The sequence below is a fragment of the Peromyscus californicus genome, unplaced genomic scaffold (genome assembly GCF_007827085.1).
Source record: "Peromyscus californicus insignis strain IS unplaced genomic scaffold, ASM782708v3 Scaffold_23__1_contigs__length_62951481, whole genome shotgun sequence".
Classification (NCBI taxonomy): domain Eukaryota; kingdom Metazoa; phylum Chordata; class Mammalia; order Rodentia; family Cricetidae; genus Peromyscus; species Peromyscus californicus.
The window spans coordinates 15306848-15595205 of record NW_026294534.1 but is presented as its reverse complement, the minus strand read 5'-3'; the positions used below and the strand labels follow the sequence as shown (position 1 = coordinate 15595205).

The 288358-nt window shown below is 48.1% G+C and overlaps 3 protein-coding genes across 4 annotated transcripts; 1 reads left to right on the top strand and 2 right to left on the bottom strand.

Annotated features, from left to right (window-relative positions):
- The first annotated feature begins 14190 nt into the window (after positions 1-14190).
- Positions 14191-56794, top strand: Gpat4 (glycerol-3-phosphate acyltransferase 4). 2 transcript variants are annotated; one of them, XM_052751838.1, is made up of 13 exons: positions 14191-14320; positions 31378-32366; positions 42101-42170; positions 43742-44042; positions 44814-44888; positions 45714-45803; positions 45935-46028; positions 46525-46640; positions 46989-47044; positions 47671-47756; positions 52288-52416; positions 52500-52579; positions 53250-56794. In XM_052751838.1, the coding sequence occupies exons 2-13, from the start codon at positions 32202-32204 to the stop codon at positions 53356-53358; spliced, it is 1371 nt and encodes a 456-aa protein (XP_052607798.1). In that variant the 5' UTR covers positions 14191-14320; positions 31378-32201; the 3' UTR covers positions 53359-56794. The 2 variants fall into 2 exon arrangements, with proteins under 2 accessions (XP_052607798.1, XP_052607800.1); XM_052751840.1 differs by lacking the exon at positions 14191-14320 and adding an exon at positions 15763-15878.
- A 14137-nt stretch (positions 56795-70931) lies between these two features.
- On the bottom strand, positions 70932-75911 carry Nkx6-3 (NK6 homeobox 3). The gene is made up of 3 exons (XM_052752770.1): positions 75527-75911; positions 73259-73428; positions 70932-72088 (listed from the first exon to the last, which is right to left on the bottom strand). The coding sequence occupies exons 1-3, from the start codon at positions 75909-75911 to the stop codon at positions 71855-71857; spliced, it is 789 nt and encodes a 262-aa protein (XP_052608730.1). The 3' UTR covers positions 70932-71854.
- A 2975-nt stretch (positions 75912-78886) lies between these two features.
- Ank1 (ankyrin 1) lies at positions 78887-264405 on the bottom strand. Its single transcript, XM_052751837.1, has 44 exons — positions 264103-264405; positions 165478-165579; positions 146610-146708; positions 144105-144203; positions 143176-143274; positions 142551-142736; positions 141533-141631; positions 141070-141168; positions 140671-140769; positions 137459-137656; positions 136128-136226; positions 135636-135734; positions 135015-135113; positions 133809-134006; positions 132805-132903; positions 132096-132194; positions 128222-128419; positions 123464-123562; positions 121445-121543; positions 121125-121223; positions 120055-120147; positions 119603-119675; positions 118910-118933; positions 117697-117793; positions 117306-117384; positions 115695-115792; positions 115387-115611; positions 114686-114840; positions 114165-114376; positions 113493-113697; positions 113086-113182; positions 112681-112909; positions 110733-110858; positions 110488-110607; positions 109040-109118; positions 108679-108753; positions 106546-106677; positions 104940-105086; positions 96171-96708; positions 93520-93796; positions 88969-89052; positions 87966-88031; positions 87563-87687; positions 78887-81098 (listed from the first exon to the last, which is right to left on the bottom strand). Exons 1-43 carry the CDS (start codon positions 264226-264228, stop codon positions 87589-87591), a joined length of 5724 nt encoding a protein of 1907 aa, XP_052607797.1. The 5' UTR covers positions 264229-264405; the 3' UTR covers positions 78887-81098; positions 87563-87588.
- Between the last annotated feature and the right edge of the window lie 23953 nt (positions 264406-288358).

Here is a 288358-nt window from a genome sequence, read left to right as displayed (position 1 = left end):
GTCTGGTCTACAGAGTGAGATCCAGGACAGGCACCAAAACTACACAGAGAAACCCTGTCTCAAACAAACAACAACAAAAAAGAATTATATCCCCACTTTCAAAGGTTGAACAGCTTTTGTTCATGAGTCGGGGACTGATCACAGCACGTGTTCATTATACCTAAGCATCCATTCTTCTGTACACCCCAGCAGTGGCAGTCCCCTGAAAGGGATACAGGCCAGATAGAGTCACCGCTGGGGAAGGGATGGGAACCTGAGGCCAGAGGGGGAGCCAAGAACACTGCTGACTGCTGAGTCACTGTGTGCCACAGTACAGGTCTGTGCCTGTGTCAATAGTGCCCAACAATGGCTGCCTTGCTCAGGGCACCACCTCAAGGTGGGCTGGACAGCTACAGAGCTGGGCTTCATGCTTCCTGTCTCTCCTAACCAGACACGGTGACTTGGTTCCAAAATCCACCTGCCCTAGGAATTAATACAGACAGATGCCAGAGGCTCTGGGGTGATGAGCTGATCAAGAAGACCATCCCTGCCAGCCTCAGCTTGAAAAGACCCTTGAAAACTAGAAAATCCTTAGGACTTGGAGGATAAAACAGTGGTAAAGTGCTTGCCTTATGAGGATGAGGAACTGAGTTAGATCCCCAGAACTTATATGTTAAAAAAAAAAAAAAAAAGGCTAGGGGGCGGGGCATGAAAACAATGTCTGGAGCTCCAGGGTTGAGCTGAGAGACCCTGTCTCAATATCTAAGGTAAAGAGCTATGGAGAAAAACACCCAAGGTCAACCTGGATGTTTTATACACCACAACACACACACACACACACACACACACACACACACACACACACACACACACACACACCTCTCACACCAAAACAGGTGTGGCTCCCTGGCCAGCCGGTCAACCTATGAGGTGATTTCAGGCCTGTGAAAGATCCTGTCCCAAATAAAAGGTAGAATGCACCTGAGGAATAACAGCAGAGACTGGCCTTTGAGCTCTGCTTGTATGTCACATATATGCATGCACACAAAAGAAAACGAAAGGCCCTATTTGTGAAAGTGAAAGCCTTGCAACTCTTTGGTGCCATTACAAGCAAAGGCCAGATCTGAAGATCATATTACCAAAGGCTATTATAACTGTTCAATAGCACAGATCATGTGTGGTACTTAGTGAAGAATTTGGGACAGATCACTCAGTACACTCCATAGCAGCCAGAGGTGTCTCTGGATGCTGTAGAGTTGACTTACCTACCTGACAATGGTATGTGACATGACAGGCGTGAACACGGTCAGTACCTCCCAACTGGATGAGGCTACCTAGCTGTGTAAACAATACAGCTGTGCCCAGAGAAATCCGAATTAAAATTTTTTTGAAATTCCATCTCACCCCAGTCAGATGGCAGTCAGTAAGGAACAATGACTACTGGCGAGGGTGTGGAACTCTCCTGGTGGGAATGTAAACTAGTCCAGCCACTGGGTTTCTTAAACTAAAAACAGGCCTGCCACTTGACCCAGCTCTACAGCTCTGGTGGTTTGAATGAGAATGGCCTCCACAGGCCCGCTCATATATTTGAGTGCTTGGTCCTTAGTTGGCAGAACTGTTTGGTAAGGACTAAGTGGTGTGGGCTCTTTGAGGTCTCAAAGGCACATTCCCAGCTGTGTGCACACATTGTCCCCTTTTGCCTCATGCTTGTGGATCAGATACAAGCTCTCAGCTCAGCTGCTGCTGCATCACCATGTCTGCCTGTCTACTGCCATGCTCCCCGCCATGATGATCATGGTCAACTTCTCAAAGTGTAAACAAGCCCCCAATCATATACTTTCTAAGTTACTTCGGTCATCATGTCTCTTCATGGCAATAGAAAAAGTAACTAAGAAACACTCCTAGGTATTTGTTTACCTGAAGGATTCCAGGGCAACATATCAAAGAAATACCTCCACCCCAATATTTATTGCAGCACTATTCACAGTAGCTAGTGGAACCAGCCTATGTGGCCAACAACAGAGAAGTGGATAAAGAACGTGTGCTATCTATAAACAATGAAATTTTTTTCATCCAAAACGAACAAAGTTACATCATTTGCAGGAAAACGGATGGATGCAACTGGAGATAAGTGAATTAAATAATTCAGTCAAAAAAAAATCACGCTTTTCTCTCACTTGTGGTTCCTAAATTTTCAGTAAGCACATAAAGGCATGTTTGTGTATATGACATGGAAGTCGAAGCAGAGCTGTCTAGGGAAACAAAGAATAAACAGGGACTGTTATTATGAAGAGCGTAGGAGTGGGATGGAAATAGTCAGAGTATACTTAGGAAAATGTCCTTATGTAACCCAGTGCCATGCACAGTGAGAACAAGGGACGCAGAATGAAATAAAGAGAACATTGAAGTTTCTAAGTTTTCCTCAGAAAAAGAAAGTACAGTTGATGATTACCAGCACTATGCATACCTTTCATCATGGTGCTGAGGCAGGAGGACCAGCCTGGGCTATGTAGGAATACCCACATCTCAAAAAATCCCACAAAATTAGAATTAAATTGTCAATTATACTTTCTCTTGTTTCCTATGTAAGGATCTATGTTATAATTTTCTAAATTTAGTACAAATAAAAGTTATTTTAAATCTATAATTTATTCTACCAGACAAATACATCCTCTGTGTTCTCCTTCTGGCCTCCCACCAGGGACCCAGACTACTTAGTATTTACTGTTATGTCAACTTTTTCCTGACTAGGCTCTGCATTTTCCTTACGCCACTTCTGACCTCCTGGTTTATGTCTTTTATTTTCTGTTTTTGTGGTGCTAGAGAGTAAACACAAGGCCTTAAGCATGATGAATTGTACCCCAATTTCTTTTATATCTACATGTTTTGCTTTAATTAAAAAAAACACATTTAGGGGAAGAATTAAGTAATAATAAATACACAATAGTAGCTTGCATGAACTAATCAGAAGTTCTCACTTTTGAAAATGTTAATAATGCTAGGTGTGGTGGTGTACAACTTCAATTCCAGTACTCTGGAGGCAGAGGCAGGTGGATGAATTTCTATGAGTTCAAGACCAGCCTGGTCTACATAACAAGTTCCAGGCTAACCAAGGCTACATAGGGAGACCCTGTCTTTAAAAAAAAAAAAAAAAAAAAAAAAAAAAGCCAGGCAGTGATGGCTGCAAACCTTTGAGCCCAGTATTTGGGAGGCAGAGGCTGGTTGAGCTCAGAGTTCAAAGCCAGCCTGTTCTACAGAGCTAGTTCCAGGACAGGCAGGGCTACACAAAGAAACCCTGTCTTGAAAAACCAAAACCACAAAAAAATAAACAATTTATAGGCCATTTCATGAAATATAAATTTGGGGAGGGGGGCGAGATGGCTTAGCAGGTAAAGGCACTTGCCCTTCCAGCCTGACAGCCAGTACAGTCCGCAGATGGAGCCCGTGTGAAGTGGAAGGAGGGAACTGATTCTACAGGATTGTCCTCTGACCTTCACACATTATGCATTCACATTCAAAACCAACAAATTTTAAAAATAAAATTTTATGTGAGATGGGAATCTTTAAAAATGAAACCCCCAATGCCCATTTCATGCTTACATTTGATTCAGAATGGACAGCCATGTAGAAATGTGATCAGGAACACAGGGCTATGCTCCAGTGGCAGAAGACTAAACGGGGAGGCAGCAGAGCCTTTTATTTATTATTTATTTATTGCCTTTTCTGGGTAGTCTATCTGCCTCTTGGATATGAGGCAAGACCACTCTGGAATGAGGATCTTCAGAAAAAGTGACCTTTCTAGATTATATGCTTTGCTTTGAGAAAAAAAAAATGATTTGTAGTTTGTATGCCCCACCGTAGGAGGAGAAATTATGATTTCTATGACTGACTTCAGGAGAGAAAGACAGACCAACAGGGAGAATTTGCTCTCGAAGCTGCTCCTAAGACTTCCAACCTTTTAGTTCAAAGTGCTTGGCATGTCAAGGTGCCGTATTAGGGGGTACCAATTTCCAAGCCTCAATATGGACATTCAGAGAAAAAGCTCTGGCTGAAAGCAGCTGAGAGTCTTGCAGAAAAACCAACACAAGTCAAGGAATATTGTGTTCTTGAAAGGTGAAGGAGCATAAAGAGTTATGAAAGAACTAGGAAGGCCTCCAAGACTGTAAGAACCACAGAAATGTCCCCAACGAGGTGCTTTAGTCCAAGGTTGAAACGCTGGAGGAGTAATCAGGCAAGAAGGCTATCTGGAAAGCCACAGGATCCAGGAGGAGACAATTCCAAAGAGCTGAACCTGGTAAACCATAAATGAGATTGGAGTGTGGAGGAGAGGCAGGTTCTATCTTCTATGGGAGACTTAAGGAGACCCGAACATTTAAAGAGTGATTTACAGGACGCTAGAGTCTGGGATTTGTGCTAAAATAGTTGGGAGCTCTGAAAGGCTTTAAACAGATCTGATCAAATCAAATTTACATTTTTGGGAATCTCAACTTACATTAAATATATGTATAGTGACTATGGAGAACAGAGGCCAGGCTCATGTTTGAACGCTTGGTCCCCCTTTGGTGCTGAGTCAAATAATCATGGCACCTTTGGAATTTGAGGCATGGCTGGGAGAGGTAGACTGTTCAGAGTGGTGAGCCTTTCACTCTGTAGCCCATCCCTGGTTCCACTCTAGAGCTCTCTGCTTCCTAAGCTACCAAGATGTCACAAGCTTCGTTGTAGGCACTACATCACCACCCGCACCAAGCCAGCCACCATGCTACCCCTACCAGGACAACCTGTACCCTCTGGAACTGTGAGCAAACATAAATGTTGCTTCCCTTGTCACTGCATTCCTGTATTTTATCATGGATGGGAAAGAAATGAGCACACCATCCCTGTTCACTCCTCCGTTGTGTCCTGATTTCCTTCCAGGTGCAGGCTCTTCCGGTTTAGTACATCAGCTCCTAATCCCAGGTGTTCCTTGGTTTGTTTGTACAAGGTGGCTGCACTCTGTCATCAAGATTGGCTTTAAATTCATTACCCTCCTGCTAGGATTGTAGGTGTGTGCCTCCATACCAGCTCTTGCTTCCTTTTTTTTTAAGGTCCTAGTGACCGCCCCACTTTTTGTCATATACTATTAAAAAATGACTGTGATTAAGACTGACCAAACCACCTTTAATCCCAGCACTCAGGAGGCAGAGGCAGGTGGATCTCTGTGAGTTCAAGGCCAGCCTGGGCTACAGAGTTAGTTCCAGAAAAGGCGCAAAGCTACACAGAGAAACCCTGTCTTGAAAAAAAAAAAAAAAGATTGGCCAAACCAGGGTGGGAATCAGTTATGTTATCAAAATGAAAATGGAGAAAATAACCACACAGGCTGAGGACTACTTCCGTATTTTAATAACATTGGAGTCAGTGGGAATGGTTGTTACCATCACTGGATTCCTCTACTCAAGATTTAATGGGACTAGATTTCACTACACATTACTAATTACTGGAGCCAGATGTGGTGGTTTGAATGCAAACTGCCCACTGGCCCATAGGGAGTGTCACTATTAGTAGGTATGGCCTTATTGGAGTAGGTGTGGCCTTGTTGGAGGAAGTATGTCACTGGGGGTGGGCTTTGAGGTTAGAGATGTTTAAGTCAGGCCCAGTGTCATTTTCTTCCTGCTGTCTGCCAATCCAGATGTAGAACTCTGAGCTACTTCTCCAGCGTCATGTCTGACTACATACCACCATGACAACAATGGACTAAACCTCTGAACTGTAAGCCAGTCCCAACTGAATGTTTTCCTTTGTAAGAGTTGTCATGGTCATGGTGTCTCTTCACAGCAATAGAAACTCTAACAAGACATCAAGTAACTATAACTCAAGCAGTTTTGTTATCCATGAGCAACTTGGAAGCCTTATGGGAAATAATGCTTTACCCACTTCCTACATCAATAGACTTCACTAAGTGACTCTCTGCCTCCGTGGAGCACAGAAAAGCAGTAACTCCTAACAATGTAACTTCACCTTAATTTTATTATAAAAATTATAATTTTCCATCTATATTGGAAAGTACACAAGATGTAACAACTTTAATTTTCTTCTCATTTTTCTTCCTAATAGTACATCTTCCTCAAGATCTAACCAGTTGGGTACAAAGATGGGTCTTAGAACTCTTTTTCAGCTACATGGAATTTTCTTACTTAAATAACAATAATTTAGTTGACTTGAGATTGTTTCCAAACTTTTGCTACAATAACCGCTGCTACATTGAATGCCCTTGTACACTTGTCATTCACGAATGATAGCTGTAGAATGAGTACTTTATATATTGTACAGAATAATCCTTTGCCAGTCATGTGCACTATAAACATATTCATCACCATTTCTTTTGTCACACAGAAGTAGTCAATGAAATGCAGCCAGTTTTCCTTCTTTCCATTTTGGGGGTTGGGAGGCAAGGTCCATAGGTAGCTCAGGCCGCCAGGAACCCTTGATCATCCTCCCCCAGTACTGGGGTCATAGGTTGTGACACTGAACTCAACTAACCACGATCTTAGCTTGTCTTCCAGTTGGTACCCATTTGCAGATATAAGCGCTTCAGCACTCCCATAGCCAGTTTAGTATGGCCAAGCTTGCAACCTAGTACCTCCAACTCAGAAAATCAGTTACCTTTCCCTGACCCCACTGTTTGTCAAGGAGAAAAAAATGGCTCTTCAGATGACATTCACACCAGCACTGCCTGTCCAGCTGGCTGGTTCCCAACTGAGTTAAGTAATATGATTGATTTGGTAGATCTTTTCCATTTCTAACTGGTTGAAATGTTATTCCAACTCAAGGTCTCTTTGTGTGTGAAAGGCTTTTGAATCTTTGAAACATTTACTCGTATTCGAGCATGTGCTTAAGATGTGTTTATGTGCTTAGCCAGCTTTGGGGGGTTATTTAAAGCTGTTACTATGATCTGTGATAATCTTAAGAGTAAGAAAGATTTATTTTGGACCATTTGTAAGTAGAGAGGTTTATTTGGCCTCACAGCTCCAGGGTTTTCAGTCTCTAACAGGTTCCATTGCTTTGCTCTGTAGTGAAGCAGAGCATCCTGAGAAGGAGTGAGGAAGAAGACAAAGCTGGCTAGGTCGTGGTGACCAGGAAAGGCCTGGGGACTGGTCTCAGTTACTGCCTTCCATTAGGATCCTCTTCCTATAGGTTCAGCCACTTCTCAACACTAGAACAAGCTAGGAAACCGTTTTTATGACTTTTTTATGCAATCTATTTTGATCATGTTTCTTCCCCTCCCCCAGCTCCTCCCGGATCCCTCCACGTTTCTCCACACCCAACTTTATGTCTGTCTGTCTGTCTGTCTGTCTGTCTCTCTCTCTCTCCCCCACCACCCAAAACAAAAATCAAACAAGCAAAAAACCAATAATATAAAAAAAATGCACAAACAAAATCAAAACAAAAAGTTAAAAAACAAACATGGAGTTCATTTGTGTTAAGTCAACTACTCCTGGGCACTGGGCCTGCCCTGAGGTGTGATTAATAAACCCAGAGAGACTCCATTGGAGAAAACCAACTTTCCTCTTACCAATGAGTAACAAATAGCTTCTTGGTTAGGGTGAAGCTTTATGTCCAATCTTCCTTCTCCATGCTGGGATTTTGTCTGGTTTGAACCAGTGCTGGCCCAGTGCATGCTGTCACAGTCTGTGAGTTCATGTGTGTCAATCCTGTTGTGTCTGAAAGACACTGTTTCTTCGGGGTCATCCACCACCTCTAGCTCTTACATTCTTCTGCCTCCTCTTCGACAGGGATCCCTGAGCCTTGAGGGAATGGCTTTGATGAAGATGACCCATTTAGAAGTGAGTGCTCTGAAGTCTCTCACTCTGCACACTGCCTAACTGGAGGTCTCTGCTAATTCCCCCCTGCTGCAACAAGCTGCTTTTCTGATGTGGGCCGAGCAAGGCATTGATCTAGGAGTCATTAGGAGTCAAGACTAGAAAGGTCATGGGCCTCAAGGAAAACCAAACAGTATTATTCTGCTAAAGGAGCGTGGCTACCATGTTTCAATAAACAGTTCTTGGGAGACATTTAAAATCCAAGTTTTAACAAGTAGTTTAGGTATGTAGGATCAAAACACAAAATCCCACGGAGCTAGAGAAATGGTTCAGTGATTCAAAGCATTTACTGTTCTCTCAGAGGACCAGGGTTTGGTTCCCAGCACCCACGTAGGGTGGCTCACAGCCACCTATAATTCCAACTCTAGGGGTACCTGACACCTCTGGTCTCCTTGGACACCTGCACTTATATGCACTTACCCATTCACACAGTTAAAAAAAAATAGTAAGAATAAATCTTTTTTTAAAAAAAACACAAATCCTGGTGTCATGAATTTGGGGTAGCCTGCCAGCTCTTCCTCCAGTCTGCAGTGTTGATGGTAATGACAGGGTGTGCTCAGCTAGAGGCTTGGCTTGGTATTGGTGAAGAGAAGAACAAAAATCATGCAGTGGTGGTCAAGGTCAGTGACTGATTCCTGGCCCTTGCGGCTGCAGATTGAAACCTGAGAGAAAGTGAAGACTGACAGGAGGTAGGAAGGGAAAGGAACTTCTCATCTGGGAGTCTAGCTGAAGTCTGGTCATCTTACAGTAAGAAATTCCAGGACAATTAACAAGATGTGTTGTGAAGGTTGCCTACGTAGAGAGAGTATTCCTTTTATAGAGAGATATTTTATATAAGCATGTTCCTGACTCAAAGTAATCGAAAATTTGCCCTTCAGGAAGATTCTAGAAATGGCATCCTTTCCATTCACAGAGCAGCTTTTAATTATTTAAAAGACTGCCAGACTGTCCACAGAACCTAACTAGTTCATAGGCCCATGTGTTCATGTTTCAACGTTCTTTCCCCCTCTTCCTCCCTTAAAGGCTTGGAGAAAGTATCTGCCTGCCTCAACATACGTGTCCTTTCAAAACTTCCCCATACACAATTTTTCAGTGGTTTGATGCAATTTTTAAAGTGTGATATGTCAGCATTGTAGGGCACAGACACAAGAGGCTCAACTCTTCACCACCTTCCTCAGTTGAGGGGTATCCCTCTCAACGAAGGCCCAAGCAGGCTTTAAAGCTGAAAAAAATTTCAGGACTAGCCAGTTTATGAAGCAGAGTTGGAGATTTTATTATATAGTTACTTTCTGTTGCCGTGATAAAACATGGTCAAAAGCAACTTCGAGAAGAGTGTATTGTGGTTTAGGCTTCCAGAGGGGAGGAGGCCATCATCGTGGGGAGGCATGGCAACAGAGGCAAGAATCTGAGACATCATCTTCTTCTGAGAGATTTATTTTATTTTACATGCACAGTTGTTTCGCATGCATGTGTGCATGAGTGCCACATACCCATGGAAGTCAGAAAAACTGGAGTTACAGATGGTTTTGAGCCACCATGTGGATGCTGGGAATTGAACTCAGGTCCTCTGCAAGAGCACCCAGTGCTCTTAACTCAACCACCAGGCCATCTCCCCAGCCCCTGAGAGATCACATCTTTAACTACAAACACTAAACATAGAGTGAACTGGAAGCAGAATAAGGCTATAAATCTCAAACCCTGACCCCAGTGACATCCTTCCTCTAGCAAGGCTCCACCTGGAAAAGGTTCCATAACCGCCTCAAAAAGTGCTACCAACTGAGGAACAAGCATTCAAACACATAAGCTTATGGAGAACGTTTCTCAGTCAGACCACCGTATCTTTATTTAGTATTTGTGTGGACGTTAGCGATGTTTGTGTTTATGTGTGTGCAGTTGTGCATGCACCACTGCAGGTGTATAGAGGTCAAAGGACACCTCTGGCTGTCAGTCCTTACCTTCCACCTGTTTAAGACAGGATCTCATCACCACTTCATGTACCAGGCTCACTGGCCCATGAGCAGAGACACACACTGCCGCAGCTGGCTTTATGTGAGTTCTGTAGATCAAAACTTGGGTCTTCATGCTGGCATGACAAATGATTTACCCACCCACTGAGCCATCTCTCCAGTCCATATTAAAGATGTTTTCATATAGGCTTAAGCTCAAGGATTCAGGGGGGAAAAAAAACAGAAAGTAAGACACATGGAAAACATGGGTGTGAGCTTCTCAAAGAGGAATTGCAGTCCACTGTTTTCAATATTCATATATAGGATTTGAGTGGGGTGTAACACGAATGCTAAATTGGTCTTTTAATTAAAAAAAAAATATATCCGGGGCCAGATATTGGAGTAAATGCTGAAAGATCAGAGAGACAAAGGAACAAGCCACTGCCACGTCTTACCTCTAGGACTCCTCAGCCTGAAAAGGCTTATTGTTCCTGTCTCCTCGTGCCTTATATACCTTTCTCCACCCAGCCTTTACTTCCTTCTTAGTGCTGAGATTGAAGGTGTGTGACTTCCCACAATACTGGAAGCAAAGGCATGAGATCTCAAGTGCTGGGATTAAAGGCGAGTGATTCCCAATTATGGGGATTAAAGGTGTGTGCCACCACTGCCTGGCCCTGTTTCTCTCCTAGATTGAGTCAATCTCACGTAATCCAGGGTGGCTTTGAACTCACAGAGATCCAGATGAATCTCTGCCTCCCGAGTGCTAAGATTAAAGGTGTGTGCCACCGCTGCCTGGCCTCTATGTTTAATCTAGTGGCTTGTTCTGTTCTCTGATCTTCAGGAAAATTTTACTAGAGTACACAATGTATCACCACAGTGGGATTTGAGGTTACTATCTTATCACAGGGTGGTTCCTACTCTTCCAGGAGACCTGAGCTCAGTTCCCAGTTCCTGTGTTGGGTGGCTCCAACTGTCTGTAACTGCACCCAGGGGAGCCTGTCCCTCTTTGGCCTCTTCGGGCACTTGCACAAACACACATACACACAAATAAACTAATAAATCTTAAAAAGAACTCCTACACAATAAACACCATTGGCTGTAGAGGCTGTTGACATAAAGTTAATATTCTGTTCATATATAGGTATTTTAGGTTAATCTAGCAGTGACCAGGCTTAAGGTCTGAATATATATTACTTGGGGTAGGTAGGGCCTCTTTTCTGTTTCCAGAAATTTCCTGAAAAATCTCGGGTTTGAAGTAAAGATACCCTGCCTTCCTGAATGTTATCTATTGTAAGCCTCTCGGGCTGGACCAGTGACTTGTGTTTGCACGTGTGAAGGCCAGAAAGGTCAACTTCTGGTATCTTCTGTGTCACCTTCCACATTTTTTGAGACAGAGTCTTTCACTGAACCTAGAGTCAATGTTTTGCTAGTCTGGCCTCTCACTCCAGGATCTGTCTGTCTTTGCTCCTCCAGTGCACCAGGCCTACACTTGGATATCACATGGATGCTGCGGATCTGAACTCAGGTCCTCACACTTAGCAGGCACTTCACGGTACACTTAGCCACTGCCCCAGCCCAGCCCTGAAAAGGATTTTTTTTTTTTTTGGTTTTTCGAGACAGGGTTTCTCTGTGTAGCTTTGCGCCTTTCCTGGAACTCACTTGGTAGCCCAGGCTGGCCTCGAACTCACAGAGATCCTCCTGGTTTTGCCTCCTGAGTGCTGGCATTAAAGGCATGCGCCACCACCGCCCGGCCTAAAAAGGATTTTTAAGAAAGATGTTGCTCACTATTCGACTTTAAATTTCACATTTGCATCTTACTCCTAGGCCACACTGCCTGGAGTACATTTTGAAATGATTTTTATTTACTTATTTTATTTTTAATTTTACTTAAAAAAAATTTATGTTTATGGGTGTTTTGCCTACATGTATATCTGTGTACTACTCACATGCCTGGTGCTGGTGGAGGCCAGCAGAGGACATTTGATCCCCTGGGACTGGAGTTAGTTATGAGCCGCTGCTGGGTATGGAACTGGTCTGAAGGAGCAGTTAGTGCTGTTAACCACTGAGCCATCTCTCCAGTCCCACCTGTATTTTTTTTAAAGTAATTAATTTTTTGAGACGAGGTCTCACTATGCAGCTCTGACTGGCCTAGAACTCACTATGTAGACCAGGCTGGCCTCAAACTTACGAAGATTCACTGCCTCTGTCTCCTGAGTGCTGGATTTAAAAGTGTTTGCTACCATGCCTGACCCAATTTTCTGCATGTTTCTATTACATTGATCTATTAACGTGTTGGTGTGTTTTGTGTACACGTGCAGTTTTGAGTATGACTTTGCCCCAGTGCACATGTGGAGGTTAGAGAACACTTTGTAAGAATGGGTTCCAGGGAATAAATTCAGGTCCTCAGGCTTCTCAACAAGTGCCTTTCCCCACTGTCTCATCTCGCCAGTTCTTTTGGGCTTGTTTTGAGACAGGATCTCACATAGCTAGCCCAGGCTGACCTTCAACTTCTGATCCTCTGCCTCTACATTTGTGGAGTATTATGATGATGAGCTACCACATAATGGCTTATTTAAAGAAACCGTGACTTGGGGGTTAGAGAGATGGCTCAGTGGTTAAGAGCACTGATGGCTCTTCCAGAGGACCCAGGTTCAATTCCCAGCACCCACATGGCAGCTCACAACTGTCTGTGACTCCAGTTCCAGGGGATCTGACACCCTCACACAGACAAACAAGCAGGCAAAACACCAATGCACATAAAATAAAAACAAACTAAAAACAAAGAAAACATTACCTTAAAAAATATTCCCTTATAGTCATTCCTCTCAGCATGTAAGCATCAAATTAGCATATTTGGGGTTTGCATTGTATTAGAATGCTTGATTTTAAAGACTGCTGCTTGAGTTAATCTGCTCACAAAAACCTGTTAAATTGACTTTGGCTTGGGATTAGGGCAGAATTTCTAATAATTTCTGAAATGTCCATAAACTTACTAATGGTATTCTGTACAAGGTATTTATGAAAAGCAGTGTTCTCAGTATTGACAATTATAAAATTTAAAAAACTAACTCGCCTGGCAGTGGCCCACAACTTTAATCCCAGCACTTGGGAGGCAGAGGCAGGCGGATCTCTGTGAGTTGAGGGCAAGCTTGGACTACTGAGTTTATTCCAGGACAGCCGGAGAGAGCTGTTACACAGAGAAACTCTGTCTCCAAAAACCAAAACAACAACAAAAAAAACTGAACAACTCTGAGAAATGTTATATTTTATATCCTTTGGTATCAAATATTTAGCCAATTTCTTTATATAAAAAATGACAAGGACATCCACCTCATTAATATGTAAATTTGCTTTCATAGGTAGTAAGAGTAAAACTATATATACATAACAAAATGATTTTAACTAAATTTATGATTATACAAGACATATTAAGTAAATATATGTTAAGTATGTTACATACTTACGCACCTGGAGTTGTGTAAAAATTTCTTTGGCAAGAAGAAATCAAAAAGTGGAAAGGTTTAAGTCCTGAATTAGGGAAAGGGCTTGGTACTGTTGGAAATAATAAAAGCAACAAACTTGTAGGCTGGGAATGTAGCTCAGTTGGTCAAGGGCTTGTTTTAGCATGCATGAGGCCCTGAGCTCCATCCCCAGACCTTATAAAACTTGGGATATGGTTTGTTCCCAGCACTTGGGAGGTGAAATCAGTAGGTCCAGAAGTTTAAGGTCATGTGTCACCTCAGCGTTTGAGGCAAGCTTGTACTACAGGACGCCGTATTTAAAAAAAAAAAAAAAAAAAAAGGAAAACGGGAGGCGCCCCCCACCCCACACACACCCCTTCTTTCTTCTCTTCCTCTTCTTTTGGGGACCCACGTCGGGGAAACAAGCCTGCATTAGGAGTTTCAAGTCTGACGAGAGATGAGTTAGAACTGAGGCTGAGTTGGAAACCTGCAGCTGGCCAACCAGCCAACGCCTTACTCTTTCTTTCTCAGTGTGATCATGAGCAGCTCAGGCAGGACCGATGGTGCTGGGGTGGGTGGCAGCTAACTTTTCGTGACCAGCCAGAACCGAATCTCACGGTACACAAAGTCCCACAGTGATTCAGTAAAGAAACCTTGCTCTTCTGGGCTCATTCCCTCTCTCCCGGAATGATGCCCGAACTGGCGGGTCAGAAAGCAACCTCTGCACACACCTACGATCCCCAGAGCATCCGTGCCCGGGGCGGGCTACTGCGGGGGCGGGGCTACTGCGCGGGAGGGGCGGGGCAACTCCTCCACGCCGGCCAATAGCCAGCCGCGGGAGGCGGGCGTCGCCCTCGCCCCGCCCCTCCTCCCTCGCCCCGTCCTCCCGAGAACGGCGCAAGCGCGAGCGCAGGGTGGGCGGGGCGCGGGGGGGGTGGACCACGTCGAGCGGCGTAGACAAAGGCGGGCGTGCGCACGCTGTGACGTAGGCCTGGGCCGGCGGCGGCGGCGACGGCGGGCAGGGCAGGGCAGGGCGGGAGCGGCAGTCGGCGAAGACTGGAGCCGAGCCTGACGGCCGGTGAGTTGGAGGGACCTGGTCCTCACGGACGGCCCTAGGCCCCGGCCGGGCGTGGGGCGCGGGGTCGGGAGCCGATGTCCGGGGTCCGGCCGGTGGGGCAAGCCGGGCGGCCCGAGCTCCTTCCCGCCCGTCCGCCCGCCCTGCTCCCTCTTCTCCTCATCAGCCCGCCCTGCAGAGTCTCTCCTCTCTCATCTGCCCGCCCTGCTCACCCTGCTCTCCTCCTCAGCCGGCCCTTCCCTCATCTTCCCCTCTCCTCAGCCTCCCCGCACCTCTCTCCCCTCCCCTCCCACCCTGCTCCTCTCTCCTCTCCCCCTAGCCAGCCCTTCTCGCTTCTCCCCCCAACCCCCTCACCTCTCCTCAGCCGGCTTCTCTTCCAGCTGACCACGCTTCTCCCGCTGGACGCCTCGGCCTTGCGAGGCCCTGAGCTGAGGAGCGTGGCAGAGAAGCGGGCGTTAGATCACGTGGAAACGCCCTCACCGGTGCTCCCCCCCCCCAACCCCGGAATGCACCCTTGTGTCGTGTCCCCCCCACGCTGTGCTCACATTTGTCGTTTTCAGGTCTGGCTCCCTCGCTCCCTTTATACGAGGGTAGTCCTCCTCTAGACTAGTCCACTCCGCTGAGCCACCGAGTCACACCCCAGACTCCACTACCTTTTGCCTTGGTTCCTGCCCTCGGGGGCAGCATCCTCCTGCCCGGGAGTTTGACGTATCTGTTCACTTGCCATCTTACTTGGATATAACTTTGGTGGCCCAGAAGTTATAGAAAATCTATGTGAAATGGTTCCATCCCGTTCTCAGCTCTTCGCGCTTATTATCAATAGATAGCCTTGAAAGCACTTGAAGAACTTTGCGTTTGAGTTCGTTTTCCTTAATTTTAGCAGAACCTCTGCTGAACAGCAGCATGCCTTGAAGATTGTATCGAAACCCTGTAAGAATGGGCATTTAAATCTAAACTTAAACTGAAATCGTAGACCGTGTGAACAAAACTCCTGTACTCTTGCCTGCTGAATGTTCCTTTCTCTTTCTGAAAGTAACTTTTCTTTTCAGATCTATATTTTGGGGAATTTCAGATATACAAAAATAGTATTTCTAGCTAACATACACCCATTATTTAGTCTCAATAACACCATTGGTTAATCTTGTGCCATCTACATCCCTATTTTCTTTTTCTGCTATGTCTCAGAAAGAAAAAAAAAATTAGCCCTCCTGTGTATGGATGGGTAGGGAGGGGTTGTTTTTGTTTTGTTTTTTACCAGTGAACTATATATCTCCAGCTCCAGAGAAGTTTTCGATTTACAATGAGCCCTACTTGTCAAAAGTAGCTTAGGTTTCAAAATAAAGAGTGTGGCATTGCATAAAATTATAATGTATTTTTGTTGGAAGATAACCTATTAAAAGTTCTTCCTTGAGAACTTTTCCTTTAGCTCCGTGGGTAAAGTGCTGCACAAACTTGAGGACCTGAGTTCAGATCCCCAGCATCCATGTAAAAAGCCAGATGTGGCTCTCATCTGTAATCTCACTGCTAAGAGGCAGAGACAAGAATTCCTGCAAACCACTTGGTAAGATCCAGGTTCAGTGATAGACCTTGTCTCAGTAACGTGGAAGGGGTTGAGAGATGGCTCATCAGTTAAGAGAGCCCACTACTCTAGCAGAGGACCTTGATTTGGTTCCCTGCGCTTTTGGTGGTTTACAGTTATCTGTAACTCCAGCTTCAGGGGATCCAATAGCCTCACATGCACATGGCCACACACAGACACACACAATTACACAATTAAAAATAAAAATAGCTGGATAAAATGGCTTAGAACTTAAGAGCATGGGCTGTTCTTAGAGAAGACCTAGATTTGATTCCCGACATCCACATAGTGGCTCATAACTGTCCATAAGTCTAGTTCCATGGGATCTAGCATCCTTTGGCCTCAGGCACCAGGTATGTACAGAACTACGCGAAGACACAACACTCATACACACAAAATAATGAAACATTTTTTTTAAATGGAGAATGACTAAGGAAAAGACCTGATTTCTGAAGGTTTCGATATGCATATACATGAATGGGAACTTCCACATCATCTTGTCCAGTTCGTTCGTTTGTTCCTTCCTTCCTTCCTTCCTTCCATTTATTTTTTAACAAGCCTTCATGTTTAGAGGGGTTCATTGACTGGTCCAGACCAATAGTTCTCAGAGGCCATGTTCTAGGAGGAACATCCCATTTTCCCAACTCTGAATTAGGTCTGTCTTTGCCACAGTGAGGTGCCTCTTTTGCCTTGAGCGCTCTCCATCATGAAAGGTTTAGGTGAGTTAACATGAGCTTTCTCAGGGACGTCCAGAATAGTACAATAAGAATATGCTTTAATTTATTTTCAAAATAAATGTGGAACAAAGGAGAAGTTCTGATTAAGCTTTTAGAAGACTTCAGAAAATACTGACTTAAAAATGGTTGGCAATAAGAAAAAGGTATGAGAATTTAGATAACATTCACTGCTATTTAATAAAGTCACAAAAGGCATTACACTAGGGATTCTGCTCAAATGGTGGAGCACTCAGTATGCTTTAGTCCCTGGGTTTGATCCCCAGCACTGCTGGGAAACTTACTAGTAGAAATTAGACTAATTGGAAGTGCACTCTTGATGTTTTCCTTTTCCTTTTTTTGGGGGCTGGGGGTATATGTGATGGGGAGGTCTTCCTTTGTAGTCCAGGCTGTCGATAACCTCCCTAGTGTTGAGTTGCTTTACTCTTGATGGCTGAGAGAACAATAGTATTTTCCCCTCAACCCTTTGGTGCTATTAACAAAAATCTGGGCTAGATGGTGAGGTTTTGTTTTGATAAAACTATGCATTTTCTAGCAAACTATGCTATTAAAATTCCTTATAAGAACAGTAAATTTTCAGTACCGTCATGCACAGAGATACTGTTCTGAAAAGTACGTTGTTAGGAAGTTTGTTATTGGAACATTATAGAGGACATTCATACAAAATAAGATGGCTACAGTGTCTATCAGTAGTAAAGTCTTAGGGGACTGCTGTCCTTTAGGTGGTTTGTTATTGATCAAAATGCCCTTATGCTGTAACCGTTCATTTTTCCCCCCAGAAACAATATTGCAGCTAGGAAAGCGTGAATGTTACAAGGCAGTCTGTATAATTCCAAGGCCCAATTAAAGGAATTTCTTCAAATGTGTTGAGGTTTTTTTGTTTGTTTTTTGGTCGTGGTTTGCTTTTTTTTCTTTTTTTTTTTTTTTTTTGTTTCTTTATAAAGGAACTGAGGTACATACAAGCAGAAGATAACGATTCCCAAGATTTCTTGCATGAGCTACCTGTCTTTAAAACAATGCTTTATTTAAATGGGACAACTTCATTAAGTGAATTTGTATGTTGGTTGGTTCAGGGCTGGAGTATTTTTACAAGAGGACTAAGGATTGATTAATGAGATTCCCTATGCAACTTAAACTAGTAAGCCAAATGAAAAGTAATATAACTGAGTTACTTGAATCACATTCCATCCATTGACAGCATATGGCAAAACTATTGATTATAGTCCATCTTTCTACTAAATTAGATACCTCTACTTCTCTCCCATCTCCCTTCCATCCTATGTGATGGTTAATCTTAATTATTAACTTCATCGGATTGAGAAATGCTTTGGAGTACACCTCAGGGTATCTGATCATATTTCCAGAAACATTATGAGGACTCTGAGTTAGTCCCTTGGTAGATTCATATGATGGCATTACTGAACAGTGGTGAAAGGTGAGGAATGTCTAGCTGTAAGAAGTGAGTCATAGGAGCTGTGCCTTTGAAAGCTATGTCTTCTTTCTGTAGTCCACCTTTGCTTCCTGTCTGCTGTGAAGTGAACACCTGTGTCTATCACACATCCTGCTGCCATGTTTTGCCCAAGCCGGTGGAGCTAGGCAACCTTAGACTGAACCTTCTGGAGCTGAGCCAAATAAAATTTTTCCCCTTGAGTTAGTTGCTCGACCATTTTTTTCACAGTGACAAAAAGTGTAGCACAAGTACATGGCTGGAGTTTTACTTGTGTATCAGTTTTCACACTTAATGTGAGTGTGTTCTCCAAGGAGTGCTGTGAACAAGCAAACCCTAGACCATAGAGTACTTTGGATTTAGATATGAGTATAGGCTGTGTGTATATTGTGCATGGTTGTAAATTTACTTTCAGGATGGCCATTTGTGAGTTTGTAACCAATACAGTAATTGTCATACAGATGGAGTTTAATGGGAAGCAGCCACATATAGTTGACATAGGGTCCTGGTTTGCTTTTTATTCCACCATGTGGTGGTTTGAATGAGCTATCCAGCATGATCTCCAGCATTTGAATGCTTGGTCCCCAGTTGGTGGCCTTGTTTGGGGAGGCTTAGGAGGTGTGGCTTTGAGGTTTCAAAAGTCACATGCCATTCCCATTTAAATTCCCACTCTACTGCTTGCTTGTGGTTCAGAATGTGAGCCTTCAGCATCCTGTGGCAGCTGCCATGCCTGCTGTCTCTGCTCTATCCTCATGGGCTTTTATTCCTCTATAACCATAGCCCTAAATAAACAGGTTCTTCTATAAGTTCCTTGGTCATGGTATTTTATCACAGCAATAGCAAAGTAACCAATAGGCAGGGTGACCAAAAGCAGCTTTGAGATGAAAGGTTCTATATGGCTTACACAGTCCAGTCACCGTTGATCATTGAGGGAGGTCAGGACAGGAACCATGGAGGAAGTCTGCTTAGTGGCTTGCTCAGTGGACTGGGCCCTCCCACATCAATCATTAATTAGTTAATAAAGTGCCCCACATGCATGCCCACAGGCCAGTCTGATGGAGATAACTCCTCTGTTGAGGTTCCTTTTCCCTGGGTAAATTTGTTGTTGAAACTGGGTTTCTCTATGTAGCCCTGACTGTCCTGGAACTCACTCTGTAGACCAGGCTGGCCTCAAACCAGCCTCTGCCTCCCAAGTGTTAGGATCAAAGTTGTGTGCCACCGCTCCTCACTTCCCAGGTAACTTAATTTGTGTCAGGTTAAAGTATGATTTTTTTCCTTTCTTGTTTATCCCCAGAACCTCATGTTATTATAACAGTATAAAATGCTAACTTTAGAAGGGCTGCGGTCTTTAAAACTAAGTTAGGATCTCTCTCTATTATAGTGGTTCTCAGCCTTCCTAATGCTGCAACCCTTTAATACAGTCCCTCATGTTGTGGTGACCTCCAACCATAAAACCATTTTTATTGCTACTTCATAACTGTAATTTTGCTAGTCATGAATTATAATGTAAATATCTGTGTGTTCTGATAGTTTTAGGTGACCCCTGTGAAAGGGTCTTTCAACCCTCAAAGGGGTCATGACCCACAGGTTGAGAACATCTGCTCTATTATGTTGTCCAGAAACTTGCTATGTAGACCAGGCTGGCCTTAAACTCAGAGATCCACCTGCCTCTGTCTCTTGACTGCTAGGATTAAAGGTTTGTGCCACAATGCTTGGCAAAAATTTCAACACTTTAAAAAGTCCAAAGTTTCTTCAAAAATCCATATTCTCTTAAACAGTGTGGTCCTGTAAAATATAAACAACATATATACGTTATTTCAAAAGGAGAGATCCAGGGCACAGTTAAAATCAGATCAAAGCAAAACCCATCATCCAGTTGTGTAAATAGCTCGGGTAATCTTCTGGGCGTGTCCCACTTTTCCATCTCATGATAGGGAGAGAAAAATACTTTCTCTTTTATCTGTTGGAAATATATTACTTTCAGAGTTTCCCTTTAAAAGTTTTAGATCAATACTATTTACTAAAAATGTATGCACATGTACAATTTTAATTTTTATAGTAGCTGCTTTTAAAAGAATAAAAGTGATATGCTGGTTAGTTTGCTTTAATGATTATACAATATGTATTAAAAGATCACATTAAACACTTTATGTACAATTGTCAACTACATAGTTTTAAAAGCTTGGGCTGGCCGGGCGGTGGTGGCATATGCCTTTAATCCCAGCACTCGAGAGGCAGAGTCAGGTGGATCTCTGAGTTAGAGGCCTGCCTGGACTAAGAGTGAGCTCCAGGAAGGGTGCAAAGCTATACAGAGAAACCCTGTCTCAATAAATAAATAAATAAATAAATAAATAAATAAATAAATAAATAAATAAATAAATAAATAAAACCACTTGGGCTGATGAGATTGCTTAGTGGGTAACGGTGTTTGCCACTAAGACTGACAATCCAAGTTTGATCCAGCTGTTCCACCATTGAGTTTTTGAGACAGTTTAATGCAGGCTTGGTTCAAAGTCTCCATGTAACTAGCTGGCCTTTCAGTCTTGCTTCTACCTCCTAAGTTCTGGGATTGCGATGCTTGTGGTGTCTCCTCCCTTAAGAGGACAGTGATTCATATACCTACCCCTCAGTATATGTGTTTGTGTGTGAGTGCTGAAGTAGGACCTCAGTCCTTGTGTGTTCTGGGAAGGCTCTCTCAGGGTGTCCCTCGCCCTTTATTTATTTATTGAGATAGGGTCTACCTATGTAGTCTTGGCTGGCCTGAACCTCACTGTGTAGACCAGGCTGGCCTCAAACTTAGATCTATGTGCTTCTGCCTTCTGAGTTCTGGGATTAAAGATGTACACTACCAAACCCAGTTGCTGTGTTAATCTTTAAAACAAAGTCTCTATAGTTCAAGTTGTCCTGAAACCTCACAATTGTAGCCCAGGCTGGCTTCAAATCCATGGCCTTCCTTGCTCAGCCTCTCCAGTGTTGAGATTTCAGCTCTGAGCCACCACTCACAGCTTTCTTTTTTGAGTTGGCCTTGAACAAAACAAACCATCACAGTATATTTTGAAGGGCTCTTGTAGGCCCAGTCGTGGCAAACATGGTGCCAACAGTTTTTGCCTTACCCTTCTCCCCCATCCCCTCTACCTGCTAAACCATTAGAGTACAGATTGCACTCCTAAAGCTAACCACCAAGATCTGTTCCCTTATTTGGCCACTTCCTCCCCTTGAAGCTGACTACTAAAGTCCAGCTATCAAAAGCATTGAAGTCCAATAATCAAAAGCCCCTTTTTGGCTGCCCTAATTAACATGCCCTATCAAAACTAACCAACTATTCTAACACTTTCCCTTTATGAACGTAAACTGCCATTTGCTTATGGGCCACATCTGTCTCCTCTCTAGCCAGACGGAGTCCTTTGTCCCTCCGGGGCAAATGTCTCTTCCTGCTCTCTTTTGTTCCTTTTTCCTTCTCCTTTGTCTTGAGAACTTGGTCTTGAGGTATCTTATGCTGACTTCAAGGTCCTTTCATGTTTAACCAGTTTTCTAAATTAGTTATTGCGTTTTGTATTTGCACTAGGAGTACAAGGAGTTTCAGTAATTGTACATCCCATACTTGATAAAGCTGTCTTTTTAGTTTGACACATACATAGTCATGACACATAAAATGGAATCTGATCATTCTAATTTGCATTTCCCTAACATAATATGGAGCACCTTTTCATGATTATTTGCCATTCATATTTATGTCCTCTCTAGGTATTCAAATGTTATCACTACTAATTATGCTACCATTTACTTATATCTAAAGTGTGTGTGTGTGTGTGTGTGTGTGTGTGTGTGTGTGTGTGTGTGTGTGTGTACACATAGGAGCTTGTGTGTTTTATGGTGTGAGGGTAGAAGTCAGAGGAACAACTTGTCAGTTCTGTCTCTTTATTAAGACAGGGTTTTGGGCTGGAGAGATGGCTCAGAGGTTAAGAGCACTGGCTGTTCTTCCAGAGGTCCTGAGTTCAATTCCCAGCAACCACATGGTGGCTCACAACCATCTGTAATGAGATCTGGTGCCCTCTTCTGGCCTGCAGGCATACACGCAGGCAGAACATTGTATACATAATAAATAAATCTTTTTTTTTAAAAAAAAAGACAGGGTTTCACTATATAGCTCTGGCTGGCCAGAACTTGCTGTGTAGACCATACTGGCCTCACACACAGAGAACTGCCTGCTTCTACTTCCAGTTTTGGGATTAAAGGTGTGCATCAACATTCCCGGCTGATTCTCTTTCCATCATCTGATTCCCAGGGATTGGACTCAAGTCATTAGGCTTAGTAAGCACCTTTATACCCTGAGCTATCTCACTTGCCCTATTACTGGCATTAAAATCTTTTTTCACAAGGATTCAACAGTCTTACTTGAAACATGGAAGGATTGCTACTGAACTTTTTTGTTGTTGATTTGAATTTAGGCCCCTTTGGCTTTCACAGCAAGTGCCCTTACCAAGCCATCTTGCTAGGCCCTACATTGTCATTTTTTTTTTAAATTTTAAGGTTTATTTTTATGTGTGAGTGTTTTGTTTGCATGTATATAAGCACCACATGCATGCAGTGTGCCATTTGAGACCTAAAAACAGTGTTGGACCTACACACACACACACTGAAACTAGAGTTATATAACTATGTATATACATGTATAGACCATGTGGGTGATGGGAACCAAATCTGGGTCTTCTGCAAGAGGAGCCAGTGCTCTGAACCACTAGCCATCTCTCCAGCCCCTCCCATCCTTTCTGTTTTTTAAAAATGTCTGTGTGTTACCTGCAGTATGCACCATGTGCCTGTAATGCCCGCAAAGGCTAGAAGAGGGCATCTGATAACCTGTGGCTGGGGTACAGATGTTTGTGAACAACCATGTGATTGCTAAAAACCAATCCTGGGTCCTTTGCAAGGAAGTGCTCTTCACTGCTGAGCCATCTACATGCTGTCTTAAGTGGATGATACTGTATATCAAAATACTTGTTTTTCCTTAGCTTTAAGAGACTTTTCTATTTTTTGGAGTGAACTTGGTGTACCATGTTACTTATTAGCCAATGCTAACCCTGGTGAGTTGAGAATGACCTTGGGGGTTGGGAGAGAACAAGACCCTGAACCCAGCCCCACTCTTCCCAGTGAACTGAGTCAACCTTTGCCTATTGTAATCTGATTCTACCTTGGATATTTTATCTTATCCAGAGCAGATTTCAAATGTATGTATATTGGTGATTGTTTAGGTTCACTTTACCATAGCCTCAGTGCTTCTCTGTGTCTGGGGAAATATACTTCCTACTGAGCTGCAGCATCCCATTCAGGCCATTCTTTCCATTCACTACTGAAAACAGTTAAAATGAAATCAGCCCCGCTGTGCCTAGGAGTCATGTTTGCCATCTCATCAGAAATGAACATTGCCAGGTCTGAAGTTGAACCCACTCAACAGCAAGAAGCCGAAGAAGTCCTGTTTCTGTTCTGTGGTTTACCTTAGTTACTATTTAACCCTCAGAGCTTATAAAATGCAGAGGCTGGACTGGATTCTCAGTGGTTGTTGTAACTTTGTGGTTTGTCATCAGCTGGTTGCCTCCAGCTTTGAAATGATAATTAATGTTTATACTTTCAGTTTATCAAGCTCTTGTTTGAAGCACTAAACTGATAGCTTGATCTGGTTGATTGGTACTGTTGGCAGAGATTTTAAGTGCTTAGGTTCCACAATTTTAGAAACCAGTAGACAGAAAACTCCACAGTCCCACTTACTAGTTTTTAATAACTTAATATTTTAAAAGTAATTTAAAATTCACCCACTATACCACTCTTCCATTTAACACACACACACACACACACACACACACACACACACACACACACACACACACACTTGCCTCTCTGCCTTCTATCTGCTGCTAAGATACAGAGTCCCTCTTACATGTTCTTGTCTCTGAATTACGCCGTGCCTTCTCTCCATGATAAAATAAAACTGAGCCAAAGTAACCACCCACACACATAAAGCATCCAATTCAATTGTGACTATATGAACAGATGTGTGCAAGAATCACCAGTCAAGTTAGGACATTCTCATCACTTTAGAAAGAACCCACACTTTTTAACTATTAGTCCCAGTCTTTCCACTTTTCTGCAGTCCTGGCCACCATTATTCTATTTCTTTATAAATTTATTGATTGCATTTAAATCATGTAATTTGTAGTCCTTTGTATGCTAACTGGAAGATGCTGATTGATGCACAGAAGAGGTTGTTGAATCCCATGGAACTGAAGTTATAGATGATGATCCCAGCCTCCGTATGGGTACTGGGAACCCAGGTTCTTAGAACACAGGTACTTAGGCAGAACAGCAATTGCTCTTAACCACTGAGCCATCTCTCCAGCACTCGGATTGAATTTTTATTATTGTGCTAAAATTTATACCCTCCATAACTGCTAATAATACCAATTCTCTACCTTAAGGGTGACCAGAATAAGTCTCCTTTTTCTAGTTGACAACCACCTTAATCTCATCTGAGTGATCTCTAACACAGAATGATTTTTACCAGAGTTTGCAATCTAAGATGCAGTTTCATATCCTCTCATGAGCTTTCTTATCAGTGTACCTACATTTGTTTATATTCCCTTCCCCCTTTTCTACTTAGAGAATTAGATGCCTTTTATTTACAGGTATACATCATCAAAGATGGTTAGTGGCTTTCTCAGTTATATTTGTTCTTAGCTGAGTTCATGGGTAATAATCCTGACCCCAATTCCAGCCACACATTAGAATCACTCAAGTTTCCTAGAAATACTTACACATTTATTTCTTTTGAACGTGAATCCAGATTTCCCTGGGACTTTCTCTAGTTACCAAGAAGTTCTGGTGAACAGGTCTGCCATGAGGCAAGTGTTAATTTAGTTCTTGGAACTTTGGGAAATAAGAAGGTGCAGTTGTTAGAGTATGGGCTAGGAAACAGAGAGCCTTGTTCTGATTCCTGTTCTGCCACTCACTGGTTGTGTGACACTGGGAAGTTTTATCACAGTCTAGTACACTATTAGAAGTGTCCCTCCACAGAGATTCTGATTAATTTTGTCTGGACTGAGGCCTGGGTGACTCATATGTACATCCTGATGGAGCCAGTAGTGGACCTAGATACAGCTGTAGCTGGGTCTGCTTCTAGTCCACAGTGCCTCCAGCCCTGCCATCAATGCCACTGGTTTCTGTCCTCTTAGAATTACTGTGACGGTTTTATGTTAGCTTATGTATTCACACAGTGCGCTATCTTTGAGCACCAAACATTTTCTTCACTGAATTCAGTGGAGGTCTTTTCACTCAGGACACTGTGCAGACCATTTGTTTATTATCTCATAATCTCCTGTTTTGAGTTCTTTTACTGAAACATATTTATACATCATTATGGCGATCCAATACATGTGTGCAATTTAATCATGCCAGGGTAAAGAAACATTTCTCTCTAAACAATCATTTTATATACTGGAAATTCCATATTTTCCCAGCCATTTTGGAATATATTATAGGTTATTTTAACCTATTGTGCTTAAAAACTCAGTACTTCCCTCCAGTTGGACTTTGGTGCTCCTTGTTTATATATATTTTAGTTACATTTATTTATTCATGGGTATATGTGTGAGCACATGTATGTATGCTAGAGCACATGTGTGGAGGCCAGAGACAGCTTGTGGGAATCAGTTCTCTCCTTTCAGGAGTTGAACTCAGATCATCAGTCTTGGTGGCAAGTGCCTTTACTTCTGAGCCATCTTGTGGCCCTGGTGCCCCTTATTGAACTCCCTAACACCTCATTCCACCCTACTCCTCTATCTAGTGATCACTGTTCCAGTTCATTCTTTACAGAGTTGACTAACCTGTTTCCACGGGTAAGAATATGTGATGCTTGTCTTTCTGTGTCTGACTTATTTTGCTTGATATATTGACCTCCAGTTCCATCCATGTTGCTGTAAATGAGAATTGCACTTTTTTTTTTGGCTAAATAAAATCCCATTGTGTATATGTACCACACATAGTTTGTTTGCCCACTTATCTACTGAAGGGAGCTAAGTTGATTGCTTATTTTATTTGGGTACATACTAGGACATGTTTTAGCTATTGTCAATAGTAATGTGATAAACTTGTATCTTTTGGGTGTAATGATTTCCTTTCTTGGATAAGTAGTGGAGTTGCTAGATTATATTGGAAGTTCTTTTTTTAGTGTTTCGAGGACTCTATACTGGTTTTCCATAGTGGCTAGCTAATACACATCCTACAAATAGGACATTCAAGTTCCCTTTCTCATGGTTTGTCTTCAAGGATAGCCAGATCTTACATTCTTTGAGCAGTCCTTTCGGTCAGTAGGTATTGCTGAACAGGCGCTGAAAGAGATTGAATAATTGACCCCAAATCCCATTCACACTATTACAGGAGTAAGCCATGATTTAAACTATAGGGTGTCTCTTTTCAGTGAACTGAAACTGTTACCTACTGAAATTACTCAATGCAGTTTTAAAGATGCTGAAAGGATGAACAGTGGTATTAATTCTGAGAGGCACCTACAGCATGTACCCTGTGTCTTATTTGTATTTCCCTAGAGATACTATATGCAAATAGCTGTAAACTTGGTATATTTTTTTCATTTCCTTCTTCATAATTGGTATTTATTGTAGACATTATTCTGCTTCTAGCTGGGAGGTTGTATTTTTTATATTGGTTGGGCTATATATGTAGCCCATACTGGCTTCAAAATTGCAATCCTCCTGATTCAGCCTCCTCAGTGTTAGGTTTACAAACATGAGCTGTCACATCCTACTAAAACATTGCTTGTTTGTTTTTTTATCATTGTATGTGTAGATGTGCTCCCCCTACCTTCCTGCTGTGTGTATTGGGGGATAGAACCCCGGAGCATAGCTAAGCAGGTGTTCTGCCATAATCTATCCTTCCCCCCCCCCACTCACTCACTCACTCACTCACTCACTCACTCACTCACTAAAAGATTTATTTATCTGCATATGTGTTTGTCTGTCTCTGTGTAAGTGTATGCAGGCCTATAGAAGAAAAGGGTATCCAGGTGTCCTCTCACCCTCTGCCTATTCCTTTGAGGCAGTGTCTCTCCCTAAACCTGGGACTCAAAGTTTCTTTTTCTTTTTTTTTTTTTTTTAATTTACTTATTTATTTAGCTTGGCTGGAAGCCAACAATCCCTAGTGATCCTCCTGTTTCCTCCTGCCTCGGAGCTAGGGTTGCAGTTGTGCTCTGGACACCAGACTTACTGTGTGTGTGCTACGATGTGAACTCGGGTCTTCCTGCTTGTACAGCAAGTTCTTTTGACCACTGAGCCGTCTTTCCAGCCCATCTCTTTTTTAAAAAAAGATAGTGTGCCATTGTGTCTTCTGCTGATGGGCTTGGCATTCTTTAAGATATTTAAAGTGCAGTTGCATCTGCTTCCTTTGCATGTGCATTAATATAGAGTTTTCAACTCCAGCACTATGAATATTTAGACAAGGTAATTCTTTGTTACGGGACAATCCTGTATCTGACAATTTCAGTAGTGTCCCAGCTCCATTGCACCATGTGCCAATGATATCCCTGTTGTAAGTTATGACAACCAAACATACCTGTAGTTGTTAAATGCTCCCAAGGGGTGTAAAAAAAAAAAATCAACTCTGGTTGAGAACCATTGCTTAGCAATCAAGATAATCCCCAGTACACATGCGCACAGATCAGTCTAGTTTGAGCAGTCCTTCCTTTCACAGATGTGTATGTGTGAAAGCTGTGTAAAGTTGACACATACAGCTAATTAGGACAGTTCCTTGCAGAGGGAATAGTATGAACTGTTAATTGGCATCTAATGTGTGACAAGCATGTACTTTGTGTGCTTAAAAAAATGTATCCCTGTATGGGCTAAACAATTTAAAATTTAATTTGTGAGTGAGTGAGTGAGTGTGTGTGTATATACACACATATGAGGGCATATGTGTGGACATGTAAAGAGCAGAGGACAGCTTTTGGAGTCAGTTTTCTCCTTCCTTCAGAGATCATACTTGGACATGAGGTTTGCACAGTAAGTGCTTCTGTTTACTGAGCCATCCACCAGCCTTAACCATTTACTTTTAATAAAAGGGCACTGTTAGTATCCCTTTAGAGTTACCATATGACATCTCAGATCTCTACATATTCTGACAGGCATGGTCACCTGATGAAGATAGGAGTTACTTCTCAGAATACTTTGTGAAAATATTTCTGTGTTTAGGAGTGGTAATAGCCCCTGCCACATACCTGTGACTAGATCTGAACTGGCATAGATGTTTAAATGAATTTAAACAATTAATTTCCCAACCTTTTCTGGGGCTCCTGTCTTTTCCTACTTAGCCATTGTGAAAGTTTGAAACAGTGACTTTGTGTTTGCTTTTTCACTTGACTCTTGTCTTTCGATTATTTGTTCACTGACTGTTAACGTAATATCCAGCACATACTATATCTGTCCAGTGAATATATACGGAATTAGTCACTCCAAGGATCGAGGACATTTGGAAACTACTGAGGATTAAAAAGTTTACCTAGTTCAGCAGTTGGCTCTGTCTCTGACTACAATGAAACTTCCTTCCTGATACTCAGAACTAGTTGGGTCTTGTGTTTTTCTCTGAAACAGTTAAGAAGTTTGGGGGGGGGTTGGTGCGGGAGAGTGGGGAGCTTTTAGATAATGTGATTCTCAGTGTTTGGCAGGAATCTGGCTATGGAAGCTAAGAGAATAAGCAAATACTAATTAATGTTTTCCCTACCACACATCCTTAAGAGGTAGTGTTACATGCTACTTGAGGCGAAATAATATATCTTCTCCTAAATGAACAGTTTTCTGATATTTCAGTTACTTCTGACCTTAGTATTTCTACTAATCCTCCAAGGTGTGTAGGAGATAACTGCAGTTTGTGTATTGTTTCCTCTACTTCTAAGAATTTATGTGAATATTGGTGTTGGCCAGAGAACTCGTCAGACTAGTTCAGTGTTCTCTTGTTTGGAGTCCAGCTTTCATGAGCAAGTACTCTAGGAAGGATGGGGTGAGGGGAAGAGGTCACCACCTCTCATGGAAAAAAGGATAGGTACAAGCCATTTCTGTGAAGGCTCAGTGGTCAGTTTTTTAGGCTTTTGCAGGCCCTAGTCTCTGTCACACATTCTTATTTCCATATCTCTTTAAAGTTGTAAAAGCCATACCAAGCTCCACAGCCTTATAAAACAAACCATAGCCAGATATGTGTGGTTGACCAACTCTTGAACTAACTGAAGAAATGAATGTGTTGCTACATGTGTTTATTTTAGTGTTTTGGGGACATGAACTCAGAATTACCTTGGGAATTCTCAACCGATTGTGATACAAAGAAGAATGTTCAAAGCTTTGACATGTGGGGTCAAATTTGATATGTGACAGTCATTCTGGGCCCCTGGAATTCGAGGTAACCTTGGGCAATGGGACAGAGGGCTCTTGCTGCATCTTCTCATGGGAATGCTGGCCAAGGGAGAACAGGGGCCAGGATAGAGTAGAGGTATGGCTCTTGAATTAGGCTAGGCCCTGACAGGTGTAAGGAACACAGTGACGCAAATTCCTCAGTCACGTTGGGGATGTGGTTAGAAATCTGGCGTGTAATGAGTTTAGCCAGTTTATAAAAATGAAAAAAAAACAAAAACAAACCCTCATGTACTTAGATTCTGAGAACAGCAAATTCTGATACGTGATTCCAGATCTATCCTGTGGTTTTTCTCTATAGGAAGTCCTGTTGCACCTTGCATAAGTAAGGTACTGATTATTTCAGGGTATTTTGGGATGTAGGAAGCCATAAATATTGTTAAAGAGCATGGTATAAGATGATCCCTTGTCCCGACTTCTGCTGTACTAACAGGTTTTGTGACCCTGGGAAGTTTAGTTGTCTCCTAAATTTTACTATCCTCATTTGTAAATGGTAGTGGTGATGACTCAACCATAGAGTTGTTAGGAGAATCAATGAGGACAGTGTGTGGATAATGCTTTTAGCTCGGTGCCAGCCGGAATACCATTTTTTATTGTTTGTTTCGTGTGTGTATGTCTACATATGAATGTTCCATGGTGCCTATGTGGAAGTCAGAGGGCAGCTTGTGGGAATTAATTGTACCTTGTTCCATGTGGGTTCTGGGGACCAAACGTAGGGCCTTAATTTAGTGGCAAGGGCCCTTACCCACTAAGCTACTTTACCAGCCCTGACATAACACATATTAGTTCATAAAACATTGATCAAAATTGATGGTAAGTTCAGTTTCTTGAACTATGTATTGGGACAAAACTGGGAGGTCACTTCTGGGGTTTAGTTCTGTTATAGAGTATTTGCCCAGCATGGTTGGGAAGGCCCTGGGTTCTATCCCCAATACCACATGGTAAACACTTTTGCCAGAAAGATCTGATAGGATGCTCCCAAGTTCAGGGCTTGCATTGGTAACTTGTAATTTGGAATGAGCACTATATATTGGACTACTTTTATGAGATACATGAAATAGTAGAATTTTAAAATGAGCAGCCAGTGTAGTGAAGTGGACTGGAAGGGCTTAATTTCTATGGAAGAAATGTGATAAATACCTTGTAAAAGTTTGAATGTGTATTTCCTTTTCCTCTACAGTTCTATTATTTTAGGAATTTTGCTGGTACTAAATCATGTATGGTAGGATTATTTAGCACAGTAATATTTAACAGAAAGGTGGAATTAGTGGTATCTAAGGAGATATGTTACTTTAATCCTAGTGTGTTCTTTCAGTTGAAAACTGTGCACCCACCAAGGGGAAGTGGGGAGCTCTGTTTTTACTCATGGAACTCTCTTCCAAGTTAATTAAGTAAAAAGTAAGGTGAAGAACAGCATACCTTGTTACTAATGCCCTCATTTTTGTTGTCTGGTCCTGAGAAGGACAGGAACAAATGGTTTTCTTGTGTAATATTGAGAAGAATACAAAGTTAGTTCTGTCTGTTATGAAGAACTCTAGGTAACTGAGGGACAAGTCCGAATGGAATTTACATTGCATACTATACCCTTACCTTTCAAAATACGTACTGTCAGAAAGTTGGTGTGGCCACAGCTCCTCTCATTGCAGGTAAAAACACTATGGGAACCTGTTCTTTTCCCTGTATGCGTATCTCTTTGCCTGCTCCCTTTTGACCTTGATGACTAGAGAAGCTGGCTGTGGGTTTACCCTAAAACAGCTCTCCCTTGCCACACATACAGAAGCATATTGACATTTCTCCTCTTGCTTTGTGTGACTGATGGTGTTTCTGTTTCCACCCCCCAGCTCTGGCAGCATGTAAACAACCTTTTGCCAAGAACCCAGGTCACTGCTGAGAAGGGTGCCTTAAGGGAGAAGAATATCAGAGGACACCAATGCCAGGCGTGTCTGGAATAGTGCTCGGTACAGGCAGCATGAGACGTTCTGTGCCAGCCTCTGTTTATTACTGGCAAAGGCTGGGGCTCTCCGGGTAGGAGGGTCCTGGGGCAGCCAGCACCAGGAGCCCCCCAAAGGGAACATGGGACCAGCTATGAACTCTTTACAGTGAACTCAGTTTTAGCTTATGAAGGAATTTTAAGTAAAAATTACTTAATTTTTGCATACTGACATTCAGAAGCCTTTGGTGTGAAGTGCCAGCAATTGCCCTTGTCTACTGGAGTTATCAGGATTCTTCTGGCACCGAGGTGAACTCTTCTCGGTACTTCTGGCAATACAGCCCTTTAGGACAAATTCACCTGCTGAATGCTTTGGAGCAGGAAAAAAAGTAAAACCTTGGAAGCAGCCCACATAGCCGAACAGAAAGCTCACCCTTGCCGCTCACTTGCCCAGAAACAGTCCAGACTCGAATGCTATTCCTGAAGCCGTGTCCTGCCTCGTTCAGCACAGCTCTATCTGTACCAGAGAGACCTGGAATTCTGAGGTGCTCCTGTGGCCCTTCTGTACTACTATTCGGCACCACAGCTCTGGATTCAGGCAGTTGGATGATGTGAACTTTGAGATGGAGTTTGTCACCCGTGGGGGACTGGCTTCCTTTCCAAGGCTTGTGCTGTCGGAAGGGATCATCTGAAGACGTGTTTGTGTGGAAACCAGCCTGACCTGCATCCTCCACCATGTTCCTGTTGCTGCCTTTTGATAGCTTGATTGTCAACCTTCTGGGCATCTCCCTGACTGTCCTCTTCACTCTGCTACTTGTTTTCATCATAGTCCCTGCCATTTTTGGAGTCTCCTTTGGTATCCGAAAGCTCTACATGAAAACATTGTTAAAGATCTTTGCGGTAAGTTGTGCTATTGGGAAAGGTTTCCTCACAGGGGAGAGGAGCATTAGCAGAAAGAGTGCTTCTTATCAGGAGCCCTTTTACCTTCTGCATCACGGTGGGGCTTAGACATCGGAAACTGCCTCATGCAGAGCAGGTAGCAGGGCACGGGGCTTCTGCTCATTGGCTCTTTTCGTCCTCTTTCATGGCAGTCTGAGGTCGATCCTTCCATTCATGCAAAAAGAATGCACAGGAAAGAGCATTTGAATTTTTCAGAAAGGTAGAGAATACATCAGAACTTAGTTAACGTACCGTTGAACAGAACTGGTTGTGTTAAATGGAAGCAGATGAGAAGTAGTATCTCCTAGAAGTTGACCTGTGCCTCAAGACTAATATTTAGACAGAGATTTGCTGCTTAAGTTGCAGAATGTTTTCAGTAGTCACCAAATCCTCAGGAATTCTTTCCCACAGCTGAAGCTGCATAATTTGAGCAATATACCATGATAATATAATACACTAGTTCATGTGATATCTTACAGGTTTGTTTGGTTTGGTTTGGTGGTTCTGGGGATCAAGCCAAGGGTCTTTGGCATGCTTTGCAAGCACTCTGCAGTCTTTAAATATTTTTTCCCTCATTCTTTTAGTTCCTTTGAATTCTGTAGTATTCACTGCCCTTATAAGAACAAGGTGGGGTTGGAGGATTGGTACAGGGGTTAAGAGCATGTACTGCTTCTTCTAAAGGACCCAAGTGTGAATCCCAGCACCCACATCTAGTGACTCTTAACCACCTGTAACTTCAGCTCCAGGGGAATCCAACACCTCTGACCTCCGTGGGACCTGCCCTCAGTGCACAGGCACACACAGGTGTGCACACATATGCTCACAACTAAAATGATTGAAAAAATTTTGAAATTGAGGTGAAATAAGCAGACTGTAAAGCCAGCCATTCTAAACACAGTTTGGTGGCTTTGGTATGTTCATGTTATACAGCACCACCACTCTTAGTGCCACATGTTGCTATCACTTCAAAGGAAGCTCTTAAACCAATATAGTCATACCAGAGTGGGGGATGGTAACCAGCGCAAAGCTAGTCCGAACCAAAGAAAAAGACCCCTTACTCGGCAGTCTGTCCTCGTTTACTCTTTCAAGGCCCTGGCTAGCACAAGCTATGTTCTCTGGATTTACCTATTCTAAATATGTCCTGTGAATGTTTTCAGAGCTCATCTGCATGGTAGCAGTTGTCAGTACTTTTGGGTGTTATGTGTGATTGAATGGTAACTCATTAAGTTGTCTGTCCTATGATTTGCTTATGCATTCATCTGTTGATGAATTATTTCCACGTTTTGGCTGCTGTGAACCCATGTTTTCAAGTATGTTTGTTATGTTTTGTTTCAGTTATGTTCGTTTTAGCTTGTGTGTAGGTGAGCATATGTGCATGTGGGGACCTGAGTTGATGTTACCCGTCTTCCTCAGTTGCTCTTCCACCTTAGTTATTGAAGCAGAATGTCTCAATCAAACCCAGAGCTTGCTGATGCCTATCTAGTCTTTCTAGCCAGTATGTAGTGGAGATCCTTTCTCTGACATCTGAGGCTGAAATTACAGGCGGGGACCATGCCCACCTGGCATTCATGTGGGTCCTGGGGATCTGAATTCTGGTCCTGATGCTTGCATGGCAAGTGCTTTATTTAAGCACTGGGTCATCTTTCCTGCCCCTAGAAATTGCCATTTTTTAAAACAAAAGTAAGAGTTAAAAATCTCTTTTTTTAGTGCTTAATTCATCTTGGATAACATTGGTTGAGATAGAAAGTCTAGAATAATTGTATATCCTTTCCTGAATATGGAGGGCCAACCAGATGATTCAGAGCGTAATGGCACTGACTGCCAAGATTATGATAACCTGAGTTCCATTCCCTAACCTGTATGGTGCATGGGGAGAATTGATTCCTTGAAAGTTGTCTTCCGGGCTGGAGAGATGGCTCAGAGGTTAAGAGCACTGCTTGCTCTTCCAAAGGTCCTGAGTTCAATTCCCAGCAACCACATGGTGGCTCACAACCATCTGTAATGAGATCTGTTGCCCTCTTCTGGCCTGCAGGGATACATGCAGACAGAACATTGTATACATAGTAAATAAATAAATAAATCTTAAAAAAAAAAAAAAAAAGAAAGTTGTCTTCCTCTGACCTCCATTCATGCACTATGGCAAGTATATACATACTGTATTAGTCAGGGATTTCTAGAGGAACAGAAATAATAGAATGAATGAATATATGTAAGAGAACTTATTAATAAAGTGGCTTACAGGCTGTGGTTCAATGACTTAGTTAAGGTTATTATTGCTGTGATTAAACACCATGACCAAAAGCAATGTGGGAAGGAAAGGGTTTGTTTCACTGACAGTTACATGTAACAGTTCATCATCAAAAGCAGTGAGGAGAGGAACCTGGAGGGAGGAGGAGATGCACAGGCCATGGAAGAGTGTTGCTTACTGGCTTACTCTCCTTGGCTTGCTCAGCTTGCTTTCTTATAAAAGCCAGGGCTACCATCCTGGGGGTGACTCTACCCATAACAGACTGAACCCTTCCATATCAATCACTAATTAAAAGAAAAGGCCCTACAGGCTTGCCTGCAGCCCTGTCTTATAAAGGCATTTTCTCATTTGAGGCTCCCTTCTCTCAGATGACTCCAGCTTGTGTCAAGTTAACATAAAACTGACTAGTCCAATAATGACTGTCTTCGGAAGAAAAGACCAACAATCTGATAGTAGTTCAGTCCAAGAGGCTGGATGTCTCAGCTGCCTTTAGTATATGTTGGAATCTTGAAGAAGTATGGTTTGATACCAGTGAAGGAATGAATCCCTCTGCATCAGGATAGATGAACTTGCCAAGCAGAGGGCAAGCAGGCAGAAAGCAAAAGGTACCTTCTTCCAAGCTCTTTCACGTAGGCTGCCACCAGAAGGTGTGACCCAGATTTAGGGTGGTCCTTCCAACCTCAGATGATCCAGATTTGGGGGTGATCTTTTCACCTCAATTACTTGAGTATTTCTTCATTCAAGAAAATGTCCTCACAGGTGTGTTCAGATGCTTGAGTTTTAGTTAATTCCAGATTATTTTGAAGTTGATAGCCAAATAAAATCCTTGGTGGGTAGAGTGTTGGATGTTGAATCCCTGTGCATGCCAGATTTTCTCTGCCACTGAGCAAATAAATCCTTTTCATAATTTTGTTTTTAAAGTATACATTCAGGGTCTAGAGAGATGACTCAGTAGTTGAGTACTTGCTGCTTCTCAGAAGACCTGAGTTTGGTTCCCACACCCATGTTGGGTAGTCTGAACTCCAGATCCAGGGAAATCTGATGTCATTGTTTGGCCTCTGCAGGCACTGTACTCCCATGGACAACACACTCACCAATAATTAAAAATAATAGAATAAAGTGTTCGAGACCGGGCCGGGCGGTGGTGGCGCACGCCTTTAATCCCAGCACTCGGGAGGCAGAGCCAGGCGGATCTCTGTGAGTTCGAGGCCAGCCTGGACTACCAAGTGAGTTCCAGGAAAGGCGCAAAGCTACACAGAGAAACCCTGTCTCGAAAAACCAAAAAAAAAAAAAAAAAAGTGTTCGAGACCATAAAAATAAAATATACACACTCTTAAGTTAGGTGTAGTGATGGCACATACTTGTAATCCCAGCACTTCGGATGCAGAGATGAGGGGATCACAGGTTCAAGGCCAGTCTAGGTTACACAGCAAAACCTGTCTCAAAAAAACAACAGCAAAAAGTACATTCTGCTGTGGGATGTTCTGTATGGCAAATGTGTTGCTGATTAGTCAATAAATAAAACACTGATTGGCCATTGGCTAGGCAGGAAGTGTAGGCGGGACAAGGAGGAGAATAAAGCTGGGAAGTCGAAGGCTGAGTCAGAGAGACACTGCCAGCCACCACGATGAGAAACAGCATGTGAAGATGCCGGTAAGCCACGAGCCATGTGGCAGGGTATAGATTAATGGAAATGGATTAATTTAAGCTGTAAGAACAGTTAGCAAGAAGCCTGCCACGGCCATACAGTTTGTAACCAATATAAGTCTCTGTGTTTGCTTGGTCGGGTCTGAGCGGCTGTGGGACTGGCAGGTGAGAGAGATTTGTCCTGACTGTGGGCCAGGCAGGAAAACTCTAGCTACAACATTCTTATAATTTTTAATATAGATTATAATTGTACATTAAAATAATTAAATGTTTATTCTAGGACATACAACCTTAGGCTACCAGAGAAAGCACATCTTGAAAATCACTGTTCTGGGCACAGTGATTTAAAGTAGTAATGAAAATAGTTCATACATTTGTAACCTTAAGATAAAGTTCACTGGTAGAGTTCTTGACTAGCATTTCCTAACCCTAGCATCACAAAAAGAGAAAACAATTTTTTTCAAAAATTATATTTGTAGCCAGTTATAGTGATACACATGCTTTTAATCCCAGAAGGCAAAGGCAGGTGGATCTCTTGAGTTTGAGACCAGCCAAGGCCACCTAGTCAGACTCGGTCACTAAAATAAATAAGTAAATTTGCGCTTCGTGCATCTTTAGAGATATGTTTCCAAGCTTTCAGAGGGCTCACAGAGCCTTTTGGACAAATAGGCTGCATGCTAGAGAAAAGGATGGGCTAGAAAGGACTTGGTGTATGTCAACAAAGGCATAGGGTGGTTCTGGAAGCATCCACTCTTTCATCTTTGGTGTCATGAGTTGATTGTGTCTGTGTGTGTGTGTGTGTGTGTGTGTGTGTGTGTGTGTGTGTGTACACTCATACATGTTAGGCATGCACTCTATCAATAAGCTCAATCCTGTGAATTAATCTTAATGGACTCAAACAGTTGATGCTACTTTTATCAATGACAATACCCAGGTATAGGCTAAGATGTTGTCAAACTTTAGAAAGTGTATATTTGTGTATCCATGTATATACATCTAAATATACCTGTATTTGTATGTGTTGATTGGTTGGTTGGTTGGTTGGTCTTGAGAAATGCCCAAATTTGGGCCACTGTAACATTCTGCTATCGTAGACTGATGACCTATAAAAACAGCAAATTTCCCCAAGAACAAGGTGCTGGCAGCATTGTCTAGTCAGTGCCTACTTCTGGTTCGTAGACTTTTTCTTACTGTGTCCTCAGGATGATGGAGCTTGCTGGGATCCCTTTTATAACCCAATTCCTTTTTTAAAAGGAGTTATTTTATTGTTGTATGTGTATATATAACCATGTCTGCACAGGTATAGTGGAGGTCAGAAAAGGGTGTTAGACCCCTTGGAATTTAACTACTTAATTGTGGGTGCTGGGAATCAAAACCCTGTCCTCTTTAAGAGTAGCAAGTGATCTTAATGGCTAAACTACCTCTTCGACCCCTATAAACTTACTGTTGAGGCCTTTTCCTTCATAATCTTATTCACATCTGAACAATATCATATTGGAGATTAGATTTCAGCAGAATTTTTAAAGGACAAAGATTTTGCCTCATGGCACAAAATGACTTATTTTACCTTTTAAAAGATTCATTTTTTCCTAAATTGGAATGATATGCATATCTTTAGAATTGGAAGAAAGCTAAGAGATTATCATAATTCTTTGGTTCTCCCTCCTAACTACACATTTTAATCACCCAGGGAAACATTTAAGTACTTATTTTGGGCTGTGAATGTAGCTCAGTAAAGTGTGTGCTGCATGTACAAAGCATTGGGTTTGTACCCAGTATAAAACAGGATGTGCTGATACATCCTTACCCCAGCACTCAGGAGGTAGAGTCAGGAAGTCAGAAATTCAAGGTCATCCTGGGCTGCTACATAGCGAGTTTGAAACCAGTCCGTAATGCATAAGACCCTCTCAAAAAAAAAAAAAAAAAAAAAAAAGTACTTATTTGGGGTACCAGTATCTTGATTCATTGATCTTAGCATTTTTACAAAGCTCTCCAGGTGATTTTGCTGGCTTTTGTAGAGAAGTAGTTTGAGTCCCTCTTCTTGAATGTGGACATATTTAGTGATTGGTTTCTCTCTCTCATTCCCTCCCTCCTCCTTTCCTTCCTTTCTTTCTTTTTTTTTGCTGTCCTAGAGAGTGAACCTAGGGCCTCATGCATGAGGTGAGGCAGGTGCTCCACCACTGAGCTACAGACCCTGCCTTAGTGATTGGTTTCTAACAGGTAGGATATGGTAGATATATATGGCACTGTGCTACTTGTAAGGTTGAGTAAGAAAAGACAATGCAGTTTGTTTCTGATTCGTACTTGCTTTCATCTCTCTTACTCTTGATCTCCCTGTTTGTTCATGTAGCCATGCCATGTTCCATCTCAGCTTCAGGCTCTGATAGCCTGAATCAGATGCCCACATAGGGTGAGCAAGCCTTCTAAGAACTCCAGCTCCCAAGTCATTGAGCCATCTAGTAGATGCCAATCTTCTGTGATCTTCAGGTTCACAAGCAACATAATTTTTTTGGTTTGTTTTCATTTTATTTTGGAGCCAGATTCTCACTGTGTATCCCTGAATGAGCTGGAACTCACTCTGTAGACTAGACTTGTCTCATACTCAGAGGTCTACCTATTTCCACCTCCTGCATGCTGGGATTAAAGGTGCATCATCACCATCACTCCCAGTTCAGTAGTGGGTTTTGTTGTTCTTACTTGTCAATTTGTTTGATTTTTTTGAGACAGGGTCACTGCAAGTCTTGGCTGTCCTGGAACTCACTATGTAGACTAGACTGGTTTTGAACTCAGAAATCTGCCTGCTTTGACTGGGATTAAAGGCGTGTACCACCATGCAAATCTAGCTCAGTAGTGGGATTTTAAATCATTAAGTTTTTAGACAGTTTTTATATGGTAGTAGATAACCAGACAAATACCATAATGTCAAAAATTATAATTGCACATGTTTTATAGTTTCCACCTTTGTTATTTTTGCATAATGCCCTTCAGTCTTTGACAGTTGACATTCATAATTTATAGTTATGTTAATAGTGTAGACATACATTTTTTTTAAAGATGTATTTATTTATTATGTATACAGTGTTCTGCCTGCATGTCAGATCTCATTACAGATGGTTGTGAGAGCCGGGCGATGGTGGCGCACGCCTTTAATCCCAGCACTCGGGAGGCAGAGCCAGGCGGATCTCTGTGAGTTCGAGGCCAGCCTGGGCTACCAAGTGAGTTCCAGGAGAGGCGCAAAGCTACACAGAGAAACCCTGTCTCGAAAAACCAAAAAAAAAAAAAAAAAACAAAAAACAGATGGTTGTGAGCCACCATGTGGTTGCTGGGAATTGAACTCAGGGCCTCTGGAATAGCAGCCAGTGCTCTTAACCACTGAGCCATCTCTCCAGCCCCGACATACATTTTATGTCTGCATCTCTTGTCATTTCACTAGCCATTTTCACAAAGATCGTGGCTATCTTCAAGTTCTGGGTATCTAATAGTTCAAGTACACTTACCTGTGCTTTTTATGGGACTAAGCATCAGTCACTTTACCTAAGCAGCTTGCAACTGTTTTGGATACTTCATCCTATCAGAAGAAAGTATTTATGTGCCTGCCACAGATGGGTCCGTGTCTGTCCAGAGTACCTTAATCTTCTGTTTTGGGGGTTTTTACTTTAGATGTTGCCTATACAGTTTGCAGTAATATTTTTGGAGTGGAATTTCTAGGAACTGACTTTCAATTAATTGAAGATAATTTGGGGAAAGAGAAAGAAAAGACCTGGATGTAAGCAAAAAGATGAAAATAAGCTGAGTTTTGCTACCCAGATGAAAGGAGTCACTTAGGTCATGTTAGAGAAGACAAGGTCTTGCAGTCTGGTCAGTGCCCAGCTGCACAGTCAGATTGGTTGGAAACTTTAAACAAACTGTGGTGTGAGCACAGAGGCTGAAGACATAATTGCAACAACAGTGGGATTGGAGCAGGGTGGGCAACAATGTTTTTGAGCACTTGGGGGTTTTCAACCAGCCCAGAAGCTCAGCCTTGATCAGTAAACTTTCTAGTGTTGTTTGTTGTCTGCAGAGGGACATGAAAATAATGAAAAGGCCGTGTTTTGAAGATGAGGATGATTTCTGTCAGGGAAGGTGATAGGAAGAACGTTTAGGTTTGTTGTAAAATGTCTTATTTATCTTTGACAGTTTCACACATGTATACAGTGTGTCTTGATCGGATCCACCCCACTCCCCACTCCCGTGGGACTCCCACAACATGCTCCCCTTCTACCTTCCTGCCTTGTTCTTTTTTATAACCCACTGAGTCTAATTAGTTCTGTCTGCATGCACATGGATGTGGGGCCTCCCTCCACTTGAGCAAGGCCCGCTTCCAGCAGTCCTACCCCCAAAGAAAAGTGACTCACTTTTCCCCACAATTGCTAGTAGCTCCTCAGCTGCAAGTGGAGTCTCATGAGCCTTTCCCTCATCCATGCTGAAATGATGACTGGCTTGATCCTGTGCAGGTTTTGTTCAGGTAGCCATAGCTGCAGTGAGTCCAGGAGTGCAGCAACAGCAATGCCATGTCCAGAAGACAGCAGTTCACAGCACTCTCTCCTTACTCTTTCAGTGTTCCCTGAGACCTGGAGGGTGTGTTTGTGATAGGGGTAGGTGTCCCTTTTAGAACTGATCACCAGTCACTTATTCTCAGCACTTGGCCAGCTCTGAATCTCTTCATTAACTGTTGTCCATGGACATTTCTAAGAAAGCCAAAGGGGAAGGACTGTAACTATAAAGGCATCAAATACTGAGCTATTCTAGAGCTAAGAGAACCTGGGTGAAGAGTTACTCTTTTAATGAAAGCACTAACCCACAGCCATTGTCACTGGTTTCCTGGGTTGGACTTGTTGGTTTCATTGTCTCACTATTGAAAAGAATGTCAGCGAGAACAGCGGAATTGAGAGCAAGTAGGGGTTTTATTGAGAAGTAGAGTAACAGCTCCCTACTACAGGGAAAGATCCCAAAAATATCTTGACAAGTAGCGCTCCAGATCAGATGTTCTTTTATAGATTGGAAAGGGGTCAGTTTGTCCCGACCAGTACATAATTTAAGCATCAAGTTGGAATGTACCTGATTGCCCAGTTTGAGTGTATTTGGAGGATTCTGGCTGGTCAAGGGATCAGGTAGAAGACTGCAGCCTCAAAGGAATTTCACCAAAGTCACCAAAGAGGAGGAAGAACCCTGAAGTAAAAGAACGAACAGCCTGGTGATGAGTCAGGGCCTTTTAGATTTCATCTCTCAGACTCTGTTCCTTTGGCGCATCACCAATCACATCTGCTTCTATGTTCTTCATCAGGGCATGCACAGACAGTTTTGTTCATTTGATCCCCAGAATCCCCATGGTGGAACCATCGCCCCACAAGTTGTCCTCTGACCTCCACATGTTCTCCTGCGCCCCCCGCCCCCCAAATAAATAAATGCTGTGCTGATGGGTATTCTTGCAGGGGTAGGCAGTAGTTGAAGGAGACAAGTTTTACTAGCCAGTTCCTATGTGCCTGGAGACAGATTCAGGCAATGAGAAAAGCACCCTGAACATCTTGTCATGGCTTCTTGACTTTTTAGTGCTTTACTGCTGGGAACTTAGTGTGTGTTCCTGGTCAATAAGTCGTAGCCCTGGGGACGGGATGGCTCCTTTGGAAGGTGTGCTGCTTGACTGCTATCACGTCAGGCAACTAGAGTTGAGCGGGCAGCTAGCCTCGAAGGCTAAAGAAGTAGGGTGAGAACTGATGAGAAAACGACCACTCTTGTGTCATTTTACCATTTTCCTCCGCAGTGGGCCACCTTGAGAATGGAGAGAGGAGCCAAGGAGAAGAACCACCAGCTTTACAAGCCCTACACCAACGGTAGGATTGGGTGCCCTAGTCTTACAGAGCCTCTGAAATAACATCCAGACTCTTTGTAGAGCCTTAGTCCGCTTGCTCTTGCCTGTAACAAAATACCCGAGGGTACCTTGTAGAAGAAAAAGTGTGACCTTCTGGTAGGTACAAAACTCAGGCGGGGCGGGGCAGAGGCTTAGTGCATGAAATGCTTGCTGTGCATTTACACAGGTTGGAGCCCTAGATCCACGTAAAATGTAGGTTCAGGGACGTACCCCTGTAAAATTCCAGTGCTGGGGGCCAGAGACAGGCCGATCTCCAGAGCTCAGTGGCTAGCCAGACTAGCAGCCCGAGAGCTTCAGGTTCAGTGTGACCCTAGTAAAAATGTGTGTGGTGGAGAGTGGTAGGGGAAGATACCTCACATTGACCTCTGACCTGTCTGCTTATGCAACACACACACACACACACACACACACACACACACACACACACACACACAGAGTCAACCTCTCAGTCTCTCTCTTTCTATCAGTCTCTCACACAGAGAGACAGAAAAGAAAACCTGGGTGGGTAGAGGTAGAATGCCACTGGTGAGGTCCCCTGGGCCACATTGCAGTATGGCAGATGGAACCACATGGCAGGAGTGTTTGAGAGGATAGGAGGGAGGGAAGAATTGGTTCCAGTGGCAAGGAATGACCCAAGAGAGTAGGGAGGTGTCTGGCTTACTTTTTAAAAACAAACTGATCTAAAGAGCTGGACATAGTGACATATGCCTGTGGTCTCAACAGTTGAGAGATGGAAGTAGGAGAATCAGGCATTCAAAGGCATCCTTAGCTGCTTAGTGAGCTCAAGGCCAGCCATTGTCTCAGAAACAAGCAAGCAAACAAACAAAAACAAGCAAGCAAGCAAACAAACAAAAAAACCAAGCAAACAAGCAATCAAAAATCCACCAAAACCCCCACCTGATGTTGTGGAAATGAATACACCCCTGCAGAACCCACCCACCCAGAGCAAGTATAGTGCTGCTCTGTTCAGGGACAGCAGTCCCATGACCTAATCCCATGAGCTAATCTCTTACATTCCAGGTTTGTTTGTTTAAGGACAGGGGTCTGTCTATCCCGGCTGGCCTTAGACTCACAGAGATTTGATTGCCTATGCCTCCTGAGTGTTAAGATTAAAGGCATTTGCTACTACACCTGTTGATTTTCATTCTTTGATAGTTTTATACAAGTATAAATTTTAATTATTTTCACCCCCCATTCCCCTATCTCATCTTCCTTTCTTCTGCAGAAACCCTTCTTTTCCCCGCCTATTTTTATGCCCTTTTTTGTGTGTAAGTGACTCACTTAGTTTAAATAGTGTTTCAAGCATGAGCCTAGGTGGAAGATACGTATCGGAGCATGGTAGACCCCACCCCTTAAAGCCCCCGCACTTCTCAGTGCTGTTGTATTGAGGGCTACCTCTTTCTGCTCATGAAACTCTGGAGAGCATATCCAGCCCACATCCAAACCACGACACATGTATCCTTTCAAACACATGTTCCTTGTAGCATGCCACTTGACAAGGGATATTGTTTTGTTTTGTTTTGTTTTTTTCAGGAATCATTGCAAAAGACCCCACTTCTCTGGAAGAAGAAATCAAAGAAATTCGTCGAAGTGGTAGTAACAAGGCTCTGGATAAGACACCAGAGTTTGAGCTCTCTGACATTTTCTACTTTTGCCGCAAAGGAATGGAGACTATTATGGATGACGAAGTGACAAAGAGATTCTCCGCAGAGGAGTTGGAGTCCTGGAACTTGCTGAGCCGAACCAATTACAATTTCCAATATATAAGCCTACGGCTTACCATCCTCTGGGGCTTAGGAGTGCTGATTCGGTATTGCTTCCTTCTGCCACTCAGGTGAGGCTGGGCCTTGAGGCCAGTGTGACTGCTCTGCCTGTGTGCATGGCTTCCCCACCTCACTTTGCCTTGTTTCCCGTTTATAAAGCAGGGTAGTATTTTTTTCAGGGCTAGTCCATTTTACTCTGTGGAAGGGCACAGTGGGGACTATCCCTATAAGCCCTCAATTCTTACATATCAGACAGAAATAGATTTCTTTTTTTTCTTTTTTTTTTTTTTGAGCTGGCCTGGAACTCACAGAGATCTACCTGCCTCTGCCTCCTGAGTACTGGGATTAAAGGTGTGTGCCACGCACCACACCCAGCTAATAGTAGGATTTCTTAATGACTGTTTGCTTGTTGGGGGGACTGAACACAGGGCAGAGAACATCATATACTTCCTGGCCCCTCTTTCCTAGGCATAACCTTTCCTGAAACTTGCCTCCCTGCTCCAGAAGCAACGTTGATCGCTGTTTCTCTGTACCCTTCTCTTTGTCTTGCCAGATGCTGGAACCTCTCAACTGGACCTCCTTTTTGACAGAGATTTTACTTCTGCCAGGGTGTTTGTTCAGCTTAAGCAAGATCAGACAGGGGTTGGGTGTAGCAACTGCCTAATGCTGAAGAGAGAGTTTACTGTCTATTTGGAATTGCAGTCATCCCTCAATACAAATGGTTTCTCACATTTTCAGAGGAAGCTCTTGTCAGTTCTTAGGTGTGGTTTTCATGATTCCTGCCTTTGTCTTCACACAGGCACTGAATAACTGTTTGGTTTACTATATTTTCCTTCTTACAGGATTGCTCTGGCATTCACAGGGATTAGCCTCTTGGTAGTGGGTACTACCATGGTTGGATACCTGCCAAATGGGAGGTGAGTGGGGTGAACTCGTGTGTCAGCAGCTTGCTCTGAGCATGGTGACTGACAGTGGAGGCAACCACAGCTTTGGATCAGCACAGTCCTTGAGTCTTAGGTGGTTCAGATAACCCACAGTGACAGTGGTATCTTAGTAAATGGCTTTTGTTTCATAACTGATAGGAGATAGTAGCTGTGTGTACTTCCTTCTTGCAATCCAGCCCTCACCACCTTCCCACTTTAGAGTAAAAAAAGGTAGATACCACAAAGGAGTCCAGGCTCAGGTATTCACAGATTTTTATAGCATGTTGTTTGGTTTTGCTGGGGATCAAAACCAGGACCCTATATGCAGGGCAAGTTCTCTGTTGCTGCTGTACTTGAATCTTCAGATGTTTGATTGCATGGTTCTGCTCGCTCCATAAGTTGACAGATAACGTAGAGTGTAAGTAGATTTTTCTTTCTCCCCACCACCCTTCTTTCTGAAGGAAACTTGACTCCCTTAGGGAAGTTCTGGGGCCCATAGGTACTGATTGAGCTGGGGCTGGTACAGAGGTTGTACCTGCTGTGGGTGGTGAGTTGGGGGACAGGAATCTAAGAAACCTTGGCTTGTCTATGCTGGGAATTCTTGGCCTACAGATTTTCCACCAACTAACAGGTGAATGTCATCAAGTCTCATTGCATTTCTTCAATTGCGTGTGGCTATAAAGATGTTAAATAATACATTTGCAGGTTTTACCATGTGTGCTAATATTTCTACAAGTACTTCGTGCACTGTTAAATAGTTGGAGCTAGCAACTTGTCCTGTCTTCATACACAAACACCTCAGCTGTCCCGTTGTTGCAGGTTTAAGGAGTTTTTGAGTAAACATGTCCATTTAATGTGCTACCGGATCTGTGTGCGAGCCCTGACCGCCATCATTACCTACCACAACAGGTGAGGGAGCTTTATATTAACATGGCGGGAGACTCATTAACATTTGTCTAGAGCTAGTGATGCTTGTGAGGTGTGTTCCAAACGAATTGATTCATGCCGTTTTTATTGCTTTGCATGTATTTTATACCCAGGAAAAACAGACCAAGAAATGGTGGCATCTGTGTGGCTAATCATACATCTCCCATTGATGTGATCATCTTGGCCAGCGATGGCTACTATGCCATGGTATGAAGCCTCTTTTTATGGTTTTCTGATCAGAACTAGGAGATCTCTAGGCCCTCCATAGGAAACTTCCTTGATTAAGGGTTCACACATGTGAACATGTTTTTGTGTGTAGGTCCCAACTTAAGAGGGTCACCCTAGGCCTGGATAGAAGCTGTTCTGAGTAGAGTGATTGAGAGTATGGCTGGGCATTGTGTCTTGTGTCCTTAGTCTGAGGAGATTACAAGAAAAGGGAGTCTTGAGAAAGCGAGGTGAGAGGCATTGAGAATACCTGAGAGGGCCATTTTTAAAGTTACTCTTCTTTATGTGTTTAACTGGAATAGCCTCTGGCACTGATGCCTAAAGGGGACTTCAGAATCAGAGGAGCCTAAATAGTGGTTTCTTGATAGTGAGAAACTTAAAATTATGAAATATTAACAAGGAGAGGCTGGGATGTGTATTTTGTGGGATTGGGATTTGTGTAAGGATGTATTCACTAATTATTCCTCTCTGAGATTAGGTGGGACAGGTGCACGGGGGCCTTATGGGTGTGATTCAAAGAGCCATGGTGAAAGCCTGCCCACATGTCTGGTTTGAGCGTTCTGAAGTTAAAGATCGCCACCTGGTGGCTAAGAGGTAAATGGGCAAAATGATTCTATTGGTCTAGTTAGGAAGTAAACAAAATATTTTCAGGGTAGTTATCCCTTTATAATGAGCCTATACAGTTGTAATAAAGTTTTAGGACATCTAAAAAGGATATAAATAAACCCAGTATTATTTACCAAGTTATTTATGTTTTCATTATATCCTTCCCAATAAACAACTTAGGAACTACGATTGTTTTGGGTGGTGCTGGGGAGAGCATTGTATATGCTGGGCAAATGATCCATTACTGAGATATACAGACTGCAAGACAAAAAACTTTCATTGCTATTTGCAACCTGTAAGGTCATTGACTCCACCATTATTTTCTGTATCCTAAAGACTGACTGAGCACGTACAAGATAAAAGTAAGCTGCCCATCCTCATCTTCCCAGAAGGTACAAAGTGATGGGAGTGGGAGACCGGGCCCTGAGCCCCGGGGACCTCTGGGGAGGGAGACCGGGCCCTGAGCCCCGGGGACCTCTGGGGAGGGAGACCGGGCCCTGAGCCCCGGGGACCTCTGGGGAGGGAGACCGGGCCCTGAGCCCCGGGGACCTCTGGGGAGGGAGACCGGGCCCTGAGCCCCGGGGACCTCTGGGGAGGGAGACCGGGCCCTGAGCCCCGGGGAACTCTGGGGAGGGAGATCGGGCCCTGAGCCCTGGGTAGTACTGAGGGCTTTTAGCATGGGAGACTGACAACTTGGATCCGTTCATAAGTTTGGTCAAGTTTGATAGTGTGTACCCCACTGGTGCAGGATCCTTTCTGTGATACTGCTGACAGGTGGCTTTCCAGCCTCTCGACGAGTACTCCCTCAGTCTGCTTGGCATCCTTGCTCTATACCTAAGTCTGGGACAGTGGCCTGAGAGAGGAGAAAAGGAATAAAGATTGCATTTATCCAGTCCCTTAGTGTGCATTCATCATTTGGGTGATGGTTGGCTTATGCTGTTGGAGGATTATTTTTAGTGCTAAAGAAACACTGGGTAGAAGTCCAGAAAGGAAGGGTTTCCTCTTGCCTGTGTTTCAGGAACCTGCATCAATAACACATCAGTGATGATGTTCAAAAAGGGAAGCTTTGAAATTGGAGCCACTGTTTACCCTGTTGCTATCAAGGTATACGACCTCTGAGCCAGCTCGAATGCACAGGAGGGAGGTGGGAATTGGTGAACTAGTTGGGGCTGCTCCTCTTTCTCCACAGTACTGCCAGGCCATGTGAGCAGAGCAGTAGAAGAGGATGCTGGTGGGATGCAAAGGAATGTGGGATGTGGGAGAAGAACAGCTACCAGGTTCTGTAAACCGAAACTGCGTAAGCTCTGTAGTTGTGTCCTCGCTACTTTGTTGAAGTCTAAGGCACTCTCATTGCACAGGTGACTTCCAGGAGCAGTGGAGGGGTTGTAAGCTGGACTTGTGCAGTGGGTAGAGAGGAGAGAATGGATGGATCCTCGTTAGACTATATGCAGCTAAGCACCCCACCGCGTTGCATTTCAGTGTCCTCATTCCAGTGATGATGGAATGGATCCTGGGAGCATCTCCACTCTTGTTTCTACCCTTCAGGAAGGAACTTGTCCTTCTAACCAACCCCTTAGACTCCCTGGAAACATGGGATGGTTCAACCGGTCAGCTTCCCTGTATTCCTCAATCCCGTCATCCCCCTTATAACCTAGTGCAGATCTGTATTATTTCTAAAAGAATCTAGACCTCATGGTATTACTCCCCAAATAGTTTGTTTTCAGTATTGTCAACGTACTTAGGCTGACATTTTAGAGCAGGGTCAGAAGTTGTGAACAACTCAGTTTAGCCCCTGCCTTTTCAGTGTCTGTTTGCAGAGTGTTGTAGAAATGTATCCCACTTGGTTTTCAGCTTGCCAGCACAAATCCTGGGTAGGTAGACAGCACCTTCTACTAGCTAAGCAGAACACCAGGCCTGCTAATAACTGAATATTGGCTGCAGGCTCGCTGATGGACAGGCCTGGTCGGCCTAGCCATAGGTGGTGGATGACATGCCAAGGAATAGTCCTTAGCAGGGTCTGCTTTGTTAGTATAGAGTGGAGTCTACATCCCACCTGTATTAGGGTTTTCTAGAGGAACAGAACCAATTGAATGAATATATATATTATACATGTTTATATGTATATATATATTCATATATATGTGTGTGGAGGTTTTTGCTCTTTTTGGGGGGACCTGCCACCCAGCTCCCAAATAAATCACAGACAGAGGCTTATTATTACTTATGAATGCCCCAGCCTTAGCTTGGCCTAGTTTCTCACCAGCTTTCCTTATGTTAACTTATCCCATCTACCTTTTGCCTCTAGGCTTTTCCGGTTCTCTGACTTCTGTAAATCTTACTCCGTGGCTCGATGTGTAGCTGGGTGGCTGGCCCCTGGAGTCCTCTTTCGGGCTCTTAGCTCTCCAGTCTCTCTTCCCAGTTTTCTCCTTCTGTATATTCTCTCTGCCTGCCAGCCCTGCCTGTCCTTTCTCCTGCCTTGCTATTAGCCAGTTCTTTATTAGACCGTCAGGTGTTTTAGGCAGGCACAGTAACACAGCTTCAAAGAGTTAAACAAATGCAACATAAACGAAAGTAACAGACCTTAAAATATTCTACTACATAGATATATATGAGATTTATTAGAGTAGCTTACAGGCTGTGGCCCAGCTAGTCCAGCAGTGGCTGTCTTCCAGCAGAACATCCAAGAATCTAGTAGTTGTTCAGTCCACAAGGCTGATGTCTTAGTTGGTCTTCAGTATAGGCCAGAGTCCTGAAGAAGTAGGCTCTAATGTCAGTGGAGGTGATGGCAGGCAGGCACAGAGAGCAACCTTCGTTCTTCCAGGTCCTTGATGCAGGCTGCCACTAGAAGGTGTGGCCCAGATTAAAGGTAGATCTTCCCACTTCAAATGGTTCAGTTAAGAAAAAAAAAAAAAAAAAATCCCTCACAGATGTACCCAGCCCCTTAGGTTTTAGTTAATTTCAGATGTGTAAATTAACAACCAAGAATAGCCATCACACCGCCAGTGTCATCCTACAGTCTAGCATAATCGTGTGTGGGGGTACTGTATCAGCTATGTTTGGTGAGCTACCAGCCTTCTTTTTCCCCCTCACTGTGTTAGCTCCTATAGCATCACCTGGGGGATGGTTACAAGATTGGTATTCCTCATGCCAAATTCTAAGTGTCATTTTATCAAGGCCCTGGGTGATAGACACTTAGAGCACTGGTCAGGGAGTCCCATTGGTAGCCCTCTGCTGTGCAGCATGGCTCTCATCCATTGTGAAGCATGGAATCTTGAGAGAGTTAGGACTTCTCTGTAAAATAAGATGCATGTACATTTTCTTCCTGTTCGCATATCACAAACTTATGTCCTGCAGATAGTTTCTAGTTTTTGTTTTTGAAGTTCTATTGATATCTGAACTTGGGTAACCTCAGCAGTGACAGTGCTTTTATCATATTTCTACAATCACAAGTCACTGATTTTGAGAATGTTAATTGTTATTTTGAACTTTTGTCTTGCCTTGCTTTGCTGTGGTGTCTGCCTGGCATGGAAAGAGAGTCAGTCCTCAATAGAGAAGTTGATCCCTTATTCCTACTACTACTTCTGCTCATGTGCTTATAACAAAAGAGTCAGTTTTATGGTTTTTTTTTTTTTTTTGTTTTTTGTTTTTTGTTTTTTGTTTTTCGAGACAGGGTTTCTCTGTGTAGCTTTGCGCCTTTCCTGGAACTCGCTTTGGAGACCAGGCTGGCCTCGAACTCACAGAGATCCGCCTGGCTCTGCCTCCTGAGTGCTGGGATTAAAGGCGTGTGCCACCACCGCCCGGCTCAGTTTTATGTTTTGAAACAGGCTCTCCCTGTGTTACTGAGGCTGGTCTCAAGCTCCCAGGCTCAAAATCATCCTTTTACCTCAGTTTTCCAAGTAGCTGGGATGATAGGTGTACTCTAGTATGTCTGGCTAGCTGCATTATCTTTGTAATCTTATACTATAGGTTAGTTTTGCATTTTCATTCTCCCTTGTTTCTTACTGGTATTAAAAAATTCACTTGCTATTTTTTTAAAAAATGATTTATTTTTATTTTATGTGCATTGGTTTTACTTGCATGTATGTATGTGTGAGGGTGTAGGATCTCCTGGAACTGGAATTATAGACAGTTGTGAGCTGCCATGTTGGTGCTGGGAATCAAACCTGGGTCCTCTGGAAGTTCTTAACCACTGAGCCATCTCTCCAGCCCCTGCTGTTGCTATTTTTTTAAGTTTATGTATGTGGGTGTTTTGTCGGCATGCATCTGTACACAACTTATGTACCTGGTGCCTAAGGAAACCAGAAGAGAATATCAGAACCCCTGGAACCAGAGTTACAGATGGCTGTGAGCTGACATGTAGGTGATGGGAATTGAACCGGGGTCCCCTGGAAGAGCGGCCAGTGTTCTTAACCACTGAGTCATCCCCTCCCGCTTCCCTTAGTGGTATTTAAGGTGCATTCATTAAAGTGTTAAGTTTCTTAGTTTCTGTTGTTAAGTCTCTATTTTTATTGTTAGGACTTAATCTTAATATAGTTGTTCAGTTTTTATTCTGAAATCATAAACTTAGGCTGGGAAGGCCTACAAGATTGCACACTTGAAACCCCATCCTCCAACACACAAATCTCCACGACAGTACTCTACAGGCATCCTTCTACCAGGGAAGGCAACAGTGGTGGTACCTTGGTCCTGGGGGATAACTCTTGAAGTTCTTCTTCTGTTTATCCATTCTCCATGCTGACCCGTCACAGTGTGATTCTGCAGTCAGTGCACTGCCTCCTTATCTGTCTCTTCAGACATTTGGTAGCAGCCGCTCTTGCTCTATGCTCAGGCAGCCTTCTCAAGGACTCGGCTCTTCCTGTTACTTCTCCTGTACCTTCCCTCCGCACTTTCCTACCCCTAAGATTACTGTGGTCTAATAGTTCAGTAGCTGCAATCATTTTTCTCACAAAACACCTTGAAAATAGCCTTTTTGCTCCACTAAAATCATTGACAAACCCAAGTACCTAATACACCTGCCTTGTTGAGACCTCATGAGACTAATGGATGTGGACCCATTTGCTAGTGGATACTGGTGATTTAATTAGCAGAAAATTTCTTCCCGAACAGAAATTCACTTTGTTAGAATTGTAAATATGCAAATTGTATTTGCAATACTTAAGTTTTAATATAGTATGTTGCAAGCTTTCTAAGTGTATGTATAAAGGTTTATATATACTCTCTGTACATAAGTACATGCCTTGATGTTTAAAGTAGGCCTCATAAAAGGAAAGAATGCATGAAGCAAGCACAGTGGACTGTTGGTAATTATTGAACCTAGGAAATGAGTGATTGATAGTGTGTTATCCTGCATTCTGTTTTTGGATTGTCTGAAACTTACGTGTTCCTTGTGAGTGCAAGATGAGGCTGTCTGAGGCAGGAGCTATTTGGGTGTGATGGTCAGGAAAGACCCCCTGATGGCCTGAGTTGAATCTGGAGGGCTGGAGGTCAGACTCCGTGGCTTTAGAGCCACTTTAGCCGTGTTTACTTGAGGCCAGGAGTACTCCTAACCTGGATCCCTGCCCCTGTGGACCCTGCACCAAGCACTGGTCAGAGCTGCTTCTGTAGTCCTTACATCCAGTCTCCTCTCCTTTTCCAGTATGACCCTCAGTTTGGCGATGCCTTCTGGAATAGCAGCAAGTATGGGATGGTGACGTACTTGCTGAGAATGATGACCAGTTGGGCCATTGTCTGCAGTGTTTGGTACCTGCCGCCTATGACCAGAGAGGTAGGTGTCTCTAGTCCTCCAGTGTAAGTGTGCTGTGTGGGGTTCAGGAGTCTGGCAGTGTTCTCATTCATTCTTTGTTACAGGAAGATGAAGATGCTGTGCAGTTTGCTAACAGGGTGAAGTCTGCCATTGCCCGGCAAGGAGGACTGGTAGACCTTCTGTGGTGAGTAGAGCTGATTCCAGAAAATAAGCACCTCTGAGGCAAAGGGCTTCCTCCCTGGCACAGAATGAAACTTGCCCTAGAGAAGGAATGGCCAGACTCCTTTTCCCTAGTTCCAGCCAATAATGTCGGCACTGTGTTGTCCTCAGGAACATGGAATTGTGGACCTTTGCCCAATCTGTTCGGGCTTCCTGACAGTTTGTGCCTCTAGGTAGAGATGACCTGACTCCATTTGGAAACTTCCGAATTTCCCCTGTTGTCTGTATACTGCTAGTCTTTGAAAAGTAGACATTGCCTTTACTACATTATCTTGCCTTATCTCCTAGAACAGGAGGTGGCACACTTTTTCTGTACAGTTTTATAGGTCTCCTGCAACCACTTATCTGTGCCATTTGTAGTATAAAAGCAACCAAAGAGAATACAGGAGCCAGTAGTCATGGCTGTGTCCCATTGAAACTTCTGTACAAGAACAGATGTGAGGCAGGGTGTGAGCTTTTGTCCATGAGTCTGAATTAACCCCTAGTGTCTGCAGTGGTTAAAGTCAAGTTAAACAGGAGCTTGCTCCATGTTTCCTGTCAGGTTTTCCTTGGATTTGAACCATAGAATGCATCTGTCATACAGCAGAACTGACCAGTCGTCTTCTCTGCTGCTATATTAGCCTTTGTCTTTTCAGGGATGGTGGATTGAAGAGAGAAAAGGTGAAGGACACATTCAAGGAGGAGCAGCAGAAACTGTATAGCAAGATGATTGTCGGTAACCACGAGGACCGGAGCCGGTCCTGAGGCTCGGCCTGGCACTGGCTGGAGCCGCCACCTCTCAATCCTGACAAGTGAGCCAGCTGGAGTTGCTGCCACAACCTCTCCCACCATCCCCGCCACCCACTGCTGCATCTTCCAGACTCTGGCCCTCAGGCTGTTCTGGACTCCAGGACTCCTGAATTCTTCAGAGCCCCATGTACTGCCTGCTGCCCTCTACCCAGAATGCTGCTGGCTGGGGCTCCCCGGGACAAACGCCTCTTGTTCCTTTATAGTAAGCCTCTAAGAGGAATGCCATTAAAGCAGATCTGTTGTGTGCTAGCTGGTGGGAAGGCGGGCCCCATTCTTGCCATGAGAGAATGTTGGTGTTACTGTGTAGGGACATCTACATGCTGGGAAAAGTCAGAAGAGACACTGCCGAGGCAGGTGTCTAAACAGCCTCCAGCCTTGGAGCTTTTAGATGGGACAGAAAGAAAGCTGTCTACAGGAGTGTTCATTCCGTTCAGCAGATGGAGTCCTACATGCATAAGTAATGTGTTCCTGCTTACAAAGGTCACCAGAGGAGATAGGAAGAAGCCGGTGGGCCCCTGGCCAGCTAGCTAGCCCCAGGAGTCTTTGAGTCAGACTCCAGGCTGAGCCTGAGTCCCCCACATGACTTGTGTGTTTACTATGTCTCAGTTTCCCTGTCTGTTACATGGAATTGCAGAGGGTGATGATAACCTACCTCACAGGGTTGTTGTGGGGGTTCCAGTGCTTGTATATGTGAAGGAAATGGATGCTGGTCCACAGGGATGGCTTCATAGAACATGGCAGGACGAAAAGTCAGAGCTCACAGCTGCTGCCCAGGATTTTAAACTTGTTTTGTGAGTAAATAAAACTGGATGGTAAATGAATTTAGGGACCTTGACTTCACTCCCGAGAAATGTATTTCTTGCTGGGTAACAACTGTGGTACTTGAAAATGACCCTGGACGGCAGGGTCTGTACGTAACTCTGCAGTGAGGATAGTACCGCTCAGGAAGGGCAGACTCTCGGGTGTTTCCACATCTCCGTTTCTAGCTTTCTCCCAGATGAGAGCCATGAAAAACAGACCATTGATGAGGTTAGAGAGAGGCCCTGTCGGTGGCATTCGGGATCTGAGGGACTGGGGAAGGCTTGAGGAGGGAGCAGAAGTGGTGGGAAGAACTCATGAGTTCGGCAGGAGGGGTGGGAACCAGCATGCACCCATGGCTGGAGGAGAAATAACAGGCCTGCAAACCACCCAACAGCCACTGGGGACGGATCCAGTCAGCCACTCCGTGGTTACTTCCGAGGTCCACCAACTCTTGAGTTCCTCCAAAGGAAGATTACCCTCCTACCCACACGCCATTGTTCCGCAATGGCACAGTCACGGCACTTTTCACAGTGTTGTAGATACCCCAAGTCTGGGATGCGAGGCCGTTCTAGAGGGCAGCCTGGCTCCCAAGGCTGTGAACTGATGCCACTCGGATGCTTGAGGACCTTCCTACCTTCCTGCCACCTACAGCCTCCCGTTCCCTCCTGCCTGCTCCGTTCCCAGTGGAAAACACTTCAAATAAAAACACCCACGACTGTAAGAACAGCCTCTTGGGAGCTATTTTACAAATGTTCAAAACTGAAAAGCGGGTTTTGGCTTATGTAGTATTTCAGTGCTGTCCTTTAAAACGGTCTAGGGTCAGGCATCCTTTGAAACTGCTGCTCCTGGTTTGACCTCGCAGTCCGTGTGGGGAGTTTTCACTTGGCTCACTTCCCCCTCACCCATGACACAGCAGGTACCAGTGAGGAGACGTGTGTGCATCTTTCCTCAGCACTTGCTCCAGGCACTGCTCTGCTGCTGACCATTTGTGACTGGGTCCTGCAGGTTCCCAGTTACCTGCCAGCCAGAGGTTTGGTGTGGGGTTGGCCTTACGTGATACAAACTAGGCCCCAAGGACAGCCTGAATACTCGAGAGCTTCCGTCCCACTTGTCAGTCTGCTGCCCCCGTGCTGTATTGTCTTCATTTCTCTATTTCCTGACTTAAATTTGGTGACTTCTGAGGCCTTAAACACCTCCGACATCTCAGTAGGTGTATGTGTGTGTACCTGTGTGTCTATGTCTATGTGGGTGGGTACATTGTGTGGTGGTGCATGGGGAGGCCGGAGGACAGCCTCAGCTACCGCTTCCTCAGTCAGGCCTCGCCTTGTTTTCGAGACAGGGTCTCACTGGCCTAGGCTGATTGGCCAGTGAGTCTCCGGTCTACTTGCCCAGCACTGCGGTTGAAAGTAGAAGCCATCTTCTTGGCTTTTTTTTTTTTTTTTTTTTTAAACATTAGTTCTGGGAGCTCAAACTCAGGTCTTCATGCTTGCAGTGCAAGTGCTTTATTGACTGAGCTCTTGTTCCAGTTCCATCAAAAGCCCGTTGCTCACAGGTGAGCTCTGAGCCCTCAGATTGTGTGGGTCCATTTTGAGCTACTGGCTCCTCCCTGCAAACCCAGCTTGGGAAGCTAACCACTGCCCTTGTCCTTGGGGATTTGTGCTGTCCCCAGACCTGCTGGGTAGCTGGGACTGTGGATCGTACACAATTTCCACTCAGACATGACTTTTTACCAGCTAGTTAAAAGAGCTTTCTAGTTAGGCTAGTAAAATCCCCCAGATACTAGGAAGCTCAGTAGAAGGATGTCAGGCTGGCCAGGCCCCCATGAGCAAAGCTTGATGGGAGCTGTTTTCCATCAGCACCGCTCTCTGTTGGTACCCTTCAGAGATGAAAGAAACCTTGATGTGTGAGAGATGGTGGCCAGGACAGCAGCAAGGGGCTTTTAGATGCTGAAAGGCTTGTCAGTGGGCACTAACCAATTCCTTGTGGCAGTCTGGGCCTATAAACCCTGCGGCTTCCTTCTAGAATTGACCAAATTCCTACTGTCTGGGTTGGTGTGTACTGATGGCCCCTGATGTTTGAAAGATGCTACCATGTTGCTGCAGGTACCATCCACCTGCTTGTCCATCTTAGTTACCAGACTCAGTTTCTCCAGGTACACCATCCTGTGTGGCCTGGGATATCCCAACTCCTGCACACAGACTCTTGGAGAGGCTAAGAGATGACCATCTAGCCATCCATCTTTCATGGCACTCACTCCCCTCTCCCCCCAGTCAATATGTCTCTCTCCGATGGGAAAGTTAATAAATTTTGCTCTAGATTAAAAGTATTGATTATTTCATTTGTAAACAATAAATAAAAAGGAGGAACTTTTCACTGCACCAGGGCAAGCGTCTGGTGTATTTTGCTGGTGAAATTTTGCTCGCTGTTGGGGGGGAGGTGGGCTTCTCATATGCATTCCGTCCGGCCAGCAGCATTGATTTCCTATTAGTTTCCCAGCACCACCCAGTAACACATCATTTCAGTACCTGCTATTAATGGTCTTTTGATAAATAATCACTTGTAAGTCAATAAATTTTTATTAAACACTGTAGCTCTTTGATTTATTAAAATCCGACCATGTTTGTCTGGAAGAAAAGGGATGCTGAATTGAAGTGGAGATTTTCATACATCTTCCTGACGTGGAGCAGTCACTGCACACTCCGGAGAAAAACAATTGCATTTTAACAGAAACAAAACAGCAGAGTTTGGAACTTGGGCCCAGGGAAACTTTATCTCAGTCAGTGTCTTACTCTGTCGGGAGCAATAGCAGGCCGGCAGAGTCAAGAACTTGGGTTGGCTTCTGAGCGGTGCAGTGCCCTGCTTGACTGCCTCTGGATGGCACTGAGGGGCCTGGGCAGGTCCCTGGGGCACATACTAAGGAACCTTTCCCAGGGTCAAGTGGACCCTGGATCAAACACCTGTTGAAGCAGATACTTAAAATGGACTAGAAACAAACTATAGGGCCTTTAGCTGTCTGGCCGTATTACCAAAGCCACATCCAGGTCAGGGAATGCCTGGAGACGATGGATGTTGATTATAAAAGTGAGTCAACAGCTACAGATTGGAAGTCTTTCTTTTGTGGGCTTTTCATTGGCACAAATGTTTGCTGTACAGTGTGAAGTGTTTGACACATTAAGCCTGGCTGCAGATCAGTTGCTCTATGGAGCTGCTTAGCCAGAGTCCTTACCCAGGGGGATGTTAGGGAAAGGAGAATCAGGTTGGATGGTCACTGTTTGTCAGAACAGCTGGAGAGGTGGCTCAGTGGTTAAGAGCACTTGCTGTTCAGGGAACTCAGTTATGTTCCCAGCACTCAAAAACAGCTTATAGCTGCCTTTAATTCCAGTTCTAGGGGACCTGGCGTCCTTTTCTGGCTTCATTGGACACACACACACACACACACACACACACACACACACACAATCATTTTTAAAAACAGCTGGAGGCCCTTCTTGACCTTCTGTCAGTACCCAATGTAGTGGGCAGAGACATGGCAGGAGGCTGAGAGGAAGTCCACAAGCCAGTGCATACACCTTTAATTCCCACACTCTGGAAGCAGAGGCAGGTGGATCTCTGAATTGAAGGCTAGCTTAATCTACATAGTGAGTTCTAGGCCTGCATGGAATACACAGTGAGACCCTATCTTGGGGAAAAATGAAATCCACGGGTGGTCTCTGGTGTCCTCTACCTGCTGCAGGCTTTACAGTAACTCGCTGTTGGAGCTTCCTCTCCTGGTCCAGTCTGGGGTGGTATGCTGCCATCAGGGGACCTTGAAGGGTGAACAGCAAGAATTGGCACAGTCCTTTTTGGGTGTGTGGTTTCTGTCTCTGGATGCAGAAGGTTGGTCAGGAAGACTGGCTCCTCTCTAAAAAACGTCAGGCCTGTGCCCGAGCTCCAGTCCCAATGTCATTGGGTGGTGCACCACGCTCAGGAGGCCAAAGGGGGACATGAATAGAGCTTTCTAGAGCATGGGTGACTTAGAGTTTCACGTGCAAAATTCAAGCCCATTATATATAAGTTGGTCTTGAACCTGTTACACTCCCACCCAGACTCCCAAGTGTAAGATCACAGGCGTGTGCCACCACACCCAGCTCAAGACCACTCTCAAGATGGAGCAGACAACTAACCTTTACTGATTCACCTCACTTCTCCTGCCCAGTTCTATTCCATTCTGGGAGGAGTTTGGTGGAGACAGGGGCGAAGAATCATTTCAGAGTTTCCTCTGTTCCAAGATGACTTCCTGTGAGGTCAAAAGCTGTGGGAGAGGAGTGGCCTGCTCAGAAGCTTCTACTCTAGCTGAAGCAGAGGCGAGGGGAGAGAAGCTGGAACAAAGATTGGCATCGCAAAGGACATTTGGGCATCACCTACCAGGACCTCACCACCTGTTGAAGCCAGGAGACAACAGAAGACCAAGGGAATAGCAGAGATTGGGGATCTCCCTTGGTAGGAAGGGAAGAGAGACATGCTTCCAGAAAAGAGGGTCTGGTTATCCTAGGGATAGCTGTGACCATGTGCTATTTCCCTTGACTCCATGGGCCTGCAACCAAGTCTGAAGCACCCTTGAGTCACTTCTTGGATCACCGATGTAGCACTGAGGGGACCGTAGCTAGGGCCTTCCCACTTGGTCCCATGAGTTTCAGTGGAAGATGTCCTCAGGCTGCCCAAGATCTGCATCCTATCCCAGGGCCTAGACAAGCATCTGGCTCCTCTTAATAAGCAGCAGGTGGCGACTGGAGGCATGAGCCCTCCTGCTTGGCCCTGCTCCTTGTGCACGATGCTCCATACTGGGCCCTGCGAAGGGCTTGCTGCAGCAGATTGATCCGCCAGCTGTGATTTGTCATTTCTGAGACAGGAGCTGTTTTCTCTTGCTTCAGGAGGCCCCTTCGACACCTGCTTTATTTTTCTTCCTGCGCTGACGTGACGGGAGACAGGTGTTAAACTACTTAATCACTTTAAAATTGTTTTAATTTTCTGTTTTTTATTGATCGCCCTGGCGCCAATTAATCAGCTCACTGGACCAGGCAGTTAGTACATTAAAAATTGTCAGGGAGGCCGTGCATCTTGCAAAATGTCTAAAAAATATTCGGCTAACAAATTTTGTTTTTTCCTTGGCATGCAACAGTCCTTGGCCCATGGAACTCCCACTCAGGACGCCTTCCTCTGGGATTTCCATGTCAGACGGAATATTTGGGGTACAGGAAGAGACCAGGCCCAGGCTTTCTACAGAGACAAGCGGAAGCAGTAACCTTTTGGTTACCTGTCTGCCCCTCCCCTCCACTTTCGTTTGTGGAGCAGCTCTGGGTCAACTTTCACTGGGTTTGCACACATAGCCTGGTTTCTCTTCTCTGGGATGTCAGCACTTTGGACTTCCTTTCTGACAGTGCCAGAGCTTTCTCCCTGAGGACTTGGTAAACTGCCTTGGCAGAGAGCTGTGTCACGCTGCCTTATCCCTGTTCCCCGAGCAATGGGCCTGGAGCCCTTCTGTGGGATGTTCTGGGTAGCCACACCGCCCTCACTGCCGGGTGCCTCTTACCTTGACTCACCTGTAATCACCCCACTTGAAAATGATGCAGTAATTGCCTAATTGTACTTTCTGAGTTACATAAACCACAGATGCCCTCTGGGAGCTCCAGCATCACTTCTAGAGAGCAAACACTTCTTTTCCCATTTCTCCGTTTGGGTCGGATTTCCTATTGCTTTGGCTAGGGCAAAGCTTCTTTATTTCCTGGAACAAACTGACTATTATCAGCCTGCCTGCATAACCTGGGTTGTTGTTGCTTCTTGGTGGGTGCCCTCTCCCCAGAATGCCTTCTGCTCACTTGCCTCCTCTAGGTACATCCCCATATGAACCAGAGTCACTTTCACTCGACCCCGTACCATGTCGCTGTCACGGGAACTCCACCAAACCTCAGGAAGCTTTTTCAGAATCAGACTCCAGATCCTTTCTGGCAGGGCCAGGGCACGAGCCCTGCACGGGAGGATGCTATAGGAGAAGTGAGGCTGCTAAGGGGCGAGTCCGGTGTTCTCTGCATTCTGGTGGCTGCCCTCAGCCCCACCTGCTCTGTATTAATTGTTATATGATTGGGCTAGGACATATAATCTAGTATTGATTTTCTCTCTGGATACCGCAGCTTTATTTGCTCACATCTGCCTTGTGTTTAATTGGTGCTTTGCTCTGGAAACAAGAGATCGTATCAGCCTGTTGGGTTTCTCTTCCCTGGGCACACTGGCATGCACACAGCCCAGCACCCTCCCTCTCCCAGCCTCTCCCTGACCCTCCCACCTCCAGGCATTCCTGGGGTGTGAGGGGAGTGGGCAATGACCCAGAAGGGCTTTTTTTCCCTAAACTTGACCTCACAAGTGTGGGTTCATTTTTCTTTGTATGAAGTGTGTGGGGCACGGGGGTGGGGGGCAGGGGAGACAGAGATTGTAGGGGAAGGAAGAATTATTTTTGGAGTTGGACCTGAGTTCATATCTATCCTCTCTGCATATGTGGCCTGAGGCTGACCCACTGCATTTTCTGAACTCTCGTGTCTCTTCATTATTGGAGAATCGTGCTGTGTAGGATTCTTAGAGGTTGTATGTCAGCCTATATGATGCTTGGCACACTGTAGGTGCCCAATAAACAGCATGTCCTTGGTCAACGTCCTCCTCGGCAGCTACACACTGCCTGTTACAGCCCTAGGCATGTACATCAGTCCTGGATACCTTGTTAGTCTGTGTGGACTGGTTGTGGCTGGTGGCGTCTCACCTCACCCAAGGCTAGGACTTCTGTTTCCCCCGTGCCTAGTATTGCCAATCTTAACCACACCCAGGCTGGCGTCTGTATTTTTTTTTTTTTTCCTGATTGATCTGGCATCTGGCCCAGTTCACCCTGGACTTTCTGTAGTGAAGGGAAGGTGTAAGAGCTGGAGGTAAACACGGGCTTCCTGTTGACACACACTAACTCTCTTGTTTGGACGGGTGAATGTACCACCCTCACGTTAGCGAGATTAATGGTGCTTGTTTCCTGCTGGGAGAGGCCCCGTGAGGACTCCCTTCAGTTTTCTGCGCTGACCGTGGAGACCAAGGCTGCAGACGGCTGTGTGGAAGGAACAGGTCTGCTGTTTCCAATGGTGTGCTTCCTCTTCGGACCAGGGCAGGCTGAGGAATTGCTGGTCAAGGAATGGAAGCTGCCTGTGTCCTGCCCCCATGGAGTAGTTTTTATAAGAAACCCTCCCTAATAGATTACAAGTGTATCTAGGGGCTGCCCTGTTCTTCTCTCCAGGTATGTGGGCCCTTGTACCTGGGCGAGAGGCATGGTTAAATGCAGTATGGCCTTAGTTCATTGTCCTGCAGAGGGAGGGACTATGGGAGGGGTTCAGATGGAAGGCTAGAATCTCTGTGGGGCATCTGGCAAAGGAGTGTCGGGAGCGAGGAGTCCTGGCCAGTAGGTGGCGTCACAGGGTAGTGCAGAGCAGTGACAGTTGTGTGACTTTGTTGACCTCATCAAACAGCTCATGGCATGTCATAAAGAGGAGCTGGGATCTGGGTATGCGCCCTTCAAAGTCCATGTGTTAACAGTTTTATTTCCATTGGGAGGTGGTAAAAACTTTTAAAGAGCGGGGTCTACATTTTAGGTCATTTGGGGTACACTCTTGAAGGATGATAGTCTCTGTCTCTGTCTGTCTGTCTGTCTGTCTCTGTCTGTCTGTCTCTGTCTGTCTCTCTCTCTCTCTCTCTCTCTCTCTCTCTCTCTCTCTCTCTCTCTCTCTCTCTCTCTCGGCTTCTTGGCCCTCATGATGGAGCAGCTTTGCTTGGCCATTTGTTCTCTACACCTGCCTCACCTCAGACTCAAAGCAACAGAGCCAAGTGGGCTGGCGGGTTTTATGTCAGCTCGACACAAGCTAGAGTCATTGGCGAAGAGAGAGCCTCAGTTGAGAAAACGCCTCCATGAGATCCAATTGTAGGCAAACCTGTGGGACATTTTCTTAATTAGTGATTGATGGGGCAAAGGACCCATTATGGGGCCACCCTTGGGCACCAGGTGGCCCGGGTTCTATTAGAAAGCAGGCTGAGCAAGCCATGAGGAGCAAGCCAGTAAGCAACATCCTCCATGGCCTCTGCTTAAGCTCCTGCCTCTGGGTTCCTGCCCCGTTTGAGTTCCTTCCTTGGCTTCCCTCAGTGGACTGTGATTCAGGATATAGAAGCCAAATAAACCATTTCTTCCCCGAGTTGCTTTGGTCATGGTGTTTCATCATAGCAATAGTAACCATAACTAAGACAGCAAGTAACCATGGGCCCAGACCTCCAAAACGGTAAGCCAAAGTAAGCATTCCTCTTCGTAGGTTGACTGTGTGAATTGTAAAAACATACTAACAGGAAGGTGCAGGGGTAGGTAGGGCTGGTGCATCCCAGATGCTTCCAGATGTGCCACTGCCACTGTTGGGGTCCCTCAAGCATCTTCTGCTCCCTCCCAGCTGCAGCACAGGCTTTCCCACACATGCCATGCTCACCCTCCAACCAGCCAACATAGTGCAAGGACCGCAACGCCCATGATGCTCTTTTCCAGAATACAGCCTCAAAAATGTAGCAGATTCTGAGAAAACAATGTCTCAAGGAAGAGAGAATGAGCGGGCACCTTGGCTCAGTGTGTAAAAGCACTGGCTGCTCTTCTACAGGGCCTGAATTTGATTCCCAGAACCTACCTGGCCATCCAGCTGCCATCTGTACCTCCAGTTCCAGGGGTCCGACCCCGTCTTCTGTCCTCCTCGGGCGCCAGGCACACATGTGGCACACAGCCTTCCATGCAGGCGAAACACCCATACACAGAAACTAAAACAAATCTTTTTTTTTTTTTTTTTTTTGGTTTTTCGAGACAGGGTTTCTCTGTGTAGCTTTGCGCCTTTCCTGGAACTCGCTTTGGAGACCAGGCTGGCCTCGAACTCACAGAGATCCGCCTGGCTCTGCCTCCCGAGTGCTGGGATTAAAGGCGTGCGCCACCACCGCCCGGCTAAAACAAATCTTTTTAAAGAGAGGAAAACTTTGAAGCCAAGGAGCCAGTGGGGGTTTTCCGAAGTTGGACCCTCTCTTCAAGTCACAGTGGAGGGTCACTGTCTCCACCCTCCCTCAAGAAGAAGAGCAGACTCTTTTTTCACCTGTCCTTTGGGAATTTGTCACCTGGGTACAGCTACAGAATTCAGTTCAGGGCATCTGTGAACAAGGGTGTACGGACAGACAAACAGTGGGAACTTGGGACACTGGCTAGCTGGCACATGCCAGTGTGTTGCTCCCCACCTCCAAAGGGTCCTAGGGTCCTTGGGCATCTGATAAGTTCAGTTGGACATCTCTGGCTGGGATATCCCTGTTCTATCCAGAGAGTCTGTAGTTTACCAGGAAGGCACGAAACCCAGCAAAATGACGGGCACTGTACAAGTGCCCTGGAGCATATTGACCGGTGGTCTCTGACCTGGTTCTGTCTTGTCCTTTGCAGCTTTGGAGTTTATAGTCTCTTTACAGTCGAGGGACGGACTCAGTCCTGTCAGCTCTGGCTTCACACTTGTGAGGGGACCCTGGACAGCCCTCCACCGCGCTGCAGGGTCTTTAATGGGCATTAAAACCCGAGGCGTATGTACAACCCTGTTGGCGGAGGTGTGGCTGAGCCAGCCCCGCAGTTGTGAGCGTGGGAGAGCTGTCTCCACTACTGTTATCCAGCGCTGTGGATGGGGGAGAGATGCCCCCCTTACCCTTTGCCCCTTACCACCTGTGACAGAGAGCAAGCTCGCCTTCCTCATCACCAAGCTGTAGCACTCAAGGAAGTGGGCCCGGCTCCTCACCGAGGCAGCACAGTAGAGCTGACCCTGTTGTCGGAGATGTGTGTAAGCCAGCCCCAATGTTGTGAGCAAGGAAGAACTGTCCCCATTACTCACCTATCATATGGCAGGATGGGTAGGGGAGAGATGTGGGTTTCCCCCAAACTCCCATCAATGCCTGAGGCAGGTGGAGGAGCTGTCCCTGCCCCTCATCAGCTGCGGCACTCAGGAAAGTGGCCCCTACACCTCCCATGGGCAACACAGTAGAGCTGACCCTGGAGGTGTAGGTGTGGGAGAGCCGCCCCTGAGGATGTGAAAGCCGGAGAATGGGCCCCGCCCCTTGCTCATTGCTACAAGGGGTGAACTAGCCAGGGAATTGCAGGAGAGCCCACCCTGGTGGTGAAGACAATGCAGAGCTAGCCTTGGTGGTGAAGACTGGGGAGAGCTGGCCAACTGACCAATCCTGCAGCTACCTAGGCCCACAGACAGGGTTATATGTTGACTCACCCCAACATCCACCCCATCTGTGATCTGCTGGAGTACAAGGCGGGCCGGGGGGCGCAGGGGGAGGCGGCGGGAGGGGGAGGCAATCCTACGGACCCAGGGCTGCAACAGGATGTCCAGGAAGAGTCCCATGGAGAGCCCAGCATCGATGGTGCAGCAGAGACCAGGGGCCTGAACCAGACCAATGATTCTTTGCGATGAACACCTGCATGCTAGGCGGTGGTGGCGCACGCCTTTAATCCCAGCACTCAGGAGGCAGAGGCAGGCAGATCTCTGTGAGTTCAAGGCCAGCCTGGTCTACAGAGATCCAGGAAAGGTGCAAAGCTACACAGAAAAACCCTGTCTTGAAAAATCAAACCAAAAAAAAAAAAAAGAAAGAAAGAAAGAAAGAAATCTATGGATAAGGTGTTTATTGTGTGACTCACTGTATCACACTGCAACTTCCATAACAAGATTTTCCTTTCTTCCTTTTTCTTTTTCTTTTTTTTCTCTTAAGTTTTGTCTTATTTGGAGGGAGGAGGGAGATGCATGGGATCAGGAGTCATGGTGTAAAAGACACAAAGAATAAATGAAAAGAAAGTTATAAAAACAAAACAAAAACCTGAGGTGTAGTCCACTGCGGTCACACATGCCTGAAATCACAGCACCGAGGATGAGCAGACAAAGGAATTGACAGAAGATTCACGCTAACATGTCTACAGAGTGAGTCCCAGGCCAGTCGGGGCTACATAGTGAGACCTTGTCTCAAAAACAAAACCAACAAACAAGCCTGATGATGCTCAGGCCACCCGAGAATCACACACAACAGGGCATGGTGACATACATGCTCCCTATCAAAATCCCAGTATCCCTTTCACCTGAGTAAAAAAAAAATCCTGAATTTTATATGGAGCCTTTTTTTTTTTTTTTTTTAAGTCAAATAGCCAAGAAAGCATAGCAAAATGAACCAAGTCTGGGGCCTCAGACATTCCCCAACTTCAAATGGTTCTACACAGCTGTAGTAATTAAAACATCATTTTAGCAACATGAAAACAGACACATCGAGTAATAGAACTGAATACAGGCCCAAATGTACCAGGAGCATGCATTGGGAAAAGGACAGCCTTCCTCCCCAGTGCTGAGGAAACACCAGGAATATATCATGGTTATAACCTACAGGGTTAGGCACTGTCTTAATCTTGTGACCCAAAGGAGACTTTTCCCAGAGCTGAGCAAGTTCTACAGAAGCTGAAATTTGCAGGTTTCTAGTTAAGACAGTTTTACCATTAGCAAACGGGACTTGCTGCCTAAGCTGATGTTGGCAGTGGTCCCTTCTCAAGGGAGAAGAGAAAACATTTCACTTCGGAAGGCAGCGGGATCACAGTGGAAGCCGGTGGATCAGCATTAGCTCTCCTGTCTCGGGTCTGAGACAGTTTCTCATTCTGTTTCCTTATTCCTGTGTACATGGATATTTTCCTAGTAAGCTTGTCAATCATAATTAACATCAAAGCTTGCTGTTTTCCGTTTCTTCCTCACCATGGGAAAGTATGTTCAAGCTATACATTCAAAAGGGGTTAATATCTGGACTCAACTCTATAGCTAGACAATGAATAAATAACTCGGTTAAAACTTAAGGGACTTGGACAGGTGTTTCTCAAAAGAAGAAAAGTGGTTAACAAATATCTGAAAACTACTTAACAGGGCTAACCATTAGGAACCACAAATTAAGATCAACGTTTCCCTTCAGGGCTGCATTGGGCCTAGAGCCTTGTGCATGCTAGACAAGCATTGAGCCTCATCCCTAGCCATGGAGAATAAATTAAAACCATGATGAACCGTCATCTTCAAACTGTTTGTGTGTATGTGACTAAACGGGAGTCTTGTACACACAAACATACACAGCACACACACACACACACACACATCACACACACACAAGCATATATATACATGCACACAAATGCATACACATGCACACACACATACACACACACATGTGAATGTGTGTGTGTATGTGTGTGTGTGTGTGTATGTATATTCAATTGGCCCTCCCTCTGTCTGGTCTTAGTGTTATTATTCTCTTAATCTTGCCTTTATTTACTTAGCTTTGGTGCTGAGGATTGAACCCAGGCCGGAATGCTGAGCATGTCCTCCATCACTGAGCTGTATCCCAGCCCTGATTTTCATCCAGCTGTTTTTTGCTTATGATTTGTTTTCTTTTAGACAAATGTTCACCCTATAGCTTAGGCTGTTCCTTTTTTAAAAAATCCAGACAAAATTTTATTACACAAAGGTTGTCACGTAATCGGTTTCTTCTCTACTTTGTACACAGTTATTCTTGCTCTCTACAGAAAAAGCTGCTTCTGAATTTCTCATCTGGTGAAGGCAAGCGCTGACAGTGAAAATGTGGGCTGATCTCCAACTCCTACTCCCCTGCCTCGGCCTCTCAAGTGCTGGGATTACAGGTGTTTGCTACCAGGGCATTCTGAAATTTTATTCTATTTTTGTTATATAAAGTTTCATTTCTTTTTCTTCTTCTTCTTCTTCTTCTTCTTCTTCTTCTTCTTCTTCTTCTTCTTCTTCTTCTTCTTTACCATTGTGTTTGGTTTTTTGTTTTTTTTTTAATTGTAGTTAAAAGTGGATGCTCCAGAGTCAGCCTGGGTTTGATCAGGATAATGCCCGGCAAGTTGCCTGACTTCTCCAGTTCCTCACCACCAATAAGTTATAAAGGGAGTCTAATGGGACACTTATCCCCAAGGATTTTTAAAATTATTTATTTTTATTTTATATGCATTGGTGTTTTGACATGAGTGTCCAGTTCCCCGGAACCGGAGTTACAGACAGTTGTGAACTGCCATGTGGGTGCTGGGAATTGAACCTGGGTCTTCTGGAAGAGCAGTCAGTGGTCTTAACCTCTGAGCCATCTTTCTAGCCTCCCCACTAATGATTTTTGAACGTGAAGTGAGATAAGGGAAACACCTAGAACAGCCCAGGAGACATCACAGAGTTAGACGTTATTCCAGAACCAGTAATACAGTGAGACAGGAGCGTGCCATTGAGACAGCAGGATGAACTCATGTGCCCAGAGTGTGCCAGCCCATGTCTCTGCCTCTTCATCTGGAGGACAGCAATGCCAGCCACCTGCCGCAGCTGGAAGGCGACTGGCTTGTGGGAGCCCAGGGTGACTCAGTTTCCCACACTGGCTGAAGGGAACAGAGCCCTTGCAATAGTCCTTTGCAGGTAGTGCTGGGGTCTTTTTTGCACCCTAGACCATGGCATTTCAGGGGACAAGCAAGAACCCCCGTGGCATCCCGCTGGTACTGAGTGAAGCCTAGAGCAGCACGCACAGCCACAGAAGCCTGTGGTGACCAGGCAGGTGAGGTGACATTGTGGACTCCCAGTGTTGAGTGGGGAAATGGTAAGGGGCGGGGTTCTTACTGGATTACTTACAGGTTCAGTAAAAACACTGCATCCAAGAATGTACACCCACAAGCTGCAGTTGATGCTATAGTCCAGAGTTCCAAGAGAGTTTTTGGTGATGTGGACCTGGCCACCAGGCAGACTTCCATGACCCCCAGGCAGCAGCCAACCCATGGAGGGAGGTTGAACACATAAAGGAGCCAGTAGCTGTGACTGTCCATGTGTTCCAGCCTTGACCACTGGTGTGAACTGGAAGAGGAAGAGTAGGATGTACAGTACTAACGCCTTCTGGGCTCGGAGCACAGTTCCCTGGATCCCATCATCTCACAGGATGGGACTTGCAGCCTCATTCTACAGCCTGGGCACCAGCCTTGTAGAGAAATGAACTGACTTGGTCACAAGGCTCCAGTTACCACTTGCCAAAGTGGGAGGGGAGCCACACTCAGCCCTGTGTCCTTCATACCCCAGTGCCTGAGCCTGGGTGACTCTCGGAGCTGGAGACTAGAAATCTAAAGATCAAGGTGCCACCAGGTTCAGTGACTCATTTCTGCTTCTAAGATGGTAACTCGAGCTAGGTCCTCACTTCGAAGAAGAGGCAGAAGGAGGGTCACCAATCTCATGCATGAGGGTGGAGCACTCCTGGGCAGATCACCCCGCAAAGGCTTCACTCCTTAGTCCTGTCACCCAGGGAGTCAAGTTTCAACCCACCAATGTTGTAAGAGACACAAGCAGGGTTTCCAAAGTGTCTCTCAATGGTTGAGAACGGCTATTTCCTGTTGGATCTGCCAGGTACACTCATTTTATTTCTTTCCTTTTCTGTTTTGTTTTGTTTTGTTTTTATCCCGAGATAGGGTCTCGCTATCTTCCTGAAGTGGAAGCCAGTATTTGCCCCTCTTTTTTTTTTCCCCAACCACCAGGGATGTTTTTATTTTATTTTTTCTTTATAATTATCTTTTTTTCCTTTTTTTATTAAGAATTTTTTAAATTCATTTTTGCCCCTCTTTTTAATTGAGTCCTGGCTAGACGGGAATTGTTATGTAAACCAGGCTGGCTTTGACCTCAGCTGCCTTTTCCTCTGGAGTGATGGGATTAAAGACCTGCTCTGCCATGCCAGGCTCACGATTCTAATCTTACTCAACCCTACACAGTAGGCCTAATTATTATTCCGCTTACAGATGAGTAAACTGAGTCCCAGAGGTTGAACAGTCCACCCAAGGATGCAGAGAATGGCAGAGCTCAGTCCACTGGCCTCTCTGTCCTGTGCCGCCTGGGAGGGTGCTGAAGTTCCAAGATCAAACCCGAGGATGGCCTGAGCATGGGGCCGGGTTCCGGAAGTGGGAACTCACTATTTGCCCCCTCTTTTTGACAGTTGTTGTCAGGGTATGGTCATTCTGAATGTGACAAGACATCAGCAGCGACCTATCCCCTCCTGGCCTGCTGAGTGTTAGGTTGGAGCTGAGACTACTCAGGTCTTCCCCTCTCTTTACCCTCATGGGTGCAGTAAAAGATGTGGCTGGCACCCTGCCATAGCTGTCTTTGCATCTACAAGCCCCCCTTCCCCTTAAGGACGATTATATGCCTCAGCTGTCAGGGCTACAGGTGGTAGGTGTGATGAGCACCCATCCCCTAAAGGGCTGAACCTCCCTCTACCCCACTGTTCTCAGGAATCAGAGACAACCTGCCTGCCAGCACACACTGGGATACTTATCAATTATGTGGCATGGGACTGTGGTTCCCAGCCTTCCAGATATTGCGACCCTTTAATACAGTTCCTCATACTGCGGTGACCCTCAACCATAAAATTATTTTTGTTGCTACTTCATAAGTGTAAGTTTGCTACTGTTATGAATTGTAATGTAAATATCAATATCTGTGTTGTCCAATGGTTTTAGGTAACCTCTGTGAAAGGGTCATTTGACCCCCCAAAGGGTAGTGACCTACAGGTTGAGAACCACTCTCATGGGACCCCCATCTCCTGAAATCTAGACAGGACCTGCACTTAGCCTCATGGGCCCGAACTCCACTCAGCTCTCACTATGCTGTCTTTTTGTGGCATTAATAACGCTCTTAATACGTCATTTACTTAACATAGCAGGCCACTTCAGTGTTCTTGAACCCCTAATCTGAAACCCTTCACTGGGTGCATGACCCAGGCTCTTCTTCTTCTTCTTCTTCTTCTTCTTCTTCTTCTTCTTCTTCTTCTTCTTCTTCTTCTTCTTCTTTTTTTGCGCCTTTCCTGGATCTTGCTCTGTAGACCAGGCTGGCCTCGAACTCACAAAGATCCGCCTGCCTCTGCCTCCTGAGTGCTGGGATTAAAGGCGTGTGCCACTACCGCCTGGAGACCCAGGCCCTTCTAATATGAATGACACATTTGAGAACTGTGCCCCAAAACCCGGGCTCACCTATTAGTGCCTGAGGTGCCTGTTAGGGAAGGTGCTGTGGCTGTGCTGAGCACAGGCCTATTCCCTTCCCTTTACTCTGAAGCATCTGTGATGCCGAAGGAAAGGAGATACACAGAATATGAGTCTCCAGAAAGTTTTGGGGTTTGTTTGCTTAAACCCAGAACCTGTTAGAAGTCCCTTTTGTGACTGAAGATAACAATTGGGCCTATGGCCGATGTCTTCAGTTTTCTTTCTTAGATTTATTTATTTATTTATTTTACAAAAGATTTATTTTTATTTGTAATTGTGTGAGCATGCATGCAGTACCTGAGGGGGCCAGAAGAGGGCGTCGAATCACCTAGAGCTGGAGTTAACAGGGCAGTTGTGAGCTGCCTGTAACTGGGAACCCAACACCGGTCCTCAGGAAGAGCAGCAGATGATTTTAAGAGCTGAGCCATTTCTCCAACCCAACGATAATTTCATGACAATGAGAGAACACTGCCATTATTCCCTTCATAGAAGCGCAGGAGCCGCGGGGAGGTTTCTGCGATTTTTCAGCTTTATTCTAGTTTTGTTTTAAAAGCCAGTGAGGATGGGTACACCTTGATTCCTTTGGGCTGCGCTCCTCTATGGTCAGCCCACCCTCTCCCTGGAGCGCAACATACCCAGAGCAGAAGACAGGGCCGGTACAGGGCCAGGCTACAGGATGGTCCAGGAGAGGATATGCAATAGGTACCCAACAGTCCTCAGCCCCTCATCCTGCCTGGGCTTCTCCCCATCTGGTGCCCCTGTTGGAGGAGTGTGGCTTTCAGAGCCCTTTTCTCCTTCCTGCTAAGGTGCCCCCAAGCTCTGATGTCCTTGGGTACCCAGGAATGCCTTGATGGGTGTCTCCCAGGGACAACGAAACCTCAGGGTTTTCTCATCTGCTTCTTTCCCCCACTTCCCTTTTCCAGTCAATGTCTTCCTTGTTCCAGAGGGATCTACATTCAGAGTAAAGTGCAGTGGGAAGCCACCAGGGTTCTGAAACTCAGCTTTACGAGAGTCTCTGTTTTCAGAACCCACTCCCCTCACAGAGGTGGGTTTCCTCCTGGCCCCCACAAGTGGGAGCACTCGGAAGCACACCGGGACCTCAGGCTCCATCTTCGGCTCTGCAGTCACAGCCGCCAACTGGGCGCAGTACCTGTTGACTCCCTAACCGGCTGTTCCCTCGGGGGGAAAGCAACGCATCTGGAGAGCCCCACAGCCAGGTTCCCTGCAGCAAAAAGCCTGCTCACTTTCTCGCAGGACTGACCAGGCAAGGGGCCCAGAGGGGAGACATGGCAGAAAGATGTGCCATCTCCTCCCTTGATGCGCTCACCATCATCCCTCTCCTCCTTCCCTTCCTTGCCTCTCGCTTCATCCTCCTCCTCCTCCTCCTCCTCTTTCTCTTTCCTTCCTCTTTTCCTCCCCCTCCCCCTGCGCTCCTCTTCTCTGCCCCCAGCCCTCAGCTAGCTGCGCGGAAAGGGGAGGGGAAGGCCGGCCTGCGCGGCGGGCCCGGGGTCAGACGCTGTGCGCGCCCAGGCTGAGCACCGAGAAGGCGGCCCGGTGCTTGCGCAACAGCAGGCGGATCTTCTCGTCGTCCGAGTCCGGGTCCAGCGGCTTGTTGTACTCATCGTCCTCGTTCTCCGAGGCCGCGCGGTCCCCGCCCGCACCGCCCGGGGCCCGGGGCGTGGAGGATGAGGGCTCCAAGGCGCTCTTCTTCCTCCACTTGGTACGGCGGTTCTGGAACCACACCTGCAAAGAGCGACCGGGGTGCGGGAGCGGGCTCCACTGGGAGGTCCCCTCGCTGCCCCAGAGTCATGCACGGACCGTGCACCTCTGCACCGTGCAGCAGTCTGACATTTGCATAACTCGGGTGGGGGCAGAAAAATAAAATAAAATAATAAAATAAAAATAAGCGTGCCGGCAGCCCTTTCCTCTGGGGGCAACCCTCCCTGAGTTGCAGCTTCCTCCTTACGCTGTCTGGGCATCTGAGCCGATGCCCCTGAAATGCCATTGACTGGAGTTCCTCCCTGGAATCCAGGGCAGTGTGATGATAGAGCCGGGGGCCTAGCATGCCCTGGTCCTCCATCCCACCTCCGGCAAGCAAAACGACGAAATGAATGAATAAAGTTGCCCCTCTTTTGGCTTTACAGATCCCCAGGAAGCTTCTGAATAATTGTCCCCTCCCCCCTAGAAAAACAACAGGACCACTAAGTACTTGAGATGACTGGAGACTGTGGAGCCCTAAGGAGGCAACCAAATGTGAGGCAGGAGCCGCTGTCAGCCCCTTCCGCCTCCACTCCACAGCCGTCTATCGCGGCTGTGACAATCTGCTGAGGTAGGTCCCACTTTGCCCACCCCCCAGAACCTCCCTAATCTGTTCACACTTCTTCATGTCCCGGCAGCCCTCACGGCTTCCTTCTTCTGTGTCCCCACGGACTTGTGGGGCGAGGGGAACGCTTGTCCCGGGAGCCTGAGGAGGTGGGCAGCAGGGAGGCTGTGGCTGGCTCGTGAGGTGTGTGGAAGCTCGGGACTGATCTCTGCCACCTTCCTCTGCACTGGGTGGAAACAGAGGGTGTATTATCTTCCTTTTAAAAATTGGGAAACAGGCCAGCTGGTCAGTGTCTCACAGAACTTAGTTCAAGTCTAGCTCTGCACTTAACAGCTGGAAGACCATAGGCACCAGGCTTGAGTAACTGTCCCTGTCCTTTTATTTGTAAAACGGACCGTAACAGTGACCTCAAGACAGGGTGAGGCTTAATGGAGGTACTGCTTACAGGCTCTCAGATGGCTGGGCAGACAGCTGTCATTTGGGGGGCTATTAGTAATCACTATAATCTCTACGGTAAGAAGGGGAGGCAAGCCTCCTGCCCTGGCAGAAGCCCGGCTGCCAGGCGGATACCTTCTCCTGCACAGACTCACCTTGACCTGGGACTCCGTCATGCCCAGGGAGTATGCTAGCCTCGCCCTTTCCGGGCCAGCCAAGTACTTGGTCTGTTCAAAGGTTTTCTCCAGAGCAAAGATCTGGTGGCCCGTGAAGGTAGGGCGAGTGTGCTTTTTCTTGTGGATGGTGTCACTCAGGGGGTCTGGGGCTGGCGGGGGGAAGGAGAAGAAGGTTAGCAGGGTGAGTCGAGACCTGATGGGTGCCTGTCCTGTGTCTTCCACAGGGATGTGTTCTGCCCAGAAGCCCCTGAGTCACAGGAACATGGTGACACCTGCCAGCTGAGCAACACTTCTGGCATCTCTATAATAGTTACTGTGATCTCTACCACACCTGGGTGGACAGGGCCCCGAGAGGGCAGCTACACCAGATTATAGCTACTTGGGACAGAGAGGACTTCGAACTGGGCCTTGTGCCTTCCCTTCTAGTTTTCCCATAATTCACTGATGCTGCCTTTCCCAGGGGACACATGGGAATTTCTTTTCTGAGCCAAGATACCAAGACAAGAATGCCCTTTCTTTCACCAAAACAGGCGTGGGTACCTTCCACCTGCAATCAGACCCCTGGGGCCTGTGAATTCCTTTCCACTTCCTTGCTTTGAGTCCCTGGCCTCCCAGGTCTGTTGCAAAAGCATGAAGGGGAACACTTCAGGCTCCATGATGCCATTCCTCTGTGTGTCGCATTGCCTGGCAGCCAGCCTGGCAGCCCCCACCCTCCCTTAAACCTCTTGGAATCTATTATACAGCCTGGCGTTGGAGTGTCAGAGTCATCTGGAGAGGCTGGAGACCCCAAACTCAGGCAGGACTGACTGCTCACCAAGGAGCTTGAGGCTCGAAGCAAGCAGAGTACCCATATGCTTGCTCTTAGTCAGTGTAGTCCAGCAGCTTGTGTCCCATGCCCTCATTAGAGGCTGGGGACTTCAGCAAAGAGGAAAGAACTCACTCCTAAGACAGTGGTTCCCAACCTTCCTAAGGCTGGGACCCCAACCACAAAATTATTTCATTGCTACGTCATAATTTTGCTACTGTTATGAATCATAATGTAAATATCTGATATGCAGGATGTCTGATATGTGACCCCTGTGAAAGGCCAGTGGAGCCTGAAGGGGTCGCGACCCACATGTTGAGAACCACTGTCCGAAACACTGACATCTCCAGTTCTCGCCCCTCTTGTGTTAAACTGGCCACTGGCTTTCCTGGCTAATTTCTGATGTGTGCATGCATTCCAGATTGAGGAGTAGGACGGGATGGAGGAGTGTAGGGTAGAGGTGTGGGAGAAATAGTTTGGGCTTATAGTACCCCAAACTAGATTGTACAAAAGCTTCCAAGAGATGAGGTCTGAGGGAGGTGGCAGTCATTTGGGCACATGGGGGGCAAGAGTTGGGGATTTCCATCATTGGTTCCTTCTGCAGTGGAGGAGCTGGAGATTAAAGAGAAGCAGAAAGGGCTTTGCCTCTGTCCCCGCCACATGTTTATCCCACCCAGAGTTCTGGTGGCCCCACAATAAGCCCTAGAAGTCACTGCCACCCTCTCCCAGTGTGTCTCACTAGCACATGCCCCTGGCACTTCCTGGATCCCCGACTGGCATAATATCCACCCCTTCCACTCCAGTTCTCAGAAACCTGAGTCTGAGGGATGGCTGGGATAAGGGGGCCCCTCCAGCAGTCAGGGCCAAGGTCAACTTCGCTCTGTTGTCCCTGAAGGCTGGGCTGTTGTCACAGCCGTTGCTGACATGAACCCAGAGCAGGAAGGTGGGTAAATGGGTCTCGGCTTCTGGATGGGACCTCAGTGGGTCTTGGAACGGTGCCATGCAAAACTGGGCTCTTTAGGATATGATAGTGCAGGACGTTTTCCTTCATCGGGGTAGCATTTGCGTGCTTTGTGTGAAGGGGTTGTATGACTCTGGGCAGAAGAAAACTGAGAGGCTAGCTGGATGCTGCCCAGGGTGGGCTGGGCTGTGTTGGTGGGGCCTGGAACACCCCAAAGTCCCCTGAAGGGTAACTGACCTGGCAGTGGGTAAGGTGGGGTTCAGACACCTGTGCTAGCAGGTGGGCGTGGGATAAGAGTGGGAGAGGGTGGAATTCAGTTCCGCTGTGAGCTGAGCAAAGAGACCAAGTGTCGGGGCTGGGCTGTGTAATGGCGGCTGTGGTAAGGTAGAACACAGTGCAGCCCAGCCTGTGAAAGCCCCCTACCTCCTGCCTCCTCCCTGGAATAGGCTGGGGTCGGGGTGAGGGCCCTGTCTGTACTCACGGTTGCTGCAGGGCCGAGCGCCGCCTCGCCAGTCCTGGCCTGTGTCCGCCCAGCAGTTCCGGGTCCGGGTGGGGTACTCATTCCCAGCCTTGGAAAAACTCCCCACTTGGGGGCCATAGTAGACCCCCTGGGAGCCGAGTCCACCGAAGCCTGCCACGTGGGGGTAGCCAGAGAGGAGGCTGCTGTTTGGAGTGGCTACCGGCCTGCTCAGGATGTCAGTGATCCCGTGGGGCGTCCCAGCGGCCAGCTGGGGGCCGAGTCCCGGAGGACTGAGCTTGTAGAAGGAGTTCTGCACCGAGTACTGGCACATGGGAGCCTTCATTTCCGAGAACTGGGCCAGCTGTGTGTTGTTCAGGAGGAATGTCCCCTGCAGGTTGGACTCCATGGTCTCCAGGCCAGCGAGTAGGAGGGCGAGGAGCCCTTAAAGCCCGAACGCTTCAGATGGTGGTCCAGAATCTCAGGGCAGGTTTGGAGAATCAGAGTCCCCCCATCCCACCCCAGCCTCTCACTGTCCTCTGGCTCGGCCCTTCCTTAGAGATGGGGCACGGAAGTCAGGTGTCCAGAGAAGGTGGGAGGCCTTCCGTTTTCCCCCTCCACCAGCTGGGTCTAAGGAGGGGTGCTCCCCATATTCAGAGCGCCCGATTTCTCTGCCTCTGAGTCTGGGGGCCCTCCATCAGAAGTTTTAAGTTCAGAGAAGGGACATTTCCTTGATAAAGAAATGGCCCATTAGAATACAGACCTGAGACTGGCTGAGCTGTGAGCGCTGTGCGGCCATTGGTTGGAGCCCACATGGGCCTCACATTGGCTTCTCCTAGACAAATTGCACTTTGAAAGATTGACTGTAAATCAGCCCGTCCGTATATGTGTGTGTGTGTGTGTGTGTGTGTGTGTGTGTGTGTGTGTGTGTCGTGTGCATGTGTGAAAGAATTAGCTCTAGACGCCCTGTGTGTGCTCCACTTGGTTACCCAAGTCCAGTATCTAGGAAAAGGTGGGTGTCTGGAGGTAGGGACTGGAGGCTCCTGCCGAAGTCTTTATTTGCTTGCTCCCTTGAGGGAGCGGAGGACTGGCTCAGAGGTCACCGTCCCAAGCTGCCCCTGTATGATTCCCTTCCTCCTCCAGGACAGGGTAAGTGGGGGTGGGGGTGGGGGCTGAGCAGGATCTGCTCTGGGGTAATGCAAATCTATCGGACCTGAGGACCTGGGGTGGGGAACTTCTCACAGAATGGCTTGGGGAGTGGGCCATGCAGCAGCTCCTAGAGTTGCAGGGGTGTGGGATTGAGGGTGTGAGGGGGCATTCCTGAGGCTGTAGAGGGGTGGCTGTGCAAATGTTCCTGTTTCTGCCAGTCTGCCTTGGCTTCCTCAGTCTTCTGGCTGGCTGGTGCCCTGGGTGAAGTTTCTCACGTGAGAGGCCCCGTGTTCCTGAGGCAGGGTCCTAAGCAGGGCAGTTGGGCTGAGGTTTGGGACTTAAACTGAATATAAGAGCACTGTGTGCTTCGTTTCTGATGGATTTTTTTCTTTTTTTGCAATCTGCTGGTTCTTATGGGGGTGATCTCTCATTTGACGACAGGGAAACTGAGGCACAGGGGAATGAGGGCTCACCTTCTAGGTTATTCTCTAGATTCAGCAATCTTTCCTGAAGTCACTCTCCCAAAATATGAAATGACAGGGACAAGATTTGAGTGTCCTGATGAGCTCTTCCTGATCCAGCCACTTGGGCTTTGGGGAAGTCACTCTTACTGTTTGGGGGTCTGTGTTTTCACAGGTGAGAGATGAGAGTCTTTTCTTAGTTAGCCTTCTTTGAGCAGAGGGCTGAGGTGGGGAAGGCTGGTCTGCCAAGAACAATTTGACTGTGATGTCAGCAGTGCTATCTATGGCGCTGGTGATTTGGATGAGGGAATAGAAAGGAATTTTATAAAGGGGACGTGTTCTTTTTGCAAGTTTGGATTTTAAAAATCATGAAAAAGAGTTCTTTTTTTTTAAAGATTGTGTGTGTGTGCGCGCGCGCACGCGCATCCATCCGGGTCCACCTGAGGAGTCCAGAAAAGGATGCTGAATCCCCTGGGGCTGGAGTTAAAAACAGTTGTGAGCCCCCCAACGTGGGTGCTAGGAACCAAAGACAGGTTTCTTGACACCCATCTCTTCAGCCTGAGAAAAAGTGGGTTTTTGTTTGTTTGTTTTTTAAGCATTGTACAAAAAGAAGGACTTTATTTTGGGAAATTGATTTCTAATTTATGACCAGTTTTACTTTCAGAACCAAACCCACAAAAACCACATTCTAGTTTACCCCTGAAGCCTGGCCCACGGAGCAAGTGATGTTCTTATTCTTCATGGAAGTTCCTTCTTACCCGATCAGGAATGGGGGCTCTCCCTGTCGGAGTGATTTTAGCCGCTAAGTCATCAACCATAATGTGTTCAAGTCCTTTTTTTAAATTACCTCTTTACCGTGTGCCTTCAACTGATTTTAGTGCTCAGCAACTATTGAAACATTCTCTCTCCAGTTTTTCTTAATTTTTGGTTAATGTCCGCTCTCACCTGCCCATCTTTGTCTGTCTGGATGACCACACTCCTCAGCTGCCTGGACTTAAGCCCTCAGGGAAAAGTTCTTAATGGTTTACGTTAGTTAGGTTGGCCCCAGGCCATGCGCCAGCTATTCCAGATTCCCAGACAAGCCACCCAACCAAGTGTTTCAAAGCCCCCCTGGGGAATACAAGTGCAGGAGCGAGTGTTTGCTGGGCTTCCAGGGTCTGACTGAGAGCTTGGGCTGGAGTGGGACTGACGTGCACCAGAGATTTGGAGGACAAAGATTTGGTCACCCCCTAATATGAGAAGTTAGGACGGACATTTGCTGCAAATGATTCAACTCTTATTTAACGCTAGAGCCGATAAGGGTGTGTTGTCTGGTAACCTCAGGCGACAAATGCAAGGGACACTGTTTATTCTCCATGTGACAAAGTGGGGACCACCACCAGTGTGGAGCTCAGCTTTGCGCAAAGTGTTGGAAACTACTTTGGAGCAGGGATCACTTCCTCTCTCTAGCGAAGGCAGAGTCTGGCAGCTTCCCTTGGTGAATGTCTCCTGCCTGCCGGGACAGGTTCTCTGGTTTGTAGGGTCAGTACCGCCCCCTCCTCTTCTGGTCTCTCGATGGCGGGTTTGTCAGTTCTTTCTGGGGGCTTCTAGGGAGGGTGGTATTGATTAAGAGGCTTTCCAGGAGCTGGGCGTTGGTGGACTCCTTTTAGGGGCAGAGAGAGGTGTCTCCTGATGCCACCCACCAGACTCCATCACACTCCACACCAGGCTACACCCCTGCCGCAGCACCTCAAACTCTCAAAGATGAGCCAAGAAGGGGAGATGGAGACCTGTGTCATGAGTCAGTTTCTTTATTAATTTGACATTTGTTTAGCTGGTGTAGGGAGAACGGTCTATACATCAGAGTAGGGAGGGGTGGTCTCTCTCAGGAACAGAGCATGTGAGAGAGCCAAGACATAGTTCGTTTTTCATAACAATTAAAAAAAAAAAATCAAGGTCATTTCAAAACTTCTAAAAAGCGTCTAAGGTGCAGACTGCAGCATTCTCTAGGCATCAAGTGGAGACCCCAAACTCCTCCTAAACAGCTCCTACTAGCAACGGGAGCGCGCAGCCATGCCGCCGAGGGCGGGGGGCAGCGTGCCAAGCAGCCAAGCCAGTCTGAGCGGAGGGTGCCAAAGCGGAGCCGGGCCGCGCGGGGCGCTAAGAGCCGCTACTGGGGCGGCGGCCTGGAACAGAGAGGGTGCGGGGCGAGGCGGGGCGACCCCGCGCCGGTCCTCGCCCGCCCAGCCCTCCCGGGGCCGCCCGCGGACTACAGCATCCCCCGCCCCCATTCCCTACACCCGCCCGGGGCTGGAGCGCACGCCGGCTGGAGCCCCGGGGCGAGCCTCCAGGGCGTGGGGGCACGGGCATGGAGGGGCGTCTGTGCTACTTGGAAGGTTTTTATTGTGTCCTGACGACACCCCCCACGCCCCTCCGAAGAGCGGCAGGCGAGGAAGGTGACCGCGCCGTCCACCAGTGGCTCCTGGAGAGCGAGAAGAGCCTGCCAGTCTCTTTCCTGGCCCTAGGGGGCGCCGCCCGGGCAAGGCGGAGCCGGATTGTGCTGATTCGGGCCTCCCTCTGCAGGAGACTCTAGTGTGACGTTAAGGCTCTTCCCTGAGGGCTCCAAGGCAAGACCAGCCAGTTGAGGGGTCCCTTCCTGGCCTGGCCCTGAGTCTAGATAGAAGAGGGTCTCTCCTCAGCCTCCTCCTGGTCAGCAGCTCTATCCTGCTCCGGCTCTCCTTGCGCTGGGCCGGTGGTCGGAGCTTGAGCCCAGTGTCTGTGCCAGGACCTCCAGCCTGCGGCCACCTGCACTTCAAGCACCAAGTTGGCTCTGGGAGACCTCAGGGTGGTCTGACCTAGGAACTGGCAGGTACATTCACAGCCCTACTCCCTTCCTCTTTCAGTGGAAGACAGCCTTGAGCTCCTCCCACAGCCTGGAGAAGTCCTCCTCGGGAGCTGAGCTGTTGAGGGCTTTGTACATACTGCTAACGTGTTTCTATTGGTTTGCATAGTATTTATTGTTTTCATATACACAAGGCTGATTACTGTACAGTTTACACTTTGAACACAGACTATTATAGAAGTGCTTGACGATTTAGAAAACCTCCTCTCCATTGAACATGCTGGTGCAATCCTCAGACAGCCACAGGCCCTTCCCCAGCAGAGAACTTTGAGATGGGGCCCTGGCTCCCTTTGAGCCCTACAGCAAATCTGGGGGGCTCCTTGCCTCACTTTTCAAATTTCTAAACACAAGGAACCCCGAATGCACTCTCAGGGTAATGATTTCTTCTGGAAGATGATTAAATACTGAAACTGAGTGACAACATAAAAAATATATATATATCCAGTTTATCCATACAGCTTCAGAGGTCACAGTAAAATCAGTGTGGACTGAGTGAAGGGGAGACCTGCATGTGTGCACCTGTGTCATGTCATTCTGGGAAGAGCAGTCCCTTCACCGGGAAGTGGGGCAGGGGAGGTTGTTACAAGTGGCACGTGTTGTGTGCAGGCGTGGGAGACGGACACACGAGGATATGGGGCGATGGTGCTAAACTGATTTCACACCCAGTTTTCAGTGTTCCCGTTCCAGAATGATCATGTGAGGTTCTTACAAATGAGGTCGAAGTCAAAATCAAAAACAAACAAACAAACAAAGCAAACAAACGCTAACCAACCACCCCAGCCACAGTAGAGCCCTTATTCACGTCTGCACCCATGTGCTCTTTGGGGCTTGCTTGCTCTCCCTCACTCCTCCTCTCCCTTCTTCTTGCGGCCTTTGTCCTGATTCCCACAGAGATCCATAGTCGCTAGAGGCAGGACTGGAGACTGTAGGTCATGCGTCTACAGCCAGTCATTCATGCGGATACGAGACTAAAGGAAGCCCCTTACAGAGGTCATGCCGGGATCTTAGGACACGTGCGACCCTTCAGTAGCCCTCTGGTCCAGGTCTCCTTCCGTGTGCATGACAGAGTGTGTGGAGTTCAGGGTTTGGGTGTTGAGGTGTGATCCTGCAGGACACAGAAAAAGGAGTCACTCAAGAGTCCTGTGCTTCCTTCTTAGGCAGGGCAGACCAGGAGAAGCAGGATCCCCAAGCAAAGCAGTGAGCTGAGAGTGTCGTGGCAGAGACCGACCCCAAACACCACCCACCCTTCCCTGTTCTCTACCCAGGTGCTTCATCTTACGAAGCCAGCCAGCCTCCACTGTTTAGTACAGAGTGGATGAGCTCTTTAGAACCTTACACAGGGGGCCAGAGAAGGTGATGTGCTGCCAGGGGGTTGGGAGAAAATCTACAGAGTAGATTCTTGTGCTTAAAAAGTGACCATTTTTCTGTGATGGGTCCTATGCCAAGAAAAAGGCTAGGCTAGGCTGTAGTGCATCTACGCTCTCAGTTCAGGTGGGCCCACAACACTGATGTCTGCTCTATGCCTGCCCTGGACAAGATCACTGGTCTCAGGAACTCATGACCTTGAAGCTCTGGTCTTGGGAACACATGACCATGAAGCTCTGGTCTCGGGAACACATGGCCTTGAAGCTCTAGTCTTGGGATCTCATGACCATGAAGCTCTGGTCTTGGGAATACATGGCCTTGAAGCTCTGGTCTTGGGATCTCATGACCATGAAGCTCTGGTCTTGGGAACACATGACCTTGAAGCTCTGGTCTTTGGAACTCATGACCTTGAAGCTCTGGTCTTTGGAACTCATGATCTTGAAGCTCCCCTGGCTCTTATCCACAGACTCTCACTGTCAGGTACCCCTGGCTCCTGTTCACATGCGTAGACTGACTCTGTGGTAGAGAGATCTCATAAGGCAGGTACATTCTCTCTATAATATTACATCTCAAGTTGGGAAGGAACAGCTTTGCATGTGAAGTCCAAACCTGGCAGCCGTGATTCACAGCAAGGCACCAGTCCTGCCCCCCATGGTCTTACCTTCCAGCCTGCTGAGAGGCCTGCCTCCTTCTTGCCTTCCTTCCTCTTTTCTTAATTTTTCTTTTCTGAGACAAAGTCTTGTTACACAGCTCAAACTAGCCTGAAACTTCCAACCTCCTGCCTCTGCATCCCAGGATGCCTCTGCATCCCAGGTGCTGGGATTTCAGGCAGATGCCATCACGCCCAGATAACTTCATGTCTTCTAAATGTTCTATCTATGGGGACCTAGGAGCTGGTGAAGAAGAGAAGGACATTTCTTTATTTTTTTTTGAGACAGGGGCCCATTCTTTAATCCAGGCTAGCTCCTAACTCATTATTTATCCCAGATTGGCCTAACGGCAATCATCCAGTCTCAGCATCCTGAGTGTGGAGGTGACAGGTGTGATCCACCAGGCATGGCCGAGGAGGCCATTAAGATGGTGAGAGTTGATGGTGTTCTGGGAAGTGGCACACAAAGGTTGGAAGCCATTCTGAGGCAGAGCTGTTCCAGGCATGGAGCTGTCCTGGGCTCTGTAGGTGACAGAGCTGGGGAGGTATATTGGGCATGACCAATGTGACTCATCCCTGGATGGTTCCCCAGGGGAGGGAAGGGAGGCCAAATGCCTTGCCTCGAGCTATGAAAACTAAAAGCCAAGCACTTTTGCTGGGTGGAAGAGAGCTGCCACTTGAAAAGTGAGATTCTGCCTCTTCTGAGAAGGCTGCCTTCTCCTTCAGTCCCATTTCTAGACTGCGTGCTCCCATGGCCCCTCTCTCTGCTTTAGGCCACAGCTCTCCCCTCCAGGCTGTCGTCTCCCCTCCTCAACTTCTGTCCTGCTTCAGACTTGTCCTCCAGCACTTCAGGTCATCCCTTCCCACCACTACCCATTCGTTAAGAGATGCTCGCTGTAGAGTGCCAAGGTCAAGAGCAGGAATTCTGAGGCCAGACTGGTCCCGTTTAATCCTGCTTCTGTTGTTATCGGCTGCTGCTTCACTGTGGCCAACTTACTTAGCTGCTCCTCAACTCAGTTTCCTCTGCTGTCAAATGGGAGCCGCAGCAGGACCTGCCACATTAGATCCCTGCGATGCGTGAATGCGCTAATGACAGGTCTATGGAGCACTCTGGGCAGGGAGCACTCTGGGCTTGTGAGTACCTGGCTCTTGAGAAGCGCAGCTGCCTAAGTGGTGTTTTCTTCTAAGCAGCTGTGTGGCTGCTCTGGCTCGTTAATGAGCACTTGGGTGGGAGCCCCTTCTTCACATTCCCTACAGTGCCTACCCTGGAGCTAAGCATTCCTCCAATGAGAGACAACGTGAGATCTGCTGTTCTAGACACACGGGCTATGATTTCCCACCTTCTTTACTGCCAGGTCCCAAGCAGAGGAGAAAGATCAAGCCTGAGAGATCCTTTTGGAATGGACACCCCATTTGTTTCTGGGTAAACTGAGACTCAAGCGGAACAGAGACAGGAGCAGCTGGTGGAGCAGGGGTGAGGTAACATGAGCCTTCAGGCTATAGGCAGGATTTCTCCTGACACCGTACCTCCTCCCCTTGGCCACTCTCTGGAAAAGGCCCATCCTTCCAAAGCTTGGGAAACGGCCCCTCCGGTGTGCCCAGAGTGCCCCTGTGGCCAGGACCTCGCACCTCTTTTCTCTCTGCTGTGGTACCTGCCTCCACACTGATGTCACAACTCTTACCATCTCCTTCTACCTCTCACTCTGATGTCCTTGAAGTGGCTGGATATGAGAACAGATTCTGGGTTGAAACAAAGCAAAACCGAGCATGGCTCCCTACATCCTCCCATCGAAACAGATCGGATTTATTAAAATATTCTATTGTCCGAGCTTGGATAAGTCTTGAAACCATGTTTGCATGGAAAGCATCCCATAAAAGGAAGACAGAGCCATTTCCTCCCTCAGCACCTTGGAGAGTCCTGGAGGGTGCAGCCATGCACATGCAGAGGGTATCAAGAACTAGTACCCTTTCAAGGCTGCATCACTGTCTGTGTGCCAGTCTTCCCAACGGTCCTGGCACCTTAACACTTAGGTGTGGTACACACCCTGCCGCCTGCTGCCATGTGCCCTGAGCCTTGACTAAGCAGCAACTTTCCACTCCTTCAGCCTGCCTCTTCACTCTCTCGGCCTTTCCAACGCAGGGCACGATGGTTAGCATCAGAACAAGGCTCAGCAATACACTGCTCACCAGGCTGCAGAGTCCTCCCAGTGGGCGCTCTACCTCTCTAAACAAGTTCACTATCCTCCATTTCGGCCACTTTTTAGATATGATCCTTATAACCAGGCTATTTGATTGAGAGAAGTTTAAAGAGAAGGCTCAAAATCAGTCATAACAACTCAACTTGCAATATGCATAATAATCATCCTACAGCAGAGAACGGAAATTCTTACAGGATAGCTAGCTTCTATTCCTAAGCTATGTCCCAGCCCAGGAGTCTGTGTCTTAAGACCCCAGAATGCTTTAGGAGGGGATGTGGACAACACTCTGAGAAAGGGTATTGTTGAGCTCTCACTATGTAAAGCCCTTTCCCTAAAATAAGCACAATTGTTACCACACAGCAGCTCTACAAGGAAAAAACTGGCATTATTGCTATGCATGGACAGAAACATTGAGGCTAAGGAAGGTCAATTGACTTGCCCTGAGTCACAATACAAATAAAATCTGCCACTAATTGAATGCCACAGTACATACGCCTTTATTTACTCCTCATGACACAACACCTCTCATGGTTAATTATTTGTGCACCCGCCACACCTGTGCTGTGACTGAAACCTGGGGGTCTCTGGCATGCTGAGCAGGTGCTCTACCGCTGAGCCACACCCAGTTCTGCACATGTTTTTTATGGATATATAACACATATTCAGAAGAGACTATTTTCATCTTTCCTTGAGTAGGAAGTTGGGGATATGAGTGACTTAGGGTGGGAAGAGGGGGATCCAGGCCTTAACTCTAGATCCCAAGGCTGGCTTTCATGCTTGGAAACAAATAAGATGCTTCCCGTTATTCACAGTAGCTCTGGTTTATAAAGTATGAACATGGGATGAACAGTAGGAACATATAAAGTGTGAACAGTGACTACTGAGTCATTGCTCACCAGGGAAGCATAAGGCTAGGTTCTTGTCAGTCTCTGGTCACATTCTCCTCAACCAACGACTATATCACCATGTGCACATTAAATGTTGTATGTGTCTTTCTGTTTGAATGACTATATCACCATATGCATATTGAATGTTGTGTGTGTATTTCTGTTTAAAGATGCCAGATTGCAGGTGTATATGGGTCATTCACTCACACTGACCTCATCTCCACTAACGCCGGAGCCCCTGGGAAGCTTTAAAAACTCATCTTCCCTGGATAGACAGAACTTCAACAAAAACAGTGAGATACCCACGGAAGAGCACAAAAATGCGCTGTGGCACTAGACAGATTAAAAAAAAAATAAAGGATAGTATAAAACTGGAACAAGGCGGAGGCGGGAAATACGCACGCCATTCACTCAGGGGTCACCCTCATCTGTGTGTCTGTGAAGGACTGAGCACAGGAGCACCCAGCGCTGCCTTCGGATTTCGAGTAACTTTTAGCAAGTAGGGAAATCAGGAGGAACAGTGAGGACTGGCCGGACGGCCTGTGAGGTGGGGGCAGTATGATTGTAATAATCATACAGTATGATGGTAGGAGCAGAGCCTGAAGCCCCTTCACTAGCTTCCTGCTGAGGACAGAGCATTCCCGCTGCTGCCCTTCAACCCTCATGGACCTGGCAGGAGCCTGCAGCCCCACTCACTTCGGTGTTGCCACCCCGGGCACGTAGTACCTCCCTTTGCCTTTTGTTGGCAGAGGGCTCAGCACTGTCCCAGAACCAGGCTGCCCAGAATTCCTGACTCCTAAACTCATGAGGTCTGGTGGGTAATCTAATCTCTCTCTCTCTCTCTCTCTCTCTCTCTCTCTCTCTCTCTCTCTTTCTCTCTCTCTGTGTATGTGTGTGTGTGTGTGTGTGTGTGTGTGTGTGTGTGTGTGTGTGTGTGTGTGTGTGGGGGAGGGGCATCTTAACGTCTTTGTAGATCAGCGACAGCCGATTAATGAAAACATTCTCTTCCTCCCGCCCTGCTTTCTTGCTACCTGCCTCCTCCTGTTCAGGACATTGGTCAAATCCGAGTCAAACAGAAGTGCACATCAGAGCTGATCCTGGCCTTTAAGTCAACAGTCAGGCAGGACCACCCTCCCGGCAGTGCCAGGGTTAATGCTGTGACCTCCTTAAAGCTGCTGAGAAGTCAGGGCTAATTTTACTCTCCTATCAGCTCTGCCAATCCTCATTTTTACCCAAGTGCTGAGATATGTTGGGAAGCACCAAGTCAGCACTTCTGATGGCCCGGGAGGCAGTGTGGGCCCTGCTTTTTGCAGAATACATGAAACCAGTGACTGCTTGCTACTTGGCTCTGGAGCTGGGCCCTGAGAGTTCTGGGGGGGGGGGGGTAATAACCCGGTAGGTGCTGGGCATAGGGGGAGGGGGCTGTGACGCTTCCTTGCTCCCCGCTGTCTCCCACCCCGATGCGTCTTGTACTGAGCTGCCCCGAGCTGAGCACAATGAAGGACCTCGGGGCAGCTCAGTACAGGACCCCTCAGGGAGGGTAAGGTCAGAGCTGGCTGCCAAAGCTCTCACGCTGCAGCCTGCCGGAGAGCTTCACTGCATACCCTGGCCCACCCCTCCTCGGCCCACCGCCCTGGCACGTACCCGTCACGCACTAGTGGAGCCCTTAGCAATGAAGACCCTCCTGACTTTCAGAGACGATATCACCCACCCTCGGGCCTGTTGACTTAGCTCCTTCTTAGACATCAAAGGGGGCAGCCTTGTTCACAGAAGAGAATTGAAGCTACGGTAGGTTAGACCCTAGCGGGGCTTAGGGTTTAGGCCTGGCATGTTTTCTGGCCACACATAGTGAGACATCACAGGTCTGACACTGTCCCTGTGTGTTCTGCAGCGTCCTGGCCACCAACTTTAGAGCCCACTGCTTGGTTTCACACTTCAAAGCCCTATTTTAAAACTGTACAGGGACAGCTGGGCGTGGTGACACACGCCTTTAGTTCCAGCACAGAGGCAACTGGATCTCTGTGAGTTAGACGCCAGCCTGGACTACATAGCAAGTTCCAGGACAACCAGGGCTCTATAGAGAGACTCCGTTTAAAAATAAATTGTACAGGGGTTGGAGGTGTGGCTCAGAGGCAGAATCCATACCTAGAATCCATGAGGCTCTGGGCTCCATCATTAACACAGCCAAAAAAAAAAAAAAAAAAAAAAAGACAAAAGAAAATATAAACAAGCAAAAATAAAACCAAGGCCCTGAATTTGTGTACTCTCCAGCAGATCTGTGTCAAAGGAAATGTATCTGCTTGAAAAGAAATCCGGGGGGGGGGGCAGAGACAGACTAGTTTGGGGAGTGGGAGTCTGAGAGTCGGGTTGTGGCTCTGAACTGTGGCTGGTATAAGGAATGGGGTGGGGAGAAGCAAGCAGCTACTTCATCAAGGACCATGCCGGGAAGGACAAGAAAAGCCACCGTTACCTCCCAAGGGGCTACTCGAGGAGAGATCACTGTTTGCCCCTTTTCAGGCTGGCCCGCTTCACTATTTGAGCCCCCTTCCTGCCCTCTAGCAGGTCCGGCTGCAGTCCACTCCCTCTCAGCTCCACCTGGAGACAGACAGCACCAGAGACAGAAAGTAGGAATCACATAGGCAGACTAGAAAAAAAGAGGCGGAAGATGAAAAGGGACGCGAGAAGGATGTGGGAACACCGTCCCGGAAAGGTCACCAAAGGCCAGCATGTGCAGACCGGAGCAGAGGGGAGGAGAGGCGAATCGCTGCGGCCTCCAGGGGCCTGCAGCGCCTCAGTACCTTAGTAAGTCTCATAAAGGACTCAATATCATCTTCCAGCTCCCCAGGCTCCGCCAGGGGCCCCTCAACAATCACCTCCTCGTGCTGCGGGGTGTCGATGGCACCGGAGGAATCTACCTGCCGGACGACTTTGCGAATGATCTGGAAAAGAGAGGAAGAGAAGGAGGGCTGGGCAAACCATCAGGACAAAGTCTGAGAAGAACAAGGCCCCAGCGGTGACATCAGGGGGAGAAGCAATGGCCTCTTGTCTCTCGTCCATCAGGGGCCAAGAAGAAGCCTTTCTCCACAGTCCTTTATGGGGAATGTCAGGGGAGCCTGAATTTGGCGAGTACCGTGGGCAGGTTTCATCCACCATTGGCTTGGCCATGAGCTATGCTACTTCAGCATCCCATTCTGCTTCTCAGAATAGAAGTTTGTGCTGACGATCATCTCTCTCCAATGCCTAAGGACAGAGGCAACCTTCTCCTCTCTGTGTCTGCTCCACTCACCTGCTCCGTATTCAGTTATCCAGGATGGGAGATGAACATACATCATGTCTCAGGCCCTTAGGAAGGGGCAAGGACAGATAGGGGCCGTGGCCCCCTATGCGAACGGCAGCCCTCGTGAAACACACACGCTCCCTCTCCTGCTTTCTTCCTTTGCCTTATGGGGCAATGCCTGCCAGGCAACGCGAACCTATCATGCTGATGGATGTGTGCCGTCAGTTTGATGAGTTCCTACACCCTTTTTGCTAAGGGAGGTCTTGGGAACAGTTTCCTGTTCTCTAATAGCTCATCTCAGGGCCAACCTTCACAGGACTAGAGCTGTATGTTTCATGGGAACTATCTTTCTGGAATAGGGCAGCTGGAACTGTTCATGCTGAGTTAAGCGTTGAGGTTATAAGGCCCTCAGTGTCCCGACTGTAGAGGACCCACAGGTCTCAGCTCTCCCGAGTTACCCCGAATCACTGAGGTGGTGGCCACAGCCTGCCCCCCCCCCCCGTTAGGGCAGCAGCAAGAAGCAGGCGTGTATTGAGTTCCTCTGCCTTTCAGCTTTGAATCCCACCAGCTTCTCCCCAACTCAGAGGTGCTGCACTCACCTTCTTGGTGACAATGTTGCCCTGTTCGTCTGTGAATTGTTCCTCCGTCACCTGCTCCCCTGGAATATTCTGAAGCTCATCTCCCTGGAATGAGAAGACGAGAGAGACCCAGACGGGTGAGTGGGGTTTTTGCACTAAGAGCGGAAGTTGAAGAAATAAAAGAACCGTGGTAGCAACAGCCGTGTCCAGTGACGCCCGAAGCTCAGCCGACGGCCCTAGACAAACAAGGGCTCCCACAGTGTCGCAGCACCCTGTGGGGCCGTGAACCCTGAGACAGACTGGGGCCAGAGCTCCCGAGACCTTCGTGTGCTTGACCATTGTAATGGCAACAATACAGGGCGATTATGCAAGTTCCCGAAGGCCCCCAGGAAAGTATGGGAGAGAATGCCACAGACAATCCCTGCCCTGGCGGTGGCTGGAGTCCCAAAGTTGGCTATACCAATGGAATGAGATCAGGCATCCTGAGCCCCAGAGCTGAGCTTCTCTACTACTCAATGCTGGGTACTGGGGTGGTTCTGAGCAAGTACCATATGCAGCTATGGCTCCCAGCACAGAATGCAAAGAGGTCTTCCTGGTCTCCTTTGCATGTCGTATCTCCTGGCTTGAGCTGGTATTCTCTCAGCTTCACCCTATGCACGCACCAGAGAATCCCCTCAGACGGTCCTCCGCCACCCTAGGTCCAGCCCCCTAGCCTACCATTTGCCTGGGGTTACCTTCAGGAAGACCCGTCGGCGGACCACTCTGGTGGAGATGGTCTCCTCGTCGTCACTCAGGCCCTCGCTCTCCCCCAGCTCCTTGTCCAGCTCCTTGTGAATGTGCTTCAGCACGAAACACAGGGAGCCCTTGACAATGTGCATCACATTCTGACAGCTGACTAGGAAGAAGCCCAGCAATACCAGAGTGACCAGGAGCTGGGTGATGAAGGTCCACATCCTTCTCTCCTCTCTCTCCTCACCAGCCTGGCCCTCCAGGGACCAGGGACACCAGGGGCCCAGCTGCTATGGAGATCCAATTTCTCATTCTCCTCCTGGACTCCTGAGGCCCCCAGTAACCCCTTCCGTTCTGTCTCGGCCTCTTTTTGCTCTTTATCCCTTATTCTAAACAGGAGACCAAATAATCTCTCCCGAGTGACTCCCTTAGCTGGGACAACATGACCCAAGTGTCCTTCCTGCCAAACAGCCTGGGATCTCTCCTCACACCCCAGAGGACGTCAGCCTTCTATAATTTTAGCTCGCACGCCAGCTGCTGCTGTCCAACCGGGATGATGTGGGGAAGCAGGTGTTGTGTCTTGGACTCAGAAGCGCATGTCAGAGTCACCGTAGAGAGGGAAACCAGCCTTGCCTATGGGAGCCAGAAGGCAACTTTCTCATTCAGGGACTCCATAAAACATGACATCCCAAGAATGCGGCTACTTTTGCGTCTCCATGGGCAGCTGTTGCAGTGATGGGAATGATGGAGTCTGGACCAGCTAATACCCAGGAAAGTTAAGCATTCATTTAAAAACACCCCTAAAGGTGAGCAATTTGTTCAGACTCTGTCAAGTGAAAAGGTCCTGGGCCACTGGGAAGCCGGTCTGTCATTCCTGTGAGTCCTGAAGGCTTTCAGCATGCAATTCGTGCTTATTTAGGGCCCATCTCAAAGCGTCTTCTCAGGCCACAGGGGAGGAACCACTCCCAGCACACTTGTGCTCGCGGAATTGACCCACACACTCAGTCACAGCAGCAGCTGAGGATCTCGCCTTCTGCATCACTAGCCCACCCCAGCAGAAAGAACGCAGCCTTGGGGCCTAGTAAACTAATGCTCCGGATCGCCCCTGTGAGGGCTTGGGAGAGTCAGTCAGTCACCTTTTTCCGGGCCTCCATGTCTTCACTCATGGAACAGGGATTACTGTGTTTTCCTGGCTGCTCTCCAGAAGGCCGTGTGGCTCCTACAGTGCTTGATACACACAGCCACTGTGAGTAACTGGGGCACACACTACTGCAGTGTGCTCTGCCCTGGAGGCACCGGCCTGTTTCACAGGTGAACACAACCACCGTCCTATCAAGTTAGGATCTTTAGTTTTCCCGTTTTTACCTGAAGGACACCGGTAAAGGAGGTGGCCGTCGTGTGTCTAAGTGGAAAGGTTAAGTAAATGAAAGAGGTTTCCCACGTCCATCACCCCAAACGGCTTCATTTCGGCAGGAAAATGCTTGGAAATGTAAGATCCCCACACAACAACAATTGCAGGTCGAAGGAGAACATGATAGCCGAGCTAAGAAGAGTCCAGGGGCTGTGAGAGTAATGGTGGAATGTAACAGCAGTGGAACATGCCTGAAGCCCTGTGTGCTGATCCTAGCATGCACACTCATGTACACACACACACACACACACACACACACACACACACACGAGTTCAGCTTTGGATATCTCCTATTTCCATCCAGTGCCTAGAAGAATTAGTTAGGTTACAGTCATTTCGGGTTCATACTACAAATCCCAGATGACAAAGAGGTTTAATGAAAATACTGGCAAATAAGAGCTTTGAAAACTATTTCCTTCAATGGGCTCGTCATCATCCCAGGGGCCCGTCAGCTATCTACGGAAGTGACCAGTCTGAAAACACCCAGAGGTTCCCACAACATGGAGGCAATGACATCTCCGTTCCTAAGCTGGGCATGTGGCCCTATGCCATCACTCTGGCCACAAGAATGGGGGACTAGGAACCAAGAGATCTGGATACTCACAGTTCATTGTGTGACCCTGAAGAAAGCCATTGGCTGCTTGTCTATGCTTTCCGCCTTATAACACAGGGGTCAGACACAGTCTGTATCTAGAAGCATCCTCTCTATGATGCTCTCTGCTCCTCAGCTTCTCTCCTCCACGGGGGGCAGAGGGAGCAGCGTGAAAGTCTACGCCTGGCTTTCCCCCCTGGGATTCAGAGCAGCCCCAGTGACCATCCCTCGTATTTGGGCAGAGCTGTGTGTCATTCTTGGGAGAAGCAGAAGCAGGTGGCAAGGGACAGCCAGTCAGGAAGGAATGTGCTGGGGGCAGGGTCTGTGGTTTAAAACTGACTGGCTGCCTGACCTGGACCAGTGCCCATACTTGGCAGAAAGACTTTCTAAATCAAACTCTCTATGATTCCTAGCAGTGGGTTATAGCAGGACAGCATCTCAGAAACACGGAAGAACCAAACTGTCTCTGGAGTTCCCAAGGGTGCTCTGGCAGGGAGAAGAAAAGATAGACAGAAAGGCGGGAATAAAGGAAGATGAAGTGGGGAAAACATGATGCTGGGTGAGGATACTGTACTGGGTAAAAAGAGCCCACAGGTCACGTGCAGGTTATAAATACCCATTCCAGAATGGCAATACACACTCAGCAAGAACAAGAACACACAAATCAAAAGACCTGTGTCCAAAAGATGCCTGGCATTTTGTTCAAAATAATAAGTGGGGAGAGAGGATGAGGCTGCTGGTGTAGATGAAAGAAGACTGGTCATGACTGGGGAGCTGTGGGACCCAAGAGTGCAGAGGGGGATGGGAGAGAAGACAAAAAAAAAAGTGAAAAGCAAAGAGAGGATGGGACAGGGAGGGGTCAAGGGAGGGAGAGGAGGAGACAGAATGGCTGGAGGGAGAGTACCAGAGTGACAGGAGTTGGAGAGAAGGGAGTTACTGCTACCCTGCCACCTCAGAACCCAGAAGCCACCTAGAGTCACAGAAGTCCAGGGCCAGGTGAATGCTGGTGGTATTCCATTCACCCTTTCTATCATCAGTGGGGACATTGAGGTCCTGAAAAGACAGCAGCTGGAGCACGGTTATACAGACCCGAGAGGGGGGGTTCCCACGTGGCTGCCGGAGTCCTTAACACACCATTCTCTCAGCCCCAGGCTCTTTCTAGAGTGTGATGGACACAGCCAGGAGTTGTGGTACACATCTGCCGTCTCAACACTTGGGCGGGGGGGGGGGCACCCCAGGCCACACCGTGCTTCCGAACCAAAACGTGAACACAAGACAAAACAAAGCAAACAAACCAGAGCCATGACTGGGCATCACCCAGAGTTTGCTCGAATCCCACTGGACGAGCGAGGCCTAGGGCAAGCTGCCCAGCCCCGTGGACATCAGGGGTGGCGAGTGAGTGTGGGGCACCGTGCGGCCGTGGGATGGATGACCATGATAACTGGTGCACGAGCCCTTTCCTTCCAAAGGAGAAGTCAAGAGGATGAAAGGATAGAAAGTGACGTCACCACCAGGAAACATGCCTGGCTTAGGGCCTGAGTCACGAGCGCCTGAAAGCTAGAAAGAACAGGAGGAAGGAGTGAGATGGTTCAGCAGGTAAAGGTGTGCGCTGTACCAGCCTGGGGACTTGAGTTCAATCACCAGTACTCATGTAAAGATGGAAGGAGAGGACTGTCTCTAAAAAGTCATCTTCTGACCTCTATAGATAGGATGTGGCGCACGGGCCTACCCCTACATCATGTGTACACACACACACACACACACACACACACACACACACACACACATCCCCACCCTAAATAAAAAGTAAACAAAGAAAAGAACAAGGACACGCTCTCACCTGTACTTCTTGAGAGAAGGTGCTCTCGGATGCCCACACGCTTGGTTCCTTGCCAGCCTGGGGGCTGTCAGTCCCAGGTGGGCCCCTCTGCACATGCTCCCTGGCAGACACCAGCACCTGCTCATATTCCTGAAGCGTGCTGGCCTCCGGCCCTTGGATGGTGGTGATCTTTCTCTGGAGTGAGTGCGGGCCTTGTGTGACCTCCTCTTGCCAGGAACTATGTGCAGCTTCTTGAAGATTGGGCACCATGGAGCCCTGTTTATCCCAGTCCAGTGTTCTAGGGTCCACAACAGGTGATAGATGGCCAGGGAGAAAGAGAGGACAGCTGTTCACCTTCAGTCTCAGCCCTTAGACACACCACTCCCCCACTCCCCTGGGCTCCGGCTCATCTAGAATACAGCTGGTAGTGTCCTCATGCATGCTCCGGAACATTACAGTTCCCAGTGCTCTGAGGGGTGCTGTCCTCTGGCATACATGTGGCTCACCCTTTCATTCTTTGAAGTCTTCTAGACCATCACCCACTCAGGCCTTCTCTGTCACCTTATCTGTAATTCCAACCACTTTCCTTTCCCCCCACACACCCACTTGGTGCTCTGCCTTCCTGCTTCGATTTTCCATTTAGTACTTGTAATTATCCAGTAAGATTTCAATTTGTCGTTTATTTTTTTACTTTTTTATTTAAAGTTCCTATTTCCCCCATTTTCATGCATAGGTGCTATGCGTGTGTGTCTGTGCATGTCTGCCTGTGTGTGTGAGCTCCCTGTGTGTGTGGGTGCTCACATCTGTGTGTGTGTGTGTGCACGTGTGGGTTAGAGGCCTGAGACTGATGCTGGGAGCCGTCCTTCCTGGCTTTTCCACCATATTCATTGAGGCAGGTTCTCTCAACCAAACCCAGAGTTTGCTGCTGGGGCCAGGTTAGCTAGCCAGCTTGCTGTGGAAGCCCCATGTCTCCACCTTTGGAGGCTAGAATTACACCCAACATTTATGTGGGTTCTGGGGGAGTCAAGCTCTGGTCCTCATGTTCGTGAGGCTAGCTCTTAAACATCGAGCTGTCTCCCTAGCTACCAAAATTTCAATTTTAGTTACAGTTATCCCTTAATATCCGAGAGAAACTGATCCTATGACCCCCCAGGATACCGAAACACATGGATGCTCAAGTTTCTTATGTGAAATGGTATGGAATTACACGGAACCCACACACACCCTCGTTCATACTTTAGGTCGCCCAGAGACTAATTCCCAGTAGGACGGAAATGGTGTGTAAATGGTTGCTGTACTGCACTGTGTAGGGAACAGCAAGAAATATGTGCACACGTTAAGTGTAGCTAGCATTTACATGCTCCATAGGCAGTAGAAGCCATGGGTTTGGAAACCATGATTATGAAGGCCTGGAGACTCCAAAGGCCAACTATAACTCTGGTTTTATTTACATTATCTTGTTCCCTGTCAGTTTCCTCACTAGAACATTCCTACAGGCAGACATTTGTCTGATTTCTTCACTGCTTTCTTTCTTTTTTATTTTTTGAGACAGGGTTTTTCTGTGCAGCCCTGGCTGTCCTGGATCTCACTCTGTAGACCAGGCTGGCCTCGAACTCACAGAGATCCACCTGCCTCTGCCTCCCAAGTGCTGGGATTAAAGGTGTGTGCCACCACCACCTGGCCTTCTTCACTGCCTTCTTATAGGAGCCTGGCACATGGTAAATGCTCAGTAAATGTGGGTAAGTGAGCGAGTGAATGAAATGTGCCCATCCACATTGGATGGCTGACCAAAGTCACACAGCCAGGAAATGATACAGCCGGTCAGAGCCCACTTTCAGCGAGCCCCCTGCTCTAACAGCAGTGGCCAGCAGACAGGAAGTGCTGACTAGCTGCCTGCTGAGTGAGTGGCCTCGCAGGTACTGTTCACAGGCATCTCACCGTGACCCTCACAAGCTCAGCCCATCCATGCCTTCCCACAAACCAAAGGACTTCTTTAGGAAGTGAAATGAATGATTTGCCATCTCCTCTTGCAAACACTTTTCCTCCCACAGTGTGATGGTCTATTCTGAGGACCCCAGGGATGGCTAGTGGAGGCTTCAGGACAGTGGGAAGAGGGGGAGGACACGATTGCTCTCTGGCCTGGCCAAATCTGAGCTCCTTGGGTGGGTACTGCCTGCTAGACCCACACGAGCCACTTTAGGGAGGACGTATAAAGCAAAGTGACATGAACAGAGAAAGGGCCTCTACACCAGTGCAGGGAGGGACACTCAACATGTCTGCATTTCCTCTGCCAGCTCTGAGCCTTTGTCTTAGCATAGTGCTGGCTTCGGTGTCTCAGATACATGGGAGTACTCTGCGGCATCAGGAACCCAAAAGCACTAAGCCCCAGCGCCATGGTGTGGCCATACATCCATCAATGCATCTCCTAGGCACACATGTCCCAAATCCTCTCTGCGTTTCTCCTGCTGGGCACAACTGGCGGGAAACTGACCTTTGCGGGTCACAGCTCTTTTCTGACGGTTGGTGGCTTCAGGGGCATTCATATGTATTTGCCACAGGGCATTTAGAATACAGGTGAGCAGCAGTATCCAAGCCTTCTGCCTGTGCCCAGCACAGGAATAGTCAGATCCCAAACCCAGGAAGACAGAAGGGACCCGTAGACCAGCCCTTACCTGGCCTGGCTTGTGTCCAGCACCTGCCTCACTGTGGGTGAGTCTGTGATTCGGGCGTGAACTCGCTGCTGGCCTGAAACAAGAGACACCTCAGCCTCCGTGTCCTGCTCTGTGCCTGAGACCTCCTGCCTCTTCTTTTCTGACCTCTGACCTTCCTCCTGACCTAGCAAATCAGCCAGGCCATTTGTGGCATCTGAATCCACTGTGTCGTCCTCCACCAGGTCCTGAGAGCCCAGCTCCGGGCCCTGCGGTTCCTCTGAGAGTGCCCCCTCCAACTTCCACTCTTGCGTGGCGTCAGAGTCCTCGGCCTTGCTGCACTCCAGAGAGGAGTCCTCAGCAGTGACCAGGGAGGGTGTGAGGCCCGCAGACCACACCTGCATGTCAGACATCTCCAGCATGGTGTCATGCTCCGTGGCCGCCAGGGGGATGGCGTCTATGACAGCCACTTCGTTCCAGTACTGGTCTGCACACAGTGGAGAGGGGAGCGCGTAGTGCAGGGAGGCGGGGGACAGCAGCTCGTCCTGCAACGAGGAGTAACCTGGAAGGGCAGACAGAGGGCAACATGCTCCAGAAGCGATTTTTTGTCTCACACGCTCACGTGCAGGACCACACACACTTACACACAGGCACGGCCACAGAGAGGCATGCACATTCAGGGCGGGGGCTTTCCAAGCTCCAAGTCCAAAGCTCAGGCCTTGTGGCTAATGCCGGGACCACCCTGGCAAGAGAAACAAGGCTCTGAGCTGGATGGGGGGCAGCCAAGGGGTGAGGGTAGAGAAGGGGGCTCCTTTGCTGGAGGGCAAAGAAACGTGATTGAAATTCATTCTTATCCAGCTCTGAGCACTAGATAAAGAAGGCTTTATCCAAAGGACTTGTGCTCCGATCTGTCCTGATCGATCAGATGAAAGCCCCAGTCTCCGTGGCTGGCGGAGTAAAGGATGATCTTTCTTTGCTCAGTCTTTCGAGTCCTGTTAGGAATGTACCTTTGGGGCGGGGGGAGTGCAGCCCACCCAGGATCAGGGTCAGTAACAAGGCTGCCCTGGAGGGGTCTGACAGGGGACACTGAACATCCACAGACCTCAGTGCGGTGGTCAAGTGGGAAACAGGCTTCTGGATTGGCATGAAGTGACTTTTCCTCAAGGTGCATATTGGTTCCACAAACTCTGAATGATCTACAGTGGCACAGGTGAGGGTTCTAAGGGGTTAAAAATGGCGCAAGGTCAGAGGGCACCATGGGTCCAGCACACCTGCCCGCGGTGCTTCATCCACAGGCCCTGAGATAGCTATCCACCCAGCTCTGGTTCCGCAGGGACCCAGCACAGCCTGGAGTCTGCAGCCTGCTCCCATACCTGCTCCTTGCTTTGGAAATAAGCTCTAGACAGTGTCTGGCTGGCTTGGACCTCGGCTCCCTGGTGTTGAGATGTGACCATGAATGGATTGAGAAGCCCGCCTGCATGCAGGGGATTTATTTGTGTGTTGGGTGGCGATCGGGGTTCTGTCAGAGGTGCGTCAACCCTCTCACCTCCAGGAGTCACAGAGAGGTTCCTTTTGTTCCCAGGAGAGCCGGTGCCAGTCTACAGACAAGCTTTTCTACCTGGCACAGTGTGTCTGAGGAGCCAGGGAACTGGCATGTGACTACAGGGAAAGATCCAGGGGAAACAAAGGGTGTGTGTGTGTGTGTGTGTGTGTGTGTGTGTGTGTGTGTGTGTGTGTGTGTGTAGCAGGGTAGGGCTATGTTGTTTCTAGGGACCTTCTATTATCTAGTCTTCCAAGCCGTATGCCCAAACCCTTCAATCAGCCAGCCCCTTCCCAGTCCCCACAATCCCTAAACCAGGCCTTTATGTTCATACTCAGATCTTCATTCTTATTCTTTTCAGCCTAGCCTGCCTCCTTGCTCTCAGCTCTGGGCTCCGGCTCTCCCATGGCCTCTGCATCTAACAGCACTGTCTACACTCATCCTCATTCCTCCACATACTCAGCCAAAACACATTCGCCAATGTCTGATTCCATGCCAGGCACTGTGCTAAAGGGGACACACACACACACACACACACACACACACACACACACACACACACACGCAGATTCAATTCAGATTCTCTTTTTCAACACTGCTTGTAGTGTGGGTCTCCTGGTAAATGCTTTCAGCTTTTACACATCTGGAAGAATTTTTATTTTTGCTTTAATTTAGTTGCTATTTTTTTTTGAGACAGGGTCTCATCATGTACATGGTTGACTTGAAATTTGCTATCTAAATCAAGCTGTGCTGAGACTTGAGGCTCCCTTTCTGTCTCTTCCTCCTGAATACTAAGATTACAGGCATGCTCGTTTCCCTGGGATGCTCCCCCGCTCCTTTCTATATAGCCCAGGTTGGCTTCCAACTTGCTATGCAGCTCATGTTGTCTTTGAACTTTCTTCTTCCTCTTCTTCTAAGATAGAGACTCAACCACGTAGCCCTGGCTGGCCTGGCACTCGCTACATAGATAGACCGGGCTGGCCTTAAACACACAGAGACCTGCCTGCCACTGTCTCTTTGGTGCTGGGATTAAAGACATTGCTGCTACTAATACTTTTTCCTCTTCCTCCTCCTCCCTATCCCCCTTTTCCTTTCTTTTACCCCCTCCTCTGTCCTCTCTGTCACCATTGGGAGCAAACCCAAGTCTCACATATTCTAGGTAAGTGTTCCACGGCTGAGCATGCTCCAAGCCCTGTCTGCTCTTTCTTTGAAGAAAGAGCTTAACTTTGAAGTACAATGGTGTTTTACTTCAAACTCATCAGTTTCTTGCTTATCCTCTTTCCCACGAGTCTATCATCCTTATTTTGGTTCCCTTGTACTGAGTTCTCTTCCATGCTCACTTCTGACCAGTTTGCTTATTGTATACCTCAATACAATTGCTAAAATGCTTCCTGTATATGGAGTTCATGATACTTACTATACCAATGTATTTATAATTTTCATCAAGTTCAGAATACTTTCAGCACATATATGTACATCTACATACATATATAGGTACACACACATACACACATGCTTTTGAAATTGTCCCAAAGATCACTGATGTTTTTGGTATCTTTTCTTGTCTTCCTGTATTTCAGTTTGGAGTGCATCTGCCGACAGAGTCTCTGTGTAGCTAGGCAAATGCTCTGCTGCTGAGTGTCACCTGGAACACTGTATTGAATGCACAGTCACAGCTGTTCCGACTGTCCTGCCATCTTTGTCTGTCTGTCCCAGTCCCTCTTTTTCTTCCCGTTACTGATTCCATTTTCCTGCTTCTGGGATCTGGCCCTCTCTAACTAGCTGCCAGACACCATGAATTTGACCTTTTAAGTGCTGGATATTTTCGTAGCCCTGCACATACTTGGTGGCTGTCCTGTTAAGCGGTTTATTTGGAAAGCAGTTTGATCCCATTGCATTTTGCTTTCAGGATTTCTTAGGCAGGTCTTATGCATTGCTCAAGCTCAGGTTACTTATTCTCATTTTCTGAAGCATGGTCCTTCTTTCTGTAACTAATGTCTGAATGGCCAGGCTAGCCATTGGGAATATCTGATCAATACTCAGCTGAAGCATGTAGGTGACCTTCCAAAGGACTCTAGTGTTCTGACTCTCTGTGTTTTTTTGAGACAGGTTTTCTCAGTGTAGCCCTGGCTGTCCTAGAACTCTCTTTGTAGACCAGGCTGGTCGCGAACTCACAGAGATCCGCCTGCCTCTGCCTCCCAAGTGCTGGGTTTAAAGGCGTGAACCACCACCGCCTGGCTGCTTTCTGATTCTTGTTAGATGTCTCCTTCCTGGCCTGTTATCTCTGCAGGTATAGCTGCTTTGGATTCCATGACCTCAGCACCTCTCCTTAACCCAGGTAGACCACCTGGGTTTCCTTAGAAATGCTGTTAACGCTGAATCTGGGCTTCAAAGAACTCTCATGGACCACTGACTCTCACTTCCTCATGTCTAACGTCTTGCAAACTGCTGTCTCATCGCGGGCTTTCCAGTTTGGGGCAGCATCCTTAAGAAGGGATGTGTGTCTAATCCTTATGACTTGTCCAGAAGTGGTGTACGTCATAAACAGATTGTCATATACAGCCATTCTGTCACCCTTGGGTATCTCATCAGTATTTCAGGGTGGAGGTCTTCTGCCCTCCAAACATCAGAGGCTCTGGGACTCATCTGTAACCCTTCCACCTTGAAGCTTCCACGGTGTTCATTTGAGTGGAAATTTCATCTAAATTAAGTGGGAGTGGAGAAAACATATGTATAATTTCTGTTCACTGTCACCTCTGGTGACTGCCTTCAAGATGTTTTCCATTTTTAGAGGACCCTACCCACCCACTCAGACTTCGATCCGAGGATCTCAGCAACTATAGAAATGACATGGGTGGGTATCACTGTTAGTGTGGTGCCATGGTCACTGAGGCCTATGTACCCTCATGGGGATGTCTCACTAGGTCAAGGGTAGAAAAGACCTTGGGAAGATCTACTTCGGTCCTACCTAAGTTTCAGAAGTGCTCATCATTCTAGGACTCTTGCAGCTCTGTTCCACTTGGGTCACCAGCCCATCCTCCAGTCTAAAGGCCTTGTGCTTGACCTTGGGAAGATCAGGTAGTAGTCACATATATAAGGCTTGCAGCAGAGTAAGTCAGGGGCCAGCCTGTCGGCTGCCTTCCTTCCTTCCTTCCTTCCTTCCTTCCTTCCTTCCTTCCTTCCTTCCTTCCTTTCTTTCTTCCTTCCTTCCTCCTTCCTTCCTTCTTTCCTTTCTTCTCTTCTCTTCTCTCTCTCTCTCTCTCTCTCTCTCTCTCTCTCTCTCTCTCTCTCTCTCTCTTTCTCTCTCTTTCTTTCTATAAAACACATAGGGATTTCTTCCCATCCCACTGTGCTGGTCTCTGCAGGGCAAGGAGCAGGTTCTCATGGTGGGAAGAGGCCCCTACTCTACTTGCCAGTGTTGAGTGAGTTCCTCAGGGCCATAATGACCGAGTCCTCTCTCAGTAATACCTGTGCCTATATTTCTTTGCGTTGACTTCTTGAGTTGAGAGGGAGGGTGAGCCTTGCTCCACAGCAGATCCTTGTTGACTGGCATGGACTACTTCTGGCCCTTGTCAATCTTGGGGACCTGGGTCACCATCTCCTCCTTCACATTTCCCAGCACCAGGTTGCATGGCTTGTCAAGGGTTTCACCCAGCCCAGGAGTTTCCTGCTGTGGCTGTTGATGGGCACTTTCGTGTTGTTGACCGACTATGTGAGCACAGAGAGTGGCCCCGTGGTAAGTGCTCCTCTGGTGTCATCTCATTCTTGGGTCTGTTGAGGAGGCTCTTGGGGGAGGTTTTGCCTGCAGATCATGCCTGCCTGTGGCTTCTTGAGTAGACTGAGAGCTGGGTGGAACACCAGGTGGCCTTTCTTTCTAGCAGGTTACTGTCCTGGGTATATACTAACCCAAATGCAGTGATCATCCTCTTAGTTCAATGCTTGTAGTCAATAAAAGGTGTGGGCAGGTAACCTGGCCCCAAACAGGAGTCATGTTTCACTAGCTGTATCATTAAACATTGATATAAATAAGCACATTTTGTTTCCAACTAGACGTCTCATTAAGATAGATGGAGCTGATGGGTATGAGATGCCCACTTTTTTTTTCCATATAAGAAATGTCTCATGGGGTTATTTTTTTGTTGTTTTTTTAAATAGGCATTTTTTTCCCTCTGTGCTTATTCCATGGGCCTGAGTGGTCCCCTCTTACGTAGGAAAACTGGCCTTTGGGCCAAATTTCCTTTCCCACAGCAGTGCAGGTATGCAGGTCAGGAAAAGCCATGATGGGAAAAAAATGGCTCTCAAATAAGGACCCCACTCCCTGTCCCGCCCCCGCCCCTTTTCTGTAGGCACTGCCCTGAGTCCCTGTGACTTCAGGTGGAGACCAGCAGAGGACTCAGAAACTGAGTGGACTGTGACCATCGTAACGTGTAGGGCTTGGCTGGCACCAGGACAGGTGCCGTGTGTCCTTGTCAGAGGACACCCAGAGATGGCCCAGGAGGCTGGTGCCTCTTCCTCCCTGCACTTCTGATCATGTCTGACTGGAAGGGCAAATGTGGGACAGTCGTCCTGAGACAGGGAGGGAGGAGGGAGCAACAATATATACCAATCAATCCTGATGCCTAGGTGGCAGGGAGGATCAGGCCAAGGATCAATGTATGATTTTGGCCCCTGACTGAGGGCATCATGCCTACAGGGGCCAGAGTCGAGGCTCATCTGGAGATCTGGGGGCTTTTAGGTACAGGAGGTTGGCACACTGCACAGAGAAGCCGTTAAAGACAGCAAAGCAGGAGGAGAGTCCTTTGAGGATGATGTCATTCTTTTGCTCAAATGCCACCACACAAAACCCAATGGTCTTCTGACAGTCTCTAGGGTCAGCTTCCTGGTGCCCCTTAGGCCTCCCGCCTTTTCTCGCTCTACCTCCTACTGTCCTAGTTCCTCTGGTTCCTCGCTATCTGTGAATCCACCAGGCATGCCACCCTTCTGGAATGTTCTTTCCTTCTTGTCTACATGTGGCTCATCCCCGCATCTTCTTTGTGCCTTTGTTCAAATGCAACTATCCTACCATGCTACTCAGTCCCTTTATTCTAGCCTATGTACCCTCATATCCCTATGAGGCCATATCACATATAACACGGCATATATTCTCACGCATATTATCCATGGACTCATAACACAAGGAAGATTTCACAAAGGCAGAATTTTGTTTTGAACTGACTTCGCTCCCCTGCCTAGAATGGTGTCTAACATGTAGCTGACGCTTGAAAAAAAAAATGTGCCAACAGGGCTAGCCCATGGCAACAGAGCCCTATCATCAGACACAGAACACACAGAGACTCGGTCCCACTCATGGACTTGGGACTGCTGACGTATTAACACTCTTCTGGTCTGACCGGAGCCAACTGTCAGTCCTTCAGGCCCAGGAAATCCTAAAGGTCTGCTAGTCCTACGAATGCTAACTTAATTTAGGGCATAAGCATAACCTGTGGATTTAACTTGATCGAAACAGCACGGGCGATATTGAGAAGCCCATGCCATCCAACAAGGATCCAGTGTCTTGTCCTTTGTATTTCCCAAAGCTTACAGATTTTCTCAGCTGCCCTTCTTTTTCCTTCTGTGAAGGGGGAGCTGGCCTACTTAGGAGCTCCCCATGGGGCTCCAACCAGGTTCCTAGAGGGCAGCTACAATCCCCACAGCTGTAGATCGCTGTTCTGGAACCCTCTGGACCTGAAGAGTGAGTGGAGCATACGCATCAGCAGCCACCACAAGGCAACACGGACAATACGCCATGCACACGCAACAGATGCCCATGGGGACAGCCATGAGATGCATGGGGTGGGGTGGGGTGGGGGGCTAGGGGTCCTCCGTGACATGCACTTGTGAAATCTGACAGCTCTGGACACTTGGCCGGGTGGAGACAGTGGAGAACAGGAAGTACAAAGGAGTGAGGAGTCAGGATGAGGTCAGAGGCAGAAAGAGGAGACAGGACATGATCAGTAGATGAGCCCCACACCTGAGGGGGCTAGATAGCATGTTTCAGGAGACACAAGACATGAGAGAGAGAGAGAGAACGGGGGAGGTTTGGCATGCACCGGCCCCACCTGACTGAAGGAGGCCCTGTGTCCAGCCTAGTCTAGAACTCACCTGCCCCTGGTACTCCCTGCTCCCTGATGGCACCACAAGCTGTGACTCAGGTGCCCTTGTGTTCCACATGTACATGGCTAGGGACAGCCTTAAAAACTACCAGCTTGGGGAGCATTGCTGTCCCCACATAGCTGTCCATAGTGAGGTAGGGACACCACAAGAAGACACACCCCACAGTTGACAAGATTTCCAAAGTTAGTAAGCAGCTTGGAATCTAACCCAATTTCTAAAGACAAGGAGGTGTCTCTGCCCTGTGAGCACCAGCAGGCAGGAAGGGCCTAAGGCGCAGGCTTCTGGGCCTCCACCATGGGCTGAGGTAGAAGAGGGGCCCCACTCGTGCCCACCGGCCAGAGAGAGAGGGGGGATGAAGAGAAAGGCCTTGGGACCTCCAGGCTCTGCTCCTTCATGGCAATGCCTGCCTCCATTGCCGCTTTGGGCAGAGCGCAGGCCTGAGACACAGCTCAGTGGCAAAGGTCAGGGCCTCTTGGGATGGGTCACACTGGGGCTCCCTGCCATGCTGAACCGTCCTGAAGAGTGCGGGGAAACAGATGAGATGGGAAAAAAGGGACAGAGGATGACAAGGAAGAGAGACCGGGCTCGAGAAGACACCTTAGTCCCGAGGGTTCACAGTGGGATTTTAAACACCATCAACTGATCCCCTGAGACCCTGGGCCAGAGTCTCCGTGTTCCTTGCTTCCTAATCACTGAATATGCTGCGGACAGGGACACGAGAGGACCCATGCCTCATGAAACAAAGCTTGGAGATTCTAGGGCAAGGGCCTAGGTAACTTCTTCCCAGACTCAAATCCCTTCTTGCCATGCCAGGCCCCTCTGGGACCTTGGTTCTGGGGGCTGGTGGTGAGGGCCTGTGGGCACATGTGGGCACAGAGGCAGGCAGCCCTGGAGGAGGATGCCCACCTGTACAGGCGGGTGCTAGCTGTCTCTCTCACTTGCCTCTGCTCTCCCTGGTAGGAGGAGTTCAACGCCGACAACCCTCCCATCAACAGGAGGGAGAGATGGTTTAGGGGAAATGGAGTGTCATGGGAAGGGGCCATTGTTGCTGGTACTGGAAGGCAGGGCCCCAGCTCAGCTTGGTCTCACAGGACACTCACCATTCATCTGGGAGGGTGACAATGAATAGTCCCGGTCCCCATGCCGCCGGTCAGGTTTGAGGTTGCGGCTCTGCCTGCCGGAGCCCTCCAGCATGTTAACAATCTCACTTCTGTCGATGTTCCGCAGGGCTGCGTACAGATTCTCCACTGTTGGGAGAGAAGAGAGGAGGTGCTTGAGGAGCAAACCCACGCGATTCTAGAGAACCAGGCACGCTGTGCAGGCCTAGCAGACACGGGGCAGGAGGAAGTCTGGGGAAGAGAAACAGTTCCCGTTTGTGGATAACATCTTTTTATACAACAGGTCTACAAAAAACCAAGAGGGGCCAGTTGTGGTTCGGCATTTTTGTTTTGTTTCTTTCAATGCTGGGGATGGAGCCCTGCTGTGGGATGTCTTTCTGTATGCTGTGAATATGTGTTGCTCTGATTGGTTGATAAGTAAAGCCGCATTGGCCTATGGCAGGGCAGGGTGGAGCCAGGTGGGAAAATCCAAGGGAGAGAGTGAGAGAAGAAAGGAGAGTGGGGTAGATGCTGGTAGATGCCGCCAGGAGAAGCAAGATGTAAAAGTACCGGTAAGCCACAAGCCATGTGGCAAAGTACGGATTTATAGAAATAGGTTGATTCAAGATGTAAGAGCTAGCTAGCGAGAAGCCTGAGCCATTAGGCCACACAGTTTGAAAATAATATATATATAAGCCTCTGTGTGTTATATGAGATCAAGTGGGAAGTGGGTGGGAGAGATTTGTCCAACTACAGGACCCCGGCAGGACACAGGAAACCTTCCAACTACAGAGCCCATGGCCTCGTGCATGCTTGGTAAGTGCTCTGGCTCTGCTGAGCACAAGCCAGATGCTTAGTGGCCAATGTGAAGTATCTAAAGGTAGGTGTGTGTGTGTGTGTGTGTGTGTGTGTGTGTGTGTGTGTGTGTGTGATAGATTTAGGTGTGTGTGATAGTTATAGGTGTGTGTGATAGCTATAGGTGTGTGTGTGTGAGTGAGATAGAGACAGAGACAGAGAGAGACAAAGAGAGAGAGAGAGAGAGAGAGAGAGAGAGAGAGAGAGAGAGAGAGAGAGAGAGAGAGAGAGAGAGAGAACTGTAATAGTAATGAGAAAATAAGGCGAAAGACTGTCCCTTTGAAGTCCTGGTCTACATCAGAGGATGTAAGAAGCAGACAGAAGCACCAGCTCATGCATAGGGCAGGATTTGGAGGAGTTGCTGAAAAACAGAGCAAGACAAGTCTTTCCCAGGCAAGAGAGGGGGTTCCTAAGAGAACAAGAGCTAAGGCATACTGGGGTAGGCCCACCTGACTGCTCTGAGACCACAGAACTCATTCGGTTGAGAAATTCAATAGGAATACTCTGAGAACAAGAGTCTCACATCCTGTAACATGTTATTCTCAGGGGTCCAGGGCAATTTCCCCCCCCCTCCTTCTGAGAATGGGAAAGGTTGAGGGCAGGAGCCACTGGTGGTAGGGTTGCCTAGGAGACCTCAAGACTATGAGAAGTGACGGAGATGGGAAAGCCCAGGTCAGCAGCAGGACTGGACTCTGAAAGAAGGGCTCTGGTGAGGGCAGCTCTCTAGCCAGACAGTTGGCTGAATGGTACTGACACTTCGCATTTTCGCCTTCTCGGGCCACCCAGAGGGTCAGCAAGGCTGCGCTCTGCTCCAACAAGGAGTTGGGGTTTTCTACGCGGATCCGGTTGATGTCCTCCACGGTGAACTGTAGCTCCCGGGCCAGCTCTGTAGACAAAGAACCAAGAGCCAGTATGAGTGCCCAGTTTATCACAGTCCCCATTAAATCCGGGGTTCCTTCCCACCAGGAGAGACTTGGTGCGGAACACGTATCTGCCTCCGTGTGTGCCTAGTGAATGGGGCAGGGGAACAGTCATCAAATGAGTGAGTGATGAGTGAATGAAGACATTTCCTTTCTTCTTTTCCGACATCACTGGGGAGTGATGAGACAAGCTAGTCCCCAGACTTCGAAGGCGCCATAGCTCAGGTCACCTGCAGCTTTGGACAGGTGGCCACTGGCTGTCCTCCAAGAACTAGAGGATAGGGAGGGAGGCAGCCCTGTGCTTACGACAGAACTTCCTCTGTTCCTTTTACTGTGACTGCTCACAGGTGTTTAGAAGGGGAATACATCAGAGTACTTTAAGTATGAGGAAGACTGGTGACTACAGGTCAGAACATGCCTATACAACACCACACACACACACACACACACACACACACACACACACACACACACACACCACATATAAGGACACAGACCATATACTTGTATGCAGATGTGCACATGTGCAGCATACATACACATGTGTATATATATATTCATGGACATGTATAGACACAGTACACCTTTTACACACACACACACACACACACACACACACACACACACACACACATGAATGTACACACACCAAGCAGGAATGGAAATAGCCTAAAGAACAGATAGTTCCCAAATTCTGAATTCCTGCCACACAGCTTTTCAGGAAGTTCCCACTGTGGTGCCTGAGTCGTCTAAAGCACTGTGCAGGGTGAGTGCACACAGGACGGTCATCCACATAAAGATTACAGCAGAGGATGGAGAGAGAGAACACGTCCGTTTACAGAGCCCGAGGTTACGTCAACATGTGGAGCATTTTCCTCTGCCTACCTGCTTCCCTTCAAATCCTGTCTACCCTGCTGTAGCCAGAAAGTACCATAGGCTCAGCTATAGCCGGAGGCAAAAGGTGCAACATCTGGAGATCTGGCCCTTTCCCCTTTTCCCACAGCAAGCTGCCTCTGAGAAGGTACTGAGTAGCACTGAGAAGGCAGTGGACACCGTCACAAGATATATATATATATATATATATATATGTGTGTGTATGTGTATATATGTATATATATATGTATACACACATATCATTTGTCTGTGTGTTTATGTTTATTTGTTTCATTTTCTGTGTTCTGTCACTAGCTACCAACCTGCTTTATTAAGGTGGATCTTCGCATTCCCAGTGATAAGACAAGGTAAACCAGTATACCCAAAGGCAGCTTACAACGTCAAGCGTTGGTGTTGTTAGATATAAAATCTGATGTTTATTCTCAAAGGTGTCTCCAGCCAGCTTAGGTCCAGCTCATCTGCAGATGAACAGGAAACACTGGAGCCCTGCTAATGCCCGCTAGCCTAGCCATTCCCGACCACACGAACTGGCGCTGGAGAGTAGAAACTAAGCAGTAGCCGAGTCTGCCTGTGAGGCCACGCACCCATTAATCTTGGAAATACACAGAATTTAAATGGAGAGATGAACTCAGACACAGTTTCTGTTGAGAAACATTCAAACATAACTAACAGTGGGAGAGATAGGATTATTACAGAAGGCTCCCGGCTTAGGATTTATAAACGCTTTTCTGCGCTCAACCAGCGCTCCTGATGGCCTAGGCTGATGCTCAACTTGGCAAGGTCTTAAGATGAAGGGCTGTTTCCCTGGAGTCTCTGCTACTCTTGCTATAAAAGTAAGGATAACTGTTTCTCACAATGCTTCCAGGGGAAACAGACAAACATGGCGGGGGGGGGGGGCTCACTGCTCTCCCCTTGTGCCCAGTGGCATTGCTTATAAAATGGGCCATCATAGACTCAATGCACAATGGATGATGAAGCTGGACGCACTTCATCCTGGGTCACCCAGGAGGAAGGATCATGGGGTTAGGTAGATCTGGTTGTTTTTTTTTTTCTGTCCAAATTCCATAACTCACCTGCCCAGCTGAGGCCGAGGTGCTCCGTGATGACCGCCATCTTCATATCAACACGGTCTGTGTCACTGGTAAAACCTGGGAAGATGCATTGGATTGCAGTTAGCCACAGGGGCAGGTCGCAACACGGACGAGGTGGGTGTCTGGCCCTTACAAAAGGATGCTCAGGTAACACAGGCCCTTCAGATCACACTGTCAGGTAGAGACCTAAGGGGAAGGCTTTGCCTGCTGCAGATAAAATCAGATGAGTTGACACCAGGACAGAGTCCTTGACAAGGACATCCTTGACAGATTGCCTTGATGGGAATGTGTCTGCACTCTTATAAGAGCAAGCATATCGGGGTGCTAGGCGAGGGGCTCCTACCCAGCCGGGACTCGCTGAGAATGCTGTATCGAAGGGTCAGGGGCGTCAGCGTCCTCCTCCTGTCTTCTGATCCACTGCCCTGCAGAAGACAGAGAAAGGTTGCAATGGATTTTGGGCGCACTCTCTCTTAGAGAAGCCGATGCAAGCTCTCGTGTTTTGGTGGTCCATGGCCTGACAGATAAAACACGTGGTTAAGAGATGGGAGTGGAAGGAGGTTTGTGGTACGCAAATACTTAGTTAATAATATCAAGAATGGCAGACCTAGGTAGCCTTTACTGTGTGAGCCGCTCCATTTTATACTGGGAGCCACCTATGAGGCAGGTAGGTACAACTTCTTCTTTTTTTAAAAAACATTTTTAAAAGATTTATTTTATTTATTATATATAGTGTTCTGTCTGCATGTATGCCTGCAGGCCAGAAGAGGGCGCAAGATCTCATTACAGACGATTGTGAGTCACCATGTGGTTGCTGGGAATTGAACTCAGGACCTCTAGAAGAACAATCAGTGCTCTTAACCTCTGAGCCATCTCTCCAACCCCTGGGTACAACTTCTAGTTCACTGGTGGGGAAACTGAGGCACCAAAAGAAACTTGCACAAGATCACCCAGTAGAGGCAGATTTTGAATTTAAGCTCAGTTTTTCTTTCTGGATTCTCTTCTGCTCAATGACTCATTGCTGACTCACACTGGCTAAGGTTTAACACCAGGGCCTCTTTGTCCTAGGCACTGGAAACCCCATTTGAGAGAGAAGTAGGTTGACACTCATCATCAGAAGTAAAAGAGAAATTGAGTCACATAGCTGAAGGTGACCTTGTTTCTCTTCTAGGTGACCACACGAAGGCCAATGACTCAAACAGAAGCACAATAGCCCTGACAGAAACCTGGAGACATTCTGAGGATGGAGTTGCTCCAAAGGTCCAAGTGACACCATGATGCTTTCACAGGGATCAGAAAGAGGTCATTGGTCAAGACTCCTTGGCTGAGCGTGGAAACCTGGGTTTTGAAAGTGGCTGGGGACACCAGGGTCCCCTTGTTTGAGAGGAAAGACAGGCGAATAAATGGAAAAGAGACTTGACAACTTCTGTCTATGAGTAAGTGACCTTGGGCAAGTCCCCACTCAGCTGTAAGCCTCAGACGCCTCAAGAGCATCGGAGGTCGGGGTGGGGGGTGGGGGGTGGATCTGTCCTCCACATTCTAGGGAGGCTGGCTCCATGTGAACAGTCCTATCAGCCCTGACCCTGACATTGGCTCCTCTCATCACATAACCAGGCTTTTCGGACGTTCCAGGGCAAGCTTTCTCTGCCTAGCCACAAAGTGAATGTCCATAGCCGAGCAAGAGTCCCTGAGGAGCCTGGAAATTGAAGTTAGTGCTTCAGAACACAGGAAGAAGCCCTTTGGATGGATGCGTGTTCTGGGGGCTTCTAAGGGAAGTTGGCGGTGGCAGCTCACCTTGGTACAGGGGGGCATGGTGATATTCAAGTGGCAGAGGATGTGCTGGGTGTCCTCGTATTTCATCGCCTTTCGCAGGAACGACAAGAACCCTCCTGGCTCGCGACTGCTGTCCCTCACCTAGATTCAATCACACACAGGGAGCTTTAGTAGGGCCCTGGATGCCTCCAGGCTGGTGTTCTCAGGGGTTCCTGCCTCCCAAACTCCTAGACCAAGAGAACAGGGTGGCCAGAGGAGGCCAGCACCTTCACAGGGATGGCCAAGCGGTTCTCTCGAAACGACTGGAAGTGGAAGCTTCGCTGTTGCGTTGCTTTCTTGACAGGCACCAAGTTCCCAGAGAGTTCTGCAAACAGAGGCATTCCTTCCAGAACCTACAGGAAGAGAAAAGCATGCTGAGCTCGTATAGAAATGCCTGTAAGTTTCTGTGATTTCCCCTAAACCATCCCTCACACAGGGGGTGGGTTATGAGAAGCCTCGCTGTTCGTTTAGGGAAATGTGTCACAAAGGAGTCGTGCTCCCTTGGTGTAGACTTGTAATGAATATGTTCCCAAGAACTCAGCGGCCTGTCAGGACGGCAGAGCACGTCTCCTGAAAAAGCCCTGGTCTATAGTCTTAAGTCTATCTGAAGATGTTTTGTTCGTGAGGTGTGCTCAAAAGGCGACAAATACTTCTCACACCTCAGGATTCCTTCTATGTGCACAACAGCTTCAACTGAGATGTTCTCGTGTTTATATCTGACAGCTGGGGAAACTGAGTCCTGTAGACAGAAAGTACTTTGACCAGTGAGTGCCAGGGCTGCATCAGAACCAGGCACGCCTAAGTCTTAGCCCTGTATTTCTGATACTAAGCCACCAAGCCAGCTCTCCTGGTTAGTTTTTTTTGTTGTTGTTGTTGGTTTTGTTTTGTTTTGTTTTTGATACAAGCTAGAGTCACGTGAGAGGAGGCAACCTCTATTAAGGAAAGCCTGTGGGCAAACCTGCAGGGCATTTTCTTGATTGCTGATTGACGTGAGAGAGCCCAGCTCACTATGGGCAGTGCCAGTCCTGGGCAAGGTGGTCCTGGGTTGTGTATAAACGCAGGCTGAGCAAACCATGAGGAGCAAGTCAGTAAGTGGCATTCCTCCATGGCCTCTGCTTCAGTTCCTGCCTCTAAGTTCCCGGCTAAGGTCTTGCCCTGACTTCCTTCCACGATAGACTGTGATATAGTGATAAACTGTAACCTGAAATAAACTCTTTCCTCCCCAAGTTGCTTTGGGTCATGGTGTTTAATCACAGCAATAGAAACTCTTAAGGCATCTGCTTTCCCAGGTAAGTCCAGCTAAGATTCAGAGGCCAGACCCACAGACAGTCCCTAGCTTATTGTATAAACATGGGAGAGAGTCTTCAGATGGTAATAAGTTCAAATCCAGTTCCCATCCTCTCTTCTATTTATCCACATGGCCCCTGCTTTCCTAGATGCTGCCCCACCCCAGGGTTGCTGGTAGAAGCAGGGAGTTTGGGTCAAATCCTACAGCTGCTGTCTCTGCAGCTTGAGGGTGACTTTAACCCTCTCTCTCCCAGTCTTGGCTCCCCAGTGTGTACACTGGGGTAACCAAGGTGCCCACAGCTAAGAGAGCCAAACCCTATCTTATAAGTAAGGTACTTTAAGAAAGAAGGATTTCAAAAAATTGTGTGTGTGTGTGTGTGTGTATGTGTGTGTGTGTGTGTGTGTGTGTGTGTGTGTGTGTGTGTGTGTGTGTGTGTGTCTGTGCACATGCAGGTACCCACAGAGACCAGAAGAGGGCACTGGATCTCTTGGAACTAGAGTTACAGGTGGTTGTGAGCTGTCTGATGTGGGTGCTGGGATCCGAACCCGGGTCCTCCGCGAGAGCAGTAAAGTGCTCCTCACTGTTGAGCCAGCTCTCCAGCCTCGCAAATTACTTTCAATTGTGCCAGATTCATACGAACTTCAGCAAGAGCCGATTCTTACGCTACAAGTCCCTGAGATGCCTGCGGTGTCTGTCAGAACTTATCTAGGATGATGCTTGGGAGAGGAGCTGAAGCAATGCGGTCTGACGGTCCCTGTAACTTCAGAGGGAGGACTCCTGGCCTGGCCTGCCCATCGTGTCCCAGAAGCCAGCCATGAAAGCCCCCTTAACCCAGGGCTTTATTTCCTTGTGTGCAGCGGCCGCTGTGAGGGGACCCGGAGCCCCACCTCTATGTCCCTGCTCCGTGCCACCTCCACGAAGTTCTCGTGCTGCTCCAGGGTCTTGTCCACTTTGTCGTCCGTCATGCAGTAGCAGCGTAGCCGTCCTTCCCGGGGGTCATTCATCTTGGCAAAGATGACAAACTTGGCCATGTAGGGGACCGCGGTGAGCTCTTTGTACAACAGAGTGGCGAAGTTTACAGCCTCCGCGGTCCGAGGGCAGTCTGAGAGCCAAAACCTAAAAGGAGACGGACGGCGAGTGGCGAGCGTGGCCACGCAGCAGCGTCTGGCGGGGGCGTGGGGGTGGAGGGGGTGGAGCAGCAGAGAAGGAACCCCAAGCCTGGGAGAGCAGGCCAGGCCGTCGGGGTGGCTCCCTGCAGCCACCACGCTGGGCGAGGTAGGGCCGAGTCTCACCTGGCCGAGACATTGGTGGTAAAGTTGGCACACTCGTTGGCATACACAAGCTTGGTTGTTCCCGTTATATCTTCCCACTGGGCTTGGTCAGTTCCACCTACAAGAGCGGCAGAACAGGGCTGGGGGGCTACTTTCCCTTCACAGGCATTGAAGCTTACCAATGCGCTAGGACAGAAGTGGTACAACCTGGGTGACCCTTAGTCCGCAAAACCTGAGCACTCCTGTCCCCATGCTGTCCTGAGGACTTGTCCTCAGATCATATAGACTTATACTCAGGTCATTTTTTCTCTCATCCCCCCGGGAAGCTGTAAGAGCCTAAGGTAGTTGCTGGCTTTATCTTTGCACCAGCCCGGGTGTGCCCCAAACCAGCTGCTGCCAAGGAAGCGGGCGCCAGGAGCATCACTCACCGATGACGCTGCACAGTAGGCGCAGGCTGGTGGTGTCCCCCTCCCCACTGTCCCTGGGGTTGTCAGTCCAGGAGGGAGGGAGCGGGATTCGAAGCCCAATGGGACGGTGGAATTTCCGGCGCCTTGGCTCAACGGTGACAATGGGGCTGAACGTGGCCTGGTTACCTAGGAGCTTGGTCACCAGCTCGTCTGGGACAGGCTGTGCCTGCGAAGTGCCCAAGACAGAAGGCTCAGCCCCGGGCAAGTCAGATAGGGTCAGCCAGGTACCCTCAGAGTTCAGGTGAGGAGGTGACGCCACCCCCAACCCCCCACCCCATACACTTGGATGGGAATGGTGTCCACCTAGGCCTGACCCCACGGCTTAGTGTCTTTCTGGACCTTTCCTTCTGTCTCCCATTTCCATGCTTTTCCTCAGCACTTTGGCCCACCTCGGGCCTCCTGTGGAATCCTCCCTAAGGGGACACAGCTGGCCACACTCAGTGGCCACACTGGGCTGTCTACTCTTCGGGAAACATCTGTTCACCCTCTCCCTCCCAGAGTTCCCCCAGCTCAGATTTCCCAGACCAAAGTGTGGGACTGTCCTCGTGGAGGGGGGGGCGAGTCTTCTCTAGAGCCTGGCTCCCATGTCGCCCGCCCGAGGAACTGGCAAGGAAGGGACCCCGAGCCCGTCACCTGCAGAGCCAGCTTCACTTTCTTGGTGACAGCGTTTTCGGGGAACGTTGCCTGTACCAGGGGCACCAGCCGGCTCTTCAGGGAGCCCCCTTCAGGACCGATGGTGTCGTAGTCCTGGCAGAGCCGGGACATGATCACGAAGTACAGGGGGAAGTCGGTGGTGATGATACGGCACACGCGTTTCTTCTCCAGCTCCTCCAAGCTCCCCAGCTCTGGAACCACAAGTTGCCTCAGGATGAGCTATGACTGTGGCTCTAGGGCCTCCACATCCTGGACCCACACCCTCCCGAGGGGCTTGGCAGGGAGGTGGTCTGGAAGGAGGAGTGTCTGGGCCCAGTGGAAGAGGCGCTGGGCATGGGTGGGGGGCACTATGCCCACCCACATGTCCTGGGGATCCAGCACTTGGTCATAGGGACCATTTCCAGCCTCTCTCAGCCTCCCCAAGCCCAGGCAGTGCTGACAGAGCACCCCGAGTGTGCAACCCCAGATCCCATCTTCCCAGAACTCTAGGGCCCCTTCACCTTCGTCCATGCCGTTAAGGATCTGGTCCAGGTAGCTTTCTCCGTAACGGCTCTTGTGCTCTTTCCACACAGAGCCATTTTCACTCCTCAGAACCACCAGTTCACGGTCCCCACGGCCATGCGAGGCGAAATGGGGGATTTCCACAATCACGGGGCTAAGGTAGAACACAGCAAGCGGTAGGAGGGTGTTCTAGGGGAGGCCAGATGGCCGGCCACAAAGGGGACGGCAGCGAGCCCTGCTCACAGCCCGCAGGGAGAAGGGTCTACGGGCCAGGGCTGTGGAGGAACAGAGCTGCCCTGGGTCACTGAGGCTAAAGCCTCTCTTACTGTTCTGGGTGGACAGCAGAGCTCCAGTGACCAGAGTGCATTTCACTCCTCTGGAGGGTCTTGGGGACCCTCTGTGGGGAACACCTTCCAGATGAGCACTCTGGTATTTACCTAAATAAACCCTATGCCCCCAAATAGCCAATTTTTCTCTATTCTCTTCCTTTGCATCCTAGCACTTTTGAGAGTAGTGGGCTCCTCTAGAGCCATAAACTGCTCCATGGGCCTGAGAGGGCCAGGAAAGCCTGTCTGTCACCACAGCAATGAGATGCCGGGCGCTGCCTGGGCGGGGGTGGGGATCCTTCAGTCTCAGCTGAAGTGGTGGGAATTGGTTGGAGACACAAGTTGCACACATTCCCCACGAGGGCATATCTCACCTAAGGAACTGGGCCCCTGTAGGTCCCAACGCAATGATCCTGCTGGCTAGGCCCTCTTCCTCACCCAGTGGGGGTGGCGTGTTCAGCTTCTGAGGCTTGACCAAGCGGCAGGTGATACGTGTGGGTGCTGCGCATGTCCGGGGAGGGATCACCACCCTCAAGCCATTATGACGACTCCCTCTCATGGATCCTCCCCGGGCATCAACCATGAAGCTCACCAGGAACCTAGACGCACAGGTAGATCATGACAGGACTGGCTTCCTTCTCAAGGACGGGAAAAGTGGGTCCCAGATTTGCGTAACACTCACCCTGTGTGGACGGGGCTGGCCACGGGGCTAATGTTGTCTGAGGTCTCTGTGGCTGGGCTACTGGGGATTAGCGAGTCCTCATCATACTCTTTAGATCCCTGCAGAAGAGAAAAGGGCCTCCTGTCTCTTATCTCACCCCGAGGATACCCAAACATGTGCCCACGTCCTGCAGTGCAGCTAGAAGAAACCGCTTCCATGAAATGAACTCTGACCCTACAGGAACATGGCTTCCCCCTCAGGGTCTCTCCTTGCTTGCTGTCCTCTGCTTGGTGCATATACAGCTCACCCGTCCGCCCTTCTCTCTGCCATTCCCCATGCTTTCCTCTCCAGAGCTGGTTCTAGGCCTTGCACCGTCACCTCAGGGCGACTTGCCCTATTGGCACTGTGTGGGGGAGGGCTCTGTGAGGAGAACCCATCAGCCTCTGCGGGGCTTCCCATCCCTCACTGGTGGGAGGAGACTATTTGCTGCCTCACAAAAACCCATGTCTCTAAGTCCACACCCAGAGATGAGAGCAGCTCACAGGAGACAACTGAACCCAACCCTTTACACGGAGCCCTAGACGGGCAATTAGTAGAAATGCAGTGTGTGCCTCTGACTGGATTTTTAACTTAAGCAAAGACTTGGAAAGAGCTGTCGGGCTTCTGCTTAGCAAGTACAAACCCCTGGGTTCTCTCCGTGTGTGTGTGTGTGTGTGTGTGTGTGTGTGTGTGTGTGTGTGTGTGTGTTGTGTGTGTGTGTGTGTTGAGGGGTGGTGAAGAGAATGGATTGGTTACAGGACAAGACTCACTCAGGTCCCCTGGGCTTGTTCCTGTTGCTTTGACAGCATCCAGGGACAGTGTCAGAGTGGTACAAGGGTCCCATCGGATTGTCTCTCAAATGCACAACACCACCAATGCTGTATGGTGCTGACACCCCAGCATATTTTCAGACTCATATCCCTTTGTGGAGGAGGGAGGGGATTCAGCCCACCTCGGCTGTCAGGACTGAGGGCAGACATGGCCAGCCTTCAACACCACATCAACTCTCTCATCTCCCTGGGAAATGTTCTTGCTCTGGAGGAAAGTGCCAATAGCCTAATCTTTAATGGAAGAGATTAAACTATTTGAAATCAGTCTCATCCTCCAGCTCTATCTACCTTTTTGGACGAATTCCAGTGGAAGGCTAGGAAGGCCCAAACCAGGGTACTGCCATGAACAACGGTTACATCAACAACAGTGCTCCGACATTTTTCTGTCAGTGTTGGGGTCTCTGGCTCCCATTATCAAATGGGGGAAGATGAGGAGGGGCACAGTTAGCCCTTCTCAAGAGAGAGGAAGCTGATGTGCATCACAGGGGGAAGGCTTCCTTCCTGGTCCCACAACTGAACATGGCCTGAACATCTTCCTGGCATATTATGACGATGTTTCTCATACTCGGAGCCCTCTGAGGCTCCTGGAACTCATAGAAGGCACAATGAGTACGCCAACCGTACTGGGCTCTACAGAACACAGGGAATCATGGGTTTGAAGGTGTGAGCCTCTCTACTTTAGCTCCTATTGTCCCCAGGTCATAGAAACACAATCATGGAATGTCCTCACTCTCTGTGACGGAAGAGACCAAGAGTTCCTTACCTGTTCTGGGTCTTCAGATCGGATGACCACAGTCTCAGGTGTGACACAAGGGATCCTTGGAATGGCTGGAGATTCCACCCTGTGAGCCAGGAACATTAGACAATCAAAGAGCAGAATATTTGAAGCAGACCCCTCCATCATTCCTGAGAGACCTAAGTGACAAACCTCAGTCCATCTGTAATGACCTGACTTGCTCACCCCTCACCTCATCGCATATGATAAAATGACTCTCTTATCCACAAACTGACCCATGTCCCCCCTGCACCTTGAACCCTCTCCTTCCCTAGGCACATCCCTGGCCTGGCTTTCATCTACCTCTCTACTCTGAACCCTAGAGCTGCACCTGGATATCCACAGCACGATCCTCCCACCCACACTGAACCCATCTTACACTTGGTCTAGCTTCGGCACAAAATCCAACAGCTCTTTCTCCTCACCCACATCCCGGGAGTCCCGCCTCTCAGCCTTGGAGCCGACAAGTTCTTCACCTGAAAACCAGGAGCTCAAGTGAGTGGCAGGCTGGAGACAAATCACTTTTTGGTTCCTAACGAGCACTTTTCACAGTCCCCTTCTCAATGTCTACTCAAAAGCGGAGGGCAGTTTTGGTTTCTGATGCCCCAAGGGGTCTGTTAGCCATGGGAATTCCCAGGCCTGTTCTTCCAGCACTAGAGCCCAGGGTGGGCCAGTTTCTAGTCCCTCTGCCTCCCCCCAGCTTTGTAGGCTGGAAACCAACACAGCCAGAAAGAAGGTTTTTGTTTGATGAGTTCCCCAATACACAATAGCTCTTTCAGAGGTTAAAATGGCATCATAAAGAGTCACAGTTACAGATATTCCTTCCTTCCTTCCTTCCTTCCTTCCTTCCTTCCTTCCTTCCTTCCTTCCTTCCTTCCTTCTTTCTTTCTTTCTTTCTTTCTTTCTTTCTTTTTTGAGACAGGGTTTCTCTGTGTAGCTCTGGCTGTCCTGGAACTTGCTTTGTAGACCAGGCTGGCCTTGAACTCAAGGATCCACCTGTCTCTGCCTCCTGAATGCTGGGATTAAAAGCATGAGCCACCACACCCAGCTTAGGTTACAGATATTTCTAGTCTACCATTATAGAGGAGTAAACAGTACTGTGCTCAAACCTATTCACTCAAGGCTATAGCATCCTTTTGTTATCGAAACCCCTTTATTTATTTACTATTTTATACCTTAATAACTCCTCATCCTGGAATTTTTATTTGTAATTCCAAATCTCATAAAGAGGATCTAGCTCCCTGTACCTAAATCAGCAACCTGCACCCCTCCCCCATCTTCTTGGCCTGACTGGACTAGCAGCCTGGGCTCTGGGCCCCCCATGCCTATCACCCTGCAGGAGGAGCCTGGCCCTATGACCTGGAGCCGACAGCATGGAAGTGTAACTGTTCATGCAGGATGAGCACAGACACGGTGGCATGGGCACAGATACAGAGGTGGTTTCATGGTGTGCATGTCCTGTTTAGTCAGCTCCGGGCCCTGCATGGGGCCACGGAGGATGAGAAGCAGGCATGGGTTAGTGAGGACTCGTGTGCTTATGGTGGGATGTGCTCTGGTGAGAAAGACCACAGGGAACAGAAAGCATTTCATACCCATTATAGTTATCTGAGCAGTTCCTGGAAGGTAAAGAAGAGCCAAGTTGAAGGGGTGAGAGCATCAGGACCCAGTAAAGCGAGAGGCATGTCGTTAAGGGCGCATGTGCTGGAGATGTCTAGCTGACAGTCATCCCAACAATGAATTCCAGACCGAAGGGGCCAGAGAGCAAGCCCATCCCTGCTATCCTGCATGCATTCTCTCAATTCTGTGAGGAAGTAGGGCTTACTTGGGGAAGGGGGAAGGGGAAGATACCCTGGAGATTGGGAAGTTGAAACCTCAATCCCCCAATGACAACGAGAGACTCCAGACTTTCTGTCCACCACACTGTCCGAAGGGCAGCTGACCAGGATGCATCCTCTTTTTAAACAGCCAGCCTTATCGTTTGTGGAGGAGAGCAGTAGCCAGATGTTGCCGCAGCTGCCGCCAGCTCTCAGAGCTGCCTTGAGTAGACCCATCCGTTCTAACTCCCACATAAAGACTTGAGAGCTAAAATATTAACCTCTAAGTCCTCAATTTTTCCTTCACCTGGGATCCTCTGAAAAGAGTTGTTCTGTCAATAGACAATATTTGTAGGAAGCGGGTCTCCCCAGTTTCAGTGTGTGCTTGTATGGACAGCCTGGATCTGTTCTGAGGGACTCCGAGGGAAGCCTGAGAGGATGGAGCCTGAATTCATCACCAAAGGTTTTTACCTTCATCTTCAGACACATCCAGGATCTCATCCACGGTCTCAGGGTAGCTCATCCGATGTTTGTCGCTGACTAACTGAAAGGAGAAAGGGCAGGGGTCGGACCCACACGGAACAGGGTATCTTTGCTTCAGTTCAGCGGCTGCCCCAGATAAGCAGCCAGGAAAGGAGATGGAAAGATGTGCCGCCAAAGAAAGCCAGGAGGTGTATGATCTGGAAGCTGAAGCCTGGCGGGTACCATAGGCAGGATAATGCCAGACCTCAGACTGCCTGCCCTACACCTCACCCCTTCCTCAAGCCCCATCCAATTCTTTGGTCACCAGGTGGCAGTATTGCCCCACCTGTAGCTAGTAGTGCCTACCAGATGGGAGGCATTGGCTTTGGGCGGTAACCCTCAGGACCCATGGCTGTAGCTGGAGTTGGGGTTGGGGTGCCTCAGGGGAGGGGCAGACATACCACTACACTGGTTTCATCCGTGACCACCTTGAGCACGTCTGTTACAGAGATATAGCCCAAACGCTTGGCTATTGCCAGAGGTGTGGTTCCGTTCTAGGACAGAGGAAAAGCCGACAGGGAGTCAGAGGAGAGAGTCTGCCTCTTGTACACAGACCAGGTTTGCTTGGATTCTTCAGAAGGGCCCAAGTGGACAGACTGGGCCTTGGAGCCGAGATCTGTGTACAAGTATGTGACCCTGGAGGCCACAAAGATGAGAGAAGACAGGAAGGTGAGCAGGACACACTGTAAGCCCTGGGTGTTAAGCATATGGTCTTGACATGAGAACAGAGCCAAGTCTCCCAAGGCAGTCAAGCACTGCTGGGAGGAACCGGTTAGCAGCAGGGCAATGCTCCCATACCCCTCCTCAGCTGTCAGTAACTGCGTGTGATGATAGTTAACAGCAATCCTGAACCTTTCAGTTCACTAATTAGAGCTGTCCGATTCACAAATTCCCCAAATGGGATAGGGACACTTTAATGTTTTGATCTTAAGGGAAAGGGTTAGGTGAGAACCGCAAGGCACTGAAGCTTTTATCTTTGAAGGTCCTTTTCTGCTTGCAGACTGTGCCCGGGCTCCACATGACGTCAGCCCAGCTGCAGTTACACCCTCAGCAAACATCTGCAGTCAAGGGTCCACAGCTTTCTGAGTTGGGAACAGCCCTGCAGGTTAATCCTACCAACCCCACGGTCAGGACAGGAAATCCATCCCGAACCACAATCGCCAAGGCTGCTAGGGATGTCTTTCCAGGTCCAAAGCACTTAGTTTTGCCTACTCGTGCCATACTTCATGAAGGTAGCTTCAAACACAGCAGAAGGTGTGTCAGCAGGAACAGTTACAAGCCAGAGCAGAGGAGGCATGCTGCTGGTGAAGGTCACTCTCCAGTGACCAAAAGGAATCATATTCCAATGTCTGGAGTACACAAGGCAGCTACATTATGGTGCGTAGCTCTCCCCAGACTCCAGAGTGTCAGCAAACTATATGGTTAGGGATGCTCCCCTTGCTGTGTGAAATGGGACCAGACAGGTACTCACCGAGCTGACCTCGTTCGGAGAAGCACCATTCTTGAGGAGCAGCGTCACAATGTCTGTGTGGCCTTGCTGAGCTGCTTGGTGCAAGGGGCCGTATCCTAGCTATGAAATAAGGCAGACATTTGGCAGGATCAGTGAGCCGTTGGGGGGAAGAACTGCATACAAACTCCAGAGTCCATCTACTAAAACTGCTCCCCTCCCCCACTTCCTTCTTTAGGTTCAAAGCTCAGGACTGAATCAGGGCCTGGAGTGGCTCTGGTTGCCTCCTAAGCGAGTGCCTAGGAGCTGTCAGCGTGGGGATTGGATGTAAGGTGCCCCTGTACCTTGGTCTTGGCATTGACATCTGCCTGGTGCTGTAGCAAAAACTTCACCAGCTTGATGTTTCCATAATGACTGGCCACGTGGAGCGGGGTGTAACCCATCTGAAAGGCAAGGAATGAGTGTGGGTGGGAAGTCATCGGGGCTCCGCCGAGCACCAGCAGAGCCACGCTTCAGTGGAATCCTTACAGAAGCAGCTGCTTCAGGGAGGGGGAGAAAGCTCTGGGGAAGGGCGAGGGCTGCTGTGAGACGTGGTGCTGATGCTGGTTAGAGAAGGGACAGGATCTGGTGTCAGACAAGGGAAAGTTGAGATGCTACCGAAGTCATCAAGCAGGCAGTCGGAAGGCTGACATGAACCTGGGAGAGAGGGCTAGGCTGAAAACTGCTAGCCTTGAGGATGAGCAAGGGCAGCTGACATGAAGCAGAGGGGGGGCAGAGTGGGGACAAATGTCTGTGGCAGCACTTGGAAAGGCTTGCGGGTGATCGGAGAGAGCTGCACCAGGATTCGAGAAGCGTTCTTCTTAGAAGGAGGGGCTGTCGGGTCTGTGCTAGGAGGAGCTCTGGAAGGACAGACAGCCACGTACTGTCAACGCTGACATTCACAACAGCAGCCTCATTTCTTCTACTAGAGGGGTGGAGCCCTACTGTAAGCATCCAGATGCTAGCTGCGTTACTAGAGTTTATGGGAAGTGACCAAGGTCTAAAGTGATGGACCATGGTTATTCATGTGACTGTGGGCTGCCGTGCTAAATTTCCAAAGAATCTATCCTGTTGATTTTTACTTGTTTATTTTTGGTAGGGATGAACGAGGTCTCCCACATACCAGCAGGTGCTCCACGTCCTCCATGTTCAAACTCTGCCCCAGCTCCCACTGATTGGTGTTATGCCCAAATGGCTGACAAGCCAGCCCCTCTTTGGTCACACATGTCCTTAGGGAGCTAGCTGAAGATTCCAGAGGCCCTCTTAACACAGACCCTATGGGTCAGACCCTCATGTCCTGATGTGGCTTTGTCTATGTCTATCTATGAGGCAGCCTAATCTACAGAACAGGGTTTTTCAGGGAAGGACCCCAAAAGACTGAACTAGGATAAGGATATTCTTGGGCTTTTAAAGAGATTCTTGCTGAAGCTGTGGGAAGTTCTTCTTGGGGATGTCTTCAGCACAACATCATGGCTAGAGCATCTATGGAACTGGGGTGCATGTGTGCGTGCGTGCGTGCGTGCGTGTGTGTGTGTGTGTTGCTGGTGGTATCACTCTGTTCCTTCTTTGGGGTTTTTCAGTGCTGGGGGCAGAACCCAGGGCCTGGCACATGGCTAGGCAAACTCTCTACCCTGAGTTACATCCTCAACCCTTTGTCCCTTCCACTTAAGGCCACAAAAGGAACGAGGGTGTTCCTCTTCCATGCAGTCCCTTCTCCCACCAGCTGGGGGTGCTCTTTTCTCCCTCTAGGCTGCCAGCTTCTTAGTCTAGATGTCACATTTTACAGCTCCTTCCTGTCACTGCAGTCATGTCCCCACACTGCAAACACCCAGAGCAGTGTGCTGTGCACCATGCACACACTCACCCTTACACCGCAACACAGGACTCTTTGACACAGAGAACCTGAGAGAAAGCCCAACTCCATTTAACATAATCCTGGCGTGAAAGGGGCTGTACTTCCTAGTGACACAGAGGAAGCCTGGCTACCCTCTACATGCTTACTACACATATGAGACAGGATTTAACATCATGTGTAAACACCCATTCCAAGTTCTTAGGAAAAACTCAAAGGTCTAGCAAACTTTAAAAAATTCCCGGATATAACGAGTGGCCATGAATGCCCGTGTCTCCAGACTCCTTACCAGTCTCAGGAAAAGGCAGAAAAGTGTTGATCCTCAGGTTTTGTGTCCATGAAGGAGACAATTCTGAGGGAGTGCCCCTGTGATGTTCTAAGGTGTGAGGGCGTACATCGGGGTGGATCGGACAGAGCACGCAGCTAAGGGAGGGAGCCATGACAGATGCAGGCATAGGGTGGCCTGCCTTACCCGGGTGGTAGCATCCACTGTGACACCATGTTTGATCAGCACGTCTGCCACTGGAACATGGCCTTCTTGTGCTACCAGGTGGAGAGGAGTGAGTCCACTCTAAAAAGAAACAGATGTACATCAACTTTGAGTCATGGCAGAATCCCAGGCTATAGTGATAGAACCGTGAGGCTTGAAAGCCCCAAGCCTATGCAGCACCAAATTGGCTATCTGACTGGTCATCTGGCAAAAATCTTCCTATTCTGGGCCTCCATGTCCTCATCTGAATGTCAGGCGACTAACGTAGGGAAGGATCAGGCAGCTTTTTCTGTTACGGGCCCGACCACTAATTTATGAGACCTGTGTCTCTGTCACTTTGCCAATCCTGGTAACAAGCAGTTCCAGCCAGCAGGGAAACCACCAGGCATGGCCGAGTTCCAATAAAGCCTTAGAGCACTAAGCAGTGGGCTTGGGCTGGCCCACAGACAACAGATTCACTCAACGAAGACTTTCAATTGTAGTGATTGTCATTTCCACGGCAAACTTTGCTGCCTTGGGCTCTTATTCTAGAAGATACAGGCTACCGCCCACTTATCTCAAGGGCAAAGCAGGGGGCATCTGAGACAGTGCCATCCACGTAAAATCACTCTGTAACTTCTGAGCATGCGCTACCACTGCTCCGCAGCCCACGGCACTGTGAGGGTGGGGACCCCTTTGGGAGTGAAAGGACCACATTCTCGGACTTCTCATCAGCTTTCTCATGAGAATAGTGATATGTCAAGGTGTTGATTGCTATGTGGGAATTTGCACAAAATCTGTTGGGAAAGCCTCTTTCCCTTTACTTCTTATGCTGAATATAAAAGCCCAACTCTGGTTCCTCATCAAATAACTTCACTTCCTTAGGCTGCCCAAGGTCTGGATTCTGTTTCCTAATCTAATCTAATCTAATCTGTTTTTTTTCTCTTAATTGGTAAGTTGAGATCATTAATATTGAGAGTTATTAATGAGCAGTGCGTATTGATTCCTGTTATTTTATTGTTATGATGTGGGTCCCCCAACCTTCTCTTGATTTGCTGGTCTGGGATTATTTATTCCTGTGTTTAACCCCTGAGAATTTGCAGGCTACATAATGGGAAAAGATCTTAACTAATAATACATCGGATACAAGGTTAATATCTAAAATATAGATATTAGAACTAAAGAAATAAAAGGACAAAGAACTAAAAGAAAAAACTCTGAACACCAAGAAAACAAATAACCCAATTTAAAATTGGGGTACAGAACTAAATAAAGTTCACATAGACGAAACACAAATGGCTGAGAAACATTTAGGGTTAGGGTTATGGCTCAACATTCCTAGACATCAGGGAAATGCAAATCAAAACTACTTTGAGATTTCATCTTACACCTGTCAAAATGGCCAAGATCCATAAAACAAATCATGCTGATGAGGATGTGGCATAAGGCGAACACTCCTCCATTGCTGCTGGGAATGCAAACATGTACAGCCACTATGGAAATCAGTGTGGCAGTTCCTCGGGAAACTGGGAGTAAATATACCTGAAAATCCAGCTCTCCATCCTTGGCCATATACCCAGAGAACACTTCATCCTACTATAGAGGATGTTAGTCAACCATATTCATTGCCACTCTACTCATAATAGCCAGAAATTAGAAAACAGCCCAGATATCCAAACAGATGAATGGGTAATGAAAATGTGATACCTCTACACAATGGAATATTATTCAGCTATTAAAAAAAATTGAAATCATGGAATTCACAAGTAAGTGGATGGAGTTAGAAAAAAAATCATCCTGAATGAAGTAACCCAGACCTCAAAAGACAAATATGGTATATATTCTTTTATACGTGCATGTTAGTGTTTAAGCCTTCAATAGCCATGCTACAATCTGTACAACCACAGAGGTTAGGTGTGGAGTGAGGACCCAGGGAGCAGGGAGGATCTCCCAAGAAAAGGAAAAAAGAACAAATAATTATGGAGAGTCGGGGGCAGACTGGGATGGGAGTTTTAAATAGAGGGGGAGGAGAGAGTGGGGTATGGAGGGAATACAGGGAAGGACAGCTAACACTAAGGGCTACTTGAGGGGTTATATGGAAACCTACTATAATAAAAGCTTTTATATATATATGAAAGAAATCTAAATGGGGGAGGCAAAGCCCCAACTAGATACCTTTCACCACAAGTGAAACTCCAGTGCCAGGAATGGGTTACATCTAGTTGAGGCTCTATGTAGCCCCCCAAACAACTCAGGCTATTGCCAAAGCTATTGGCTCCTCTTTGCAAGCTAATGGTAAAGTCCCATTACTGAGGACAACACCTACCTACCTCGTTGAACACGAAGTCAGGCTGGTGCCTACCTAGAGCCTTCACCTCTGCTGCTGGTATTCAGGGGACTAGAAGACACTCTGCATGCCATCAGAGGAGAAGGGTAAATGCCAACCAAGCTACAAACCCTGTGATCTTCGATGATGGCCTGACCTGCCTGATAGGCTGGCTCAGTGGTGGCACAAATGTTGTGGGGTTAACCAACCACTTCCTGTTTAGATTTAAGGCCCATTTCATGAGACGGAACTCATGTCTGATACTTCTTGAGCGGCCAAGAACCTGAGACTAGATAGGCCACGGGCCTAAGGAAAACAAAGGACCATAGCAATAAAATGATCCTTAGTGACATTCTGCTATACACATAGATCAGTGTCTTGCACAGCCATCATCAGAGAAGTTTACTCCTACAGCAGAGGGGAACTGATACAGAGACGCACAACTGGACAATGTGCAGAGAGCGAGAGACTTTGGAACACTTAGTCCCGAATGGGATGTCTTCATAGACCCCTTCCCCTCAGGGCTCAGGGAACCATGTGGAAGAGGGTGCTAAATGATTGTGAAAGCCAGAGGGGATGGCTGACTCCAAGGAAACGGTGTCTCCAGACACAACAGAACTGACACACACAATGAACTCATAGAGACATTGGGAGCATATGCAGAGGCAGAACAGGTCCAAGTTAGATGGGAGAGGAACTCTATGAAAAACAAACAAACAAACAGACAAAAACACAGTGCCTCCAGAGTGCTTTAGGAAATTCCAAATTTACCTGCAACACACTTGCCTTCCTGAAATTCTTAGGCTAATTTATCCTCTAAAGAGGTGGCTGCTGGGTAGTGACTCCATCAACAAAGTTTGTCATGGAAGTGTAAGGGCATGACTACATGGACCCCAATCTAGAGCAGCATCTGCATTCAGGAATATAGTTTTTTCAGTGGTGACTTATATACCAGACAAGGAGCTCGCAACCCGGGATCAGGAGATGTATGGGTGTGAGGCATTTTAAACTTTTACTTTTAAACTTTTTGAACTTTAAACTGCCTACAAGGATGGACACAAAGGTATCTTTTCTGGGTGAGTTGTTCACAGTCTTCCTCGGCCTCTCAAAAGAGTTCATTGCTGTGGGATGGTCTGTATGTCAAATGTGTTGCTGATTGGTCAATAAATAAAACACTGATTGGCCATTGGATAGGCAGGAAGTGTAGGCGGGACAAGGAGGAGAATAAAGCTGGGAAGTGGAAGGCTGAGTCAGAGAGACACTGCCAGCTGCCACGATGACAAACAGCATGTGAAGATGCCGGTAAGCCACGAGCCATGTGGCAAGGTATAGATTAATAGAAATGGATTAATTTAAGCTGAAAGAACAGTTAGCAAGAAGCCTGCCATGGCCATACAGTTTGTAACCAATATAAGTCTCTGTGTTTACTTGGTTGGGTCTGAGTGGCTGTGGGACTGGCAGGTGAGAGAGATTTGTCCTGGCTGTGGGCTAGGCAGGAAAACTTTAGCAACAGTTCATGACCTAAGGAAGATCAGTATTGCTTCTCTTTAAATAGCAGTCTCATTGACATATAATTTTCATGAAATTTGCCCTTTAAGCTATAAAACTTCATGATTTGTAGCCTGTAGGGACTTGGGAAACCATCAGGCCGTCTCACGTTAGAACGCTGTCATCTCCCACAACGGAAACGCCATCTCCATCATCAGCCATTTCCCATTCCCTGGGCACTCCAATCCCTAACAACCACTAATCGGTCTCTGTGAATTTGTCTGTCCTAGACACACTTTATCAATGGGATCAAGCACGATCGAGACCCGCTTTGTGCTTGTGTGTAGATGGACACGTACATGGGGACGTCTGGCGCATCAGTGGTCAACCTTGGTGTCAGATGTAGGAGCTCCGCACCTTATCTTTGAGACAAGGTCTCTCACTGGAAACAGCTCTCCGCTAGCTGGTCAGTGGGCTTCAGTGTTCCCCCTGTCTCTGTTACCCCAGCAACACTGGGACTATTATCACATGCTACCAGGTCTGGCTTTTTACATGGGAAGGATTAGAAGAACCAGAGGAGATGGACGACACCACAACAAACGTACTTTCTACCACAGAGAGTAGACATGCAGTACCAAACTATGCAATGCACTCCCGAATGTCGATGCTGGCCCACACTGGGGCAAGCACATTTTGGGTTTTCATGGTGGTCTTCTTGTAGATCCTCAGAGGAGTACGGCAAGGTAGTCTGACACAGGAAGGGTACAGAGGCTTGGGGTGTCACAGCCTTACCAGCCGGCTGTGGATTCAGTATGACACCGAGATAAAACTCACAGAATGCTGTCATCAGCGTCCCACCCACACATCTCGTGCAGAAGCAGAGCACTGGGTGAGCACATAAGCTAACACCTTCACTGAAGGTGTAGGGTAGACTCAGAGGGGCCTACCTTATTTCCCAGGTTGCCATTGGCTTGCTTTGACAGGAGAAGAGCGACCATTTCTGTGTGGCCCTCTTGGGCAGCAAGGTGCAGCGGGGTCACGCCTTGCACAGACTCGGCATTTGCTGACCCTCCATACTGCAGCAGACTCCAGGCCACCTCTATCTGGTTCTGCTTGGCAGCAATGTGCAAAGGAGTGTAGCCGTTCTGAAACAGAAGAAGGTACCTGAGTTCTCTTTCACCCGACAGCCAAGGCAATGACAGGAGGACATGGGCTCTGAGCAGGGCTGCTGTCATCAAGGAAAGCGTGTTAAATGAATAGACAAATAGACACGCTACTGTTGGAGCTAGAGCTGCAGGCGAGGCTTGAATAGCCGGCAAACGTCTGCGCCCTCCTCACCATCGGTTGTGACCAACCATCTTTCTCAGACGCGCTGCTAGGCAGGACGCGATGTTACCAAGCACAATTCAGATTCCAGCTTCAAGGTGAGGTAGGGAAGAGTTAAAGTTTCCCATCTCTCCCCCCGGCAGTAAGGACTCAAAGCCCCAAATGCTTCATATGGAAAAGAAATGGAACCACGTACAGCGGCACACACTTATAATCCTAATTCTGGAGACTGAGGAAGGGTGAGCCTGGAATCAGCCAGGGCAGTCAGTGAAATCCTGTCAAACAACAACAACAACAACAGAATGGCTGGTCTCGAGAAGCTCACAATTCCTCTTCAGGATGTATTACTGTTCTTTTTCTAAAAGGAACCTTTCCTGACGCAGTTGGGCCCTGGTGTCGTTCTTTGGACCTGCTGGCAGGGGACTCAAGGATGTGGAGGAGCTAGCCTGTTCTATTCTCCTCTGAGCCATCAGCGACCCAGGGCAGTATTCCACCACCTAGATGACTTCTTTTCGTATTTTTAAAGATCATTAAAAGTAGGGGAAACATCTGCCTTGTTTATTTCTAAAAAAAAAAAATTCTGGGTGGATCAAATGTAATTATGTACTCGCAAGGAAGTGCTTTCCAAAATTAAGACACAAGAACAGGGCAGCCGTGTGTGGTAGCTTTGCCATATACTGTTGGGCAAGACAGGATAACAAGTGTTGGCCTTCCAGTTAACCATGTCACCCTGAATTATTCTCACTCTGTAGTCCAAGCTGGCCTGGAAATGCAATATAGCCCAAGTAGGCCTCAAACTTGAGGCAGGCTCTCCTGCCTCCAACTCTCAAGTGCTGGAAACACAGGTATAATAACACTTCTGGCTTTAAATCTTATTCATTTATGTTGTTTTTGTAGCAAATCATTGTCAGTGGTTGGGTTTTTAGGATGCATGAGCTCCTCATCCTACAGTGGACAGGCAATAGGGTCAGTTGGTGACCTCGTTAGAAATGGTTTCTTACTGTGATCTTACTGGAGCATTACCCCGACCACTCAAAGCAAGGCAGACAGGCATCTGTATTACTCCCTATTTGGAAGCTCTCGCTCAGAGGTGATCTGCTTTAACAGACCGTGGATTCTAGGACCTGTGGGCTTCTTGAACTATGATGTGTGTGCATAGCACCTGAGACCTTGTTCAGTGTGGAACTGGACCCAGAAGGTCTGGATAGGGCTTGAGGACAGGTGATGCTGAGGTTGCTGATCCGAGAACCATACTTTGAGTAGCCAGGCCCTGGAATATTCAGAGTGAAGGACTGCTAAGCCAGAAGACAGGACCTATGACCTCCTGGACCTACGTCCACCCAGCCTACACAGCAGACAGTTCCTGTGTGCAACTGTCTCCGGACACACGCTTTCTCACATTGGCTAACATCTCTCCAGCTGTCTGTGGGGTTTTGCTTGCCACTCATTGTCTTCCTGAGGGACCACCAACATTTCTGGTTGAGATGTCTTAGTGAAACAAGGACAGCCACTCACTAGGGCAAAGCAAGGCTTTTTAGGGCTTTTCTTTACCCCCAAGGCACAGTCATTGGAGACATTTGCAGAGCATCCATGGATAGGACAGCCGGAGTCCCAGGTCACGCGGGCTGCTGTGGGTATCTAACACACTGTCATGAACAGACACTGATTTGTCAGGGACAAGCTTGCCCTGGAGATGGCTAAATCTTCCAGGTCACCTTGGGTTAAAATGGAAGCTATGAGTCACTGACCATCTCAGAGCATGGACCAACCCATCAGAGTGTCCCCCAAACCAGGACTAAAGGAACGATGACCTTTTGTGGGTAACAAGGAGAAATGGCAACTAGGTCAGAGCGCCAGGGAGAGGTCAGACAGGGATATATGTCAGTAAAAGGCTCCTTTTCCCGAGGAAATAAGCTCAGGGAAGGAATGCACACGGGAGGGAATCTGTTCGCATCAGACCGAGAAGGGGAGAGTTTGGTTTGGGTGCAAAGGGATTTACTGTGAAATTCTACAAAATTGCCAGACTGCTTTGGAAACTATTTTTGCCATGGAAACAAACCCCATCTGTGCAGGCTTTGAGCTGCCTTTCGCTCTCTTTAAATATCATGAACCTGGCTCCAGCTCCGTTTATATAAGTGGGAATGAGGAGGAGGAGGAGGAGGAGGAGGAGGAGGAGGAGGAGGGGAGTCCGGTTTCTTATTTTTAGAAGCCGGAGTAAGTCAACATCTTAGCCGGCTGTGTGCTGCCTCTGCACAATGATGTAGGGCTCGCTACCACAGGAGACAGGAGTAGGGACGAAGGCTGAGGAGACAAGGGCTTCCTGAGGCACGCTGTGTCTGCAGGAGACGGATGCTGTGAATTGAGGTGAGCTTTATACTGACCAGAGGAAACAAAGCTGAAGTCACTCGGCCCCCTCCCCATGGATGAAAGTGTCAGCCGAGGCCCACAGTGACCCACCGAAAGACTCTCTCCTTGGTGGGCGGCACTGGAACTCCTGCTGTGTGACTGAATTCTGCTATAAATCATTCTCAGGCTGTCCTGTCAGAAGGCAGGGCACCTGGTGCAGGGACCACGGGTGTCTCTTTTATGCTGGCCCTGACTCTGCTCCTGACCAGTCTCTTGGTGTTCTCTTGCCTCTCACAGATACAAACCCCACCTTACCCCAGGGGTAATCTGATCCCCCAAAGGCTCCTCTGTCCTCTGGCTTTCCCCCCTTCCCTGGCCACAGAGTCCTATACTTGGCAGTGTATTTCAGCAGCCAGATGTGCAACCAATGCAGAACACATAGGAGTTAAATCCCCCCATCACAGTGTCTATATTCAAAAATAGAAATAAACTAGGGAGACCCTCACACTTAGACTCTTTGCTTCAAGGCCCAGAGAGGTGTGGCCACTGCACCCAGCACCAGAACCTTGGAAACAGATCCAGAATGAGACACCCCAGTGGGCCACAGTCCCACCGAGTGAAATCTCTGAGAACAAGGCTTGTGGCTCCAGGAAGACGCTCATGCACTAGACCTTTGACCATCCGTTTACAAAACACGGTTGACATGTAGCTGGTGGGGTTGGGGGACATGTGGTGTGTAAATTGAATTCCACCGTTGTGAAAGACCATCTGACAGGAAAGTATTACCCACTTCCCAGGCTACGAGCCCTCAGAGAGCAGCAATGATCCTACAGGTAGTATTTGTAATGGTGTTGTGACATGTCTGTGTTTATGGAGTCCAACACAAAACCTCTGAGGTTCTCAACTTGTGGGTCATGACCCCTTAGGGGTTGAATGACCCATTCACAGGGGTCGCATATCCTATATCCTGCATACCAGATATTTAACAATTACAATTCATAACAGTAGCAAAGTTACAGTTATGAAGTAGCAACAAAAATAATTTTATGACCGGGGGTCGCCACAGCACGAAGAACTGTATCAAAGGGTCACGGCATTAGGAAGGTTGAGAGCCACTGCTTTAGACAGGAGCTGGTTTAGGAGCCTTACCCAGGCAGGGCTGTGCGGGGAGCCACCTCGGGGGAGCAGGAGCTTGACGATGTCCAAGTTGTTGTGATGGACAGCTACGTGCAGGGGAGTCAAGCCATTCTGCAGGGTGACAGAGCAGAGGGAAAATGAACAGCTTCCTTTCTGCGAGGGACCGTTTAGACAAGCAAGATCTGCTTTCCAACCCACGGGGCGGCTTCTTCCCCAGGGAAGGACCCTTCCAAAACTGGGCTGGGCAGAGTCCAGTGGGCAAGCATTTGGCCAGCATGGGACTGCCTCAGGCTTCATTTTATCACAACAAAAAGTGAAAATAAATCTCTTTATTTAAGCTTAATAGTAGAGAGCTTGTTTAGCCTACACTCCAGTGCTGGGTTCCATCATCAATACTGTAGAAAAAGAAAAAAATATCTGCCTAAAGCCAGTCTTGAAGGAGAGCCCCTGAAAGACAGCCCCAGCAGGATCTAGAACCATTCCTTCATGCCTGATGGGGAGGGGGGCCATGAAATCAACACACTTGTTCAGAGAGTACCAGGTCCTTCTAACAGACGAGGCTCTTTGTCAGGATTTTCTCCAAAGACCATCCTCTACAGAAGGCTGCCCAGGCCGGAGAAGTGATTCTCAGTGGGGAAGTCTGTCCCTTCTCACTTCCTCTAACTAAATAGGAGAGGGAATCTTCTCAGACCGAGAAGGGGAGAAGGAAGTTCAAACTCACTTTTCCAGCTGCGTTGGGATGTGCATCGTGTTCTAGGAGCAGCTCGGCCACCCGTACCTTCCCATACTTAGCAGCCACATGGAGAGGGGTAAATCCTTTCTGAGGAGAAACACAGGCCATCAGGACCGCGGGAGCCAATGCCGCTGATCTGAAGGAAGGTGTGGTTGGGACTCTTCCTGCCCTAACCAGCATGGGAATGCCAATGTGGCAGAAGGACCTGAGTATTCTGGTCCCTGTAAGAGGCTACAAGCCTCCTTGAGTACCACCTGGCCAACTCTCCTACGAGAAATAAGAGAAAGCTGCCTCTGATATTGTCAACTGCTTATTGACTCAGAGAGGCAGGGGCTGTCTCTTTTGTTTATTGTTCCTTTGGAGACAGTCTTACTATGTGGTCCAGGCTGGCCTTGAACTCCAGATCTCTTTGCTTCATTCTCTGCAGTACTGGATCACAGGTGTGTGTCACTCTGTCCAGCAGAATCTTACCTACTTAGTTAGTTATCTTTTGCAGCTCTAGAGAATGAACCTGGAGCCTTGCGTGTGGCAGGCAAGCACTCCTTTACAAAGCTACTTCCCAGTCCTTGAACCCCTGGATCCTTCCTAGATCCTAGGAACCTAGAGCAAATGTCTAGCAAGTTAACTGCCGCAGGAGAAATAGAAGAAACCTGGGTGGGAGCAGAGAACTGACTATGCCCTTTCTGGGGAGGTAGAAGACACAATGGGCCTGCAGTGTCCCACGACCACAAAGAAGGATAGTTGGGGATCCCCTTCAGAGCCCCGGGCCCAGCCTATTGTTTCTGAAAAATATGTGGAGCTTGTTTTTGTTTTGTTTCTGTTTTTGTTTTTTGGGGATCCAGTCTTGCTATGTTGCCCAGGTTGGCCTTGAGCTCCTGGGCTCAAGTGATCCTCCTGCCTCAGCTTTCTGGGTGCTGTGATCACAGGTGGGCCACTAAACGCCGCCAGCCTGCCGCTTTCTAAGAATCGGAACAGCGGCTGTATGACTGTACCTTGGTCATGCAGGCTTGGGATGCCTCCTTCTCCAGAAGGGCCAGGGCTGTGTCCACGTGGCCCTCGCGGGCTGCGGTATGCAGGGGCGTGTGGCCAGCAGTGGTAGCCAGGTTGGGGCTGGCACCATTCTCCAGGAGGAGCTTCACCATGCTTGTGTGGCCGATGCGGGCGGCACAGTGAAGCGGCGTCTGGTCATCCTGGACCCCAGGTGAAAACACAGAACTGGAAATGTTAACCTTTCCAAACCCCAACCGTATTTCCCAGGGGCGGGAGGCGAGGCCCAGAGAGAGCAAGTGACTCAGCCATGAATAAAGAGATCTGGGATTTCTTCCAGTCTCTGAGTTACAGAAAATAATATGCTCTACCTCATTTAATCCTTACAACTCACCAGCTTCGTGGTTATTGCTACTTAATTGCTCAAAGGTTGGTCCAGCTTCCCCAGTTGTAAGTGGGGAAATGTAACGTTATTTCATAGGGTTCAGATCAAACGGCTAATGGACACAAAGGGTTCACAATGTTGGACACAGAAAAGATACTGTAAACTGATGGCTATTCCAACAAGCTTTGTCTCCCAAGCTTTCTGCCTGTGTACTTAATTTATGTTTGAACTCAACTTTGATATTCTCTATGTCAGCGGTCCCAGGGCTCCAAACCACTGAGTTGGGAAAGACAGCCATTTATCCCACTCATTTCCAGCTTCCAGGTATAGCTCACGGTGCAGGGGTTCCACGGATGGCATATCGGCTACTGGGCTCAAGCAGAGATGCCCAAAGGGGTCTGTCGCCTGCAGAGCGCAGGTCTTTGCCACACAGCCTATCTAGCACACTCTGTAGCTGATCGTATGGTTTCTTCATCATCCAGTAAACAACCGGGGATCCTCCACTTTTAGATCAAGTGAATCCTGGCTGATTACCACGGGTGACACCATCTTGCCAACTCCCTTCCTTCAGTCACATCTACTCATTAGCCCAATAAAAGCTGCAGGCCAGCCTGCTCCCTGGGTTTTGTTACGCTACAGAAACACAGCTTGGACACAAGAATATCTCTGCCCTTCTCAGAACTCCAGCAAAGCAGAGCTGGAGCTTTTGATGTGACCTACATGGGAGTGGTAACGCCTGTGAGCCCCTGGCCTCTGACCAGAATGCATTCCCTTCGACAGGCTGGAGGGACCCTGGGACCCTCCCTTTCCTGCCTCCAGAGCTCACCTTGGCCTTGGCATTGACTTTTGCTTTGTTCTGGAGCAAATATTTGGCCACTTCGGTATGCCCTGCTCGGGCTGCCATGTGCAATGGGGTCTCTACTTTCTGCAAAATAACCAAGTTATAGAACGGTTAACACATGCTGGGGTTGCAAAAGGACACACGCCGAACTCAGATTGCTGCCTGGGCTTGGTAGGATTTTGTCCAAGAGCTGGAGCTGCCCAGCCAAGTCTGTCTCTGCCTCTCTCTCTCTTCCTCTCTCTCTCTCTCTCTCTCTCTCTCTCTCTCTCTCTCTCTCTCTCTCTCTCTCTCTCTCTCTCTCTCTCTCTCTCAGTAGTCTAGGTAAACGTGAAAGGAAACCTCAGAGGTAATGAATATTCAAATGTGGGGATGTACTTCCAGATTGCACTTATAGAAGTTCCAAAATAAAACTCTAAAGATGTACAGTTGTGTGACAAATTTAACTGGGGAAGCACCAATAGAGAGGCCTGCTCGCCCCACTCCCGACACCTTTGCTGTCCCGAGAATCCCATTTCTGTGGGCGGAGAGAACAGGGACCCCCCTTCCACAGCTTCCCTCGGAGCCGTGGACCAGAGCCAAGTGCTCCCACTGTCGTCGAGAACTCACCACATTGGAGACGTTGGGTGACGCTCCCCGCTGCAGTAAGTTCTTCACGATAGGAAGGTGTCCCATGAAGGATGCCACGTGGAGGGGTGTCAGTCCAGACTAGAAGGGACGGAGTGGAGAGTGATGAGCAGGAAGGAACTTGCTCCACAAGGAAGAGCAAGCCTCAGTATCTTAAACTCTTCTGTTGCTGGAGAGCTCCAGGAACGGCTACCTGAGACAATGGACTTAAACCAGGTGGGCTTGTTCTCAGGCAGATGGCCGCAGGGACAGAAAGCACTGGCAGAAAAGTGTTACCACTTCACAAGTCAAACCATCATTTCCCAGTGTGACAAGTCCTCGTGTCTGTGAGTCCCCTTGATCCAGCCCCTTTTGAGACATGCTGACATGTACATGCACCCATGCACACCTGCAGCCACACAGAGCCATGGAGAATAACCACGCAAGGCGATGGGGGTGGGGCGGGGCTGAAGGCACACCTGTGCTTTCTCCTACCTCAGTGACCGCGTCGATGGATGCGCCCGTCTTCAGCAGCAGCTCCATGACGCGGATGTGGTTTTTCTTGCAGGCGATGTGTAAGGGGGTGAAGCCATTCTGTAGCCCACACAGAGCACACAGGTCAACTCAGACAGTAGCCAAAGAACTGGAAAGGCATCCCGCCCCTTCCCAGCCCACCAGCGAGCACTCCTAGACCACGGCATAGACCATGCCACTTCATGAACAGACAACAAACAGGCGTTCCTTCTCGTTACACATCAAGCATATTTCTGAGCATGATATTTGGGAACATTTTTAAAAATTCTGTCATATTTCTGGATACACTGAAAGAGTACTTTTTGGAGGCAAACTACTTCCTTTCTATTTGACGCTGAATGAAATGGATTCTGCTCCACAGCATGTTACACTGGTATACCCTTCCACAGGGACAGGGTTCTGTCTGTCTGTCTGCCTCTTCTGTACTTCATAGGGCAGTGCTTCTCAAACAAGGTCAGTTTTCTGGGGGTGCGGGTGGGGCTGTAGCCATGTCTTTGCTGTCACAGGTAGGGAAGCAGAACTACTGCATTTCGTGTCTAGAGATCAGAGATAGCCTTGCAATAGACAGGACAGCACATTTCAACCCTAATGTCAACAGCCCCAAGCTTGGGAAGCCTCAGTGACCCCAGAGTCTGGTCTGTGCTCAGTGCCAACAGGTTTGAAGGAATGAAGGCTCTTTTGCCTCTGGAAGGTACCTGTCCCTTCAGTTCTCGACTGAGAATGGACAAGTGTGAGGCAAGGGTCCTGGACATGCCCTATGGCTCTTTGAACTACCCTGGCGGCCTCTGGCCTGGGGAGGAGGGTGAGGAGCACAGCCATAGGAGTACTCTGCCTTAGGTCTGAACTTGTTGCCTCCCAGGGCTGTGGCCAGAGTCCCCTTGAAGAGGAGATGTACTCAGCTCAGGCCAATGCATCCTCACCCCGCAGTAGGTTGAAGGCCAGGCCTGCTTCTAAGACGTTACTGCCTCTCAGCTCTGAGTCTGGCTGGGGCCCCTGAACCCACATGCATACCATAAACATCACTTTCAGAGTCAGAACTCCTGGGGATAAACCCACAGTGGACCTCAGCCTGTGGGTAAAGCTTTGGTCACAAGTGCAGAAGGCCACACTCCCCGGACATGGATTGCAGTATAAAACTTCCATGCCCGATATGCTCTTGCCTATGGTACTGCCCTGGGTACAGAGCACCCATGCAACTCTGTAACCCCCAACCTCCATCCCTTCACCCTTGCAGCACCCATGCAGCTCTGCGCCCCCCAACCCCCATCCCTTCACCCTAACAGCCCTCTCACCAGGGCTCTGGAGTTGGGCTTGGCCCCTTTGTCCAAAAGAACCTTAGCCACCCTGTGGTGGCCACAGTGGGCTGCCACGTGGAGAGGAGTCAGGTGATCCAAGGTGATGTCGTCTATCTCCGCATTGTATTGCAATAGAAGTCGGACACAGTCGAGATGGTCTCCCTGAGCCGCCATGTGAATTGGGGACAAGCCATTCTGAAGGGAGAGAAATAGAGCAATGGCAAAGCCCCAGGGACAGAGCAGGGGACTCAGGACAGTGGTGGCAAGGCCATGTCCTCCTCGTCGACACAGTTCTTCAGTGTGGAGCCCAAGTGAGCTGGGCTCTGATGAAAATGTTCTCTCCCACCTCGCCAAATCCTCCAGCCTTTCCAGCTAGCCCCAAACCTTCCAGCAAGGTCTCCCTGACCACCCTGGACTCCCCAGGGCTTCGCTGGTCCATACTCAGTCTGACCTTATTTCCACCTTTGCCAAATCATTGAATTTGCAGGTGCCATCTTGGGCACGTCTTTTCTCTTAATTACAAGCTCTACCTCATTCTTCCCGAATGCTCACAGGGCCCAATAAGTACACGCAACATGCATGGCGGGCCTTAATTCATGTGTCTTTGAGTGGAAAAAGGACGACAAGACAGGTTTTAGATCTCTCTAAACTTTTTAATTGAAAGGCATTCCCATTTATTTATTGGGTGTGTTTGTGGGGTGGTGGGAGGGCATGTCTGCACCATGGTGTATGTGTGGGCATTCACTGTCAGAGGACAACTTGCTGGAGTCGGTTTCTCTTTCTACCATGTGAGTTCTGGTGATTGAACTCAGGCTGTAAGTCTTGGTGGCAAGAACCCTTACCCACTGAACTATCCCACTAGTCCGGGTATGTTTGGTTTCATTTTGGGGTGTGTGTGTGTGTGTGTGTGTGTGTGTGTGTGTGGCCTTTGGATGTGGGCAGAGACCAAAGGAGGAAGCTGGACGTCCTATTCTATTGTTCTCTGCCTTAGTCCCTTGAGACAGGGTCTCTTACCGAACCTGGACCCGAACTGTGGTTGTGAATGGGCCTGGTGTTTGCTTTAGACGCATTGTCTTAATTCATCCCAGCCGGGAGGGGATGGGGAAGCACTGTGTGGCCAACAGCTTTTGCTTTTCCTGGAAGACTTGCGTCCATACCCTAGAACCTAGAGATAAGCCTGTCTCCGGCTTCTTCTGGAGCTTGACTGAAGTGGTTTTAAATATTTTTTTTTTTTAAATTTCTCTCCTCTCTGTGCTAGGCTCTGAAGACTTTTTAAAAGCGTAGCTCTTGTCCTTTCAGTAGCTAGGATGGAAGAAACAGGGGCTGGTTTAGAGCAGACACAGGCCAACTGAAGCCGGGGCCAAACCCAGCATGCCATTTGGGTTTGTAAATATTCTTTTAATATTTCCTTTCATTTTTACTTATGTGACTGTGTGTGTCTGTGTGTGTCTGCACAAATGCAGGCTGGTGCCCACAGAGGCCAGAGAGGGTGTTAGATTCCCTGGAGCTGTTGGTTACAGGAGATTGTAAGCCACCAGATATGAGTGTTGGGAAGTGATCTTGGGTCCTGTGCGAGAGCAGCAAGTGTTCTTAACCACGGAGCCATCTCCCCAGCCCATAAATATTTTATTGGAACATGGTCACTTGTGTACATATTGCCCATGGATATTTTTCTGCCCCATTGGCAGATTTTTTAATTACAGCAATGAAATTGTCTGCAAAGCCAAAACATGTTTGCTTACCTGGGCTTTTGGATAAAATGTTGCTGACTGCTAATCTAGATAAGAAGTTTTGCCTCCAGTATGGGTGCTGCAACAGATGCCACATGTACATACTATCACACTCAGAATCAACATCTCTGATTGTAGAGAAATGGGATCCTGGGTCTGCGTGATGACTCATATCCATCGTCAATGTGTCTGGACTTTCAGTCACTATGGAAACACCTCTGGTATTTTTGAGGGTGTTTCTAGAAAGGTTTAAGTGAGAAATGAAGACCCAAATATGGGAGGCACCATGCTGCGGGCTGAGGTCCAGGACTGACTGCAGAAGGAGAGAGAGAACTGAGCACCAGCATTCACCTCTCTGTTTCCGACCATGGGTGGCATGTGACCCACTGTCTCATGCCCCTGCTGCTAGGCTTTCTCCGCCATGATGGACTCAAATTCAAACTGTGAGCCAAACCAGACTCTTCCCTCCTGAACTTGTCATATATTCTGTCCTAGCAACAAGAAAAGTAACTAGTCAGAAAAACTGGTACTAAGAAGTGTGCAGTTTCTGTGATACAGAATTCCCAGGCCTTTAGAACTGTTTTGCAAGAGAAATTTAGTAGATTTCAGAACTCCAGGCTAGAGAGGTCCCAGAAGGCTATAATTAGGGCCCAGTGGGCCCTGCTCATGAGAGTGTGGGGGACTAGAAAGCTGAGAAGAATGGATACAGGTAGTGATGGTCCAGCTTATGAGGTTTCAGAGAGGAACAAGCTCCCTTTCATGTTATAGTCTGCCAAAGAATCTGGCTTCTTTCTACCATGTCCTGAGAACTTGGGTGAGGCTGAATGCAAAGTAACGGATGAATTTGTGTGGTGGAAGAAATCTCAAAATAGGTGTTGTCATGGTTACTCATGCAGGTCTATAGTGAGCACGAGAACAACTGCAGAAGAGAAAGATACGAAAATGTGTAGTTCAGCAGGAAAAGGGATTTAAAGTTGTAGACACGGTGGTGGAGAAGCAGCAGCTGTAACTGTTAGCCCATTAAAGAGAAAAAAGTCCTTCTTGCTCTGGAAATGTAAATTGATTCAGAAGGGGAGAGCCTCTGAACACTGGATGCCACTGAACAGGGGTTCCCTGCTCACAACTTTTAAAGGACCACCCTGGAAGGCACACTGAGGCCAATGCAGCTGTGCTCCAGGGGGTCTAGGCTGGCCCCAGCAGCGCTGCCCATGTGTTAGTTTTATAGACATAAAAGAGGCAAGACTGAGGGGCTGAGGGCCAGCATCTGTCTTTCTTTTTCCTGACTGTATCTCAGTGTGACCCTCTGCTGCTGCCCTGACCTCACCGCCACAAGGGACGGTGTCCCCTACAGTCATGAGCCACCCTGAACCCTTCTTTCCTTAAGCGGCCCTTATAAGACATTTTGCCACAGCAACAAGAAAAGTCTGGCTGACGTGGAGCGCCGCCTGCCAGATGGCGCACCCAGGAAGGAGCACGCACCTTGGTTTTGGCTTGGATGGGTGCCCCATGGTCCAGCAGGATCTCTGAGATTCTCACGTGTCCATTCCGAGCCGCACAGTGGAGTGGCGTCAATTCGTCCTTTAGAAGAGAGTGAGAAACGGAACGCCCCAGAGACGGCCATCAGTGGCTAGGTGGCACAAGTCTGCCTGTAACACCTTTCCCAGACGTGGAAGTTCTGGTTCTGCCTTCAGGCAGGCCAACTTGGCAAAACTTTAGCTTGGGGTTTGTCACTGTCCCCTGGTGCACCCAGCGACTGCTGCAGACCACTCAGGGAGGCAGGCGGCACACCGAGAGCCCGTCACCCAGGGAGACTCAAGAGCAGAACCCACCCCCCACCCCCCCACCCCCGTCCTGGCCCCAAAGGCTGCTGACACCTACCTTGGTCCTTGTTTCTATCTGAGCCCCTCGGTCCAGCAGGAGTCTCACCATGATCACATTCCCCCTGCGGGAGGCGATGTGCAGTGGTGTGATGCCATTCTGGAGGAAGGAAAGGGGGGTCCTCAGAAGCCGGGGCTTCTTTGGAAGTTGGCAGTGTGCCCACCACTCCCTAGCGCCTGCCTGCATCTCCTGACTGCTTCAGGACAAGCTGCAACGTTAACTATGGGAGAGTCAGGACCTGGGAGGACCTGATGGTTCTGAATTTCCTCCAGACAAAGCTGGTGAGAACTGAGAGACAGTTGATCAGTAATCTCCTAGCAGCAGGTCTTACTAGTCACTGGGGCTCTGGCCCCCTAGGCATTTCTGAGACACAGGTAGATTCCAAAGTGCTAGAGAGAGTGCTTGAGAGAAACAGGGGCACCCCCAAACTCTGGACAGTGTGCAGAGACTCCAGCGAGGTTACCTGAGGTGTGAAGTTGACACTGGCTCCCCTGTTGAGGAGCAGCTGGGCCACGTTGAGGTTCTCATAGTGAGCTGCGATGTGGAGGGGTGTGAATCCCGTCTGGTGCAAGAGAAGGGGGAGAATCACTTGTCACGTACCGGCACCTCTGTCCCAGAACCAGCTCAGGTTTTCTAAACAAGTTAACAGGGCCACAGGGCCCGACACACAGAGCGGGCTTTGGCCAACGGCAAAATCTATGGACGGGGTGGAGAGATGCCCTCATGGCAAGCTATGTCCAAAGGCTTAGCATCACTTCAGAGTCACGTCTAGGCTTTGCCTATGGCCAAGGCAAACTACAAACTGACGTCACCTCTCATGAAGAGATTTTAGTCACCAGTGAAGGTTTATGGAGTCCATGACTGCCAGCCCCTTAACAGGGTGTGTGACTCAGCCATCTGGCTAGAGGATCACCACTGTCGTCCTGATCCATATCCTTAGACCACATCCGAACAAACCCCGGGGACAGGGATGTGGTAGAATAGGTGGAGGGAGGAACCGTGTGAACAGGTCAAGCAATCTAGCTGATTGAGGGACAGTCGATGGCCTAACTGGATGAGCAGTCCTTAGAAACACTTTAAATACCACATCTCCAGGAACCCCACTTTATACCTTCCTGCTCTTCTGCAACTGGATGTGATGACTACTTCATCCAGCAAGGACAGCGGGGTAAGAAGAGGGTGACGACCCAGAGCCCCCTCTGGGGTATAGCTTCATTCTGGATGGAGGCCCACCCTGCCCTCCTGGGTGCTGTTCTGAATGCCCCAAGTAGCCAGAACCATCTCAGCTTTCTCTGGGGATCTGAGGTCGGGCTGCCCACTAAGCCCTTCCATGTTGCTGCTGAGCACTTAAGGCCCAGGCTTCATCCCCATCATCTCTGGTCTTGGAAAAACACTGGGAACTAAGGGTGCTTTTGGCGCCCCGTCCTCCAGCGCCCCGGCTTGCTCTCCCTGGTGGACACGTACACACTGGCTTCCCTCACCTTGGAAAGCACGTCTGGGTTGGGGTCATTCTGCAGGAGCACCGCAGCTGTCCGTGTGTCGTCATTGCGGGCTGCGATGTGCAGGGCGGGGAGGCGCACTTTCCCTTTTGTCCCGTAGTTGATGAGGTGAGCCACCACGTTCTCATGACCCTGCTGTAGAGCCACGGCCAGCGGAGTGAAGCCATCCTGGTCGGGGGAGAGCAAAGACGGGATTCCAAAGCCCTTCGCATCCTCCAAGCTCAGCTCAAGCGCCACCTCCTCCCCGAAGCCTTCCTTTGCCCCACGGCACTTAGTTTTCCTTTATGCTTGAGGTAAGGTCTGTCTGTGTGCCGTGAGGGTCTGAGTGTGTGTCGTGTTCACAGTCTGACTGTGTGCCGTGAGGGTCTGACTGTGTGTGTCGTGATCGCAGTCTGACTGTGTGCCGTGAGGGTCTGACTGTGTGTGTCGTGTTCGCAGTCTGACTGTGTGCCGTGAGGGTGTCTGACTGTGTGTACCACATGTTTGTTGTTTGACTACGTGCTAAGGAGGTCTGAATGTGCACTACCTGTTTGCAGTCTATGTGCCATGATCACTGCATGTACCTGAGACACTTTCAGCCCAGAGCACGTTGCCCAAAGGAACTTACTTCTGTGGCTACATTCTGATTGGCTCCATTCTCCAGTAAAAACTTCACCACCTCCAAGTGGTTCTCCTGGGCCGCCATGTAGAGGGGGGTAAAGCCTTTCTGCAAACCCGAAGAAGAAGCCATTAAAACCGTGGGAAAGACACGAAGACAGGTGCAAACCCTCTCACTTTGCGGCGGGGGTTGGGGGGATGTTCTCTCTTCATACCCTCACTTTGCCACAAACCACTCTCTCTGGAAGATTATTGCCCAAGGTCAAGAGGCAGAGATGATCCACAGAAGGGTTTTGTCCTGCACCTTCTCAAACATCCTCCTCTACTTAAAAAGTTATTCTGTTTTCAATTAAGTGTATATGTATATCTGTGATGGGTGGATGTGTGCACATGAATGGGCACGTCAGATCCCCGAAGCCGGAGTGACAGGTGGTTGTGAGCCACCTGGTGTGGGGTACTGGGAACTGAACTTGGATAATTCGCAAGAGCAGTACATGCCCTTAGCTGCTGATCCAACTCTCCAGCCCCCCCCCCGACTTTTATTATATTTTTACACTAATAACCAAGCCTTATATCCCTCCCTATGGTATATGTATATGGTATATGTGATGGACCCACCTATGGCCCATCCATAATATGTGATTTCACCGGTCTACTGAACCAAGATGGAGTCCATACTGACCAACTCTCCATGCTAAGGATGTGTAGTCTAGCCTTGGAAAATTAACACAGAATGCCTGTATTACTGCTTGGAGATGTGGCAGTAATAAATCTAGTCCTAGCTACAATGTGTGTGTGTGTGTGTGTGTGTGTGTGTGTGTGTGTGTGTGTGTGTGTGTGTGAAGTACACAGCAGCCAATGTGTCTTCTATGTAGCCTAAAACAATTGTGTAAGTGAAGAAGGACTTTCCCGTCCTAGGAGTCAGGGAGATTACCTTACCTGAGACTGGGCATTGACATTGGCTCCATAGTTGACCAGCTCCCGGACCACCTCATCCTGACCAGCAAGGGCAGCGATATGCAGAGCGGTATTCCCCTTCTGAAACAGAGGCAAGGAACAGATTTTCCTCAGCCTGCTCAAGGGATTGTCACGGGGAGGAAAATGAAGGTGTTTGTTGGGAAGCCCCAAGGCAGAAACATCTGTGTCCATACCCAGCCTGTCACTGATCATGAGAGACTAGAAAAGCACAGGGAACAACGTCCTCTTCTGTCACACACACACACACACACACACACACACACACACACACACACATCACATCACACACATATTACACACACACATCACACACATATTACACACATACCACACAGGCACACATACACACACATTACACACACACACACACACACTCATCACATCACACACACACATCACACACACCCATCACACAGACACATAAACAAACACATCACACACAGAAAGAGAGAGACACAAACACATCACACACATCACATCACACACATACACATCACACATACATTATACAGACACACACATCACACACAGAGACACAAACACATCATACACACATTACACACACAGAGACACACACACAGAGACACACACACATCACACACACATTACACACACAGAGACACACACACATCACACACAGAGAGTCACAAACACACCCCAACTGCAAGCCTCAAGAAGACCCCTGGACCTGTAGGGCAGTCACAAGACAGGGGTGTGATCCTCTGTGTTAATGAAAAAACAGAAGAGATGCTTTAATTCTGTTTTGATTTACAAATACTCGATTTCTCCATGTTTAAGGAACCAAAGAACCTACAGAAAGAGGAGGGTTGGGTCAGCACCGTGTGAATTTGTGGGGTGATGTGAGCATTCTACTTGACCCTTACCCACTCTGAATCTGGGTTCTAGTTTCTAGGATGGAGAGGGAGGTGAGAAGCCAGAGCATCCATCTTTCGTGTTTGCATTCATGAGCCCAGCTAAGGAACTGGGGCGGGTTTTAGCTTCTTACTTTGTCTTTATTTCTAATCTTTCCTAAGCCTGGGAGACCCATGGCAATTTCACAGTCTGTCTGGTGTCTTCCTAGCCTAAGGTTTGACTTTCACCTTTGATACCCCTCTTCCTCTATGGCATTCTAAAGCTTTGCTGGCATAAATGTGTCTATAAATAAAATCTACCAAGTAAGTATTCATCACAAAATAAAAACCAAAGAGGAGGATTTGGAAAGAGTGTCATTTACTCAGCTCTAGGGAAATGCCAGGGAAGAGAGGCTGCAGGTTTATGGCTGGGTACACTGGAGGTCAGTAGCTACCCCCTTGGTCCCTGGGAAAAGCAGGTAAAACAATCAATTGCTATCAAGGGGCTGGAAGCAGACGCAGTCCCAAAGAGTAACTCGGCTCACTGCGCCGATGAGTGAGTGGGGAATGACACGAAAATGAGCGAATTTTACCGTGGGAAAGGATTCTACCTTCATAATATTTGGGAATTCATTTCGTACAAATTATATCTGTTCTCTACGTATCATTCAGCTGCGTTTTCTGCCTGAGAGGCGGCAAGGTGCTGGCTGCAAAGAGCTCAAACTGAGGCTGGGCTCGGGACAGCGTTTGACAAGCGTCGGACGGGAAGTGAGAGGTTACAGCCACTCAGGCAGAGAGACAGGGACGTGGGGAGATGGAGCTGGGAAGACAGGGGGCAGCGGGGCACGGCGAAAGGAGATCATCTTAACAAACATACTGCATGTGTATAAGAAATAAAGCTTGTTTTAGGGGGTGGGTGTAGGTCAGTGGTAGACTGCGTGTTCACCATGCACGAAGACCAGGGTTCCACTACTAGCCATGCAAAAACCACTATTTTTGCAATCTATATCAATTGATGCTTCTAGGCAAAATATTTCATGATAAAAGGGAGTGCCGTCTCAGGTAACTAATCAGGGAGAAAATAGATTTAGGGCTGAACAGGAAGATTTGCTAGAGAAGGACAAATCAGAAGGACCAGGGTTTCTTCAGTGACAACACCGTCACCATCACTATTTCCCACCTAATTCTTATGCAGGGTACTTTATGTACATGGGCTCAGTTAATTGTCACACCAACCCTGCAAGTAAGTATCATCATCCCTATTTACAGGGGAGAAAACTGAGGCTTTTCAGTGGCCAAGTAACTTGCCTATGGTCATAGAAGGGGAAGCAACTTTGGATGTTGCAGAACTCCTGGTCCCTGTATGAAACAGTAAGAAGCCACCATAAAAGGGTCCTGGTTTCAGAATCCAGTGAGAGGGTAGAATAAAGGGCCGCTGACTATTTCTGGAAACAGGGTCCTGTGTTTTCAGGTGGCACCCGAGACTCAGAGAAACAGAGTGTGACGGACGAGCAGCATCTCAGAAATCAGGTCCATGTTTAGGCTGGTTTCCAAGCAGCAGTTTGAGAAAATGCACAAAGGCCCACAGGCTTGAATTTTCAACCCTGCTTCTTACCTTGGTCGTCGTTTCTAGAATAATCTCTTTGTGCAGTAGCTCGACCACCATCTTCACGTGGCCTTCCTTAGATGCCAGATGCAAGCCGTTCAGCCCGTTCTGAGAAGAGCAGAAAGGTGGGAAGGCTTTGGTTAGTGACGCTGGCCGCTCTGCCATCCTAAGGACTGGGTAAGGTATGTGGAGGAGTGGACAGCTGGAATGCAGGGACACTGGGTGGGTAGAGCTGACACTGAGAGCCACCAAGGGAAGGCTAGCTAGGAAGGCCAGAGGGCCAAGGAGAGCAAAGACAATAAAACAGGCACACTCTGGACAAGAACCACGTGCAGGAACATTCTCTGAGAACGTACAGGGGACCTGAGACCCTGATCCTAGGCAGTCTTTAGGCTTCACTGGAAGTGTCGGAAGTGTCCAAATGCACAAATGTTGAAGGCTTGAAGAGGTAGAACCATTAAGAGTGGGGGTTGGGGGGGCCTTAAGAAAGAGGCAGGTGGAGTACAGCCCTCTTTCTGTCTTTTGCTTTCAAGCTGCCATAGCCCAGCAGCCTGTTTTTACCATAAACTCATCCCAAGATGTACTTTGTATTTTCATTTATTAAGTTGATTTTCCCAGGCATTTTGTCATAGTGGCAGAGAGCTGACCACTGATGGATGGAAATCCCACTTAGTTGAGGCTACACGAGTCCCTCGATGGAAAAAACCAGTATGAAAACAGCCCCTTGGTTAGCTCATCATTTCAGGTGCCACCAAAGAGGCTACACCCAACCATCAGTCTCCAAAATCAGAGCTCTTGCCAAGGTATGAAAGTTCTGATCAGTCTTAGCTGCTACTGTGCCCCTTAAAGCAGTGCGGCTCGGGATGCATCTCTCAGTCCATGCTTCCTTCTTTCTGTTCTCTATCCTGTGTACTTAAAGGCCCTGGAACTTTCTGGCAAAATCTGATATCAAAAACTGCTATTTGTCAGGTGGTGACGGCACACGCCTTTAGTCCCGGTACTAGGGAGGCAGAGGCAGGCAGATCTCTGTGAGTTCAAGGCCAGCCTGGTCTACAGAGTGAGTTTCAGGACAGCCAGGGCTACATAGAGAAACCCTATCTTGAAAATACCAAAAAAAACCCAAAAAACAAAACACCCTGCTACTTAGGGACTGATGAAAAGGCATTTGCCATCACGCCTGATGACCTAAGTTTGGTTCATATGATGGAAGGAGAGAACTGACTCCTTAAAGTTACCCTCTGACCTCCAATATGCTCATGGAGTGCATGTGCCCCTCACCCTAAATAAATATATTTTTTAAAAAAGGTATTACCCAGCACTACAGATGATTCTGACAATGAATTTCAGTTCCATGGCTGAGTGGGATCCATAAAGCTAGAGGTTCTAGTCAGCAGATGATCTGCATTCATTGTCTCCTCCACTGTGGTCAACAGCCCTCTTCTCCTTTTTGTTTTGGTCAGTCTGATTTTAGTACCTCCTTTCCTCGCCCTCCCCCAGCCTTGGAGCTGCTGCAGGCTCTTGCCAATCAGGATAAGGCTTAACCACTCTGTGATTTGAGGCCTCTGACTCACCTGTCCTGGGAGTCCCTGCACCCTGAGTCCCAGAAATGCCCACTCCTCTCTTGGGTCAGAGCACATGTTCAGCTTCCCACTAAAACACAGCTCTGTGCCTGGGGTCAGTGCTGCCTCTTAGCATGTGGCCACAGGGAAGAGTCTCCTGGGGATTCATTGAGGGGCAGGGAAACAGGAGGGTTGCAATATATCAACCTATGTCCTCTTTAGATCAGGCCTGCCCAGCCTGAAAGCAGCCAGTGAGGACAGCTAGCCGAGACCTGGCTGGGTTGGGACATTCCTTACTCTATGTGTACACACACACACACACACACACACACACACACACACACACTGTGCCACTGCATGCGCATGTGCAGATGAGTGGGTGGGGCTAGTGGGAATGCCCCTTTACCAAGTGTTTCCTAATGAAAACATCTGACTTTAGCTATCATGTGTCTTCCTCTTACAGGTTGTGTACAACAGTTACCACAGAGTCCAACACCAGCTGTGTGGATTTTTCATCCCACAGTGTAAATAAAACTATCAGATCAAAGATTGGCTAGATCCAGTGCTGGTAAGAAGAGAGAAATGGCCTGAAGGCAGGCCACAGCCTGGGCAGGAAGTTAGGGCAGGGGTAAGGAACACTGGACACACACACAAAAACCCACTGTCTGTGTTCAATTTGCAAAGCACAAATGAACTAGAAAGCCACCTGTCCAATGGGAGGGGGGTGCCTGGGAAGTCCCAGACCTTTCTGCAGCTGCTCCTGTTTGCGGGACAGGTCTGATGAGGATCTTGTTCCCTTTCGCAGACCTGTAGACAGAGATCTATCAACACTACTCTGGAAGGCTCCAAGCCCTGGCATGTGGGGCTTCTGGGGTCTGGTGGTGGGGTTGTGGTCGTGGCTACACTCTGCTTACCCCAGGAGATGGTTCTGGTAGCATGCCAGCCTGGATGTGGCTCATTTACTGCTTGGCTTGGCAGATTTGCCACCTAAATGGTGGGTATTGATTGGTCCTGAAAGCCTCAGAGCTGCAATGTTGACGGGCCTAGGAGGAAACGTCTAACACAGCGGATGCTCTGGGGGTGGCTTTCCCTGCTCTTCGGAGCCAGTGTGGGGACCCTAATCCATAGGGATGCTGGATTTCTGACCACAGAAAGTTGGAGGCAAGGTGTATTAAAGGCTCTGGATTATACCTTTCATTCACAGTTTAGCAAACCAAGGCCCAGAGTGGTTAAATTAATGAAGTCACATAATCCTGCTACATCACAGCCAGATGAAAGTCAGCATGGTTTGGGGTGCCCTCCTCCCAGGAGCTAGCTCACTTCTGTTTAATCAGATAAATAGAAGCATAGTTTACTTTCGATTATAGTCATAACAATCATCCCCAAGGGTCTGGTTGTGACTTCGGTGACTGATCTTGATGGTTCTACTCACTGTTGTGGTCTTCAGGAGTCTCCCTTTCTCTCCTCCCCAGTTCATAAGCCTTCCAGAAGCCCACTCCTGGCAGAAGAAAGGGTCTTTCCTCCAAGAGGGTCCATTTGAGTGGTTCTACATCCCAAAGTGTATCTCACCCTCCTTCCAGATTCTCCCTCTACCATCTCTTTCTTCTTTACGACTTTGTCTTTCCGTGTGTGTGTGTGTGTGTGTGTGTGTGTGTGTGCGTGCGTGTGTGTGTGTGTGTGTGTGTGTGTGTGTGTGTGTGCGTGCGTGTGTGTGTGTGTGTGTGTGTGTGTGTGTGTGTGCACGCGCGCATGCTCACATATGTGTGGTTAATGAGGTTAATGTCCGGAATTTTCCTTGACCACTCGTCAACCTTACGCTTTGAGGCAGAGCCTCTCAAACAAACCCAGAGCTCATAGATAGCGCTTGCCTCACTAGGCAGCTTGCTGGCGATGGATGCCCCCCATCTCTGACTTCTGAGACGGAGGCTGGAATCGCAGGCTACCGTGTTCGCAGAGCATTGATGTGGGTTCTGACGATCTGAGTTCAAGGACCTACTACTGGAGTACCAAGTGTGTCAACTGCTGAGCCATCTCCCCGGCTCCCTTGGGGGTCTTTGTAAGTCACATCCATTACTACTAATAGATGTAAGTTAGGTCTATGACTCAGGTGATTTGAATTCAATGTCCTCATCTGGGCCACAGAACCCAAACAAGCCCCATGAGGCACAGGCAACCAGGGTATGCAAGAAACCCTGGAGTCAGTGTGTAACAAAACACAGGAGCAAACGCCTGCTTCAGCTGCAGTGCTACTGAGTGCTGAGCATCCACCCATCCCAAACACTGTGCAAGCCAACAGTGCCGGGCAGGGTGCTGTAGGTGACTAAGAAACAAACGTTTTTCTCTTGAAGAACTAACTCACCGTGGGTGGGGTGATGCAGGGACAGATACACACAAGAGAAATAACCTAAATGCTCTTACAGGCACGTATGAATCTGTAGCACAGAGGAGGATCGGACGACTCTTTAAGAAGTGGTTTCATAGCCAGACAGCCAGTTCATGTGACATTAGGGTGTCAAGTTCATTTACAATGGTGAAATGAAGACACCATATGTGACACTAAGTTCTAAACCCACGCACTAACACGTCAGAAGCCAAGCTTCCAGCCTCCTCATCACATGTCCCTTTCCTTTCATGAGGCAGCTGGATCCAACAGGTACACAAATGCTCCAAGCCCCAGAGGCCAAGCTCTTTCCAGAAGCCAACTTCAGCAGGTGGGGGGATGATTGGCCACAGTGACTGACCAACCAGCCCAGCATCTGAAGCTGAGGGACACCTGGGGACCAATGTCCTGCCATGTGTTCTAAGGCGCCCCCTGCCTTACTAAGTGCATAACTAGTCCACACAAGAGACTACTTTCAACACCAAAACAGCATCCCGTGGATAAATACCAAATTTAACGCTTTCCTTTTCTTTAAACAGTTTTTTTTTTCAATTGCTCAAGTGTGAAGAGGGAGGAGTACAAATTATGTGAACTATTTGTTCTTAGCTGTGACTATGGACAGGGATGAACTGTAATTTACCACCTCTTCATAGCCAGGAACCATATGCTTTTACTTCAGTTAAATCAAATGTAAGTTGGTTGCCAAAAGTAAGAGGCAGCCTGCTGGATCGCTCCTTAGAACTTCAGCTACTCATCCAACCTCCACAGTCACTTTCTCCTGAAGCCAAATGGCAGACAGGCTGTTGAGGGATTAGGAGTGGGATGAAGCACATACTACTTCTCTCAAATAGCAGAGTGTAGACGATAAGCACACACGAGTTCAAGAGACACAAGATTAGGAGCTTCAGCTAAGTGAGACGTGCAGCTGCTCCTGGCCATTTCCAGTCATGCTGTCCTGCAGGACACTAGCTGGGCATCTTCTTCCTGCAGACCCCAAGCACTAGACTGTGGCCTGTGTGCTAAACCACCTGAGATGCCTGTGCTCTTAGTCACTCCACTCTGTCCTTTTCCTTCTGCTTTGTTTTAACTTGAATACTTTCTTCTGATCTATTTCAAGTTCTGAGTCTTACCACGCTTTCGTCTAGTCTACTGTTGATACTGTTGAAAACTTCTTTATCACTAAGAAAGTGTCTTTTTTTTTTTTATCACTGTCTTGCATTAGGCTCTTCCTGGGACTTTCTATTGTTTTGCTGAAATTCCCCATCCGTACATGAATGTCATTCATTTCTCCACTGGATTCATGCACGTGTCAGTCACCTGGGTCTTCTCTGAGTCTGATTCTGTTGAATGCTTTGTCTCTTGGCCATCATTTGTGTTTTGTCTTATATGTATATTACATTAATGATTCTTAATTGATTGCCAGGCATCATGTATAAGAACAAGAGACACGAAAGCATGTGTCATTTGTGGCTGGAAGCAGATTTGATTCATCTGTGGCATGGATAGTGAGGGTTAGAAGCTGCCCTGGGTTTGAGTCTCACGGTATCTGGTCTGTCAGCCTCCACACTCTTCTCCAGGGAGGCTGCAGTCATCCTGAGTTTGATGTAGGAGTCAGGGTCTCAGAAGGGTTTCAGTGTTCCTGATCTCCCAGCTTCCATCTGTTCTGGGTACCTGTGTCTCAGGTAGACTCATTTCCTTGCTTGTACTTTTCTCCTAGTGGCAATGCGTTCTTCCTGGTTACATAGACTGGTCCAGCTTCAGTCTTAATCAGGCTCTGCATGTCTGGTCATCAAGGGTAGGACACTTTTTTTTTGCATTACCCCTCCTCTGCTTTACCTGGTCTGTACTGGGCTTGGATGGGTAATCCCTGCATGTCTTCATAGTCTCTAGCAGAGCCAGAGACCTGCTTGTTCCTGGGGTATGACCCTGGGCCTAGGACAGTTGCTGGCCTCCCCAGGTTTCCAGGCTATCCAGAGACACCAACATAAACCAAGCAAGAGTGTCTCCTGTTCCTCAGCAAAAGCGGTCTGTTTTTGCTCCTCCTTGGAAGGATGGTGTCTTAGTTAGGGTTTCCATTGCTGCTATGAAACACCATGACCATAAGCCAAATTGGGAAGGAAAGGGTTTATTTGGCTTACAGTTTCACATTGCTGGTCACCACTGAAGGAAGTCAGGATAGGAACTCCAACAAGGCAGGAACCTAAAGGCAGGAGCTGATGCAGTGGCTGTGGAAGGGTGCTGTTTACTGGCTTGCTTTCCCTGGCTTGTTCAACCTGCTTCTTGTAGAACCCAGGACCACTAGTCCAGGGATGGCACCACCCACCATGGGCTGGACCCTCTCCCACTGATCACACATTGAAAAAATGCATTACAGGTGGGTCTCATGAAGGCATTTTTTCAGCTGATGCTCCCTTCTCTCTGATGACTCTAGTTTGTGTCAAGTTGACACACAAAACCAGCCAATAAAGACGGCATCCATGTGAAGTCCGGAGTATGATAGCATATCTGTTTGGTATCAAGAGAGGAGTCTGGGAAGTCTGCAAGGCTATTGTCTTTTACCTCCCACTAATCACACCCTGAACTCCCTAGGCCTAGGGAGCGTCTCTATGGTATCCAATACTTCCCATGAGCACTCAATCAAGGCATGGGGTCAACAATTCAATGTAGACCTCTTGACCTGGAAGAGTTGTCGGGATTTTGCCTTGCAGAGCTCACTGTTTCTATATGCACTCTACCAGCATGAAGATCGTGCATGTGGGCCTCTCGGCATGGTTTCGGCCTCTCTGGAATCCAGATTACCTAATTACCTTACTCCCTTGACTCTCAGCTGAGTTCAGGAAGATTTATGATTTGTTTCAGATTATCTGTTTTGTTTTCCTACAATTAGGGTGACAGCAACATCCTTTGGAGCTTCTATATCCTACACTCTTCCTATCCTGAGCTTGAAGACCCCTGGGCTCCAGACACTTTGCAGTCACGATGGCCTTAATGAAGAGATGGTCTCTTTGAGGAGCAAAAATCTTCACACTGCCACCCATACCAGCTTTCCTCTTGTGCTTTGCCCTCTTTTGGATATAAGGTCCATTTGAGAGCATTTTGAGAAGCAACGTCTGGTGGAGGAGGAGAGCCCAGTGAGGCTACGCAGCTGCTCCCAACAGTTCTTAAGATATTCTTAAGTCACATTCAGCCTTCACGATTTAACTTGGAGTATTTTCTTGTACCAACTGTGAGAGATTCCATTGGCAGAAACATGATTTCAGACATTTGTTCTCAGTAAACTGTTCCTCTGTTTAGCTCCTCTGATTGCCCCAATTACACTAATTGATTTCCAAATGTACAAATACAGTTGACATGTCACTGGAAATTTAGCACTTCTCCAGTCAGGAGCAGAAGGGAAGCGTCAGACGGTAAGCACTGGTATCCTGAGGTCCCACAGTCCATGGGAAATGGCAGAGATGTCTCAAAAGTAGATGCCGCTTGTCTCTGAACACATATCTCTCATGCTTCCTGTTCACCCACTTCATCATATTCATGGAGCACACAGCCTCAAACTGCATCCTCTGACTGAGGGCTCACGGCCCCCCTCCCACTTTAAAGTTTGTCTGGGTTAGGGATACTATTGCTGTGATGAAACACCATGATCAAAAGCAGCTTAGGGAGGGAAGGTTTTATTAGCCTTATGCTTCCACATCACCGTTCATCATTGAAGGGAGTCAGGACAGGAACTCAAAAAGGGCAGGATCCTGGAGGCAGGACCTGATGCAGAGGCCATGGAGGGATGCTGCTTACTGGCTTGCCCCTCATGAGTTGCTCAGCCTGCTTTTTTATAGAACCCAGGGTCACCAGTCCAGGGATGGTCCCACCACAGTGTAATGGGCTCTTCTTTATCATTCACTAATTAAGAAAATGTCCTACAGGCTTGACTACAGTCTGATCTTATGGAGACCTTTTCTCAACTGAAGCTCCCTCCCCTCAGATGGCTCTAGCTTGTGTCAAGTTGACATTAAGGTTAGCTAGTACCAGGCTCTTAAATCTAGTCATTCCAGACCTTTGTTCTTCCTGTGAGTGAAGCCGAGACCAAGACCATACCAAGATCGTTATTGGGAAGTCATGGCTTTGTTCAGCCACACTTATGATCATGTATTGGGTTCACTTATTAGATCAGTTTCTTGCTCTCCAGGGGAAGTCTCTGATGAGTAAGAACGGGATTGGAGTCCCAGGAATAGCAGTAGAGATGTCAAGGAAATAGAGGGCCCAGAGTGCTGAGAAGTGGGATGGGAAAATCCTGTTGTGGTGGTTTGAGTAGGAATGGCCCCCATAGACTCATGTGTACGAATGCTTGGCCCACAGGGAGCAGCACTATTAGGAGGTGCGGCCTTGTTGGAGGAAGTGGGTGTCTGTGGGGGCGGGCTTTGAGGTCTCCTTTGCTCAAGCTAGGCCTAGTGTGATAGTCTCCTAATGCTGCCTGTGGACAAGAAGTAGGACTCTCAGCTCCTCCTCCAGCACCACGTCTGCCTGCATGCCACCATGCCCCACCACGATGATAATGGACTAAACCTCTGAAACTGCAAGCCCGCCCTAATTAAATGTTTTCCTTTATAACAGTTGCTGTGGTCATGATGTCTCTTCACAGCAATAGAAACCTAAACTAAGACACTTAGATGATTGTATCATGGCGCCATATTCCCCTTGACCAATATAGTCAGTAAAGAACCGATAAAATGGAGGTGAGGATGTAGTCCAGTGGTAGAACGCTTGCCTAGCATGCATAAGGCCCTGGGTTTGATTTTCAGTACTGCAGAACAAACCAAAATACCTTAGTCAGGGTTTCTACTGCTGTGATAACACACCATGAACCAAAGGAATTTGGGGGAGGAAAGGGTTTATTTCAACTTACAACTCTCAGTTCTCACTCCACCACTGAGTAAAGTCAGGGCAGGGACTTAAGGCAGGAACCGGGAAGCAGGAATTGAAGGAGAACTGCCAATCACTGGCTTGCTCCTCACGGCTTGCTCAGTCTGCTTTCTTCTATCCGTCAAGACCACGGGCCCAGGGGTGTCCATCAATCATTAATCAAAAGCGTGCACCACGGGCCAGTCTGGTGGGGGCATTTTTTTTCAATTGAGTTTCCCTCTTCCAAAATGACTCTAGCCGTTTCAAGCTGACATAAAAGTACCCAGGGCACAAAACAAGAAAGAAGATTCAAGCAGCAGTCTTTCCCCTGGTGTGGACAGAATGTCTACACAGAACTTATGCACCCAGGTTTCTGTTTAGGCCCCCACTCCCCTGCCCAAGTTCTTGGTTGAGAACCAGGGACAATGGGCACAGCAGTGGTAATGGCTGCCTAACCTCCACCTCTCAGAGCAGAAGCCAAGGACGCCCCGGGAAGTGACCCACACAGCAGGCACAGGTGAAAAGCCACAGAGCCAGCGCGAGCCCAGGGAATCTCGGAACGAACCCGGGACAACTTGTACGGAGAGTAAGGGAAGACTCAAAGAATCCCAGGCACACCACAAAGAAGCCAAACTGCCAAAAGGACTCCCCGTGTCCCGACTTTAACATCAGACACACATCGCTGAGCTTCAAACATTGAATGGAACAGGGCCAAAACCAGAGCCGGAGGAGCTGTTCCGCATTAGATGCTCCTGTCACCTGAGGCCAAGCATCTACCTAGGAAGACACCTGGAACAAGACGGGAGGGTGAGAAGGTAGGGTGGGGACACAGAAAGAGGCAGGCAGAAGGAGGGAGAAGGGAAGGGAGGGTATGGAGAGGGCCAGCTGGACTCTGGATGGAATGTTGATGTTGGAATACACCCAAGCGTCTTGCCTTGGATGCATGTGGGAGCCAGGTGGGTGGTCTCCTTACTCATGCCTGTTACAACCTGGAATGCCTAGGGCCACCGAGTATCATGGATGTATAGGGAGGTCAATAGATGTGAAGAACACAGAAAAGCAGCCACAGAGAAAGAAAAGCAACTGGGAGGCAGGGATTCTTTGTACTGTTCTTATGGTATTTCTGTAGATAAGAAACAATGACAGTTTTAAAGAAAACAGGAGAGAGGAGTGGAGGCAAAGGCCTAGAAAGGCTGTGGGAGAAGGGGGCCACTCTAGGTTCGGGGTAATGGGCTTGGGCTGGGGTAGGTTTTCTGCAAGCCTTTGTGGAGATTTGGCCACAATCCATCCCGTCTATTTTTGCAGGACCAATGGCCTGCAGCAGAGTTCCGCCGCTATTCAGTAAGGATTTCACCTGCCCTGCATGCCATCAAACCATGCCAAGGGAACAGTCTCAACTTCACATGGATGCCTGCTGATAAGGACCCTCCACCTGGCATCCTTTCTACTGTAGAGGGTTTATGGCTCTGCAGAGACCACTTGGTGGGGAAAGTCTGTTAAAAATATTCCATCTTGCAATTTAATGACTCAGGAGGCAGACGGAGCTGAACAACTGTCAGGGTTGGGAGGGGGTTACCTTTTCCTCCTCTGTAAGCCTGCTTTCCTCTGGAGACAGGGACAACTGGAGAATGGAAGGATCCAGGAGGACTGTACCAACTCAGAGAGGGAGCCAAAGAGAAAGGAACAAGCTGGCTCTAAGCATTTTTTCCTTCTCTGCTTTATTACAACCTAAATTCGCTTCTCTACCCAGGTAGCTCTTAAGGATCACAGCTTAGTTATACTCAGGAGGAAGAGGAGAGACACGGTGATCTGTTTCATTATCTTAAAGCTAAAAGGAACCACAGCAATTTCGGAGCTCTGCCTGGAGGCCAATTGACCTCAGATCACCTTCCCTCTGCTGTGTGGTTGCTCAAAACTTGCAGTGGCCTCCATGCTCCAAAATCCCACAGCTCAGCAACAAACCCACTGCTGAGGTCTCAGGGCCCTTGGGAGTGGAGGGGGAGGATGTTCAAGTTCAAGCTAATGAGAGAATGGGTTCTGAAATTGAGCTCAGCAGCTAAGAATATCTCCCATGTACTAGAAAGATTCTATGTCCGAGATCTTGATATTTTGTTTTTAAAAATCAAGAGAACCACACCTCCCAAGGAAGGGCAGCAGGATTAGAGGAAGAAGCCTGGGGAGGAGTGAGGCTTCTAACTGGTCTTACCATTCATCTAAACCGACACGTCTTGGAAGTGATGGTCTGGCTATCATGCTGGCCTAGGAACTAAGCAATCACCATCCACAGGAAACATTTTGGATGTGTGTTTTGCTGGCTCAGAGAGAGGCATGACAGTCTTCCCTCCAAACTGCCAACCATGGTGTGCATGGTGGGGGAGGGGGAGACTTTCAGATGTCATGCATTTCGGCACAGTTTTGATTTTTAAGCGAAGTATGCATTCATCTTGCTGTTAAATTAGGAAATCAAAACTAAAATCAGAGACACACTTACTTACAGTCTATACCCATACAACCCTGAACATGCCTATCCAGAGACACACTTGTATACAGTCTATACCCATACCACCCTGAACATGCCTATCCAGAGACACGCTTATATACAGTCTATACCCATACCACCCTGAACATGCCTATCCATAGACACACTTATATACAGCTATACCCATACCACCCTGAACATGCTCTATCTCAAAAGTGAAGCAAGGCTGGGCCTGGTCAGGACATGGATGGGAGAGAGATGCCTGTAAACCATGAGAAAAGTATCAAGTTCACCACTAAATGTAAGAATTCTAGGCCCAGTCATATCCATAGCCTATTTCAATCCAGGCAGTTCTGCATTCAGGACTCCTCCACCAACCAGAGAGGGCAGTCTCCTCAAGGCTGGAGTTGAGAGAGGGTCATTGTTCTTAGCAAGTCTATCTGCCTCTCTATCATATCCATACCCTGTTTTCAAAAGGCGAACAGTTCACTGAACCATGCTCCCATGGAACTTAGAAATAGTCTCTATGGTGGTTTGAATGAGAATGGCCCCTATAGGCTCATATATTTGAAACTTTGGTTCCCTGTTAGTGGAACTGTTTGGGAAGGATTAGGAGGTGTGGCCTTGTTGGAGGAGGTGTGTCACTGGGTATCTTAGTTAGGGTTTCTATTGCTGTGAAGAGACACAATGACCATGACAACTTTATAAAGGAAAACATTTAATTGGGGCTGGCTTACAGTTTCAGAGGTTCAGTCCATTATCTTCTCCATTATGGTGGGACATAGCAGCATGTAAGCAGACATGGTGCTGGAGAAGGAGCTAAGATTTCTACATTTTGATCATCAGGTAGCAAAAGCAACTGTATCACACTAGGCATGGCTTGAGCATACATGAGACCTCAAAGCCCACCTCCAACAAGGCCACACCTCCTTATAGTGCTGCTCCCTATGGGCCAAGCATTCAAACACATGAGTCTATGGGACCATACCTACTCAAACCATCACTCTTAAGGTTGGGCTCTAATGTTTCAAAAACCCAATGCCAGGCTTGTTTCACTCTCTTTGCCTGAAACTTGCAGATCAGATGTATGCTCTCAGCTGTTGCTCCAGCACCATGCCTGCCTGCCCACTACCACCACCACCCCCTGCCAGGGTGGTCATGGACTAACCTTTTGAAACTGTAAGAAAGCCCCCAATTAAATGCTTCCTTTTATAAGTTATCTTGGTCATGGTGTTTCATCACAGCACTAGAACAGCAATGAAGAGCCTCTCTAAAGGTCCCATCACATACAATTGCACACATCTGCTCTTGAGCCTTTATACTCCAGAGGCCTGGATTTTCTGAGGTCCTGTCTTCATTTGTAATCAGGTCCTAGCTTGACTGGGCAAATGGAGTGTGTCCCATAGAGCTGGATGCACTTCCATGCACCCCGACACACATGCAGCCTCTCTTTTTTCCCTGAAGTTTCTCATGAGTAAGAGGACCATTTTTGGTCTTCACATTGTGAATCACAGCCATCAGATCACAACATGAAACTGGAGGATTTGTTTCCCTTCCTGACTGTGGCAATGCAATATTACGAAAACATCTCCAACATTCTAAGAGACTAGAACTTCTGCTGGACCTCAACAGCCAAAGTTAATAATACACTTTGAAGTCGCTCAAGGCTTAAGACAGATGTCCTACTATGTACTCAGAGTTGTCTTGGATTTCCCATGGGATCAGCTTTTACAACCTAAGACAATGCATAGCTGTGATCATGAGTTATGTACTCTTCCATTCTCCTAACCCAGAACAATGCAAGTCCTAAATTAACTTCCTAAAATCTACCATACAGGTTGACAGCAACAAGTTATGGATATTGGTTGATAAACAATATTTATTGTCTCAATCAGTTGGGATTGGTCAGAGCCAATGACTTAATCCCTTGTAAAAGTTTGTTAAAGACTTCTGTAAAGTGTCTCATTCCTTCCCCACGTGATGTGCTCTGCTGTTCAATAAAAACAGGACAGACACACACAGCTCATACAATAGACAGACACAGAGACACGCACAGACAGACACAGGCACAGGGACAAACAGGTTCAAACAGGGAGATATTGAGACTCATACCACAGGCAGACAGAGATCAGACAGCACAGGGAACATGAAGTAGAGAATTCAAATCTGGACTTGCCCTTGGCTAAAGGACTCCAAGAGAAAGTGCTTTTCTGTCTTTCCTTAGTGTGACCCAGATACATCGTTGGTGGCTCAGAGTTAATCCCTAATGTGTATAATCCAAGCACTTGAGGACCCTTTCACAGCTGCAGCAGGGTGTGTGCTGGTGCGTGCCAATCACTAATGCACGCACTCCACACACCTGATGATGCTAGGCTCCCCTTCCCTAGGCTCAGGGATGTGGGAGATGGCTCTGTTGGCTACAAATGGACATCTTTATAAAGCAGAACCAGACAATTACCCTTCTGTTTCCTTCCCAAGAAAGAAAGGAAAAAAAATGAAACCCGACCCAGGCAGGTGGGTCTAAGCAGTGGTGGCCTCTGCTTTGGTGTTGTAGATATCTGGCCATGGCTGGAGCTGGTGCTGGAGCTGGCAGATTCTTTGCCTCTCTTGGCTTCACTTTTCCTGCACCGGCTCTGGCCACCTTGCAAGCGGAAGTGGGCGTTCAAAGTGGCCAGACTAGGGACACGCTTCAGACATCCACAATGAGGAAACCAAACCATGACGTACTCCTACGTGCAGCAAAGAACAACTTGCTTTCCAGCTGTCCGTCGGCCCTCACAATCAGCAAGATGAACATCAAATGGAGCCATCCCTGCTAAGCCCCAAACACTATTTCCCTTTTAAAAACAATTCAGACTCTCAACAGAAGTGCCGCGGGCTCCAGCACACAGGCAGGGGCCTTGCACTGCCTCCTCCTCTTCCTTTGGTGACAGCCAGACTCTCACAGTACCAGATGTGGGACAATACAGTCTCTCCCCCTCATCACTACCCAGAGCTGCGCCCAGGTGGCAAGGCTTGAGCAGTTAGAAGGGTCTCCATGTGACAGTCGGGTATAGGCGGAATTTGGAACCACGTGGTTTAATGCCATTCTAGGCTTGTCGGGAGCTCTAAACTCACAGATAATAGGAGAGCACAGCAGGTTGTCTGTGATGAACTAGAGCCAGTCTCCCAGGCTGGAGGGCCACCCTCCTCACCCTCCTTTACTTGCATGTCACCCCCAACCCCCTGGCACGCCACCGGGACCCTTGCACGCCTCCTCTGCAGTCCCTTGTTTCACGAGCAATGGAAGACATGATGTGGGGCTCAGTCACCTGTCACTGGCCTACACTAGGCGTGTCACAACAGCTCGGGAAGCAAGTGTGGCAGACATCAAAATCTCTTCTGGCTCCTGCGCAGCCAGGAGAATGCTGCATCTGAGTCGTCCTGGCTGCAGAGAGGCTTCCTGCTCAGTTCTTTGAGAGGGCAGGTCGTGGTTTTACCCATTGCTGGTTCTGTAGCACCTGGCCACCATAAGCGCTGAGCACTGGGATTGCATGGGTACCACTGTTGGGTCCACCCCAGGGGGTCTTTTGCTGCTTCAGCTCCAGTGCATGACTCGCCCCCCGCCCCACCCCCCAGCCCCGGTGGTGCCATATTGACCTGACCGCTCTAAGAGAGAGCATGGATTGTTCTGACAGTTTGCTTCTTTCATGTGGCTAGCTGGCAGTGTGCAAAGCCAATCAGCTCATCCTACAGTCTGTTCTTAATCACCATAGTCTCCACACTGTGTCATTTGATTCTACAGAGTGATTTCTGGATGACGCAGAAGCAGGATGTGTGAAGCTGGGGTTGGTGGGAGTATGAACATCTCCGCGCATCCCAGCCCAGCCACACTATCCTTCCTGCTGCTCCCAGACAAGGTAAGTGCTTCCTGCCTCAGGGCCTTCCACCCTTTTCCCTCTTTTAGGAATGCCATTCCCAGAACCCATCAGGCTCTCTCTCTCTTTCTTTGTCTAGGCCTCTTAAGAGTTATCTCCTTAAGAACATGCCTAAAGCAGGTTTTGCCTCCTAGGTATCAATCATCGGATAAAGATATTGATTAGCAATACCCTTGCCTGCTGTCTCTTTCCTTTACTAGCATATAATGCTCAGCCTGTGTACTCTGTCAGGCATGTGCAGCACCTATAATGGAAGATGGCACCCAGTTGCTGCTTAGTAAACACTACAGACGGTGAGATTGTATTCTGAATGTCTTATGTCCCTTTTCATGGTGCCAGAATGAACTACTGGTGGGGACCCGTCTCAGGTCCCTTCTGCTCTGAGTTTCAGCCTCAAAAGCCTCTCCTTGCTGGTTGTCTCCACTGTCATCAGTCCCTACACTACTCAACTTAGGACTTTACCATGCACATACTGCGTGCTCCCAGGATACCTGCTGTCCATGGATGGTTCCCAGGGTCTTTCTGGAAGTCCCTCCCCCAATTCCAGTTCATGATCCAGGCTGGTTGGCTCTATTTCTTCTCCTGAGCCATGACTTTTACCCAAGCTACCTACAATATTCTTCTGGACTACTGCAGCAGTCCTGTGACTGACTGGCCCTCCGACTGTTTCCTGTGCGGCCTCCATCTGTTTGGAGCACAGGAGCCAGTGTGATCCTTTACAGCACACCTCTGGTGACAGTCCTCCTATGCTAGAATCCCAGGCTCATTTCCCCTTGCTCTCAGTATAAAGATCAAAATCCTTAACATGCCATCTGCAAGGAGAGATAGTCAACCAGGATGCACTAATACAGTTGCACAGGTTGTTCACTATGGAAATGTCCCTCCCCCTCCTGGTGAGCATCAGCCCCTTTAAGCTTTTACCCTCACCACTCTGTCTCTCTCCCTCAAATCCATCCCCTCCAATGAACAACTTTGGGGTTAAAGTCTGGGGCAGCAGGCAGATGCACGTACAGAATGCACAAACATGCACACACTTGTCAGGTCCTGGGGTATGCTGTCCAGCTGCATGATGTCAAGCCCTTGTTACCGGGAAGATGCAGCTCTGTCCAGCTTTACCTCAGCTGGGTCCCTGACAGTCCGCACTCACCCATGCTGGCTGTCCCCTCATTAGCCTCAGCTCGGCTCTCAGTCCTCTATCTCTTGCTTAAGGTAAGGGACCTTAAGGCCTCTCTAACCTCTAAGTTAGGCTCCTCTCTACTCATCTACTCAGAGCATCCTAGAGGAACATCCTAGACCAATGCTTTTCAACCTTCCCAATGCTGCAACCCTTTAATTCAGCTCCTCACGTTGTGGTGACCCCCAACCATACAATTATTTTATTGCTACCCCATAACCGTAATTTTGCTACCGTTATGAATCATAATGTAAATATCTGTGTTTTTCTGATGGCCTTAGGTGAACCCTGTGAAAAGGTCATTTGACACACACACACACACAGGGGTTGCAACGCACAGGTTGAGAACCACTGTCCTAGACCTTTCCTTCAGAGCCTTAGCCATGCAGGATTCTTCAGTGATCAGCTCTCCCTGCCCACAGGAGTAAAGGAGCAGGACTAGTCTATGTCCCTGTACACAGGAAGACACGGGATGTGGGGGTGGCCCTCAAGACCCAATGATGCTGGAATAAAGGACAAAAGCGGGCATTATGGAGACATTGGTGCACGTGGGGATACATATGCACTTTGGTGTGTGTGTCTTCTTTCCTGTAAGTAGAATGGTGACAAGATCTAATAGATCTGTCCTGGGTATTCATGTCTCTTATGTAATCCAAGTTCCTCTGTGTACGAGACCTAGAGTAATTATCCTCTTTTGGCAAACACCTGAGTACTTTTTTGGGAGGGCATGTTCATATAAAGTGAAGCCTCGGTGTTTTACTGCCATCACACGCCCAACATTTCAGAGGTTTCCTAGGCCCCGACCAGAGGACAAAAGCCCGTGTCTAACTGCAAACAGCAAGTGTATGTCACAGACAGTGGGCTTTGGACTGCAGTGGGTTATCTTAGTCCCTGGAGCCTTCCATTTCCTTGGTGTGGCAGGCAGTGTCTGCTTTGAAAGGGAAGGGGCTGGTGGCAGACAAGTCTCCAGAATAAAACCTCAGACAGGATCCCTTCCATACCCACACACAGGCCCTGCACTGTCAGGGGCTGAGCCCAAGAGAAAGGATGCTGACCTTGTACCAATAATGCCTACCTGCCTTCATCTTCTGACACACAGAGCAAGACAGATAAAGACGGAAAGCTAGAGATGGCAGCTGCCCCTACAGGAGGGCCTTCAAGACAAGTCACTCCTTGATGTCCTCAAACCCTCCACTGCCACAGTCAACCAGGCCCAGCCTCTGTCACACAGCTGCCCCATGTCAGCTCAGAGGTTGCTTTGAGACAGGAGGATTAGCCCTTGGAAGGCCTCCATAGGGTCCTGATTCCACTTGAAGTTGCATGGAAGCTAGGACACAGGGAGCCTCGGGGACCCTGGGGTTTGGGGCTGCTCACTCAGTCCAGAGGATGCTTCCCGGCTGTGGAATGGAGGATGCCTGGTTTCTCTCTCAGACCCATCATCCAAGACTTCCTCCTTGTCCCCAGGCCTTAGTCCTGCCTCCTTGCTCAAAGCAATGAATTCAGCATTCTCAACTTCAAGCCAGCCTTTCCTCCCTCCACATGAGGCATCTGGCTCAGCCCCTGAGTATGTAGGAATCTGTGTGTGTGTGGCTGGGGGTCTTTCTGGGTGGGAAGTGAATATGGGGGAGTGACAGAATCCTTTTCCTCACCCAGTCTGCCAACTCAAGTCCAACTCACACACTGTTGCCACCACCACACCAAGTTCACCGCCACGGGCAGAATCACAATCATCTCCTAACCTAGCACCTGCCTTACCCTCCTTGCTCTTTGAGCTGTGGATTGAAGCCAGCACAAGGCCAACTCAACCCTAAAGGAATCTTGGCACTGGGAAAGAGAAGGTTGTATCCTACAATTTCAGCCAGGCCTGGAGGGGCAGGGAGGTGATGATTGGCAGGGCACAGAGGCTGGTGGACACTTGCATTCTGAGGGTTTGTTGCTGTTGTTGGAATCCCAAGCAAGCCTCTTTCACACCAAACATGAGGACATTGTGCTAAAGGGAAGAGGCCGGTCCCCAAGGACAAACACTATGGATTCCACTTGTAGGAGGTCCCCGAAGTGGTCAAGTTCCTAGAGGTTGAAAGTAGAGGGTTGTATCCCGAATAACTTGTTTCTCTTCCAGATGCCCAGGGACCCAAAGGACTGCTCATGGATAACGGGGATTTCCTCCATTGCTCCAGCATCAGTCTAGGGCTCCTCCTACACTCATTTTCAAAGGTTATATCTAAGGCAATAGCAGGATCCACAGCAAGAAGCTGCATTGACCTGACCTGAGCCCGAGTCCCACTGAAAGGGCAAGGCAGCCTTTCTATGGGACCTAGGCTGGAAGGATGTCAATATAGGGTGAATCTCAGCAGAAGCTCCAGAGACTTCTGAGGCTCTGAGAAGGGTCTGGCAGGGCGAGTTCCAAGGCTCTCAGGACATAGCACCAGGCAGGAACCCCTCTCCCAAGAGGATGTGCTGTCTCAGCCCACTGACCTGGTTACAGGTGTTGATATCCACTCCATTGCGCAGGTGATCCAGAGCCTTGTCCAGGTTTCCCGAGCGTGCCGCCCTCAGGAAGCTGGTAGCAGCATCGGCCTGTGGAAGAAGACAGCAGGACATGAGTGTCCCCATGTGGCAAGAATCTTACAGTCCTGTGTGGTCATCTCCTCCTACTGGGAAACCCTGGTCCATACAACATCTCCATTTGTGGTGTCAGCACCCCAGGTCTGGGTGTGCAGCTGCCTTATGGTTGTAGAATATTATTTTAAAGTGTATTACACTTGTTTATGCTGTGTTACATTTGTTTAATGATGCAAAGATGTGTTGCATTCTTTTATGTTGCATTTTTGACTCTGTGAAGCTATTTTATTTTGCCTGTCTAAAACAACTGATGGTCTAATAAAGAGCTGAATGGCCAGTAGTGAGGCAGGAGAAAGGATAGGTGGGGCTGGCAGGCAGAGAGAATAAACAGAGGAGAAATCTGGGAGGAACAAGAAGAAAGAGCAAGAGAACAAGGAGAGGAGGATGCTAGGGGCCAGCCACACAACCACACAGCCAGCCACAGAATAAGAGTGAAAGTAAGATATACAGAAGTAAAAAAAGGAAAAAGCCCAGAGGTAAAAGGTAGACAGGCTAATTTAAGTTAATAAAAGCTGCTAGAAATAAGCCAAGCTAAAGCCATGCATTTATAAGAAAGAATAAGCCTCCGTGTGTGACTTATTTGGGAACTGGGTGGTGGGCCCCCAAAGAGCCAAAAGAGCCCAAAGGGTGAAAACAACTAACTAGGCCCTATAGCTTAGGCGTCCCTCCCTTTGGGTACTTTTACACATGATCATCCTTGCAAAGACTGAGTAGAGAAAGATCCCAAACCAGTTCCAATGGCGAACACTCAACATGGCTGGGTTTGGCTGCCTCCGAGCTAGAGAGCCTTCCTTCCCGCCCCCCTCCACTGTTAGGTATTGAACCCAGGGCCTCACACATGCTAGTCAAGCACTCTGTCACTGAACTACATCCCCAGCACCCCCACACCCACCATTTTTTTCTTTTTTAATTTTGAGACAGAGCCTCATCAAGTTTCCCATGCTGGCCTCAAACTCTCTGTAACCTAGGCGTGCCTTGAACCTGTGATCTTCCTGTCTCAGCCTCCCAAGTCACTGGGACTGCAGGCAGGCTGTACCTCCAGGCCTGACTGGTTCTCTGTTCTTGCTGGGGATCAGGATATCATGCGGGCTCCAGTGCCAACAACTCGGCAACACAGGCACAGAAGCCAGCATGGGCTTTGCCTGGTGTTTTTAGAAGTAAACAACATGTGTGGATACTATTCTCCAGTTAAAAACCCTACGCGACAGATAACACTGCAGTCTCTGTTTCACACGAGAAGTCACTGGAGAATGGAGAGCTGAGGTGACGGTGCAAGGTCACAGTTGAGCTAAGAGGTACAGCTGGACTCCAAGGTAGGCAGCATGGTTCTGAAATCTTAGGCTCTTTTTTTTTTTTTGAAAGAGTTTTTTTGTATATGAGTATTTTGTTGGAAAGTATGCAAACAGAATTGGAATGATGGACAGTTGTGAGCTGCCATGTGGGTGTCAGGAACCAAACCTGGGTTCTCTGGAAAAGCAGTCAGTGCTCTGAACCTCTGGGACATCTCTCCAGTCCCAAATCCCAGGCTCTTAACCACCTAGCTTTCCTGCTGGTTTCCTGTGGCCCTTGCCAAGTAGGTGCCCAGCACAGTTCTTCTTCCCTTCCTTGCCTGTCCCTTGGTCACCTGACACACGTAGAGCAAGACCCTGCTGCCCAGAGCACCAGTTTGCAGAAAAGATGAATACCAGCCGGAGAGTGAGAGTCCGGGCAGGAGGGGACAGTGCCAATGCAGACAAGACGGGGGGGGTCACAGAGGACTGGCGGGCAGGCAAGGCTTACTATGGCTGTCCTGGGTCCCCATTTGAAAGACAGAGTAGGGAGAAGGCTTTTTTGAACCTTGTAGTACTTCCAAGAATTAACAGGTAATGCAGGATAAGCACAGCACTCAGCACATGAGACATGCAAGAGCGCACTTAACATGTCAGAGCGGCCAGGCGGCAAACTATTTCTCCAGACAACCCCACCGAGGATGTCCTCCCTTCTGTAGGTAAGTCTGTTTCCTTTTTCTGTGGCACACTCTCGGGGAGCATGCGGTAGTGGACTGAACGGTGCCCGCAAAGGCATGTCAACACCCTTATTCCTACTGTCTGTGCTATATTCTCATTTGCAAAGAGTCTGTGCAGAAGTCACGAAGTTGTGGCTCTTGAGATGAGATCAGCCTAGATTCCTTAGGCCAGCCCTAAATCCAGTACGCAGTGTCCTTAGAAAAGCAGAAGCAGAGGCACACCCAGAGGAGACTAGCAGAGAGGGGGCTGGAGCCATCAGCCAGGTGGCCTTGAAGAGGACAGAACACAGAAAAGCCTCCCCCGTGCAAGGAGTGTGGTCCTGCTCTGGCTTCATTTAGACTTTCGGTTATCCTGCCTGGTGGGGAACAAACTCCTATTGTTTTACGATACCTAGTTTGGGTGTGCTGGCATCACGGCTGCAGAAAACTAATAGGCATGCTAGTGCTCAGCCGCCCTAAACTCAGAAGATGTGCAGTCCATGACCACCAAATCTCAAACACTGCTAAACAGTCCAACGCCAACCACTCCCCCCATCAACAGCAAGCGCAAGCTGTAGTGGGAAGCAAACATGAGAACTGAAGGCTGTCCCCAAGTCTGTCTTCCTCAGGCCCATGTATATACCCCCTATGTATGTTCAAATCCAAGGCCCGAGGCTGCCCGCTCACAACCTGTCCCATGGAGCCAGGAGGCCCGCTTCTCTCCTTTCTGATGTCCTGTGGCATTTCTGTGCCTTATCTCTCTAGGCCCTCACCTGGCTACTTTATGGACCCCAGGGCTCTGTCTCACTCTGGTCTGGGCATTCATCTTGTTTGCCTTCAGGGCCTCCCTGAGTACCTCGGCTGGAGGACGTTGCTCCTGGACATTAACATTTGCCACCTTCCTTCCTTCCTTCCTTCCTTCCTTCCTTCCTTCCTTCCTTCCTTCCTTCCTTCCTTCCTACCTTCCCTCCCTCCCTCCCTCCTTCCTTCCTTTGTTCCTTCCTTCTTCCTTCCTTCCTTCCTTCCTTCTTCCCTCTCTCCCTCCCTCCCTCCCTCCCTCCCTCTTTCTTTCTTTCTTTTTTTGGTTTTTTGAAACAGAGTTTCTCTGTGTAGTTTTGGTGCCTGTCCTGGAGCTCACTCTGTAGACCAGGCTGGCCTCGAACTCACAGAGATCCGCCTGGCTCTGACTCCCGAGTGCTAGGATTAAAGGCATGCGCCACCACCACTCAGCTTAGCATTTGCTATCTTTACATCTAGAAATGGTGGCAAAGGAACTTGATTGTAGATTAAAAGATGTTTCTAAAACACATTTTTCTCTAGTTATTTAATTGTTTGCTTCTTGGGGCAGGTACTAAATCTTTTGAGCCCTTCCAAGTGTTATTTGACTGCAAGGCCAAGGCCTGCCCCCCTTGGCCTGCAGCCGGCTCCCTTGGTAGGACATTGGAGATGGAGGAAACATTTTGAACATTTGAAGTTCAGTTCTCAGCAGACTCGGACCCACAGCTTCTCCCTCAGATGATAGCTCTGACTGCTGACTCAGAAGGGCTTTCTGAATTCAACTAGCTGGAAAACACATTATTTATCTCCCAAGAAGAAGAGCGTTAAAGAGGCATTCTTTCCACCAATGAGCTGTCTTTTCACAGCACAACAATAATGGGATTCAGGATAAGAACCTGAAAGTGGGAGGGATAAAAATAGAAGCAATCTCAGATACCATCGCCTGTTCAAAGCCCTGATGATAGGAAAGAGTATGACAGACAAGCAGGTGAGCAGGAGCCAATCTGCAGCAGAGTGGCTAAAGGGTGTTTGCAGCTTCTTAGAGCATAACCAGGACAATTATGACAGCAAGTCCTAGGCCAAGTGCCTTGCCAGCACTGGAGAGGCTGGGGATGGAACTGGAGGCCGTGCACATACCAGGCAAGTGTGCTCACACTAGCCATAGCCCGAAAGGTGGGCGTGATCATCATTCCCATTTTAGAGTTGGTTACACCGAGGTCGGAGAGGTGAATGATTCCCCCAATTCTACAGCTCCAGTATTGGTCTAAGAAGACCAATATGCATGACTAAGGCCTGTGATGCCAAGGTGTATTCTCAGTGGTGTTTGTTTTATTTTGCTTTTTGTTTTGTTTTGCTTTTTAAACCTGGCTGTCCATTCAGGCAATTTTACCAGGTCTAGGGCACAAAAGGGTGCGGTTTAATACAAGTCGGTCCCACAGGTCCCAGCTCTGTCTCTGAGCACTGTGTCAAGACCAACATAGGCCTAGAAAGGAATCATCTAGTTCCAGGCCTCCTCCTCCTCCTCTTCCTTTCTTCACAGATGATGAAATGAAGAGCAATGGACATAGAAAGAATGACTGATGCCACCTGGACAGTCAGAGGCAAGGTACAGTTGCTGCGGTTGTGTCCTTTTGTGTCCTTTTAGTTTCCTAAAGGATAGAGTAGTCAGGACCCAGCGGTATTCTCGAGGTGAAGTGCCCATAATGATGTCACTCCCACTGGCTACCATGTGCCACACCCTCTAACTCTACAATGGATTTACTGAGGTGCTATTTCAAGTCTGGTATCCTGTCGGGAGTGGGAGGAATAAAACAGAGGGAGAGAGCAAGAGAAAAACCTTGAGATACAGTGGCTGAGTTGTAAAGTGGCCACTGGCATAACAGGGGCGCACGGCTTTGCTCCACACTCCTTCATGAGTGCCCCCTAGACGGCAGATGACACTCAGGCTACAGAGCAACGGTTTTAGTTGGCGCACAAGACTCGTCTCTACTATCTTATTCTCCCAAACCCCCCTCCCTCACTGCCCATCTGTCTAGTTCAACTACTCCAGTTTAACTTCCTGTGCCTGATGCACACAGGAACAGTCAAAATGCTTTAACAGGGCAGGAGGGGTCAAAAGAACCCAACACCTTTCATTGAAAACACTGACCCGAAATACCAACCAGGAAAGCAAAAGTACCAAAACGCTGCAGGCGCCTCGCCTCTGATCATCTAGAACAAAGTTGCTGGCCCTCTTGAAGTCCATTCATCCCCTGCCATGTAGCCTCGGGAGGTTGCAATGTGAAAGAAGGCTGGACTGGGGTTCCCAGAGAAGGCCTGCTCTCTGTCACAGGAAGTCAATCCACAGATGGCTTACGTTCTCAGTTGGTTATGGAGGTGATCACACTCCCTGGATGCCCCATTCAGGATGCAGTGTCTTTGTCCCTTCCTCACATTTTCATCTCCCCCTCCTCTTCCTCTCTTCTGCCCACCCCCCATGTATGTGTGCACACGTGTGCACTGGGACAGAGAGCACACAGCATACATTTTCTTATGTATCCCCTCTGCTCAATCCATGCGACGCCGCTGAACTTTCAATGCAAGCTCAGAGCTCTCCTTATGTTTTAAGTATTTAACACCAGTTAATTTGCTCCTCCCAAGAACTCCATGAGGCGCGTTCTTCACCCTCTTGCTCTTTCACCAGAGGAAGTGGCCAGCTCACAAAGAAGTGAAGTGACTGGTCCATTCACACAGCTAACAGCGGATTGACCAGGGTTTGAATCTAGCTAGTGTGTTTCCAGGGTGTCTCTCTTAAGCGTTCTGCTATCATTTTTTCAAATGCTCACAGGGTTCCTCTCACGTTCGGCTCTAGCGAGAGGACACTAGCTTGCCTTCAGAGGGTGTGTGCGCACTGGAAGGAAGGAAATGGGAGAGGAAAGAAGGGAACGGAATTGTTGCTGGGACTCCAGTTAGAGAGGGTTATAAAATTGGGTAAACCCTGGTTACCTGGAATACTCAGACTCTAACGCTTGTGCTTGGAGACCAGTGTTCTGGGAGTGAGACTCCAGGAGCATGATAATAAACGTCAGCATCCCTGTAACTCCAAGCATGGCTCCAAACTCACTGCAGGCTGGACAGCGTTTCATTTCCCACTGTGGCCTCCCTGGTCACACCTCCTCTGGGCTTTGAGAAGGCCTACACGTCCCCTACAGCAGATCCTAACTTCCTTGCTCAAGGCCTTGAGTATCCAATTCCCTTCTGAAAAGATGGGTGGAAACGAAGCCGGGTAGAATGAAGCTTGTTTGGCAAAGCCATTGTGGGAACTCCAGGAAAGACAGACAGTCTCACAGTTCCTGGGTGGGCAGGGGTGGAGTTGGTGGGGGTAGGGGTGGCTCATCCAGAAGACTAAGCAAGACAGGCCGGGAGATAGCTCAGTGGTAGAGTGTTCACCTAGAATGTATGAGGACCTGGGCTCCACCCATGACAGCACAAGGCAGGTCTGCTCCTCCAGGCCTCTATCAGGCCTCACGTTAAAAGTACCGTGTTCCAGCTTCTGCGCAGCCCTGGCGTTAATTTTCTGTATTATGTAGAAACAGACATAAGGTCTGGGCCACCAACACTTTTATGATTTCTTTCCAGAAAACTAGGCTGTCAACACCTTAGCGAAGTGTCCCCAGAACCCTAATGAGACCACAGCTGGCAACGATGAAATGGAAATCAGCTGTCACCAAAGAAGCAGCTGTGTGAGTGACGGCCCTGGGTTCCCTTTGGGTCCCAGAACAACCCTGCGGGACCCATCCTGCCCTGGAGGCTAGGTGGTGCCGGTGTGTGCAAAGCTGGGTGGGTCCACCTGGGGAAGACCTGCCTGAAGCCTGGCGCCCCTTCAAGTTGCCAGACCCCAGTTTTCCCATTGTTAAAACAAGAATGATACAAAGGCGGGCTGTGGCATGCACAGATCTCCTTTCCCATGCCTCATTCATTTCTGCTCCCTAGGGGACCTCGGGGACTTGAGGGTTTCTAAAGACTTGGGGTCAGTCTTGCCACTGCTCCGGCCCAGGGTCGGGACCAACGTGCCGCGCTTACAGCTAAACCCACAGGACCCTGGCTCTGCTGCTAAGTGAGGGGCGACACGCCCCAGCGCAGCTGCCTGCTGGCTCCGGCCGGCCAGCTACAGGTCGTGCCCGCGGGGCGTCTTCTGGGCCCAGCCTAGGATGGCAGCAGCCTCCAGGCCTGAGGAATTTTCCTCTGGATCCGGCGGAGCCACGGCGGGGTGAGGCAGCAGAAGGGCAGACCCAGCACGTCCCCGCCCGCGACCCGGAAAGTTGGCGCGCACCGCCCCTGTCCCCCGCGCCCTGTCCCCCCGCCCCCCGCCCCCCTCACCCGCGCGGCCGCCGCCGCCGGACACTCACCGCGGGGTCTGTCCCCAACCTGCGCGGCCGTGCTGCCATCGCCCGGCGCCCGCTGACACCGGAGCTCCCTCGGCGTTATCTGCTGGGCGGCGCGGGGCGCGCGGGCAACTTACGAGGCATCTGGCTAAAAATACAGCCGCCCCCCACCCCCCTCCGCGCACGCCTGCTCCGGCGCCCCGACCCTGCGCGCCGCTAACGCCACCGGGTCATTTTCACTCCATTAACGCGCCAGGCGGGAAAGCGCAGCGCCACGATCGCCGGGGTGTTTGGGGGTGGGGATTGGGTGGGGGGCGCGGGAACAGGCCCCGCCACCACCGAGCCCCACAAGCCACCGAGCTGCAGGTGCGGCTGCTGAAGCCCGAGCCGGGCACACGCGGCCAATGCAGCCAAGAAGGAGCTCCAAGCTGCACAGCGCTCTCGCCCTGCCTGGGCCGCCAGGGAACCCGCCGCCGCCGCAGGCCAGCGTGAGCTCAGCAAAGTCTCTTTGCGCCCCGTGGCTGATTTGTATATTTCCAGCTCTTCCATCACATCCGAGGCTCTAGATTAAAGAGCTTATTCCAGAGTCTGTGCCAGAGCCCCAGTGAATGAAGCTGAGGAGCTAAGGACAGGCGTGTTACTACGGCCTCCCGTTTTGAGGTGGCCTGGTTGAAGTGTCCAGGTTTCTGCTCTGGGACGGTTACTCACCTTTTCCTGTGGTCATTTCAGGGGGAGATGTCAAAAGCATGTCAGGGGCTGGTGTAGTATTGGGAGTGACACTGATAACTTTTACAAGCCAGGTCAACCAACTGATGAGAAATGGTCAGGAAAAGCTGCCCCAGGCCACATGGGTTCTTGCTCTCTCTCTCCTCCAGTGACAGTCAACACCACACAAATGCTCTTTTACCAACCCTGCTGTGGGGCTTGTCCAGCAGTGTCTTGTGTGAAGAATGAGAATGCAGGACACCTGTACACTAATGGACATTATCTCACTTAGCCCTCAGTCACCTGTAAGCTGGACAACGCTGGGTTCAGAGAGGTCCATAGCGCAGGCCAAGGTCACCACCAGGAAACAAAGGCTCAGGGGGCCCCAGCCAAACGGATCCTTCCATGAATAGCCCTGTCAAGGTTCCTAAGGAAAGTGGGCAGTGGGCTTGGGAAATGGCTCAGTAGATAAGGTCTGCCATAAAAACATGAGGTTCAGATCCCCAGAACTCATACAAAAGCCAGACAGACCTGGTGGCCTCATGGAATCCCAGCATTTGAGTTGCAAAGTCGGGGGATTCCCAGGGATGCTGGCTAGCCAGACTCTCTGGAATTAACAGGCAAGCTCTGGGCTCTGTGAGAAACTCTACCTTAATAAATAAAATGAAGTCAAGGAAAACACCTGACAACAACAACTTTGGTGTTCTGCACACATGGGTTCACACAACGAGCCCCCCCCCCAAACACACACACACATGCATCCACATACAAACACATACACATCACACACATGCAAAATAAAAGAAAGTGTGTAGTGCAGGAGAACAAAGGAGATGGTTGGAAGACCATAGAACAGACTAAGGCGTTTGTCAAACAGACAGTATCAGTACTGACCAAGAATTGTCTAAGAGGCACACAAATGCAACCAGATCTATTTGAAGTCAGAAATATCACAGGTCTCCAGGCTGGAGCCCCCCAACACCAATGCAGGCTGAATTTGAAGACAGACACACCCTCCAAGACTCTGGGAAGTGCCCACAGTGCTATACCAAACTGCAAGTGTTACCGTCTTCCCCATTGCTGAAATACAGGACATCCTATAGATCTCCTGCCCCTGTGCTCCTTATAACTGCTTCGCAGGTCTACCCAAAGCCACTGCACAGAGAGCTTCAATGAATAAGTTATGGTTACCGGAACAGTTCTGACTGCAGCACAGTGGAGCATCCCAGGGGATAGCACAGCTCCTTTCTAACATTAATATTTAGAGAGAGAAAGCACCCTACTCCAATGGAAGATAAGTAACTTGTTTTGTTTTTTACTTTCAGAAAAATCACGTGACTTACAGAAAGCACTGACTAACTTATTAGGAATTGCATATTTACCATGCACAATTTTTTGGTGAGTTTTGATATTAGCATACCTCTAGAATACCATCACCACAATTAAAATAAGGAACATACGGATCGCTTCCAAGGTTTCTTGGGGCCCTTTGGTCAATATCTGTCTCCTGCCTGCTGGTCTACATTCTTAGGTTAGACATCCTAATAGATATATGGCAATATCTCACAGTGGTTTTAAGTTGTATTTACCTTCATAAGTAATATCTTTTCAGGTACACATCTGTTATCTACCTCTCTTTTTTAGCAATGTATTTGTTCATATCTTTTGCTCATTTTAAAACTGAATTATTTATTCCTATTTAATCTCTCTCTCTCTCTCTCTCTCTCTCTCTCTCTCTCTCTCTCTCTGTGTGTGTGTGTGTGTGTGTGTGTGCATGTGAATCATGCTAGGAATCAAACTAGGGCCTTGTGCACGCTAGGAAAACATGCTACCTCTGAGCTACAGTCATGGCCTTTTGTTTATAAAGTTCCTTCTATTCAGAGTATCTGTCTGAAAAGTAGCGTTAACTGAAATCTTACAATTGAAATATTCAAGGATTAATACCAAAAGCTTCCAGTTCAATTTTGAAATCTAATTCTTATCATTCCTAAGCCCAGTATTCTTTGTGGTATATAAAGATATGGATTATATACAACCACAGACAAAACGATGAGATCGCCACAGTGGGCCAGAAATTGTACACAGCCCACGTGACTACGCATGCAAAGGAAAAGCCACTGAGATTGTGAAAGGACTTTTGTACCCAGGACCGACAAGAATTTTGGAAATATCAATACCCCCATTGGGATGGAGATTCTGAAAGTTACAAATGGAAAAGATCAACCAAGGTCGGAGAGGGGAAGAAATGATACACCCACAGGCATGCTGTTCAGTGAGTCCTGAGTTGAAAGGAATACTGAGGATCAACACAAAAGCTGGTTCTTAAGGCATGTGCTCCTCTGGGCCTAGAGTTAGCCTCTGAGAAACATGAATTTCCCCAGTGTCCTTTCCCAAGCACTGTAGCCTCACACCCACTGCAGAGATGACTAGATCCTCACGGCCTGTATTCCCTACTCATTCTCTGTATGACTGGAACAGAGCTGGGCTGATTTTCAAGGCTGATTTTACAGTCCATGCCTACTTGTCATCAAGATGCTATATGCCATGGGATGAAAGTGATGTAGAAACGACCAGGCCCGACAGAACATTCCAGCTGCAAGGGAAGAGACAATGCGACTCACAATTCATAAAAGCGTGTCATGGGGATGACAATGGAAACTGGTAGATTTCCGAGGTTCTATGTGGGCCCTGGGGACTCAGAGACATTGTTTCTAGCCACCGTTGTTACTACACTCTTGGACCACAAATATGGTCTCGCTCTTTCTCATCTCCCGTGTTTATCCTACATCGAGATGCTACACTTTCCAAAGCTTGTTGTGCCTACTGTGCCCAGAATAGCTGCTCATAGCATCCATGGGGATCTTCCCCAACTCACAGCTGAACTGGTGGGCTGAAGTAAAGGCAGAAGCTGCTGGCAACGCCTCTAGACTCCTTCTTCTAGCCCATAGTTTCCCAGGCTCTGCAGCTTCCCCCAAGCTTGTCAAATTCTTTCCAGTCTTTCTATAGTTCCCTCACTTGAAAAGCATAATGAAGTGCTCGGGTCTCAGCCGAGGAATGGAGTCGCTTGAAACCATGTCAGGAGCCCACACCAGGAGGAGGAGAAACTAGCTGGACTTGCTTAGACATCTCTGCTCCCCTCACTCAGGAGCTGGGGTTGGAGGATAGTGAATTCTCGGCCGGTCCAGTCTACACAGTGAGGCCTTGTCTCACGGAGGGGGAGGGTGGGTGGCTCGGTAAAGTGGGAAGTTCCCAGGTTGACAGACATTTTATAGGCTGTGCCTGCCCTCCCTACCCTTCCCAGGGGCTATTCATTCTTTAGCTCTTCTTAAACTTGGGAGAACACTTTTGGGTTGGTTGGTTTGTTCAGAAGCCTGAAACAGAGTCCCAAGAGAATGAGGTTCTCAGCTCAACAAGCCTCCAGGATGCTGAGGAATAGGGGCGAGCTTTGCTGACTAATATGGTATGCAAGATGGCTCGCCCATAAAACAGGACATCAGAGTTATGAACCAGGGCAAAGGCAGCATCCCAGCGCCTCAGGCCCCACCACAGCTGCCCTGCTATAACTTTCCATGGAAACAGTAAAGACTTGGAACTCACTTGACAGCCATAGAAATCTGCTTTCCTGGGTGGCTTTACACCCTGGCTGTGAGCAGGTCCCACTGCAGGTGAGCTGCCATGCTTCCATGAGGGAGAACGCATTTCTGAACATTGCCTTCCACATCAGGGAAGCAAAACCAATTCTGTCTACCTGTCCAAGGGTCACATGGGTGACATGAAAATGCCCACCACTCTCTGATACCTGGCAGGCACCCGGTCAGTGACAGCTGACACCCCCCCCCCCCTTTCTCTCTCTTTCTTCTTCCCAGCTGAGGCTTTTTCTAAACCTTTCTCTCAGACGTCTAGAGAGTGTTTCTGATCTGGTTTCTACCCTGGAAAAACTGGGTCCTAAAAGAGGACCCCAAGGGTCCCCAGATCTCTGGGCTTTGCATATGCTGTCTTCCATGTGCAATTTTCTATGCTACCCAACAGCTCTCAAGATGCAGCTCTGTGGACCTGGTACCCCGAGTCAAGGGCCCATCTGATGGCCCCTTGTCGCATCGTCCTGCTCATCCACAGGGACAGCTTTGCTCTGGTCCCTTCTCTATCAGTCTGTTCATCACCCATCCAGGGAGTCACCCTGGCTCCTAAGGACTCTGGGCACCATTGATAAGGGCGTGTCTGAGGTACTCCGCCCTTTACTGAGAAAGACAGGAGGTTTATCACCCTTAGGAGGCGGGAGTGGACCACCCAGTGGAGTGTGGGAGGCATCAGGAGTGTCAGGGCTGCAAAAGTCCTATTCTTCACACATATAACTGCCTCCAACCCTCTCCTCACCAAGTCACTAGGAAGGATCTTCAGGAGATGTTTCAGAAAACATTGAATGTTTTGTTCTGTTGAATGGCTGAGGGTGCAGTTCAATGGTACAGTCTGTACTTAGTATGCACGAGGCCCTCAGCAAAATAAGTAGATATCTAAATGTTACGTTGAGTTGCATAAGAAACACAGCATGGCCGCCTTATGCCCACGTGGCCCCTCTGAACACTCATATCAGGGCAGCAGGAAAGAGAGAGAAAACCCTGGCTGTTCCTCTTTAACAGTCTGTGGTGAGCTCCCCGTAGCTAAAAGGGTAACCCTGGGCACCCAGCCTCCCGGAGTGCAGCGGTGGCATGTGGGGGACTATTTAGGGAGGTGACCGGGGCTGGGTATCAGGTCCCACAGTGTTGGCACTGATGTCTGTCATGTTCCTTTTAAGAGGGTTGGACACCTTGGAGTCTATTTTTAAACTCATAAGAAAAACTCTGCATGGATTCCATGGGGCCTATGGCAAATTGGAGATAATCACGGTGTGGGGGGTGTCAGGGTGTGACGGAATCCAGGACTTTCTCCTCACATACACATGGGGGTTTCCCAGTTCCTGGAATCAGATGTGACACAGGACGGCTTGAGTTACAGGCCGACTGTCTGGCACAGCCTTGGCGGTATTTGAGTCTGAACGAGCCCATAAGTTGGAAGACTTGTCTGTGCTGGCTGTGTTTTTTCAGTGCTAAGCTTTGTTTTTTTTGATACCTCTGAATCCTCGTGTGAAAAATCCATGTTTTTGTATATCTTTCAAATATCATATGTTCTGGAACACCCGCCCCTTCTAGCACTGTGGAGACTCCAACCAAGAATTTGCCAGTAACATCCAAGCCAAGTGTGACCTCCTTGGCGGCCACTGTACTCAGCACCTGGGAAACCCAGTCCCTAGGCTGGAGAGAAGAGGGCCGGAGATTAGACCAAGTGGCAAGTCTTCAGGAGACAGAATTATTTTCCCAATAGTGAGCCTTAAACAGGTTCCAATGTCACTGTAGCTCATCAAAATGCCAGATGAAGAGCACAGACTGTTTCCTGTACAAACGCAGATCCAAACTTTAATCTCCCTTTTTCTTTTTGGTAGAAGAGGGAACTAGAATTCCTAAAGAATGACTTGCCTTGAGCATGAAAACATTCCCCTCGGGGCCACCAGGAGTGAGGAGAGGGTAAGGCCTCCTTACAGATCCTCTCACTTTGGAACTCACAGGCCCAGCATGGAGACAGTACCTTCCTAGAGATGAACAGGACCAAACTGAGTCCCAGCTCAACCAAACACAAGCTTCTTCCAGACTTGGCCAAAACAACAGATGTGAGTCTTGGCATGATGCTGCCACAATCAGAGACACCATACATAGCAGCTGAGTTAGAATCTCAATGAATTTAATCTCTTCCCATTTTAAAGAGAGCCATATCTGGGCAAAACAACCCACCTTCAAAGCTGGTAGGCTAAACTGTTCATTGCTCCATGAGCTATTATGGCCCCTGTTAGGACATCCTCAGAACCACTGTTTTCCAAGGTAGTTTCACTGTTTTCTTACTTCTCATCCAAGAGCTCTAGGCCATGCATCTAGAAAGAACCATACCCCATTCTTCACCTCTCTGACTTTCTCCACTACCTCCTTGAGATACATGGCCAAGTCCAGGCCCACGGGAGGCATTTGAAGTACAAAGTTCTGCCATGGTCCCTACCTCCTTGTTAAGGGAGAGAAGATGTGGGGATGACGGGAGGTGCAGAATTTAACTTTTTTTTTTTTTTTTTTAGCAGATGAGGTCTCACGCAGTTATCCAGGCTGTTTCTAGAGCTCACTGTAGTCCAGGCTGACCTTGAGCTCACAACAATCATCCTGTCCCAGCCTCCAGAGTGCTTTAACCCGGGCATAAATACGCTTCTAAGAGCATCCCCATCACCAAGGGCAGGGGCCCATGCCACATAGCTCTGCTTGTCTCCTGTGGACAGAGCTGGCTGTGTGTGAAGCTGACACTTCAGAATGAGCCGCTGACAGGGAACTGTAGGGAAACGAAACACATTTGGAGCCGCATGTGAGCTGCTTTGCCAGGGTGGTCCCACTTACTAAACTATCTCTGGTGTTTCCAAACGTTACGGACGGTTTCTCTCCAGCCTGCTACTGTGGGGAGAAAACACCCACACTGGGGAAATTGCAACGCGGCACTCGCACCCACCCTGCCAACACGGACACTTTTTTAAGGTGCTAAACGGACTTGACTACTTGCAGTGTGAGTCCTGCCGTTCTTGAGGCATACTGGAGGGTGCTCTTGGACAGTTCTACTGGTAACACTTCCCTGGGGGCAAGCTAGGGCTCCTCCCTTCCTTAGAAATGCAAACCTGCCCCAAAGGGACAAGCCTGTGGGGGCAGGCAGAGCCAAACAGTGACCCACTTAGGCCTCTCCCATATCAGAACAAGTCTTCTTTAAGAGACAGAAGACGAGTGGCCCACCGCCAGCCACAGCGATCGCGGCCGGCAGCTCCAGAGGGGCTTGTGCCCCGACGTCTGCCATCAGGAAAGGAGCACCAAGGACCAGGATTTGGACGCCTGCCACAGCATTGGCCCATGATGACTCCCTTTGGTGACAATGAAATGTAGATAAAAGAGCAGGAAGGGGAAGGCTCTGAAAGGAAAAGCTGAAATGGATGAGCCAGACACTGTTCAAAGCACTTTAAAGATGGCATAACACGTTTAATCCTCGGCCTCCTCCGGGTGCCTACTATTATTACCCTCCCCCACTCTACAAAAGCAGCAGCAGAGACATGGACACCTCAAGCAACCTGCCCCCACCTCACCCAAGGTTGACCCAGGGGTCTGGGCTTGGTTCTCTTAGAGGGGCTGAAGGTATAATTAGATGAGGTGAGAAAAGTGAATTTCAGGATTTTTAGAGGAGGAACTGCTAGCATATCATTTTGGGGGATTCTCTTTATTTATAGGAGACCCCAGTCATCGGTGAAAGACACAGTCAATGCAGACTCTTTACGTCACCGTCCACAGGAAAGTAGGCTCCCCAGGATTTGGTGACGGTGGGAAAACAGAGTCTCGCAGCACTGAACTTGACCTGACCCTGTCTACTCCCACCGAGCCCCCTGGAGTTATAGCACCAATGACAATCCTATTGTTTTAGCCACGCTGCCCCAATCAGGAGAAAGAAGGTCTCCAAGGCAAGTGCTAAGCCTGTCCTGCTGGTCCTGTGTCCTCAGAAAGGATACATTAGTTACTTGTCTCATGGCTGGTACAAAATGCCCGGCAACAGCAATTGGAGAAAGGAAGAATTGGTTGGAGTTGATAGCCAGAGGGGATACATTCCCTCATGGCGGGGAAGGCACAGAGCCCGGAGGAGAAGGGGGCATCTGGTCACATCGCAGGAAGCAGAGAGTGGTGAATGCTTCTCTGCATTTACTTCAGAGCCCCAACCACAGTTGCACCTGCAGTGGGTGGGTCTCCCCACTTTAGTGAACCTAACCTAATAGAGGCTAATCTAGTCTAGATAATCCCTTGCAAACATCACCATAGATTATCTTGTAGGTGATTCTATATTCCACCAAATTGACAATCTAGATTAACCATCATATGTGATGACCAAAGAGACCGAGGTAGGTCTCTTGCCTTCCAGCCCATGGTAGGGGGCTGATCTACTGGACGTACCCTGACTTCTGAGATTCCCTCTCTCTGCTCAGCCCCAAAGCATTGCAAAGCACAACTCAGGTTAAACTACCATCCTGGACCCTACAGCTCAGACCACCGTATCTCTGCCCTATTTCCTCTTCACTGGCAAGGCATTGAGAGCAGGTGCCATACATAACATTTTGTGTGGATCTCATCATTCTGAATAATTGAATGGAGACCATTACCTTTCTATTTAATTTTTCTTGTGGATTCTGGCTGGCTCCTCTTTAAATTATCTTTTAATGCAATATTTATGTCTCCCTTTTTATAATTATTTAAACAAAAAGGCAAGGACTCAGCTATACTGAACATCATTCTACTCTGCTCCCCTGCAGAAGACCCCTCCCACAGTGAGGGACACCCCCCTCCCCAGGTCCATCTGAACACCTCTAACATACATAGTAACAAAGTAAGTCTGGATGTTCCTCTCCCTCTTTAAACACTATCTTTACCCCGTGTCAGGAATGGGTTACCGCTTTTGGAGTTGTTGGCCACAGAGGTCGCATAGATCCCCAAACTTTTGGGGTTCCTGCTAATGCCCTCGGTTAACCCCCAGAACTTGATGGCATGACCCTATTGCTGGAGACAATGAAAACCTGAGTCACAGGACATGGAGAAATCAGGCTGGTACTGACCAGGAAGCTTCATCCCTATTGGCTAGCTTTTATAGTGCTGGGAGGTACTACAGTAGCACGTGACTAGAAGAGAAAGGCGGGGCCAAGAAATGGCTGGACAGGTCATAGGCTCTCAGGGAAAACCCCACTGCTATAATTCTGCTTTATAGTCTCACTGGAGAAGCTTCCTTTTCAGCAGATGAACACTTAAGGCAGAGAGACAGACCCACAACTAGTCAAGATGCAGAGGACAAGAGATGGCAGAATGCCCGGCCCTAAAGGGGAGATCTGTATCACAGCCTTTTTCCGCAAGGCTCCGGGGTCACTGCAAAAGAGGGCCAGGGAGGTTGTGGATGGTTCTAAGGGCACAGTGTTCTCTGGGTACAACCGAGCAGTTGCAGTTGCGCAGGTGAACTCACGGCAGTTGTGGCAACGTTCACAAGACCCGTGTGTGCTGAAACCAGAGAAAACCAAAGGACGAGGAGTCAGCAGAAAGAGGCAAGTCTATGTGCGTAAGCACGCTTCTCCAGTGTCCTAAAGATGTGGACATCGGGGCTGTGGATGACTAGGAAGCTCAGAAACTCTGAGGAGCAAAGAGAAGAAGCCAGGACATCTGGCTGGGACCAGGCTGGAAGGCACTCTCAGGAGACTCTGTTCCGTTGGCAGATGCTGTATCGGGGCACTTTGTCCAGGTCACTTCCGGTGTGCTTCCCACAGGCAAGTGCAACCAGCCCTCAGGATCCCCCTGGAGACTGGCCTGAGCACAGCCAAGCAGGTAACAGACCAAGTTCGCCTCTTCTAGATTTTTAACCAACAACCTCCAATTATTTCCTCTTCTACTCCAACTGAATTCATAAATAGGACAGCGTGCCTCCAAGGCCTGTAGGAGTTTGCTGTGTTAACCTGAGTGACTCAGGATTACAGCATCTACTCTCTCTCCTCCCCCTCATAGATGAGACATCTCCCTTGCTGGAGGGAGGGTGGATCGTAGTCAATCCCTGGTGGGTGTCACAGGGGTGATGAGGTAATGGTTTTGCTGAGTCTGAGGCTCCTCAGAGGAGCTTCCTTCCTCCTCCAGGAGTCACTCAGTTCATGTTCTTGGAGGGGTGCGTGTGGCATCTTTGTGTAGAAAGTTCGCAATGTGGCCAAGCAATTTAAGATAACGGGACGAAAGTAGGTTGGAGAATGTAAGGCTCAGTTGCCCAGGAGCTGGAATAAGGGGCTAAGGGTGGTGGGATAGGAGTGGATGCTCAGGGCTGGGAATGAAGGCTACGGGTGGGCGTAGGGAGGCTGGGGAAGGAGATGGGGGAGTGAAGATTGGCAGCTGGGTCTGGGGAGGATAAATACGGAGAGGAGGACACTGCTGGACTCACTGCTCTTTCTGTAGGCGAGTGTGTGTGGAGTTTACTAAAGGAATTACTAACGGGAGCACAGGCCAATGTCTACGTGTGCAAAATCTCACCGTCTTTACCAGCGTCTCCCTCTGGAAGGCCACAATGAGAAGGTACTCTATTGGACAAGAAGGCAAGCTACTCTGAGGTTGGGACATCTTCCAACACACAGACATACACTCCTCAGCTCCCTTAATCTCCCTTCTCCTCAAGTTTGCCCAGAGTCCTGGCAAACCCCATGAGTCTTGACTAGTGGTCTCTTGTGTCATGATTCCAAGAGATCCCTCTTGAATACATGTGAACCCACTCCCCTGGCCCAGCAGAACTGTGCAAACAGGCAACTTGGCCCCACATTCCAGAGTGTCAGGGTGCCGTGGAAGAGACCTATCTAGGCCCTCAAAGGCTCAGGGTACCCAAGCTCAAGTCACTCTCCTCCCTCAACAGATGCTCCAGTTGGGCCACAAGTCACCGGGCCATCTACTCTTCAATTTCTACCTCCACAAAATGAGGTCTCCTTTCCTAGTGGGGTCATCGCGTGGAAATGACTCAGCTGTGTGTCCGGCAAGCCTGTTCCCTGAATATCTGTGAGCCCCACCCCAGCCCTAGGTGTTTTGTAATTCTGGGAGAGACAGGGTAGAACCATCTCAGGTGATCTTGGGGAACCAATATCTACATATTTAGCTGGAAAATCTATTACAGTGAATTACCTATTTTTTAAATTCATCTTAAACTCCAACCACCTACACAAATCTGAATAGACAAAGTACTAATGTGGACCCCAAATTAAAGAATTCTACACTCCTCAGCTTATGAAATTTTGTGTTTCATTGACTTGATGGTTAGACCCCCAGCTGATCAGAAAAAGTTGCAGGTCTGTACTTATACCTAAGCAGTACAGGCATTTCCAAAATAGTCACACTAGAGAGGCATCCTTACCCATCTCAAGTCCATTTCACCTGACTGAAAGATTCCCCCATATCCACAGAGAGCTATCAACCCAACCATGTGTGAACTACTGAAGCCGTGCTGGCCCAGGAGGAGAGAAATGAGACATTTGCCTAAGCCGGTTCTCCACAGAGGGAAGTTTAGTAAGTGCACACAGCAAGCTTTATTAGTCAGGCCCCCCTGCCAGAGCTCTAGAGCTGTCTAGCTGATAATGAACAGCTGGAGGAAAGCTATGAAGGTCAATGGGGACCCACCCTTCCTCCCCTGTATTTGGAGCCTGAGAGCAGATACCTTCCCTGTAATAATCTCATTGTTGGAAAGCGCTCTCTCCCCCAGAGTTGGAATCAACCCTTCTCTGGTCATGCACTAGGCACCCCACAGCTGAGTCTGTTCCTACTTGAGACAGCCTAAGGACAACTGGGGACTTCAGCCATGTGAGTCTTTTCTTCTCCCCATGTCCGTTCACACTCCCCCCAGCCTTCTTCCAGACCCTTGCCTTGCTATCTGCCTGCCCGCATCCTGCTCCCGAGGCCACACCCTTCTGTGATGGAATCTGAACACCATTCTGTGTTCCCAAGAACAGCAGCGATGTCACCCACTCTAACCCAGGAGGATGCTGGGAGAGGAAATGGAGAAATGCACAAATCAGCTGAGCATTCTAACACTCAGCTGCGGGCTTTTAATGTTTCCTGACAGTGGAACTCCTGCAAGCTACCCCTCTGCCTCCTTTCTCACCCCAATTCTACTTACACCCCCAGCCTCCCTGGCCCCTAAGAGCCAACAGAATAAAAACAAAAATCTTCCACAATTGCTACTTCATTTAGAAACTTTCTGATTAAAGCAAAGCATCCTTTAGGAATATAATGGATTAATCTCATAACAAATCCCGTGATCCTTTGTGCTTTCTTTCTTTCTTCTGTGAGATTCATGGCACAATTCCATACTACCACCACAGTGTTTTTACATGATAGATGTCTGTCACTGAAATTACTCACTAGTAGGAAAAGACAGTAGATAATAAATCATTTCCAGGTACTTTTAGCATGTGTGAATGATTGGAATCTATTCCATAGAAACATTTTGTGTGTGTGTGTGTGCGTGTGTCTCCACAATTGCTTTGTATGCAACATTCACGGGCATTTGGGAGCTAGCCACTGACAGAGGCGCCATGATGACACGTCTGTAGATTGAGTAAACATGCTGTAGTGCAGCTGCTGTGTAAGTTCGTATGCTTGTGGAGGAGTTTGGGACTTAATTTTTGGCAATAGAGATAACTTCTTTGCTCAGTGGACCCAATAAAGACGTTTAGAAGGAATGGGAAAGTAGGTGATGTGAAGTCCCAAAGGCAGCCACTTGAATCCTCTGTGGGGGTCATGGCTCACACCCATCGAGTTAGGGCTCAGGGTTTCAATTCCTGGGAGTCCCAGTGGGATGGTGCTATAAGGAGGACTGCCCTTGCCAACCTCTGCTTCTCCTCAGGGTCCCTGCTTTCCTGGCACCATGCCCATGAAAATCGAGTAGGATACTGGAGAAGGATCCAAGCTTGGAGACCCCATTACCACAGCCATGCAGCCTTTAGTAAATGAGCCAAGAGCTCTGGGCCTCCAAGTCCTTATCTGCCAAATGCAATGATTTGTGAGGTCACACCTGTGTGGGCCTAGGTCACAGTCTGGCCAAGGACTCAGGGAGCATTTTCCCTTCTCACTTTGCCTTCCCAAACTCAGTGTCCATCCTGACTGACGATTCTCCACTGGACTCCTTACCTCCCAACTCAATCCCCCACCTTTGGGCTTCCATCTGCCGCCCTCCACACTGGTCCAGGCCATCACCTGCCCACAGCCAGAATCCTGTTCTAACGTTTTCTCTCATTAAAAAAAAAATATATTACAGTTCATTCATTCATTCATTCATTCATTCATTCATTCATTCATTGCATGTTTGTGTGTGGGCAGTGGATATGTGTGCCACAGTGCACGTGTGGAGGTCAGAGAACAACTCATGTAAGTCAACCCTCTCTTTCCACCCTGTAGGTTCTGGGGATAAAACTCATGACGTCAGGCACCTTTATCTGGTCAGCCATCTTGCCGGCCCCTCTTTCCTCTCATTTTTTTTTTTTTTTGACACAATGCCATTATATATCCTAGGCTGGCCTTAAACTTTCGGCAATCCTCCTGCCTCAGCCTCCAGAGTGCTGGAATTACAGAATTACTATGCATGCCATAAGATCTGGCTTTCTGTTTGCTGGGGACCCTCTATTGCTGACTGTTGCTCTGACATCATTCAAACACCCTGAAGAGCCAAGCTGGGCCCTTGTGGGTCCCATGCTTACCTTAAATGTACGTCTCTCCTTTCTGGGCCTTGAGCTACTCTGAAACCCTAAGGCTCAGAGACTTTCCTCTTGAGTTCCCCTTCCTTCCCTTCTCCGGTGTCAACACCAAATCTGTCCTTACAGCCAGTGTGGGCCAACTCTCCTCTCAGACTTCCCATGAACCTCCCCTCTTGCAATGCTTCCCCTCTTCTGAAATTCCAAAGCTGACCCCATCTGAATTCTGGACCACTGCATTTGGGTGGCTGCCTTAGCTCTCCTCGAGGCTCTCAACGTTTTAGGAGCCTCCACTGCAGGCCGTTTCAAAGCTGCATCTCCTTGGGCCTTCTCAATCCCAAGAGGCTCAGCCATTGCTTATCAGTTAGAAAAGGCAAACTATTAAGGACAGTGAGTGAGGACAGGAGTCAAGGAATCAGGGATGCTACCGAGGCCTGGGTGAGTGACAGGTAAGGGAAGAGGGAAATCCTGACAAATCCCTGCCCCAGAGTCCTGAAAGGACAGCCTGGACAGGAAGCTTACTAAAATGGGGTGTTTTGAAGACAAACCTAGATCAGTTGTCAGTAAAGGCTGTAAGCCCAGTGCTGTTAAACAAAGAAAGAAAGAAACACAATTAGCTCCAACAAGCTAAGCCAAGATACAAGCCACAATGTAAGGCTGGCCCAGGTGTTGCTTGCTGTGGCTACATCCTGTATATATTCAAAAGCTGGTGGCCAAGTTCATGGTGCCCACACCGCAAATGGATGAAGTAGAGAGCAGGGCTCAACTCAATTCGCTTAACCCTTGAGTCCCTGTTAAATGTCACTTTGTACCTGATACCTCCAGAGCAATCTGCTAACACAACTCAGTGCTTAACACCAGGTGCTTCTGTGGGAGTCAGCGGCATGTGCCCAGGGCTATGTTTCATATGGAGAAACAGGAACATTGAAAAGGAAGGGATTTTTCAAAACTGAAATAAACAATCTCGATGGATAGCGAACATCCAACCTCTCTCCTTGATCCATCACCCACCAGGAGACGCTTTCACAAAACTGGTGAAAGACCAAGAGCTCTGAGAGAAGGCTATTTTTATGGGAGATTCCAGGCAGAGAATTAAGATGGCATGAAGCAAGCTTCCCTCAATGCACTGTTCAGTGAAAAAACAGCAACAACCCGAAACTTTATACATTTTCATATTTCTACACACATGCATACTGAGTGGTCATTCCGTTTTAAAATTTTATTTTGTGTGAGAGATCTCAAACAAAGAGGTACCAGCTGCTGGATAAGGGTGCAGACAGAAGGGACCAGAGGAGGAGCAGCATCTCTACCGGAAAAAGAAACAATGTCGTAGGGAGTAAGTAACATGCTAAGTAAGATGTGTGTTGTTTGCCATGGGCACAGCTATGTCAAGGACCAACGCTTCAGCACCACAGCAGAGGCACAGAGGGATGGCAACGGCTTCCCTCGGTCTTAGTGTAAATATTGACAGTGTGTGAAGAAAATGTCTGCCATAGCTGCACCCCCATGTGTACAGCCTGAAGATGGCTTCCCTATAGAGATTGCTCCTACTGGGATTAGCTAAGCCTGCTTCCTTGTTCAGCTGTATGTAATAACCCTGCCTCCTGGTTCATCTGTGTATAGTAACCCTGCCTCCTTGTTTATCTGTGTATAATAACCCTGCCTCCTTGTAAATCTGTATACACTCATCCTGCCTCCTGGTTCATCTGTATGCAACAACCTGTCTTCCTGTTCAACTGCATATAATAAATGCACTGTGCTTCCCAGGGGCCACAGCTTCTCCATCTGAGAGCTCGGACCACCCACCCAATCCCAGCTTTTCTGTGTGTCCATGTTTGTCTTTTCTTCATTCTTGAATCACCTCTTGTCAGGGTTCTGGGAACCAGCCCATGCAAAGACATGGTCCAGGTTGAAGGGGCAGCTGGCCTAGAGGCTAGCAGTCTGGTTTGTGGGTGATGCTGTTGAAAGCTTGAGGAAGCTGGTTTGGCAACTCCACACTGACAACCCTGCATGGCAATGTGTTCACATTTAACAACCAAGAGACCAATGGCCACAGTCCCTCTCGATCAGAAGAGTGGCACGTACTGACTCTGATGTGTGGAACCCCAGACCCCATCTGACCATGTAATAAGTGAGGATAAGGAATCTGGAATACATGACGCCACATTGCTTTCTAAGAGGAGAGCTAGCATATACGAATAGATATGGAATTTGACAGTACCCAACCTCAGACATCCTTGTCAGACAGGCACCTCACAAGCATCAGTTCCAGCATGGCTTAGCTCACTGAGGCTGAGCTTCAGGAGGCAGAAAGAAGCAGGGTAACAGTGATGGCCCAGGAAAGGTTACATAACACACCCACCGAGATGTCCTCTCTCCCTCATCTGCCCAGCAGTGGGGGCTTTTTCCACAGTGCTCTTGCCCATGAGTATGACCATAGCCTCAGAATCCTTGTTGACACAGCATCCCAGGTAGCCTCTGTGCAATGGACCAGCACTGACACCAGGCAACAAGACTCATTTTCTATCCCTGTTACGTTGAATTAGCACTCTGTACCAAACACGATGCTCTTGGCTACAGGCATGAATGATGGATCAGCCTTATCAGTCTCGATGACAGATTCTTCAAGATCATCACCCCTCACCCTCTTTCTCTGACTACCATTTGCCAGAAAATCGCTTCTAACCAACTTGCCATCCAAATGTTGGAATGGGACAGAATTCATTAATCAGAGACCACAGATGAGCAAGAACACAAAAGAACACCAGCGCCTGGGGCATCCTATTTTTCACTGTTGACATACTAATGTGAACACCAGACACAAGCGAGCTATACTAGCATTAAGCCATACCCAGACCTAAAATCCCCTACTATGCCTCAAAATCAAGCTTATGGGACTCGAGCCCAAACCTAAAGCCCCTGTACAAGCAGCCAACATTCACCTTATCTCGTCACCCTTCCTGTCTTAGTAAGACTCTGGTTCCTTCTTTGTCACACAGACACGTGGCCATCACTAACGTTAAATGAGTTAGACATTTAACCACACTGCATTGGTACTACTCACTTGTATGATCATCTGCTTTTGGACTTCAACAGTTCTCCCCTGGACACCAGTTCTATTGTCCTAGCTGGTGTTTACTCTCCTGGTCCTTCATCCCCTGCCAAACTGACCTTCTCGAAGCACAGAACAGATCCTGACGCTGTCCTGTTTGCTGGCTCGCTGGATGCCTGTGGTGTAGCCTCTGACCATCTCTTCATTCCCTGCTTCTTGCCACTTTCTGCTACCTACCTATCCCCCAGCACCTCACTGTCAGCCCCATGAGACGCCTCTCCAAGTCCCACAGAGTCCATGCCTCCTGTATGCTATGAAACCCGAGTGATTCGCCAAGCCCATTGCAAGCACCGCACCGCACCGCGCCCGCGCCCCCCCCCCCCCCGCCCCCGACAGATGTTTTGCTGGTGACCTCCCCACAGAATCAACTCTTCTCATCTGGACTCCTACTGCACTAGATCTAATCCACTAATGCAAAGTTTCCCACTTGTTGGGGGCTCGGGGACTATGTTACTCACGGTTGCTTCTAACTCAATAAAATTCTATTCCCTTGAATTAAATGCATGTTGAAAGTAGGAAGGACTTTTAATTTCTTCCAAAGTTCTTAGAATGATTCAAGTTATTGAAGCAAAGGATTCTAGACTCCAAATATAAAACAATATATCCGACATTTCCTGGAATGCATAGCACTGGTCTAATACACACGTGTCCTTCCTAACTATCCTTGGACAATCCATGTAGCCAGCAATTACCAGGTGAGGACCAAGGCGGTGGGGAGTGGATATTCTAGCCTAAGAGTAATATTTAGAGGCCGTATCTTGTTGGAGGAGGGAATGGGGAGGGGAAGGCTGGAGAGGCAGGAAGAGGAAAGGAGTGAGGGAATCTGTGGTTGGTATGTAAAATGAATAAAAAATAAATAAAATAAAATAAAAAGAAAGTAGCAGATCAAGGATTCAAACCTAGGAATTTTGTTTACAGAGCCCATGAGTGGTACCATCTGTTGACGAGGGGTTCTGCACCTCACAGCCAGGGTATTGAGGCTGCCAAGAGACGCACATATGAAACATCAGCTTTTGACATGTTCAGGGTGTAAGTGAAAAAGACACACCCCCAGAACACTGTTCTGGAAAGTGGGAAGACCAGCTGAGTCTGCCATGGGGCAAGGCTGGCGGTTAGCTGCTCAGCCCCAGTTCCTCCTATGGAAAGTGGGAGTAGCTGCACGGTCTTGCAGAGCAATCTCCAGGTCCCATTAAGAGTCAGGAACAGACGGGAATGGAGGTACGTGTCTAGGATTCAACATCTTCGGAGACTGAGACAGGAGGATTGCAGTGAGTTTGAGGCTAGCCTAAGCTACATAGTTCAAAAACAATGCAAGACTCTGAAAGTACAGTGTTTGCTATATGTAAAACTAGAACCAAGCATGTTGGCTCACACCTGTAACATCTGTACTTTGGAAGCTGAGGCAGGAAGATCATTGCAAATCCAAGGCCAGTTTGGATAATTTAGTGAGTTCCAGGCCAGCCTGATCTAGAGTGGAAATTTGTCTTGGGTGTGGGGGGGGAACACAACAAATAAACAAACTCCAAGCCCCCAAATCAACCAACCAAATAAAAACTAAAATGAAAAAAAAAACTAAACAAAAAAAGGAAGTAAAAAGCAAAAGCAAAACTAACTACATTATTCATACCCAGCATTTGAAAGGCCAGAGTTGGTCAAGAGAACTCACACCAATAAGCCCCATTCGATCCTAGGCTGATCCTGTGGTCACCAAGACACATGTACGAGAAAACGTTCATGTCCTGCAAGTCCTCACCGACCTCAGCCTCTACTTCCAACTCAACATCCCTCACCAGTTCTCACGTTCTACAGTGTGACAGATCTGACTGCTGGGATCAGAGATATTAAGATAGAAGACTATTCAGAAAGGACTGTAAAGCCCAGGGCATTGTCCTAAGCTGGGAAGGAAATCTGTCTGTCCCCTTTTCCTGTCCCTATACCTTCTGGCTGCCCCTCTGCCATGTGCTCTGAATGCTTCCACTCTTTGCTTTTACAGTATCTCATAAAAATTCCGCCGGGCGATGGTGGCACATGCCTTTAATCCCAGCACTCGGGGAGGCAGAGGCAGGCGGATCTCTGTGAGTTCAAGGCCAGCCTGGGCTACAGAGTGTGTTCCAGGACAGGCTCCAAAGCTACACAGAGAAACCCTGTCTCGAAAACAACAACAACAACAAAAAATTCCACCAAGAAGTAGTTCCTTGCAGGGTGCAACTCCATATTCCATTAGAAGAGCTGACATGTATGTGATTAATCGAAGACTTTTAGAGACAGCGTAAAGAAAAGACTCCTGTGGCTGGACCCTGAACTCCATGGCAGATGTGGCAAAGGTGTCCCAGGGACCTGGGATTCTTTTGGCACCTTCAAATCACACCATGGAGACCAATGCTGGATGCTACACAGACATCCCATAGACAGTTCCTGCCACTCTGAAGAAAAAGAGTGCCAGTGCCCACTCAGAACCAGCACAGAGCAGCAGGTATAGCAGCTACCAGGTCTTTGGAGCAGCTGGAAACTGCCCATTGTTTATGAATCAGCAGTGGCTGAGCCGCCACAGAACACAGGAGCAGAGCTTTAAGGGGAATGAGCTTCCTGAGGGACATAGACCATAGACGGCCCCTATTCCAAAACATTGCTTCGAATCCTACTTCGTGAGAGGACAGGGCAGTTTTCTGGCCAATGTCACCTCAGGGAAGGACTTGAGAGATTTTTCTACTTCCTTCTACAGCCACAAGAAACCAGGAACCCATTCCAGAAGCACAGTGAGCCTCAGGAAGAGGAGAATGGGAGGTGGAGGCCATTTGCTTGTTCAATTTTTCGCGCATCTCTCCATGAACAAATCTGTCTTCAGGAACCATGCTGCCTCCACCCCTGGATCCCTCCCACTGCACACCCATATGCTTAGTAGGTTTGTCAGGTCCATTAGCAGCAGAATCACTTCCTTCCTGTGTGGATACAGGAAATTCAGCCCCCACAACCAGCTAGGAGAGATGGTGTTGGTCAGGGGTACACAGGAGACTGGGATCAAAGCAATTCTCTCTCTAACAAGATCTTCAATCCATTGTTACTGCCTGTCCAAGAATGAGAACCCGAGCTTGCCAGAAGCAGGATGATTGGCTACAGTCCAGGCCGGGGGTGCCTGCATTCCAAGCTGGCTTGGACACTGGGCCCTTAAGCTGTGACCACCTAGTTCCACTCAGGTCTGCTTGGAGATTTATTTTCCAAATTAACAGCCAGATGGATCCTGCCAGTCAGTGCTCACAACCTGAGTGAGCAGTGGAGAAATGAGAGCCTCACAACACTCATTCACTGCTTTTAAATTAACTCACTTGAAAAAATACTTTTCAGCCCCAAGTTGAGGACCTCCTTGGATGCTGGGGAAAGTGAGAGGAAATGACTCAAAGATGAGTCAGTCTAGAATGCTGCCCTCCCCCAGCTCGGCTTGAAGGAGCAATTGACACAGATGTAAGTAAGTCTAAAAGTGTGGGAAAGAGAAGGGCTCTCTGGGGGAGTTCCTGCAAGGTGAAATTGAAAACTCCGAGTGCAGAGTGCGTCAGGAGTCGGTCCACAGAGTGCAGAGTTAGCTGCACAGGCAGATTCACCCACCAAGTTGGTAAATGATAACCATTCGTTAGGTGCTTTGCAAGTGGCTTATTGTCTGGTCACTTATTAGTGTCACTAAGATTTATGAATGCTTACTACATGCCAGGGACTGAGAGCCAAGGATACGACAGGGGTAATAGCTCCACAAATCCTACCACATGGAGTGTATGGACTCCCTGTGAAAATGACCAGTGCCAGATTCCTGTGAAGATGCTGGGGGTGGGCCTGAGGAAGGAGGCTAGATGGCAGGACCAGGCGTCCAGTTTGAGAGAAGCCAGACTCTCTCCTCAGAACAAGATGAAGCCGCTGAGGACTGAATGTGACAGGACGAGGTGACATCTACCTCTCCCAACAGCCACTGTGGTTGTATGCAAAGAGTGGGGAAGTGGGAAGGGCCATTGGGGAAGTTCAAGCAGTGTAGTGTGCGCTGAGCAAGAAGGAGGCCCTGGGCTTGATTCCCAGCACAGAAAGAAAGAAAAGAAAAGAAGAAGCAGGAAGACGGTGGGGAAGCAGCAGGGCCGTTTGGAGGGATACCACTGCCACAGCTGAAAACAAAGCAAGACCGCCATCCTCAAAGAGGCCTCCGCCCGCAGCAGATGGGAACAAAGCCAGAGACCCCACAGCTAGAGAGTGAGAGAGAGAGACCTTGGAACACTCAGCCCTAAATGGTGTGTCTCCATCCAATCGCTATCTTCGGGGCTCAGGGAACCCCGCGGAAGAGGAGGCAGAAGGAGCGTAAGGACCAGAGGGGATGGAGGACACCAAGAAATGGCCCTCTACATCAACCCGAGCAACGCTCATGTGAACCCACAGAGACCGAGGGAGCACAGGGGTGGATGGGTCTGCACCAGGTCCTCCGCATGTGTACTGTGGCTTCCACTTCAGTGTTTTTACGGGACTCCCGAGTGTGTGAACAGGGGGGCCTCTGATTCTTACGCCTTCTCTTGGGCTCTTCTCCTCCTGTTTGTTTTGTCCAATTCCAATGTGTTCATTTTTGTTTTATCCTATTATATTGTATTAATTATAATCCCCTGGAAGCCCATTTGTTTCCTAATGAGAGACAGAAAGAAAGTAGAGCCAGATGGGGGGCAGGTGGGGAGGAACTGGGAGGAGTAGGGGGAAGGGAAGCCATAATCGGGATATATCACGTGAGACAAAAATCTATTTTCAATAAAAGGAAAAAATAAAACAAAAACAGACCAGGCCCGGGCTCCCTCTGCGCCGCTTGGCTTCCCAATGCTGACGCCGCCCTGAGCGAGCGAGCGAGGGAGCGTTCTGGACCGCTGGCATGCCAGAACCCCAGTCGACTCTCCCTCCTAGCAGCTGGGATTACAAATGACCATACTGCAAACACACTGTGTTTCCACAGTAGCTTCTGGCTCCTTTTCCATTGTGCCAATGGTAATGTTTTGCATAGTGAGCACCCACAGCCTTTCTTTGCTCTTGTCACTGGAGAAGGAAACACCACCCCACATCACCCTGTCCGTGACTGGCCCCGCACGTTCCGGAGGAAAAGGCTGAGAACTGCTGTAGAAGTGAGGGACAAGGAAGGTTTGATTCCTGGAGTCTGCCTTCGAAGGCACCAGGAAGGGGCTGGCACAGGCTGAAGAAACATTATTAGTTTCAGACCCTAACTGTTCAAAGTCTCTTGTCTTACTCAGGGTAAAAGGTGAATGCTCATGATGACACACAAAGCCTTGGATCTTCTGCACCTATGCCTCAGTCCGGCCTTCCAGCTACTCCTCAGACCTCACCCTCTCCAGCTCTCAGCTACTCCTCAGACCCCACCCTCTCCAGCTCTCAGCTACTCCTCAGACCCCACCCTCTCCAGCTCTCAGCTACTCCTCAGTCCCCACCCTCTCCAGCTCTCAGCTACTCCTCAGACCTCACCTTCTCCAGCTCTCAGCTACTCCTCAGACCTCACCCTCTCCAGCTCTCAGCTACTCCTCAGACCCCACCCTCTCCAGCTCTCAGCTACTCCTCAGATCCCACCCTCTCCAGCTCTCAGCTACTCCTCAGATCCCACCCTCTCCAGCTCTCAGCTACTCCTCAGACCCCACCCTCTCCAGCTCTTCAGCTACTCCTCAGACCCCACCCTCTCCAGCTCTCAGCTACTCCTCAGATCCCACCCTCTCCAGCTCTCAGCTACTCCTCAGATCCCACCCAGCCACTCCTCAGACCTCACCCTCTCCAGCTCTCCATCCCAGCCTCCCGGTTATCCCTCGGACCCTGCCTGCCTAGGACCTTGGCAGGTGCTACTTCCTGCATCTCTCCCTCCTGAAGTAGTGCACTGGGCTCTCTCCCTTGGCCCAGTGGCACCTCACTGAGTCTCCGGAGCACCCTAAGACTTGCAGAACCCCCACATCTCTATTCCCCTTGCCGGCTCCCCCTCCCCAATTCTCATCATGTCTTTCTCTTTTTGCAAGTGCTGTGGAGGGAATCCAGGTCTCTTCCATGCTAGGCAAGCACACTACACCCCCACCCCAGCCTTTTAATAGGTGTGAAATTTTCTCATTCACACTGCATTAAGCGTCTCCCCTCAGCTGGGGCATAAACTCTTCCAGGGAGGGATTTCCTCCTCTCTCCTCTCTGCTTTGTTCCTGTCACCCAGAACCTCGCATGTCACTTCATAAACATTGTTGATGGCTGTTGAACAGCCCTTGAAGACAAAGGCTTTTTGTGCCTTTTAGAGAGTACTCTGTTAGCTTTATCTCTTTTTTTGTGGTAATGACAAAAACCCTGCCTTTCTAAGTATGTTTCACTTAGATTGATCTAAAAAAAAAAAAAAAAAAAATCCAGCTAGTTTTGTAGAGAAATGGACAGGTCGTTTCTGGAGAGGGAGCCAACTTGTATTACCTATCTCTCAGAACTACACTAGTCTCTCTTTCTCTCTCCCTCTCCTCCTTCTTCTCCCCTCCCCCTCCCTCTTCTTCACCCTCTCCCTTCCCCTCTCCCTTCTCTTCCCCTCTCCCTCCTCCTCCTTTCTCTCCCTCCTCCTCCCTCTCCCTCTCCCCTCTCCCAGTAGACCTCTTTCCCTGGAGCAAGCAGCAGAAATTCAAAGTCTACCATTTTAAGAACCCAGACGGTATGTCCGCGAGGTGCCTGACTTCTGAGAAAACAAGCAAGCCCCTTTTGAAAAGAGAGCGGAAGCCCTCTTGCAGGGTGCAGAGTGACCACCCCCGGGTGCCTTTATTCTCTACTCTCTGCCACTGGCAAGTTGTCCCGGGGTCAGGAAAGCCAGGAGGATCTCAGCAGGTTTACTCTGTGATGCATCCGCAAACCGTGATGCCTAAGCCCCAAAGCAGAACACAGATCAGAGATGCCCGAAGGAGCTCAGTTCCGCAGCAAGTCTGCGGCTGTAAAAAACAAGGAGTGAAATAATTGAATCAGGGCAGAGGACACCTGCCCCATTTCCTACCACCGTCAGCAGCAAGTCCTTTGTAGAAGGAGAGGGGTTCCTCTGCACAACAGGGCTGCCCGGTGCTGGCACCCTTCCCCACCACGGGTGGCGACAGCCTTGAGGTGCACCTGTTCCCACATCTGCCCCACGTCATCGCTCCCGAACTGCGGCTCCCCAAGTACTTACTTTACAGAAGCCCATCTTGTCACTTGGAACTGGGACCCCGCAGGGCAGGGGGGCTGGCTGTCAGAGCAGCGGGAACAGCCTGGCCCCGAGACCTGCCGCCTCTACTCTGTAACCAGAAGAGGCCTTATCGGGGTACCAGCACACGGGGCGGCGCCCGCGTGTGGCCCTCAGATTGCTCCACCGAGGGCCTTGGCGCGTAACCTGTGCCTCTTCGGTAATGCCTCCTAAGGGCTTGGGGATCCTCTCACAGGAGGGTCTACAAGGACACCTGGACTCTGTTTTCTCCACGCTTCCACTACTGTCTTTATGTTGCTTACTGGCTGGTGGATAGGGAAACTGGACACAATTCTAATAAATAGGGCCCCAAGTCACCCTGGGAACTAGGAGCAGACAAAGTTAAAAAGGGAATAGGTTGGATGGTGATTAGACTCAACAGTCTGGGCCTATTTCAGGCCATTCTCATGTAATCCTGACTGCAGAAGGGCTTTATTTTTCAATGCCTGCCCAATCCAACAATGGGGTGAAGTGGCACCAGCCTGGGGTGGTTAAACGTGAGAACATTGCACCCCAGAGTAGTGGTTGGCAGCTGGCAGAGGGAATGGCTGACCTGGAGGGACTCAACAGTGAGGTGGGGGGGTAGTGGGGGTGGCTGGGTGTGGGTTCATGCACAGGGTTGCCATTTGTGTGCCCTAAGGGGCTCCTGGGGTCCCTTCTTAGAGGTACACCGATGGGCTGTGTTGCCGGCCCCTCCCTTCCCGAGAAGGGTCTTTCCAGCCTTCCTTAGGTCTTGGGCCAGATCCCCTGGCTGGGCAGCCATCTGGCTTCACAGCTTTGCTGCAGCACCAAGCATGCCCTGCTGTGAGGGCTCAGCTGCCATGGAAAACGCCCTGGACAGCCATGAAATGACCTTCTACTTCTCACAATAGTGAGAGAACACCCCCCCCACCAAACACACACACACACACACACACACACACACACACACACACACACACACACACACACTGGAGTTCCAGCCTTCTCTACAATCCAACACAGGCAGGGGAGGGCTAACCCAATTGGAGCTACCTTTCGGACTAAAAATAATCAGCACGCTTCCAATGGCACACACCCTTAGGCTGGCATCTTTTGAAGCGCCGGACTCAGAACAGTGGCATGCTTCTTCCTCCTCCCTCCTCATCTAAAACAGAAAAGAAGCAGGTCCACTGGACTGCATCTCAAGACACAGTGCCTGGTCTCATGTAGCCACAAACATGGAGCAAGGCTAGCTCATGCCAAGCAGGGGAATGACTTTAGAAGCATAGGGTGCTTGGTAGGTTATTAAGGGCTCAGTAAAGATTTTTGGAATTAATCCGTGGTTGTCATCAGTTAAAAGGATATGATCAAATAGCCATGTCACCATCCGCAGAAGAGCAACATTTTCCCTTTAGAGGTTTTCAGACTTTAAGAGGGAGTGTTGGGAAGCAAGCAGATATTGTACCAACTCTGGTTAGGTCCTCATGTGGTGCTTTTGGTGACAGTGCACTCCCTCACAGATCTCCGAAGCCTAGGACTCAGGTTGCCTGGCATCTCTGGGAGCTGGGTCATCTCAGAATTAACTCCAGATGAGCTTATAACCTCTGGGAGAAAGGCCAGCTACCCTCAGGGGCAAACCAACTGCTGAGGCTAGAGAGAGCTGGGCTGGACCACACAACGCTTTTCCAGGAGCAATACTGACTGGTCCAGTGCTCCGGACCTCAGATGACACCTGGAAGCAGCTCTCAGGTAACAGCCCCTGTGCTGTGAGCAGGAGCACTGTTTGTCACTCCGCTATTAGTGGACAGTCCCCAAGAACATTCCACACTCTGCTGTATAATATCGCTTTCCCCCTAATTTCTGAGATGGAGCCCCAGGGTCCATCTCAATGTTTGAAACTGAAGACCAGGTTGCCTTTGCTCTCCTGAACCGGGAGGGCACAGCATGGCGGGGGTGGGGTGGGCTGAGAAGGTAGCATTATCGGGCTTCCCACCATTTCATGTGCTCAGTGAAGTATGGTGTCCCTACAGTGTGTGCTCAGTACACGTAGCTCTTGTTATCAAACTACTACCGCCCTCACTGCACACAGGCATTCCTCAATATCTTCAGACTGGTTTCAGGACCTGTAGATACCAAAATGTGAGGTACTCAAGTCCCTCACACAGCAGTGGTTACATATAACCTACGCACATTCTTTCATGTGCTTAAATAATCTCTACTTTGCTCACAATACCTAATACAATATAAATCCCAAGATGATAGCTGCTATACTATTTTTCAGCTTGTATCATTTTATCGCCTTTCCTTCTGATTATCTTCGGTTGGTAGTTGTTGGAATCCATGGATGTGGAACCCAAGGAGATGTATATTTTTTCATTTATCCATATTTTACAAGATCTTCCAGAGATTTCGACAAGATTCCCTAGGTATATCCTAACACAAAATAAAAATATAATTTCTGCTCATCAGAACACATTTACCTCCCAAGAGCCAGCTGAAGATGCTTGTTATACCTGCCTGCAGGCAACTGTAAACCGAAATGTCAGCTGTCCTAACTGAGGATGGCCCAACATCCTATCACTGAAGACCCCACCCCCAATGCTTTGGGCTGGCTGCTGGCTGCAGTCCATTATAGAAACCACTGTGGCATGGCAGTTTCAGTGGTTCCAAATCACCCATTATCCTACAACCCAAATATCCTCTTTGCTCATCATATCCAGAGAGATTTCTCCATTGCTTAACACACACACACACAAAATAGATTTTAAATTCCTGGTATGATACCAGAAAATAAATAGAGGTTCTAGGGCTGCCTTTCCCTACTGAAGTAGTCTTGAGGCCAGAGGTCATGGTCTCTGCAACATTTTCCTTCTGCTAAACGTGGTCACATTTGTTTATGGCAGTTTGTGGCACTTAGGGGATATCTTATTTTATTATAGTTATTTGTGTGCATGTTTGTCTTCTTTATTAAAAGCAAAGTCTTTGGGGGCACAGATTGCAAGATATTCATCACTAGCCTGAGGCTTTAAACATAATAGATGCTCAGGAATTGCTGCCAAGTGGACCATGAATGCATATATGCACTAAGGGATGAAAGATTTCTTCCAATACATGATTGTCAAGAATTATAAAGGAAATGAGTTTTGTGGACATCACTAATTTCTGGTGAACCCACGGTAGCTGCCAGAACACATTGTTTTCCCCCTAATTGAACAGAAACAATCTGTTTAATAATACTTCAATTTTTTCCCTAGAATTTGGCCTTGTAAAATCTTGCTTTCTTGAAAAGTGAGACATCTATCTTTCCACCATTTTGTTTTAAGCCAAATTCCCAAGAGTATCATCGTGTCTGCATGTGCAAGAGCGCCCAGAGGCAGGAATGACAGCAGTCTCTGCTCTCTGAACTCACTTAAAAATTGTGTACTAATAGCTGCTTGGGAACAAGGTAGACTTTCATGGTGTTTAAACTCCACCCCCAACTCTGAGGGCTGGAGAGCTAACTCAGGGTGGACAAGCACTCCGTCACTGAGCCACACCCCCAGCTCTAGTATCTAAACCGTTGAAACTTCATATCCCTCTCCAAAAAAAAATATCTTTGAGCATGTATTGTCAACAGACGCACACTTGCTTATTTACAAACCACACACGAGCATTATTGTGCCAATACATTATGCGCATCATAAAACACATGGCAAAATGGAAATTTTTAAACGATGAGATATTTTCAACCTAGAAAATTGAAGTTCCAACGCCTTCTTCTTGAAGCTTTTTTTGCCCTCCGTGGAGATGCATGGATCCCATGTTGGAATCCACAGGACTAGGGCTTACGGTGAGGTTTACAAGCCAATGCCCTGGAGGCTAGGAGGGTTCACTGGATGCCAGACCTATTCTGGCATCCTTCAGCTTCTAGATGCTTCACTCATGAGTACTGTGGTCCCAGGGTTGAGGTCCAGAATTATAGCTGATGTGCACATCTGTGTTAGAGACGGCAGCAGAGAACAATTTGGGTGTGATTCCAGATGTCTCACAGACTGATGGGGGTGGGGGTGGGGTGGACATTCCCCATTATGCTTTCCCAGGGCACATTGCGGAGCACCCTGAGCCATCCTGACTCACTGTGAAGCAGGACAGCTAACACCAACATTTCGGGCTGCTCTAAGGACCAAATGAGGCAGCATGGAAGCATGCATCACAGGGACACCGGGCTGCTACCCAGGTATCATGTGTCTCGCATACAGCACGTGATCTTTTCAGTTTGGAGGTGATACGGGAAATTCAGACTACGGAGTGCTCAGACCTCATTAAGAGTCTCCATATTGACTAATGGGAGCACTTTCCTTCTACCCAATAGCTAAAGATATAATTACTTAGAAAGGTTAGAAGGGACACTCTAGGGGGAGAGAAGTGGTCGGTAGAGATAAGGGAGGGAGTAGGAGCGAATAAGCAACAGAAGAAAGATAGTGTCCAAACTTAGGAGAAACAGACGTATTTGCTCAACTTCCCGGTGCCCTGTCTCTTCTCGTCCTAAGCAATCTTTATACAGATATTGACTTCAGTGTTGTTGTACATATCCTTAAACATGTTGTGTAAATTAAGGCATGTGTAAAAAGGTAAAGAAGAATATGGTGCAGTCAGCTCGAGTACAAAACTCCAGGAACATCGGTAAATCGCCCTCTGCCATCTCCACCACCCCACTCTCGGCCTCTGTTCATCTGATACCACACCACACGCTTTTATAGATTCTCAGGACTTACACATGCATCCCCAAGCGGTGTGTGGTATCATTTTAGTGTTTTCACCCTTTAAACAATGAGTGGTTGATATTATCATTATGTTGGTTCATGACTGGCTTACACAGTGGGAAGATGGCAGCCCAAACGGCATGGAAAATTATTCCTTTCTGAGTTCTGGATGCTTCCCTTTCCTCACGCCTGTGGGAACTGTTCCACAAGCAAATTGCTGCTCCTGTTATTAGGCAAAGCAACCACAGATACTGCGATGCGGGAGGTGGCTGGATATGACTGTTTTCCACATGCAGATGTGTGATGCCCAGAGGAGGCAGGCGTGGCAAAGGAGCTCAGAGAGCCTACCTGAGCCATTCAGATTTGGCTTCCTCACCCTGGCTTCCACTGGCCAATGTGGTGCAGCAATAAAGTGTGGTCAGGTTTCATAAATCCCCTGCCACATAGCACAGAAGTGGCCCTGAACGGAAGCAGTCACCTCTGAGCATGGCGTGGCCAGTCCCAAGTGGACACAGGCACCATGGAATCATGGAACTTTGCTTAGGACCCAGAACCAACACTAACATTTCTTTTTTCACTTGACAAAGGTCCGTTTGGGGTTCTGTTTCACAGGCTGTTAACTGAATGACATGCTTCTGCCCAGTGGATGAGGTCAATGGAAGTACTTCTATGAGTACAAATAACCGATATTCCATTAATCCTTCTTAAAGCTGATGGTCAGCGTCATTGTTCCCAGCCTCTGTACCCTTGGAACTTGGGTCACACTTTCAGTCACGTTCATGCTACAATGTGCTGTGACTATGATCCTCCATTCTGGGTCCTTCAACAACCAATGCATAGAAGACTCCCAATGATCCAGTGTCCCCTTAAGTGCCTGTCTGACAGCCACCACTGAAAAATCCTGAGAGCCAGACAGCTGCCCAGTCTAGGCATCAACCTCCATTTGCAACAACTGGAGGTTTTATCATCGTCGGCGTCGTTGTTTTTCAGGATTACATTGAACACAAATTAATTGTATAAATCCATGTCACTCGCTGTGATATTTCCATACATGTACATATCACTCATTGATTGTACCCATCCCTCTGTCCTCTGCCCTGCTGTCCTTCGGTTACAGCTGGCAGTTTTGGAAATGGAAGAAAGATTTCTTTCTTCCTAGCGATGGCTCTGAGGAAAGAGAGTCCACATCTGCCCGATCTGAGAGCCTCTCTCTTTCCCTGTTTGCTTGTGTAACCAGCCTGCTTTTCTGGAAGAGGCTTCTTGGTCCTTCCCATTTTTTCTCATTGGGCGTGGCCCCCAAAGTCCAGGCTTCTCATTCTTCCAGGTCTGAAGCACCCACAGTAAATGCTGCAGAGCTGCTGCTCATCCCGTCACCCCGTCTCTACTCAACACACCTGCCTTTCTCAGGCATGCGCCCTGCGGCCCACTGCCCCGAGTGCCACCGCCCTCTCCCAGTGAAGCATGCTTTCACTTCTGAAAACAAGGATTAATCACTTCATTGTACACAGTGTGATTAAAAAAAAAAAGAAGAAACTAAAAAAATCACTCACAATGTCTGCATCCTAGTATAAATATTCACATTTTGACAATTCTCTTATTTGTTATTTTTCTTTATATCTGAATAATAAACACTTTTTGAAAGTGGGAATTATGCCACACATAAGACTTTTTATTTAATTTTTATTTTATGTGTGTGGGTGTTTTGGCTACATGTGGGTCTGTCCCTGGTGTCTGTGGAGGCCAGAAGAGGGCATCATATACTCTGGAACAGGAGTTTCATGTGGTGTGAGCCACTGTGTGGGTACTGGGGATAGAACTTGGGTCCTCTGGAAGAGCAGCCGGTGCTTTTAAGCACTGAGCCATCTCTCCAGCCCCGGACCTGAATTTATTTAAGCCTTGCTGTATAAACATGTCATTCTTAGTATGCCTCTGTATTCACAAACGCTGTTGTTCACAAAGAGCCTTTCCCCTCTCTGCCCTTCAACCACTGGCCTCCTTTTATAATCCACCTGATAGAACCTATAATAACCACCCTAGTCTGTACTAACGTTGTTCCGGTCATTACGTTCAGCTTTTGTTGTACGGATTGTGTAATTCACTGCTTGATCTATGGTCTTGTCTTTCTAATAACTTCGACAATTGCTTTTGAGTTCCTGGTCATAGCCTCAGTCCTCAGAATCAGCAACTATGTCTCACACATAGCAGGTACGCAGTGAGCACGTGACAATTTTCAGATTGCTTCCTCGGGTTGGGACTGCGTTTCCTCTTCCACGTTCTGCTCTTTCTACACAAAGGCAGAACATCTCAGATTCACCAGAGGATTGGAATCGATACCTAGAAAGGCTCGAGGCCCAGCCTGTGTCTTCATGATTCATTTATGCCCTCCCTTGGTGGTAGAAATGGGCTCTCTGAGATGCGCTGGTATAGTGCTGGAGCATCCTGGACCTTCCTGGCATTTGCTGACAGGGGACCATCCTAGAACGTGAATGATTTAAGCATCAGAAAAAGAAATAACGAGATTCAAACTCTCCCTTGTATTCTGTGTTGAAGGCCTTGAAGTAAACACAACAGCCTTTATAAGAAAACTTAGGCTAGACAGAATTATAAATTAACACTCCTACTTTCTATCATAAAAGCGATAAGAAGCATTTGCAGACCCCATTTTACAATGGCTATTATTTTCCATTCCCAAACACAAGTACACACAAGTACCATCACACACCGTCACGCCCCCCATAAGAAATTGTACCCCTCCACGTAAGTTTTTATAACTTATCTACTATTAATGACGGACTAAAATCATTTCTGAGTTATCTACCAACTTTATCTTATAGTTAAAATGTGCCAGAGGGGAGAGGAAACAGGGCTCTGGGGCTTATCTTACCCCTTGCCATACTCTCCCTACCTCTTCTCGGCCCTGCCCCACTCCTGATAGCCCTTTCCCATCCAGACCTTACACTTCTTCAGCTGTGTGCTTCTAACACCTCATTCTCCTTCTCTGGGCTGTTTTCCCTCATCTGTGCTTGCACGGTGGCCTCCCACCAGCTGTGACAATCTGTCACCATCATCACCATCTCGGGATGCCAAGGAGCGTAGAGAACTGCAGATTCCTTCCATGGCACCAGCCCTGTGCCTTGCCTGGTCCCTGGGCTTCAACAGTAGCCTGGGAGCATCCAACCAGGCACACACCATCCAGAAAAGCCTTTCCTGCCTGAGAATGACTCTGGTCACCACCAGAGGGAGCGGATCTGCGCCTCCGGCCTCTGAGCGAGAGTATCTCCACTCTTCTGATAGCAAGCTCGAACACAGAGGTTCTTAACCTGTGGGTCGCGACCTCTGGGGTTGCATATCGGCTATCCTACATATCAGCTATTTATGTTACGATTCATAACCGTAGCAAAATTGCAGTTATGAAGTATCAGGGAAAATAATTGTATGGTGGGGGGTCACCACAACATGAGGAACTGTATTAAAGGGTCACAGCATTAGGAAGATTGAGAACCACTGGTTTAAGGCTCCAGCACAGTCTTCTCCAAAGCACCCCTGGTGCCTTCTGGGTCACCTGCTTCCACCAGTCTCTGTCCGGCATACAAGTGTCTCGATCACTTTACAGCCCTACACTGTCTAGGGACGAGGCCCTCCCCCCCTCCCCCCGTTCTCCCTGATATTTACACACCAGGGCCCTCTGAGGACACACAGTTGGTTTTTAGAAGCTTCCTTCTCGAGGTTTCGAAGGAAAAAAACTTCAATTTTGGCATTTCCTAGAAAAACAACTTAAGGTTTCTTCTTGTGGCTCATCTTGTTGGAACAAAACCAGAAGCTGGGGGTCTTGGCAGTACTCATCACCCTGCCGGTGCTTCCGGGAACTACAGGTGCCACTTGGTCCTTATTGCAACCCCAAGAAGGGCTGTTACTGTCCTCAGTTCACAGATAGAAACTGAGGCTCCCTGGCGGGGCGGGGGGGAGGGGGGTCTGGAGGAGGGTTGGTGGACAGCTGTCAACAGATCAAGGCCACACAAGCTGGGAGTGGAGCTGGGCCTGTCCCCAGGAGCTCTGTCTCCAGAGTCCCAGCACCCAGCAGCAGGCTTGCCTTCTACTGTCCAAATTTCCTGCGATGTGACAGTCACAGTTTCTAGAGTATAGCCCTCTTGTGATGCTCACATTGTCTCTGAGTCTCTGCATACATTTACTAGGGAATCTTGTGATTTAAAAGGCTACTATCTCCTTACTGGTTTTTTGAAAAGAAATCTGACTTGGCAGGGTGCTTCGTAGTTTTGTTTCTTTCTTTTTTCTTTTCTTTTTTTTTTTTTTTTTTTTTTTTTTTTTTTTTTTTTTTTTTTTTTTTTTTGCAGTGCTAGAGTTTAATCTGGGCCTTTTGCGTTCTAGAAAAGATCTCTCCCGCAGAGCCACAGCCCAGCCCTAGGACAGTTCTTATTTTGTAAATGAAGGTCTCTTGGTTTTGTCTAGATATTTCTCAGATAACATCTATGGATGTATCTAGAACGTTTTTTGCTTGCTTGTTTGTTTTTAATGCCTACAGCAAGGCATAAAAATTAGTTGGAGCCGGGCGGTGGTGGCGCACGCCTTTAATCCCAGCACTCGGGAGGCAGAGCCAGGCGGATCTCTGTGAGTTCGAGGCCAGCCTGGGCTACCAAGTGAGTTCCAGGAGAGGCGCAAAGCTACACAGAGAAACCCTGTCTCGAAAAACCAAAAAAAAAAAAAAAAAAAATTAGTTGGGTCACATTCTTCATCCACGCATAAGAAATTTGGGTAGTAACTGTTCACTATGTCCCAAGAGGGTCTCCATGAGAATAAGCTACAACACAAGAGGAAAGGGCGAGGAGTGGTGTGCACACCTACAATTGCGTGTTAAATCTAGTTTGGGGCTCACAAGAATGCAACTAAGACACTTTTAGCTGGTCTGCCTGTCTCTGGGGGAACATGTAGGTTCCTCTAATAAGATATTGGGCCAGGTGGTGGTGGCGCATACCTTTAATCGCAGCACTCGGGAAGCAGAGGCAGGTGGATCTCTGTGAGTTCGAGGCCAGCCTAGGCTACCAAGTGAGTTCCAGGAAAGGCACAAAGCTACACAGGGAAACCCTGTCTCGAAAACAAACAACCCCCCCCCCAAAAAAAATGATATTGGTCAAGATGGGATGGCCAGTATATTCTGGCCCAGGTTTCTAAATCAAGTCTTTGGGTCCTAACAGACCCAGCCCTGCTTCTCTTCAGAATACACAGATTTTTACCAAATACACAGGCTACCAGATACATGTATAGTTCCCTCTGGGGTCATCTGCTCCCCAGGAGGCTTGTTAAAGTAGGACACTATTCTTAAGTTAAATTATCAATCAACAGTATTCTTTCTGGTATGGCTGCTTTCCACAGATAATAAAATCCCATCAACTTCCTCCAAAGAAAACGTGACCTACATAACGATGAATAGCAATTAATCCTCTGCTGCAATGTTCAAAAGCTGGAGCTGTGCTGGAGCCAAGATACCTAGGAGCTCGCTCCATCTTGATTGGGAACTTGCAGCAGGTAAAGGGAGGGACCTTCAGGGATAGGTCTCAAGTACCAGATGGCGGCACAAAGGGAGGGTGGTCAGGACCGAAGAGAAGCAAGCAGTCCCCGGCACTCAGAGCAACTCAGAATGCCAGTTCCAGGTCAGGCCTGCTACCAAAGAGCCCAGAAGGCGAAATCTATAGAATCTATATTCTAGATGAACCTATACTGTACAGATTCATCTATAGTACAGATGACTCACAGAAGAATGACTTTTGTAGGTAACACTATCTCACCAGGTTGCTTGGGCTAGAATGGATCACAGCCCTGTCCTTACCTTCACAGATGGATGCTGTCCATCAGCATGCCCAAAAGGCCAGTGACCTGAACCTGTTCTTTGGGGTCACATTCCTCGTCCATGAGTGAGAAACCTGAATGGTAACTGTTCACTATGTCCCAAGAGGGTCTCCACAAGAATAAGCTACAACAGAAGAGGAAAGAGCTGGGAGCGCTGTGCACACCTACAAGCCCAGCATTTAGGAGGGTGAAATAGGAGGGTCAAGAGTTGTTCAAGTCCAGCCTAGGCAAGATCCTCTCTCAAACACAAAACAAAACAAAGATAATGAAGGGGACTAAATGACAATAGACCCTAGAACAGTGGCCTGAGAATCAGGGGTCCAGACTCGGGCCTGATCATGACCAAATTCCTTACAATTCTGAACTTGTCTGAGTCTCCATTTTCCCAACAGTAAAACCAGAAGCCATTTAGTATGATGGTGCACTCACCTGAACATGGAGGGCAGGCTGTGTATCTCCCAGCTCCCTGATGGAAGGCAAGCCCAGAGAAGCTCTACTATGTTAAAAGACAGCTGATGTAGACTTGACTCTCTCATTCTGGAGTCTCTACCTGAGATTACAACCCATGTAGCACAAAAAACTTGATACAAGCCTTATCTGTGGCTATCCTAGAAAATAAACCCCAAGTCCTTAGTGGAGAATAATCCACAAAACTGTAACCCACCCAGAAGGAAATCGCTACTCGGCCACCAGCTCTGTGCCCATGAAGAAGATGCATGGGCTCATGTGTAAGACAGTTTGGAGGAGACAGGAATCTGGGTGTGGAGGACAGATCTAGGGGCCAGTGGATGGGAATGGGAAGCACACGCAAGCTTTGTAAGGCGGCAGACCTAGTCTGTCTTGATTGAGGGTAAAGTATGTGACCCTATGCATCGATTAAAACTTGGGGGATGAATAAAAGAGAAATGTGTGTTACTGTATGTGAACTTGAAAAATAACGGTTCAGACCATTTTTTAAAATCAAGCTTACGTCCTCCAAGGCAGGGACACAGAAAGAGAAATGTCTCTATCATGGCTCGAATCTGCAATGTTCCCCCACAGGCTCGTGTTTTTGAATGCTTATCCCAGGCTGCTTTGGGAGGCTAAGAGAAGTAGGAAGTAGATCCTGGCTGGCAGAGTAAGTCACTAGGGGCAGGCCATAGAAGGTCATAACCCCTCCTGGCTCTCTGCTCATAGGGAAGTCAGCCAGAGCCGCCCTGTCACAATGATTAGGGACCTCTGAAACTGTGAGCTCAGTTAAATCTCCCTGCCCCCAAGTCGTGCCTGCTGGGTGTTTATTACGGTGACACAAAGGTGGCTAACACAGTGACCAGAGTCAACTAGGCTAGCCAGGCCTGCTCCACCCTTCTGGCTCAGGGTTCGGCTGCCACAAGCATAGACCAGTCCTTTCCTTCAGGTTCATAATCAGTTCATGATCAGACACTTAGCTGGAACTCACCACCTAACCAGCATGGGGATATGCCAGAAATGTTAGCAGCCAGCTCTCCGCACCTTATATACTCCCTAGTCCATGTCAAGGAGACAGAGGCTACCTCCCACTGCCAGGCTAACCCAAAGACCCAAGAGTCAAGAAAGCCAAGTCAGGAGGGGGAATTTGGCACCAAGGCTCAGCTTTCTGTCCCTTGTACCTGGATACAGACAACCTTTTCTTGAAAGACCAACACCAATAGGGCTTACCCGCTTTCCAGTGAACTTCTCAAACAAAGATACTCTAGAAATACAAGATGCTGGCAAGTGAGCGCCAGATAAGCCACACATAATAGTCTAGTATAAGTATCTCCTATGAAATATTTGTTTGCATTTCTTTTTTCTAAGTCTGGAAACTATATCTTCCATTTACAGAGGCATGGCCATTACCAAATTGAGACCCCCACATCCATGTCTGCTTTTTAACTCATTCCTGGGTATATTGCAAGCTTCTTTCAAAACATGGTCACAAAGCAAGCTGAGATGTCAAATAAGGGACAGAAAAAACTAACCCTGTGCCACTCCTGTCCCCCTGCCCCACCATCAGCTGGACTCCAAGGCCAGATGGTGGTGAGGTATGTCAGAAAGGAAACTCCACCTGAGAGTGCATTCCCGCGCAGGCTAGAGGACAGCCAGCCAGCCAATCCTTTCTCTGTAGGATGTTTTAGGTCTTCCCACAGGACACGAAGAGTCAGCATATACAGTCCTCCAGATGGGCTATGCGAACAGCCCACTCTCCCAGGTCTTTCCTAGTCACTTCCAGGTGATTTGTGATGGTTTCCATATATTCCAGTACCCTGTGGTTACAGCAGGTGTCTGTGGGTGGTGTCACTCATGGGGCCCCCTAACATAAGGAAGGGGCACAATTTTGACTTTTTCTGCTGCTGATAATAGAAGGTAAAGCTAGACAGAATTTGTACCAAAAGCTACAGCAGATGCCAAGCAGCTGTTCGCCACCAATGAGGTCGGAGGGACAAGGTCAAACGGAAGTCTCTGTAGGTTAGAGCTGTCACGGAGAAAGCGGTGGTGGAAAGAAAGGTGGTCAGATGGGAAATGATCACTGCCTAAGACTGGGTTTGAAAGGATGGCTGAGAGTCTGCAGGAAGATGGCCAGGGGCTGCTTTATCTAGTCCCATCTGTCCCCAAGGTTCCCAAACACATATCCATGGGAACCTTGACCGTGGAGCCGAGGAAGAGAAGATCTCAAAAGCATTCAAGGGGTAGTGCCACCCCACGTGGGCGTGCACACGAAGTGGGTGACGTATGAAGCTGAGCTCCAACTCTCCTGATTTTTTGGCTCTTCAGGTTCTCAAGACCCACTGGCTGATAGGAACAAGCCGACCGACGGGACACCAGTCTCAAGGCGGGGCTGTGGCTTTTCACAGACTCCAGGTGCATCCCAAGCAGGTATTTCAGCCATAGCTGCATGACTGCGGTAGCCTGCAGTTGAGACAAGTCGGGGCTCGAGGCTGACTTCAGTGGTCATTAGGGCAATGTCCTGAGGGCACTGGAGAGATAAAGGAAGGTTAAAAATCCATCCAGTCTTATTATAGAGTAACGTGGATAGGAATAAAGAGTACCTGTCCCCTCTCTGAAGCGCAGGACTGCTGGTTTGTCCAAGGATAGTGGCACAGGGTCACTGTCCTATGGAGTCTGAGTTTAGACTCCTGCTGGAGATCAAAGACTTAAATGCAGCTCAGTGCTGCCGTCTACTGTTCACCGCACGCCTCTACACCGAGCAGCACTCCTTCCCTTCCTCAGCAACATCTCCCTCCCAGCCTAGGGTTCCAGCTGGAGCTGATCATCCTGCTGGAGGGAACTGTCAATGGAGAGGCTCTCGGAAACCCCGCTGGTTAAAGCTCCTCTACGGCTTAACCTGTGAGTTGCTGGCATTATGAAAGTGGTTGAATCCAGTCAGAGCAGCCTCAAGGAGCATGCTTAGAAGGCCATGGGGATCCTAGAGCCCTGAGGCCCACATAACATTCACAGAAGTTATGGGTGATATTCAGGCCAAGGCTGGAGAGTCAACTATATTCAGGCTTGGCAGAAAAGATTCAAAGCCAGACACCCACAGCCTACAACCAATAGGCCCCCAAACCAGCCACCTTTTTGTACAAGCCACACAAAGAACAGTGCATTAATTTTCTGTTACCACAATAAACAATACCTGAAACAATCAACCCCCAACCAGTTCAGTTTTGGAGGCTAAATTCATAGTCTGGTGGCCCAATGGCTTCAGGACTTGTGACAGCATTCTGCAGAGACATGTGGTCAGAAAGAGAAGAAGAAGAGGAAGAAGAGGAGGAGGAAGAGGAGGAGGGGAAGGAGGAAGAGGAGAAGGAGGAGAAGAAGAGAAGGAGGAGGAAGAAGAGGAGGAGGAGGAGGAGGAGGAGGAGGAGGAGGAGGAGGAAAAAGGGGCTTCATTCCTGGTGCCCTCCATCAAGAGCATGCCCCCATTACCTAATATCCTCCAACTAGACCCCACCTCACAGAGATCCTACCACCTCCCAAGAGGCCCCACCCCAGGACACCAAGCCATTAACACATAGGTCTTTGGGAGACGTTTAGGATCCAAACTATAGTATATGGCTTTTACATCTTTTAAAATGGTTGGAAAACTAAAATCCAAAGGAAGGCTACAAACGTAACAGAGCCTATGTGGTGGGCAAAGTCTGAAGTATTGACTCCATGACCTTTTACGTCGGTTGCTGGCTCTCTCTCCAACTAGAGGAGAATGCAGGGCCTCCCCTCTAGGATTTAATTCCCTGTGTCTAGATCAGAGATTCCGGATGCTGCCAGGATCCTCTGCAGGCCACACTATGGGAAAAGAGAGGGCAGGGGAGGAGCTGTAAGCAGCTCAGGTAAGATCAGCTAATCTCCAGGCTCTCCACTGTGGGCCAGCCCAGCTGTTCAAGCAAGGGCTGCGCCTCTCCTCAGCTCTGTCAGGAATTATATAACCCGAAAAGGCCCCGGAAAAATACTTCAGCAGCTCTTGCAGCTCCAGATTGGCCAGAAAATGTCCCTGCATTCAAGGCGATACACAGGATTTGTCAAAATGACCTCCTTCCACACTACAAATCCTTTTTCCAAGCAAAAAGTTCTGCTGAAAATTGAGGGTTTTGGTTAACAAGTAAAATATCTTTAAAAGAAAAAAACTATCCATACTTTTTGCTGTTTCTGAGCACAGAAATCATTTGTAATATAAATGAAGTGAGGTTCTCACTGCACTCCACATCCTGTCTGTGTGAGCAGGTACCACGTGGGGCCAAGAGCTTGGAGTGACTGCAGTCCCCAGATGCTGTGAGCAGCTCAGGGCCAGACTTGTCATCCTTACCAGCTCCCGTGTGGGGCAGCTGCATCCCTGCTTTGCCTGTGATGGTGCTGGGGTGGGAAATGAGGATCACAGGTTCCTAGACAAGGGCCAGTTGCTCAGGGATCTCCCTTTCAATTGGTGGCAGTGGGCTGGGCAGGGAGAATTGGAAGGAAGAGGCAGCAGGGCCAGGGCACAGAACATGGCCTGGGAGTGAGGAAACATAGTGAGAAACCAGAAACTGATGGAATGAGGTAATAATGCAGAGTGTCCACTACGACAGCTTAGTCGGTGCACAGCCCCTTACAGTTAGTTCCCTGAGGCCTCAGGGCAGCAGGACTTTCTTCCCCATTCCTCATAGGGCAATTGTAGGGCTTGGATGAGACCAAGGCTGCAAGTAGCTACACAACAATAAATCTTCACCATCACACACATTCATTCACTCAGCTGATGCCCATTCACAGGGACAGAACCGGTTCTGGGGTGAAGGTCAGCAGGACAGCTCCGTCCTTGCCCTGGTTCAATGTGAGTTGACTTTGTGAGGAAAGTGACAGACACAGTGCTTGTACGGGGTGGCTCAGTGTTGTGTGGGGTGGTGCAGTGTTGTATAAGGTGGTACAGTGTTGTGTGGGGTGGCGCAGTGTTGTGTGGGGTGGCGCAGTGTTGTGTGGGGTGGCGCAGTGTTGTGTGGGGTGGCGCAGTGTTGTGTGGGGTGGCGCAGTGTTGTGTGGGGTGGCGCAGTGTTGTATAAGGTGGTGCAGTGTTGTATGGGGTGGTGCAGTGTTGTATGGGGTGGTGCAGTGTTGTGTGGGGTGGCACAGTGTTGTGTGGGGTGGTGCAGTGTTGTGTGGGGTGGCGCAGTGTTGTGTGGGGTGGTGCAGTGTTGTGTGGGGTGGCACAGTGTTGTGTGGGGTGGTGCAGTGTTGTGTGGGGTGGCGCAGTGTTGTGTGGGGTGGTGCAGTGTTGTACGGGGTGGTGCAGTGTTATATGGGGTGGTGCAGTGTTGTATGGGGTGGTGCAGTGTTGTGTGGAGTGGTGCAGTGTTGTATAAGGTGGTGCAGTGTTGTATGGGGTGGTGCAGTGTTGTATGGGGTGGTGCAGTGTTGTGTGGGGTGGTGCAGTGTTGTGTGGGGTGGTGCAGTGTTGTGTGGAGTGGTGCAGTGTTGTATAAGGTGGTGCAGTGTTGTATGGGGTGGTGCAGTGTTGTATGGGGTGGTGCAGTGTTGTGTGGGGTGGTGCAGTGTTGTATGGGGTGGTGCAGTGTTGTGTGGAGTGGTGCAGTGTTGTATAAGGTGGTGCAGTGTTGTATGGGGTGGTGCAGTGTTGTATGGGGTGGTGCAGTGTTATATGGGGTGGTGCAGTGTTGTATGGGTGGTGCAGTGTTGTATGGGGTGGTGCAGTGTTGTATGGGTGGTGCAGTGTTGTATGGGTGGTGCAGTGTTGTGTGGGGTGGTGCAGTGTTGTGTGGGGTGGTGCAGTGTTGTGTGAGGTGGTGCAGTTTTGGAAGGGGTGGTACAGTGTTGTAAAAGGTTCTATAAATGGGCCGGGCGGTGGTGGCGCACGCCTTTAATCCCAGCACTCGGGAGGCAGAGCCAGGCGGATCTCTGTGAGTTCGAGGCCAGCCTGGTCTACAAAGCGAGTTCCAGGAAAGGCGCAAAACTACACAGAGAAACCCTGTCTCAAAAAACCAAAAAAAAAAAAAAAAGGTTCTATAAATGGAAAATCTTGGCAAAACAAAGACAGTTTTCTTTCTCTTTTCTCTTTTAGTTCTGAAGGTTGAACCTGGGGCCTGCTTTTTCACACTTGCCCATCTTAACTCAGTCTGCCTTAATCAAATACCACACCGGGTGGTAAACAACGGGCATTTAATTCTCATAATCCTGAAGCAGTCAAAATGGGGCACCAGAAAACTGGTTCTTGGTAAAGGCTCTCTCCCTGTCTTGCTGATTGCTGCCTTCCTACCCTGCCCTCACTTGGCAGAGAGAGAGAAAAAAAGTTCTAGAATCTTTTCTTTTTCCCATCACTGGCCTTCATCCTCATGGTCTAGTGACTTCCTGTGTTATCCGCTTTATTTGTTTGGTTTTGTTGCTGTGATAAACACCATGACCCAAAGCATTGTGGGAAGGACTTATTTAGCTCACACATCCAGGTCACAGTCCGTCATTGAGAGAAGTCAGGGCAGGGGCTCAAGCAGGAACCATGGAGGAACGCTGCTTGCTGACCTGTTCACAGGCTCCTGGTTAGCTAGTTTCGTTATACAGTCCAGGACCACTTGCCTAGAAAATGGGACGGCCCAGAATGGGCTGGGCCCTCCTAGACTAGCCAACAGTCAAGACAATCCCCCACAGACATGCCCACACAGCAATCTCACTGAGGCAATCCCCTGGTTAGGACGCTCTCAGATAACTCTGGGCTCTATAATGTTGACAGATGAAGCCAACTAGCAGAACTTCCAAAGACTCCCATTCCAGGACCACCACCTCAGGAGTAGGACTTGCCACCTAACCTGGGGATAGAGACACAAACGGCACAGTGAACTCAGTAACAGCACTGATGCCCCCACGGTGAACAATCTGCAGTCAGGACTAGTCTTACAATTACCCCGCTTGTTAGGAGAGGGCCGGTATCAAAAGCACCCCAAAGCTAAACATGTTGGAGAGATAGTGGGGGAAACTGGAAGCTTCGTGTCCTATTTATAGAAAGGAGAAGTGGTATAGTGACTTCAGAAAACAGTATGTGTGCCCGGGTAACCAACATGCAAGTACTCCGTCACATGTATGATGACATTATTATTACATTCTGAAAAAATGAACACAACCCTGCCAGGAATGGTGACCCGTGCCTATAATCCCAGCACTGAGGGGTGGGATTGGACTAAGGCTGGACAGTTGCTTTGAATTCGAGGCCAATCTGGGCTACCTAGAGTTCTAGGTTGGCCTAGGGAATGAGAGGCCCTGTCTACAACATATGAACAAATATATTTTTAGAAAACAAGAGCGATTGGAATCCCATTTTTGTGATCACACAGATGTGCCTGTAAGACATCTCACCCAGGGAGGTGGGTCACAGGAGGGCAAAGACTGTACAATTCTGCTTATCAGAATGTATTATTGGTCTGAGCTTGCTGTAAAGAGATACTCAAGGTGGAGGGATTTCTAAAGGAAAGAGGTTTTCAGCTCAAGCTTCCGAGGCTGTGAAACCAAAAGTGGACTTGTGGCAGATGGCACCACAAGAGTAAGAGCATGTGTGAAAGAGACCACCTGGGGAGGCAGGAAGCCAGAGAGTTTGGGGACCGGGTTTACTCCTTTTATAACAACCTGCTCTGTTTAGGACTCACTGTCTTCTAGAGACCTGGACTAAGCCCTTGCGAGGGCAATGCCCTCAATGACCTCATTGTCCTGCACGGGCCAGGCTCCGCCTCTCAAAGGTCCCACCTTTCTACTTTATATATTAGATCCCAGCCTCCAGCACGCCGGTGTAAGTTCTACATTCACATCACATCTAAACTATAGCAATGAGGTCTTTTATGTAATCATTCATGACAGGGGCTGGGGCAAGAGAAGAATGGGACCTTGTCGTCCAGTGGGTAATGTGAATGTGTTCAAAAAAGCTGTACAGTTGTGTGCTGGGCTAGTTCACAGGGGAGAGTGCAGGCCACTGTCCGAGCCACCCATGCCACAAGGCAGCAGGAACACAGGGGCGCGGGAAATTTGGTAGGTAATGGGCAATTAGTCGCCATACCTGCTGTAGCCACTCCAGGGAGGTAGGCGGGTGTTCAAATTCATCAGACAGCACACTCTAGACCTGGGCCCTACCCTTCAGTCAAGCTGCAAAAAAAAAAAAAAAAGAAAGAAAAAAAAAAAGGGTGCCCTTCCTGCTGCATATGCATGTGGAAGAGTAAACCAGGGGAAAGTTTCGACAGGCAATCTTTGCAGGCACAGAGACCCTGTGCTGAGAAGCAGCCAGGCCACTGGGTCCTGCAAACCTCCAGCCTGTCCAGATGTGTCTTATTGGGGTTCTTAAGGCTGGAGGGACAAGTCCTGGATGGGACAGAAGGGCCAGGGCAGCCTCCTTTAACAGGTGGGAAGCCATTCTCTAATGGGCATTGCTACAAACATGAAGGCTGGAAACCAGAAAGCATTGTGCTGACCTTTAACCAAACCATCTGGAGATGAGAGGACAGCTGGTGGAGATAGCGGCATGGGGACCCCGGGGACACCAGGCGGGAAAGAGGTGACACAGTCACCATGGGCTCAACCTGTGGCTTTTGAGATAGGCCCTCCATTTCCCACTCAAGCATCTGTGGGCAAACCATCTCTCCCCTTCCCAAGCCAGTTTCTCCAGTGAAGTGGCTCCTACCCGGGGGCGTCAGAGGAGGACATGTGTGAACGTCCGATTGTGGTCACCACTGGAGGAACTCAGGGCACTGACAGTAGTAGCATGAGGGATCTTGGCTGTGAAAGGAAGGCGTGGAGCACGAGAGAGACAGTTGTCCCACCTGAGCCGTGGGCACCGCCATTTGCATAGACCGTTGGCACCCCTGCATAACTTAAGCCCAGAGCTGTGTGAAGCTCCCGGCTCTGCCCACATCATGGGAGGAAGTACAGGTCAGCTGGGGCAGACGGCACTGCGGGGCCATCAGTGGGTTCCTTCACATACTGGAGGCCTAAGGGCTTCGTGAGAAAGCCATCCTGGCGCCAGGGATGGGGGTGATCCAGAAAACTGCTGTGAGAGGCGCAGGGCACACTCCAGAACAGCAGAGTGAGCGGATCTTCCTGGAGCTTTTGAAAGATGAGATTTTAGAACAAATTTATAGCAATTTATAAATATATGAGGCGTGTTAGCCTGAGAGACAGTGTGGGCTAGAAATCATACATAGGTCAGGAGATGTTTCCACAAATCTCCTGTCAGAAAACCCCACATTTATCACCAAGAAAAAGCCTGGGAGGCTGGAGACTGTGCCCTGGATTTTTTTTTGAATGCCTAAGTCTACATATTTATGGGACACATGCCCCTCTTCAACCTCTGTACACCATCATGGATACCCACAGATAAATTATGGGTTTGTTCTGTGTCCTACTTAGACATTACTATTGCTATGATGAAATACCATGACCAAAGTAACTTGGGGAGGAAGGGCTTTGTTTGGCTTACACTTCTGCAGCATGGTTCATCATCGAAGGAAGTCAGGACAGGAACGCACAAGGGCAGGAACCTGGAGGCAGGAGCTGATGCAGAGGCCATGGAGGGGTGCTTTTCACTGGCTTGCTCCTCATGGCTTGCTCAGGCTGCTTTCTTATAAAACCCAGGACCACCAGCCCAGGGAAGGCATCACCCACAATGAGCTGGGCCCTCCCCCATCAATCAGTAAGTAAGAAAAGGCCCTACAGGTTTGCCTACAGCCTGATCTTATACAGAGGCATCTTCTCAATTGAGGGTCCCTCCTTTCAAATGACTTTAGCTTGTGTCAAGCTGACATAAAACCAGTTAGCTGCGACACTCCGGTTGAATATAGATAGTCAGGAATGGAGCCCAACACTGCCAGCTATAGCCTGGGGGAATTCAAACACACACACTTAGGGACCTCACTTGGTTCCAGATGCCAACATGCTGTAGAAACGAATCTCGGAGCAAATCAGATTGAAGCAAAGTTGAGATTTATTAAGAAAAAGACAGAAACACACTCAGATTTAAGCTGAACATTAAGGTAAGGAGGCATTGAAGTGTCTGCACAGTAGTTTTGAATAATATAATTCTCTCTCTCTCTCTCTCTCTCTCTCTCTCTCTCTCTCTCTCTCTCTCTCTCTCTCTCTCTCTCGTGTGTGTGTGTGTGTGTGCAGGTACATGCATGCCTGTGAAAGTCAGAGGACAACTCTGAGGAAGTGGTGTCTCTCACACCTCCTAAGAGCTGGGGACTGAACTCAGACTGTCAGGTCTGCATGCGAGGACCGCTCTCTGCTGGGCTATCTCACCAGCTCTAAAATCCCCTAAATTTTGCTAAATAAAATTGTCAGGTGGCTTATGAGTTATATTATTCAAGGTTAGAGGTGAGAAAGGAGTGATGACCTTGACATGTGAGTTTGTGCCTCATCCTGTTACTAACATGACCTCGGGCACACCACTGAGACTCCCAAGCCTAGACTTCCAACTATACATTCAGAGATCCCTCCAAAGAGGGAGAAGAACCAACGCACAGAGAAAAGACCGTTTAAGCAGGATTGCAAAATACGAGCTGTGTATAAATGTGGGGCTCTTTATTAAAAGAGCAGATCTGCTTTAGACAGTAGAAGATGAAATTTCTTGGTCCAAAGATGTATGTGTGGCATGAGAATCTGAAAGAACTGGAAGACCACTCTCTCTGAGTGCGCTTCCTGCATTTGCTGCACGTTTGAGGCCAGAGCTTGCACCTGTGCTTGCCCAGAGTCTCCGGAGGGAAGTGGGCACCTTTATCCAGCTCGCTGGTGGTCTGCGTCCCTAATTTGGAAAAGCTGCTTGCTTTGCCACGTGATGGGGTGACCAAAGATGTGCATTTCCGAGTCAGATGCCCGGGGCTTCTGCTTTGGGTCTCTCTTCCTTCTGTTTTTGGTGGTCTCCTGGGGCCGGTTTCTCAAGGAAGAGATCTGGGGCAAGGGGACTCTGGATGGTGCAAGAGTGAGTCACTCCTTTCTGCTGTGGATGTGGCTCACTTGCTCCGTTAGTGGGGGCAGGAGAAATGATTAACTCCAGGAAACTAGCTCATTTGAATAGATGTGCATAAATTATGCCTTCCACCAAAATTATCTGACCATGAGTAAAGGAAATGTGTCTTTCTGCTGCTTTCCATCTGGTCTTCTCCCCCCCCCCCCCCACTGCTTTCTTAAACACCAAAACAATTTTAAGCTTCCATATGCAAAAGTCCATGTTGGTACATAGATTACACAGAGATGTGCAAAGTATTTGTGTAGCAGGGTCCCCCAAAGTCTGGCTTTCTTCTGTACTCTCCACCTCATCCTCCCAATTCTCTCCAGTTTTATTTCTGGATGTTTCTCTGGAAACTGGAAGGCTTGGGGCTAAAAGGATTCATGACAACTGGAACCTCTATGGGTGCGAAACTGGGCAACATGCTACCCCTAGTGTCTGTGATTGGACAAACAAGACCCCATTTTTACAGATCTTTCCACAGAGGAGAAAACAGGCCCAGAACAGGGCTGTAATGGCCAGGCTTGCTAAATCTGGGCATCTTGCCTCTGAGCCCAGTGATCTTCCAAGGGTCATTGTTGGCCCATCCTGCTGGCACACTGATTCAGTGGGCAGCCTCTCACTATGCCCTAAGAGGCCCTTTCCAGCAATGCTTACCCTCAGAAAGGTGTGCCAGGTGACAGGGCCCAGAGCGAGTGCGAACATGTGCAGGTGCATGTCACCTGTCTTTATCTAAGCCACTCTTGCAGGCAGGCAACTCTTGGCACTCATCCCAGGTGCAGAGGCCAAGGGCAAAGCATTTAATTACTGCTTACCAGGCAAGTTTTTGTGTTTGGTGTGGACAGTGGCCAATCTGCAAAACACAGCAAGTTCTTACCATCCTCCAGTGAATTGATCCCAGGAATCCATCCTTGCCTGACCATGGGTCCTATTGCAATTGGAGAAGTGGTGGCAGACACTCTAGACATGCCCCTCACCCACCCTGCCCATGGTCTAAGCCACGCCCTCCTGAGAGTTTCTCATCCTAGGCCACACTGCCACCTAAGCACTCTTGCCCACCATGATCCTCAGCGGTCACATTGTGGCTTCATAATCCATCTCCCTCTGGTTTTCACATACAACCACCTGAGGTTACAAAAAAGCTAAATCATGCAACTTTCCCACCATGACAGAAGAGACCGAAATTTAGATAAACCACAAACTCAGAAACAAAAGAGAAAATATGGCAGGTAATTAAATAAATCTAGATTAACAACCTGTGATGCTCCCCGACCTACCCCACCCCACCCCACCCCACCCCACCCCACCGCCCCGACAGCAACAAGCTTTTTCCTGTACATGTCACAGCTCCATGTGAGCCAGCAGGCCTCCCCAGTATCCATCTCCCTGTGGACACCATCATCTCGACTGTTTGCCTGAAGGAATGAGTGTGGCCTGCTGCAACAACATATTACTCCATGCAGTTCACTGGACAGAGCCGGTTAGAAGACAGATGTAAAGGAGGCTGAGAATATTATCTTCCTCGGTGTCTCTACAGCGGGGATGACACTGGTGGTCACTGATGGAGCTCTATGAGTCAAGACTGGACTAAGAACTTCTGAGCATCCCCACATCAAGTGACCCATGACAGGTCACTGAGGGCAAGATGAGGAGACTAGGGAATCCAGCCCCTGCTCTACCACAGGAATGCATCTTCCTGTGCAAAATAGAAATATTGCACAGATTCCCCAAGTTACCGTTATCACCGTTGATGTATTTTATTTTATTTTTGAGGCAGCTTATCACTATGTCATCCAGGATAACCTTGAACTTGCAATCTTCCTGCCTCAGCGTCCCAAGTGCTAGGGTTGCAGGCAATGCACCACATACCTGGTGTGCTGGCCAGGGTTTTGTTTTGTTGTTTTGTTTTTTATCAACTCGACACAAGCTGGAGTTGTATGGGAAGAGGAACCCCAACTGAGAAAATGCCTCCATCAAATGGCCTGAAGGCAAATCTGCAGGGCATTTTCTTGCTTAATGACTGATGTGGGAGAGCACAGCACACTGTGGGCAGTGTCACGCCCGGGAAGGTGGTTCTAGGTTGTATAAGAAAGCACACTGAGTAATCCAGGAAGAGGAAGCCAATCAGCAACACTCCTCCATGTCCTCTGCTTCAGTTCCTGCCTCCAGGTTCCTGTCTCAAGTTCCTGTCCTGACTTCCCTTTAAGATGGACTATAGCCATAAACTGAAATAAATCCTTTCCTCCCTACTTGCTTTGGTCATGGTGTTTTGTCACAGAAATAGGAACCCTAACTAAGACAAGTTGGTATCAGGAGTGGGGTGTTGCTGTGACAGACCTGACTGTGTTGTTCTGGGGAGGACTATGGGAGAGCTTTGAAACTTTGGGCTAGAAAAACCTTTGAGTGTTCAGTGCCTAATGAGCTGTTGTGGAGAGTAAGGAGTAAACCTGAGAGAAGTGCAGATGGAGGTCTGGCTTGTGACATTTCAGAGGGAAGCAAAGACTACCAGGACTTTGTGTGCTGTTTTGTATAAAGTGTATTTCTGGTCAGCTGGGTCTGGGAAATCAGCTGTGATTAAGAAACCAGCATCCCAAACAGATCAAGCCAATCAACTGTCTCACCCATTCAGAGGGCCTGATCCAGTGGGGACCCCTCAGCCATTGGTTCATAGTTCATGTGTTTCCATTCATTTGGCTATTTGTCCCTGTGCTTTATCCAACCTTGGTCTCAACAATTCTCGCTCATATAAACCCTCCTCATTCTCGCTAATTGGACTCCCAGAGATCCACCCGGGGCCTAGTCATGGATCTCTGCATCCAGATCCCTCAGTAGTTGGATGAGGTTTCTAGCACAACAATTAGGGTGTTTGGCCATCCCATCACCAGAGTAGGTCAGTTCAGGCTGTCTCTTGACCATTGCCAGCAGTCTGTTGTGTGGGTATCTTTGTGGATTTCTGTGGGCCTCTCTAGCACTTTGCTTCTTCCTATTCTCATGTGGTCTTCATTTACCATGGTCTCCTATTCCTTGTTCTCCCTCTCTGTTGTTGATCCAGCTGGGATCTCCCGCTCCCCCAAGCTCTCTTTCCCTCAACCCTCGCCTTTCAGCAGTGGGACCAGATCTTGTGCTCATTGCATGAGTTGGCTGTTTGAAACCTGGGGCCTATGCAGGATTGTTTGGCTCGGCCTGGGAGGAGGGGACTAGACCTACCTGGACTGAGTCTACCAGGTTGACCTCAGTCTGTGGGGAAGGCTTTGCCCTGGAGGAGATGGGAATGGGGGGGGGGGGTTGGGGGGAAGGTGAGGGGGACGGGAGGGGGGAGAACAAGGGAATCCGTGGCTGATATGTAGAACTGAATTGTATTGCAAAAAAAAAAAAAAAAAAGAAACCAGCATCACTGAGGTCAGATCTTCTGGGAAATGTTTTCTCAGGGTCAGCACACAGAAGCTGTGATCAGAGGGGACTAAGGCTGTATCTTGTGCTGGCTGCTGAACTTGGTAATATATTAGAGTCATCTAGGTGGTATTGGCTTTTAAAGGCGTGAAGGGGTCATGGAGAGCAGCTGAGGCTTGCCACTACGTAGCAGGGCTGGAGTCCCTGAAGAGAGACTGGGAGAGGCTATCGAAGGTACAGCCTCAGCTGCAGTGGATACCCAAGCATACTGTAGATATAAGATGACTGCCAAGGACAGTCACAGCTGTGCGGTGGGGACAGCCCTGAGCCTGTGGTGTGAACTGTGGGTGCTATGCCTGGTAGGGCTGGAGAAGCAGGGCTGCCCAAGCCCTTGGGAGCCCAGAGGATCCAGAGTCCTAGATGCCATCTATTAAGTTGTTTACATTATTGGAGTTTGGTTTTTCTTTGATTTTTCTGTCACTGTGCCATGGTTCTTCCCTACTTATTTTTTATTTTAGAGGAAATAGTTGAGAGGCTTTGGAATTTTTGTTTGTTTGCTTTTGCTTTTTTTTGAGACAGGTTCTCTCTATTATTTAGCTCTGGCTGTCCTCAAACTCACTATGTAGACCAGGCTGGCCTCAAACTCATATAGATTCACCTGCCTTTGCCTCCTGAGTGCTGGGATTAAAGGCATGCACCACCACAACTGGCCACCTTTAAAGAGACATTGGTTTGTTTGTTTGTTTATAGAATTTGAACTTTTTTTTTTCGAGACAGGGTTTCTCTGTGTAGCTTTGAGCCTTTTCCTGGAACTCACTTGGTAGCCCAGGCTGGCCTTGAATTCACAGAGATCCACCTGGCTCTGCCTCCTGAGTGCTGGGATTAAAGGCGTGCGCCACCACTGCCTGGCTAGAATTTGAACTTTTAAAGTGTTAAACAAATTTTAAAGACTGTTGGACTTTTAAAGTTATATTATGTCTTATATTGTGATATTCACATGGCATCCTGGGGACAAACAAGAAAGGGAAGTTTATGGCTTAATAGTGATGTGTTTGTGTGTCAAGTTGACAAGGGGTCAACTATGTTGGTTGGTCTTCTGTCAACTTCATACAAGCTAGAGTCATCTGGGAAGAGGAAACTAAATTGAGAAAATGCTTCTAGTCAGATTGCCTGTAGACAAGTTTGTCGAGCATTTTCTTGATTAATGATTGGTGGGAGAGGGCACAGCTCACTGTGGACAGTGCTGCCTCTAGTCAGGGGGTCATGGGTTCTATAAGAAAGCAGACTGAGCAAGCCAGTAAGCATCATTCCTCCATGTCCTCTGCTTCAGTCCCTGCCTCCAGGTTCCTGTCTTGAGTTCTTGCCCTGACTTCCCTTTATGGTGAACTATAACTGTAAGCTGAAATAAACTCTTTCTGCCCCGAGTTGCTTTTGGTCATGGTGTTTTATAATAGCAATAAAAAGCAAACTAAGATATCCAGTGCTTCTCTACTTCCCTACACTTTGAGGTACAAACCTCAAGTTTCTACCCCAGAGCAACTTCTTACAAATAAGGTATAACTTTGAGATGGTCTTGGCTAAAATACAAATACCTCCCAAGTGAGGTACTAAGCATGAAGCATCTACGCCTTAGCTCTAAATCATTCATTTGGGGCGGAGGTCCTGGCCTTTCTTCTCCAGTAGCTACCCTTCAGCCCACTGTCAAGTCTGGGACAGTCTATCCCATGCCCTGAGATTGTTCAGTGTGGTCAACATCTCATAAAACCACTCAGGACACTTGAGTTGCCTTGAATGGATTCCTTTAGGGTAAACAAAAACATCTCTTTTTTTTTTTTTTTTAAAAAAAAAAGTATGACTAGGTCACACAAACTTGAAGACATCTGAATGTACTATTCCTTAGGGTTATCCTATAAAATCTGCCTGCTTTCGTTCATCCTATGCGGAAAGCCAGGGCTTACTCTTTCCATGTTACATCAGGCTATGTTTTGCGGGTAGAAGGGCAGTTGCCCAGAGTTGGATATCAAAGTCTTGCAGAATCTGCCTTCTCAATCCAGGTCTGGGACTGACAGTCCCAGAGCTGAGAACATCACTCTAAAATGGCCGATCCAAAACCCAATTCTGCCTGGGGCTTTACTGGTTGAGTTTCTACCGTCATCCAAGGTCAGTCAGGATACCAAGGAATTGAACCAGGACCAAAATCACCGAACTGTGTGGCTACTAACTTGAACTTCAACGTTGTCTTACTGATCTCTGCATCCTGTTTGGAAGCACCCACATTGTGTCTCCTGTCAATCTGTACAGGCCTAAGAAAAACTCCATGCCCCGCCCAGCTGCCTCCCCACTTCTCACTGCCATGAGGAAAGTCCTTGGCTGGGACTTTGGTGATCCGTGGGAAAGAGGCCTCTGCACAGCCATCTTAGCTGTGTCTTCTCGCTCAAAGTCATGCCAGCATTGGAGACACCCTGAGTGCCTGACCTCGGAGAGTGATGTGTGCCTTCCATTACTACATTGGCACTCAGAGACCAGTGCCACGGCTCCAGAGTTCCCAGAAGGAAACTGACAGGTCTTCATCTATATTAACAGCATGAGCTTGGCTGCTTTCTGATTCTATCTATCTCCCCTCTCTTCCTTCCTCATCAGGCCCCCGAGAAAAGAAAAGAGAAGTAGGGTTGCAGAGCAGGTAGTGCTGACCACACCGCATCCTGCAACCAGCAGCTTCTAAACCTTCAGATCCAGATCCAGGGGCCTCTTGAGGTGAAATCAGCACAAAGGATTGCACAGTTCCAGGATCAAAAGGTGCTGGGGAACACGAAACGCATGCTCCCCACTGCAGACTGCTCCCCCACATCTAGGCACCGAAAGCCCCTCAAATTACAGATGCTCCCGTGGCCCAGTCACTCCATGGCCTCACACAGCCTTCCTCAGCTCCACAGGCTGCTAATAACACATCAAAGTGCTCTCTCTGTAACTCTTCCTTTCCAGAAAGGAAGCAGCTGGATCATCCCGGTTCTTGCTTCATTGCTGAGAAGACTGATGAATGGGAACATATTAACATCAAACAACTAGTTGGTATTTAAGACTCATTATGACCTTCCTTGACCCTCCCACCTCCCAAAGATCATGTTGAAAGATTAATTGCCAGCCTGTGGCACTATTGAGTGGTAGTGGTACCTTTAAGAGGTGAAACTTAGTGAAAGAAGCTTGGGTAAGTGGGGTGAGTTGGGGAATGCCTTTGGAGGGGATGTTGGGATCCCAATCCCTCCCTATTCTCTCTTTGCTTCTTGACCACCAGGAGGTGAGCAGTTTTCCTACGCCCACCATAATGTACTGGGCTCCCTCGGGCCCAAAGGAAACAAAGTTAAGCAACCATAGGGTAGAAACCCTGAACCAATAGGAGTGTGTGTGTGTTTGTGTGTGTGTGTGTGTGTGTGTGTGTGTGTGTGTGTGTGCGTGTGTGTGTGTGTGTGTGTATACATATATATGTTTACGTGTGTGTATACATGTGTGTGTGTGTATATATATATATATATATATATATATATATATATATGATCACTTTGCTGTGTTATTAGCAGCCTGTGGAGCTGAGAAAGGCTGTGTGAGGCCATGGAGAGGATGAACCATGGGAGCATTTTTAATTTGAGGGGCTTTCGGTGCCTAGATGTGGGGGAGTAGATATATGTACACACATTTATCTATCTATCTATCTATCTATCTATCTATCTATCTATCTATCTAGATATCTATATATCTAGATAGATATCCTCTCCTCCTTATGAGTTGATTTTCTCAGTATTTTGTCATAACAATGGAAAGCTGGCTCACCCAAGCTCCTGTCTGGGAGGACAGAGCCAGGCCGATGAAGGGAGTAAAGTACATAGAGGACAGGGTTCTTACAAGTCATGGGCCATAAAGCAGACACTGGGTCAGAAAGAGAGTTGGGAGCCCCAAGTTACTGCCTATCTAGTTGCCTAGGGGGGAAACAGGGGGTCAGAGACTGATAGAAAACTAGACACCTAGCCTGCAAGATGGCTCTGTGGGTAAAGTTGCCTACCACCCAAGAAGACAACATGGGACCCCCACGGGAGAAGGAAAGAACTGACTTTTGATGGTTGTTCTCTGACCTCCACATACGGGCTGGGGTGCATGCACCACCCCAAAATAAATACATTAAAATGTAATAAAATAGGATAGTATCTCTGATGTCCTAGCCTCTCCACCAGCTTTTCCTGCACGGTGAAGGCTGCGTTCAGGCCATTGGGCCCTGCATGAGCTCACAGAAAGGAAAGCCACATGCTTAGATTATAATCATGGCACAGTGTGCAGGCAAGAGCAGAATGGGAAGGAGGGGTGCCAGGGGAACCCCAGGATGATCTGGTGAGGGGCTCTGTGCCAAGATGTAGCCTAGTGTGTCTTCCACTTACCCAGCAGCTTTTGTTGCCTAGTACAATCTTGTTTCAGGGCTAGCCTCTGCTAAGGGAAATGTGGAGAGCTTGGACTCATGGGAACTAGTGGCTTATCTAGGATGGCAGATAAGATGGATGGTAGTGGAGGCAGGAGTCAACTGACCAGCATGGCCCAAACTGTTTCACCCAAGAACATAGTGTTTTGCTTTTGTTTTTGTTTTTTAATTTCTGAAGGGCTTCCCTGAAATGGATGCTACAATACTTCCCTACATTTGGCTTGATTCTTAGAAATGGCCTCTCAGCCGCACAGCCAGTGATAATGTGAACACGTGGACTTATTGTCCTTCAGCTCTTGGTCCATAGATGATCCCTACTTCTAGCACATTCCACATAAGAAAATCCAGAGTAGCTTCACATGCAAAATGAATTAAGAGAGGGAAAGACTTTCTTTAGGCAAAAGGGAGCCAGCTTTTTACAACCGGGGGATTTCCCTAGTACATTTAAGAATAAGACTCAATTTCCAAAAATTCCTTTGGCGCTCAACTTTTCAGGAACATGACTATTGTCAATTTACGAGAACAAAACAGTGCTCTTTCTTGGCTTTGCTCCTGATTCAGACATGCCAAAGAGAGATGGGGTTTGCTGGGAAAAAAATTTACTGTACAAAAAAGTGTTCTGGCAACTTTGCTTACAGCGTCTTTTCTGAACACTCCAACTAAACTCTGGAAATTTCTGCATTGAGAAGGCAGATCAGCTAGGGAAGACTGCAAACTCGGAAACACTCTGCTGAGGTCAGTGGAAGATGCTGGAAGTATTCTGGGGTCTGAGCACCCTAATGCTTTTCTTCCCATAGGTAACTTTTCAACTTAAAATGCTAGTATTGCCAGGCGGTGGTGGTGCACGCCTTTAATCCCAGCACTTGGGAGGCAGAGCCAGGCGGATCTCTGTGAGTTCGAGGCCAGCCTGGGCTACCAAGTGAGTCCCAGGAAAGGCGCAAAGCTACACAGAGAAACCCTGTCTCGAAAAACCAAAAAAAAAAAAAAAAAAAAATGCTAGTATTGATCGGCTCTGAGCTTTATTGATGAGCTGCTTTTCTTAAAAACTCACATCTATTTTAATTTTTACAGTCTTTCTTCTCAAAATTCCATCCCCTCCCATTTCACCCTTACCACCAACTAACAAGTCCATGGGAGACAGGTATGCTCATATTAGGGCAATGTCTCAGGCTAATACTTTATTAGCCAATGAAGGGTTACTCTGACCGATGTAGGTTAGCATAAAGCACCAACCGTTTCCTCACAAAAGACAGAAATGCTTTTCCTTATCAGGCTAATGGTGTATTTATTCTTGGATTATGTACTTAAGTATTTACTTATGGCTTCCTATCTGCCAATTAGTTAAATAGGAAAGCCGTATCTCCTTATGGAGGGTCTCTGCTCCCTGATGGGTAGTGTTAGGTCCCAGGTCCTCTCAGGAGCAAGACATCTTTCATATAAAAGCTGGCATGAAGCAGGCAGGCTGGAAGGAGAGTCACTGTGTGGCCGGCCACCTGCCCTCACTAGGCTCTTCTAGAACCTTCTGGCATCACCAAGCTCCGCTTCAGCCCCAATTCCACTAAGTCAACTACTGAGCCAGAAAATTCCCATGACACCCATGTCAGCTGCCCGAAAGAGGACCATTTTCAAGAATGAAGATTCTGTTTGAGAGGTGCCATCTGCATTTCAAAAACGGCGCCACATGGATGCTATAAAACATCAGACTGGGCTCACTCAGCCATGCCAAGGTGACAGAGCGTGATGGGTTTCACCCAGCCACTGGCCCCTCCAACTGCTGTATCTGAACTAGAAATTTCCGTTACCGTCACCTCTGTGCACTTTAAAAAAAATGCAGAGCAAGGACAGATGAGATGGCTCAGTGGGTAAGGGCACATGCCACCAAGCCTGAGGACCTGAGTTTGATCCCCAGGAGCCACGTGATAGAAGGAGAGAACCGACTCCCCCAAGTTACCATCTGACCACCACGTGCATTGTGTGGCACACATGTGCACACATATGCACACATACAATGAAGTTTTAAGTAGTAACAATGCAGAACACTTGGCTTTCTTCTAGACACACGACTTAGAATTTCTTTGCAACAACATCCCTGGCTGATTCGTGTGCTCATACAGATTGAGGAATGCTGCTCCAGATCCGGAGTCACGTTTGTTACCACACTCTCCACTAATATTTGAGATATATTAGGTGGGCAGATAACAGAAGAACAGATGATAGATGTTTGGCTGAATGGATATTAGGATGAATGAATGAATGACTAATGGAATAAATGAACAAGATTCATTGACATGGGACATAAAAATGTTACACTACCAAAACCAAACAGATACGAAACACATAGAATTCAGGCCATTTCCAGATTCATTTACTTTTCTTTTTTTTTTAATGGTGAACAGAGGCTCCAAGGTCCAAACAAGCTCCTCCTCAGAGTGTGCCCAATGTGCCACACCGCACAGCAGCCACCATCCTCCTGTGGCTAACATCTCAGACAATGTTGCACAAGGCCTGGTCAGTTCAGAAGGGAGGGCACTTCATGCGTGGGGGAAACCACGGGGTCACTTGGGATCTATTTGTTTTGCAGTCACCTTGGCAATCACTAGAAGTCAGGAAGAAGGCCTCTGCCAGCTCAGGAGAAGCAACTGCTTCCGTCACAGTGATCATGACAGTCCTTTGGATTACCTGTCGGTGGGTGAGGACAATGCTCAGCATGTGCTCCGCAGCCTGGCTGCTTCCTGCCTTCCTCTCCCCTGGCATCAGCAAAAGCACCAGAATGTGTTAACCTGGGAGGACAGGACTGCACGCAGAATCTGTCCTTGCCAAGCGGCTCCTGGACCATCCACTTCTGTCACATCCAATTCATCACCTAGTGTAGGATGGTCTTGGAAACTGCAGTCCCCACACATTGAGAGCCAAAGGACACTAGAAGAACTTCTGCCTCCACACCACTTAGCACAAGAAATCGCAATGTCAGGGAGCCAGGATGAAGGCTTTCCCGTTAGAGGCCCACAGGTAATATTTCCTTGGAAATCATTTTTTTTCAACTTCTCTAAATGGGAAGCCCTCAAGTTTTGTGCCATAGATACCTTTGAGAGAGGGATAAAAAGCCATGGATCTCTTCTCTCTCCCAGGGAAATGGTACATGAGGACATTTTTTACTTTCAATTTCAAGGGAACTTCTTGAGTTATTCAGAGAATCCCTAGAGCGCAGAAATTCTAGGTTAATAATCATTGATAGAAATGAGGCTATGAGCCTTTTCTCTAAACACAGCTCTTCTTCAGCACACTAACATCAACGGAAGAATATGAGTCATTTTTAATGAGGGGGGTAAGCCAGATGAGGAAATTAGAGAAGCCGGCATTAAAAAGGCAGAGGACAGGAACATCAAGACAGATGACCAGATGAGGCTAGAGTGAGGGAAAAAGAAAGAGGAGAAGGAGGAAGCAGAGTTGGAAGGGAAGGCCTCTTGGGTTGGTTGGGAGGAGGACAGGAGACCCAACGGCACCTTCGAGAATTTTCCCAGGGCTTGGCTCGGTGACAAGAGTCAAGTTTCTTAAATCCATATTGCCTTAATGGCTTCTTTTTTGACAGTTGCAGACCACGCGCTCAATAAATACTTATTGATTCATTGATTTCTTCCTTAGCTAGTGTTGCCGGGAATGAAACTATCTGCACCATGGCTACAGTACAGGGTTCTAGGCTGCCTGTCTTCCCATCTCCAAGAGACTAGAGCTTTGGAAGTCCCATCAGTGGCTCTATGGTGACCACCACAGAAGTAGCTTGACAGGTAGCATTGGCCCCAACCAACTAAAAACACTGACGTGTCTGCTGTCTGAATTGTTTAGAACACTGCCATTCCTCCATTGACCTCTGCTACCATGGACTGGCTCTCATAAGTGAGGAGGGAGCCCTCATCAGAAAGAGGAATGGGGAACAAGGGCATTCGTCTAAGGCCCTCCCTTCAGCAGAGAAGGCTACAGGATGAATCTGTTCAAACATTTATGATACAAAAGAGAGGGAGGGCCATGGTGTGGGAGTGTGAGTCTGTATTCTTGATGGACATTTTAAAACTCTGCTCGATTTCCAAAGCCCAGAGGAGCCAGATCATTATAATCTTGTCTTTGCAAGCCAAGAATAGCTCAAGATTTATGCACCATGTTGGACAGACCTCCTCTGCCTGGATGCTGCCTCTGAGCAAATTTATGCAATCCTGCCCTGGCTTTGACGAGCTCTGTGCCTGGGGTTCACTGGCACGCCAATTTACCAAGAAGTACCAGGTCAGCCCTTCCCAGGGAGTGGCACAACCCAGATTACAGCTAAGGCTGATGGAATCGAGGGGAGGAAAAAGCAATCAGCACTAACAATGTGCTTGTGGGGTGCTTAGGTGCTAAGGGCCGAGCTCCGGGCTGCCGTTTATGTGGACCTGCAGTCCCTGAGAATGTTCTTGACCTCTCTGAACCTCAGGCTCCTATTCTGAAATCTCAGAGGTCAGAAGGTATCCCCATTCATGTGGCTGCTGAGGGGCTTGCTACAAAGAGGTACCTGGAGATGAAGATGCACCGATGGGAAATGTCCTTAAAGTGAGCATCTTCTCCAAATATGGTGGAAGCCAACCGGTGAAGAAGTCACAAGACATTCCCTAGGATAGAGAGCCCTCTTAGGGTGCCTGAGGGAATGAATGATGGGAAACTGGATAGGCCTTCCAGGAGTTTGCCTGATCACCCGGAATACCACTGGAGAACAAGTAAACAGACTTCCCAAGCTATGGACAGAGTTGCCAACAGAGAACTGCAACACAACCCGGACAGGCCACCCCGGCTCGGTCGGCACACGGCGCAACCACTGCTTCTCCACAATTCTGCTATTTCAGCCTCACAAATCCCTCCTCTCGGGTCGTGAAGCATGTCTTTGCTGTGATCAAATGCCTGACCGAAACCACGTGTGGAAGGAAATACTGGTTTTCATCAATGTTTCAGAGGTTTCTGCCCATAGAATGGCAGAGAAGGTATGGCCGCAAAACTCACATCATAGTAGACAGGAAGGACAATGGAGCCATAACCAAAGGACCGGAGTAAAATACAGCCCTCAAGTACACATCCCCCCATGATCCTGATGACCTCTTTTCCTCAACCACGCCCTACTGTCCACCTCACAATAGTCTATCAAATATTGAACCTATCAATGGATTAATCCATTTACTAGATGAGACTCTAATGATGTAATTACCTCTGGAAATGCAGCCAACATATTTGAAGGTGTACTTTCTCAACCTCCCAGAGGATTCTGAGTCTAACCAAGTTATCAAGCTCAACCATCCCAACCAGAAAACACTGCTGTAAGAGACGGAAACAGTGACAAGGTCCCCTGCGCCCTGCTCAGCAGGAAGGTCACAGGAGCGGAGCCCTCAAGCGCCTAGAGGAGGAAAGGCTCTCTACTCATTGATTGCTATTGGAGAAATTAAAGCAACTGAACAGGGAGATGAACCATGCCCTGGTGGGTGTACCCATGGTGCACCAGGCCCTGTATGAAGCCTTCCTCCAACTGGGCAGTGGTAGATGGGCATGCGCTCATGAAGCCCTCCTCCGGGTTGGGCGGCAGTAGGTGAGCATGCTTTCAGCCTGTGTTAGGATCCTAGATAGCATTTTCCAAAGTGTGCTTTATGGAATCCAGGCCCCCGGTGCATTTGTGAACACCGCTGAACACGACCCACTCAGAGAATGCGTTGAGAACCCAGGGGTCACGCAGTGAGCAAGGCCGAACTTACCCGTGCAGGGAACTGCAGTTTGCCCTTTTGTGGTCCTCCACGGATTACACTTCATTAGAGTGTTGTGAGAGACACAGCTTTGGTGTGAGAATCCCCACCCTGCCTCCAATTTCGCTGCTATTTCTTACTTGGGGCTGTTGGCCTTTCATATCATTGGCTCCGCAGCCATCAGACTGCACCAAGTTCATCTGAGACGGCCCAATCTGTGCCATGCACTGCACCAGAGATGAACCCTGGAGCAATTCTAAGGCCTTTACACAAAGGCCCGCAATAGGGAGCTTCCCGGGGCTGGTGTCTGGAGACTGAAGGTGGATGTCGTCTCTCAGCCATGGCCTGGCTCACTGACGTTTCTTGCTACTTTTTATTTTATTAGCCTTCTTAGGAAACAGTCAGGTCTGGAGTATAGTTTGCTTAGCATGCATGAGGCTCTAGATTATATCATCAGCACCAAAATACACACACACGCACGCATGCACGCACGCACGCACGCACGCACGCACGCACGAGTGGGGAGAGAGGACATGAAGGAGGAGGGGAACATGTGGATATGTATGGTGAAAGGGGAAATGAGAGGTGGATATGATCAATATACATGTATGAAGTTTTCAAAAAATAAAGCTATTCTGAAAAGGCGGAGGAGGAGAAGAAAGAGTAAAAATACAAATTTGTGCCAGCAAGAATCCACCGCTAGCCCTTCTTAGAGGGCATGCTCTGGCCTTAAAGCCTCTATGCTTCTGTACCCAGAGGCCCCTTCTGCAACGGGGTGTAATGCAACCTACGCTAATCACCCAGTTACACCAAGTCACTGCTTAAATGTGCCGAGTCCAGGTGACATGAAGCTTGAACAAAACTGTGAAGAAACTAGCAATATTCCATGAATGTATCCCTCTATTTTTCTAATGTCCTTTTTAGGTCTGACCCTTATTTCCACCCGAAAAATAACAGCCAAGTGCACAGATGTATGAAGGGTGCAGTGCCTAGTGTGGGTCTTAGCTCTGTCTTATTCGCTGGACAGCCTAGATGGGGTTATTCAGCCGTCTGAGCTTTGGTTTCCATACTAACAAACTGTGTCACAGCACTGGGGTGAAGTTCAGCTGCACTGATATGCATGTCCCAGAAAGATCTGGGGCAGACCTGGGCCAATGAGACACTAAGGCCATGGCAACTCCCACCCCTGTGCTGAGAGTGTCTACAAGGCTCACCGTGTCCCTTACTCTGTGCTTAACACAGAATTGGTGGCTCACCTTCTCTTCTTCTCTCGCAGCCTGGAGGAGACAGAATAGCAAGCTCGACTCTCAGAAGCATAGACACAGAATCCGTTGCGATTGGTTGCTGAAGCCAGCCTTGCGTGCTCAAGGCCTTGGGTTCTACCCCCCAGCATATGCTTTATACTCAACTTCTAGAAGCCGAAAGGCTGAGGATATGTTTGCTTATTTTTCAAGTGAAAACATTTTTTTAAGACCATGATAGACAGAAAAAGAAAAGAGGGAAAAAAGGAGGTTCTGGAGATGGAGTAGAAGGAAAAAATACACCATACAGGAAACTACCTTTCTATATTGACAAACTATAAACGTCATGAAGCTTAAATCTGCATTATTAGAATCTGTTTACATTATAAAAGAAATGCAAAATTGTCGGGCATGTTGGGGCACACCTTTAATCCCAGCACTGTGGAGGCAGAGGCAGGAGGATCTCTGTGAGTTCAAGGCCACCTTGGTCTACATATCAAGTTCCAGGACAGCCAGGGCAACACAGAGAAACCCTGTCTCAAAAAAAAAAAGAAAAAGAAAAGAAAAGAAAGAAAGAAGAAAAAGAAAAGAAGCATTGCCCACAGAGCAGACACCCACAGCGTTGCTACTGTACAACAAGGGCAAATGTCAACCAGCCCTGGGCCTACTCAATCCCATGGCTCAGCAGAGCTGCCTGAATTATTAGCAGTCAGTCCACTGGGCCAGCCAACGCTTTCAGCAGCCCAGAGCCAAGATTCTCGAATCATAGTCTAAGGCCAACAATGTCAACATGAGTTAACTTTTAATATGGAAAAAACTACGTTACTTACCACTACATTCTGTTGTAGCTCATTTGGGTCATAAATCAGTATTGATATGCACAAAATGCCTAACAGAATAGTTACCAAGTTAGACATAGTTTTTTTTTGTCATTAATTTTTAACAATGTATTATCATGGTGTGTGTGTGTGTGTGTGTGTGTGTGTGTGTGTGTGTGTGTGTGTGTGTTTAAAAAAAGCCAGGGTTTCATGTAGTGCTGGTTGGCCTGGATGGAACTTGGTGGACAGACCAGGCTGGGCCTCAAGCTCACAGAAAACTGTCTCTGTTTACCGAGTGCCACTGTGCAGAGCTATCTACACATCCCAGAGTACCATTTCCTCCAAAAGCCTACATCTCGCCAAATGGAATACTATTTCTCCCATTAGATTATATATGAAGGAAATCTGTAATAATGCTTATTTACAATGCTCAAGACACTTTATCCTCGCCCCATAAGGCCAAGGGCATCTTCTACAGAGGCCAGTATTTAGAGAGCTATAACTTCCTACTCACGTGGTGTTTGGACATCCGTGGCACAGAATGGACACAGCCTGTCGGCCATGCAGGCTGATTAGCACTGCGGTTTCTGCACCCTTCCCTACCTACTGCAGGTAAAGACGGCATAGGAGTTACCATCTGGTGAGCATGTTCCAGCTTCTCCATCAACAAAGCAAACTGCTGCACCTTCTGTCACAGTAACTGCATCGTAAATAAAATAGGTGGCAGAATATGAGAGCAGTTAAACTCTCCCAAGTGTTAGCAGAGAGGGGAAGGAGAAAGGAGGCCACATCCTTGAGGTCACAGCCACTGCTCCTGGAGCCTTGCATGGCAGCATCCATTGAAAGCAATGCAAGAGAGGAGATGACCCTGCTTGTGTGCCTCCTTCCGCGGGCTCCTGACCAAATCTGTGGGTATCAAGAAGGGTTTCCTGACAAGCCTTTTGCAATTCAAGCAATTCTCTTCTTCCCCCAGCACAGAAGGCTTGACAGGATCGCCAGCCTGCTAGCAAGAGGAAGGAAGAGCAGCACTGGTGGTCAGTCACAACCTTCTGTGACGCCTCTTAGAGGCCTGAATGCCCTTGGGCCCACACGATCACCTGCTTCCATGTCTGCTGGCCCATCAACCATGGCTGAGAGCCTTTACCAGCAAGGCGTCTTGGCTGGCTCCCCTCCCCAGAACTTTCTGGCCTCCAGAGGACACTGAGCTTTGAATCAATGGGTTTCCTCTGCCTAATTCATCTGGTGATTTTAGATTCATGAGAACAAAAACACCCAAGATACAGTTAACTGGGGCAAACTTTCTGTTAAGAGTTTTGGCAACAATGAAATTACCAGAGTGGCTAAAGTCTGTGCTGTGAGTGCTGCAGATTTGGCTCCACACACACCACATGAAGACCTTGGCTATGAGCCCTGCAATGTTTTACTCTTGGGGAACACAGCATATTATGAAGGATCCATAAGTTCTATAAACCCCACACTTCAGAAGTTCTGTTGGTTCTTCACGGGCTATGGCTGTCCCTAAATCGACTTTCTCTGTGAGGTAACTATTGGCTGTGTGTGCATGGAGCCTAGCGGGACTCTGGTCTCAGCTCCATTCCCAGCCAGGTCCACACAAGACCGTCAGATGCCCACCTGACCCATGGCTTAATGAGATCTCAAGTACCCCACAGGGTTAAGCACAGAGCTCCACTCAGTGTTTAATAAACACCCAGAGGGCTCTTCCTCCTGCTCACAGCTCCATGTCATCTCTGCACTCACAGGCTCCCAGACCCAGGTCTCTGGTCCTGCTTTCTTCAGGCCAAATGTATACACCCAACGCACAGGCAGAGAAGACAGCCCCTGGCACCCAACTGAATACTTGGGAAAAAGAACCTGCTTATGTCCTCTCTGCTTTGATTTCCTTCACCCAACACAATGCGAGGCAGCTGCACAGAGTCCCTGCCTCTCCCCTACCCCGACTCCTCCACCCCATCCCCTATCATTCATCTTTCCTGGAAGGATCTTGGTATCACCTCTTTTTTTTTCTCCTTTTTTTTCCTAAGAGATTTTTCTATTCATTTTACATATCAACCACAGATTCCTCTGTCCTCCCTCTGAGTGGGAGAACAAGGAAAGAGATACCATGATAAATGAAGGCACCATGGGAATAGGGAGAAGCAGAGTGCTATGGAGGTACCCAGGAATCCACAAGGATGACTCCACCATAGACTACTGGCAGTGGTCGAGAGGGTGCCTGAGCTGACCTACTCTGGTGATTGGATGGCTGAATACCCTAACTGTCATCATAAAACCCTCATCCAGTGACTGATGGAAGCAGATGCAGAGATCCATGGTCAGGTCCCAGTCGGTATCACCTCTTAACTGCCTACCTCCCAGTCACCATCACCTCTTTGCTCCCCAAACTCCTTCCTCAGAAGCAGATGAGCAGTGCCTTTCCACCATCCCAGCTTGTGAGAAGCTCCATGTCTTACCCTCCCAGCTCCCCCACCGGGACACTGTTTTCCACCGCCATCCGAAGGCTCTGCAGTCTGCCCCTCTTTTTTTTTCTCTTGTTCCTTTTCACTTAGCAATGACCTACGGGCCCTTTCGTTTGGGGGTATCAAGCTTTCATTTTTCTCCCCCAGAGGTAATGACCCTGCCTTAAAATAAATTCAGGTAAAATATGTATAACCTAAAATTTCCTCTAGCATGACCGTTTTTTCCAGTGTACATTCATTTCACGTGGAGGTCATCTCCAGTCATTTGAAGAAAGTTGGTCGTCTTCCAAAGTGAAACTCTACTCATGAGAAACAACTCCCCTCCTCCCCGCCTCCCAGGCCTCCCAATAACCACACTCAACTTCTGTCTCTTAATGTGACTACGTTAGGAACCCCACAGAAGACGCATCATCTAACTTGTCCTTTGTGACTAGCTGATTTTGCTGGGCATAATGGTCCCCCAGGTCCTACTACATAGTAACACATGACAGGATTTACATTTTTTCAAGGCTGAGTAATGGCCTGTACCATAGTATATCACATTTTCTTTACCTGTTCATTCAATGATGGGCACTGGAATTGCCTCTCCCTTTTAGCTGCCATGAATTATGCTGCTATGGGTTATAGATTTGGGTTATAGATCCAGAATCTACTTAGAATTCTTAGACCATAAGGGAGTCTGGTAAGAGACTCTAGGACCAAGAACAGGGTGAGCACAGTGAGCCCCCTTCCTGGTCATGCTTCAGTGTTGAGAGAAATGTGCAGTTAAGTCTGACAAATGGAAGAAAACACTGAGTGTCACGTGAGGCTCTTGAAACCAAGACGAAGGTGCCTGTGCCTTGCTTTTCACGGTGCCTAAGGGTACCACAACGTCAGTGAAAACTTCCTCAAATGCTATAAAACATCTTACATGACAAGAAGCAAAGCCCCAACAAATTGGGGTTAGAACCTAAGCACACAGCTGAAGACTCAAAGCCCCAAAGCACCTGGAGCACCTCCCTACACATGCTGTTCCTCAGCCTGGAGCACCTCCCTACATGTGCTGTTCCTCAGCCTGGAGCACCTCCCTACATGTGCTGTTCCTCAGCCTGGAGCACCTCCCTACATGTGCTGTTCCTCAGCCTGGAGCACCTCCCTACATGTGCTGTTCCTCAACCTGGAGCACCTCCCTACACGTGCTGTTCCTCAGCCTGGAGCACTTCCCTACACGTGCTGTTCCTCAGCCTGGAGCACCTCCTTACATATGCTGTTCCTCAGCCTGGAGCACCTCCTTACATGCACTGTTCCTCAGCCTGGAGCACTTCCTTACATATGCTGTTCCTCAACCTGGAGCACCTCCCAGGACTGAGGTTGCTCATCTCTGCCCATGGGGTCCAATGGAGCATTGCATTCCAGAAGTCTCCTGGGCTCGGCTGCAGCCAACCTTCTCTGCTCTAAATGGCTCTGAACACTGCTTTGGGTACTTTCTCGTCTCCCTTCCCATCCACGTTCTCCTACACTGAAATGAGTATCTTACCTGTCCCCAACCTTCAGCATAGGAGCTCTGAAAATAGTTTTTGACAGATACAAGCACATCTAAAGCATGGTTGATGAATGTTTTTGGACAGATACATGCACATACATGTAAAGCATGGGTGATGTGTGTCCTAAGGTTTCTAATGGAAGTCCTCAAGTTTATATGACAAGCGCTTTACTCACCGAACCCTACATTTGGAGTTTTGACTCATCCCCTACTTCCTTGGCAGAGAGATTCACAAAAGGAAAAGTGGCAGAGGCAATACCACCATGAGGTCAGCTGCCCTCTTCACCACCCCTGACATTGTGGTTGGAGCATGTCTTACGTAGGACTGACCTCAACATGCTAGATATCAAAAGAACCCTTCTTTTCTGTTATGACAATCCACGTGCTGTCTAGGTATTGCCAAGTGTCTCTTCCAGTCGCAAGGGGGAAATCACTCTCGCTCAGAACGACGGCATCAAGGTGATATATGATGAGTTGGGCAGGGTTTATCTGCTCAGGGACCTTCTAAAAGGCAAAGCCTGAATGCAGGTTAGAGACAATGCACAAGACCGCATCAGAAATATCCACAATACTTATTATCACCTGTACATAATTCATAACTTGATATATCTTGTGAATAATTAAGAAATCTCACTGGGAACCTCTTCCAACAGAACTTCTGGGAGAATATAAAGTAATCTGCCATAAAAGGTTGACCTTGGTCTAACTCAATACAAAGCTCACTTAAGGCTGGAGAAAGGGCTATGTCAAAACTGCTCCACAGACTCTTTAAAGAGCTTAGAATTTGGGGGAGCAGAGAGAAAAATCTGTAGAATAAAAGTCTACCTTATCATGCGCCATGAAATCTTGGGGCAGGGAGCAAAGACCCTAGAACTACTCTGCTGTTCTAGTTTCTGTCTTGAATATTTCTCTAATGGCCCCCTGGTAAAGATTTTGTGGCTATTGAGACGTGGCTATTGTGGCTATTAGAACCTCCAGGAAATGGGCCACTCGAGGGGCTTTTAGACTACTGGGGGTATGACCTTGAACGGAACAGTGGAACCCAGGCCCTGCCTTCCTGTGTTTTGCTTCCAGTCTGTGAAGGAGTGGTTGTCCTACCAAATGCTCCTGCCATGATCTGCTGCTTCACCACAGATCAGTGGGGCCAGCCAACCTTGGACTGGAACCTCCCAAAACCCCGAGTCCAAATGTACCTTTCCTCTTAGAGAAAGTGATTCCTCTTATTTTGTTATGGTGGCTGAAAGCTGTTTCAAAACATTCATAATAGCCTTTGAACCCTTAGATGGAAGAAATTTCACACAAGGACTTAAGGAAAGAGCAAGGCAGAATCGGGGTGTGGTTCAGAGACGGAGAAATGATAGGGGTGCTCAGAGGCTCACAGCCCAGCTGAAGCGGGCCCTAAACAAGAATGGAGGAAAAACTCTGCCTGGAAACAGTCCCTGTCCTTTGGAGAGGTGGAAATCCCTGAGAAGAGCCACGGTGGTTAACAAAAGCATGATGCCTCCACGGGTTTGTGTCTCGTCCCCTTTGCGAATCTGTCTGCCAAGGAAGAAGGAGACGAGTCAAAACTCCAAATGTAGGGTCTGGTGAGTAAAGTGCTTATTCTCTGAGCTTGAGAACTTCCATTAAAAACCCCAGAACCCACATAAAAGTCACCAGTGCTGGGGAGATAGAGATCTAGGAGCTGGCTGGCCAGTTGGTCTAGGCAAGTAGGTGAGCTCCAGGTTCAGGGGTAGATCTTGTCTTATGAAATAGGGTGGAGAATGACTGAAGAAGACACCAGATGTTGACCTCTAGCTTCTAAATAAATCACACCCCAACACCTGCATATATACATGTACACACATACATGTGTACACACACAACTTATTAAACTGTGGGTTGAGACCCTACAGGGGGTTGAGTGACTGAATGTGGAGGTCGCAATAATATAAGGTTTCCGAATGCGCAATAGCCAAAACTAAGCTAAAAATCCAATATGTAATGAATCTGAGTTATTTCTGGCAGTCTTAGCTCTGAACACGCACATGTACTTTGCTGTCAGTGGCAAAAGAACCTGCCTGAGATGCCTCTGCTCAGATTTGAGACTCTTGAAAGTTATGAGCTACAGCAATTTTTTTCTATGCATAGAAGGTTTGCTGCTCTTGTGGAAGCATAATGGTTTAATTACGGAAGACAAAGATTTTTAATATTTCCTCCTGTCATTCCTCACCAGGTAAGCACCAAATTAGCGTGTCTTTGTATTGCATTAGAAAGTTTGATTTTAAAAATGGCTGTTTGAAATACTACTGACTGGAGTTTCATAGATAATCATTAAATGAATTTTTTTCTTGGGGTTAGGACAGAGTTTCCAGCAATTTCAGAAATGACCCAAACACATTCCTGCCAGTCTGCACTATGTATTTATGTGCTACAGCATCCTCAGCACTGACTACTGTAAAATCAAAATATCGATCAGCTCTGAAAAGCACCGAGGATGCTCTAAGGCCTGTAATAGCAAATATTTAGCCAAGATTTAATTAGTTACATAAAAGCAAACACATCCACCTCATTATGCAAAATTGTTTTTCAAGTTTAATAAGCGATAAAATTGTATGTATAAAAAATATAAATGTATGTTTTAAAGTAAACTTATGATTTATTATTAGTAAATGTTTGGTTTGTATTCCTATTTTATATGCCTGAGGGTCACATGCAAAGGGGTTTCAAGCATAAAACATTGAAGAAGCCCTGCCCCAGGGTAACAGAACTCAGGTGGACCATAGACCACTCTGCAGGATGACAAGCAAGTGTTGCAGAATGAGCTCCTTTTGGCCATGTGTGAGGGGGAGGGAGGGGTGTGACCCTGATAGAGACACCTGCAGTCTTTACCAAATGATCCTCTGTGTGTGTGTGTGTGTGTGTGTGTGTGTGTGTGTGTGTGTGTGTGTATGAGTACGTGTGTATGCATGTGTGAGTGTATGTGTGTGTGACTCTGTGTATGTGTAAGTATGTGTGTGAGTGTGTATGTATGGTGTGCAACTGTGTGAATGTGTGTGTGACTGTGTGTACACGTGAGAGAGAGAGAGAGAGAGAGAGAGAGAGAGAGAGAGAGAGAGAGAGAGAGAGAGAGAGAGTGTGTGTGTGTGTGTGTGTTGGGTGGGGGTAAAGAGATAAGAAAGGAGCCTGGCCTGGTATTTAATGGAGATTTGAGAGTCACACTGTTTTCATGCAAATCTTCTTCAGTTGCCTCCATTCATCCAGACCAGCTGCATCTACCTTGCATGCAGTAGGGAAGAGAGAGTCGGGAGCTAGTAGAGGACTTTTCCTTTTTCCGCTTTTTGTTCAGTCTGGTACATTCAGGCTAAGTCTTTCCTCCTCAGTTAAACCTCCCTAGAAACTCCCCCAAAGACAGGCCCAGAGTGAGCCTTCTAGATGCTACCAATCCTAGTCATACTGGTGACGAAGAAAAACTGCCATACCTACCCGTATGTCATAGGTTAAATTATGTCCTCTCAAATGTGTATCTTGAAGACCTAACCCAGTACATCAGAACATAACCTGACTTAAAATCGGGGTCTTTATAGAGGTCATCGAGTAGCAATGAGGTCATTAGTGTTAGCAGGAACCCCAAATCACTGGTGTCCTTGCAGGCAGGGAAATGAGGCACAGGCCAACATCAGAACACCATGTGTTGGCTAGCCTGCCATCCCTGGGAGGAAATACACACAAGGAGAAAGGTTTGATTGCCTGTGGTTACTTGGCTCTATTGCTTTTAGGTCTGTGGCAAGGCCAGACATCATGGCCGGATGCTGGAGGAAGTGGAGGAAGCTGCTCATTTTGTAATGACTAAGAAACAGAAGAAGAAAGAAGAAAGGACTGACATCCCATCGTCCTCTCGAGGACCATGTTCCCCAGCGTACTAACCTCACCCCACTAGGTCCCATCTTAAAGGTTCTACCAACTCCTAATGGCTCTTCAGGCTGGTGACCAAGCCTTCAGCCATTAGGGGAACATTTGGTATTCAAACCATGGCACCCCTGAAGATGAAGGCAGTGGTTAGGTGATCGACTAACCAGCCAAAAGACACCGGAGACAGCCATCACCAGAAGCCAGGATCCCTTTCCAGTCCTCAAAGGAACTAAGTCTGCTGCCTCCCACCCAGGGGCTTCAGCCCCCAAAGCAGTGAGCACATTCCTGCTTGCTGAGTTGTCCTCACCCCCACCCAGGGGTGCTGTCACTTTGTCCAGCAGCCCAAGCAAGCTAACTTGAGTACCTACGACCCTGAGTGAAAATGGGGCTGTTAAAGTAGGTAGGAGTTCTCTGAGCTCCGGCAGCTGCTGTGAAACGGAGAGCAGGGGCCTTGGGTCTGTCCCAGAAATCCCTTGTCCTGGCTTATCACTTGGGGCCCTGGGGTAGGGCAGGAGGAACTAGTGTATATATATATATATATATATATATATATATATATATACACACACACACATACACACACACACACACACACACACACACACACACACACACACACCTGAACAAGGGAGTGGGTTTACTATTTACTGCTGGGTTTAGTAAATCTCAACAGGAGCAGTCACGTCACTGTAGGGGAGTCACTTCAGGCCACAAACATCTGAGAGGAGAAAGCTATGGTGGATAATAGTTCTGCACAGACTGTCAACATTCGATGCCATCCCGCTGAACCTGAGACTCTGGGGTCCTTGGTGTGTCTCTACCGCAGGGCTTCATATACTCCCCACATGACTCCCTGGAGGCTTGGATCCTTAGACTGATCTGGAGAACAGGCCAAGTGTAGCATCACCGTAGTTGGAAAGCCAAAGCCCCAGCAAGTTCAGGAGTCCCGCCATACTACCTTCTGTGTATCTATCTGCCTATTCTGTCAAGTACTTGATCAAGGCTCCATGAACACCATCCCATCCATCCTCTAGAACCCCGCCCCACCCCTAGGCTGCCTCCCTTATGCGGCCCATAATGCCCATGGTCTACTGACAAATGCAGACATTTGTGGCAAGACAGCTGGCAGCCTGGGCTAGGGAGACACGGGCCCACTGCAGGGGAATTCCTCCTGTTGCCCTTTCTACCCTTCTTTTCCCATTGCTCACTTTCTCTAAGCATTAAGTGCACACCTCCTGTATACCCACAGAGCCCCTCTCTCTTTGGGACAGACCCTTTCTCCAGGCCCCATTTTCGTCATTAAGAGCTGGCCAATGTGTTACACTGTGACCATCTTCTATTAATCAGGCTGGCTATATTTAAGATGTCACAGAACCCATGGAAACCCTACAAGACAGGCATTATCAGTCCTTCTCCATTTTGTAGATCAGAAGCTAAATCTGCCAGAGGTTCACCAGCCCACCAAGATCTGGACATGGTTTTAGTGTGTCCTCCAAGGTTCATGCGCTGGGATTTCATTGCCATTGTGAGGTCATGGGGAGCACATTATGGTTAGTTTTAACTGTCAGCTTGACATGACCTGGAATCACCTGAGAAGAGTCTCCTTTTAAAAATAATATTTTATTAACTCTTTGAGAATTTCTTACAATATATGTTGATCACATTCACCCACCCCAAATCTTCCTAGATCCACCCCACCTTCCTATCTACCCAACTTCATTACCACCCCCACCATGAGTTCAATTTGTTTGCCCAAATAGTCTCAGGTGTGAGGCCTGTCCTGGAGCATGGTCAACCTACCACGAGTCACACTCTCAAAAAAAAAAAAAAAAAACTGCCTCTTCCCCTCCCAACAGCTATCAAATACCAATAGCTCCTCAATTAGGAATATGCCTACCTTCCTGCCTCCATGTTGGGATTTTATCTGGCTTGAGCTTACATAGGTCCCATACATGTTTTCACAATTTCATTGAGTTCATATGTGCAACTTGTACTGTTGTGTCTGGAAAAAAGGCTCTTTCCTTATAATCATCCACCAGCTCTGGTTCTTACAATCTTTATGCTCCCTTGGGTAATAGAGTCTTAATGAGGAATTACCTAGGTCAGGTTGGATTTTTGGCATGTCTGTAGAAGAATGCTTTGATTGTTGCTTAATATAGGAAAACTCAGCCCATTGTGGTTGATACCATTCCCCAGGCGAGGCGTCTTGAACAGCATGAGAGGACAAAGCTAGCTAAGAGCAATCAAGTCGACCTGCATCCATCTGTCTCTGCTCTTGCCTGTGGATGTGACGCTTCAAGTTCTTACCTTGTCTTTCCTACAATGATGGACTGTGACTCAGAACTGAAATCTGAAACAAACCCTTTCTCTCTTAAAGTTGCTTGGTCTGGCTGTGCCATCAGAACAACAGAAGAAAACTAAGACAGGGCAGAAACTTAACCTATGGGCTTTAAAAAAGGCACTCGGGGACTTGATCAGAGTTGGAGATGGTCACCAGGTCAGAGGACCATAATGAAATCATCGTGGTTTTTAGGAAGAGGGAACAGTCAAAGGAGACATATAAGGTCACTTTTCGCTTGCCATGCAAGTACTCTGTGACTCTGCGAGCAAGGGGACCATTACACCCCTTTACCTTGCCCTCCAGACCTGTGAGGCAAAGTAAATATCTTTTCTTTATAGCATGGCCAGTTTGTGGCATTACATATTGATAATAATTATTATCAGTATTCCGTTATTGGAAAACAAATTCATATATGGCCTATGGTTATAAGTAGCAGTCTTGATTAGGATTTAAGCTGGCCCTACTTCAAAACTCTAGATATACTGGATGTCGTGACACACACCTTTAATCCAGTACTTGGGAGGCAGAGGTAGATAGATTACTAAGTTCAAGGCCAGCCTGGTCTATAGAGTGAGTTCCAAGAAAGCCAGAGCTACACAGAGAAACTCTGTTTCAAAACAAAACAAAACAAAAAATCTCTAGCTAGAATCACATGCTAACATGAGAATTCAATTAAATAAAGAAGAACAGGCCAGGGACTTAGTAAACTGACAAATGTCCAACTGAAGTTCATTGGTATTTCTGGGAATCAAGACTGGGTCTTATCATGCTGGGCCACCCTAGAGCAAAACATTGGGTCTTATTGACTTCAGAACCAGGGAACACTGGACCCTGGGGTCCTAGACACTACAGCTACTTCTTCCTTGAATTTAGGAATATCTGTCCACAAGCACAAATTTTGTGCCTGTGATGGCTATGTGGAGGGGTGATCTTGATTATTGGGTAATGTAGGAGGTCCCAGGCCACTGTGGGCAACATCATCCTCTAGGCAGATGGTCCTGGGCTGTATGAAAAAGATAACTAAGCATGAGCCTGTACATGATCCAGAAAGCAGTTTTTCTTCTTGTTTCTGCTCCCAGTTCCTGCTTGAGTTCCTATTCCATCTTTCCTCAGTGATGGACTATGACCTGGAAATGTAAGCCAAATAAATCCGTTCCTTCCCAGCTTGCTTTTGGTCATAGTGCTTGTCACAGCAACAGAGAGGACATTAGATCAGAGGTCAAGTAACAAGTCATACATGTGTGAGTGGTCACAGGGCTGTGGCAGTGTGAGGGGAACATGAGGAACTTAGCAGGGAAAATTGGCCCCCGATTTGCCCCCTCCCCACCCCAAACAGTCACTGACTATAGCTGCCATTATTCCTGGTATAACAATCAACCAAAAGCACATCCACGAACATTCTTGGAGGCAGCAGACCTGAGAGAAGGACCAGACTCCCACCCCTCACAAACAATGATAAAAACATAAAAGAAACCTGAAATGCAATTTGTAGCGATGACAGCACCTATCAGAGCTGAGTCTGCGGAGATCGAGGAGGTGGGAAGACTGGCATTATTCCTGGCTGGGCAGACGGTACATAAAGGTCTTCTTTGCCCTCTCAACCTTACCTTTGACATGACAGTCATGCCCTGATTGCACAGGCAAAGGTGGGGTGAAGAGGGGTCGGAGGCAGGTCCCGGTCCCCTCACAAGCAGCCACTCAGGGACTCGCCTTTGACAAGGTCTGGGAAAGTTGTTTCTATGCAAGCATTTCCTCTGGACATTCCAGCTGCCATGGCCAAAACCAAGTCACGCTCAAGGTCATTTAGACAGAAAAATACAAGTGTTGGCCTAGGATGACAACCAGGGCTGGCTGTGCAACCTATGTGTCCAGTGCAGAATGAAAACGCACAGCCCCCTTGCCCAAAGATGATGGGTACTATCAACATAGTTACGGTGGAACATTAAAACCAGCACAGACCCTTCAGAGCATGAGACCCTGTACGACCAACCGCCCAGGGTGCCCACCATGAAGCCAGCATCACTCACACCTCAAAAGAACCAAAACGAGCCCCCCAAACCCAGAGTATTTAAAATCCATCACCAGTAGAATGGACCCATAGAGAAACCAGACAAGAGTTGGACCTAAGGAACCTAAGCTCATCACCACAGCCTTTCCAGGGCTTCACATTTCTGGCTACAGCCCTTCTGGGTCTAGGAGGAGACACCAGAAGAGAGAATGGAGACCTGCTGGGGTTGGGGAGGCAGTGCACAGGGGAGGGAGTTCTGCTATTCAAGACTGGCAGAGCTCTGGGATTTCTGAAGAACATTGACATTCCCCAGCAATTAAGTCGAATTAACATAATTCAAACAAAACATCTAATTTTAGCTATGTGTAACAGTTCTGCCTCAATAGAACAGACATTCCTGCCTCGTTCCAGGAGTGCCGTGCCAGGGAGATGCAGGCTGGAAGGCGAAGCATTCTGACACAGGCCTTCCACCCAGGCCAGCACCAGATTGCTTCTGTTTCCCCTCAAACACAGGCTCCTGGAGGCGTCTAATCACCAGCAGCGGAGCTGTCTGCTGGCCCTCACCCCTCCCTCCCTGTGCATGGAGGACCAGCAGCAACCCTGCTGCTGTGGAACCTGAAGCCCTGAGGCTCTTGCAATGTACGGGTCTGTCGCCTCTCTGTAAAATAGGAAAAATAATGCCTGTTCTAACTAGGCATAACCAGGTGGGTTATGAATGCCGGTAATCCTAGCATTGAAGAGGTCGAGGCAGGAGGATCGCATGTTTGAGGCTGGCCTATATAGCTAGTGCCAGGCAATCTTGGACTACACAGACCCTGACTCAAAACACCAATGACTGTGGATACCTGATACATGCAAGAGCCCAAGGTTCCATGTCCAGTGTTACAAAAACACACACCGTAATAATGCCTATGTTGCCTGATCCTCTGGAGGCTCAAAAGCCTTCACATCCATTATCCTCTGCATCTGAGCTGAAGGCAAGTCACCAGGTCCATTCATTCAACTAACTGATTGAGACCTGTGAAGACCTAGGTGGGCCCCTGTGCATGTCCAGCATGGAAAGGAAACATTTAACCCAGTGGTTGGCAAGTGAGACCCAAAGGTCTAGGCCAGCCTACCGTCAGTTTGTGCAACTCACAAGGTAAGAATGATCTTTACATTTTCACATGGCCAGGGTATAAATAAGTAATATTTATAAACAGTAAAATCTGAATTTGAGTATCTTAGTTGGGGTGACTATTGCTGTGGTGAAACACCATGACCAAAGTAGCATGACGAGGAAGAGGTTTATTTGGCTTACATTTCTATAGCACTGTTCATCATGAAGGAAGTCAGGACAGGAACACAAACAGGGCAGGAACATAGAAGCAGGAGTTGATGCAGAGGCCATGGAGGGGAGCTGCTTACTGGCTTGCCTCTCACGTCTTGCTCAGCCTGCTTTCTTATAGAACCCAGGACCACCAGCCCAGGGATGGCCCCACCCACCATGGGCTGGGCCCTCCTCCATCAGTCACTAAGAAAATGCTCTACAAGCTTGCCTGCAGCCTGATCTTTGAGACATGTTTTCTCAATGGAGGCTTCCTCTTCTCTGACGGATGACTCTAGCTTGTGTCGCGTTGACATAAAACTAGCCAGTACAATGAGTGTTGATTAATAAAGTTTACTGCCATACCCTTGTGTTCTCTGTCTGTGGCTACTTTCCTGTTCTGGCCACTCAGCTGAGCATTTGCAAAATAGACTGAAACGTTACCCTCTGCTGCTTCGCAGAAGAAGCTTGTCAAATCCTTATTTAAACAAACAAAGCAATGAGGGCTGTGCTAGACAGACACCAGGGCTCATGAAGCAGGAAGGGACAGTCTCTCTGCCTCCTACAGTCAGGGAAGGTTTCCTAGAACGCTGCCATTCTTCCGAGGCTGGTGCTCAGCTCTGACCCTTGAGAAAGTCATCCCCAACTGTTCCTTGACAGAAGAAAGGTCCAAGTCCCTATGAAGCGGCATGTCCTACACCTGCCACGAGACGAGGGGTAGAGAACAAACCAAGAGTCCTCAGCAGGCTGTGGCTTCCAGCGCTCCCCAACACACAAAACTGAACGTGGAACCCCCAAAGACTAATGAGGGCACAGAGCAAGAAACGGCTCGGAATCCTGTATCGAGGGCACACCCCTCACACTGGACCCACAAGAGGACTGGAGCTGAACCTGAGCCCTGTGGTAGTCGTCTCATGTCTCGTCTTTTGCAGGCACCAGGAGCTCTGAATAATTTAGCACCTGCAGCAGCATGGCTGAAACAGCTCCTGCAGCAGCTGTACCGGCAGCCCCTGGCCGGCAGCCCCTGGCCGTGTGGCCTGCTTCCACGCCGGACCATAGAACAGGGCCCTCTCCTCTCCAAGTCCCTCCCTTCTGTTTCAGACTCAGACACTCTGCTTCTAGTAGCGGGGCTTTCTTGCCAGCCTGCGGGAGGAGTTGGGCCTGGACACATATTCTAGAACTTGTTCGGCCGCTAAAAATAGCTGCGTGCTCTGGACAAGCCATTTCCTTTTCCTCGCTGTATTTCCCCCTTGACAGAGAGGCATATGGGCTCTCCCAGATCCCCTCCAAGATGTTGTCTACCTAGCACAGTGGTACACCTGGGATCCGGACGACACAAGAGGCTGAGGCAGGAAGATGCTTAAACCCAGGAGTTCAGAGCCAGTCTGCACAACATAGCAAAATAAATAAAATAATAAATAAGTAAAATTATAAATATATGAAATAAAATATATAATTGGTATACATATAAATAAAAGCTGTGGTTTTTTTTTGTAAAACAAGCTTGTCACCTAGTCTAGTCCAAACTCTTTATTCTGCAGGTGAGAAGAAATAAAAAAAAAAAAAGAGGTCCAAATGAGTGAAATAATTATTCCCAAGGTCATGCAGTCACTGCTTAAGAGGCAGTCTTAAGGGACCAGCATTTAATTCCTAACATTTCTATTCCAGGCCACCATTCATAAACCACAGGTATCTGGACATGTTTCTGGTCATATTTAAACATATTTAAATTTCTCCCTCTCCCTCTACACACAAACACACACACACACACACACACACACACACACACACACACACACACACACACACACACCTGTATCCATATCTGTGTCTAGCTTGGTGCCCATATCTAATGTTTGTTCATCATAAGGGAATACATCCATAAGTGTTTTGGAGGCTAATGCGGTTGGGGTTGGCCTTTTATTTATCAGCCAAGGAAGCAGCTACATGGAGCTCACTTAAGCTCTAGGCTCTGTGCTGAGTTTCAAAACAGTGTCTAGGGCCTGGGACTCAGTCAATAATGTGTTTGCCTCACAAGCATGAGGACTTGAATTCTGCTTCCCAGAGCCCCCTACACACATACACACACACACACACACACACACACACACACACACACACACACACACACACACACTGGTGCAGTAGCATCTTTTAGTAACCCCAAGGCCAGGGAAGTGACACAGGCAGATCCCTAGAGCTTGCTCATCAGGCAATCAAAAAGAAGCCTTGAGCTTTAGGCTCAGTAGGAAGCCCTGTCTCAAAAAGTAAGGCGGAGCCGGGCGGTGGTGGCGCACGCCTTTAATCCCAGCACTCGGGAGGCAGAGGCAGGCGGATCTCTGTGAGTTCGAGGCCAGCCTGGTCTCCAAAGCGAGTACCAGGAAAGGCGCAAAGCTACACAGAGAAACCCTGTCTCGAAAAATCAAAAAAAAAAAAAAAAAAAAAAAAGTAAGGCAGAGAGGAACACCCGAGGTCGACCTCTGGCCTCCAAATGCAGGCACACCAGAATCCACACACTGCACATACATATATTTGATATGTGTTTAGCCCCTCCTACTTCTGGTCTTTCCTGTCATTTTGCAGCCTGGCAGCTGGATGAAGCCCAGCTCCCACTCTAGGAACTGTGCCTGATCTCCCTGAGACTTTGAGCCTGGGCTGTAAAATGTGCAGCAGCCAAGAGCGGAGAGCCAGGAGAGCAGGGGAGATGCTGTGCTTGCCATCCAAGTTCTCGGTTCTACGTCCCCCGTGGAGGAAACGTCAGACGCATCTGGGTAATCCTGGTTCGTTTTTCTCCTGCTGGAAGCAGGGTGGGCAGATGACTGATAGGAAACCAGAAAAATGACGGGAACCCCGATGCACAGATCCTATGCACGCATGCCACCAAGTGTCTGCTACAAATTGGGGCTTCGGAGAGACAGGAAGAGACTTCACCCTCAGTTCTGCCGCTTCCCACCAGGGTGGAGTGCACGGCCTCCTCTCTGTGGGATAGAAGCATGCCTCCCCACTCCCTGCAGGACTTCAAGGAAGATGGATGGCATGATACCTTGGAAGGCATGTGGAGACCACTGGGCTCTGACCTAGGTTCCTCTGCTCCCTAGGGCATCCCAAGGGCTCATCTTCCAGAAACACAACTACAGAGAGTTTCTAGGTCGATGGCAGCCTCCACCAAGTCATCACCTTCCTGGAACATTCTCTTTTCCCCAACCCCTGCAGAGCAGCCACTGAACAAAATGGGGAAAGGTTTCAGCACTCAAGCTTCCATGAAAACAAGGAAGCAATGCACTTGAGAATGGTGGAGATGGCCCCTGCTGCAAAGACTCATTCAAAAAGAAGTCCGTGGCAGAGCAATTCCAGGGGCATACCTGTGAACCCAGCACTGAGGAGGCTGGGAGAAGAGGGTTGAGTTCAAGGCCCACCTTGGGAGACATGGCAAGGCTCTGTCTCAAATGTCCACGAACTGGAGATGCAGACCAGGGACAGAACGCTGACCTAGCATGTGCAAGGCCCTGGGTTCCAGCCCCAATATTTTGTTTTGCAAAAACAAAACAACAAAGCAGAATTTCAAACAAACTTAGTAAGTGAAAAGGCTAAACCTTGCCCCCAATAGATAAATTCATTTCCACTCTGATTTAGATTTTGAATGTCCTCCAAAATTTGTGTGTTAAAAGCTTGGTCCCCAAGGTGGCACTACTGGAAGGCACGAAACCTTTACGATGTAGGGCCTAGTGGGGAGCACAAAGGTCTTTGGGAATATGTCTTTAAGAGGCGCTCTGGGACTCTGACCTTCTATGATTTGAATAGGTCTCTACCATGTGCTCTCTGTCATTACCATATGGCATCCCAACCAGAAGCTTAAAAGCAATATGTCTGCCTGATTATGGTTTTGAACCTCCAAAATTGTGAGCCAAAACAAGACTTTTCTCTTTATAAGTTAATTGTACTAGTTATTCTGTTGCCATAACACAAACCCAATGAAACCTCTAGAAGTTTCTAAGACACCTAGGTCTCCTAAGACGCCAGGTCTGACTGGCAAACTCCATCTTATACTCCACAGAACGCTGAATCTGCTTTCTAGGAAAAAAGCATAGCCACAGCTATTCAGCCCCCCACTCCACCCCACAGCCCCAATCAGAATCTCCTGCACTCCTCTAGGGTACACGAGATGACACTCCCTCCAGCCGTGACCTTAAGAGCACGTCAGGGACACCTAGCATGCCACAAAGCCAGTGCCCTTGCATTGTGAACAGTAGGCCATCAGGCTCCTATGCTCCTCCATGTACACCTGTGGCAGATGTTCTCACCTCCTCAGAAATCACTGTATTAAGAAGAAGAGGAGGAGGAGGAGGAGAAGCCTCATCTTCTTTAAATAAGGTAAACAGAGTCACAGGATGCCTAAGTACATGGGTTCTGCAGCAGCCAAGGCTTCAAAGACGCATACTCAAATGAGTCAAGGTGCCAGCTAAGAGCACAGATGACCTTCCAGCAGCTGTGTGGCTGCTGGTGCTCAGTCAGTCCACCGTGCCCCCCTTACCTGTTCCCAGCAGGGTCAGCACGGGAGTACCAGACACTGTACAGACTGGAGACCAATGTGCAAAACCAGAACCCTGTGTCGGGGAGCTTTCCGACATTTGTTGATATCCATTTACCTTTGAGTCTGCAGTCTTCTCTGGTTGGACTATGGCATGGGGCAATGGGAAGGAAACGGTGCAGAAGAGCGCCTGTGTGGGATGCTAGCCCAGGACCATGGGAAGGGCTGACAGCAGGCAGCTAGTAAGTGGCCTGTAAGCCATTGGAAAGAGTGCCCTAGAGGCCACAGAGAGCAACTGAAGAAATCAGTGAAAGTGAGTGACAACCATCGATTATGTGTTTTTTTAAAAAGTACCTCCAGGTAGGAGCTGAAAAGATGGCTCAGTGGTTAAGAGCACTGGCTGCTATTTCAGAGGATCGGGGTTCAATTCTCAGCACCCACAAGGTGGCTCACACCTGCCTGTAACTCCAGTTCCAGGGTGTCTGACACTCTCCTCTGGCCTCCATAGGCACCAGGCCCACAAGTAGCATGCAGATATAGATGCAGGCAAAATACCCGTACACATACAATAAAATGTCTTTAAAGTAACTCTGGTGGCAAGAAGAAACACCGGGTCGGACAGGGAAGAGCAGTGAAGCTTCTTGGAACCCGAACAATGGGGGTCAGAGGGTAGAGATGCCTCGGCACCGCCATATGCCTGTCAGTCCATGGTGTGTGTAGGTGTGTGTGCCGCTGTGCACATGTGTGTGGGTGTGGGTGCCACACACGTGAAGGTCAGAGGACAACTTGGTTCTCTCCTTCCGCTGTTCTTGGGTCTCTAGGGATCAAATTCAGGTCACCATTCCTGCACAGCTGGTGTCTTTCCCACTGGGCCATCATCTCTCCGACCCGATACCTATCGAACCTCTTCAGGAAGAGTCGGTTGGTGGCATGGCTGGTCCCCTCGTATGTACTGCACACAGCGCTTTTCCCTACCTGCTCTGTGGTGGCAACATTGGCATTTGGGTTTAAAGCGCTAAAACTGGGGGCTAGGCTGTGCTCAGTGGTAGAGCACTCGGCTGGCATGAGGGAAACCCTGGATTCCATCCATAACATTGTACAAGACAAGCAGGCAGACAGACAATAGACTGATAAATTTGTTTCATATTAAATGTAGTTTCAATGTCCTTCAAATAGGGCTGTGTTCAGCATAAAGCCATAAGTTCATTATGTGTGAAACAAAGAAGATACATACACACACACACACACACACACACACACACACACACACACACACACACATGAAACTTTGTCTATGTTTGTTCAATCTAAAGCAGGAAAAGAAATAGCCCTCCCTCTCAAATTCAGCAGTGGCATCATGGCTCCCCAGATCCTTACCAGGTAAGCGGTAGGCACTGGGCTCCAGCCACCCTCAGTTAGAGGACATGTCTCCAGCTCCATGTGACCTCAGAGCAGATGCTCCGGGGTCACTGGTAGAAATCAACATAGGCCTTTGAACAGCTCTGAAATGGATCTGCTAAATATCCATGGTGAGGGAGAAGCTACCTCTATAAATCCAATGCCACTTCTGCATACAGTTCAGACCCCAAAGCTATTCTGACTTGGTTTGTTTCTGATTCTTCACTGAACTACGGTGAAGAATTCACATTTCTCCAGTCTTCCCTAATTCATTTCCAAAAACTCTGGCAATACTAAATAAATATCAGAATTGACCTTCCTAGCCATCTCTGGAAAGGAACTCATGATGTTTAAGTTATATACAAGTGGGACTAAATTTTCATGTTTTAAGTCTTTCTGGGGTTAAAGAGGAAAACTCCAATGGCTGTATTTTCTGAAATCTTATTTATCCACTCAGACATGAGGTTCTCTTTGCCACTCGCACACCCACAGTCTGTTTTGCCCATGTTGGCATTTTAGATTGCCTTGGGTGGATGTCAGAGGTGGGTGGGAGTGGAAGCCTGAGGGTTTGACCTGAAATCATCGAGTGCTTGCTAGATTCTTCATATTTTATGCGTAGTAAGCCTTACACAATTCTAAAGTCCTTGTGAGGTTCCAGTGACCTTCCTAAGAGATATCCAGGAGTATTACCAGGAGGGTAGCCTTATCAGGTGGTCATTTAGAATGTGGAAGGCAATGTTGAAATTGAGCTCTGATGGAAGAGTTGCCGTAAGTGTACAAAGCTAAGGATTTAGCTGCAGGAAACTCTAACAGCAAATGAAAGCCTTCATCCTTAAGGTCCTGAAGATGTTTGCAGTTCATCTCAGAGATGACAGCATGGTAAATTCACGACAGACCAGGCAGCCTGGGGCTAATCAGGCTGGACTTCACCTCAGGGAAATCAGGAGGTCAAAGAAGGTTTTGAGGAGGGAGCAAAACCAATTTGCATTTTTGGAAGCTGAGTACAGTATGAAGCCCAACACCCATTTTCAAGTTAGTTTACAATGGACTCGTTCCATGCCCAGATGTCTTAAGGACCATGGTCCAGCTCCACTTTGAGCCAGGACACTGTTGCCTACTTGGCTCTCGTTCACATCACCTTGGGATTCTTAATTGGAGTGTGACGTCATCTGTCAACTCCAGCTCTCCTCCCCAGAAGGCTGGGCTCAGATGGCCTCTTTGACAAGCAGGGCACCCTTTGTCTTTTTTCTTTTCCTTCTGTCTGTGCATAAATTATCTGTGTCGGGTTTTTTAAATTGTGTGAACATAGAGAAGAAATAAAAGAAGAAGTTAATCATCTAGAAAACGTCAAAGATTATTGGTGTTGCCAAGTATGGTGGTGTATGCTTACAATGCCAGCACCCGGGAGGCTGAGGCATGAGGATCGCTTGAGTTCAGGTTTTCAAGACCAGCCTTAAAGAAAAACAATGTATAGCATGTTAGCAAATGGGTAAATGGGTAAAGAAAGTGTGACAGTCCCTTCTTTAAAAGTTGGGCAGGGTGTGGTGGCCGATATCTCCAATCCCACCTGTGCTAGAGGCTGAAGCAGAAGAAGAGGTGTTTGAAGTCAGCCTGGGCAACTTAGCAAGACTCTGCCTTCTCCCTTTTAGGGGTGGGGATGTGGTATGCACCATGATTGCTCATGTGGAGGTCAGGGTTAACTGCTAAATGTCTTCCTCTATCATTGTCCACCTTGTCTCTTGAGAGAGGATCCCTTGCTGACCCTTGGGCTCATTGACTGATGTCCCTGGCTGCCAGCAAATGTCAAGATCTACTCTTGCTCCCAGCCCTTGGGTTACAGGCACACAATACTGCACCCAACTTTTTATGTGGGTGCCGGGGGCCCCAACTGAGGTCCTCATGCTTGTGCAGCAATCCCTTAACTCACAGAGTCATCATCACCTAATCCCAAACACTATCTCAAAATAAAGACTTTAAAAATGGCTCAGTGGTAGTAAGTTTGTACGGCATGCACCAGGCCCTGAACTCGATTCCTGATGACCCACACATGCACATGTACAGCGGGAGAAAGATGGCCCTGCTCCCTCGAGCCCACCTCTGCCGTGAGGTTCTCCAGCTACACGCTTGTGTTCTTTCGGCCCAATCACGTGCCATACTCAAAGCACTCAGAACGCCTACATCCCAGGCCTTGCTGGAGGGCACAGAGTTGACTAGACCTCCACCGGTATTTAAGATGTTCCCATAAGCTCGCTCCTCTGTCCGGAAGCTACTTACGGGCATCTGTCTGAGAAAACACTCTGTTTTCCACCCCTCCTTTCTTCCTGAGCTCAGTGACAGGTGCCACCAACTATCTACCCAAACACCAAGTCAGAAACGAGTCCCTGTTCGCGCTGAATCCTGCAAGCACACACATCTGCACCACCCACTTTTGTATGTCAATGTACACGCAAATGTGCTAACCCAAGCGAAGGGAACTTGGAGCCTTCCTGGAGCACTCCTCTCCACTGCTCACACAGGGACTCTACTACCCCAACAATTGCCCAGCTTTTCACTGGCTTTCGGTCCTCACTTGCCATCCCAGCTCAGGATTAGCCTAGGTGTCGGTATTTTCTCTATGACTTGCTTACCTCGGGTTGAAGTAACTTTCTCTGCCTCAGGGTCTCTTCTGCCTTCCTGGCTGGCCCTGCCCAGCTCCTTCTCTAGCCTGTGCTGCTGGCTTCCATTGCTCAGCCTACAGTTCCTGACCACCTCTTCATCCAGAGTGCACTTTCTCACAGCCACACATGCTACTTACACCACTGGATGACCCTTACAAGCCCAGAGAGACTCCACTCAGCAGCCATTTCCCCCACCCCTGGGAGCCTCCACCACACATCTTTTTTCTAAGACCAGTTTTGTGTGGCCAGCGTGGCTGGAGGATCACCCACAGATAGCTCGGCATGCTAAGGTCAGCTCCTACCCACTTCAGTCAGTTCCGATCAACCTTAGAAGTCTGCCCTTGCTCTATGCATTCCCTGTAAAATGCAAAAGCTCTCAACAACAGTAAAAAAAAGAGAAGGTAATGGCAGATGCAGCCACTGTGCATTTACACATGTAAGCACACTATTAAGTGATTGTATGGCGAGGATGCTGATTATGTGCAGGCGGAGGAAGCTCTGAATCAGAAAGTTAGGGGAAATAGGCATTTTTCAAGACAGACTAACCGGAGGGAAAGTTAAGGGCTCCTAGCACTCAGTCTTTATCCATGCCTTCCTCTGGACTCTCAGCTAGGAGTTCCCAGCCACCAAGTAGGCTGCTCTGAAACATCCACGGGAGCCTTTGGACACCGTCGAGGCAGTTGCCATCAGAGCTCTGTGGCTCTGTGCTAAGCCTCTAATTTGTAATCCCTTCATTTCCAAGAAGGGCACCTATGCTTAGCTTTGGCTGTCCCCAATGTTCCTTGAAAAACAAACAAACAGACAGACAAACAGCAGAGCAATCTTTTCAGAGGCAAAGGATCTAGTCACATTGGAAAATAATGAGACAAGAAGTCCAAAGCAATAATCTGGCTTTCGCTTGACGCTCTACAATACAACTTTTCCTTCCATGGAGGATGTGCTGTGCTTTGTGCTCCTAAAATCCAGATCCTTCCCCCGACCCCATAAAAGTCCAGTTAATCTGCAATCCAACATGTCTTATCTTCTCTGTGTTCTATACCCTGGAGTCATAGGCCATGACCTTGATCATGACTGTTCTCAGAAAAAACAGGAACCACTTTCATGTTACCCTCTGACGTACAGCTGTAGCCCCGTGCTGGACCTTAACAAAGCCTAAAATATTCAAGCTCATCTCACAATACAGACTGCCTGCACAGATGATTGAGTGGGTATGTGATAATAAATCTATTCCAAATAGGAACTTCATTTCTTTCCTGAAAATGAAATGAAGATGTGATTTAAAGTAGCCTTTTCTCATTTACTAGCACTGAGATAATAATGAGCTGGCCTTCCCAGATGCACACCAACATTTCACGCTGAGGTTTGGCCATAGGGTTTAATCAAAAACAACTTTATTAGCCCCGGACTATCAGATTTCCATCACTATAACAATACCCGAAGTAATCAGCTTATGAGGAAGAAATGCCCATTGCTCCCGGTTTTGGAGGTATCAGTCTGTGAATGCTTGGTCCTGTAGCTCTGCAGCCTGTGATGAAAACCACACATGATAGTGAAAGCTTGGCAAAGCCAAACCACTCACTTTACCACTGGGGCACAAGAGAGAAGAGGCTAAGTTCCCACAGTGCACTTCTAAGCTACATCTCCCGTGACCTGAAGACTTCCCACTAGGGTCCACCTCGAAAATGTCCCACCACCTAACTGGAGCACCTGGCCTGGGACCACACTGTTAGCACATGGACCTTGAGAAGATGTCAGATACCAAGCGCAGTCACCGTCTTGGATAACGCTGTGTTACTACAGCCTCTACTGTGCACAACTCTCACCTGTTGGTTAAAACAGAAGGAATGAATTTAAATTGAGCATCTTATATTGAGAAAAACCAAAGCAAAACTAGTAAGGAAGCAGCCTTTGCTGGGGTGAGAAAGACAAAGGTTTGGGGACAGGCCACAACCTGTGCGCCTTCCCAAGGAGGTCCGCGATCTAGGCTGAATGTCAGCTTCCGCCTCGCCTGCTTTAGTGGGGTAGCTGTGAAGAGTGAATGACCTGCAGAATGCACGGTGCTGGGTGCACACCCAGGCATGCAATCGCTGTATGTAGGCTGCTCTGGCTTATGACTGGCGAGTGAAAGAATGCCACGCATCAGGAAAGGAAAAGCCAGGCCGGCAAGAGGGCAGGAGGCAAGCTAGGAAAGCCCTGTCTTCGGCCACAGCCAGAGCAAAAAGGATTGCTTTCTTTTTTGAGGTTCTCCATGTCCTACAATCAGATGTCCAAGCAGGGTTACCAAAGTGGTAATATGTTTTAAAGTCTTGAAGTCATTAATAAATGGATGCTTTTAATAATCCACACGTGTAGGCGGAAGTTTTCCTGTGTCCTGCAGCTGCTCTGTTCCAAGCAAACACACAGAGGCTTATATTAATTACAGACTGTTTGGCCTATGGCTCAGGCTTATCATTAACTAGCTCTTGCAACTTAATTCAACCCATCTCTATTAATCTATGTTTCGCCACATGGCTTCGTGGCGTTACCTGTGTTTCATTACATCTTGCTCCCTGACAGAGCTTAACGTCTCCCCTGACCCTGCCTTCTTCTCATTGTCTCTCTGCTTGGATTTCCCACCTGGCTACAACATGTCTTGCCATAGGCCATAACAGCTTCTTTGTTAACCCATGGTAGTAACACATACTCACAGCATACCGAAAGACCATCCCACAGCACACACGCAGTTCAAAAATTATGCAGTTCAGCCGGGCGGTGGTGGCGCACGCCTTTAATCCCAGCACTCGGGAGGCAGAGCCAGGCGGATCTCTGTGAGTTCGAGGCCAGCCTGGGCTACCAAGTGAGTTCCAGGAAAGGCGCAAAGCTACACAGAGAAACCCTGTCTCGAAAAACCAAAAAAAAAAAAAAAAATTATGCAGTTCAAAAACTCAATGGGGACTGTGCACACAAATATCAGCTCACACTAGAGCACGTGCTAGTAAACCGGACTAACCACAGGACCGAGGTTTGAAGACGAAAGGAACACCATTACATCTGAATCCTACAACTTCGCTCTTGGGTTGAGTTTCTAAACCCATTTGGAGATAACCAAAGTTTCAACTTGAAGCTCTTTGCAAATACGAGTCCTGGACCAGCATGACTCCTGCCTAGCTTGCAGTCCTTAGTCCTGCCCCACGATATCCCACCAACTACCCCGCACTTAAGCAGGTGCACTCCCCACTGCCTCCACTGCCCACGGGCAAAGGAAGAGAGCGGAGAGCTCTTCTGTGCCTGAACCCAGGGCAGGGGCCCTTCCCACCCCTGGGCTTTTGGTTTTTTCTACCTGTGCCTTCCCACTGTCTATTCACAAGGCTTTGGCTTCTTGAGGCCCTGTTAAGAAACTGCCATTCCAAACAGCTAAAACCACTTGACATGTAGTGCAGCAGACACCCTGCAAGGTATAACCGCATACTCATCGGCAGAATGCTGCACCCAAAGATCAGGTAGTGCCCCTGCCTTGCGGAGGTTCCTATTGCTATGCAAATGACTTGGAAAAGATGCATCAGGCTCCCTTCCAATGTCCCCCAAAGGTAGCCAAAGACTGTGGTTTTCACCTGAACACATGCTGCAGCCAAGACAGTGCCTGCCCAGGCCAGCAGAAACCAACGTAATTCACTCATCAAACCGTTAATTCTACAAACATCCACTGCACGCCCTTGCGTGTGAAGTGCTGAGCCAGGTGGTGAGCGCCCAGCCCGTCACACACAGAACATGATAAAAGCTTGTCCTGCATCAGCATCCAAGATGAAGTAGGGGTACAGGATGAAGGCCGAGGAGAGAGCCCAGTTAAGGCTACCCCAGCGTGCTCCCAGGCTGGAACACCTGAGAGAGGCTCTGTCTCCCACCCAGCCACCTACTGCTGCTGCCTTGAATTCTGTCCCTCCTCAGTCTTCTGCCTCACTTTCTCACCAGCCTCCACGTCCCTTTTCCCTCCTAGCTGCCAGCTCTGGGTAAGCATAAAAGGCAGACAAATTCTTGTTCTCACAGCTTCCTCGGCCCTAGAAAACTGTCCTTTTTCATGCAAACGCCTGCTTTACACAGGCCCTACCATCTATTCCTTTCCACTATAGCCTCCAGAAACAAGCGAACTTAACGGTAAATGCCATGAATGCTATGTTTTGCTCTTAAACAAAAAAAAAAAAAAAAAAGTAAAGTAAAATAAGCTGCAGCTAGACCCAGCAAGAGCTCGGTGAGGAGGCCGCCTCTGAACCAGAAAACTGAATGCAGCACCTTCGGAGCTCCCTCAGTCCTGGTGCTGAGGTTTCTGTGCGTGCCAGTTAGTGCGCGAGTCACATCAGCTTCCATCTCTGATGCTCGGCGCCCTTAGCAATCACCTTCCCACACAGTATCATAAACTGTAAAGGCTGCAACCACTGTTCAGGTTACAACCACGATGATTTCTACAAATGAGAGGGATGCGGTTCCGCCCAGTCAGCCCCAGTCAAGCAGTTACCCGTGAGATAGACAGACACCTTTCCTTCTAGCAAATTCAGAGTGTCCTTGGCTCAGGTTCCCATTGCCATAAATTGCCATGTCTCTGTAGTAACGTATCCATTTGTATGTAGGAAGTTCTTTTTCTACATTCATAGAAGACGAGGGAGATGGCTCCAGAGCCCCGGGTCATGTCTAAGATCATCTAGATGGTCCTCCACTGCTTGATTTTAACATGCTATATCTTGAAACATTCCTTCTCTGGCAAACACTGGATTTAGACCTCACCTTATATGAACCTTCAAGTCAGTGATCAGCTCACTGCTTAGCATAGACCCAGCAGGAAGATTCTCGACATTATCTTTTGGGGCTAGGGGTATAGCTCCATGGTAGAGCACCTGCTTAGCATGCAAAAGGCCCTGGATTTGATACTCAGCACCCTTCGCAAATTAAGTGAAAACAGACAAATAAATATCCCTTCCCAGGTTGCCTTTTGTCCTTTACCTTTTCTTCTGGGGTCTCCCACCTCCCTGTAGTTTCACATTTTGCTATAGGTTTTAGCTATATTACCTTCTCTGACTATCCAGGCCATCCCGATGTTTTAGAGAACTCACAATCGCTAGAAAAACAAAGAAAGCACCCCTGCATACCCTCATAACATGTCCCCCAATAAAGAATATGTCCTGGGAGTTCACATCATCGCTATCAGTTTGGATTAAAAACTTCCTGGATGTTGTACCAATCATAGCCCTCGAGACACTGCAGAAAACCATGAAAATCGGTATGGAAGATTTCAGAACACCGACTGACGCAGTATGCTGTGACCAGCTAGTAAGTCAAAACAGCGCAATTCAGGGAGAAGGAAACCTATTATCGTCCAGCACTAAAATATGGAACAAAGTTTTCCAAGAATGCCAAGATTAAGATCAAAGAAGAAAAATGAATATTGGAATTGCTGTGTTTACATAGGTGCATTGCATGCAGTCCAAGGGCGTTTTGTAGATGATAAAGAAATGAAATTAAAGAAAGGGGAGTTTTGTTTTGATTATTAGTCAAAAACGTTATCTCTGGTATGGGGAACGTGAGAGAGGAAGCTCCGGGCAAGAACTGGGATAAAAACACGGAATGAGTTTTGGAGATGATTGCCTTGCCCCAAGATCAAGAACAGGAGTGGAAACAGGAAGGGTTGACACCATTGCCAAGGAAGTGGGTGAGCACCAGGCACTCGGGAGTAGACTGCCCTGCTAACTTACAGACGGGATTGGCGTGTGAGACCCTAACAGAGACCTGACAGGATTTTTCCTCTGAGCGGCATCTGCCCAAATCCTACTGTTTTAGGAAGATCTCTTTTACTCTTGCTTAAGGAGTGTGGTGGTGAAATTACTATATACACACAAGATGCCAATACCAGGACAGGGTGGGGGGGGCGGGGAGAAGGGACGGGGGTGGGGGGCACTGCTGTATTTTTCAGGGGTATGGAACACCTAACATGGTGATTCCTTAGGTTAAAATCAGAGAACGTCTCAGCCTGCCCAGTGTCATCTCCAGGAAAAGAGCCAATATCGGTCCTGCCACCACCTACTGCAAAGTAGACTGTCCCCAACACTGCTGTCAACTGCAGCTTCCATATTTCCTTCTCAGAATGAGACGATTGCGGGCAGGAAGTCTTTCTCGAGCAAGGGCAGCGCCTCTGTGGGGAAGCCCCAGAACCCCATTCTCGGGCTAGGGGACGTTCCTGCAGGCCCCACACCAACTTCTCCAGGTTAAAATGGCTCTCCGGGGCTCTACCTTGGACTCCCAGAATTCCATCCATGCTCTCCCAGCCTGTGCATTCCTGCAGCTCTAGCCGGTGCTAGAGTCAGCTGCTTGGTTGCTGTGGACCTCCAGATGTTTGTAATTAGACAGTGGGTCTAGTCTAAGGTGGCCCCTTAGCATGCTTTGGTCTGAAAGCAAGGACTGCAAATAGCAACAGTTGCTTTCAGGGCTCTAGATCCCTGCCTGGGGTGTCTCCGCACAGACCCCTGTCCCATGAAAGGCTGCCTGATGCTCTACCCATGGCAGAGCCCTTCTCCCACCAGGCCTTGGGTCCGGTTGGACAACCCCAGCCAGGCTTCCAAGGGAATTCCTCCTCCCTGCCACCAGCGACTCCTCTGGAATGACCTTAACACAAAATGTTGCCAAATGCCCAGGGGTGAGAGGCGTCTTCCAGGTCCACCCGCGGACCCACGGGGTCAGGAAGGGCCCAGGAAGGGCAGTCGCCCCAGTCGTCCTGAGAGATCTGGGGAGGATGCTCTCTGTGTGTGCGGCGCAGGAGAACTAACTGGTCACCTGAGCAGGAGCGGGCAGTGCCACCTCTGGAGCGCCTGCCGCGTTCACCCAAGGCAGCTCCCCAAGAAAGCCGGGGCGGCCAGCGCGAAAACGCCGCGGTGCAGACCCTTCCCGGCTCCGCCACCCGGGAGGCGGCAAAAGTTCCTCCCGAGCGCGCTGGCCTGCCGGCCTCTGTTCAAGGTGCTGAAAGGACTGTCGGGGCCAGCGCGCCCCTAGCCCCCCAGGGCAACCAGCCGCGTGCCCTGGCCGCCACCCCCACGGCGCTCCGGGAGGGTCAGCTCCAGCGCGGCCGAGCGCCTTCCCGCAGCTACTCCAGGCGCCTCGGTGCGGGGCCGCCGCCGCCGCCGCCCCCTTACCTTCTTCTTGCGGTCACGGGAGCGGTTGCGCCGCTTCTTGTTGGATTCCTCCTTCTCCTTCTGCTCCTGGAGGGCCTGCGCCTCGATGTCTTTGATTTTCTTCAGCTGTTTGGCCGCCTGAGCCATGGCGGGTCGCCGCGCTCGGTCCCCGCCTCCCGGGCCCGCGCACTCTTGCGATCCGCCGCCGGCGACACCCTCCCGGGCAGAGCCGCCGGCTCCCTCGGCTGCGCGCTGAGTGCGAGCCGCTCACCCGCGGCGGCCAAGGCTGCGGCGCCCGGAGAGCGGGCGCGGGGGCGCGGAGGGCGAGGAGAGAGGCCGGCGCGCGGCTGCCCGAGCCCCGGGGTGGCGCCTCCCGCCGCGGCCGGAGCTCGCTCGCCCGCGCCCCGCACCGGCTCTGGGCTCGCCGCGCGCCCTCGCCGCGCCCGCCCGCCCGCCCGCCCGCCCGGGCCCCCCCCCCTCTCCTGCGGCGGCGGCGGCGCGGGGGGCGGGAGGGAGGAGGCTCGTACTGCGGCGCGGGCCGCGGAGGGCGGACTCGCGGGCTCGCGGGAGGCGCGGGGGGCAGCTCGGCGCGGCCACCCCACCAGGCTGGGAGCAGGGGCGCTGCGAGCGCCGGGTCCCCACTGCAGCGAGGCCCCGGAGCGCGGCAGAGGGAGGAGGAGGGGGGGCGGCGGGGAGGGCGGGGAGGGCGGGGAGGCTCGCCTTTGGGCGACCGGAACAAAGCGGGAGCGCTCAGCCTGAGCCCGAAGCGGGCGACCCTGCGGCCCCGCGTGCCTGACGCCGGCGGAAACGCCAGCATCGCCGGGCCAGGCTGCGGAGCGTGGGACCTGGGCGCCGCTGCGGCACGGACTCCGCTAGCACCGAGCCGGGCCAGGGGCGCCCTCCGGGAAGGGCCGAGGCTCCCTGCCTGAGAGCCTGCTTTGCCCCTGTCAAAGCAAGAGGGCCTTTCATTCGCACATTCACCAACTCTAGATAGAAAACGTGTCCAAGCGACAAGCAATTCTTTTCCTTTGCGCTCTGTTTGGACGGGAGTGGAACTGGGTCTCCTCACCAGGGACCGCCCACCCTGCATTAGCAGGTCCCTCCCCACCCTCCTAGGTACTGTAGTCGGGACCGGTGTTCAGCCGTCAAGAGCCTTACCAGTTGGGGTCATGCAGCTACCATCGCAGGCTGTGGGAGGGGGAAGTGGCTTACGCTCATTTCACCACTCAGTCATGTGACAGGCGGGGAAACTGAGGCCCCGACCTATGAACATTGCTGCCTTTCAGTCTGCCGCAGCTCCAACCTACTCCTTCCCTGTCCCGCGGGATGCTAAGGACAGAGTTTTGGACACCAGTGTTTGAGACTTGGGGAAGTCATTATGAAACAGCCTGCTTCCTCCTGCCCCAACGCCATCCCCACCCCCGGCCTGTGTAGCGGTTTGAAGCAGCTCTAGTGAGCTGGGTACTGTGCCACCCCGTATCTCACAAACACATCTCGCTCAGTGACTTCCATTTCTGTCTTCCCACTAGGCACTTGACAGGAAGTACGGTGCTGGCTGAGCCTAGGGTTTTGACGGGTCTAACTGCCGTCTTTTTCCCAGGGGTGAGTCCTGAGTCTTTTTACTGCAAGCATAACCACAAACACCAATCACATATGCAACTCCAATTGCCATGTAGCTACTTATTTTCAATGTAAAGACACTGAGAAGTTGATTTGAAATGTATTTGAAGCCTATACACGCCCCCCCCCCAAAACCACCATTTCAACATGAGGCTGATATATTATTGATGAGATTTTACATTTTTCTGCTGAGTCTTAAGAAGCGAGTCTATTCTCGGCTGGATTCAAATAAGGCACAGTCCCTCACCACCGCAGGTCTCTCTCTGGTGGTCACTGGTGGATAACACACCTTGGCTGTGACCAGCCTGCCCAGAACAGTACCCTCTGGAGCCCCAGCTCCCATGTCCTTTGTATCCCTCTGGCCACCCACTAAAATGTCTCTTCGCTATAGTCAGGATGGTATTTGCAAATAGATATAATTATCGTTACTTCCCTCTAAACATCCTCTTTGTTCCAAGATGAAGATCAAAATCTGTTCTATTAGCTATGAGGACCTGAATGATCAGCCTCACCCTGTCCCCCCGCCCCAGCTTCTCATTCTAGGCCTTTTTGGGTGCCCACGTGTCATCTAAAGGTGCGGGGGCCATTTACCACAGGACCTACATCCTGCTGCCCTTGCCCAGACTGCCCTGTCCCTACTCCACCTCCGTCCCTCCCCTCAGCTCAGCAGAACTGAGAAGCCCCCAGAGAGACAGCCCTTTCACTGTGACACCCCACAAGTGCTCTCTCGTTACACCTGGCATGGGATTATTTTACATTCGTGTGGGTCAGGTGGGTTGATGCATGGCTCCGCCCCCCGGATTTTTAAACTCCAGAAAGACAGGCACGGGGCTTTGTTCGCGAGTGTATCTTCAGCACCTTGGCCAGTACCACACACTACCGGAAGCTCAGTAGCTGGGAAGTTAAAAGCGAGTCCGCTGTGTACTGGTGTAAGGAATACGCATTAAAACAGCAGCGCGTAAGCCGCTCTGAACATTTCCACTCCTTTACAGATGGGTACAAATGGGGAACAGGGACGTTGAGTAGCCTTCCCGAGATCACACAGCGAATAGAGAGTAGAGCTAAGGTCTGAAGACCAACAGTCTGGTGGCAGAGTCCACCCACTGACTCAGAAAACGCAAGAAACCGTTTCTCTTCCTTGTCTGTGGCAAGGATGATGATAACGTCTCCTTTGACAGACAAAGAAGAGGGGTGGACTAAACTGGTGTTTGTCGAATCCTGACACTGGTCGAAACCGTGTTTAGCTCCAGAATACAGATGTCTCTTGCATATCAAAATCTCTACAGGAACCGGGCGGTGGTGGCACATGCCTTTAATCCCAGCACTTGGGAGGCAGAGCCAGACAGATCTCTGTGAGTTCGAGGCCAGCCTGGTCTACAGAGTGAGATCCAGGACAGGCACCAAAACTACACAGAGAAACCCTGTCTCGAAAGAAAAAAGAAAAAGAAAAAAAATCTCTACAGGAGCCCTTTAAAGGTAAAATAAAATCAAACAAAATTCCTCTGAGACTGAGAGTAAAGCCTTAGTAAGAAACAGAGATCCTGGCTCAGCTGTCCTTGGAGTCATCACTAAGGTGGTGGCTCTGGCCCTGGACTTACACAGTTCCCATGGGGCCGGGTGTCGTAAGCGCTGTTCAGTTTCAGGATCCTCTCTTGTCAGCTGCTTCTCCCAGGACTGGTGATGTTCTGGCAGACCCCTACTACAGAGAAACAAGCAGGAAGGTACAGGCTAAAGCTACTTGCTCCACAGGCTCATCTGTCCCCAAAAGGGAGGCTGGAGGAGATAGCCGGTGAACTCTCCTCCAGGAATGAGGAGCTGGGTGAGGCCCACATGGTGGCAGCTGGAGAGACTGCCTTATTTTGGGTGGGAACACTACTGAATAAAAATGGTCCCCACACGTCCATAGGGAGTGGCACTATTAGGAGGTGTGGACTTGTTGGAGGAAGTGCATCGCTAGGAGGAGGGCTTTGCTGTCTCAGAAGCACAAGTCAAGCCCTAGTGGCTCACATTCTCTTCCTGCTGCCTGCTGATGCAGATACAGAACTCTCAGCCCCTCTCCAGCACCATGTCTGCCTGCACAATGCCATGTTTCCTGCCATGAAGATGACTGACCAAATCTCTGAACTGTAAGCTAGCCCCAGTTAAATGTTTCCCTTATAAGAGGTGCCGTGGTCACGGTGTCTCTTCACGGCAATAGAGACCCTAGCTAAGATACCAGGTAACTCTTCTCAGACTTCTCATTGCCACAGACCATCTGTATCCTTTGCTAACCTGAATACTTACTGGGTCCTAGGCACTGCCAACCATTTACAAAGTATTTATCAAAACAAAACATGCCCGTAACCCCTATCCAATTCCAACAAAAGCATCTATTATGGTTTAGATATGAAATGTCCTACCAGAAGGTCTTCTATTGAAGGACCGGTTTCCCAAGCAAGTAGTGCTCAGAGGTGGGGCTTTGGGGCAGTGGGTAGGTTTGAAGGGCTCTCACTTCATGAATAGGCAGATCCATTGATAGATTCAATGTTTTGTTTTGTTTGTATGTTTGTTTTTCGAGACAGGGATTCTCTGTGTAGCCTTGGCTGTCCTGGAACTTGCTCTGTAGACCAGGCTGGCCTCAGTCTCAGAGATTCACCTGCCTCTGCCTCCAGAGTGCTGGAATTAAAGGCATATACTGCCACCACCACCACCACCACCACCACCACCACCACCACCACCACCACCACCACCACCCCACCCCTGGCTGCTGGATTCGAATTTTGAATAGAGTATTGGGAGGTGATGGAACTGTGGGAGTTGGGGCTGGATGGGAGGGAGGGAGTCACTGGCAGTGGCTCTGTCCACTTTCTGTTTTTTCTCGATGATTGCTTGCTAACTACTGTGAGATGGACAGCCTCGACTGCATGATGCCTAACTTCGTGACAGGCCCCAACAATGAAAGAGCCAAGCTTGGGCTGAAACCTCTGAACCCAGGAGCCCAGACAAGTCTTTTCTCCTTCCAGCTCTTACGCTGTCACGGTGACAAGAGTGTGGCTAGCCAAGTGTCATCACCCCTGTTTTCCATATAGAGAAGCTTAGGCTATGTGTACTTAAGTGACTTCCTTTCGGCCATGCTCCAGTGAAGCAGACTCAGAGTACAGGCCCAGGGTGAGGCTCCATCTCTCAATATCCCCCATCAAGGTACGGTTCGGGTATGAGGTGTCCCTCCAAAAGACTGACATAAGACAGACCATCAGATGACCCACTATGCCAGCAATGAGCTAAGGTCTTTGTAATGTTGATCTGACAGGATTAAAATCACCATAGGAATAAATCTTTGAGTACGCCTGAGAGAGATTGTTTAAAGTAATTGAGATGGGACGGAACAGTGGGCAGCATTACTCCGTAGGCTAGGACTCAGGACTAATCCGAGGAAGGGAGCTGAGTCTGGATAACCACTTCTCTGCTTCCTGACAATGGAGGCAGTGTGGCCAGCTGCCTCATGCTTCTGTGATGGATTGGACCCAAGGATTGTAAGCCAAAAGTCCCATAACCCATCTTAGTTGGGGTTTTTATTGCTGTGCAGAGACACCATGGCCATGGCAACTCTTATAAAGAAAAGATTTAATTGGGGTGGCTCGCTTACAGTTTCAGAGGTTCAGTCCATTGTCATCATGGCAAGGGACATGGTGGCATATAGGAAGATGTGGTGCTGGCAACATTTAGGTAAGCAGGCAACAGGAAGTCAACTGAAACACTGAGTTACCACTGAACATAGGAAACCTCAAAGCCCTCCCCCACAGTGACACACTTCCTCCAACAAGGCCACACCCACTCTAACAAAGCCACACTTCCTAATAGTGCCACTCCCTATGAGATTATAGGGGCCACTTACATTCAGACAACCACATCTTCTTCCTTTGAGTGACTTTTGTCAAGCATTATTGCCTCAGTAACTCTGTAAGTAACTAATAGCATCATTAAAGGAATAAAAGTGATTGTAATTACCTGGCCACATAAAACAGTGTTGCCAGGCAGCCAAAGGTCCAACACAAAACCCACATAACATCAAGGTCAAGGGAAGAGCATCTTCGTGTTGTTCCAGAAGGCCACCTCCCCCACCACAGTCACAGCTCTCTCAGATGTCTGGGCTAAGATCAGGGAGGACATTCATCTGTGGTTCTTCTTATCATTCCTAAGGAGTCCTCACCCCCTGAGCAGCCCTGACACTTGTCCCTAACTCTGGTGAGAGCAACCACTCACTTGGACATACCGGGCCAAGACAGCCTCCAGGAGCCTCCACTTTCCATTTCCACGGAGAGTGCTGTATTTCCATGGGTCTTTTCATTTATCTGATTAGCAAAGGGAAGGGAATCCATTTTTATATTTCTGCTTCCTCTAAGATTTCCAGCCCCGGCTCCCCAACGCCAACTCCATCCTCTAAGCATATGGTTTATACAACTGGACCAAATTATGTTTTTAAAAGGAACATTATTAATAATTAATACAGCTTCCCAACATAAAAGCTGCCTCCTGAACTAAGTAATATAAATAGCTTAAGCATACCAGTGCATTTAGACATTCCTGCGAGCTTGTTTAGCGTAAGCATAGTTCCGCAAAGCAGACCACCAAGCAGATCACAGTTTACAGATGGAACCAAGGAACTGAACTTGTCTGTATTCAAGCTCAAATCCCTGGACCTGAGACAAGAATAGTCTTCAGCCACCCCAATTAAAGGAGTCTCCCAGGCTCCATTGGCAGCCGCTCCTCACTCTGTCACTGCAGATTAGGTTTGCCTTTGCAAACGGGCCTGAGTGCAGGTGTCTGAGATGGTCTGCACTTGGCTGTGCTGGGGGAGGAGGTATGTTTTGAAGGGTATACACGAACATACATCCTAAACTAAAGCTGAGTCAAGAAATCTCTCCTGTCCTATCCTGCCCCCCAGTTCCTGAGAAAAGAAGCAACTAGCAAATATCTGTTGGCCTGAGCCCTCTCCACAGGGCAGAGGCTGTGGCTGACTCTCTCCGAGATGGTCACTAGTCATTCATCACAATGTCAAAGTAAGTGAATCTGAACAGCAGAAAGAAGGTTATTCAGCCCGTAGATTTGGAGGCAGAACATCTGAGATGAAGTGGCCACCATTAGTTGAGCATCTGGCTGGCTCACCAGGTGGCCTTGGCCTCCTGGTGAAAAAGCAAGCACCAAAGGGAAAGACTGCATGCAAGACAGGTAGCCAGAGAGGGACCAGGACCTATGTGGGGATATTTTGTTTGTGCTTTAACAAATAAATTTTGCCTGGAGATCAGAGTGCAGAGCTAACCACTAGAGGCCAGGCAGTGGTGGCTCACACCTTTAATCCCAGCACTTGAGAGGAGGAAACAGGAAGTGATATAGCTGGGCAGAGAGAGGAAGTGATGAGACTGGGTGGAAACAGGAGCTTGGCCCCTTCAGGCTGGGGATTTAGTAGAAGTAAAAAGTCTCTCGAGTGGCCGGCTCCTTCACTGACCTTTCAGCATTCACCCCGATATCTGGCTCCGGGTTTTTATTATTAAGACCAATTAGGATTTGTGCTACAGACCTGGATGGCTCTTTTTGGTCTCACAGTCAGAACTGAAAGGGTCTCGTGAAATCTACACCACTTCCTGTCTAAGGCAGCAGCACGTGACCTCACAACTCTGCATTAATCCCTGCCTTGAAGTTTCATTCTCTGTGAACACCAGTGCCCTGGGGACTGGTGTGGCTTGAATAAGAAACAGGGTCTCCCAGATCCTCAGACAGTGGTGCCACTTGGGGAGGTCCTGGAAGACTTCAGAAGGTGAGGGCTGGCTGGAAAAAGAAGATCACTGGGGCCGGAATTTTGGAAGTATCTTGACCTAGGACCCTGACTGGACCCCTCTTCTTGGGACTCTGAGTTTGCTTTCTGTTGCAGTGACAAAACAGCATGATTAAAAATAACGTGGGGAGAAAAGAATTTATTTGGTTTCCAGATTTCAGTCCATCATCAATGGAAGCCAAATCAGGAACTCAAGGCAGGATCTGACGGTGGGAACCGCTTCCCATGGCTTGCTTAGCCTGCTTTCTTAGACAATCCATGTGCCCAGGAGTCACAGCATCCACAGTAGGTGAGGTACACTTGTGGGAGCCCGTTTTCAGGTTCCTCGTGGCTTTACCCAGCATGTCCGCATAGAGGATGATTAGGACCACGGGCCTGAGTGCAGGTGTCTGAGATGGTCTGCACTTGGCTGTGCTGGGGGAGGAGGTCTTTTGCTCCACCCCTTGGCGTCTCTATAAAAACCCTGGGACAGAGACAGTCAGGGCCCATTGGAAAAGGTTCCAGGCTCTCTCGAGGCTATCCTTTATTTTCTATCTGTTTATCTCTGCAAGATTCTCCGCAATAAATCCTTCTATCTAATATTTCCTGCTGCTCACACTCAAGAAAACTCTGGGGAGCTGTGTGGTTGGTGGGTAAACACCCCACATACACCTACATCTATCATTCACTAATCAAGAAAATGTCCCCATCGCCATGCCCACAGGCCAGTCTGAGGGAGACATTCTGAGGTTCCCTCTTCCTAGGTAATTATAGATTGCATCAAGTTACAAAAACCATCCAAACACAGGACACGCCCCCCACATCCTCTCTCTGTTCCCTGTTGACCAAGAGGGGAGCAACTTCTGCCACTCGTTTTTGCTGCTGTGATCGTCTCTCTCACCTGTCCCTTGGCTGTTACTCTCTCCCAGGCTCCATTGGCAGCCGCTCCTCACTCTGTCACTGCAGATTAGGTTTGCCTTTTGCAAACTGTTACATAATGGAAAGGCTTCCTTGGTTCTGTGGTGTTTCTGGGTCCCATTCCTGTCCCTGTGTGGAAGTGCCCTATTTCATAGATAGGCCATGTTTATTCTTCCCATTAAGAAGCATCTGGACTCTTCCAGCTTTGGTCATTTGTGAGCCGACTGCTATTGTGCACAGTGTAAGTCCGGGGGAGGGGATGTATACCTTCATTTCTTTTGGTAAATGTTGACAAGGTGTCTTAACGGGATGAAAGTAATGAGTATATGTTTAAGGAAGTGCTGGACCTCCCGGGTAATACGGCCAACTAGATACTGCTGCCAGTGAGGGAAGAGGAGTCAAAATAAGAAGGAAATGGGTTCTGTGCTTCGGAAGCTCACAAAACTAGCGTCAGAGCAGCTGCAAGTGGAGAAGAAGATGAGAGGCATATTGAAAAGAAGCGAGCCAGACCGATCTCAGCTCCAGCCATGCAGCCCGGATAAGTGCAAGAGTAACCAAAGCATCCCATTATGTAAGCCAGGGGTCCCTGGAGTAAAAAGATGGACAGTCGTGCCTCGGGGCAAGCCTGCAGCTCTCACAAACTTCAGAACCAGTTGGGTTTTGGTGAGACTGTGGTTCCTCCGGGACACAGGTCAGCAGTGGAGATGAATCCCATTCTGTCACTCTTGGGACTTGGAGGGCTGTAGCTGGGTGCCATTTTGAAAAAGAACAAATTGTTTTAAACTGACCTATTATGGAGGGCCTAAAAGCCAAAAATTCACAAGTAGAGAGCCTGGATTAAATCGGCCATGGTCCTACAGTCTAAGACAGCCCTGAGAGGCAGTGTCCAGCAGCTGCCAGAGATCTCTTCCCTTCTTCGCTTACCGAAGGTGATTATTGGCCACACTTAGTTTTGAGGACTGGAGGCTGGGCATGTTCTTCTACCCACTGGTGACTACCCAGATTTTACCCCCCGGAGTAGCTAATGTCCTGGGTGGGAGATGTCCTCAAGAGCGTTGTGAGTAGAGGAAGCCACCATAGCATTGAGAGCTGTGTGGGTAGAGAGTCCCTCAACTAGCCAAGTGTTGATGGATAGCGCTTCCGGAAGGCTGCAGTTTGGATGTCCCATGGTGCTTCAGTGTTCCCAGACTCGATTACAGTAGATGGCAGATAGATTGTTCCAGAAGTTGACCCACACACTGACCTCAGGCTGGGGACTTTCAACCTTTAGGGTTGTCAGTTGAGAGAGGTGTCCTAAGCTGCAGAGGGCAGCCTTGCGTTTTTCTGTGCACCTCTCTGCCCGAGTCACGCCTCTTGGGTATTGGTGCCCGGGCCTCCTCTCTCGCCAACAGTGTGCTATTTTGTTTTGTATTGTTTGCTGTTACGGAAGTTTGTTTTCTCCAGATGAGTGGTCTGGGGGCTGGAGAGGTGGCTCAGTGGCTACGTCCACTTGCTTCTTATGTTGGTTAGGTTTTTTATCAACCCAGACCCAACCCAGAATCGTCTTGGAAGAGGGAACTTCAGTTGAGAAAATGCCTCTATCTGATTGGCCTGTAGGCAAGTCTGTGGGGGCATTTCCTTGATGTGGGAGGGTCCAGCTCACAGCGGGTGATGCCATCCTTGGGTAGGTGGTCCTGGGGTATGAGCAAGCCAGGGGGAGCAAGCTAGCAGCAGGCCTCTGTAGCCTCTGCAGTTCCTGCCTTGGTTTCCCTTGGGAGACGTCACTGTGACTCAGGATATGTAAACCAAACAAACCCTTTCCTCTCCGAGTTGCTTTTGATCATTTTTTTTTTTTATCGCTCTCACTCCAATAGAAACCCTAGCTAAGATTGAAACTGGCACTCAGTTCATGGAATACTGCTGTAACAGACCTGACCATGCTATGTTGGGGCGACTCGCGAAAGAACTTTGGAACTTTGGACTAGGGCAGCCATTGAGTACTCAGAGTTTGTTGGACTTTCAAGTGAAAGCTTGAAAGATACAAATCTTTAGAGAGATACAGATGATGAAGGCCTGGATTTTAATGTTTCAGAGGGAAGCAAAGACTCTTCTACCAAGGCCGTTTATTTAATATTTTGAATTAAGACTCTGTGGTGTCTCGTTGTCTGGGACTGAAGTCAATTGTGATTGACAGGAGGCCAGCACCACTGAAGTGAAACCTTGGCTTTGCTGGGACCACTGATGCTGGGACTGAGAAGTCAGTGATGATTAAGAAGAGACCAGCATCGTTGAGGTGAAGTCTTCCGGGAAGTGTTCCCTCAGTGTCAGCACAGAGAAGCCGTGGTCCTGAGCGGGGTCACGGCTGCGTCCCATGCTGGCAGCGAGATTTTGGAAGCACAAAAGACACCAACTAGCTAAGTGATCCTAAGCAGAAAGCAACCCTGGAGTTATTACTCTATATGTCTGATCTCGGACTACACTACAGACCCACAGTAAGAAGACAGAGCTGTACCAGCACAAAAATAGACATGTAGACCAATGCCGTAGAATAAAGGATCCAGAAATAAGTCCACATGGCTACAGTCACCTAAGCTTTAACAAAGATGTCCAAACATCCATTGTGGAGAAAAACAGCCTCCTCAACCAACAGTACTGGGAAAACTGGATCTCCACGGCAGAAGGATGAAGCCAGTCCCGGGTCTCTCATCATGATGGCTAATCTCGGTTGTCAGCAACATATCTTCGAAGAGGAACGCCATCTCCTCTGCTGTTTGTGTTTGCTTTTGAGGCAGGGTCTCACTATGTAACTCTGTCTGTCCTGGAGCCTACTATGTAGGCTTGTCTTGACCTCACAGAGATCCATCTGCCTCTGCCTCCTGAGGGCTGGGATTAAAGGTGTGTGCCACACACTCTACCTGGCCACAGAGGGACGCTTGATCAAAGAGCTGCCACACTGTAGGCATGTCTGTGGGATATTGTCTTGATTCCCAATAGATGTAGAAGGATCCAACCTACTGTGAGTGGTACCATCCCCAAGCAGGTGGATCAGGGCTGTGTAAGAAAGGTAGCTGATGTATCCATCAGGACTGGGATCCACAACTCCGCATCTTGTTTGGCTATGGTTTTCTTTAGTGGTCTCTGTCTGATGCAAGAGGGGCTTTCTTTTTTTTTTTTGGTTTTTCGAGACAGGGTTTCTCTGTGTAGCTTTGCGCCTTTCCTGGAACTCGCTTTGGAGACCAGGCTGGCCTTAAACTCACAGAGATCCACCTGGCTCTGCCTCCCGAGTGCTGGGATTAAAGACGTGCGCCACCACCGCCCGGCATAAGAGGGGCTTTCTTGATGAGGGGAGAGGACCACATTTACCTGTGGGTATCAGGGCAAATGTTTTTTTTTGTTTTGTTTTGGTTTGGTTTTGGTTTTTTCGAGACAGGGTTTCTCTGTGTAGCTTTGCGCCTTTGCTGGAACTTGCTTTGTAGACCAGGCTAGTTTCGAACTCACAGAGATCTGCCTGCCTCTGCCTCCCAAGTGCTGGGATTAAAGGTGTGCGCCACCACCGCCCGGCCAATAATTTATTTATTTTTATTTTATGTGTATTGGTGTTTTGCTTGCATGTATGTTTGTGTGAGGCTGTCAGATCTTGGAGTTACAGTTGTGAGCTGCCATGTGGGTGCTGGAGTTGAACCTGGGTCATCTGGAAGAGCAGTCAGTGCTCTTAACCACTGAGCCATCTCTCCAGTCCCAGCAAATGTTTTTTTATGCTCCTTCAAGAACCAGTGCCTAACTGTCAGCCCTGACACAGACACACACAAGTAACAGACTGAGCAGGTTATATTTAAGAACACATACATGTGTGTGTGTGTGTGTGTGTGTGTGTGTGTGTGTGTGTGTGTGTGTATTCAATAACAATTAATGGAAAAAAGAGAACATGAATTTGAAGGAGAGTGGGGAATGGTATACAGGAGGGTTTGGAGGGAGGAAAGAGAAGAGAAAAATGTTGAAATTATATAATAATTTCAAAAAAAAAACAAAAACAAAAACAAAAAAAGAAAACTAACTGAATTTGGGCCTGGGAACAGGCCACCAAGCAGCCTTCCTCTGAGTTCCACCCTTGAATGCCTGGCCTGACCTTCCTCAGGGATGGACTGTTACCTGAAAGCACACAACACAGTAAGTCCTTTGTCCCCAAGTTGCTTTGGTCATAGTGTTTATCACAGCCCCAGGAAGCTAACTAGGACACTCCCTCTGCATAGAAATCAACTCAAAATGGATCAAAGGCTCCACACTCCGAAACTGCTGGAGAAAAACATGACAGACACTTCAAGGTACAGGCACAGGACTCCGGCAGCTCAGGAGACGCTGCAATAATTGTCAGATAGGATGTTCTGAAATTAAAAGGCTTCTGCACATTAAAGGAAATGGCTCCGTGAAGAGATGACCCACACAGGGAAGAAACCTTTCCCAGCTACACATCCACCGGAATGTGCCTAAATCTGTAAAGAACACTAAAAATCAAGAGCCAAAATTCATTCAATCAATAAATAGGCCGAGGAATTGAATAGATAGTTGTCAAAAGAAGAAATACAAATGACTAGTAAATATTTCAAAAAAAAATGTTTCGTATTCTTAGCCATCAGGAAGCAGCAGATTCAAACTACACAGAGACTTCATCTCACCCTAGTCAAGATGGCTTCTACCAAGAAAACAGTTAACAGCAAATCCCAGTCAGGATGAGGGGAAAGAGCCCTCATTCAAGGTGGGTGAGAGTGAACTGGAGCAGGCACTGTGGACATCAGTGTGAGGGTTCATAAAAGATCTAAAAATAGAACCATATAGTGTAGCTTTCCATCCCAAGTTCACACTTCTGTATCACGTGTCTTGCTGTACCAGTCACAGTAGCCAAGGTATGGAACCAATGTAAAGGTCCATCAACAGATGGGCAAATAAAGAAAATGCAGCAAATGTATGCAATGGATTTACATTTAGATATAAAGAATGAAACTACTCGGGAGGCAGAGGCAGGCGGATCTCTGTGAGTTTGAGGCCAGCCTGGTCTCCAAAGCGAGTTCCAGGAAAGGCGCAAAGCTACACAGAGAAACCCTGTCTCGAAAAACCAAAAAAAAAAAAAAAAAAAAAAAGAATGAAACTATTGCATTAGTGCACACACACACACACACACACACAAATGGAAATAGAAAACACATTAAGCTACATAAGCCAAACTCACAAAGACAAATATCACATATTTTCTCTCATATATATATAATTCATATTTCAATTTATAAATACATGTATACCTAGGGCATGAAAATAGAAAACAAGCTGAGGAGGGATTTATCACTGAAGTGTGAGAGGGGACAAGAGACAGCTGGATATATGTGGCATGATAACAGGAGGAGGGGCTACTTGAGGAGAGGAAGGGGACCAGCGAGAGGAGGGACAGAGGGAAGAGGGGGAGAGAGAGGGAACAAGTTATTACGGTGTAGACACACGAGAATGCCACAGTGAAACCCATTGTCTTCCGGGTCTACAAAGACCTAGTAAAAAAGAAACTGCAGAGGTTTTTATGTTTTGCAAATTGGTTGTACCATTTTATACCCACCAGCAATATATGTCTGCTGCACATGCTGCACCATCAGCCTTGGAGCGTGGGGCACAGCTCAGCGGCAGAGGCCCTGGATTAACCTCCAACTTTCCCCTGCGACCCCGTGAAGCGGAAATTCCATCACTAATGACAGTGAACCTCCTTTTCACATGCTGCTGCTCATTCATGTACCTTTTGGTGAAGCTTTGTTCAAAACTCCTGCCCATTAAAAAAAAAAATAACTAGATTATACTGATATTCATTTGAAAAAAATATTTGTATACTCAGGTGCTATAAGGGAGGTCTTTTATCAGATATATGCACTGTAGCAAATACAAACATCTCAGCTGGGTGATGATGGCATATGCCTTTAATCCCAGCACTCGGGAGGCAGAGGCAGGTGGATCTCTGTGAGTTCAAGGCCAGCCTGGTCTACAGAGCGAGTTCTAGGACAGCAGCTAGAGCTACATAGAGAAATCCTGTCTCTGGGGGAAAAAAAACAAAAACAAATACCTCCTTGGCTGTGGCCAAACTCTCTCTGTGTGCCTCCCCCTTCACTCACTCCCTCCCTCCCTCCTTCTCTCCCTTTTCTTCTAATGACAGGGCCCTTCTATGCGACCCAGGCCCCAGGCACATCATAGAGTAATGCTAGCTAGCATCAGGTTGTTCACAGTATACAGTTGTGGCTCTTTCTGCTTGGTGAGCATAGAGAACTCCTTTGCATGTATGAGTACTGCTTGGACTGTGTGGCCATCCTATCGTGTCTGGCAGGTGGGCTGTTGTATGCTGCTATTAAATTCTTGCACATGAACTGAAACTCTAGCTGCATGTCTTTCTATATGTTTATCTATCTGTGCATGTGTGGACAAGTGTGTGGACATGGAGGCCAGAGAATATCCTTGGCTTGCTATCCTCAGGAGCACCAGCCAGCTCCTTTGGGACAGAGTCTCTGATTGGCCTAGAGCTCCCCGCTTAGGCCAGGCTAGTTGGCCAGCAAGCCCCCGAAATTTACGTGCCTCTGCTTGTCGTAGCGCTGATGTGTGCCGCCATGCCCAGCCTTTTCACATGGACACTAGGGATCACTCTAGTCCCTGGTGCCAGGGAACACTCGGGGCCGCAGGTGTGCGAGCACAAGCGTTGCTGACCGAGCCTTCCATCTTTTCCTGTAGGTTTTCATCAGAGCGGGATTGCTGGATGTCAGCACACGTATAACTTCCGCTCTAATATACAGTATCAGGACTTTCCGGAAGGAAACGGTTTCAGCCCACCGGCAGTTTACCAGAACCAAGGGCTTCATGTGCCCAACAGCTCTTCACATTTCTCATCACTTTTGCTAAATATACTGGTTACTCAGCCGCCACTCATTTTTAGCACTTCCTTTTTTACTATATTCATTTTAATTAGGGTCATATTTCCATCTAAATACTCCTTTAGCTGCTTTTAAATGATTTTTTAAAGCATTTTTAAATGTTTCATTAAGACATCTGAAGATTTTCAAAAGTAGCCGAAGAACAGTAAATTAAATTTACCAGCTTCAAAACAGCAGCCCACGGCTGACAGCTGGGCACTCGTGAGAACTACGGGAAACATACTCGAGCAGTGGTTTACTCTGAAACAAATGTCAGTACATCCTTTCATCTTTACATTTTAGTGCCTAGCGCTAAAGAAAACAACCTTTTCAAAAGAAACCAAACAGGTGTCTGCTCTGTGACAGCATACGTCAACCTCTCTTTGGAGTGTTTGCTTTGCTTAGCTTTGCTCGGTAAACTTCTGTTACACACACACACACACACACACACACACACACACACACACACACACACACACACAGACACTCAGGTAAACACTCTTGCTCAGGCGGCACAAAAGACCCACACAGCCCTGTGACTCTCTTTTGGTGTTATTATCAGCACGCCATCACTTTTGCCTAGATCCACTGTTTCATCTGGTAGAAAATATAATAATTCAGTTCAAAACATGTCTTCTATCTCCACTTCTCTTGATTCACGCATTTAATTTTTGCACATACAGATGTGTGTGGTATGTATGGGGCGGGGCACACGTGTGTTTGTGGGCATGTATATGGAGGCCAGAGGAGAACCTCAAAGGTCCTCGATTGCTCTCCCTTGTACTTACTGAAAGTGAGCTCTCTGGCTGAACCCGAGGCCACCGATTTGGCTAGTCTTGCTGGCTAGCTTTGCCAGACATCCGTCTCCACCAGCCAATGGAGCACTGGGTGGGCTTATGGGAAGCTGCTGTGCCTGCTCAGGCCCCTGGCTTCTCCTGGTGATCAGGCTTTCCAGGTAAGTGCTTTACCCCTCCCCTAGCCATCCCTATAGCAGCCCATGAGTTATTCTAAGCATCTGGAACGCTTCTAGTCTTTTTTTTTTCTTTCTTTCTTTTTTTTTTTTTTTTTTTGGCTACAGACTTCTGGAGTCACAACACAGCACTCAGAGCACTCACTCTGTGTGATTTTTAACCCTTTAATGTCCGGTTGAAATGTGCTTTGTTCGTGGGCAGTTTTTAAAGATAATATCTTCAGCTGTTGTTGCATGCTGTGTTTTGTATGGGTCCTCTATGGCAATTGTGTTCATTGTTTTCAATTCTTTATTCTTTTGTGTGTGTGCATGAGAGAGAGAGAGAGAGAGAGAGAGAGAGAGAGAGAGAGAGAGAGAGAGAGAGAGAGAGAGACCCACACACACACGGAAAGAGAAAGAGAAGAATGTGTATGTGTGGTATATGCCCAAATGTACATGCAGCTGAGTTTGTGTGTGTGCAGATGTGGAAGCCAAAGGAAGATGTGGCATGTGTATTTCTATGGCCCTCCCCTTACTATTTAAGACAGGTCTCTCCATGACCTTGAAGCAGGCTGTGTCAGCTAGGCTGGCTAGCCAGTGAGCTTCTGGGATCTTCTGGCTCCACCCCCAGTGCTGGGGTTACAGACATATGCAGTCAAGCCCAATTTTACTTGGGCATTGAGGATTTGAACTTGGGTTTTCTTGTCTTCACAGAAAGCACTTTTACCCACTTAGCCATTTCCCCAGTCCTTGTTCTCAACTACTTTCTATCACGACTGAAACAATTGACCTAAGAGGGGCTACAAGTAGAATTTGAATTTTAAAACCTATCGCCACAGCACCATGAAATCAGAACAGTTGCAGTTGCCTGCATGAGGCCTGAACAAGCCTGCACCCCTCCCTAAACATTCAGTCACAGATGGGGCGCGGGGGGGGGGGGGGTGTCACGAAGCACTGAAAAGAAGAGCTGATGGCAGTCAAGGGCGCTGGAGAAGAGGAAGGTGTTGTCCTTATGATGTGCTCATAGGGAGTGACCCCAGCTCCACATCTGTGCCAGACAGGCACCCCTGGGTAAGTCCCATGGGTCACCAAGTGAAGAGAGAACAGGCAGGAAAATGAGATGGAGACGTAATGGAGAGAGAGAGGGGCTGATGGGAGAGAACAGAGAAAGTGGGGTTTGAGTAGGACCAGAATGTATGTATACATGTATGAAGTTGTCAAAGAATAAATTAACGCACGCCTTTAATCCCAGCACTCGGGAGGCAGAGCCAGGCGGATCTCTGTGAGTTTGAGGCCAGCCTGGGCTACCAAGTGAGTTCCAGGAAAAGGCGCAAAGCTACACAGAGAAACCCTGTCTCGAAAAACCAAAAAAAAAAAAAAATGTTAAATTAAAACCATATTACTATTTACACCAGCACACTCAAACCGAAGTACTCCTGTACAAACCTAACAAAATGTTTACAAGAGCCAACAGAAGCGGAATGAATGGAATCAAGGAAAACTAAATAAATGGAAAGGTAGTCCATGCTCATAGATAGAAAGACTCAATACTGCCAAGATGTCATTTCTTCCAAACCTTATCCATAGATTCAATATAATCTGAATAAAAAGTCTCAAGATTTTTTTGGTGTATGGGCAAATGGATTCTGAAATATATATGTAAGTGATCTAGAATTGCCAATGTAATACTGAAGAACACGGTCAAATGACCAATACTACCTAACTTCTAGGCTTACTATAAAGTATCAGTAATCAAAGCAGTGTTGGTCAAGTGTAAACAGGCATATCAGTGAGATGTGACAGAGAATCAAGAAACAGATGTGTGCCAATATACTCAATAACTGTTTATCAGTAACTTAATAGAACTGACATTTGACAAAGGAGCACATGTAGTTGTTTTCAACAAATCTGGGACAGCTTGAAATCTTATGCAAAAAAAAAAAGACAGGAGAAAATAAAGAGAAGGAAGGAAGAGAGAAAGGAGGAGGAGGAAGAGAGGGAGGAGACACGGACACAGACCTTATACCATTCTTGAACATGAACTCCAACAGGATTATAGGACAAAAGGTAAAATCAAAGAAGCACACAGACACAAGACGCAAACAGGTGAAGCTATTTTAATATCAGAAAAAAATAGATTTTAAACCAAAACTAGTAAGAAGAGAGGATGAGACACTACATCCTCACTGAAGGGAAACTCTGCCAAGAGGATATCACAATCCTAAATATGTATGCACCAAACACAAGGACACCCAAGTTCACAAAAGAAACACCAGTACAACTGAGACCACATATTGACCTTCACACGGTGATAGTGGGAGACTTCCAGACGCCACTCTCGCCAATGGGTAGGTCATGTACACAAAAAAACGAAACAGAGGAATGCTGGGGTTAAATAACATCATAATCAAATGGACCTGCAGATGTCTACAAAGCATTCTGCCCAAACACTGAAGAGCATACTTTCTTCTTGCAGCTCATGGAACATTCTCCAAAACTGACTACACATTGAGACACAAACCTGTCTCAACAGACAGAGGGATTTGGAATCGCGCCCTTGATCTTCTCGGACCGCCATGGATGAAAGTGGATATCAACAACAGATGCAGAAAGTGTGCAGACTCCTGGCAGCTGGACAACTCCCTGCTGAATGAAAACCGTCAGGACAGAAGTCAAGAAGGAAAGTCATTTTTTTTTTTTTTTTTAGATTTGAATGAAGATGAAAACACAACATAGCCAAACCTACAGGACCCAATGAAGGCAGCTCCAAGAGGCAAGCTCATCACACTTGTATCCTATCTGACCACAATATAACTTAAAATTGACAGCAAAACCACCTCTAGTAAATGCACACACTCATGTAGATTAAACAACTCGTTACTAAACAATGAATGGGTCAAAGAAAAAAATCAAGAAAGAAATTTTTAAAAATTCCTGGAACTACATGAAAATGAAAACACATCACAACAAACATTGAAAGCGGTCCTATGAGGAAAATCAACAGTTCTAAGTGTCCACACTAAAAAAAAAAAAAAAAAAAAATGAGAAAAAGCACAAAGAAGTGGGTTAGTGATGCAACTAAGCAATTTGGAAAAACAAGAATAAACCAAATCCAAATCCAGTCAACAGCAAGAAATAATAATAACCAGAGCTCTGGGGGCTGGAGAGATGACTCAGAGGTTAAGAGCACTTGCTCATCTTGCAGAAGTAGGGTTCAATTCCCAGCAACCATCTCACAACCACTATAATGAGATCTGGTGCCCTCTTCTGGCATGCAGGTATACATGCAAACAGAATACTATATACATAATAAATAAACAAAAAAAAATCTAAAACAAAACAAAACAAAAAACAGAGCCCAAATCAATGAAATAGAAACAAAGAAAACAACACAAAGAATCAAGAAATCTAAGAGCTGGGTTTTTGTTTTTTGGTTTTTTTTTTGAGAAGTCAAACAAAATTGACAGACTCTTGGCCCAACTAACCAAAAGAAAGAAAGAGAAAACCAAATTAACAGAATCAGAAATAAATGGGGAAACATTACAACAGACCCCAAAGAAATTCAGAATATTTTAAAAACCTGTACTCCTTTAACCTGGAAAATCTAAAAGAAACGGATGATTTTCTAGATAGAGCCAAACCACCAAAATTAAACCAAGAAGTCAACAACTAAAACAGCCCCATAACAAACGAGGGGGTTGAAACAGTAATAAAAAGCTTCCAGCTAAGGAAAGTCCAGGGGCAGATAAATTCACAGCAGAATTCTACCAGACATCAAAGACTATCTACAGCCAGTCCTTCTTAAACTATTAAAAAAAGAAAGAAAGAAAGAAAGAAAGAAAGAAAGAAAGAAAGAAAGAAAGAAAGGGAGGAAGGAAGAAAGAAAGAAAGAAAGAAAGAAAGAAAGAAAGAAAGAAAAAGAAAGAAGCAGAAGGAACACTCCCAATTCCCTCTATGAAGTCAATATCACTCTAATACCTGGACCAGGGAAACACACACACACACAAAGAAAACTACAGGCCCTAATGAACATAAACTCAAAAATAATAAAATACTTGCAAACATACAACAAAAACATTTCCACTATGACCAAGTTGGCTTTATCCCTGAAATGCAAGGATGGTTCAACATACGCAAGTCAATAAATGTAATAAACCACATAAACAGACTTGAAGACAAAAATCACAAGATCATCTCAACAGATGCAGAAAAGGCCTTTGACCAAGTCCAACATGACTTCATAATAAAAGTCTTAGAGAATGTAGGGCTAGAGGGAACATACTTCAACATAATAAATGCAACATTTATTATGTTTATATACAATGAACCCACAGCCAACATCATCCTAAAAGGAGAAAAGCTTGTTGCCATTCCACTCAAGTCAGGAATGCCTGTTCCCCACTCCTTTTCAACACTGTGCTCAAAGCACTAGCTGGAGCGATAAGGCAAGAGAGGAAATTAAGGGATACAAATGGGAAAAGAAGAAGTAAAGGACCCCTATTAGCAGATGACACGATACTGTATATTAGAGATCCCAAAAATTCTACCAGTAAACTTCTAAAAATTATAAACAAATTCAGTAGTGTGTCAGGATATAGAAGCAACTTGCACAAATCAATAACTTTCATATACACCATCAATAAACATGCATGAAGGACCTCATGGACATACTCCCAATCACAATAGCTTCAAAGAAGATAAAATATCAAGGAACAAACCTAACCAAGGCGTGAAGGACCTCTACAATGAAAGCTTTAAACCTCTAAAGAAAGATAAAGGCACTAGAAAAAGGAAAAGAATCCCATGTTCATGGATTGGTAGAATTAACTTTGTGAAAATGGCTATTCTACTAAAATCTATTTACAGATCCAAAGCAATCCCAACCAGAATCTCCATCTCATTCTCTGCAGAAATAGAAAGAACTATCCTGAAATTCATAGGGTACCACAAAAGGCCCCGGAGAGAAAAACCCTGGACAACAACAACAAATATAGTGGTAGACAGTTTACAATTTCAGATCTTAGGATCTGGAATTACAATTACAGAGCCATATTAATAAAAATAATATGGTACTGGCACACAAACAGGCATGTAGACCAATGGAACAAAATCAAAGATCCAAACATGAGCACATGTGACTTCAGCCACTTAACATTTGACAAAGATGCCAGAAACATAAGCTGGAAAAAAGAAAGCACCTTCCACAAATGACACTGGGAAACCTGGATGCCGGCATGCAATGAAAGTAGACCTGTACCTACCACCTTGCATCCAAATGGATCAAAGACCCTAAACACTGAAATTGCTAGAAGAAAACATAGGCAGCACCCTCCATGATATACATGTAGGAAATGACTTTCTGAATAGGGCTCTATTTACACAAGAATTATGGCCAATAATTGACAAGTGGGACTTCATGAAACTAAAAAGCTTCTGCACAGCTAAAGAAACAACCAGCCTGGTGAAGAGGAAGTCCATGGAACGGGAGAGAATCTTTGCCAGCTTACTTCTGTCTTACTTAGGGTTTCTATTGCAGTGAAGAGACACCATGACCATGGCAACTCTTATAAAGGAAAATATTTAATTGAGGTGGCTTGTTTACAGTTTCAGAGGTTCAGTCCATTATCATCATGACAGGGAGCACAGTGGTGTGCAGACAGACGCGGTGCTGGCTACATTTTGGCTTTCAGGGAACAGGAAGTCGATTGAGACACTGGGTAGTATCCTGAGCATAGGAAACCTCAAAGCCTGCTCCCACAATAACACACTTCCTCCAACAAGGCCATACCTACTCCAACAAAGCCACACCTCCTAATAGTGCTACTCCCTATGAGACATGAAGACCAGTTACATTCAAACCACCACAACATCTGATGGAGGATTAATATACAGAATATAAAAAGACTCAAAAACAAACAAAACCAAATGACTTACTCAAAATATGGGCCTGGGACCTGAACAGAGAGTTCTCAAAAGAAGGGGGAAAAGTAACTAATACATATCTCAAAAACTGTTCATCATCCCTAGCAATTAGAGAAATGGAAATCAGAACAACTTTGAGATTTCATCTTTTACTGGTCAGAATGGCAAAGATCAATGGAACATCCAATAGTAAATGCTGGAGGAGATGCGGTCGGGTGGAGCATGGGGCGGGGGTGTAGTTTGGTTCCTTTGGTGGGATTGCAAACTAGTGCAGTCACCATGGAAATCAGTGTGGAGAATTCTCAAAAAGCTACAATAAATCTACCATATGACCCAGCTAAACCACTCTTTGGCATATGCCCATTGGACTTGACATCCTCCTCCGAGATACTAGATCAGCCCTGTTCACTGCTGCTCTATTCACAATGACTAGGGAATGCAAACAACCCAAATGTCCTTCAACTGATGGATGTACCAATGAAAACGTGGTACATACACACAATGGGATGTTATTTCTCTGGTGAGAAAAATGAAATCAGAAACTTTGCAGATAAATGGATAGAACTGGGAAAGACCATATTGAACAAAGTAACCTGGACCCTGAAAGGCCAATGTTGCATGCTCTTTCTCACTGGAAACCTAGCTCCAAACCTTCAGGTGTGAGGGCATAAGCCTGTAGTAACCACAGAAACCAGTAAAGTAAAACAGGACCATTACCATGATATGGGATTGGGAACAGAGAGGAGGATAGCAGGGTGTGAGTGATCTCATCAAGAAAATGGAAAGGGGGGTGGGCCTCGCTCAGCCCTCATCAGAGAGACTTGCTTCTTCTGCAATAGATGGGAATGCACAGACTTGAAGCTGAGCATGATGCTTCATGCCTATGCCCCCTGGTTCATGGGAGCTGGAAACAGCAGGGCCAAGGATCCAAGGGTAGCCTAGAGCATGCAGCAAGTTTGAGGCAGGTCTGTTCTCCTTCAGACTTAGGAAAGCAAACAACCCAAACACATCCAGTAAAAGACAGTTATCCTTAAATATGCAATGAGCTCGTAAGTATGCAAAGGATGCTTAAAACTTGAAACCACAAACAAAATTTTAAAATGGGCCAAAGACCTAGACACGGCACCAAAGAAGATGGTAAATAACCTTATGGAACAACGCATCACACCCTGTGCCACTGGAGAAATGCCAGTTAGGACAGCGAGGCACCACTGCATGCTTACTAGAACGCTCACAATCTGAAGCACTGGCAACACAGAATGCTGGTGAGGATGTGGGACAGCAGGAGTCCAGCCAGCTTAGAAGACAACTTGGCAGCTTCCTACAGAATTCCTACAAATTTAACTCCTACAAAAGCAGTCAATATGATGTAAGGAAACAGAAATACTTCAAACCACATGTTCTCGTACTATAAAACCCATCAGTTTATCTCCCCCACACTGACTCAAATCAGATAAAAATGTACATCCATAAAAGCATGCACAGGGATTTTTATAGCAGCTGTATGGACAGCTGTAAATACTGGAAGGAACAAGAATCTACCTACCCTCTGCCAGATGTTGAGTAGGTAAACCGTGAACATCCAAACAACGGAAGGTAGTTCTCACTAAAAAAGACATGGCTGTCTAGCCATGAAAAGTCATGGCAGAAGTTAAAAACATATTTATTGCCTGAAAGAAATTCACCTGAAAGGACCACGTATCATGTGATTCCAATTGTATGACTTTCTAGAAACAAAACAATGAAACTATGGGGTTACTAAAGAGAAGAGTGGCTCTGCTAGGGACTAGAGTGAGGGATGACCAGGAAGGGTTGGAGGTGGCGAGGCTGTTCTGGGTGACATCACGGTGGACACATGTCCTTATGCATGTGAAACTAGGGACTAGAGTGGGGGATGACCAGGAAGGGTTGGAGGTGGTGAGGCTGTTCTGGATGACATCACGGTGGACACATGTCCTTATGCATGTGAAACTTAGAGGACACAGATGATGTGTGGTGATGATGCGTTGGCTGCGGAGTCATCATGGGAAGCTGCACGTGTGGAGGTGAGGAACTTTGAACTTATGTTTAAATTCTATGAACCTTAAACTGCATCAGTAAAAATTGTTTGTTTTGCTTTTTTTGAGACAGGGTTTCTCTGTGTAGCCCTGGTTGTGCTGGAACTCACTC

What these genes read in the sequence shown, in the direction of transcription:
- Gpat4 (XM_052751838.1), top strand. Translation starts at nt 32,202, where the DNA reads ATGTTCCTGTTGCTGCCTTTTGATAGCTTGATTGTCAACCTTCTGGGC. An exon ending in CGCCACCTGGTGGCTAAGAG is followed by an intron (nt 46,641 to 46,988) that starts GTAAATGGGCAA and finishes TGTATCCTAAAG; the next exon opens with ACTGACTGAGCACGTACAAG. An exon ending in TGCCGCCTATGACCAGAGAG is followed by an intron (nt 52,417 to 52,499) that starts GTAGGTGTCTCT and finishes TCTTTGTTACAG; the next exon opens with GAAGATGAAGATGCTGTGCA.
- Ank1 (XM_052751837.1), bottom strand. Translation starts at nt 264,228, where the DNA reads ATGGCTCAGGCGGCCAAACAGCTGAAGAAAATCAAAGACATCGAGGCG. An exon ending in ATATCAACACCTGTAACCAG is followed by an intron (nt 146,709 to 165,477) that starts GTCAGTGGGCTG and finishes TGCTCTTCTCAG; the next exon opens with AACGGGCTGAACGGCTTGCA. An exon ending in CGGATGAAACCAGTGTAGTG is followed by an intron (nt 119,676 to 120,054) that starts GTATGTCTGCCC and finishes TTCTCCTTTCAG; the next exon opens with TTAGTCAGCGACAAACATCG.
- Nkx6-3 (XM_052752770.1), bottom strand. Translation starts at nt 75,911, where the DNA reads ATGGAGTCCAACCTGCAGGGGACATTCCTCCTGAACAACACACAGCTG. An exon ending in CGCTCGGCCCTGCAGCAACC is followed by an intron (nt 73,429 to 75,526) that starts GTGAGTACAGAC and finishes TCCCCCCGCCAG; the next exon opens with CCCCAGACCCCCTGAGTGAC. An exon ending in TGACGGAGTCCCAGGTCAAG is followed by an intron (nt 72,089 to 73,258) that starts GTGAGTCTGTGC and finishes CGCTCTTTGCAG; the next exon opens with GTGTGGTTCCAGAACCGCCG.